General features: G+C 40.5%; 4 protein-coding genes across 6 annotated transcripts; 1 reads left to right on the top strand and 3 right to left on the bottom strand.

Moving 5' to 3' along the window:
• Positions 1-5020: 5020 nt before the first annotated feature.
• Positions 5021-28890, bottom strand: ikbke (inhibitor of nuclear factor kappa B kinase subunit epsilon). The gene is made up of 21 exons (XM_079582173.1): positions 28740-28890; positions 25987-26098; positions 24714-24851; positions 22431-22560; positions 21414-21595; positions 19347-19507; positions 18954-19064; positions 16102-16281; positions 14341-14537; positions 12538-12596; positions 12378-12469; positions 12201-12302; positions 10735-10780; positions 10445-10557; positions 10299-10375; positions 8608-8647; positions 8422-8523; positions 6418-6514; positions 5303-5394; positions 5157-5228; positions 5021-5090 (listed from the first exon to the last, which is right to left on the bottom strand). The coding sequence occupies exons 2-21, from the start codon at positions 26083-26085 to the stop codon at positions 5039-5041; spliced, it is 2142 nt and encodes a 713-aa protein (XP_079438299.1). The 5' UTR covers positions 26086-26098; positions 28740-28890; the 3' UTR covers positions 5021-5038.
• Positions 28891-61217: 32327 nt separating this feature from the next.
• srgap2 (SLIT-ROBO Rho GTPase activating protein 2) lies at positions 61218-195081 on the bottom strand. 3 transcript variants are annotated; one of them, XM_079582145.1, is made up of 23 exons: positions 194924-195081; positions 121369-121561; positions 107838-108000; positions 91588-91650; positions 87898-88101; positions 82741-82869; positions 82392-82613; positions 81880-81981; positions 81599-81796; positions 80208-80292; positions 79952-79979; positions 79760-79790; positions 78185-78245; positions 78012-78089; positions 76534-76668; positions 73435-73540; positions 69040-69264; positions 68039-68109; positions 67481-67679; positions 64582-64719; positions 62806-63007; positions 62621-62731; positions 61218-62049 (listed from the first exon to the last, which is right to left on the bottom strand). In XM_079582145.1, the coding sequence occupies exons 1-23, from the start codon at positions 194988-194990 to the stop codon at positions 61483-61485; spliced, it is 3378 nt and encodes a 1125-aa protein (XP_079438271.1). In that variant the 5' UTR covers positions 194991-195081; the 3' UTR covers positions 61218-61482. The 3 variants fall into 3 exon arrangements, with proteins under 3 accessions (XP_079438271.1, XP_079438272.1, XP_079438273.1); XM_079582146.1 differs by having other exon boundaries at positions 67481-67661; XM_079582147.1 differs by lacking the exon at positions 194924-195081 and adding an exon at positions 123624-123807.
• Positions 195082-196601: 1520 nt separating this feature from the next.
• LOC306982319 (protein FAM72A) lies at positions 196602-201689 on the top strand. Its single transcript, XM_079582234.1, has 4 exons — positions 196602-197193; positions 198447-198524; positions 200046-200170; positions 201129-201689. The coding sequence occupies exons 1-4, from the start codon at positions 197042-197044 to the stop codon at positions 201221-201223; spliced, it is 450 nt and encodes a 149-aa protein (XP_079438360.1). The 5' UTR covers positions 196602-197041; the 3' UTR covers positions 201224-201689.
• Positions 201690-219533: 17844 nt separating this feature from the next.
• LOC306982495 (uncharacterized protein) lies at positions 219534-221912 on the bottom strand (the record flags this gene model as incomplete). Its single annotated transcript, XM_079582431.1, has 2 exons — positions 219534-220605; positions 221647-221912. 2 exons carry the CDS (start codon positions 221910-221912, stop codon positions 219534-219536), a joined length of 1338 nt encoding a protein of 445 aa, XP_079438557.1.
• Between the last annotated feature and the right edge of the window lie 21665 nt (positions 221913-243577).

Genomic DNA, 243577 nt, shown 5'->3' with positions numbered 1-243577 from the left:
GAAGTTTGGGCATCTCTGCTGAGACTGCTGCCCCCGCGACCCGGCCCCGGATAAAGCGGAAGAAAATGGATGGATGGATGAACAGAACATTCATCTTTTGCTCAGTTAGAAAGAAATTCGGGCAAAATGTCCATGGCTGGTTAAATAATAAAATGAGTGAACTTACTAAGCTCATCGTCATTATGGTGAAATACCACATTCACAAAAATGAATGGAAAAACAACTGCCTGATTTAAGCTGTTTAAAAAAAAAAAAAAAAGATCCTCCTTGAATTTTGTAAAAAATGCAATTAAATAAAAAATAACTGTGGAAACAATTTGCCTTGCTGCTGAAATGTTTCTTTCCCCATGTGATACATTATATTAATTTGATTTTATGTTTTCAATGTCAATGTGTGCTGCATTGTACTGTAATAAACTTTTTGTAAGTTTGAGTCTTATATGAAAGCATTGAATGAGGCCATTGTGTGGTGATGTTATGTGACATGAACAGGTGACCAGTGTGGTGACATTATGCAAATTTAAGGGATGAATTTCTGATATTTGAATTTTGGATAATCTAACTCCTCCATTTTACTATGTTATATAATATACAGAGAGCTTTTATACACATTATGTTCTAAGAAAAAATGTCAGAGGTTCTCAATTGGTGGGTAGGTTTCAATGGGTCCTATAAGCTTCTCCCAGAAATGACAGCACTAACTTGTTGATAATTCTAAAAACATTAAACAATGAGAAACAATGAGTGGGTTTAGAAGCAGAAGTGTTGTTATAAACTTTCCACGGGGCCAAATAACGCATCATATGAGGAAACCGCAGAGGGAGGGAGAGCCCACGGGGTCACACCAGTACTTCTGTGCACTTCACTTTTAACACCAGGTTTAGGTCACAGAAAAATCCGTAATGTGATTTAGACGATGATTCACAAACTTTCCACATCAAACCCAGCACAACAAAGCCGGGTGCAAACTCTACCCGGCCAAAACCTGGTCTGCACGGGGACTACAGCTGGACTAAGTATACACCGGGGGTTGTTGAGTCTCTCCGTCTGTCTCGCTCTCAAAAACGAAAGTGACAGTTTAGATTCGTCAAACCAAACACACAGTTTCTCTGGGGTTTCCCGTCCCTCCCACGCGTTTATGTCACAGAATCTGTGTTTTCGATGTAGCCGTGGGCGTTCTTCACGGGGACTTGCTTTGAAGAAGTGAGTGACGCGCTGTGATTTCCAAACATTGGTTCATTGAAAAGTGAAACATCCCAATTTAATGTTATTAATAACTGTCAACAACTTCTGAATGTGCCGTTTTGTCAGGTCTCGGGCAAATTTACAGCCTTGAGCTATAGTTTGCCAGAGGGAAGCTGTCAATCACGCTCTTTAAATGGAATATTCGTGGAGTTTTATTGTTATGTGAAACAAAAAGTAACTCAAAAGTGCCTGTAATATGAAGAGCACGTGATGAAATCTTCAGCAGAGTGGCACATTTTTCTAATACAACGGACTCACAGTTCAAAGTGGTTTGAGGAGAATTTGTCACTCATTAATCTCCACAGATATGAAAATACAGTTTCAGCAAAGTGGGTGTCCCAAAAGTGGAATGATTGCACCGATAAATAAAATGTAGGTGACGATGAATAAAGAGACAAAGGGAACAAAACGTATCTGTAACCTGCAATATTCTGCTCATACATCTGCCACTTAAGTCTCTTCTTTTTGGCTCTATAAACCACCTCAAAAGATTTTAAATGAATCAACAAAGATGTGCTTAAACTGCAGACTTCCAGCTTTAATGTGAGGCTATTTACATCCAAATCAGATGAACGGCTTAGGAATTACAACTGTTTGTATGTGAGCCTCCCACTTGTTTAAGGGGCCAAAAGTAAAGGGACCACCAGCCGTTCATCTGATTTGGTCTTTCTTGTGTTGTTGTAAGGTGCTATATAAATAAACTTTGATTGATTGATTGATCTAACAATTATAAATCTAAGCCTGAAGTCAAGAAGGCACAGACGTCACTGGACGCTGTGTTTCATCCCTGGTGATGCTCTGCCAGGTTCTACTGCAAATGTCTTAAGTTCCTGCTTAAACTTCGTAACGTTCATTGTGTCTACTTGTGTTCTAATATCACTTTTTTGGTTAGTTTTGTCAGACACTAAGGTTAGAGATGTTAAAGATCTTTTACCTTTACATGTTTCAGCCGCATGGTAAAAGATCTTTAACATCTCTAACCTTAGTGTCTGACAAAACTAACCAAAAAAAGTGATAAGTTCCTGCTTGTTCTTGGGGCATTTTCCCTTGTGTTTGGTCTTCAAGTGAAATGCTGCTCAGTCGGATCGCCTTAAAAAGCTCTTTGGTGGCTTTGGCAGTATAGCTTTGGGTCATCGTCCATCTGCGTCTAAGCATTTTGGCTGAATATTAGCTCACGATACCACTTCAGAATTCATCCTGCTGCTTTTGTCAACAGTCACATCATCAGTAAATACAAGGGAACCAGTTCCATTGGCCCAAACAAGCCCACGCCGTGATGCTGCACCGCCATGTTTCACTGATGAGGTGGGATGTTTTGAATCATGAGCCGATCCTTTATTTCTCCAGACTTTTCTCCTCAAATCTCTCTGGCACAAGTTGATCTTTATCTCATCTGTCAGAGGATGTTGTTGAACTTTTAGATGTTTTTTGGGAAATTATAATCAGCCTTCTGTTTTTAAGGCTCAGCAGTGTTTTACACCTTGGTCTGTATTCTCTTTGGTGAAGTCTTCTCTTCATTGTTGACACACACCTCCTGGAGAGTGTTTTTGATCTGACCTATTGTCCTGAAGGGTTTTTTCTTCACCAGGGAAACAACTCTTTGGTCATCCACCACATTTGTCATCCGTGGTCTTCTGGGTCTTTTGGTGTTGTTGAGCTCACCGGTGTGTTCTTTCTTTTTAATAATTTTCCAAACTGTTGATTTAGCCACGCCTAATATGTTTGCTATCACTCTGATGGGTTGGTTTTCATTTTTTAGCCTAATCATGGCTTGCTTCAGTGATAGTGATAACTCAAATAGAGACTTAACCACAAGAATATCCAAAATGCAAATATCACACTTTAAAGGAACTCTGGACGTCTCATCTGTTCCTTATAAATGGGATAATGGGGGAAGAGCAGACATCTGGCCATGGAACAGCTGAGCGGCCACTTGTCCTATTACTTGTGGTTGCTTAAAGGAATAGGCCACCGTTTTTTACATACTGAGATATGTTCTTACCTTAGCTTTGACGAGTTCTTTAGGACCTGTCTGATCTTCACCCGTGCCTTCAGTCACGTAAATACAGCACAGACGGCGTTAGCATTTAGCCTCTCCCTCTCTCCTCTATAGCTCCAAAACTGGTCAAGATAGAAGCTACCAAGCTCTTCCACGTTTTCCCTATTTAAATATGGTTACGTGAAGTGTTCCACCACAAAGTATAATTACACAAAATTAAACAATGTGGATTTTCTAAGCGGATAAAAGGGGGGACTACATTGTAAGGCGTAATAATACCAGGAGTAATTTGGCATCCGCACAGTAAAGTGAAGATTACTGCGCAGTAAAGTGAAGATTACTGCATTTCGAACTACTCCTGGTATTATTACGCCTTACATTATAGTTCCCCCTTTTATCCGCTTAGAAAATCCACATTGTTTAATTTTGTGCAGTGTTAATTTTGACAACATATTTTATTTTAGTTTTAGTCTTAGTCTTTTGACTAAAATGTAACTTAATTTTAGTCGAGATTTAGTCAAAAAAAACTTTTCAATTTTAGTCTAGTTTTAGTCGACTAAAATTGCAAGTAAATTTAGTCGACTAAATTGAATTCTAATTTAGTGGACTTTGCATTGATAATATTCATTATAATCATATTTAATGTTGTTCCTCTGCTTCATGGAGCTGCTCCACATGAACAAAGCTCAGAGCTGATCCTTTAGCAGTGATTGTAAATGATCTGAGGCTCTTTCAGACGGTCAATAGAAGTTTGGATGATTTTAGTCTCTCCCTTTCATTTTTATTTAGTCTTATTTTAGTCGACTAAAATATCTGGACATTTTAGTCATAGTTTTAGTCTCATGAAAAACTTTTAATTTAGTTTTAGTCCAATTTTAGTCGTTAAAAATATCACTTTGACTAAAATTAAGACTAAATATTTTAGTCGACGAAATTAACACTGATTTTGTGTAATTATACTTTGTAGTGGAACACTTCACGTAACCATATTTAAATAGGGAAAACGTGGAAGAGCTTGGTAGCTTCTATCTTGACCAGTTTTGGAGCTATAGAGGAGAGAGGGAGAGGCTAAATGTGACTGAAGGCACGGGTGAAGATCAGACAGGTCCTAAAGAACTCAAAGCTAAGGTAAGAACATATCTCAGTATGTAAAAACGCTGGCCTATTCCTTCAAAAGTGGGAGGCTCACATACAAACGGTTGCAATTCCTACACCGTTCATCTGATTTGGGTGTAAATACTCACAATTTAAAGCTGAAAGTCTGTAGTTTAAGCACATATTGGTTGTTTCATGAAATCAATTGTGGTGGTTATTTAACTTTATATTAAAAAATCGAATAGTACATTTAGTTTTTTTGGGAGGAAAAATCGCCGAGCTGTAGATACAGGTTAAATACTTGATGATGATTTTTGATAACTTTGCAGCCCTGAAAGTATAATATCGTGATGCAAAATATCATGACATACATATTTTGTAAAATATGAAAATAAGGCAAAATGACAAAGAACAACAGCTCTGGTATCCAAGTCGAAGAGGATACAGCTGACTCATAGTGAAACAGACGTTCACGATGTAAAAAAGGCATCAGCGCGGCTCCCATTAGAGACGCTGGTGCTGTAATGAGGTTAGCATTGAGTTTCTATAGCTAAACATTTCCTCCATCTTTAAATTGAGACTCCATCGATCGCCTTTGGACGCTTCCTGTGGTAATAGTATCGTCGACGTGGGCTGTGTAAGTGATCCAGGAGGAGGGAATGTTCTGGTAAAAGTCACTTTGATTTGGTCCGGCGCGAGTCACAGCGTGGAGGGTCTGGCGTCAGGTCCCGGGGAGTTTATAGCCCCCAAACTGCAGGGAAAATGGATGGTGATGGGATGAATAAATGCTGTATAAATGTGTCAGCTTTGAACGAACCTCTCGATGATGGTGTTGTTGCACTGCAGTTCTCGGACCAAAATCTCCATCTCCTCCTTGAGCCGGTGCATCCTGAAACAACGCGGATTTCTGTATTTTGAAGAAACATAACAGCAGTGTGAGAATTTCCAAAGAGTTTCACAAACCTGGAAACCATCTGGTCCTTGTCTTTGGGCGTGATGCCGGTCAGCTGTAACGATTTCTCTGAGTGGAGGGAGTATATGCTTTTATCCAGCGTCTGAAAGAAGGAGATGTGTCACAAATTAAATCAAGTACCGTAAATGCTCTAATATAGGCCGGGGCCTTTATTTACTGAAGGGCATCTAGGACCAGGCCTTTATTGGAACCAGGCCACAATTAGAGACAGGCCTTTATTTCTATTTGAGCAAAACGGACGACCAGGAAAACGAAGAAAAACGAGATTTGTGTCCATTTGCACCTAAAATATTAGGTTCATTTATTAATTAACATTTCAAACCCTCTCCCAGCGGCTGGAACATTGACGCCTTTTATTTTGTCGGGACAACAGGAAGTGTTTCGTTGCTGTTAGCGGAGCTTTGGCGTCAATGTCACTGCAGGTTTCTGTTTCGTTTTTACCGCGGACCGGATTATTTGTTGTTATTTTGTGTAAAAGGCGAGTTTAGACGGAGCGTTTGTGTTTGTGATCGATCATGAGACTGACCCGAGAGAAGACGAGACGCTCGCGCTGATCGGAGGAGTTATTTTGAGGCGTGGGACTGACCTGCACACGGAGCAGCTGGACGTGCTTTGAAGACGCGATGGTGACTTTATTAAAACCCTGGAGAATCACATAACATTTGTTGCTTTCCCTGTTTCCAAATCTAGTCACAGGAGGTTTGAAAAGCTAAATCTGTGTCAAAGTTACGCTCGGATCAGCTCCTCCGCAGAGTCCCCCACGGCCCGGGTTCCCGTTAGTTTACTTCCTGCACGTGAGTTTTCTTTTACACGAGTATGAGACAAATTCCTAACATGGGGAATATTTCTACCACTATAGTTTCTAATAAAAGCCCCGGCCTGTTTTAGAGACCGGCTTTAATTTGCCTCCGCCAGCCGCGAACCCGGCCTCTGTCAGAGACCCGGCCACTGATGGAATACAGGCCAGTATTAGAGAATTTACGGTATTTTAACTATTTAGACTTTTTTTTTCCAATAAGATTTTAGATTTGAGTAAATATGCTCGCGTCAGGTGGGGGTTAAGAGGTTAATAATAACTCGAGTGTGCCTCATTTCCCTGGTGTACCTTGTACTGTCTCTTCTCGGACATCTCCAGATCGGCCAACAGTCCCGTGGAGAACAAGTGGAAGTCCTGCAGCCGGATCTGCATCTCCTGGAGAACGCTGCAGAGAACATGGGCGTGAGTGAAGTGTCTGAGGTATATTTGGACAACACTATTCGTACACAAGGCGAAACAAAGCGTCTACTTAAAATTACAAGAAGGCAGATCAAATCAATCAATAAAACAGATCAGCAATGGATCATGTTCAAAGTGAAGTGAGCTGTTCGAGGCCTGTCTGCTGGAAATTAGTCGACAACTACGTCTACATTGTTTTACAGATTGTAGCTGCGTAAAACTGATCACAGCCTGTTTAGTCCTGACTCTGGGACCAGCAAGAGACTCCACCCTGTTATTAATCTTATTCAGGAACTCAAAACAGTGGGCGGTGCCATGGCTTGTAACAAGAAAACACAAAAACACAAAAAATCTGATGCTGATGAGAATATTGCTTTACTTTTCTGAAAGAAAAAGTTGACAAGTTTTCCGTTGTTCCCTTTTTATTTTTGTCCAACTTTTTGATCTTCGCCCACAGGAAGGGCAGCCACTAACTGGAAATGCTCCCACCACAAATGGGCGGGGCTGAATAAGCTGAACGTTTATAATACAGGTGAAACTCGGAAAATTTGTATATTGTTAAAAAGTGCATTCACTTCTGTTATTCAACCTAAACTGCGAAACTAATATATGATATAGATACAGACGGCATCTCGTCATAGAAGGGGGCGTGGCTTCGCCGAGGGGGAAAATAGAATCTTTAGGGAAACACAATTTTTCACTCTTTTTAGCCATTTTCTGGTGGAATATGAACTTATTTATCACATATAAATAAAGTCAAGTGTAAATCGGGCCCTTATGGATATTTTCTCACAGCAGATTGTTCTGTACAAGTGAAAAAACGGCAGTTGTAGCTAGCACTAGCTAACCGTTAGCATTAGCCCGATACTAACATGTAGCATCATGTTAGCATTCTCCGTTTTTTTATGTAGTTATGGGCTGTTGAACCACTTTGCTCCTCCCCATGTCTTTGTATCTTTATTTAGTAGAAAACTATATTCATAATTCAGCATTTGTTAAAGTCTTTTGAACACATTGAAATTGTTTTCCCCCTTAACTGTTTGTTATATGGGCGATTTCAGAGATGCCGTCTGTATCTATAGACTCATTATATGTAAAGTGAGATATGTAGCCTTCATTTATCATTTTGATTATTATGGTTGAGTTTGTAAAAACCCCAAATAAAAAATCTCAGAAAATTTGAATATTTTGAAAATGGACTGTAAGCCAAAATCATCAAAATTATAACAAACAAAGGCTTGACATCTGTCACTTTGTATGTAATGAGTCTGTATCATACATTAGTTTCACATTTTAAGTTGAATTACAGAAGTAAATGAATGAACTTTTGAATTATTCTAATTTTCCGTGTTTCACCTGTACATCATTGTCAGGTCGGGGTGGGTTAGATGATGTCATTAGTGCGGGACCTGTGGGTTAGAGCAAAGCTTGACCTGTGCATCAGTGCTGTCCAGAGGTGGTCAGTAACTAAGTCATTTTACTTCAGTAGAGTACTTACTTTACTTGAGCAGTGTTCTTGAAGAGAACCTGTTACTTCTACTCCACTACTTTTCCACAAAGGCTCCAAATAAAAAGTTCATCTGGCCATGTTTTTGGCTTATATAAAAGCTCTAGGACAGTAGGTGTTGCCGCACAGACGGGAATCTGCTAATCCGGGCCAAATGTTTATGTTTTAGAAGCTGCAGTTATTTTTGCTAACACTTATTTAAATGTTTTCCTTCCCTCTTTGAATACAATAAGCAAAGCATGTTTTCTACAGTGAACACTTGAGTATATTCACTTAAGTAATAATGTGAGAGATCAATTCAATGGAATAAGATTTGGACATTATGAGACCCAGTTCTGCGTCCCCTCTGGTTCTCTCCACACATAAATGACGAATGACTCCCTCACCCGCTCCACGCCCGTGTGGCCGACAGCAGATCCTTGTATTTCAGCACACAGTCTTCTCTGAACAGCGACTTGACTCTCTTTATGTTGGAGGCCAGTTGGATCCTGGGAAATCAGGGTCAAGCTGATTAGAAGAGAGTGTTACAGGACAACAGCTGTGACCGGGCTGAGCAAATGCACAACACTCACTTTTCAAACTTGTGGATCTGCTCGTCGTTATAAGGCAGTTCTGGGGGAAGTAAAGAGACACAGACAAGTTACTCAGGCTGTAGTAAAAGTACTGAAGTTACTCCTAGATAATATTTATTTGTAAATATTGTGTGTTGTAGTGGTAGTTGGCACAGTGGGACGGCGGTTAGTGCTCTCGCCTCACAGCAACAGGATCCTGGGTTTGGTTCTCGGGCCGAGTGGCTCAGGATAATTCTCCCTACGGGGATAATAAAGTCCACAAATACAAATAGTAGTACTGCTCGTGTTCACACTGAACAGCAGCAGCAGCAGCAGCAGCAGCAGGGGCTTAATGATGATTCTACTGATAGCAAAACAAACTTTGTAGCATGTGGCCAAAGGCTCCTGATTTCCCTTTTCACTGCACTAAATTCGTAGTTGAGCGAGGAATACAGCGTGCAATGAGCAGCTTTGGGAGTTTACAAACAACAAGGGTTCACAGAGTTGTATCCCTTCTTTTCATGATGCACAAAGCAGAGAGGAGCTCCAGCGGGTGAGTCTAAGTAAGGATTAAACAACGAGGAGCCGTGCATTCGATGGTTATAATGCACGACGCGTGGTGTTACTCCGCGAAGTGCATTATAACCGTCGAATGCACGGCTCCGAGTTGTTTAATCCGCTTATACCAGGGTCCCACAAACGTAACATTTATAATAAGTATTTGTTTCATTTACTAAAGTCACTAAATATGCCAGACCACCGGGACTATTTTATGTGGGTTATTAGCCGGTCACTGAAGGCTCGTCTCAGAGCGAGTCATTCTCCGCAGCTATTACGAGGATCTCAGTCAGGCTCAACCAAACAACATAAGCACACGCTGCATCGCCAGGATCACAACACAACAGGACTAACCCGGCACTTTTCCGTGGAAGTAAACACCGATATGGGCAGGAGTTATTTCACTTTTACGCTGTTTAACCTGAAGCTAGCTAGCTAGCTCAACAAGCTCAACTGTTTATGGAAACAGCTGCGGTGGAGTCGCTCACACCTGGGCCCCACGAACTGAAACTTTTATGATTGACTTTACTAATCCAGCCAAATATGTTTAAATGCTGGATCATTTTATGTACGCCTGATAATGATGAATAGTGCCTTAACCGTTTTCAATAGAAATGGAAAGCTCATATTTTATTAACAGTAGCTAACCTAGCTGCTCACTCTCCTCTACAAACATTTATCAAACATTTTGTTTTGGCCAAAAACGTCAGTCACTAATTACGTGTTTATCTTATTCAGCTGTGTCATGCGTTGCTATGGCGATGCCCACAGCGGAGTGATATCCCAGTGATTTAACTACCGGACTACGTGTGCGGTTATACCAAAATAATGCACGCTTGTTAGCCCCCACCAGCCAATCAGAATCCAGTATTCACCCAGACCATGGTATAACTGACTTTAAATCAGCAGGTTGTGGGTTTTTAATAAATATTCATTCCCGAATGCACACATGTACCTGTGTTCATACGACTACGTAACCACGTCCCTAAAGAGTTCCTGGTCTGACAAGAAATGACTCAGACAGTCCCTCTAAAAGCGTCCCAGGACCCCAGTTCTCCCTAATCGGACAACGCCTCAAACAGCAACGGGCGTCTGCGAAAACGCCTATGTTTGTTACGTGTATAATGGAAAATGTACTTTTAATAAAAACTTACTTCCAACCATCCTGTCCTTCCTGAACTGATGATGAACCGCCACAATCTTCTGCTGCAACATCTCCATTTTCTGAACACTGCCAGAGAGAGAGAGGTTTGAAGAGTTCCCTTTCGGTAAAACGCCTACACAGTGGAGTTTCCTGTACCTCTTGTCGTTGTCCAGTGCGTCTGTGAGCTTGGCCTGTTCGATCAGGAGATGGTCCAGTCTGTCCTGGAACTCGTGGATACCGGCCGAGTACACAGGCAAGTGTTCGTGGACCTGGAGAAACCTCAGGATGTCAGAGAGATGGAGACATAGGAGGGTTTACGATCCCCATCCCTAAACTCTATATTGTAATTTTGCAAAAACTACACAAGGCAAATACATAAAAGAAAGGACTCTGATCACAAGGACTCTGGAAAACCACAAATAAACAAACTTAAAATGCCAACTCACCTGGTGCAGCTTTTGACTAGTGTCAGCAGAATCGGCAATGGAACCACTAAAGACAAAAACATTATTATTATGATGTTGAGTGACATTTGTATTCTAAACTTCTGCTCCTTCATGGATCACACTATCCTACACTGACATTGCTTTGGCACTAGATGGAACTAGAGAGCGACATCTTGTGGTTAGAAAAAGACACGGCATCACTCATGTGGATGGATGGGATTAAAATACAGCAAAAAAAAGTGACAAAAAGGCAATGAAAAAGTGACAAAAATGTGTGACAAAAAAGGAAGAAAAAAGTGACAAAAATACATTAAAAAAAGCAATGGAAAAAAAAGGCCAACAATCTTGCAACAACGTGAGGGAAATTATCCGTTTAGATGAGTTAAGAGGTTAAGCTTTTTCTGTTTTGGATTTACGTTAAAATGTGGAGTGGGAGTGGTCTTTGCCCTACACTGGCCAACAGGAAGTTAGCTAAATAGCATTTTGATAATATTACTCATTTAGATGAATAACATCAGTTGTAAGTAATAATTATCATTTTATTTCAGTGAAGCAACTATTTTAATGAAGAAATTTTGGGCAGAAAAGCAATTTTTATTCATTTTTTTAGGCAGCTGACAGGAAGTGAAATAGGTAAAAATACATAGCAGTTTGACTCTTTCCCATTGACTTAACATGGTCGGCATGGCAACAGTTTAAACTTGGTTGCCTCTATCTATAGATACAGACGGCATCTCGTCATAGAAGGGGGCGTGGCTTCGCCGAGGGGGAAAATAGAATCTTTAGAGAAACACAATTTTCACTCTTTTTTGCCATTTTCTGGTGGAATATCAACTTATTTATCACATACAGTTAAAGTCAAGTCCAAATCGGGCCCATATGGATATTTTCTCACAGCAGATTGTGCAGCAGAAGTGAAAAAACGGCAGTTGTAGCAAGCGCTAGCTAGCCGTTAGCATTAGCCCGATGCTAACATGTAGCATCAAGTTAGCATTCTCCGTTATTTATGTATTTATGGGCTGTTGAACCACTTTGCTCCTCCCCATGTCTTTGTATCATTATTTAGTAGAAAACTATATTCATAATTCAGCATTTGTTAAAGTAGTTTTTGAGTAATAGAGAAAATTTTCATTTTTACAAAAATTGTTTTCCCCCTTAACTGTTTTCAAAAATGGCCATATATGGGCGATTCCAGAGATGCCGTCTGTATCTATGTCACTTCCTGTCGGTGTCCAATGAGGAAGTGAAACTATAAACGTCAGAAAAATTGTCAAACAAAAGAGTGCTGGGAACAATCTATAGCTAAATCTTACATATAATTGTGTTGATGTATGAATGTAAATAACTCAAGTATAACACATATATATAAATAAATAGAAAAGCAACTCTCTACAACAGAAAATGTATCGAGAACGCCATAAAAGTCAACTTCATTATGATTAGTATTATGACATTGTGAAACTTACAGAGCGTGGATCCTCTGCTCGACGTTAAAACAGGACTGTAGCCTTAATGTGATCTTTGAGATACTGTGCGTGGCTTCCTGACATTCTCCACGTAACTTCATTCTAAACACAACAATGTGATTAAAAAAACAGAGTGAAAGTCAACGATAAAAACATCAGCGTGAGTGAATGTCTGACATGTAGCTGTAATAGCCCTGGAGCAGCAGGTCTCTGTGCAGGTGCAGCATTCTGACCATACGGAGATACTGATGAATGACTCCCACCATCGCCTGTGGACATGAGCGTGTGTGTCAGCAGAGCCGAGGCTGTTGTTATGAGGGTCAGGTTGTTTAAATACCTTGGTGAAACTGTAGTCGGCTATGACGTCAAATTTGGGGGGGATGGCGGGACACTCGGCTGCAGCACAAACGAAACACATGTATCATCTTCAACACTGCTGTTCACCACTCGTCATGTGAATAATAAAATATATAATCTTTTGCTCCAGGTCAGCTTTACCCAAATCTAAAAGCTTCCTGACTGGAGCTTACAGACTATGGGCCAGTGTAACATTTGAAAGCTAAGACCTACACAACTAACCGTAACTTTTTTTTTGCTGCGTTTTTGTCACATCTTTGTCGCATTTTCGTTTCTTTTATGACTGTTTTTTTGGCTTAGCTTCCAAGGTCTGACGGGATTGGGCATCGCACTAACTGACTAATGTTAAGCTAACGTCACTAATGTTATGCTAACGTGACTAATGTTAAGCTAACGTCACTAATGTTATGCTAACGTGACTAATGTTATACCTACGTGACTAATGGCATGCTAACGTGACAATGTTATGCTAAAGTGACAATGTTATGCTAAAGTGACAATGTTATGCTAACTTGACTAATGTTATGCTAATGTGATAAAGGTAATGGTAACGTGACAATGTTATGCTAAAGTGACAATGTTATGCTAAAGTGACAAAGGTAATGCTAACGTGACAATGTTATGCTAAAGTGACAATGTTATGCTAAAGTGACAATGTTATGCTAACTTGACTAATGTTATGCTAATGTGACAAAGGTAATGCTAACGTGACAATGTTATGCCTACATGACTAATGTTATGCTAACGCTATTTTTTTTGCGTCTTGTTTTTGAAGTTGTTTTATCTTTTTCTTGCAGTTTTTTGACTCATTTTTGTAGCTTTTCTGATGTTTTCTTCATTGCTTTTTTCCCTTGCTTTTAGTCATTTTCTCTGGAGCTTACAGACTATGGGCCAGTGGAACATTTGAAAGCTAAGACCTACACAACTAATCTGAACTTTTTTGTTGCTGCGTTTTTGTCACATTTTTGTCGCATTTTCGTTTCTTTTATGACTGTTTTTTGTTTGTTTTTTGCGTCTTGTTTTTGTAGTTGTTTCACCTTTTTCTTGCAGTTTTTTGTCTCATTTTTGACACATTTTCGTTTCTTTTATGACTGTTTTTTTGTATTTTTTTTTTCCGTTTTGTTTTTGTAGTTGTTTTATCTTTTTCTTGCAGTTCTTTGTCTCATTTTTGTAGCTTTTCTGATGTTTTCTTCATTGCTTTTTTCCATTGCTTTTAGTCATTTTCTCTGGAGCTTACAGACTATGGGCCAGTGGAACATTTGAAAGCTAAGACCTACACAACTAATCTGAACTTTTTTTGTTGCTGCGTTTTTGTCACATTTTTGTCGCAGTTTCGTTTCTTTTATGACTGTTTTTTGTATATATTTTTTTACGTCTTGTTTTTGGAGTTGTTTTATCTTTTTCTTGCAGTTTTTTGGCTTTTTTGTTGTTTTCTTCATTGCTTTTTTCATTTTCTTGTCATGCTTTTGTTACTTTTAGGTCATGTTTTTATCACTTTTTGTTGGCGTTTGTGTGGCTTTTTTTTGTTGCTTTTTCATCACATTTAACGTTGTTTTTTGTCACTTGTTTATGGTGTTTTTGTTGCTTTTTGGTCTTGTTTTTGTTGTATTTTCATCCTGCTGTTTTGGCGCTTTTTTCATGAGGCTTTTAGATTTGGGTAAAGCCAAACTGGAGAAAATGTGCTCGGTTCATGTTGGGGTTAAGAGTTTACAACGAGCAAACTATTTCCCACTCATCCTTCATATTCCAGCTGCATATGTCATCACTGCACATGGAGTCTTACGCTCTCTGAAGGGCAGGCTGCAGTTCTTGTCTGGAGTGTAGCTGAGCAACATGAGGGGGCGCTGTGGAGTCGTGCGCGGTAGATTGACCACCTTCATGTTGGCCTCTAGGGGGAGCTCATGGCCCAGGTGGAGTAAGAGCTGCTGCTGAGGGGGCACTCCAGTCTGAGAGCAGACCTCCTCCAGGAACACAGACACGCTGCAGAGAGAAGAGGACAGGTTTGAACACCGTCACGCTGCATCGATACAGTGCAATGCTTGCAGATTGAATTTCAGCAAGAACATACAACAACAAAAAATCCCTACAATAAAACCATTCATACAATAAGGAATATCAAGTCCTGACTGCTGTTGGCTCTACAGATTATCCAAATCCTCCAGTTTAGGGCTGGGTACCGTTAAACAATACCAGTACAGAAGAGAAAATAAAGTTTAGGTATAACTGGTATTGACAAAATCGAAAGCAGGTACTGGAATTGTTCGTTTTTACATCTTTAGATCCAAGTTTTGACATTATTCGTCTAGAAACAACATTAAAGGAAGTGACTTTTTCCAAACTTTTTTAAAACAGATTTCTTCCTCTTTTTTGCCCATTTTATTACTAATATTTTCCAAAATTTCTCCAAATTTTCTCAGAATTTTTGCCCCATTTTCCTCCACATTTTTTCCACAGATTTTTTCCTTATTTTTGCCACATTTTTCACACATTTCTTGCCATTGGAGATGAGCCTGAGCACATCTCCCAAATATGGTTGTTCTGTTTTCTGGTTCTAAGCATGTCTAAGCATGAGTATCGGAAAAAGTATCATTCAGGTAGGGCTGAACGATGAATCACATTTGCGATTTTATCGCGATATTACACAACGCGATTTCAAAATCGCACAGACACGTGATTTTGGCCCATGCAGCTGATGGCCGCTGCCCATAGAAGTGAATGTAGCGGCGAGAGACGCCACCGACGTCCGCTCTGTGCTCCCCCCGCGCGCTTTTGTTTACTTCTCCGTCTACTTAAGGTGCACGGCAGATCGTGGATGTAGCTACTGTGAAAATATCAGCGCATTTAATGCAGCCACCGCTCAGGACTATTGCTGTTCCCTCGGTTAGCATTGCGTTAGCTGCAGCGCTACACGCTCTGATGCACTGATCACAGAAACTTTCCTCTGGATTCACACGTCTCGGCCTCCACACAGATGAAACTGAGCCTGAGCTGCTTGCTCAGAGTCCTTTGCGGCTCACTTTTCAAGGCTTATGTTTGGGAATGTTTTGGATAAAGATAAGAACTTTTCTCACAACCACTGACTATAACACAAGAGCAAATAGCAAGAAATTATTTAGGCTATTTACAAAAAAAAAAAATTCAATATAAGCTTATTGGAAATGATGTAGGCTAAATGACTATGTGGACTGTTTGGAATTATCTTCATGTGATTATAAGGGACTTAAGAGTGAGTAATACTTTATTAAATCAGTTGTAAATATTTAATTGTATTGCAACAAAAAGTTATTAGCGGAAAATCGCAATATTGATTTTTGGCAAAATCGTTCAGCCCTACATTCAGGTATCAGCATCGTAAACCAAATAAAGTACTGGTATTGGAAGAAATACAACAGCCCTACTCCAGCTGGATATTCATACTCGGGTGTTGTTTCCGCAGCCTCTATAGGAGCTCACATCTCTTGGTTTGCACAAAGTCAGCAGACCATATTAGGACACAGTGTGAGCAGGACGTTGGAAGGCGGCGAACGTGCGGTGTGTTTCGTACGTGCTGTAGTGGTGCACGTAGACGCAGTGCTCCGTGGCCTGCTGCAGGGAGAACAGGTGGACCGGGAGTCTCTGCAGGACGTTGGTGGTGGCTGTGAAGAACTGGTCGAAGCCCCAGCACTTCTCCTGATCCGCCTCCAGGACTCCAGCCAGGACGGGGACCAGCTGCGCCCGCAGACCCCTGTCCCGGTAACACAACAAATGGGAATCAGGAGAGAAGACAAAACAAAACTGAAGAGCTGTTCATGCACTTATTTCTGTGAATAGGCACAGGGCTGAACCAGAGGAGGGACCCACACTAAAACATACTCCATACTCTTTAAGTATTCCTTTTTAGCAAACAGCTTTCTAGCAATGTCATACAGGGGTGGACTGGCCATATGTCCGTTCTGGAAGAGCACAGAAGGGCCACTGGCTCTAGGGCCACCAGTCCCGCCTCAACCGAGCTTTACCCAAATCTAAAAGCTAAAAAGAAAAGCATCAAAATAGCGACAAAAAGAGGATGAAAAGTCAACAAAAACATGAGAAACACGGACAAAAAATGATAGAAAAAATCATTAATAAAACAACAAAAATATGACAAAAATGTGGCGACGTGACGAAAAGTTTTCTTTTGTAGGTCTTAGCTTTCAAATGAGGCGTTACATTGTTGATCTCCAGTCGAGAAGCTTTTAGATTTGGGTAAAGCCCAGTATAAAAAAAACATGAATCTAAAAGGAATTCCGTGGAGTATGGTGGACCACAAGGTTCAATTTTGGGACCATTATTATTTATTTATATTAATGATTTTGCTTCTGTTTCTACGACCACCTTTCCCGCTCTTTTTGCTGATGATACCAATAAAAAATAAAATAATAAAAAGCCGAACTGGGGAAAATGCACTCGTTAATTTTAGGGCGGGGGGTAAGAGGTTAAAATATGTATTTGTGGAAGTGCACAATTACGCTAATTTGGGCCAGGCTGGTCAGAGTCCAGGGCTGTTTTTCAGTCCCAGTCCGCCCCTGATGTCATAGCACCATCATGAGTATAGAGGCTTAGAACAGATGTGGGTTCACTTTAAAGGAACAGGCCACCGTTTTTACATACTGAGATATGTTCTTGCCTGAGCTTAGACGAGTTTATGCGTACATGTCTGGTCGTTGTGCATGCCCTCAGTCACGCACAACGACCAAAAACGTTGATTGGCCTCTCCCAGCATATTCCTATAGCTCCAAATGGAGGTGAAGCAACCACGCTCTTCCACAGGCAGGTTCCACAGGCAAAGACCAGACATGTACGTATCAACTCGTCTAAGCTCAGGTAAGAACTCTCAGTATGGAAAAACGGTGGCCTGTTCCTTTAAGGGGTTTAAAAATGCAGAGAAAACTTTCTTTTTTTCAATTACGGAACAAATTCCAGGAATAAAGATTGAAGCGCTTCTGCAGCAGATAAGATACAACAAAATTAAACGGGACTCCTCAAACATCTGTGAATGAAGTATCAAAAAGCATGAACAGAGGCTGAAAATACCAAGAGCACAGTGTAGATTAGGGTGCATCAAACCCCCCTTGATTTTCAAAATGTTTTTATATTCTCATGGCTATATAATAAAAATAGTCTACCTCATGATAAAATAATTTGGTCATTTTCATTAATTTTGATGAACATCTACAGGCTACACATCGAGATAGAAAATATGGAAATTGCTGATATGGCGTACACTATCAAAATGACCAAATGAGGCAACTCTCAGTTTGCATTGACTGAAGAAATGTGGTGTTTCATAACTTTATCTGCATCTCTAGTCCACAAAGGAAACGTCCTCTGCAGATCATTTTCCACATCTTTCAGCTGAGCCAGTACACCGTGAGATCTACTGGTATTTCTCTAACTGTAGCATTCTTTTCAACCAGTTCTACAATTTTCTGTCAACAGCTTGTCCAGAACAATCTTTGCATTTTCCCTTTGTGTTCTCTTGGATGCTGTACTCTGCGCTGATCCTTCACGTCGATGAAACATGTAACATCTCATGACTCGTTCATTGGTTGGCAGCCTGCAGCCTGTAATTCCTTTATCTTTCTCTGTTATGCCAGCTCCAAGAGCAAATACAGCAGCAGATGTATGAGTAGTCCTTGTTTCTTTAGCTGCTTTTGCCATTTTGTCATCCTACACTGCAAAAAGTAATTAACTAGATTAGTATAAACATCTCAATTTGAGCATAATAATCCAAATTTTAGTTGTTTTGACTAGGTAAATTGTTCTTGGGCATTTTTCCTAGATTATTTCACTTGTTCTGAGACGTTTCTGACTCGTTTCAATACATTTCGTTCTTATTTCAGGTAATTTTCTTTGCCAATGGGGAGAGAAAATTGGTCTTATCTCATTGGCAATTTTACTTTCTTATTTCACTCGAGATTAACCCTAGAACTGGTCTGAAATGTCCTCAAACAAGCAAAGTAAATTTGCTCCGATCAGGAAAAATGTCTAAATTAGCGAAAAACGCTCAAAACAAGATACATTTCCTCAATTCAAGTCATTTAAGACAATGCTTGATATTTACTTTTTGCAGTGTATGTCAAGTTGGAGAACAATACATCAAGAAATAATATACTTCTGGGAAAGTATATATTTCTGGGCAACTGAAAGTGCAGAAGAGTGACTTAACCACTATTAACCGCTTAAAGTTCTGGGGAAATGAAAGCATTAGTGCTTGCAGTAGTTTATACGTAGTTTCCCGGTAGAATTTATTCAAATTTCAAATTATTTTACAGTGTATTTTTACAGGAGATAGAACATTTCAATATTTTCACTTGGGGGGGGGTTTGATGCACCTAGTGTAGATACATGAACAGTATATGATTACTGAGTTCATACTGGGACAGCCTGCAGCTGTGGGGGAGCTGGTAGCTCCACTCGATGGGCCCTCCGTCTGTCCTCTGCACTCCAGCTATGGCTCCTGTGGGCTTCTCTGTGGTGATCTTGAACCTGAAAAACACACAGAAACACAGCATATACGCAGATATTACAAAATAAGTTATAGCCCAATGGGACTGGTCAACTGGTACAATTGATCTAATGATGTGAAAATTGTTACGATGCCGATAAAACATTTAGAAAAGGAAACGTTAAGGTAAAATGTTATGGACAACAAAAAAAAGAACTCTGTATTTTCCCCTAACATACAACATAACGATTAATTGTTCAGTAAATCGTGTGGCTCCTTTCCTTGGATTAAGCGTAATAGCAGAGTTCTACTTGGGGCCGTACATGGTGGGCTTGTTCTTGCGCGGCCCTCCGAACGGCATGAAGGGCAGGGTCCCCGTGGTGGCGTGGTAAAACGTCACTCCTATGCTCCACAGATCCACGTTCACGCCGTAGGATTTCTGATGAGGTTTTCTCAGAACGGCCCGCTCGTACATGTCCGGGTGCTGCGCAGGAAGACAAACATGAGAAAGCGATTATTCCATTCACACTGATCAATCTGAGGAGGAAAAATATGTATGGACACGCTAGTAATCGAAGTAGTCAAAGGACATTTGAATCAGACGAAGAGACCTTTTCTCATTATTGTCATGATGAAAAACACTGCATTTGAAGTCATATCTATTATTACTATTGAACAGTCATTTTGAAGACCGTTATCGTTACTTCCAAACAATGTTCTTTGTACCAGCGATGTCATGTTGTTATCTGGGCCTGCATCTTCTGTGTGGATGTAGGCGATGTCATGTGACAGGATGAGGTTTGGAGATCTAAATCTTGTTCCGATCACGCACACGAGGCACATTTACGTCAGTCATTTTTGAAGGATTGTGTTAAAACTTCAAAGAATGAGTTTTGCAAAGGCACCAAACTTGTAAAACTCTTACATTAGGAAAGGGCTTCAATGTTTGGGTTATAAAGCAGAATCTGCACATTGTTTTGATTTTCTATTTTTGTTTGTTTGTTTGTTTGTTTGTTTGTTTGTTTGTTTGTTTGTTTGTTTGTTTGTTTGGCTCGGACCTAAATAAAGGGAAGGCGTTATGCTTTTTGCAGGCAATTTCAAAGAAATCTGTATGTTTTACACTTTGTTGGTTAGAAAATGCCATGTTGATAAAAAAAAACAAAGAAACAAAGAATCCGGTTGTTTCACTTCCAGATCCTTCAAGTGAGCAAACATAAGCCCCTCCCATCCTGCTCTTTCGCTAAACCTCTGTTTCAATAATTCGGGCGGCACGGTAGCACAGTGGTTAGTGCTTGTGCTTCACAGGTAGAAGGTCCTGGGTTCGATTCCCACCAGGGACGGGGCCTTTCTGTGTGGAGTTTGCATGTTCTCCCTGTGTCTGCGTAGGTTTCCCCTACCACTAAAAACATGTACAATAGGCCAGGATGTATGAGAGTGTGTTTGAGAGTGCGCATGGGGGACGACGGATGAAATTAGCCTAAGGCTACAATCCGGTGTGGCTTGTTCATTGACTTGCACTGTCCCGACCAAATAAACCATAAATAAACCATAAATAAAGAGAAAAGAAACAGAAAAGAAAGAACAATACACCACTTGGCTTGAGCGACTGTAGTGAAGCTCTGGTGAGTGTTTTCACTCCACAATGAAAGCTCTGAGCTTAGAAACAGATGAGAGAGGTGAGGAAAGCATTTCCTGGGTATGTAGGACCTTAGGAGGAGCTTTTTAGGTTTTTGGAATCACCCCTATAAAACCCCTTAAAACTCGCGGCCCAGGGGCCAAAATGTGGCCCACGAGATCATTTTTGTTGGCCCCCCAGATGATTTCTTACTTAAGTTATAACCAGCCCACCAATAAATTCCATTAGAGCAGTACAAAGTAACTCATGCCCCTAGAGGCCATAAGCGCCACGGCAGGTGTCATAGTGTGTTGTGTTTTTTACTCATTAACTGTCCGTGAGAGTAAATACTACGCTGACAGAAAAGACAAAGGGAGAGAGGGATATTGTTCATCCAATTACACAATGGAGATATGTTAACTTCTTCTTCGTGATTCCATTAGTGTGTATTGGTGACGCCGACGCGGTGGCAGCGAAGTTGCAATTGTGGTTTTCTGGCCAGAGACACCGGAGGAGATGAAAGACCCTCCAAAACTTGTATTACCCCCAAATCCGGAAAGCATTACTTAGTACTGCTTTAAACACAAACTACATTTTGTCCTTTTTGTCCTACATTTTGTGAAAAACTGCAATACCCTGACTTTTGGGTGTTGCCCCCACCTCTGCACTCCACTCACATGATGTAATAACCACAGTCTCGGTCATTATCATCGCGGTGTGACAGGATGTAGCTGACGTGTTGCAGATTTGGCTCTGATAACGTCTCAGTCCTCACCAGGTACTCCTCCGTGCCGTAAATGGACATGAACTTCTCGTCGTCCTCCAGTTCTCGCGCCGCTCCGAAGTCCGTCAGCTTGTAAACAGACCTGCTGTCCTCCGCCACCTGACGCATGATGTTCCCCGGCTTTATGTCTCTGTGCACGACGCCGTTCTCCCTCAGGTGGTTCATCCCCTGCACTGGGGAACATGGAGAAGGGATATTTACAAGATATCTTTTTATTTCATTATGAATTTGTCAAGTCTATCTAGTTGAAGAAAAACTTTTTGGAACATGTAGTCGACTGAATCTCAAATTTAGAGAACTTGACATTCATATCATTGTAATTCCAAACATATTCATTCATATTGCGCTGCTTCCTGGGGGCTTCTCTCACGTGGACAAAGCACAGACCCGTTTATTGGTCAGTGATTCGAAATGATATGAGGCTCTTTTAAACTGTGTCACTTAAGTTCACTTTTTTTTAGTCCTTTCCTTTTTATCCCGTTTTTATTAGTTGATGACAATATCTGGTGATTTTTGTCTAGGGCTGAAACAACTAATCGATTAATCGACAACTAATCGATTACTAAAATAGTTGTCAACTATTTCAGTAATCGATTAATCGTTTTCCAGTAAACACAGACTAAAATAGAGCAAAAAAGACATGAAAATTATGTATTTTGGATGAAAACCTACTTTGTTTTTGAAGTGAGGGTCTGCAGTGTTTTGTACATTGTAAAATTCATAAATATCTGTCTTTGCCTCGTCCAATCAAAGCAGAATTAGCACAAAGAGCCTCCTACAAACGTTTACTTTAAATTTACTCCATCAAAATGTCCTCATGCGGCGTCACTTTAGCTTTATGTGATAAAAAAAATAAAAAATACAATTTCCATGCACCTTTCACACAGCCAAACGATTAATCGATTAATCGTAAAAATAATCGGTATATTAATCGATTACCAAAATAATCGTTAGTTGCAGCCCTATTTTTGTCATTTACCAAAGTTCTTCTTCTTCTTCTTCACTTACCGACACACTGCAGAACCGTGAGGAACTCAGACTCAGCCAAACCAAAGGCATTCTCCGGATCCTCCAGCACAGTCAGCAGACTGCCGCCGGGACAGTACTCCATCACCAGCACCTTCTGTTTGGAAGGAAGCTGCAAAAAACGCAGAAAGCTTTATAATCATGTGCTCTTACTCCGAGGTCATGTACAGTCAGGGGCGGACTGGGACTGAAAAACAGCCCTGGACTCTGACCTGCCATATTTTAACCTTTTACCTCCCGCCTTAACATTAACGAGTGCATTTTCCCCAGTTCGGCTTTTTATTATTATTTTATTTTTTATTGGCATCATCAGCAAAAAGAACGGGAAAGGTGGTCGATCATTAATAAAAATAATGAATAATAATGGTCCCAAAATTGAGCCTTGTGGTACACCATACTACACGGAATTCCTTTTAGATTCATGTTTTTTTATACTGGGCTTTACCTAAATCTAAAAGCTTCTCGACTGGAGATCAACAATGTAACGCCTCATTTGAAAGCTAAGACCTACAAAAGTGATGGACTTTTCGTCACGTCGCCGCATTCTTGTCATATTTTTGTTGTTTTTAAATGATTTTTTCTATCATTTTTTGTGTGTTTTTCTCATGTTTTTGTTGACTTTTCATCCTCTTTTTCTCGCTATTTTGATGCTTTTCTTTTAAGCTTTTAGATTTGGATAAAGCTCGGTTGAGGCGGGACCGGTGGCCCTAGAGCCAGTGGCCCTTCTGTGCTCTTCCAGAACGGACATATGGCCAGTCCGCCCCTGTGTACAGTTTCATTTAAATAAGAAAACCTTCATCTCTTGACTTGGACAAAAAACTGACTCGCAACCAAAGCTTGGCTACATTTACTCAAAGTACATGTTTCAAAGAGGGGGTATTATGCTTTTTTCAATCACATAGCACCAGTCTATAACACACTACAATGATGACCAAACCTTCTGTTGGTCTGTAAATGCAGTGAATTAGAATAACTGCCTAGTATAAAATTGCTCTCTCAAAATGGCTGTAGTGAATGTCTTGAAATAGGCCTCTGTCTCTTTAAGAACCTCTGACCCTTTCCGACACGCCCCCTCCACACGCTGTCTGTGGCATCAGTGGGGAGGGGGTTCTGCTGAGGAGCAGTGGTTGGTTACTCGGCTGGTGACGAAAGCTCGGGGGCGTCTCCAGGAGGTGGGGGCGTTCCTAGGAGGACTCAGGCAAACCGATCCCTAAAATGGCCGCCATCATAGTTTTTACAGATTACTCAAAAATATGTGCCAAGGCAACACTTCAGGCATGTTTTTAACGAGGCAATGACATAATAACATGATGTAAAGCTTGAAAAAGTTCATTTTGCATAATACCCCCCCTTTAAAGGTGCATTATGCAATTTTTTATGCCGAAAAAAAAAGGTGATATTTGTGCGTATTTTACCTTATAGTGACCCAGTGGCTGTATGAGTGGTCAGTATTGCGCCTTTACTTTCCATCAGAGTGGTCTCTACAACGCTCCAGGATCAATTATTTTGAAGGTTTTCTGGTGAGAGGCTCCGTCTGTAGTGAAAACCTTCCAAACAATTGATTCTGGAGCGTCTTAGAGAGACAGTAAAGTGGAAAGTAAAGGCACAATGCTGACCACTCATACAGAGTCACTACAAGGTCAAACAGGCACAAACATCAACTTTTCTTTAATATAAAAAGTTGCCTAATGCATCTTTAAAGTAATTGTACTTTTTACAGTTCTTACTCGAGTGTGAAACTCTTCAATGCAACAATTTGAATCAATAATCAATTTTCTTGTGTAATAGCATTCATGTTACTGATACCTTTTTCAGTGAATTTCTTTATAGTGAGATCAATAAAGTATTATCCTATTATCACTGCTTTTTACTTCTCCTTGTTTTGTAAGTGCACTAAATAGTCGGTGATTGCTGACAGTTAGCTATTTCACCATAGGGACTACAATTAAACACTAAACTATAATCTGCTTTGTTTGAAGTAGACTTGGATGGTGAAGGCACGAATATGCAGAAGGATGGTGTTCAAACCACAAACAAACAGTTCACATCTTAAATTTTGCCACCTTTTTCCCCCGCGTTTTTATCTTTTTTTTTCCCTTAGTTGCTTTTTTTGTCACTTTATTAGTTGCCCTTTTGTTGATTTTTTTGTGTGGCTTTTTTCAAGAAGCTTTTAGACTTGGGTAAAGCCAAACTGGAGAACGTGTGCTCGGTTCAGGTGGGGGTTAAGAGGTCGTAGTAGGCGGTAATGGAACACGGTTGGTTTACCTCCTCGACTGCATGCAGCCGAATGATGTTGTTGTGGTTGAGTTTTCGGAGCAGCTCGAACTCTCTCATCTGGACCTCGTGTGGGCGGTTATAGCTGATCACGTTGAAGACCTTCACGGCCACCAGCTCCCCGGTCCTCTGTTCACACATGTCAACTGTTAGTACGGTAAAAAAAAATACAAAAATACAAATAATCCTAATCCTAACCCTAAAGTTAACCATTTCCCTGGCCCTAACCTTAACCTCTTAATTCCCACCTGAACATGTTTTCTCCAAATTCTCCAAATCTAAAAGCTTTTTCAAAACAGAGGCAAAAAACGAGAAGAAAATGAGGATGTAAACGCAACAGAAAAAAAGCTAAAAAAGTGGCCAAAAGAAGCGACAAAAACTACAAAAACTCATCAAAAAAAGACAAAAATCCAGCAAAAAAGTGACATGAATCCATAAAAAAGACAAAAATCCATCAGAAAAAAAAGACAAAATCCAGCAGAAGAAATGACAAAAATCCAGCAAAAAAATGACAAAAATCCAGCAGAAAAAATGACAAAAATCCAGCAGAAAAAATGACAAAAATCCAGCAGAAAAAATGACAAAAATCCATCAGAAAAAAAGACAAAAAATCCAGCAAAAAATGACAAAAATCCATCAGAAAAAAAGACAAAAATCCATCAGAAAAAAAGACAAAAATCCGGCAAAAAATGACAAAAATCCAGCAGAAAAAAAGACAAAAATCCAGCAGAAAAAATGACAAAAATCCAGCAGAAAATATGTCAAAAATCCAGCAGAAAAAATTACAAAAATCCAGCAAAAAAAGACAAAAATCCAGCAAAAAAGTGACAGAAGAGCAGCAAAAATGTAATAAAAAAGTGACAAAAACACATAAGGGAAATAAAAAGTGACGACAATGGCATAGAGGAGAGAACGGATTTGGTTTTGGCGGGTGGTAAGAGGTTAATTTGTGTCATGATATCTCATGTTTTCACAGCAGACTGTCCCTCCGGAGCATACGATCTAGCACTAACCAATCCTAAAACATCCTCACTTATATATTCAATACTCAAACCAATTGCTGCACAAACGGAATTATTTCTTAGTATCTAATCCAGGCGAGGCAAGGGGAGAGTGTGTCTTCCATGTGCCAAATTCAATTCTCACGACATTCAGACCCGGATCTATCCTGTTTTCATCTTTATCTGGGCCTGGTGGTACCTGGAAAGTCAAATATTTTATGAGGTGGTCCTTGGTGTGACCACAGTAGACCTCAGTTTGGCACCTTGTTTCGCGCCTTGTAAACGCTGGCAGTCGCTCCTTGTCCGAGCAGGTCCTGCAGTGACCACAGGTAGTTGGCCGTGCTCGCCGTCATCGTCGCCATCTTAGAAACAGTCCTTTAAAGAGCGAAGGAAAGAAATATAACAACAGGTAAGCAAATGCAGTAGTTTGTTTGGCGACATTGCAATTGAATTGTGTCTCAGCTGATTGTTTCAGCACATTAGCTTCTGAACTCGCTGTAATTACACAATAAAAGGCTCTTTCAACAGAACTGCTGAAAACAGTTCTGTTTGCCCGAGCATATAACTGAATGTATTTTATCTACACTCTCGCCTTTTACTGTAATTGATTCATTTTATGTTGATGTCCAGAGGAGAAGGAGCGACAAAAACAGAGGTTAGGTAACTTTGTGTGAACGAGCAAGAAAAATAGTGCTCAAGAGAGAGCGAAATAGTGCTCAAGACAGAGCGAGTCAAAACAAGACTTAAAAATAGTGCTCAAGACAGAGCGACTCAAAACACAAGACTTAAAAATAGTGCTCAAGACAGAGCGAGTCCAAACAAGACTTAAAAATAGTGTCAAGACAGAGCGAGTCAAAACAAGACTTAAAAATAGTGCTCAAGACAGAGCGAGTCAAAACACAAGACTTAAAAATAGTGTCAAGACAGAGCGAATCTAAACAAGACTTAAAAATGCATATAACTGAAAGTATTTTATCTGCACTCTTGCCTCTTACTGTAATTGATTAGTTCTATGTTGATGTTTTTATTGATTGTATTTGTTTTCTTATATTTATGCAACTGTGAAGCACTTTGAATTGCCTTGTGCATGAATTGTGCTCTACAAATAAACTTGCCTTGCCTTGCCTTGCCTTGCCTTGCCTCTTTCCTATTTGCCAAGTTCAACACAGGATAGTGACCATTGTTTGCTGAGGCATTAGAACAGTGGTCACTCACAAACCTTTCGTGGTCAAACATCACCTAGATCGGTCGAAGTAAAAGGGAAAAATCTACCAGCAAAAATAGGCTAATATATTACAGGAATGTTATATTATACTGTACCTGCCAAATTCAGTACATTGCATTGTGCTATGTAACAATGTGTAATAACTTGTACAAATGTGGATTTACACTATGTAACACTTACCATCTCAGTAACACTTTATTTTACAAATGTAGTACAATGTAATGCGCTTTGTAACAATCTGTAATGACTTGCATCTATGTAGTATATGCACAATGTAATTATGTGTATTAGTACTTTGCAGGTACATAATGTAATAAGATATAAGACCTTCAGGGTTAGGGCTTAAGTTTAAGGTTAGAATTATGTCTTAGTACATCGTGTACCTTTAATTACTAATACACATTATTCCATCATGAATCTACACTGCAAAAAGTAGATATTAAGTAGGGCTGAAACAACTAATCGATTAATCGACAACTAATCGATTACTAAAATAGTTGTCAACTATTTCAGTAATCGATTAATCGTTTTCTAGTAAACACAGACTAAAATAGAGCAAAAAAGACATGACAATTATGTATTTTGGATGAAAACCTACTTTGTTTTTAAAGTTAGGGTCTGCAGTGTTTTGTACATTGTAAATTTCATAAATATCTGTCTTTGTCTCGTCCAATCAGAAAGCAGAAGTAGCACAAAGAGCCTCCCACAAACGTTTACTTTAAGTTTACTCCATCCACGTGTCCTCAAGCGGCGCCACTTTAGCTTTATATGATAAAAAAATTGAAAAAAATACAATTTCCATGCACCTTTCACAGCCAAGCGATTAATCGATTAATCGTAAAAATGATCGGTAGATTAATCGATTACCAAAATAATCATTAGTTGCAGCCCTAATATCAAGCATTGTCTTAAATGACTTGAATTGAGGAAAATTATCTTGTTTTGAGCGTTTTTCGCTAATTTAGACACTTTTCCTGATCGGACCAAGTTTACTTTGCTTGTTTGAGGACATTTCAGACCAGTTCTAAGGTAAATCTCGCTTGAAATAAGAAAGTAAAATTGCCAATGAGATAAGACCAATTTTCTTACCCCATTGGCAAAGAAAATGACCTGAAATAAGGACGAAATGTTTTGAAACGATTCAGAAACATCTCAGAACAAGTGAAATAATCTAGGAACAATGCCCAACAACTTCTTAACTAGTCAAAACAACTAAAATGTGGATTATTGTGCTCAAATTGAGATGTTTATACTGATCTAGTTAATTACTTTTTGCAATGTAACCCTTAAGTAAAAGTTATTACACATTGTTACAAAGCCCATTACGTTGTACTAAATTTGGCAAGTACAATGTATCAAGGTAGTTTCTTTATGATGCTTCTTGATGCTTTATGTTGTCGCGTTAGGTCTAAAGTTTGTACAAGTAATATCTCAGTATTATGTACAGATAATACAGATTAGACAGACAGATCTACAATGCTGATGTCGCTGAGGATGTGCCAAGTGTCCTATAACATTACACATTTATAAACTTCTTTCTTTTTAGCTGTAGCTACAGTGTGTAGCTAACAAGCTAGCTCAAGTTGATTTGGAAATTCCCAGGTTAGAAGCTAGAACTATGCTAGCTCAAACTTTATTCTTTTGTTAGCCAGTGATGTTGTCATTACTCAGAAGTGACCAAAGAATTTGCCAATGTCGTTTTGGACTTTCCCCTTCCCCCAACAAAGACCTGAGCGACTTTAAACCCGTGTAACCACAGAAAAGTGACTGTTTTGAAGCGCAGAGCCTCACCTGCGCGCGGCCGCTCCGGACAGGAAGCTCCAGCTCACAGCCGCAGGTGAGGGCGGATCTCCGGGACAGACAGAGACAGAGAGCCGGGGGTTGGTGGCTCACTCACGGCGTGTTGTTTAGGAAGTGTGGCTCTGTTACTGACGCCCACAGTCTGACGAGAAACGCGGAAAACAACAGAAGGCTGAGTTTGCAGAAGTCTGGTGGAAGTAGCTTTGACGCACATGCGCAGACCCGCCCACAAGAACAGCCCACAGTGTAAGTGTGTGCAGGGAAAGTCTTAGTGGACTCGTGTCATAGTATATATAGTATAGGCTATATAGTATAGTGTATAAGCTATTCGTCTTGTTAATGGCTGTTTCTTGTTATTTATTTCTTGTTTTGTGTTGTTTTTCTTTTCATCTTATATGATTACTATATAGAGTTCGGGAATGTCCACAGTTACCATGGAGATCCGCCATCTTTGCAGCTGTTAGCATACATTTCCATAGACTAACATTAGCTAAAAACAGTATAAGAAGTGGAGAAAAAACCAGTGGAACGACTCCGTTAGCTGCAGAGTTACTGCTGGTAAATACATCTAACACACTGTGGTCTCCGAGTGTTTTAATGTGAACAATAACTCCAGTATTTTGACTTTTAAAATCTCCATTAGTTTACAAGGGCTGCTAATCCCATAATGCTTAGCGATATGACGTCACATTCCCGAACTCTATTAGTAGGCGATGTATTTCCTTTGTTCTCTTCCTGTAGTAGGCTATGTACCCCTGGCGACATGATGAAAAAAGACTGGTGTGTTAAAGGTCTGTGGAGGGGAGGGTGAATAAAAATACTGTCTGAAGGGCTTTGTTTTCTTTCTTTTCTTATGTGAATCTGGATTGCTCTCCGGGATATACAGGTGCTCGTCATATAATTAGAATATCATGAAAAAGTGCATTCACTTCTGTTATTCACAGAGCTGTCCCTCTTTAAGTCTAGATTGAAGACACATCTTTTCAAACTAGCTTTTAAGACCTCGATCGCACTTATTTTATTGATTGATTTTTTAATATTGTTTTATGGTCTTCCTTGTGCTGTTGTAAGGTGCTATATAAATACACTTTGATTGATTGATTGATTCAACTTAAACTGTGAAACTAATATATGATAGACTCATTACATGCAAAGTGAGACATGTAGCCTTTATTTGTGACCATTTTGATTATTATGGCTCAGCTTGTAAAAAAAGAAAAGAAAGCTAGAATATTCAATATTCAAGATCGCAAATACAAGCGGCCGAAATGAGTTTCCTTCGCAGGGTGTCTGGGCGCACCCTCCGTGATCGGGTGAGGAGCTCAGTTACCCGGGAGGAGCTCGGAGTAGAGTCGCTGCTCCTTCACGTCGAAAGGAGCCAGCTGAGGTGGCTCGGGCATCTGTTTCGGATGCCTCCTGGTCGCCTCCTGGTCGCCTCCCCCGGGAGGTGTTCCAGGCATGTCCTAGTGGGACAAGGCCTCGTGGAAGACCCAGGACACGGTGGTGGGACTATGTCTCCGAGCTGGCCTGGTGTCGCCTCGGGGTCCCCCCAGAACAGCTGGAGGAGGTGTGTGTGGATCGGGAAGTTTGGGCATCTCTGCTGAGACTGCTGCCCCCGCGACCCGGCCCCGGATAAAGCGGAAGAAAATGGATGGTTGGAGAATATTCTAAATATGGACTGTAAGCCATAATCATCAACATTATAACAAATAAAGGCTTGACATATGTCACGTTGCATGTAATGAGTCTATATCAAATATTAGTTTCACATCTGAAGTTGAAAAACAGAAGTAAATGCACTTTTTCATGATATTCTAATTATATGACGACCACCTGCAGATTGTTAACATTCTCAAAGGCACAAAGTAACACACTCGATACAGTAGGTGGCGACATGTGCCTCACTTTGGCTAACAGTCCGCCATTATTAGGCTGAAAGAAGAAGTAAGGCACATTCCCGTGCACCAGGGGGCGCATGACTTAAATCCCCCATGTCTTATGGCTCCTCAGAACTCTCCGAGTGGTGTTTTTTGTAAATAAGGATGAGTTCTCCGTGTCCATGTCCGTGTCTCCCCGCTGAGCTGTGGACCCTCGTGTTCAGACACCTCCCTCTCTCGGACAGACTCCAGGTCAGAGCCTCGTGCAGACACTTCAGGGACCTGGTGGATGCCGCTCTGTGGAGGGACTGGACCGTGGAGCTGAGCGGCGATGACCAGTGTGAAGAAGGGGACGTGTGCCGTACGCTGCGCCGCTGGGGAGTCACCTCCGCGCGGCTGACCTCCCGCCTCAGCCTTACGCACGTCTCCAAACATCTACCGGGGCTAACCACTCTGAGAATAGACATCAGGGACTTCACAGAGACGATTCAGGACCTCAAGTCTTTCACCAACTTGGAGCGTCTGTATGTAACCCTAGACAGTACTGTGCGTTTGGAAGAGCTGTTCCTCTCCTTTCCGCAGCGGCTGACGCGCCTCAGAGTTTGCCAAGTTGACTATAAACCGACCACTGTCCCCGCAGAGTTCCCCCTTGATTCACCGTTCAGGAAGCTCAAGTCTTTGGCCTTCCACTGTTTTTGTAGCTTCCATCCGGTGAATGCCCTGCACTCCTTCCTCTCATCTATGCCTCAGCTGCAGCACCTCTCCCTGTCGGCCTACACACACACCTCCTTTGAAGGCCACATATCCGACCTGCCTCCCCTGGAAAACTGCTCCCTCTCCAGTTTGGAGCTTGTAGGCTGTGAAACCAATAAGTTCCCTGTGGACTTTATGAAGATGTTGGGCACGTTACCCTCTCTGCGGAGCTTGTCCATCTTCTGCCGCAGCTCTGGAGACTCTCATAACGATGAATCAGAGAAGCTGTCCGCCTGGCTGAAGGACCTGCCCGCTCTCACCTCTCTGGGGGTGATGCACGCAGACATCCGTGGGTTCGTCAGGTCCATCCCCTCGTCAGTGACCCGCCTCATCCTCATGCCCTCCAGCATCGACTCTGAGGAGGCGAGCGCGTTGTCTGCGCAGGTGCCGGACCTCCGATGCCTGCACCTGGTGCCTTCGGATCCGGGCTCGGCAGCGGTCGCGGGGCTCGTCCCCCGGCTCTTCCCCAGACTGAAGACTCTACGCCTGTCCCATAAGCAGATCCCGGAGGACGTGTTCCTCAGCCTGGCCTCTCTGCGGGAGCTGGAGGTCCTGGACATGCAGAGTGATGAGGCTCCGCCCGCTGCGCTCGTCTCCAGACTCCGAGAACTGACCAAAGGCAGAGTCCGGGTCTATAAGAAGCCTGAGAAGTGGTGGCTGCGGTCCTGTTACTGTTCGTTTCACATCCCAACACATTACTGGGCTCAAGCATTGGACAATTAATATGTCTAAATCAGGACAAAGCCACATGTAAACCTGCCTTAAAATAATGTTGGTGGAATTAATTCACACTTTCTAAATCAGTGCTTCATTTGGAGCGGGACATCACAGGTGTAACAGGCCAAATGAACCTCCGCCCAGATTAAACAAGGGGACTAGGCCAAACTATACCCGGGGGTTTAAAATACCCTAGGCTAGACTAGGGCTGTGCAATTAATCGAAATTCGATTACGATTTCGATTACAACAGTAAACGATTACAAAATTAGCATAATCGCAAAAAATCTATTATAATATTTTTTTTCATTTTTTTTTTTTTTTAATGTATTTTTATTTTATTTTTATTTTTTTATGTATTTTTTCAAATTTTAAATTTTTGGATTTTTGTCACTTTTCTGCTGGATTTTTGTCACTATTTTGCTGGATTTTTGTCTTTTTTTTATGGATTTTTGTCTTTTTTTATGGATTTTTGTCACTTTTTTGCTGGATTGTTGTCTTTTTTTGCTGGATTTTTGTCACTTTTTTGATGTTTTTTTTTAAAGGCAACAAATAATCGTTTGAATAATCGTGATTTCAATTATGACAAAAATAATCGTGATTATTATTTTTTCAATAATCGAGCAGCCCTAGGCTAGACTATACCCCTGAATAGATGTTATTGTTATGTTCTCTATTGTTCAAAATAACGACGAAATAACCATTAGAGAAATGTAAACATTGGTAACAACATAATAAAGGCCTAGCTAATATTGCATCACATGTCAACTCTGTATGCCGGAGCTGACTGAGCTAAGTGTAAGTAAAATAACTTTATTAAAATGCACTTTTCAACTTCTAAAACACAAGCTTTTTTAAAAATTACTTTGCAAAAACAGAGGTGACATTTGTGATAAGGCCCATTGAAAGTGTCTTGCCCAAGAACAGCCTGTACCTGCAGGAGCATGGATTTTAACTCCCAAACTCTGGTTAAAGGAATAAGCCACCGTTTTTTACATACTGAGATATGTTCTTAACTTAGCTTAGACGAGTTCTTTAGGACCTGTCTGATCTTCGCCCGTGCCTTCAGTCACGTGAACACAGCGCAGACGGCGTTAGCATTTAGCCTCTCCCTCTCTCCTCTATAGCTCCAAAACAGGTCAAGATAGAAGCTACCAAGCTCTTCCACGTTTTCCCTATTTAAATATGGTTACGTGAAGTGCTCCACTACAAAGTATAATTACACAAAATTAAACAATGTGGATTTTCTAAGCGGATAAAAGGGGGAACTATATTGTAAGGCGTAATGATACCAGGAGTAGGTTGAAATCCGCGCAGTAATCTTCACTTTACTGTGCGGATGCCAAATTACTGGTATTTTTATACCATTTTTAATCCATTTTTTGTCACTTTTTTGTCATTTTTTGTGGCTTTTTTCACCCTTCTTTTTCATCACTCTTTTAGTTGTTTTTTGTCACTTATATTGTTGTGTTTTTGTCATTTTTTGCGAGCGTTTTTGTTTTGTTCTTGTTTTTCTTAATTGCTTTTTTTGTCGGGTTTTTTTCCCACTCTTTCGTCACGTTTTTTCTAATTTTTCTAATTTTAAACTGGCATTTTCATCACTCCTTATTTTTTGTGTTTTTGTTGCTTTTTTTTTTTTCTCTCTCTATAATGTGCTCGGTTCAGGCTGGGATAAAGAGGTCAACCCAGCGCGTTTTCTTCAGTTCGGCTTTACTCAAATCTAAAAGCTTCTCAAACAATCGAGACAAAAAAAAACGCAGAAACAAAAACACACAAAAAAAAAAAGAGTGACAAAAATGCGATGCAAAAGTGACCAAAAAGTGATGGCAACATGGCGAGGAAAACAGATCAATAAAGCCCAACAGGAGAAAATGTGCTCGGGTTCAGCTGGGGGTTAAGAGGTTAAAGTCATGTTTGTAAGTACGGTGAATGAGATTTTAAAAAATACGTGGTTGTCATGAGTTTATGGTTTCCTTATGACACAAACAACCAAAATGTGGGCAACAAGAAACAAGACCTTTCAGTGTTTTTTGGGTTTTTTCAATATTTTTTTTTTCACTAATAAAAATGCTGACGACAATACACAAATATGAATCCAAAACTCTTTGAACTTTGAACTCCGCTTATTTCAGTCATAAATACAATACTGTTATCATTATATCAGCTTCGCTCTCATTTTAGAATCACTATCCCACGAGCTTTTTCTTATCGGTCCAAAACTGCCCCTTAGTGGACAAATCATGTAACTACGCATTTCTCAGAATGACACAAACCAATGCTTCCCCTCGCCTCTCAGAAAACAGCATTTATATGAAAGATTCACCTGTAAAATAATAATACGTGCAGTTTTATTATATGTCTTATGGTGAAAACGTGCATTTAAAATAACAAGACGCATTTCTGTGGAACTTTCGAAAAGGAATTGCCGTCTTTACGACTGTAATAATGCTCTGACATTAACCTCCTAACTCCCGCCTGAACCGAGAGGATCTTTTTCCTCACGTCATCAGATTTTTTTTTTCCATCATTTTTTTGTTGGGTATTCAACTCATATTTGTATTTTTTTGTCATTTTTAGTCACATTTTAGTATTTTTTTTGTTGTCATTTTTTTGTCAATTTTTTGTCACATTTTTGTCATTTTTTTGTTCATTTTTAATAATTTTTTTGTCATTTTTTTGTCACTTTTTTGTCACATTTTTGTCATTTTTGGGTCATTTTTTGGTCTTTTTTCACATTTTTGTCATTTTTTGTCACATTTTTGTCATTTTTTTGTCATTTTTTTCACTTTTGTCATTTTTTTTCATTTTTAATCACATTTTTGTCATGTTTTTGTCACATTTTTTGTCATTTTTTCCCCACATTTTTAGTCCATTTTTAATTCATTTTTTGTCATTTTCTTGTCACATTTTTGTCATTTCCTCGTCGATTTTTTGTCAATTCCTTGTGACATTTTTGCCACTTTTTCATAAATTTTCCTCACTTTTTTGTCAATGTTTTTCTCACTGTTTTGTCACATTTCCACCATTGTTTTCGTCTCAGCTTTGTTGCTATTTTCACGGCTTTATTCCAGAAGCTTTTGGACTGGGGTAAAGCCAAACTGGAGGAAATGTGCTCGGTTCAGGCAAATTCAGTCAGAGTATGTAAACTTTTGAGCACAACTGTAGCCTATTATTAGTACAGTGTTGTATTTCAGGTTTCCCACACCGAGAGCTCCCTTTGTCTTGGATGTTCGGGGGAGCTTCCATTCCTTTGAGTTGCAAAACCCCCACTTGGCAACTGCTGTAACTGGTATCTGTGTAGATAAGCATTGTGACAACACTTTAGATTGAATCACCCGGATCAAACCAATGCAGACCTTTTCTGTTATAGTTATATCATGGTCTTAAGGGTAGACACTACAGGCAAAACTCAATTTTTTCAGTTTTCAGGTTTTGGGCCAAATTGAACATATAAGCTTTCACCCAGAAACAGAAAATATGCCTAATCTTCACAATAACATGTTTAAATATTGCGCTGATTCAATGTTCCCCCATAGACTTATATGGGAGAATGCAATTTCAAGGGCCTTTTTCTCAAAACACATTTTTCTGTCATTGTGGCGACACTATGTCCATGCCTTTTCCAGCCTTGGACTGAACAATATTTGGAAGATTTTTTCAGAGGGATTTTTTATTATTTAATCCCTAAGCCCCATTTATTGAGTTTTGAATGTCAAAAAATAAGGCGAAAATTACATTTTATTTTAACAAAATTTTCCACTAAAAAAACAGCTTATTTTAAAACTAAACAAGAAATCCTAAAGGCTCATTCATACTTCACAAGACGCAAGAACTTCTTGTTCTTGCACCCTGAGCAGCAGAACAAAATGAAGTCACCTTTGCCTTGTTGCCATGGAAAAGTTTTGTAACTGGAATCGCCCATATATGGTCATTTTTGAAAACAGTTAAGGGGGAAAACAATTTTGAAAAAATGTAAACTCTCTAATTATTCAAAAACTACTGTAACAAATGCTGAAATGTGAACATAGTTTCTACTAAATAATGATACAAAGACATGGGGAGGAGCAAAGTGGTTCAACAGCCCATAAATACATGAATAACGGAGAATGCTAACTTGATGCTACATGTTAGCATCGGGCTAATGCTAACGGTTAGCTAGCGCTAGCTACAACTGCCGTTTTTTCACTTCTACTGAACAATCTGCTGTGAGAAAATATCCATATGGGCCTGATTTACACTTGACTTTATTTATGTGATAAATAAGTTCATATTCCACCAGAAAATGGCTAAAAGAGGGAAAATTGTGTTTCTCTAAAGATTCCATTTTCCCCCTCGGCGAAGCCACGCCCCCTTCTATGACGAGATGCCGTCTGTATCTATCAGGCCCATAGAAATATATACATTAGGCCTGATTTAGCTACACAATCCGTAAAACACCCGGATGCTAAAAGAGCCGCTCCGTTTCTTGCAAAAGGCCACTCCCACTGCGCACGGGGGGGGGCGTGTCTTTGCCCTTTAACCTCCAGAGAAACTCCAGCAGCGACTCGTTGCCTCTGAAGCCTCCGCGACTGAAGATGCGCTCCCTGTGGCTTCCCTCCGAAGTGTGGACCCTCGTCTTCAGATACATCTCCTTCTCGGACAGACTTCGGGTCCGATCCTCGTGCAGATACTTGAGGGACGTGATGGACGGCAGCGCTGTGTGGACGGACTGGGCCGTGGACCTGAGCGGTGGCGAGCGTGAGGAGGAGGGTTTCTGGAGCATGCTGCGCCGCTTCAGCGTCCTCTCCGCCTGGGTGACCGAGGCCGACGGCTCCACGTTTACGCGCGTCGCCAAAAGGCTCCCGGGGCTGAGAACTTTGATAATAGAGAAGATCGGCCCTTTTGACTTGACATTTCAGGACTTAACGGTGTTTCCCAACTTAGTGGATCTAAAATCTGGCTGTAACTTATTCCTGAAAGACTTGCACCACTTCTTCCCCCACTGTATGACCGAACGCAGACTGTGCGCGCCGGACTTCAGCAAACTCCCGGCTGAGATCCCCCCTGATCTACCATTCAAGGACCTCCAGTCTTTGGCTCTACATTGTTCCTTTTTCCTCACACATCCGGTGAATGTGCTGCACTTCTTCGTCTCGTCTCTGCCTCAGCTACAGCACCTCTCCATGACGATGTCCACAGGCGTTTCCTTTCAGGGCAGCATTTCGGACTTTCCTCCCCTGCACGACAGCCCCCTCTCCAGTTTGGAGCTGGTGGCCTGTGACACCCGGATGTTGCCAGATGATTTGATGGAGATGCTGAGAACATTGCCCTTTCTGAGGAGCCTGGGTGTTATTTGCCACACAAGTAGTGGGATTTGTTATGATAATGCATCACAGAAGCTGTCCACCTGGCTGAGGGACCTGCCCGCTCTCAAATCCCTGTTACTGTTTTGTCCAAACTTCTGGAATCCGTTAATCAGCTCCCTCCCCCGCTCTTTGACTCGTTTTGTCCTCATGCCTGACTTTCACGGCTCGTGGATTAAGATCTTGCCCGCCTTGTCTGCCCGACTCCCAGATCTCCGTCATTTTTTCATCGAGCCGGACCTCGGTGCAGACATGGCGCTCATCCCACGGTTCTTCCCCAAACTGAAGACTTTAGGCGTGCATCATAAGGAGGTCCCGGAGGACGCCTTCCTCTCCCTGGCCTCTCTGAAGGAGCTGGAGATCCTGGAGACGCGGGACGCGGAGCCTCTGCCCGCTGCGCTCTTCACCAAACTCACAGAACTGACCAACAACAGAGTCTGGATCAAAAACAGATGTGAGAAGGTGCGGGACCGGCCCAGCTGCTCCTGTCTCGGCACAACACACTACTGGTTTTAAAGGAACAGGCCACCGTTTTTACATACTGAGATATGTTCTTACCTAACCTTAGACCAGTTAATATATGGTTAGGGCTAGATGGTATGCTCCGGAGGGACGTCTGCTGTGAGTTTGTATAGATCTATGTGTTGGTTTGTCTAAAAATACAAATAATCCTAATCCTTAAGGTTAACCCCTTAACTCCCACCTGAACCGAGCACATTTTCTCCAGTTTGACTTTACCCCAATCCAAAAGCTTCTGGAAAAAAGCTGTGAAAATAGCAATAAAACAATGATGGAAATGTGACAAAAAATGTATGAAAAAGTGGCAAAAATTGACAAAAAATTGATTAAAAATTGACGAATAATTGACCAAAAAATTACAAAAATGTGACAAAAAATGACAAAAAAGATACAAAAATGATTTGAATACCCAACAAGAAATATGTTGGGAAAAAAATCTGATGACTTGAGGAAAAAGATCCTCTCGGTTCAGGCGGGAGTTAAGAGGTTAACCATTTCCCTGGCCCTAACCTTAATTTGTGTCATGATATCTCACGTTTTCACAGCAGACCGTCCCTCCGGAGCAGACGATCTAGCACTAACCTTAATTTATCCCCGTCTGGTCTTTGTCCGTGCGCTCTGTCACACAAACGGAGCACATACGCAGCCTCTCCCACATGTCACATAGCTCCAAAAAAGCTCACGATAGAAACTACCAAGCTCTTCCACGTGTTCCCTATTTAAATAAAGTTACATGAAGTGTTTTCATGCGAAGTATATTTACACAGAAATGTAACATGTCGATTTTATAAGCAGATAAAAAGGGGGACTATATTGTGAGGCGTAATGATACGAGGAGCACAACGTACGCGCAGTAACTCCTAAAGCAGGGGTCACCAACCTTATTTCAGCTGAGGGCTACTTTAAGAGCATTAAGTTGTTCGAGGGCTACCAGTTACAAACAAATCCTAAAGACTTAAACGTACACTGTTCTCTGTAAACTCCGAGTCACAAGAACTGAAATAACTGTAATTTTAAGAATTAAAATTACAGTGTTTTACACTTTAGAAAACGTCCCAAGGGCTACTGGACATGCCCCAAAGGGCCCCTGGGTGCCCACGGGCACCACGTGGTGACCCCTGTCCTAAAGACTTTCCCCCGTTCACTTCCGTCAATAACCTTTAGGAGTTACTGTGCGGACGCTGTGCTCCTGTATCATTACGCCTCACAATATAGTACCCCTTTTTATTTGCTTATAAAATCAACATGCTACATTTCTGTGTAAATATACTTCGCATGAAAACACTTCACGTAACTTTATTTAAATAGGGAACACGTGGAAGAGCTTGGTAGCTTCAATCGTGAGCTTTTTTGGAGCTATGTGACATGTGGGAGAGGCTGCGTATGTGCTCCGTTTGTGTGACAGAGCGCACGGACAAAGACCAGACGGGGATATATTAACTCGACTAAGGTTAGGTAAGAACATATCTCAGTATGTAAAAACAGTGGCCAATTCCTTTAAGTATTCCTGATTCCGGAAGTTCCCGCGGGCGCATGAGCTGAGAGTTACTGCCGACGTCCACGATCAAATCACTGGGTTATAATCACTGTTCCAATGGAAGCGTAACAACTATCTTTTCAGCTGGGGATATAAACCTAAAATGATAAAAGATGGATCCCAAGGGAACTAGTATTCACAGTTTGTTCTATTGCCAACCAAAAGTTCTCATTTTTCTACATTCCCAAATACAACACCGTTTCTTCCCCTCACTGTGTCCACGATGTGTCTGGAATATTTGGATTGTATTGATTTCATTTGACTGAACATTTTTATTGTAATGAATACAGTAAATTGCTCATGGGCGTGACTACAAAGTCCTCCCTTCTCCTCTGGTGACAAATGTATTTCCAAATACTTTATAGGAAACATTTGAAACGATGTAGACCTCGTACATGTTTTTCTTCTGTTTCCAGTAAAAGTAAAATAGCCGTCCTTTAACAGTGAATGTTCAGAGAAAGACTTTGCAGCACTCTGTGGGAGCTGTATTTCAGGTTTGTCCATTTTGTTTGAACTTCGTAAATAAAGGAGGCATGAATAGTGCCTAGTTCAAAACATCAGTCAGGATTTTCCATTGTTGTTACTATCCCACAAGCTCTGACCTGCTCTATATTGTGTTCCTCCTCACTTTTGTTTATCGGGCTTAAACTGCCCCTTTGTGGACAAAAAGTGCAACTACAAATGTATCAGAATTAAACAAACCAACGCTTCTTAAAGCCATTGTATGCTCACTACTGCCACCTCAGGTCATAGGTGTAACTGCAGCTTCTATGTTAAGCTCGTGCATGACGATTTCGGACCCGAAGTAACAACTTTTTGAGTGACAGTGCAGGATTTTAGAGGCAGTTGTGGTGAGGCAGGTCTGGGCTCATTCTACACATTAGGACATTGTTTAAACATGTAGGGGGAGGAAAATACTTACTTTCGACATTTTTAAACTCCGTATAGTCCCTTTAAGTTGATCATATGATTGATCCTATTCGAAGCGACTGAATCCACCAAAGAAGAGCCACTGCAGAATGATGAGCCACTGCTGGGTTTTGCGCTGGGGCTGTCGTGTGTATGTGTTTTTGTTTTAAAATACATCTTTTTACTGTTATTGTTTTGAGTAGTAGTCATCCCTTAAAGGTACACTGCGTAACTTTTTGAACTGTACTGTTGCTGCAAAACAAAACATGCTCCCAATGACACAGAAAATGCTGTTACTGCAGTGTGTAGTAAAAGAATGGACTTGGATGAGAAACTAACCTGTTTAAATCTCAAATTCTACTGCCTTTCGTCACATCTCCATGGAAACGAGCTGGAGACGCACCCACTCCCGGTAAAGTTTACAGTCATATCTTGGAGGGGGTGAGCCTCATAAATGTTTGTTTGTACATTTATGGGGTATTTTTCAATGGTGAAAAGATCTGTGATAAAATAAATGCTTGTATTTCAATTGTATTTATTGGGTAAAATTCTACGCGGTGTGGCTTTAAGCACTAAAAGGAACAAGTGCTTTTTACTTCTACTTGAGTCAAATCATAATGCAGTATCTCTACTTTTGCTTGAGTAAAAATAGGCTGATTGTTGCTTTTCCCACTGTGAGTAAATATTTAAAGTGTCAAATGCTTAATTTCAATCAATATAGATGTGGATCAACTTGAGCTCCTTGTTCTTCAGAATTATTTAGTTTTTTCTGCCATTTTCTTGGAATTTACTTTGTAAATATCATGATCTCCTCATGACGTTATCTTATGTTTCACGCAATTGATGGCTTCATGCAAGGCCGTGGGAACCCAGGGTGCCGAGGGGGCTGCAGCACCCCCTGGTGGATAGTTTGGGAACAGCAAGCAATATTAACCTCTTACCTTCCACCTGAACAGAGCACTTTCTCTCCAGTTTGGTTTTACCCAAATGTAAAAGCTTATTGGAAAAAGTGAAAAAATAAATAAATAAGGAAGCGACAAAACTGTGACAAAAAAACAATAAAAAATGTGACAAAAAATAAATGAAAAATTGACAAAAAACAACAAAAATGTGTCAAACTCTGGCAAACATGAGATGAAAAAGAATGTGAAAAAGTGACAACAACGAGACAGCAACGTGAGGAAAAGGGATCTGTTTTGTATGTCTCGACTATGAGGCGTTACTCTGGCCAATATGCTGTAAGCGCCAGGTGAGAACTTGTTAGATTTGGGTAAAGCCGAACTGGAGAAACTGCGCTCGGTCAAGGCGGAGGGTAAGAGGTTAAAAAATAGGAAATATACGCAGATAAAGCGTTTTTGGGGGTAAATTTTGTCTCTCAGCACACCCCTAACTAAAACATCTTCCCACGGCTCTGGCTTCATGGCTACTATATCACTTTTTGGTAGGTCTTTTTGTTTGTTTGTTTGTTTGTTTGTTTGTTTGTTTGTTTGTTTCTAATATGTTTTTCTGATCACTTTATTTTATCATTAGCGTTTAGAGAGGCCGCATGTTTGGGTCATTTGACTGAATTTGAACATTTTGCACCTCATAGAGCAATTTGTGAAAAAATCAATAGTTAGATCCTTTGGAATTGCGACTGTTTTAAAACATGTCATGTCCTTTTGTATCCAAAAGCAAAAAAAGTTGCAAAGGTTTACCAGATTTTAAGCAGTGTTAATTTTGTCAACATATTTTAATTTAGTCTTAGTCTTTTGACTAAAATGTAATTGAATTTTAGTCGAAATTTAGTCCAAAAAATCTTTTCAATTTTAGTCTAGTTTTAGTCGACTAAAATTGCATGTCAATTTAGTATTTTAGACTAAATTTAAGACTAATTTAGTCGACTTTGCATTGATAATATTCATTATAATCATATTTAATCTTGTTCCTCTGCTTCATGTTTCTGCTCCACATGAATAAAGCTCAGAGCTGATCCTTTGGCAGAGAATTTACATGATCTGAGGCTCTTTCAGACGGTCAATAGAAGTTTGGATGATTTTAGTCTCTCCTTTTCATTTTTATTTAGTCTTATTTTAGTCGACTAAAATATCTGGACATTTTAGTCATAGTTTTAGTCTCATGAAAAACTTTTAATTTAGTTTTAGTCCAATTTTAGTCGTGAAAAATAACACTTTGACTAAAATTAAGACTAAATATTTTAGTTATGAAATTAACACTGATTTCAAGTTAACATAAAAAACTCCGCGCCTTGTGACAACTTGCCTCACATGTGGGGCACATTTGACGGTTTGTAACTATTTATGGCAATATGATAGAAAAAAAAGAGTGAGATCTACTTCAAGTCAAGGGTTCAAGCTTTCATTTAGTGCAGGTCTGACTCATGTGGGAGTTTCTGTACCGACTCCAGTGTATCACTCCCGTGCACTAGGGGGCGCATGACGTAGCTATTTCTCGTCTTCAGCTCAAAAGAAGAAAATCCATGGCGGAAGTGTTTTGTGGCGTCTAAAAACTTCACTAGTTGTTTGTAAATAAAGATGTTTCCTCAGTGTGTCCCCGCGGAGGTGTGGACCCTCGTGCTCAGACTCCTCCCTCTCTCGGACAGACTCCAGGTCAGAGCCTCGTGCAGATACTTCAGGGACCTGGTGGATAACAGCTCTGTGTGGAGGGACTGGACCGTGAGGCTGAGGAGGAGCGGTGAGGAGTATGAGGAGGGTTTCTGGAGCGCGCTGCGCCGCTGGAGAGTGACCTGCGCGCACCTGAGCTCTCCCCACGGCTGGACACGCGTCGCCAAAGAGCTGCCGGGTCTGACCACGCTGACCATACAGACTGAGGAACTTACTCACGCGCAGGACTTAAAGAGTTTCACGAACTTGAAGCATCTAACACTGTATCCTACTGTGAATGTGGACCTCTCCCTCTTCTTGCCTCAGCAGTTGACACACCTAAAAATGTGCCAGCCTGGAAGTAAAACGTACACTCTCCCCGCTCAGTTTCCTCCTGATTCACCGTTTAAGACGCTCAAGTCTTTGGTTTTCCACAGTTTGTATAATTTACATCCGGTGAACGTCCTGCACTTCTTCCTCTCGTCTTTGCCTCAGCTCGAGCACCTCTCCCTACACATGTACACAGACGCTTCCTTTGAGGGCCACATATCAGAGCTCGCTCCACTGCAGGACTGCTCCCTCTCCAGTTTGGAGCTGGTGGAGTGTGAGATGGAGAGGTTACCATTGGACCTCATGAAGATGTTGGGCGTGTTGCCTTTTCTGCGGAGTCTGGCCATTTTTTGCTGTGATGATGAGGAATTTGATGATAAGTCAAAGAAGCTGTCCTCCTGGCTGAGGGACCTGCCCACTCTCACCTCTCTGGCGGTGCATAGTTCAAATGTGCGCGGGTTTGTCGGGTCGATCCCCTCAGTGACCCGCCTCGTCCTTATGGGTACACTAGACGACTCATTTTCTGAGGACATGACGGCGTTGTCCGCTCGTTTGCCCAACCTCCGCCACTTGCATTTGCAACTGCATAACCTCCTGCGCTCGGACACAGCGCTCGTCCCACGGTTCTTCCCCAGACTGAAGACTCTGCGCCTGTTCCATAAGGAGGTCCCAGAGGACGCCATCCTGAGCCTGGCCTGCATGAAGGAGCTGGAGGTCCTAGAGACTCTGGACATGGAGCCTCTGCCCGCTGCGCTCGTCTCCAAACTCAGAGAACTGACCAACAACAGAGTCCGGATCTACAACAGCCCAGATGATCCATGGAACTCATCCTGTTTCTGCCTGTATGGCCTCCCAACACACTACTGGGTTGGTTAAAATCATTGGATTAAAGCAGATGCTGGTGATGTCAGCGGCTTTGCTTTGACTCCAGGACAAACATTAGCTCCTCCTCCAAGTGCCTTATTCGATAACCCGAGAGCGAGCACATTTGTGACGCGTTTCATTTCTGAGTTTTTAACTTGCTACAGTCACTTTAAATGTGTCATAGTGTGGCTTAAAGTGCTCTTTCTCTGCTCTGCTCGTGCTCACATTGTCGGGACAATAGGACCTATCTGTTTAAAAATGTTTGTATGGTGTTCTTTTAATGGTGTCGGTCGACATGTTTGAGTGTGTTGTGCTAAGAGCTGTCCGTTCCCTGTATGAGCAGCAGGAGCTTGGTTCGCATTGCCGGCAGTAAGTCAGACCTGTTCCCGGTGCGTGTTGGTCTCCGCCAGGGCTGCCCTTTGTCACCGGTTCTGTTCATTACCTTTATGGACAGAATTTCTCGGCGCAGCCAGGGGCCGGAGGGGGTCCGGTTTGGGAGCCTCAGGATCTCATCTCTGCTGTTTGCGGATGTTGTTCTGTTGGCTTCAACAAATCAGGACCTTCTCCACCGGAAAAAGGTGCTTCCCCTCTTCAGGTCGGTGGGGAGTCCTTGCCTCAAGTGGAGGAGTTCAAGTATCTCGGGGTCTTGTTCACGAGTGAGGGACGGATGGAGCGTGAGATCGATAGACGGATCGGTGCGGCGTCAGCAGTGATGCGGTCGCTGTATCGGTCTGTCGTGGTGAAGAGGGAGCTGAGTCGGGGCAAAGCTCTCGATTTACCGATCGATCTACGTTCCCACCCTCACCTATGGTCATGAGATTTGGGTCATGACCGAAAGGACAAGATCGCGAATACAAGCGGCCGAAATGAGTTTCCTTCGCAGGGTGGCTGGGTGCACCCTTCGAGATCGGGTGAGGAGCTCAGTTACCCGGGAGGAGCTCGGAGTAGAGTCGCTGCTCCTTCACGTCGAAAGGTGCAGCTGAGGCGGCTCGGGCATCTGTTCCGGATGCCTCCTGGTCGCCTCCCGTGGGAGGTGTTCCAGGCATGTCCTAGTGGGACAAGGCCTCGTGGAAGACCCAGGACACGGTGGTGGGACTATGTCTCCGAGCTGGCCTGGTGTCGCCTCGGGGCCCCCCCAGAACAGCTGGAGGTGTGCATGGATCGGGAAGTCTGGGCATCTCTGCTGAGACTGCAGCCCCCGCGACCCGGCCCCGGATAAAGCGGAAGAAAATGGATGGATGGATTTGTGTAATATATTTGCAGTGCACTATAATAATAATGGACCTACTACTTCTTTATATCCAAATTCTTTTATAAATATGTTTAATAAAAATGAATAGAAAGGATGTTATCAGAATTCCCTCATTGAATTTCTTTCAACTGAAAAATATTTTGCAGTTTTTTTGTTGTTCTTTCAACTTCCTTTTCTTCTAGTCTTGTTGCTTTTTTTGAAGAAGCTTTTAGATTTGGGTAAAGCCAAACTGCAGGTGGGGGCTAAGAGGTTTACTGCAACACTAGTAACAACAACAAAATGACAGAAGCAGTGAGAAAAACTCCACCTCTGTCTCGACACTCGGAGATTAAAGTAAACACAGACTAGAAGCTAATATAACAACTATTAATAATCAAAATGTAAAACTGTATGTTGTCTTTACATAAACTTCATGAGCCTTGGAGGTTTGATCTGTCAAGATAGTCCGAAGAAGCTGCTGTACTCATTGTAGTAGCCGAGTACATTCAGTACTTTTTACTTCTACTTGAGTAAAATGAGTTCAAAGTAACGTTACGCGAGTCTCTCTAATGCCTCTGCTGATAAAGCCTGAAAGCTTTGTTTGGTCTGTACGTTTCACATTAGACCAGGGGTGCCCAAACTTTTTGTCTCCGAGGGCCAAAATGAAAAAGTGCCTGTGAGTCGCGAGCCAAACACGGCGATGTCAAGCACGAAAAACACATATAACTGCAAATTATAAAGCTACTTATTTTATTTACTTTAATGTTTTCGATTGCCTGTATTTGCATTTGATTCTATCTATGCAAATAACGTGCTATATTAAAACAAATGGTAACTCTGGCAAAACCCTAGTTTTAGTAGAACAAAATCAACCATTGTAGCAACTTAGTGCAAAAAAAAAGAACACCTGTATCTACAGCACCTACAGTAACTTTACCTCATTCGTTCACTCAAAGAAAATGCCACATTAGATTATTTTGAAAGTGTCAGTTCAGCATCAATTCTTTAATAAGTCAGTTGTAACATATACTGTTGTTGATCTCAACAACCATTGCAATAAAAGTTGGAAAACTGAGAAAGTTGATGCTACAACGCTCTGTGATAAACACCAAGACACCACAACAGTGTTTCCCCTAACTTTGTGAAAGGAGTGAAACAGCGCCCCCAATTTGACGCTGGTGGTCAAAAAGTGTACTGCATCCATATTTACCATTGAGAATGAATGGAAGAGAGTTAGTATTAACCACAAACAAAATTGTTTCTGCGGGTCAAATTTGGCCCGCGGGCCCCACTTTGGGCACCCCTGTATTAGATCCATGGTCTGTACCAACTCTATTGTATCATTTCCATGCACTAGGGGGCGCATGACTCCAATCTCGTCTTCAGCTCAAAAGAAGAAAATGCGGAAGAGCTTTTACTGGTGGATTGTAAATAAAGATGAGTTCTCCGCGTCTCCCCCCTGAGCTGTGGACCCTCGTGTTCACACTCCTCCCTCTCTCGGACAGACTCCAGGTCAGAGCCTCGTGCAGATACTTCAGGGACCTGGTGGATAACAGCTCTGTGTGGAGCGACTGGACCGTGAGGCTGAGGATGAACGGTGTTGGGTACGAGGAGGGTTTCTGGAGCGCGCTGCGCCGCTGGAGAGTGACCTCCGTGCAGCTGAACTGTCCCTACCGCTGGTTCCTCGTCGCCAAAGAGCTGTCGGAACGCAAGACTCTAGACCTTGATAACATTACTCACGAGCAGGGCTTAAAGAGTTTAACGAACTTGAAGCATCTAACAATATATCCTCCTGTAGATGTGGACCTCTCCCTCTTCTTGCCTCAGCAGTTGACGCACGTAAAAATGTGCCAGCCTCGAAGTAAAACGTACACTCTCCCCGCTCAGTTTCCTCCTGATTCACCGTTTAAGACGCTCAAGTCTTTGGTTTTCCACAGTTTGTATAATTTACATCCGGTGAACGTCCTGCACTTCTTCCTCTCGTCTTTGCCTCAGCTCGAGCACCTCTCCCTGTATATGGACACAGCCACTTCCTTTGGGGGCAACATATCAGAGCTCGCTCCACTGCAGGACTGCTCCCTCTCCAGTTTGGAGCTGGTGGAGTGTGAGATGGAGAGGTTACCATTGGACCTCATGAAGATGTTGGGCGTGTTGCCTTTTCTGCGGAGTCTGGCCATTTTTTGCTGTGATGATGAGGAATTTGATGACAAGTCAAAGAAGCTGTCCTCCTGGCTGAGGGACCTGCCCACTCTCACCTCTCTGGCGGTGCATAGTTCAAATGTGCGCGGGTTTGTCGGGTCGATCGCCTCCTCAGTGACCCGCCTCGTCCTTTTCGGGACATCAGACGACTGGTTTTCTGAGGACATGGCGGCGTTGTCCGCTCGTTTGCCCAACCTCCGCCACTTGCATTTGCAACTGCATAACCTCCTGCGCTCGGACACAGCACTCGTCCCACGGTTCTTCCCCAGACTGAAGACTCTGCGCCTGTTCCATAGGGAGGTCCCGGAGGACGCCATCCTCAGCCTGGCCTGCATGAAGGAGCTGGAGGTCCTAGAGACTCTGGACATGGAGCCTCTGCCCGCTGCGCTCGTCTCCAAACTCAGAGAACTGACCAACAACAGAGTCCGGATCTACAACAGCCCAGATGATTCATGGGAGTCATGGTGTCACTGCGAGCATAGCCTCCCAACACACTACTGGGCTTAAAGGAACAGGCCACCGTTTTACATACTGAGACATGTTCTTACCTGAGCTTGGACGAGTTGATGCGTACCTGTCTGGTCTTTGTGTGTGCGCTCAGTCACGCAAAACGACCAAAGATGTTGTTAGCATTTGGCTTCTACCAGCACTCCAAACGGGGGTGACACAACAAAGACCAGCTCAGGAAAGAACATATCCCAGCTTGGAAAAACGCTGGCCTGTTCCTTTAAGTATATTGACCAAGTAAAAAAATCTAAATCAGGACCAAGTTGTGTTTAAACCTGACCGGACAGGACGGAAAATTGCAGGATCAAAGTAATGTTGGTTAAAATCATTGGACTAAAGCGGGGGGAGATTGCCAAAAAAACGGCCTGACGTTTTCTAGCCCTGAACTAAAGGATGTATGGAGTAAAGCCATAGATAGATACAGACGGCATCTCTGGAATGGCCCATATATGGTCATTTTTGAAAACAGTTAAGGGGGAAAACAATTTAGAAAAAATGAAAATGTTCTCTAGTTATTCAAAAACTACTGTAACAAATGCTGAAATATGAATATAGTTTCTACTAAATAATGATACAAAGACATGGAGAGGAGCAAAGTGGTTCAACAGCCCATAAATACATGAATAACGGAGAATGCTAACTTGATGCTACATGTTAGCATCGGGCTAATGCTAACGGTTAGCTAGCGCTTGCTACAACTGCCGCTGACGAGATGCCGTCAGTATCTATACAGACGGCATCTCGTCATAGAAGGGGGCGTGGCTTCGCCGAGGGGGAAAATAGAATCTTTAAAGAAACACAATTTTCCCTCTTTTTTGCCATTTTCTGGTGGAATATCAACTTATTTGTCACATACAAATAAAGTCCAGTGTAAATCGGGCCCATATGGATATTTTCTCACAGCAGATTGTTCAGTAGAAGTGAAAAAACGGCAGTTGTAGCAAGCGCTAGCTAACCGTTAGCATTAGCCCGATGCTAGCATGTAGCATCAAGTTAGCATTCTCCGTTATTTATGTATTTATGGGCTGTTACCACTTTGCTCCTCTCCATGTCTTTGTATCATTATTTAGTAGAAACTATATTCATATTTCAGCATTTGTTAAAGTAGTTTTTGAATAATTAGGGAAAATATACATTTTTTCAAAATTGTTTTCCCCCTTAACTGTTTTTAAAAATGACCATATATGGGCGATTCCAGAGATGCCGTCTGTATCTATACGTCCGAACATGTTTGTGTCCTGGGTCTTTAATCTAGGGTTTCTGCTGGGCATTACAAGTCCTTAAATGAGTTGTTCCAAAATCAGGGCCTTAAATATCTTTTTAACGCATTAAATTATATTCAAACTGGCATTAAATCTATTTTTATTGGGAAATTGTGACATTGCTCAACTGTACAAGTTCATCAAAAATACCAAAATGAAGGTCAAACACACATTCAGTGCAGTGTTGGGTGAATTTACCACACATTTTTATGCCTGTTTTGTCCAATTCTTTTTTTTTTCATAATTTCCTCTGTTTGATAAAACGTTTGCAGATCTTAATTAAATATGTGCAGCATTTGTGGCATCAACATATAGTATTTGGATCCTTTGCATCTGCCTGTACAAACCCTCTCATGACCGCTCTAACCTGTGTTTAACCGTCACATTTTCTGGCACAAAATAGGCTTCTGCAAATAGAAGCGAAACATCTGCAACTCAGTCAGCCCTGTCCGGTCAATGATTCACTATAATAATTACTGCGTAACGGCTCAAAGTGCCTTCAGTACTTCATTTGGAGCGGGACATCACCGGCTCGTCTCCATGGTGATGTCGCCTGCTTTGCTTTGACTACAGGAGGACAAACATAAGCTCCTCCTCCTAGTGCCTTATTCCAATGACCCCCGAGCGAGCACATTTGTCACGCGTTTAATTTAAGTTCTGAGATTTTAACTGTTAAAGGGCTCTTTCTCTGCTCAGCCCATGCTCACATTGTAAGGACATGGGACCTGTTTGTATGATATGTAATGTATTTGCACTATAATAATAATGGACCTACTTCTTCTTTGTATCCAAATTCTTTTGCAAATGTAATGAATAAAAGTGAATCAAAGTTATGTTATCGGAATTCCCTCATTGCATTTCTTTCAACTGAAAAAATGTTTGCAATACATAATCAACTTTAATTAATTTCAACATAGTCCAAGAAAAACAAGCTTGTCAATTTCCCACAACCTCCCACAAACTAGTCTGACATGAAGAGCCAATAAAACAAGGGTCGTCCCATTTAAATTTGAGAAATTACTCTTTGCTTAACCTCTTAACTCCCACCTGAACCGAGGGGATCTTTTTCCTCACGTTATCAGATTTTTTTCCTCCATTTTTTTGTTGGGTATTCAACTAATTTTTGTAACTTTTTGGTCATTTTTTCTCACATTTTTGTCATTATTTTTGTCATTTTTTGGTCAAATTCTTGTCATTTTTTTGTCAAATTTTAATCACATTTTTGTATTTTTTTTGTCACATTTTTGTCATTTTTTCGTCAATTTTTTAGCAATTTTTTGTCATGTTTTTGTCACATTTTTGTAATTTTTTGGTCCATTTTTTGTCAATTTCTTGTGATATTTTTGTGACTTTTTGCCACTTTTTCATCCATTTTTCGTCACTTTTTTGTCAATGTTTTCTCACTTTTTTGTCACATTTCCATCATTGTTTTTGTCTCAGTTTTGTTGCTATTTTCACAGCTTTTTTCCAGAAGCTTTTGGACTGGGGTAAGGCCAAACTGGAGAAAATATGCTCGGTTCAGGTGGGAGTTAAGGGGTTGAAATTATACACTTTTATTCATAAAAAAAAAAAAAGATTTAAGGCAATAAAAAGCCATTATTAATTGAAGATTAGCAAAACATTATAAATGTTCTGGAGTGTGGATCAGTCCTGGGGTTATTAGGCCTGGTTTAGACTTAGTCCAGTTTCATCCCTGGTTTAGTCCTGGTTCCCATATTTTGTACCAAGTGGAAGCCTTTTGGAGGTGGTGTTGACAGATAAGGTTAAAAGACTTAAGTTTGGAGAAGAAAGGGACCAGAACTACATGAAAAGAAGATCCGTCCAGCTGTTACGTGCGAGAGTGGATCATGCAATGGGGTCGTCCTCCAGCCAGTGGTGCAGAGAACCTTCCACGGTTTGAAGGAAGAAAATTCTGGATGAAAATGTAATACCATCTATGAAAAAAAGAAAATTGCTTCTATAAATGGATAATAATCCTTAACAAACCTCAAAATCTGCCAATGGACGACACAATCTCCTGACCTAAACAGCATCAACAAATCTGTGTTTTACTTGTTTGTTTTTGCTTTATTATGTGTGGACTCCTGCTGCGTGATAATTTCCTTCGGGACATTAATAAAGTTGAACCTTGAACCTTGGATAAGCCTATAAAGAGCAGTGCGGGCAAGACATACAGATATAACACACTTTAGTAAGGAAGAGTGGGCAAAACTCCTACACACTAGAGTTGTAAGACACTTGGCTGCCTACAAAAAAAACATTCTCAAATAGTGGGCCACAGATTTTTACGAAGAATTTCATAATTTGATTGTCAGCTTTAAAGCAGTACTAAGTAACTCTTCCCCCTAGAGGCCATAAGCGCAACTGTAGGTGTAGTAGCAAGTTACAATTTTTTAACTTATTGTCTTGGAGAGTAAATACTACGCTGACAGGAAAGGCGAAGGGGGGGAGTGTTACTGTGCATCCAATTATACAACGGAAATATTTTTTTTCACTCAAACTTGGCTGTAAATACTGTTTAAAGCGACGTTAGCCCGCAGTTAGCTTTACCCGTTAGCATGTTAGCTTCTTCTTCATGATTCCATTAGTGTGTATTGCTTTCTCCGCACCGGGGGCAGTCAAGTTGCAAACATGGTTTTCTGTCCAGAGACACCAGGGGGAGATGAAAGACCCTCCAATCATCCCATAAACACTTGTATTACCCCCACAGGGACTACGGAAAGGATTTAAGGTAAAACACGTTACTTAGTACTGCTTTAATCAATGGTTGAATCAGCAAAACAGTGAGCAAACTGAGTATTTCGACACTAAACATGATGGAAAATGTTTCGATTAAAAATTGAGAATAAGCTTCACCAACTTGTTACTTTACTTGTGTAATATAGCACATGGTTAATACCACTGGTAGCCAATTATCCCATCAAACTAAGAAATACATTATAACATCCTAAAAAAAGCTTAACAAAAAAAATCAAGAAAATCAAGAAGTCATCTCTATAGCAAGCAATGTTTATTAAAAAACAGATACTACAAGAACTACACATAGAATTATATAAGGCCTATTTGATTAAACCACTATTGCTATTACTGTACATTAATATTGTACCAAATGAAAAAAAAAAAGCCAAAAAAAAGGAAAGAAATGTACCTCTGTAATGTACAAGTGCGTATTTACAAAGTACATCGGACACAGGATTTTTTTTTTTCTCCAGAAATACAGATACAACTATAAATAGATTTTAACATTAAAGTCTGTATTTTTTTTTATTTTTAAGTTTCAATTCCCACCGGACACAAACAAAGTAATGTTTATATCACAACACTCCGATCATCCCCACACAGTTTACTTTGCACGCAGGCCAAAAAAAAGTCGCTCCGAGTGCACGATGATTGATTTGAAGATGGAAGAAGTTCTATGCACGACAAGCTGGCATCAGGAAAGAGGGAAAATAATGCATATTTTTCAAATAATTATAGGTTGGGTTCACGCGGAGGAGTGCCACAGGTGGTGAAAGAAATATCAAAAACAAATATGGTGATAAGGGGTTTCCCTGACACGTATCACATTAAAAGGCCCTATGTATCTGAGTTTTCTTTTTTCTTTTATTGGAATATTTTTTATCCTTCGACATACTGTAAAAGTAGACGAGGAAAAATGACCAATGCCGGTTAGAGTAAAATTTAATACTCTTCAATTCCGTCTGAATTCAAATTCCAAAAGCAAGAGAATTTGATCCATTCATAATTCTTGATTGCAAATAAATAAATGGAAAAAAAACAGAGAAATTAAGACAAACTTAGATTATTTAAAAGCAAATTGAATAGAAACAGAACATTTTCAGAATTTCAGCTAAATCTGTATAGCTGAATGTTTTGGACCACAGTTGCTCTGATCGACTATGTATCAGACCACAATTGTGAATTTGTGAGTGAAAACTAGTGAGTGGGGAAATCATTTCACCGTAATTCATTTGTGTTGACTTAAAGACCTTAAACGTTGTGCCAGTTTCGTTTCAAGAGAATAAGTTCAGAAATTACACAGATTTTTACCCATATACCATGTTAAAATGTCTACAATAATAACGCTTGGTAATTCCTCCAAACCAACCTGATCGGCCCTTGATCTCGTTATCAAACTACATGCGCCTTAGAAACCCGCCACGTGAACGCAATCTATTTCAACATTTGGTTAGGAATGTGTTTGTGCTCTCGGGCAATGATTAGAGAATAGTACAACACCGTTTTTAACTGGCTGTTCATTATTGATTTTCTATGCTATACAAAGAGTCTAGACTCTAGCTCAAAAATGGATTGATAAACTACGTCCTCATTCACATCTAATCATGACATAGAAGGCCTCGTTGCATTTCAGGCATTTGTTAAAAATACTTATATTGAGATTTGTCTAAAATCAGAGGCTACAGTCGAACAAGCTACAATGTGTTTTGGTCTTTTCAAAAAAATAAAGCTGTTTTTTTTTCCTCCATTGCAGTGATGACTACAGACCCTGCCCCACAATTGGGAATTTGTTCACTGCATTTGACCCATCTTGCTATAAGGAGTGCCCAGCTGGAGGATTAGCCTATTGTGCATGATTTGGATTAATTTGATAACTGGAGCAACAATATAGTAATATAAAAACATAACAAAGCGCAAAGCATTGCCGGTAGAACTACAATTTACATGACTTAACCAAGGCCGTGGGAACCCAGGGTGCTGAGGGGGCTGCAGCACCCCCTGGTGGATAGTTTGGGAACAGCAAGCAATATTAACCTCTTACCTTCCACCTGAACAGAGCACTTTCTCTCCAGTTTGGTTGTACCCAAATGTAAAAGCTTATTGGAAAAAGTGAAAAAAATAAAAAATAAGGAAGCGACAAAAATAATAAAAAATGTGACAAAAATAAATGAAAAATTGATAAAAAATAATGCAAATGTGACCCAAAAAAAACAAAAAAATGTGACAAAAAAACAATAAAAATGTGACAAAAAGCAATAAAAATGTGACAAAAAATAAAATAAAAAATGTGACAAAAAATAAATTAAAATGTGACAAAAAATAAATCAAAATGTGACAAAAAACAACAAAAATTTGTCAAACTCTGGCAAATATGAGATGAAAAAGAATGTGAAAAAGTGACAACAACGAGGCAGCAATGTGAGGAAAGGGATTTGTTTTGTATGTCTTGACTATGAGGCGGTACTCTGGCCAATATGCTGTAAGCGCCAGGTGAGAACTTGTTAGATTTGGGTAAAGCCGAACTGGAGAAACTGCGCTCGGTTAAGGCGGAGGGTAAGAGGTTAAAAAATAGGAAATATGCGCAGAAAAAGCGTTTTGGGGGGTAAATATTGTCTCTCAGCACCCCCCTAACTAAAACATCTTCCCACGGCTCTGGATTTAACGAAAAGAAACATCAGAAAGAGGACTGAGGAACAGCGCCATTTTCTGACAAATGAACTAAACGCTGTTAGATAACTCCACAGAAAAGGCCTGTCACGGTCTAAAAGCCACATGCAGGACCTGGTTTGTGCTCCTCACTGGTTCATGTAGGGTCTAAAGCAGAGAACAAATACTGGAGATGGGAACTCATTTGTAGTCTGGATAGGGCTGCAACTTTCAATCACCAAAATAAAGTTAATAAAGGGTCTTTATCATCCCTGCTAGCATTTAGTTCAACACACATAGTGCATATAAATTCGCTCAGCAGACGGTCCATTTCATTCGGCCAAAGGGCGAGAGACGAGTCGGTGCTTTTTGACTGTGAGGTGCGCAGGACATTCATGCTCAAAGCACACGCACATGCTAACGGACACCTGTTACACTTTTTCCACATTTTCACTGTTTAGCATCAACAATCAACATGAGAAATTATACATAAAAGAAAAACAAAACAAAAAACCTTTGCTTTATATAAAAACGCATTGGATGAGGTGGTCACGGTTGTGCTTATCTCACTCACTGCAAAAATTGATATCTGCAAGAGAATTTGAGCAGTTTTGACAACATGGGGAGGGCACTTTAGGACATTTTAGCCTCAGGGGTTCACTTTTTTTGAGCATTTTCTTTTTAATGGAGCTGATTTGTAAGCATTTCCTCAGGTAATAAAACTGGCAATACTGTTTTTCATGTAAAACAAGCTGCAAGATCCAAGGCCCTACAATCTACTTAGTGGCACAATAATTTAGTAATATGCATTTGTAATTCCAGTCAAATGTCAATGGGCTTTGTGAGGTTTTTCATACTTTTGGGGCGGGTTTGGCCATTGATACCCGGTAACCAGGGGCGGACTGGCCATATGTCCATTCTGGAAGAGCACAGAAGGGCCACTGGCTCCAGGGCCACCGGTCCTGCCTCAACCGAGCTTGACCCAAATCTAAAAGCTAAAAAGAAAAGCATCAAAATAGCGAGAAAAAGAGGATGAAAAGTCAACAAAAACGTGAGAAAAACACAACAAAAAATGATTGAAAAATTAATTAAAATATGACAAAAATGTGGCGACGTGACGAAAAGTTTCCATCACTTTTGTAGGTCTTAGCTTTCAAATGAGGCGTTACATTGGTGATCTTCAGTCGAGAAGCTTTTAGATTTGGGTAAAGCCCAGTATAAAACAACATGAATCTAAAAGGAATTCCGTGGAGTATGGTGTACCACAAGGCTCAATTTTGGGACCGTTATTATTTATTATTTATATTAATGATTTTGCTTCTGTTTCTACGACCACCTTTCCAGTTCTTTTTGCTGATGATACCGATCCAAAAAAATTATAATAAAAAGCCGAACTGGGGAAAATGCACTCGTTAATGTTAAGGCGGGGGGTAATTTGTGTATTTGTGGAAGTGCACAATTACGCTTATTTGGGCCAGGCTGGTCAGAGTCCGGGGCTGTTTTTCAGTTCCAGTCCGCCCCTGCGAAACATGGTGCCAGAGGGGACCTTATGGACTACGAAAGTCACTGTGGGAAACATCCGGGAGGGGGGGGCACCACCTCATGTCATTAGCACATGAAACAGTGTTTGAGCTCTTGAGAAGAAGATCCAATGCATGAATGAAACTAAACTGGAGCATCATTTTAGAGACAAAATTATAACATCAGAATCTGAAATAGTCAAAACTTCTCAAATCACACTTAGCATAACCTGTTAGCCATGTAGATAATCCTTCTTTGCAGCGTTTCCTTTATGCGTCGTGTTTCCAGTTATGAATATTAAACAACAAACATTTAAATAGTAAAAACCCTTTCCAAATTTTTAGTCCAAAAGTTAACTTCCAAGTCGTCACTATTTTTGCCGTCGTAGCTACTACTGTTGCTGATGCTGTCCATGGCCCCAGCATGCGAGGAATAAAACCTGAAAAAGATGTTTTAGCTGCCACAGAACACCACCACCATGCACCAGTGAGGAGAAAATGTGCACAGTCCAAAAACGTCATCAACCTGGTTTGTCACAACCAGCCACAAGAAATTAAATGGATTAAAACAGCTAGCTTGCTCTTTAGTTTATTGCTATACAAACATTTAGGCGCTGGCTACATGTACAAAATATTTTTTCGTAATATATATGATGTAAATGGTAAGCAGCAGCCGACCTGTGTAAGTGGAACTCAACGTTAAGCTAATGATATTATTGTCGTAAGCTAATGTTGATATAGATACAGACGGCATGTCGTCATAGAAGGGGGCGTGGCCTCGGCGAGGGGGGAAATAGAATATTTTGGGAAGCACAATTTTTCACTCTTTTTAGCCAGTTTCTTTATCACATAAAAATAAAATCAAGTGTAAATCGGGTCCATATGGATATTTTCCCACAGCAGATTGTTCAGTAGAGGTGAAAAAACGGCAGTTGTAGCTAGCGCTAGCTAACCGTTAGCATTAGCCCGATGCTAACATGTAGCATCATGTTATCATTCTGTTTTTTTATGTATTTATGGGCTGTTGAACCACTTTCCTCCTCTCCATGTCTTTGTATCTTTATTCAGTAGAAAACTATATTCATAATTGAGCATTTGTCAAAGTAGTTTTTAAATAATTAGAGAAAGTTTGGATTTTTTCAAAATTGTTTTCCCCCTTAACTGTTTTCAAACATGACCATATATGGGCGATTCCAGAGATGCCGTCTGTATCAATTGCACCAAATTTGACCTTTATTTAACCAGGACAGTCGTACTAAGATTCCGAATCGCTTTCAGGATACTGGAGCATGAGGGAGCCCTATTGTAAATGTTTTAACAGTAGGGAAAGTCTGAGCACCCAAAGGAAACCTAGGCAGATGTAGGGAGAACGTGCTTAATCTGCTAAAAGGCTTCACTCAGAACAAGAATTGAACCACGGACCTTCTTCATGGGCATTAGCCATAAATTCTGAATACTGGCTACACTGGCTACACCGTTAGCAAACACAACAATATTTGGCTACTTGCTAAATGGGGCTTGCTAAATGAGTGCTACATAAGGTAAAAGCCAGTGTATCCATAAATTCTGAATACAGGCTACACTGGCTACACCGTTAGCAAACACAACAATATTCGGCTACTTGCTAAATGGGGCTTGCTAAATGAGTGCTACATAAGCTAAAAGCTACAAGTAAAGTGAAAAAAAAGTTTAAAAAAATGCCACCTGCACAAGTGACACATTTATCTCAAATCTATGTAATAGTTATATTATTTGGCTGAATCCGTGACAACCAGGCAGCGTACATACTCATAGAACTGTAGTTTTTTGGTTTCTTTTTGAAAGACACTAGGTAGAAACAAACAAAGCTGTTCAAATACAGCTTTGTTTGAGAAAAGGATTTTTTTTTTTCCTTTTCTCCGGTGCAAATGTAGTATGTGCAAGCGTCTGAAGGTTATGAGAAAATCCATTTAAATATTTTTTAAATATTTCCGATTGTGGTTATATTTTAACATTTGCTAACGTCAAATTAGTGTTAGCATTTAGCTTTGACGCTAAAACTGCTACAGATTATAAGCAATAGAGAGAAGTCTATTAGTCTAGTCCCTTTAAGCATCTGATTGCATAGAAATATCACATTTACTCTGGATTTTCTTTGGCAGTGCTTTTCTGATCAAATGATCACACAATGGGATATACAAAAGGTATTTGAACAGCTTTGTTTGTTTCTACCTAGTGTCTTTCAAAAAGAAACCAAAAAACTAAAGATTATTACTCAAGAAGACATAATGAATGTAATAAAAGTACTCATAGAACTGTAGTTACATTTTGTAACTGTAATGTTATGTTTTACGTTTGCTGATGCAAAAACCTGGCTATACTTAAAGCGTTATAGCTCAAGGTTGCTTTCCAAAAATATCCATGTACATGTAGCCAGACATTTTCAAACGACTCCCATCCACAGCTGTTAAAATGTTCTCTTTTTACACAACACAGAAAAAACCAACACCATCAACAAATAATAGAAGAGGGGAAATAATAAAGCTCTTGGTCACGTGACGTTTGCTCATAATTGGACCTTTTTTTTTCTCTTCTCCACGTCTGTGTGATTCGAAAAGGTCCAACTTTATTCATCCAAGCAGTGTTGTATTTGTAGCTTTTCACAGTCTTGATATTAAACACCATTTCCACCTGCGATATTTGACGAAAGAAAAAAGAAAAAAAAGTCTATAATACACGTTTTAAATAGTGCTTTTTCATGTGTAAAGGCAAAGATCTCTCTTGCACACTCACTCCAGTAACAAATATTAAAAACTTGGATTTGTCTTGTTCCCCGATCCCTTTAGAAAATAGGTGAATATCCAGTGAGCGCTCCCTCGAATCTCTGTGATGGCAAAAGCGGTTCTTAAAGGTGGGAATGGGAGAGATGCCCTGGGGAGTTTGGCACAGACTAAAATTTAAATGCTACATATCATTTTGCAGCTGGCTGTTTCTTAGGAGTATGAATGTGGTTTCCCCCCCCCGGTTTAACCAAAGCTTATTTTGAAGATCGAAAATAAAATATTAGATGAAGACTTTCCTTTTTCTTTTTCTTTTTAGCTATGACCCTGCCCCGATATCCTGCATCATGCAAATCAATGGGGCGCACAATCTCTGAAAGTGTGTGAAAGATCTGATCACCAAATTCATCAGTCGTCATTAACAGAGGTGTCCTAAACTTTGAACCGTGCAGCTACCTGATCGATCCATTAAAAAAATAAACCTATAAATACATCTATTCAGCCGTAAATGCAGTCTTTCCTTTGCAGCAGGTTATTGGTAGCTGGTGATGGGCAAAATGAAGCCCCATGAACCAATCTACACTGCCATCTGCTGTTGATTTGAATGTATTACAATTAATAAAGGAAGATTTTTTTCCTTTTCTCCGGTGGAAATGCAGTAATGTAGTGCAATATTTTTTCAATATTTCTGATTGTGGTGATGTTTTAACATTTGCTAACGTCAAATTAGTGTTAGCATTTAGCTTTGACGCTAAAACAGCTACAGATTATAAGCAATAGAGAGACGTCTATTAGTCTAGTCCCTTTAAGCATCTGATTGCATAGAAATATCACATTTCTTTGGCAGTGCTTTTCTTATCAAATGATCTTTTTCCCCACACACAATGGGATATACAATTCTATTCATCTTCACTGGAGAACTAGTTACATGCATTATTCTAATCCTTTTTTTTGCCCTTTTATTGATTGTTATCTTACCAGTGTATGCTGTATTTGTACAGTGTACACTTAAAGAGGGGGTATTATGCTTTTTTCAATCACACAGCACCAGTCTATATCACACTACAATGATGACCAAACCTTCTGTTGGTCTGTAAATGCAGTAAATTAGAATAACTGCCTTGTATAAAATTGCTCTCTCAAAATGGCTGTAGTGAATGTCTTGAAATAGGCCTCTGTCTCTTTAAGAACCTCTGACCCTTTCAGACATGCCCCCTCCACACACTGTCTGTGGCATCAGTGGGGAGGGGGTTCTGCTGAGGAGCAGTGGTTGGTTACTCGGCTGGTGACGAAAGCTCGGGGGCGTCTCCAGGAGGTGGGGGCGTTCCTAGGAGGACTCAGGCAAACCTATCCCTAAAATGGCCGCCATCAGAGTTTTTACAGATTACTCAAAAATACGTGAATGTGCCAAGGCAACACTTCGGCCATGTTTTTAATGAGGGAATGACATAATAACATGATGTAAAGCTTGAAAAAGTCGATTTTGCATAATACCCCCCCTTTAAAACAATAAATGGCAAATGGTCACATTCTCTCACCTCTGGTCCCTGACCCACAGTTTGGGAATTGATTTTAAACAAACTGAAACCTGCTCCTGATGGTTATTTCTGTTTGACCACTGAGAATTAGCCTGTGAGTCGCCCCTCGTTTTAGACTGTGCACATTCAGAGAACCAGAGTTACTGAAAGTGACTAGTCAACAACGCGTTGATTAACCTCTTAACTCCCGCCTGAACCGAGAGGATCTTTTTCCTCACGTCATCAGATTTTTTTTCCATCATTTTTTTGTTGGGTATTCAACTCATTTTTGTAGCTTTTTTGTCATTTTTTGGGGGTCAATTTTTTGGGGGTCAAATTTTTGTCATTTTTCGTCAATTTTTTATCACATATTTGTCTTTTTTTTGTCTTTTTTTTGTCCTTTTTTGTCACATTTTTGTCATTTGTTTGTCATTTTTTTGTCATTTTTTTGTCATATTTTTGTCAAATTTTTATCACATTTTCGTCTTTTTTTTTGTCATTTTTTGTCACATTTTTAAAACATTTTCGTCAATTTTTTATCAAATTTTTGTCATTGTTTTGAGAGAATGTGCTCGATTCAGGTGGGAGTTAAGGAGTTAAGTCGATTTTGCATAATACCCCCCCTTTAAATAAAGGGCCAAGCCTATAATCGAGAGGAACTTGTGCTGTATTTCACTTTAAAACCAGAAACCTTGCTCCATTACAATCTCAACACTGATACTTTAACCAGGATTGATGAAAGTGCACTGGCCTTAAGTCGATTATGAAGAAATACTTTTTTACTTTGATTGGTTTCACACATGGGTTTTCAGTACGGTTTTCTGACTGGCTGGGTGAATACTGTAGCCACAAAACACGCTTTGGTTAAAACAGATCAAACCACCATCATACCCCGTGAGCGGCCCTAAGCGGGACAGGACTTATCGTTGGATTGCGGCGGGGGAGGGGGAGGAGGCGTGTGGGACAGCGAGTGAGAGTGCCCCGCGTTTCCAGGGGCCGTGGGTGGCACCGTGGAGGTCGGGGACCCCATGGCGGGACTCCCACCGCCCCCCGGGCTTTTGGGGAACACCACCGGCTTAGGCCTGGTCGCCGGAGGTCTGAGCTCCCGGAAAGACGGCACGGAAGTGGACAGCGCGGAGGAGGAGAGCGAGGGCGAGGTGGCGGACGGCAGCGGGCTCCGCGGCTGGCTCTTGGGCCGGAAGGAGGAGGGCACGTCGCTGGCGGAGGAGGCGCTGCGCTGGAGCGGGTGCGGGTGGTGCAGGCCGTGGCCCTCGCTATCCCGGAGCAGCCTGGAGTGGAGCGGGCTGGAGGGTTCGGACACGCCCCCGCCGCCGGAGCCGCCCCCGCTGCCCCCCACGCCCTTCAGCTGCTCCAGGGTGTCCAGAACCACGTCCGGGGTGTGCTTGGAGGTGCTCTGGCGCTCCAGCTCACGCAGCTCGCTCAGCGCCGTGCTCATGGCCGCTTCAATGTCCTGGGACGCGGAAACAGATACGAGATAAGGTTAGTTTACACACACAGACACAATAAATCCTGAAACAAAACACGATAAAGGGGCCCCAAACCTTAAACCCCCAAAATAACCATGGGAGCAACCCAAGACTGTCATGGTACAATCTGTTAATCCTGTTCGGTGTTACCCAAATCTAAAAGCTTCATGAAAAAAGTGTCAAAATAGCTACAAAAATGAGAAGAAAACATGGATGAAAACAAAAAATAAGTGACCAAATAAAAGCAACAAAAGATCAACAAAAAAGTGGCAAAAAAAAAAAAAAAATTAAATAGTGACGACAATAACGTCAGGAAAAAGATCAGCTTGGATGAGTTTTGTAGGCTTCCAGTGAGCTTCAAATGGGGTGACTGGGCTGGAGACTGTAAGCTCCAGTCAAGAAGCTTTTAGTTTTGGGTAAAGCCGATGTGGAGAAAATGTGCTCGGTTAAGGCAGGGGTAAGAGGTTAAAGGTGATTGTCGGATGTGTTCAGAAAGACAGAGATTGAAATCTGTCCCAAACCAAGATCTAGTTTCATGTTGCAGTTTCATTTTACCTGTGAACTGTGCTCCACCTGCGCAAACACCTCCGGGTCCAGCGGTCTGTGGTTACTGAAGCTCTTAGAGCGCCCCGCGGGGGTTGACTTGCGCAACTGCGGGCTCTCCACCTGAAGGTTCAGAGTGACGCTTAATTAAATCAACACATAGTCGATACATGGTTCATAGAAAAAGGCGCGCGCACCTTGCTCTTGAGCGAGGAGTGCCTGGTCACAGAGTTGAGGATGCTGTGGGCGCTGACCGGCCTCTTGTCTGTGCTCTCTATCACCAGAGCGCCCCCCACAGGCAGAGAGGCGGTCCGGACGCCAGGGTTGGGGCTCGTGCCGTCGCTGTCCGAGCCCCGGAAAGCTCTCCTGACGCTCGTCGACTCGGGCCGCTTCCTCATTCTGAAGAAAGACATTTCGTGACTGATTAAAATGTAAATGGATTTTATTGCAAACCTTTTCTAAATTGTATTATTTGTAATGATTTATGTAAATGTTACTATTTTATGTCTTAGGGACCAGGTCTGCGAACTAGCTTTTAGCTATACGGCCTATGAACAAGGCATCGGTTATTGTAACAATGCTTCTTGTTCTGTCCCTATCAAATAAACATATAAATAAATAAATAAATAAAATAATCTGTGCATAGGCATGTTTGAGGTCACATTTCTTACACTTCTGGAATTGAGTTTACCTGCTATCCTGGCTATGGATGCTTTGCAAAAATCTAGGTTTTCTGGGGGTATTAAAAAAATGATTTTTTTTTTTCTAAATCTATGATTTTTAAAGCATAGATGGCTTTGCTTTGCTGTTGTATTTGTTCAACTCCCGTAGTATCAGACAGAGATTGGCACTGCAACATTTGTAAATCAGTAGTTACAGGAACACTTCTAGGCCCTGCACTTAGATATTTGTCTGCATTTGGGTTTTCTGGTCACACGTGTCCACATAAATTACATCAGAATTGGGATAGTTTTGTAAACGGAGAGATATGGACAGAAAAGCTGGATGTTGCACGTGTTTGGAAGTGCTCTGCTGTGGCTGCGATAAACTTTTGCTAAACTGCTCGGTTTACTCATTAGTCACTCAGTTTATATTGCATTAATGCGTCTCATTGTCCAGTTTCTTAAGTCTGTGGATACGGCACGACACCTGTTTGATGCAGGAATCTTCTGGAGCAGTGGCTTTGAGGCTGGATGAGTGTCAGTCACTGCTGTCTTGACTATGAGTGACCTTTTGAACAAGAAGGATGTCAGCGTCATCTTTGGACCTCACCGGGAAACACACGAGGACTATCAGACTTTGCTGAAGTGGATTCATGTTGTTTGACTCTGGCACAAGCAGTGAGCTCCTCCTGCACGTCATCTTAACATCATTTGGTGGATTTTTGTGGTTTGTTTATAGAAAACCGTTGTAGCTGTTTTGGGTCAGTGGTGTGTGTGCAGTGACACTGTGCAGTGCCAAAGCATGCGTATTGTATGGCCCGATATTCGCTTCACCATAATATACTTTAATTGATCTTGATAATAAACAGTTTGGTCCACAGCACCAGGGACATGTCTCAGCACTGGGGTTTATGCTAAAACAGCGCTTCTCTGTGACACAATCAGCTGAAATCAGTTCATTTATGAGATGGAAAACCTCTTCACGTTTTACAAAACAAAATCTAATTTATCGACTGAAATTCGACTAAAACAATGCTTGTATTAGTTTGACCAATGAATGAGCAGGCCTGGTGAACGCTGCGGTGAAATGCGTGGTTTATGGAGGTGGAGTGTTGCGTTTTCAGTTCTGCAAAAAAGTCTCTCGTGTGGACAGAGATAGTTTTGTTCACAGTTGTAGAAAAATCTGCGTTTATAAAAATATCAGGCTACGTGTGGACATCTCTGGTGACGTTGAATGTTTCACAGTGTGGCTTTAAACAGTTCTAATCTTGAGAAACATCATGTAATTGGTGCGCAGTGAAGAAAACACACTTGTTGAGGTTTGCCAGATAGATGTCGGCCACATGTGCTCCAGTGGGTGAGGCGGCGCTCCCCCTAGTGGCCACTCGCTCCTCCAGCAGCTCTTTCATGTCCAGATCAGGCTTCGGACTTCCCCGGCCGCCCTCAAACCTAAAACACAAACACATCACTCAGTTTTCAAAAGGACTGAACGGTGAAAATGTACGGGAACTTCCAGGAACTCCCCACTGAGAGAAATGAAAGCTTTTTGGAAATTCCTTCAGTGACGCTCCCAACCCCTGGTATCAATAAGAGACGGAGCTGCTCCTACTTCTGTTTTCATGAGAACCAGAAGCTACAAGAATAGTAGAATCATTTCACATCAAGCGTCTAATGATTAGGAGTCCACACACAACCTGTATGTTTGTTAGGTTGAATGCATCTTTCAATCTCAAAGAATGATGGTGCAGGAAAACATAGTCAGAAAGGGACAAAACAAGCTAAAACTAAAACATTTCTTGACCGACCACATTTCCTACCAGCTAGCATTGATGACACGCGAAGAGGCTTGCGGGTGTCGCTATTTCAGGTGATACATCATAGGTGTGCTTACTGTATTTAAAGGAACAGGCCACCGTTTTTACATACTGAGATATGTTCTTACCTTAGCTTTGACGAGTTCTTTAGGACCTGTCTGGTCTTCACCCGTGCCTTCAGTCACGTAAACACAGCGCAGACGGCGTTAGCATTTAGCCTCTCCCTCTCTCCTCTATAGCTCCAAAACAGGTCAAGATAGAAGCTACCAAGCTCTTCCACGTTTTCCCTATTTAAATATGGTTACGTGAAGTGTTCCACTACAAAGTATAATTACACAAAAATTAAACAATGTGGATTTTCTAAGCGGATAAAAGGGGGAACTATATTGTAAGGCGTAATAACACCAGGAGTAGTTCGAAAGTTCAGTTCAGTAATCTTCACTTTACTGTGCGGATTCCAAACTACTCCTGGTATTATTACGCCTTACAATATAGTCCCCCTTTTATCCGCTTAGAAAATCCACATGAGGGAGAGGCTAAATGCTAACGCCGTCTGCGCTGTGTTTACGTGACTGAAGGCACGGGTGAAGATCAGACAGGTCCTAAAGAACTCGTCAAAGCTAAGGTAAGAACATATCTCAGTATGTAAAAACGGTGGCCTATTCCTTTAAGCACTGTATCACACAAATTGCAACTTACATCTGTGTCATTCTTTTTTGGTGAAATAGTCCCACACACAACTTTTCTTTGCACGCTTCAACCTCCTGTCGTCTGCCCTAGCTCTGTAACCTCGAGTGTTTAGCCTGTAGCCTCTTTACTCACTACCCGCCTGGTCTTTGTGCGTGCGATGTTGTTAGCATTTAGCCTCTCCTCCTCTTCTCTATGGGGCCAAACGCGGGTGGAGTTAGAAGCGACCAAGCTCTTCCACGTTTCCAAATTTAAATACGGTTAGTATTACAAAGTGCTCCTGAATACACCTTAGGAGCGCTTTGACGCCCGCACTGTAATATCTTCGCTTTACTGTGTGGACGTCGAAGTGCTCCTGAGGTGTTAAAATCCACTTAGAAAATCTACATGTTTAATTTTGTGCAACTATTCTTGGATCGTGTAACTACTCACACAGCCGTATTTAAGGCGAGACACTGCAGGTGAATAGGGAAAAAAATAAAAATGTAGAAATATCAATTTGAAACTTTTGCTGAACATCACAGATATAAATATGAGAAAAAAATGTATTGCATTTTTTCTGTCATTTTATGTTTTCACATAAAAATAAGGCATTTCGAGCATTAAAATTCCCAAAATTACCTATATTTTGGGCAACGAAGTCAAAATAATGAATTGAGCCAGATTAAATTTATGGTTTTATTTTATTGACATATTAGTAACTAAGATTTTTTCAGAGGGGATTTTGGATATTTTGTTTTTTTGTTGTTGTAGTTTTTCAACAAACTAATCATCAGTGAAAAAAATCTGTAAAAACTCAAATTTCGCCTGTTTTTTTTATTTCAAAGCTGAATAAATCAGGCTAGGAATTAGATATTAAAAAATCCCTCTGAAAAAACCTTCAAAACATTGTTAGGTCTCAGACTGTAAAGTTTGGAGTCTGTGGGAGCTTCTATAAGGGCTCAGGCTCTGCCCGAGTGCGGCTTCTCTCATTCAGAGAAAACCAGCCCTGAAGTTTTGTAGCGAGTGCGCATGCTCGGCCCGTTCTCCGACTTTTCCGCACCAGCGTCTCGTAGGAGGAAAAATACCATATTTGGGTGAAAGCGTCATCACGAGGACCCTTAGCAGGACACGTGGATGTAAAATCTGTCAATATTTATGAATGAAAACCCGCTTGAAAGACGGCGTTTCTACGCAGCGCAGCAGCTACTTCCGGGTTACCCCCACCTCACAGACAAAACATCATAAAATAAACATCATGTGGGGTGAGTTTTGTCATTTTTATATCTGACATGAAAACTAAGATGTAAAGGGAGGAAAATAGATAAAAATCTCCACTTCGACCATGGTGTGAAAAATCAATACTTTCACCTGCCGTGTCTCGCCTTAAATAGGGAAAACGTGGAAGAGCTTGGTCGCTTTTAACTTCACCCCTGTTTGGCCCCAGAGAGGAGAGGCTAAATGCTAATAATAACTTTGGTCTTTCTGCGTGACTGAGCGCAGGCGTAAAGACCAGACAGGTACACATCAACTCGTCTAAGCTCCGGTAAGAACATATCTCAGTATGGGAAAAACGGTGGCCTGTTCCTTTAAAAGATATGCTTTACATTCGATTGAGGCTAATCTGCATGAAACATACACGAGCTGAACATTTTGTAGACATAGAACACATTTATCTCAGTCATTATTTAACAAGCGGACATTTCCATAAAACGGCGTGTGTCTCTTACGTGTCCGGTAAGATGATGTACTGATGGGGGATGAGCCCGTCCACTCCTGTGCTGCGCCCCTCCCACCAGTCTTTGGACGCCCTCCGGTACAGCAGGACACAGTCGCCCTTCTTGATCGACAGCTCGTGCTTGCTCCGCCCGGTGTAGTCGAACCGCGCAACCGCCTCGAACGGGTCGAATTCTGAAACGGCCAACGAGCCTGCGTTTAACGAACAGGCGGGAAGAAGAGAGGACGTGAAGGAGAGAGAGAAGAGAAGAGGGGCGGGGGGAAAAAAGTGAAGTTAATGCCAAGCAGGTTAGAGCAAGAGCGTAAAAACGGTCTCACTAAAGGCTAGCAATGGCAAAGCGGCGCAGTTAAGAAGATACAGACTGCAAAAGATCAGGAGAAAGTGCTCATTTGAAACTTTGATTTAAACCAATATGGATGACTATAGGAAGAAAGTAGCATTAAATCCACCAGCAAAAGAAGAAGAAGTGAATAAGGGCAATCATTTTAACAGGACCATATGGCACATGTACAGTAAATGTAAAGAAATGAGAAAATAAAGCGTTACTTACCGTCATCAGAGCCTGCACTGGGCTCAGGAGCAGGTTCCTCCACTAGAGGGGGCTCACAGTGTGGGCTGTCACTGCAAAGGGAAGAGAGGTGAGCATTACCCACCAATAACACTTTTGAAATAGCATTATTTTGTCGAGATTTTATCATAAGGGAGGCTCAGCGGTGGCACTGGAGCTAACCCCCAAGCCTTCAATCTTCAAATCTGGTTTCTTTTAGATGTTTAAGGCGAGACACTGCAGGCGAATAGGGAAAAAATGTATATTTACAGATATCAATTTGAAACTTTTGCTGTAGATCACTGGCATAAATGTGAGAAAAAAATACATTGCAAGTTTTCTGTCATTTTATCTTTTCATATAAGAACAAGGTGTTTTATGCCTAAAAATGCCCCAAATTTCCCATCTTTTCGGCGACTGAATAATGGATAGAGCTACATTCAAATTTATGGTTTCATTTTATTGATGAATGAGTTGCCAAGACTTTCTTAGAGGGGATTTGGGATTTCTTGTTTAGTTTTAAAATAAGCTGTTTTTTAGTGGAAAAATTTGTAAAAATGTAATTTTTGCCTTATTTTTTTGACATTCAAAACTCAATAAATGGGGCTTAGGGATTAAATAACAAAAAATCCCACTGAAAAAATCTTCCAAATATTGTTCAGTCCAAGGCTGGAAAATGTGAAGTCTTTAGGTCCGACTGACGTGGACATAGTGTCGCCACAATGACAGAAAAATGTGTTTTGAGAAAAAGGCCCTTGAAATTGCATTCTCCCATATAAGTCTATGGGGGAACATTGAATCAGCGCAATATTTAAACATGTTATTGTGAAGATTAGGTATATTTTCTGTTTCCGGGTAAAAGCTTATATGTTCAGAGACCAATTTGGCCCAAAACCTGAAAACTGAAAAAATTTAGTTTTGCCTGTAGTTTCTCCCCTTAAGAAGTTGTATACACTGTAATGTAGTGGTTGTCAACTGTTGGGCTAGTTCCTGCCTTTCCTCACCAAAAGTCGTCTCCAGTCCCCGGGATGATGTAGACGGGGCCGGGCAGCCCCTGAATGTTGGGGAAGATGTCGCTGTGGTGGATGATGATGGTTTTGATGAGCTCGTTGACGTGGGCCTGGCACGAGACCTGGTCGTGGCCTTCAGGGACCGACATGAGCGTGGGACCGAAGCAGATGGCCAGGTTGTAGGGGTCCATCATGTTGTCCTCGCTGTAATGAGACAAGCTGCGGGCAAGGGGATCGAAACAGGGTGGTTAGTTCAAAGACTTTGTACTAGGAGTGATCCTATTTTCAAATGCATCAATCTGCTTTCCTTTAATCCAATGTCAGTGCTGGATGAAATAATCAATACAGACGGCATACAAGGGGGCGTGGCCAAGCCGAGGGGAAAGGAGGCTTGTTATGGGAATCACAATGTTTCACTATTTTTCTGGCAGAATATTTTGTATTGTTTATTTATTGGTTTATTTGGTTTCGACAGTGCATGTTAATGGGTTTCATGCATGTAAACATACACACTGAATTGCAGCCTTGGGCCTATTTGCATCCGATCGCCCTCTGAAACACACTCTCATTCATCCTGGCATATTGCACATGTTTTTTTTAGTGGTAGTAGAACATGCTAGTAGAATAACTTCTAGCAGTGAATCACGAGCACTAACCCCTGCGCCACCGTGCAGTTATCACACACCAATAAAGTCAAGTAAACATTTGATGTTTTGACACAGCAAATTTTCCAGCAGAAGTGGAAAAAACTGCACTTAAAGCTAGTGTTAGCATTTAGCATGGCTAACGCTAGAATCATGGTTAGCATTCTCCATTATTTATATATTTATGAAGTGTTGAACCACTGCGCTCCTCTTCATATCTGGTGGCGCAGCGGTTAGCGCTCACGCCTCAGAGCTAGAAGGTCCCGGGTTCGACTCCCACCTGGACGGGGCCTTTCTGTGTGGAGTTTGCATGTTCTCCCCGTGTCTGTGTAGGTTTCCTCCGGGTACTCCGGTTTCCCCTACCACTAAAAACATGTACAATAGATTCCCCTCTGGGGCCAGGACTCCCCTGAAAAAGAGATTCCTGATCTCAGCGGGACTATCCTGGTTAAATAAAGGTCAATAATAATAATATTTTTGATTTAGTAGCAAATATAGTCATAATTCAGTAAAATAGGTTCAGAGTATTTTCTTCTCCCCTCTGGCTTCGAACATGGCCTTTATGGGCGATTCCAGGGATGCCGTCTGTATCTATATTAGCCATTAGTCTATTATCCTGTATTAGCCATATTTCGTGTCAAAATACAAAGAAAATATGATACCGTTATCACTACCATTGAGGACTTTGTGCATATTAATGTGTCAAATGTCATTTTTCCATGTAGCACGCTTCAACCAGACCATTTAGAACTCGATATGCAAAAACACTCTATACGTATGTACCTCTGTTTCCATAACAATGAACACATGGGCAGCCACAGAGTTTATGAAATTATTCTGAAGTGCAAAGCCAAAAACTAAAGGAAAGAAGCAGCTAAAAGACAAACTATGAAGGTGAGCCAACAACAGCATTCGTTACGCTAACAGCGGCTAAATGTGTTTCTTAGTGCGGTCTGTTATAGTTAGCTAGCCCGTTTATACTTGTCTAGAGTGGAAATGTGGAAACTTTAGAAGATGGGCCCAACAACATGAGTGTCAGATGCTAAACAGAGGAGCGACTTCAAATTTTAACCGGAGGCAAGACCACAGTGACTAATAAACAGCGAGTGCCTGGTGTACGTGGGAACCGCCGGAGAGGTTCCCACCACCAGCACAAAATGTATCTGCGCTGGCAAACAACAAAGCTTCACTTGAGCCACACAGAAAGCGCACGGCAATTTATTTAGTCAGAAAGTATATTTGTATATCCATGATCACAAATAGAGGGGAATGGAATGGGAATGACACGAGCGCCTTCCAAAAACATCACCAATTGTTCCGATGCTAGAAAGACTATCCAAAAGATAGAGTTGGAAATTGGGCTATGATGTTATAAGACTGACCAGAATCTCCTCCTCTCCACTCTATTAGTTTATACTGTCAGGAATCCCATCTCTTCGGCGTATGTTTATTTCCACATTCAGCGGGTTATTACTGTCCAGTTTAAATAAACAAAGGGCTCACGAGTTTCAGCTTTGTTTATGTCTATTTTGACGAGTCGGTCGGTGCCACGAATTTCTTCTGAAAATGAAAGCGTTGTCCAATAGAATGCGGTGGAGGTGAAACGCGTCGGCTCAGGCCAAAGACACAGCCGTCGATGTCTGTGCAAATAAGGCCGGGGCCGACGTGGAAAAAATTCAGTCCATTCCTCAGAGGCAGCTTTGAGCTCAAGTATGAAGGGAATATTTCTGCAAGCTCGTCTAAGGCCATGTCCGTTTTTGTTTTGTTTTTTTCTCATACAGTGTGCGACTTGTATCTGATCTTGGTTAAGTCACTGATCGTGCTCACAGGGCGCAGTATCGACACTAGCCAGCAGGGGACAGCTGACTTTCACAATATGGACAGGCTCTGTGGACATTTGTGACGTTTGCCTTGGTAATGTTTTAAAGTGCATGTTGCAGGTTTTAATGTTTTTGAAAGTATGACTTATTTAGAAGCATAACATTTGTTGTAATAATTATTCTTTTTATATTATGTATTATTATAGGGCAGAATAGTTATTTTTGTATGATTTTTGAAGCTGCTGACAGGAAGTGATATAGAGATAAGGTTCTGTAGCAGTTTGACTTATTTCCCATTGACATAACATGGTTGGCATAGTCATAGTAGGGGGCGTGACTTCGCCGAGGGGGAAAATAGAATCTTTAGAGAAACATAATTTTCCCTCTTTTTAACCATTTTCTGGTGGAATATCAACTTCTTTATAACATATAAGTAAATTCAAGTCTAAATCGGGCCCATATGGATATTTTCTCACAGCAGATTGTTCAGTAGAAGTGAAAAAACGCTAACTGTTAGCATTAGCCCGATGCTAACATGTAGCATCAAGTTGGCATTCTCCGTTTTTTATGTATTTATGGGCTTTTGAACCACTTTGCTCCCCTCCATGTCTTTGTATCTTTATTTAGTAGAAAACTATATTCATAATTCAGCGTTTGTTACAGTAGTTTTTGAATAATTAGAGAAAATACAAAATTGTTTTCCCCCTTAACTGTTTTCGAAAATGATAATATATGGGCGATTCATCTTTGGAGTCGCCCATATATGGTCAACAGTTAAGGGGGAAAACAATTGAGAAAAATCTCTAATTATTCAAAAACTACTTTAACAATCGCTGAATTATGAATATAGTTTTCTACTAAATAAAGATACAAAGACATGGGGAGGAGCAAAGTAGTTCAACAGCTCATAAATACATAAAAAAACGGAGAATGCTAACTTGATACTATATGTTAGCATCGGGCTAATGCTAACGGTTAGCTAGCACTAGCTACAACTGCCGTTTTTTCACTTCAACTGAACAATCTGCTGTGAGAAAATATCCATATGGGCCCGATTTAGGCTTGACTTTATTTATGTGTGATAAATAAGTTCATATTTCACCAGAAAATGGCTAGAAGAGTGGAAAATTGTTTCTCTAAAGATTCTATTTTCCCCCTCGGCGAAGCCACGCCCCCTTCTATGACGAGATGCCGTCTGTATCTATAAGGAAGTGAAACTTTTAACATCACAAAAATGGTCAAACTAAAGAAATCTGAGTACATATTTTAGAAAAATCTCATCCGCACTTTAAACTTTGTGTTGTTTTCGTAAATGAATTATTTTGTTGACGCTCCTTTTTTTTTAAGACGATAACACAACTGTGACAAGCTAAAAATGGCTCTTTGGAACGAATGTGCAGACGGCGCGTTACTAAAAAAAACACCTGGAAGATTACAGATTACACGCCTATTGTGCGTGTAATCTGTTCGTCAAAAGCTTGATACAAACTGTAAACCTTGATCCCAGTTTTTTTTTTACTGAAACTGACTCAAATCAGACTAAAACTGGACTAAAACTATCACATAGAAAGACTAAAACAAGAGGGGGGCCAAAACACGTGTTAGCAATGCCTCCAGCAATCATTATTTTTAATTGTCTCCTCTGTTAGTCCTTCTCAAAGTTTTCACACCAGGCCTAGATCAAGACAAAGTCAGGGTTAAACCTCGAATGGAAGGTGAACACTCCGATAAATGTTCGAACTCAGACAAAACAATGAATGGAGGAAGATTTACGCACTGGTGCACGGCCCATTTCACATGACTATGCCTAATAATTTCTACGGTTATTCTAAAAACAATAATCCTCCTCGGTAACAGAGCTCGTCCAGTCTCCGCACTGAACAGGCCTCCATTGTGTCCTAACGCCTGTGCGGTCGGGCACTCACTGGCTGAGGAAGGCGAAGAGGTATCTCATGATGACCAGGGTTTTGCTTGGCAGAGGCTGCAGCACTTTCTTTATGTGCACCGCTCGCTCCTGAAGGCTCTCCATGGCTGAAAGACAACAGGGAGGATCGGCCAGTTTGAATACAAGATTTGATTACACAGTTGATCACACTATAGTATTCCTGCCCCTGTACTTGGCCTTATGTTATTTTTGAAATCAGACACTGAAAACATACGGGGTCCTATATGCTTTAAAAACCTTGGCTGTGGCATTTTTTTGGTAGTATAGATTAAAATAATGCATGTGTCTAGAACTGTGGTTCCTGAAGTGGAGTATGGGGGCACCTGGAGGGCCACAGAGGCACTGTAGGGGCCCCTAAAGCTCATCTACAAAACAGGTGCTTTAAAGAGTTAGAAAGGAAATTAATTTATATTTGAAGAGGAAATACACACATGAGTACATAGTCCCTCAAGCTTAAAGGAATAGGCCACTGTTTTTACATACTGAGATATGTTCTTACCTTAGCTTTGACGAGTTCTTTAGGACCGAAATCTGCGCAGTAATCTTCACTTTACTGTGTGGATGCCAAACTACTCCTGGTATTATTACGCCTTACAATATAGTTCCCCCTTTTATCCGCTTAGAAAATCCACAGTGTTTAATTTTGTGTAATTATACTTTGTAGTGGAACACTTCACGCAACCATATTTAAATAGGGAAAACGTGGAAGAGCTTGGTAGCTTCTATCTTGACCAGTTTTGGAGCTATAGAGGAGAGAGGGAGAAGCTAAATGCTAACGCCGTCTGCGCTGTGTTTACGTGATTGAAGGCACGGGTGAAGATCAGACAGGTCCTAAAGAACTCGTCAAAGCTAAGGTAAGAACATATCTCAGTATGTAAAAACGGTGGCCTATTCCTTTAATGCTTGTTATTTTGTGTGTATTCATTCATATTTTTGGTCAGGACTTGGTCTGGGAAATACTTCGAAGACAGGCGTCACATCATTGTAAATGAGCCAGAACTGTAGAGATATTTGCATGACAGGGGAATCACAGTCTTAAAGTATCCACATGCATCATATTGGATCATGCTGTAAGTCCATATAATTTCTGTAACTGTCATAGTACTTGCGTCGACTCAGTGTTAATTTTGACAACATATTTCAATTTAGTTTTAGTCTTAGTCTTTTGACGAAAATGTGATTTGATTTTAGTCTAGTTTTAGTCGACTAAAATTGCAAGTAAATTTAATCGACTAAATTTAAGACGAATTTAGTCGATTTTGCATTGATAATATTCATTATAATCATATTTAATCTTGTTCCTCTGCTTCATGGAGCTGCTACACTTGAACAAAGCACAGAGCTGATCCTTTGGCAGTGAATTTACATGATCTGAGGCTCTTTCAGACGCTCAATAGAAGTTTGGATGATTTTAGTCTCTCCCTTTCATTTTTATTTAGTCTTATTTTAGTCGACTAAAACATCTGGACATTTTAGTCATAGTTTTAGTCTCATGAGAAACTTTTAATTTAGTTTTAGTCCAATTTTAGTCGTCAAAAATAACACTAAAATTAAGACTATAGAATATTTTAGTCGACAAAATTAACACTGCGTCGACTTCACAGCAACTTATAAAAACTCACTAAAGTTCTGACTGTACTCTAAAGGCGACATGGAAGGACTGCAAAGGTAAGTCTTTCCTAATAACAATGACGCTTGAGCCGGTGCAGAACCTCCTCAGTGAGTGTATATCAGCTGCTGTGGACGTTAGCACTAGCCGTAGCCTCGTTAGCATTGGTGAATTTCTAGCGATTGGTCTATTCATTATGGAATCATGACTGTACTACAGAGATGGTATGGCCTTCCAGCAATATGATAAATTAAGATGGCTGAGATTCCCCTTTCACGCTCATTTACACCTGTCCCACCATGTCCCGACTTCCGACCATTCACACTTGTTTGAGACTTGCTGTGAATGCGCAAAGGGACCGAACATGGATTTCGGAACTGATGCATCTTCACTTTTCTTTAATCCCTAAACTCCCACCTGAACCGAGCACATTTTCTCCAGTTTGGCTTTACCCCAGTCCAAAAGCTTCTGGAAAAAAGGTGTGAAAATAGCAACAAAACTGAGACAAAAACAATGATGGAAATGTGACAAAAAAGTGATGAAAAATGGACGGAAAAATGACAAAAATGTGACCAAAAAATTACAAAAAAATGACAAAAATGTGATAAGAATTTGACAAAAAAATGACAAAAATGTGACAAAAATGTGATAAAAAATGACAGAAATGTGACAAAAAAAATGACAAAAATGTGACAAAAATGTGATAAAAATTTGACAAAAAAATGACAGAAATGTGACAAAAAAATGACAAAAATATGACAAAAATGTGATAAAAATCTGACAAAAAAATGACAAAAATGTGACAAAATATGACAGATAAATAACAAAAATGTGATAAGAATTTGACAAAAAATTGACCAAAAAATGACCAAAAAATGAACAAAAAATAACAAAAATGTGACAAAAATGTGACAAAAATGTGACAAAAAAATGACAAAAAAGTGACAAAAATGTGACAAAAATGCGATAAAAAACATTGATGAAAAAATGACAAAAATGTGACAAAATATGACGATGAAATGACAAAAAAGTTAGTACCCAACAAAAAAATGAGGAAAAAGATCCTCTCGGTTCAGGTGGGAGTTAAGAGGTTAAGACATTTCATGCACATAAATCGCCCAAATCTAAATAATGGATTGGTTTTACTTTGTTGCTCTATTAGATACAAATACTTCTTCAGAGGGGATTTTGGATCTTGTTTAGTTTTTTAATAAGCTACAAAATTGCAAAAAAAAGTTAAAAAAATCTATTAAAAAAAAGAAAAACGCTGCCTTTTTGTGGTTGAAAGCTCAATAAATCAGGGTAGGAATTAGATATATGAAATAAAATCCCTATGATCAAACTTTCCAGTCTTCTTCTTCAACAATATTTTGAAGGTTTTGAGTTTCCAGAGGACATGCATCTAATCCGTCCTGTCCCGTAGCCCCAGTATAGGAAGCGCACAAAGACAGAGCGAGGTTTTGCACGTACAGACGCAGGAGATGAGGTCATGGAAGACTTCCTTTGGGAACAGCGCAGTGTCCAGGCCTCTGAAGTACAGCTTCAGCACTCCGGCGATCGAGTCCATGTCGTGGTCGTTCTGATCTCCGGCCAACGGGTCCTCCCCTTTAACAGGACGAGACGGCAGAGAGGGAGACGTTAAAGAACTTCAGAGGAATTAGGGATAAACCGAGACAGACACCAGTTACCAGAGGTGGGAGACTCGAGTCACATGACTTGACTCGAGTCGCAATTTTCGGGACTTGAGACTTACTTGACCAAAGCTGCAAAAAGACTTGACTTGACTTGGGACTTGCTGTTTGTGACTCGAGACTTAACTTGGACTTGAGGCCAATGACTCTCAATGACTTGCTGTGACTTTATAGTTATTATTTATTTGAGTGAAACTGTCGAAAGATCAAGAATCATTGTGTAAAAGCGGCGCATCTATGTTTACATATGGTAATTATCCACATGCGTGTTCGGTTTCCCGACACAGCGCTTCTAATCAATACAGCGCGAAAATACAGGAGGAAATACGACGTCGAAATACGTGCATTAAAAGTTTTCTAAAGACAGTGAAGAGGTGGAGATTTACGGACAGGAAAATGTTTGAAACAATGGACTGAACCTACAGTGCAGATGGAGCCTCCAGAACCACGATGAGTAAGAGCTGATTAATCAACAGAAATCTTGGGGCTTTTCGATGTTTTAAGGCGTTCACACAAAGTTTACAGCATTTAGTGGCTATTTTACGCATCCGCACAGAGCCCAGTGACAGCGGGACTGAAGGCTACACGGAATCTATTTTGAGCAGGGGCGAATCCGAGTATACAGGGGCTGGGGCAGTACAGGGGAACCACTGACAGAAAAACTGCCAGAAACTAACAAAAATAAAAATATTATTTTATATTTATGTTTCAGACTGCAGGGAAAAGCAGCTCATATTTAAAATACTATATTTCATATTTTTTAAGTCGCCCCCCCCGGGCCCCCTTCCTTAAAATGCTGTCCCAGCAATTGTGTACATAGACTGTTTATTTATAATACATATATTTTGAATGTTGTGGCGTCTAAATATTAATTAGACTTTAAATCCAAATCCATGAGTTTTTAAAAGTTTGATTTTAGCCTAAATTTTCAAAATTACGGCATCTTGAGAAAGCACTTTTTATTTTCAAGATTAAACACATGAAAAGTAGACACGCTGGCGTTTGTGACTTGAGGCGACTTGAAGCAAGACTTGACTTGAGTTGACAAAAGCTATGACTTGACTTGACTTGACTTGACTTGACCCCATGACAGACTGACTTGGACTTACTTGAGACTTGGACCTTCACGACTTGGACTTGACTCGAGACTTGCATTTAGTGACTTACTCCCACCTCTGCCAGTTACCACCTCGATTATAAACTACAGGCTCTTTAGGGTGTTGTGATGTCAGGTGAATGTAACCCACGGTGCCATACCTCTCTCAAAGGCGTTCTTGATGTCGTTGACCTCCACCTGGGACCCGGACACTCTGAAGATGCCCTCGTGCTGCAGGCCTAGACACGCAAACACACACCAGACGTTGCTGCAGTTGTTTACGGCTGTTTTATAGAAGAAACTAGAGCGACTAGACTAAAGGGATCGTCCTCACCGTGTCGACTGATGAAGCGGATGCAGCTCTCCACCATCAGAGGGATGGCTTCACCAGAGTCCTACCACAGAAGATACATGAGAACTATCCGTGACAGTTTGTCTCAACATATTCCAAAAGCAAAGTAAGATCAATCAAGGGGAAACTCAAATTAATCCAGGTTTGGGGAAATAAATCTGTTAAGAAATGGTGAAGAAACAGAGCAATAATGAAACAACCCATTGTGGAAATCAGGGAAATGATTTGTTTCCAAGTGAAAGTTTATGTTTTGAGGGAACAAACTGGCCCTAAATGTAAAAAAAAATAAAGCTATCTCTACCATGGTTTGAGAACTACTGCTCTTGCACTTTTATGAGTGGAATTGTTGGATTAGGAATACAGTGAATTCGTTTTACCGAAGCGACAGGAGAGAGACAGGTGTAAACCCTCGGGGACGGTCTGTTGCTATGAGACACTTTTCTCTCCGTTTGTGCAGCTTTTCCTTCATAAATCTCACAGTCGCAGTGGTTTCTACACATGTAATAGATAATACATGCTTATAATGTAATATGAATGAGATTGTGACCTATATAGGACTGATTATATGAATAAAATGCAATGGCGCTGATATCCGTGTTGTCAGCGTCAAAAGGTATTAAGGTATCCACAAGGGGGAGACAGGACGAGAGCTGTCAGTGAGGGGGGCTGCTCCATCCACAGTGGAAAGAAAGAAAAATAGAGATATATTTTGACAAAGAAAAATATATTGCAAGTTTTAATGTATTTTCAAGTTTAAAAATAAGGCATTTTAAGCATATCAATGGTCCAAGTGTGCGTATTTAGTCTTAATTTTAGTCATAGTGATATTTTCGACGACTAAAATTGGACTAAAACTAAATTAAACGTTTCTCATGAGACTAAAACTATGACTAAAATGTCCAGATATTTTAGTCGACTAAAATAAGACTAAATAAAATGAAAAGGAGAGACTAAAATCCTCCAAACTTCTATTGACCGTCTGAAAGAGCCTCAGATCATTTAAATTCACTGCCAAATGAACAGGTTTGTGCTTTATTCATGTGGAGCAGCTCCATGAAGCAGAGAAACAATTAAATATGATTATAATGAATATTATAAATATAAGTCGACTAAATTAGTCTAAAATTCAGTCGACTAAATTGACATGTAATTTTAGTCGACTAAAACTAGACTGAAATTGCAAAGATTTTTTTGACTAAATCTCGACTAAAATATATTAGGTTTTAGTCAAAAGACTAAGACTAAAACTAAAATAAAATATGTTATAAAAATTAACACTGTTTACCTATTCTGGCTGGTTGGGCTAAAAATGTGAAAAAAAAATGGATGGAGCCAGGTCTAAAATTATGATTTTACTTTTACTTTTACATTTAGTTTTTATAGTACTACTTTAAAGTATGTGAGATTGCAGAATCAAGTTAAAGTTATTGTTGGTAACTGAATTCAAGCTGCTCATGTAGCCCCTTATATAAATTAATTAATATTTTTTTATAGAAGGATCTCACAGGATATTTCAAGAGAATCAACCATCATTTTAGTATTTCTGTGTTTCTCTACCTGCTTCCGTAAAGCCGAGTTCCTCCGTCCGCTGAAACACATAGTGAAAAATGCATGAGTCCCCATTCTATTAGGCCTCGTCTAAAGATGTATTTTCAAGCGAGGGTCTGGTGAAGCACGTTTTGTCCACGTGCGCAGAAATATGAAGTCTAGTGCTATCTTTGGCCCGTTTCCTGAGCACGCCACACCTACCTGGCGAGGCAACAGTCCGTCTTTTGACCTGAAGGAGACAGGAAAGAGCAGAGAGGATGTGACACGGTTAGAGCCGGGCGCAGGAGGAAACGGTTTCACATGCAGGCGACGTGTACTCAATGTTTTGCAGTGACAGAACAAGGTCAGTTCTAAAGGCTAGTTTATCATGAGTCACACAAACTATCGACTGAGAACCGCATTTTTGCCATAAACTAAAATAAGGGCAGAATCATAATTCGAATGACACTGCACTCACTTTCTCCCAGCGTCTTGTCGATGAGGTCGTGCTTGGCCTCCAGTTTGGTGATCAGGTTCCTGCCCTCCAGAAACTCTTTCAGCTTCTACAACCACAAAGACACACAGTATTTAGGTGAGAGCATCGCACATTCACTCCTTTACATGACTATTACACGTTAGATTAAGGTAGACTTTAATGCCGTCACAGGGATCTGCATCGAACCCATCCAAAAATCACTTTTTGTTGATCTCCAATCGATTTCACATGTTTTGCGGATTTCTATTCTCACTCGTGGTAGTTATGCATCTAGCAGCCAGCCAACACAAAATATAATATAGGAGCCCCTTGTGAACTTTTGCTTGGGGCCCCAGGGCACCCTTGCTACGCCACTGACCGCTCACCAAAAAAGCAACAGACACAAAACAGCAAGAAACTTGTTCCAATCACAAAGAATGATGAATTTATCCTTTTGATTTTTTTTTTTATGCTGTGTGCGTGTTTCTTGACTGGAAACAACTGAGGCGGCTTTTTAAAGATTTAATGTGTCTATAGAACTATAAGCAGAGGTGGGAGTAAGTCACTAAATCCAAGTCTCGAGTCAAGTCCAAGTCGTGAAGGTCCAAGTCCCAAGTAAGTCCAAGTCAATCGGTCAAGTCAAGTCAAGTCAAGTCAAGTCAAGTCAAGTCAAGTCTTGCTTTAGCCGGCAAGTCACCTCAAGTCAAAAACGCCAGCGTGACTACTTTTCATGTGTTTAATCTTGAAAATAACAAGTGCTTTCTCAAGATACTGTAATTTTAAAAATTTAGGCTAAAATCAAGCTTTTTAAAATCTCATGGATTTGGATTTAAAGTCTAATTAATATTTAAACGCCACAACATTCAAAACATATGTATTATAAATAAACAGTCTATGTACAAAATTGCTGGGACAGCATTTTAAGGCTATGATTTGCTATGACTATAAAGTCACAGCGAGTCATTGAGAGTCATTGGCCTCAAGTCCAAGTTAAGTCTCGAGTCACAAACAGCAAGTCCCAAGTCAAGTAAAGTCTTTTTGCAGCTTTGGTCAAATAAGTCTCAAGTCCCGAAAATTGCGACTCGAGTCAAGTCATGTGACTCGGGTCTCCCACCTCTGACTATAAGTATACAATGATGCCCGAGACCTTCCAGAATATCATATAATGTTAAGGGGCTGTCCCGTAGTTCAGTTGAATTGTGTCCAAATGCTTACAATTGGAGTTTATATTACCTTATTATTGATAATGAATATATTAATTATATTTAACATATCTATGACAATTCACCATTAATCCAATTATTATCTCAAAAGTGAGATAAATATGAATGGATTGACAGCGCCAGTGAAAGCTACTGTCCAAAGGAGATTTAGTGCATAAATATTGAACGTACGGTGAAGTAGAACTGCTCGGTCTCCTGCTGGTTGGCCCGGCGTTTGGCCAGGCTGGGTTTGCTCAGGTAGGACTCGCTGAAGGAGGACTTGACGGACTCCATGCTGTTGCTGTGGTGAAAGCACTCGGACACGTCGTAGTCGTCCACCGTCACCATGTCCTGGATCGTGGACAGAGTCGCCTCCATCGTCTTCTTCACCTAGAGATTGAACGGTTTGTGAATAGTCAGCGATGTTGAGACATTCCAATATGGCGGGCGGAGTTACTGAGACAACGCTGTACCTCGTCATTCTCGATCTTGAGCGTGGAGAGTCTGCACTGGAGCTGCTGACATCTCTGCAGCAGTTCACCTTCCAGAGGCTGCTGCGCACACACCACTCCCATCTGTAGATCACAAAAAACATTACTACATTTGCAAGAATATGGAAAAAAAACATTCAAATATAAAAACAAAAATGACTACTGCAGGGATCAGGGAAGTCTCCTTGATCCCCAAAGCTTATTTTATGGACATTACCACATGTAAAGCGTCTTTGAGTGTCCAGAAAAGCGCTATATAAAACCGATGCATTATCATCATTATTATTATTATTATTGATGTAGAAATACAGTACAAACACGCAGCTAGGTTTGGTAGCATCGGTGCTGTCACTCTGCTCGGATATTTCAAACAAACCAGATTATGGTCGGCCTAAAAACATGACTTAAAACTGAGAGAGACAGGCGAGGAAAAGCGGCCCACGCTTGGTATTGCAAAACAGAAGCATCAGGAGGCGCTGCGGCAGCATTAGTACCTGGTCTCCCATGTGAGACTGGAAGTCGAACTTTGCCGGAGGACAGAACACGTTGTTGTACGTCTCCATCAGCCTCTGCTTGTCCCCGTTGGGCTCCAGGACCTCAGCGGCGCCCTCTAGAGCCTCCAGGCCGGTGTGTTTGGACGTCTCCACGTTCTGTTCGGCCGAGAGGTACGTCCTGAGCGCCCGGTGCAGGGAGGCGTGGTATCCCAGGTCACAGCACTGCACCGAACAGGGCGAGATTAGACACATTAGACACATTATCTATACATCTGGCAAGCTTGATGAAAAGAATTGTAATTGTGACGGTAGCTTGTATGAAAGCAGGGCAACGAATATCTGCACTCACGTCGATGATGTCCGAGAGGTCGTGGATGTAGTATTTAAACACGCAGCTGTTGGTGGCCTCCAGAGCCAGGAGGTACTCGTTCCTGGCTTTGATCGCCTTCAGCTTGTTCTCCGTGTACTTGGCTTGTCTCTGAAGAGAAAAGACACAGCATGAATTACAAACACTGTGCTGGAATGATCAGACCAGGTCACAAAGACGGTGTGTTTTCCGACTGCTTCTGATCAGAATTGCCGACTTCAAGGCAGCTTTTACATTCACCTGCTGTGGGGTCTACAAAGAACCCAAATTGAGAAATACAGTACAGTTAGATATACATAATGGCACTGACTAAACCCCTTTGAAAACTACGAAAGGAATCAATGACTTCTTACAATATTTACTCAGCGTTTCTAATATAAAGAACTGAGGGCTGCACGCTCTGTGGATTCCGCTGTCCAGCCGTGACTGAACCCACTCTCACGGGGGGAACCGCGGCGAGGCTTCGGGATAACGAGAGTATTGATCGTGGATTGACGGACTGCGGAGGGAATCATGTGTCAGGACAGAGCCGGCTCACGGTTCAACGCTCGCCTCAAATCAATCAATGAGACGTGAAGCGGACGGGAGGGGAACAGGTGGGGGAGATTACACAGCGTTTGCAGAGTCAGGCTTGAGACGGGACGAAATAACGGATTGAATAAAGCAATAGATCACGTAAAATAGGCTGGTCGGTCAATTTACAAAGACAGATGCAAAGACAGATGCAAAGACAGATGCAAAGACAGATGCAAAGACAGATGCAAAGACAGATGCAAAGACGGATGCAAAGACGGATGCAAAGACAGATGCAAAGACAGATGCAAAGACAGATGCAAAGACAGATGCAAAGACAGATGCAAGGACAGATGCAAAGACAGATGCAAGGACAGATGCAAAGACAGATGCAAAGACAGATGCTTGGAATTTTCCCTTTGTGTTGCAGAGGTTTTAATAAGCAGATCAACTTTAGTGCCTTAACATTAAAGGACATATACCCGTTTTGTTTATTGGACCAGTGGAATAAGCAGACAAACTTGGCTGTTAATACTGTTTGTGGCGCTAGCCCGCAGCTAGCTTTACCCATTAGCTTCTTCTAGGGCTGAAACAACTAATCGATTAATCGACAACTAATCGATTACTAAAATAGTTGTCAACTATTCCAGTAATCGATTAATTGTTTTCTAGTAAACACAGACTAAAATTGAGCAAAAAAGACATGACAACTATGTATTTTGGATGAAAACCTACTATGTTTTTCAAAGTTAGGGTCTGCAGTGTTTTATACATCGTAAATTTCATAAATATCTGTCTTGGTCTCGTCCAATCAAAGCAGAATTAGCACAAAGAGCCTCCTACAAACGTTTACTTTAAGTTTACTCCATCCACGTGTCCTCAAGCGGCGCCACTTTAGCTCTATGTGATAAAAAAATTTGAAAAAAATACAATTTCAATGCACCTTTCACAGCCAAGCGATAAATCGATTAATCGTATAAATAATCGGTCTAAATTGATTTCCAAAATAATCGTTAGTTGCAGCCCTGGCTTCTTTGTGATTCTATTAGTGTGTATTACGCTTCCGGCCAGGGGCAGGCAAAGTTGCAATTGTGGTTTTCTGGCCTGAGACACCAGGGGGAGATGAAAGACCCCCCCAATCACCCCATTAACACTTGTCTTAGCCCCAAAAAGGACTACGAAAATGATGTATTAAGGTAAACTAGTTACTTAGTACTGCTTTAAAGGCGAGCTATTAAGCAAAGTGAACTTTAGAGATTTCTACCATGTTGAAATGTTGTCGTCTCATCAAAAAACATACCCAGAGCTTTGTTTTGAGCCGCTAGTGCTTGTTTCAGGAATCTTTGCTTCTTCTTCAGTGTTTATTGCAACACATACAGACATATACACGACAGCCACACGGGCTGACCGGTCTTTCTTTTTTTTCTTTTTTTCCTCTTCAATGAAACAGCTGCACAGAGAAGGAGAGGAACAGGAGGGGGGTGGGAGAGGCTGGGGATACCTTGTAAATATCAGGAAGTGAGACTACTGCGTATTTAGTTTCAGCGGTTTTAGATCAATATGGCATTTTCTAACAAACAAGTGTAAGATGGTGATAAAGATGTGCTTAAGATAGAACAACTGTACAACAAATGTCTTACTGTACTAAAATGTAGTACCTAAACATGATCACTGCCATTTCTCAGGACTTTAGTGAAGGTTCATTTAAAATTTAGGGGGCTGATCAAGGTCAAACAAAGATAATGAGGATAGTTTGAACAGAGGAAGAGTTGCTGGAGAATCCGTCGTCCAGCGCCCCCCTCTGGCGGACACGTGAAAAAAACGTGCTTATGGTGTTTACGGAGCGACATGCGTGCTTTGTGCGTTGCATCACTTTGAAGAGGATGAGCTCATTAGCCGAGATCCCATTCAAAAAGACGGCGCCCGAGGCTACCGTGACTTTGTTCACAAATAAACACAAAGCTCGTTTATTTACACTGCAACAGAAACATGGAATTAATCACTTAACCCGGCATGTTTCTGCTGCCTCACCGGGAACAGGAAGATACAGTCTATAATTGATACAAGGCACTACTGACCATCTGCGTCTGACCCACCGAGCTGTACTGAAGCTCCAGCAAGGACTGGACGTTAGCGCTGCAGTCTTTAGCCCCATCTGTGGGACTAACTTCATAGTCGAGAGATGAGCCAAACTGGAAGTCAGGCACCAGGGAATAGAAAGGCTAATGGCTAACGTAAATAAAACAGCCAAAGAGACGCGCAGCCAAGAAGGAGCAGTCAGAGGATCATAGAGGACATTATTACACATGGACAAGAGTTTCATTCAGCAAAAGGATCCCCAGAGCGGCAACAGAAAGCAGCAGGCAGGAAGTGGGTTTAAATTGACTTCTGGGAGCGGCTGTTGAGTTTGATTTGTCTGTTTTCTTTCATATAAATGTGTTTTTGCCAGTATTTCGGAATGTGTACAGTTGTTATCGCATGAAACTCTAAGGCTGCGTCTGAAACCATCACTTTATATCCTCTAAGCACTAACACTAGCAGCTAACTCCTTAACCTTTCATGGGGTCGACTGTTAGATCTGTGCAGTTAGGGAACTAGAGCTTCAGCAGCATTTGCACAATCCGTCCATCCTTAAACAGGGGAAAGGGAAGTGACATCACCAACAGCTGTTTTTCTTCTTCTTTAAAGTTATAGGTGGAGTGCAGGTCAAACAAAAGTGCATGTCGCCCCCTACTGTACAGTGTCCAACAACAACATAGTGTCCAAACAAAGACATTTAAGGAGAAAAATAAATCCAAATGATCCATATATTTCCCTTTAGTGTTATTTTATTTCAACAGCTGTTTCATAAAGCTACATTATGCAAATGATCCATGTGGCTTAAGTTTCTGCTAAATGAAAACAAAAGCATTTCATCCGTTTACTGAGTTTACTCTTTAACACTGACATGTGACTGAGCTGTGGCGACGACAACATGGATTTTGTCACTTTTATAAAGTTTGGCTTGTGCAGAATCTTAATTTTTAATTATTATTATTTTTATTATTAAATGTGCTCCTGTCAATCAACAGTGGTTGCGGTTGAATCACTCGAGGGTGGGGGCGAGGGGGGTGGGGGGTTTGGCGCAGTGGCTTGTGGGATGGCACATAGCTCCTAATCACCGGTTAGTTGGCATCAGAGGTCCCTATGCTAAAGTGGCCATGATAGTTAGCATCAGAGGTCCCTATGCTAAAGTGGCCATGATAGTTAGCATCAGAGGTCCCTATGCTAAAGTGGCCATGATAGTTAGCATCAAGGCTCCTTTTCCTAACTACTTCCTACGCTGACGCACATCCGGTTTGGCGTAAGAGCTCTTAGCAATCTGCTCGTTTCGGACGCAGCATGAACCTTACTGAATATGCTCTGTATACGCAATGTTTTTGGCTAGCTTCGTGTTGGCCAGTAGAAGGGTGTTTCAGGGTTCTTTGTGTTCAAATTTTAAACTAAATTTTAACTTATAAGATAAATGTCAATCTGAGAGTGTTTAAATTGTTTTCAGATGATATGGTGATATTGACTAGCTTCTAGCTTCAAAACTAAAACTCAGTCTCCTCCAGTGAAATATTTATATCCTGAGTAAGGTTTTTACAATGTTTTAAGTAATTATTATTCACAGCTGTTTGTTTTCTGCCAAGTACCGTTAAATATTGATTTCTTTCAATGACACACACCTCCATAGTAATAAAACAAAGGAAGCAGTCGTTCCCAGGAAGTTGGCATCATGTTGGCATGCAACGTTCTGTGCACAGCCTACATGAGTCACAGTTTGCAAGAAAACCAGTATTCAGTATTCAGCGTAAGCCAAGTCATATCTATCTGCTGCTTCACTGTCGACTAACGGCCATTCAGACAATGACATTACTTTCTCACTGTTCGAAACAACCAGTTAGCAACATTCATTGTTCTATATGTGGCTAAAGGCCCCATCCTGACTTTGCTCTAGTAGTGGAAAGAAATGTGTTTTGTCCTTCAGTATTTAAGTAAATTTAAGTCAAAGCTGACACTTGTGAAACATGACTTTGGGCTGTGTATCTGTTTAGCGTGTGTATCCCTCATGGACTAGCATGCTGCTTGTTTTCGCTATGAAAGTGAAGCGCGGATTCACTCCCTGAAGTTGCGAAATGCACTCAAAAATTGTGATGTTTGAAATTAAAATCTTAAATGAGTTTGGACCAAACTGTTTTGTTGTTAGCAACAATCAGGTACAGGGAATTTAAGCTCTGGCTGAGCACTTTTTTCAAGTCCTCCAGTATAACTCCACTCTACCAGATTGTTTTCTGAGTTGTCCGATGTTTGTGAAGCGCTCACTTGTTTAATTCATTTATTAGCGGGTGTGTTGGGTTTTTATTGTTTTTGTTTTTTGGCCAGGCGACGGACTGGCATGAGTTAGAGGCTGGGAAGTGAGCACTGGGTAATTATTGGGTAATAGTGTCTCATTGTTGATTTCCAAACTGTTCTGCTTGATCAAATCAGCAACATCTAAAACCCCAGTGGCGTGACTGTTGTTTTGACATTGGGCTTTAAAAAGAATACATTGATAATCAACCACTCGCACGTTTGGTGAGCGTTTGAGATTCGAAGGCTCACCTTCTCCTTCATCTTCTCGATCTTCTTGACGCTGGAGCGCCGCACTGGTTTGTCCTCAGACTTGATGGAGGACAGCGTGTCGGGGGAGCGCGGCGTCTGCCTGTCCGACCGGCTCATCTGCTTCTCCTCCTGCTTCTCCGCCTCCTTCAGCTTGGACTCGGCGTTCATGCTGTCCGTGTTGTACATGTGGTAGGTCTTCATCACCTGGGAATGAGCAGATGGAACAAGTCAGTGTGCGCACCAGAGTGCTGACATACTGCAGTATAGGGCTGGGAGAAATATCAGATATGCTTTTAAGGGCTGGGGCTGGTACCAAGAACTTTTCAGATATTCAGACGTACTAGTGTGGAGGACCACAGGTGGGTACTCAGTGCAGTGTATAGAACAGAGTTAAGTTATACATGATTAATGCCTGTAGGAAAATTTGTTCTGTGCATTTGACCCATCCTCAATGCTGCTGGGGTAAATAGTCAGAAACACCTGGCCGGAGGATTAACTTATTGTATATGTTTTTAGTAGGGAGGGGCAATATGGCCTAAAATCAATATGAAAAAGAAATATAACGATAACGATATATTTGATAATGGACACAATGATTTCTAATGGACAACGGGGAAAAAAAAGCAAAATCCCAGCCTTACCCCAATTGGAAAGATTATTTCAAACATATTTAATTCCTTTTTTTTTATCACCATGCTAATTTCCTCGCAAATATGATCTACTCAGGCAATTTACATCCTTCATATCATTTACCGTAAATGCTCTAATATAGGCCCGGGCCTTTATTTACTCAAGGGCATCTAGGACCAGGCCTTTATTGGAACCAGGCCACAATTAGAGACAGGCCTTTATTTCTATTTGAGCAAAACGGACGAACAGGAAAATGAAGAAAAACGACATTTGTGTCCATTTGCACCTAAAATATTAGGTTCATTTATTAATCAACATTTCAAACACTCTCCCAGCGGCTGGAACATTGACGCCTTTTATTTTGTCGGGACAAAAGGAAGCGTTTCGTTGCTGTAAGCGGAGCTTTGACATCAGTGTCACTGCAGGTTTCTGTTTCATTTTTACCGCGGACCGGATTATTTGTTGTTATCTTGTGTAAAGGCGAGTTTAGATGAAGCGTTTGTGTTCGTGATCGATCATGAGACTGACCCGAGAGAAGACGAGACGCTCGCGCTGATGGGAGGAGTTATTTTGAGGCGTGGGACTGACCTGCACACGGAGCAGCTGGACGTGCTTTGAAGACACGATGGTGACTTTATTAAAACCCTGGAGGGTCATAAACATTTGTTTCTTGCCCTGTTTCTACAAATAGTCACTGGAGGTTTGAGAAGTGGCTAAATCTGTGTCAAAGTTACGCTTGGATCAGCTCCTCCGCAGCGTCGGCCTGGGTTTCCCTTTGTTTACTTCCTGCACGTGAGTTATCATTTACACGAGTATGAGACAAATTTCAAACATGGGGAATATTTATACCGCTATAGTTTCTAATAAAGGCCCCAGCCTGTTTTAGAGACCGGCTTTAATTTGCCTCCGCCAGCCGCGAACCCGGCCACTGTTAGAGACCCGGCTGCTAATGGAATACAGGCCAGTATTAGAGAATTTACCGCAACGTTTTATACTTGCTCCTGTGTTTTTGCTGCTGAGTGGAGCCGAGTGCAACATTAGCTACAATCTCCATCTGCGCCTAGTCCTGCAGTCAAAATCAGCTGGAGTGCAAATCATATTGTGTCCACAACAACATAAAAAATGACAACGATATAAAAAATGATATCAGTATAACGATATGGTAAGGGAAACCAGAGTACCCGGAGGAAACCTACACAGACACAGGGAGAACATGCAAACTCCACGCAACGGTCCCGTCCACGTATCACCTTCTGGCTGTGAAGCATGAGCGCTAATGGTGCCACCTTTATTTAGGCATTCAACCTTAAAACCAGCACTTTCCCACAATTAAATCTGAGTTTTTGAGGCTAGAATTGTGCAAAATCATAAAACTTGTCATACAAAGTGCCATCTCTCGCGATGGGCGCCAATTCAACAAGAAGCTAACAGAGCCGTGGGAAGATATTTTAGTTAGGGGGTGCTGAGGGACAAAATTTACCCCCAAAATATTTTTTCTGTGCATAAATCCTATTTATTAACCTCTTAACTCCCGCCTGAACCGAGAGCATTTTCTCCAGTTCAGCTTTACCCAAATCCTGTAGGCCAGTGTAACACCTTTTTGAAAGCTAAGATCTACAAAACTCATCTAAATGGATCTTTTTCCTCATGTCATCAGATTTTTTTCCATCTTTTTTGGGGGGATATTCAACTCATTTTGTTGTCATTTTTTTTGTCATTTTTTTTCACATTTTTGTCACATTTTTTGTCATTTTTGTTCTTTTTTTGTCATTTTTTTGTCATTTTTTTGTCATTTTTTGTTCTTTTTTTGTCATTTTTTTGTCATTTTTTCGTCACTTTTTGTCACATTTTCATCCTTATTTTCGTCTCAGTTTTGTTGCCATTTTCACACCTTTTTTCCAGAAGCTTTTGGACTGGGGGTAAAGCTGGAGAAAATGTACTCGGTTCAGGTGGGAGTTAAGGGGTTAATATTGCCTGCAGTTCACAAACTATCCACCAGGGGGTGCTGCAGCGCCCTCAGCACCCTGGGTTCCCACGGCCTTGGAAGCTAAAGGGCCACAGAAAATGAGTCTGCGGGCCGCATTTGGCCCCGGGGCCGAACTTTGGGCACCCCTGAGTTGAGAAAACACAACACATTCACAGAGCTCTTTCACTCATTATAAAGTATGCCAGATCGAAGACTAGTAAAGAGAAATGGAAAGCTTCATGCCTGTACGGTGTCCCATTTGAGAGAAAGAATGAATCGAGTCTGCAGTAACTCTCACAACTCTCCCAAATCTCCGGGGAAACAAAGGCCGAGTGCAGTAACCGAGTCCCTTAGAACAGTTCGAGCTGCAGTTATTGCACTTTTCCTTTGTGCGACAGACAGGTTTGTAGCTGCTGTGCGACATGAAGCCTGCCATTGCCTTTGTAGAGCAGTACATACTGTAGAATCAATATTAAAACATCTCCGTCTGAACCGAACTTCACTTTGTCAAGCTTGAGAGAACCAAAAGTGATAATAAACATGAAGTCACTTTGGACCACAGTGTTTGGCCTCCTCGACTCTTTTACACAAACAACCACTTCACCCGAGTTCAAGCGCTTCTTTCTCTGACACTATAAACAGACTTTGAGCACTTGTGTATTGTGTCACTTATCTCCCTCCCCCCACTGCCCTTTCAAAAAAAAATACTACAAAACTCGGGCTCCTTCGACACGCACACATGGCTGAAAACCATTTCTATTTCTATCTCACTACGCCGTAATTACTAGCTTTGCGTTTCGGGCCGTGGGGCTGCGGCGGAATCATTGCTCCGTAGGAAACTGAGCAGCGCTGGTTGTAGACTGGAAACCTCGCCGATTACCTCAGAGCTTGGCAGGAGCCCCGCGAGTGTAACGAGATACCGCCAGGCCTCGGAGCGATACAAGAGTAAAAAGGAAGACGAATTGCTTATTAAAAGGTAAGAAAATACGCGGCGCGGTCGTAAAAAGGCGGAGAGGGGGGAAATGCCGGCGAAAGGTTTTTGCGCAGTTTCAGTGGGTTTTTCTTGGCGTTGAGAGCAGCGGAGGAGGACTTACCGTGTACAGCTCATTCATGACTTTCATGAGGTCCTCTTGCAGCTGGATGCCCACTTCTTTGCTCTGGGGGGACAAAAAAAAAGAGGAAAAATGGATAGAAAAGGTTAGTTGAGGGCCGAAACAGAAAGTGTAGACTATCTATGTGATACGCAGGGACATGGAGTATAATCACTCGAACCCCAGGATGATCTGTACTACAAACTGAGCAACAACACAAGCTCAACCTGCCATTCAAGTTGTGTTGCACTTGCACTAATAGCGATGAAAAAGCGACAAAAACAAGACAAAAAGGGCAGAAAAAAGGCAACAAACACAGACACAAAAAAAACACACCAAAAAGCAATAAAAAACATGTCAAAAAATGTGATAAAAAAACATGGCATAAACGTGCTATAAAAACAACCACACAATAAAAAGGCAACAACAAAAAAGCTACAAAAGAGAGATGAAAAAGCAACACAAAAATTAGTAAAAAATGCTGCAAAAATATGACAATGACGGGGCAACAATGCAGGTCTTAGCTTTCAAATGAGGCTTTCACTGGCCTATTAGGCTGTAAGCTCTCCAGTCAAGAAGCTTTTTGAGAAAATGCGCTTACACTTTGTTGGTTAGGAAATAGGGCTGAAAGATATATCGTTATCGTATCGATATCGAGATATGAACATTCAAGGTATCAATATAAAAACAATATATCGTATCGTATCAAGATATGAACATTCAAAACATTAAAATTGAAAAAGCAAGATAAAAACAATATAGATTTTCATCAATAAAACTGCACACTTTTGTATTATCCATCCATCCATCCATTTTCTTCCGCTTTATCCGGGGCCGGGTCGCGGGGGCAGCAGTCTCAGCAGAGATGCCCAAACTTCCCGATCCACACACACCTCCTCCAGCTGTTCTGGGGGGACCCCGAGGCGACACCAGGCCAGCTCGGAGACATAGTCCCACCACCGTGTCCTGGGTCTTCCACGAGGCCTTGTCCCACTAGGACATGCCTGGAACACCTCCCGAGGGAGGCGACCAGGAGGTATCCGGAACAGATGCCCGAGCCACCTCACTGGCTCCTTTCGACGTGAAGGAGCAGCGACTCTACTCCGAGCTCCTCCCGGGTAACTGAGCTCCTCACCCGATCTCGAAGGGTGCGCCCAGACACCCTGCGAAGGAAACTCATTTCGGCCGCTTGTATTCGCGATCTTTTGTATTATGTTTTTATTTTTCTGAAAAATGCTTGGATTTCACCGAACACGTTGTATCGTATCGATATCGAGATATCTGCCATGAATATCGAGATATTAAATTTTTGTCCATGTCGTTCAGCCCTATTAGAAAATGCAACATTGATATAAAACAACGGAAACAAAGTATCCAGTCGTTTCACTTCCTGTTTTTTTTCACGCAATCTCACTAAAAGAAAAAAGTGCTCAGCCATAGTTTAAGGCGAGACACTGCAGGTGAACAGGGAAAAAATGTATATTTACAGATATCAATTTGAAACCTTTGCTGTCGATCACTGACATAAATGTGAGAAAAAAATACATTGCAAGTTTTCTGTCATTTTATCTTTTCATATAAGAACAAGGCGTTTTATGCTTAAAAATGCCCCAAATTTCCCATCTTTTCGGCGACAAAATCTGAATAATGGATAGAGCTACATTCAAATTTATGGTTTCATTTTATTGATGAATGAGTTTCCAAGACTTTTTCAGAGGGGATTTTGGATTTCTTGTTTAGTTTTAAAATAAGCTGTTTTTTAGTGGAAAAATTTGTAAAAATGTAATTTTTGCCTTATTTTTTGACATTCAAAACTCAATAAATGGGGCTTAGGGATTAGATAATAAAAAATCCCTCTGAAAAAAATCTTCCAAATATTGTTCAGTCCAAGGCTGGAAAATGTGAAGTCTTTAGGTCCGACTGACGTGGACATAGTGTCGCCACAATGACAGAAAAATGTGTTTTGAGAAAAAGGCCCTTGAAATTGCATTCTCCCATATAAGTCTATGGGGGAACATTGACTCCGCGCAATATTTAAACATGTTATTGTGAAGATTAGGCATATTTTCTGTTTCCGGGTGAAAGCTTGTATGTTCAGAGAACAATTTGGCCCAAAACCTGAAAAAAATGAGTTTTGCCTGGAGTGTCTCCCCTTAAAGGCCCTGTACCGGATTTTTTAGTTTACAAACAACAAAAAGCTTTACACTGTGATCCAAACTCCTTTCAAATTTTCCGAAGGCATTTCAAACATGCCAATTTTCTTCACTTCAGGGAGTGAATCCACGCTTCACTTTCAGCCACAACTAGCTAACAACACGCTAGCTAACAAATGTCGGGCTTCCACTTAAATATTGAAGGACAAAACATATTTCTTTCCACTACTAGAAAAAAAGACTAAGACACATATAGACACAGTGGGATCACAATCCGGATCTTAGTGGAGACCTAGTTGAGCTCAGCTTTGAATGACAGTCATTTCCCTCGCTGCGTGCGCCCTCATCGCCGAAACTAGCATTAGACGTCCATCCATCACTTTTTCTTTCATCCGTGTCCGCTGAGGCGTGTAGTCAACAAACTGTCTGCTCGTTTATCAGCGGGGCATGATGGGGCCGAGCGGGAGGAGAGGGAGGAGAGCTCAGACAAATGAACTGTGGGTAATGGAGTTTAATGGATGTGCGGTGATCAGGAGGAGCGCACGGGAGCCGGAGAAGAGGCGGAGGCGGAACGACTGCGATTCCACACATGCTTCGCATCAGCGGTCACGGCAGACAGACTGTAAACACGTGTTATTTCATTTTTTTTTTTGTATTAGGATAGGTAATCTGCGCCGTGTGTAATGAATGGAGTTCTAACGTAAAGAAATAATCAGAGGCTGCGCAAATAATAACATACAGCGCTCTCTCTCGTAATGACAGACTGTTTAATTACAACAACACATCCTATAACAACTAGCACGAGCAGCCTGCTATTACTGCAGCCAAATACTGCAACTATACCACAATAACTACTACAATCAATGCTACTGCTGCGGCTGCTAATGCAATTATCTGAATCAAAGGTGGATTAACCAATCAGAGAAATGCGTGTCTGCACCACATGACGGCTTACGTGAGACCGGACATGCTCATGGTGTGGTTGAACTATTACACCAGTGAGCGTTTGGCAGGTGGGCCTTGGAATTATTTCAGATCAAAAATATGACTGAATTGCATTTCAATATGATTTTAAAAGAAAAGTTAATTTTCTAGTAGGGCTGGGCGATAAATTGAATTAATTCCAAATCGTAAAATCGAGTCCGCCGCTCCTTGTCCTCCCAACGTGCGGCCAATTTAGCAGCGTTTTAGACACAGGTTTTACTTTTGAGAGCAGAAAAGGAATATCTAAAACAGAAACAACAATTTTTAAATAAAGGGTTATGTTATCTTAATGCCGGGGTGTCCAAACTTTTTTCATGGGGGGCCACATATTGGAGCATACACGGGGTAAAGGGCCATGGGTCGGTGGTTAGTTCCATGAAACCTTCGAGTAGCAGAGGTTTAAATTGTGCCTCATGCCTTTATTTATGCTTAAAACCTTAATGCCAGCTCTGGCTCACAATAAAATGCTAGTTGTTAGGTTACAATTGTGTAGACTTATTACATACTAAATAAAAAGGACCATCTCTGATACTGTGAACCGATTCAACAAGCAGCCCGAGGGCCACCAAAAATTGGTCTGAGGGCCACATTTGGCCCCTGTCTTAATGGGTCTAATTTAGGGCTGAAACGACAACTCAATTAATCGACGACTAATTGATTATTGAAATAGTCAACAACTATTTTAGTAATCGATTAATCGTTTTCTGGTTCACACAGACTAAAATGGAGCAAAAATGACAAAAAATGTAGTATTTTTGATGAAAACCTACTTTGATTTTATATTTAGGGTCTGTAGTGTTTTGTACATTGTAAATTTCATTAATAGAGCCTTCAAAAAACATTTCCCTTTAGTTTTCTCCATCAACACATCCTCAAACAGCGCCACTTAAAGAGGGGGTATTATGCTTTTTTCAGCCACATAGCACCAGTCTATATCACACTACAATGATGACGAAACCTTCTGTTGGTCTGTAAATGCAGTAAATTAGAATAACTGCCTTGTATAAAATTGCTCTTTCAAAATGGCGGTAGCAAATGACTTGAAATAGGCCTCTGTCTCTTTAAGAACCTCTGACCCTTTCCGACACGCCCCCTCCACACGCTGTCTGTGGCATCACAACAACACTACGCTCGTTGTCTCAACTGTATTGAAACTACGATCGGTGCATTTTAATTTTTGTTGTTGGAAAGGATCTACTGTTTATCACTTTGTGAACAATGGCCACACAGGATATTATTTGGAGACAAACCTTCCACACCGGACGCTTGGAAGGGGCTCTTGCCTGAAAAATAACTGCTGTTTGGAGGCTCTCTCTTTGCTTCTGCCATGCCCTATGGATCTCTAACTATACCCCCATGGACGACACCAGGATCTGCAGGAGCCCATACGATTCAAAGACGGACATTATCTGTGCAGGTGGACAATGGTTTTTCGAGGTTACCCGTTAGCTTGTTATAATCGACTACAGCTCATTGTTGATGAAAAGTCTGCAATAAACCACAAATGTGTAAAGCCAGGCTCATTGTGTGATCATCGTAAAGGCTGCTTCAAGTAGTTGCCTGCTTTATTGACGTTATTTGTGCATAATATGCTGCCTGTTTTCAATGAATGTTGTGAAGGTGAAGGTTGTTAGCTTGTCGCGGCTAATAGTGCCTTAGCTCCGGGAGAAAACCACTCGGCCAGGACTCACTGTAGATGAAATGTGAGCAGTAAACTACACAATCAACAAGCCCGGCTCCGTGTGTGATCATCATAAAGGCTGCTTCAAGCAGTTGCCTGTTTTAGTGACGTTTTCAATGCATAATATGCTGCTTGTATTCAGTGAATTTTCCCGTTAGCTTGTCGCGGCTAGCTTGTTAGATCCGGGAGAAAGCCACTCGGCTATGACCCCTTGTAGATGAAATGTGAGCAATAAACTTCCAAATCAACAAGCCTGGCTCCGTGTGTGATCATTGTTAAACGGTTCTTTATGTGTGTGGTGGTTTTATTGACTTTATGTGTGCATATTTCTCGTTTTCACGTGATGACTCGAGGTTTAGCTTAGCATTAGCTTTCTCCGGAGGCTCTGTGCATCATCAAGGCCCAGCGCAGAACCAGACACTGAAATAAGCGTTCTTGTCACCGGTTTTAATCCTGGGTGTTTCGGTAACAGAAACACTGATGTGTGTCTTTGTAAAAGTCTGCTGTGGCTCCGGTTCACAACACATGAAGCTAATCCTCCATGATGACTCTGTTTACATCTTAGGGCTAGACACTGCGGGGAGGGGGTTCTGCTGAGGAGCAGTGGTTGGTTACTCGGCTGGTGACGAAAGGTCGGAGGCGTATCCTGGAGGTCGGAGGCGTTTCCTGAAGGAATCAGGCGTTTTATCCCTAAAATGGCCGCCATCGGAGTTTTTACAGATTACTCGATAATACGTGAATGTGCTAAGGCAACACTTCAGGCATGTTTTTAATGAGGGAATGACTTAATAACATGATGTAAAGCTTGAAAAAGTCGATTTTGCATAATACCCCCCCCTTTAAGCTATATGTGATAAAAAAAATCGAAAAATAATATTTTCCCCTACACCATTCACAGCCAAGCGATTAATCGATTAATCGTAAAAATAATCGATTACAAAATGATCGTTAGTTGCAGCCCTAGTCTAATTGTTGTCTACATTACGTAATGTTAATGAGCAGGACTCTGAGCAGTTTTCTTCATATGAAAGATCAGGAGACTTTTTAAAGTTTATTTCAAATAAAATCGATTAAAATCATGATCGTCCAAACTGAGAAAAAAAAAAGTCAAGATAAAAAATTTTGGCCATATCGCCCAGCCCTGTTTTCCAGACATTTTCGTGTAAGATTAGTGCGATGAGTGTTTTAACCTTTGAACCCAACACACTGCAAAACACGAATCTAGCATCCCAGCTGAATTATTGAAGCGTACAAGTGGCATATTTCCATTCCATTCCCATCTTTATTTCCATTCTTTGTAGAAGGTTCATACTGTCTTCTTAGGTTAAGACTATTACAGTTTTGTTTCTTATAGTAAGACAGAACCTTCTGTCTTACTATAAGAAACAAAACTGTAATAGTCTTTATTTCCATTCTTTGTGACCACCGTAAGAGCTAAAACACAAGCAAATTATACTCATGAAACAATCTTCAGCATAAGCATAAGCATAAAACAGACCATTACCTTTTTCTCTCCCTTCAGCTCGGAGCCAGGAGTAAATCGGTAAACCATAAGGCATTTTACACATTCTCCCGCCATGATGATAAAAACATTTAAGCACTTCCTACAATACCGGAAACTGCGTAATTTGTACAGGAAGTACTTCAAAATAAACCATACTCCGCTACAACGAATAAATCTGAGTTGACTTTTTAGAGGGTGCTCGAGAAAAGGGGTACTTTCAGTAGAGATAAAAGAGTCAAGGGGTACGAGCCACCGATGTACAGCTTGGTTTCCACTGTCCAACACATTTTCTTTTTTTTAGCTCTCTTTAGCTTTTTTCTTTTTTTGGCCAGGCTAGTTTCCTCCACTAGATGCCTTTCCTATCACACAATTTAACTTATTCAGACAAGCTAATTCAGAGTTGTGCCATAAGAGGGGATGTGCTCTGTTTGGATTCAAGTTTAAAAGAAAATACTCTCTACAGAACTGCTGCCCCCACTACTACAATATTTACCACTACCAGGCATCTTCCGTCTTTGTCCTAACCTCCTAATGCCTCTAAGTACCCAGCCCTGTAAACGCTTCCTGTCCCTCAGTAAACAGTGCGACTCTAATGAACCGGGCCTCGGTCTGAGTTTGTGGTTAAAGAGGGAGCAGGCCGCAGAAACCGAAGACGGCCAGAGGTCACTGCAGCCTCGGTGATAAACAGTCGGTCTCGGTCACGGCTGATTGGGTTTTGATTGGTCGTAAGGTCCTAATCTGCGACACCCGACACAGGCCTCCTCCTCCCGCCGCGCTTTAAACGCGGGGGAACCAGACAGGGGTGTACGGTTACAGACTTTCTCGCCGCTTCAGTACGCTCCGTCCTTCGCTTTGTTCACGGCAGTGTCAAATGTTTGAAAAAGATCAAGTAAATAATACAATTTTTCATTGCTCATAACAGTGTTTTTGAACATTTAAACAAGCCCTTCATAAGAAATCAGTAATCGATCTGTCTTTGATTCAAATGTTTGAAAGCAAATCCAAGTACAATCATTTTACACAATATCTCTACATTTATCATCGGTAATGTTACTGTTGCTATACTGGTTTAAAAAGATGCTAACAATATGTTTAGCCTATTAACCTGGAAGTTCCACTAAACAAAGCTTACTTTGAGTGGTATGGATAAGAATACACTTTAATGCAGTAAATCTTAAAGTGATAGTCTGCAAGTTTGAAAGTTTTACACAATTACTGGACTGTGTATAATCGACCGTCTGAGCCTGCAATATGATGTACATTGGGCTGCTCGATTATAGGAAAAATAATAATCACGATTATCTTAGTAATAATTGAAATCACGATTATTTCAAACGATTATTTGTTGCCTTAAAAAAAAATCTTTATTTTATTTATTCATTTTTGTTATTATTTTAAAAAACAACTATGGACTACATTTTCTTTGGACAATAATAGCATTTTTTTTTTTTAAAGCAGTACTAAGTAACTCTTCCCCCTAGAGGCCATAAGCGCAACTGCAGGTGTCGTAGCAAGTTGCGATTTTTTAACTTATTAATTGTCTTGGGGAGTAAATACTACGCTGACAGGAAAGGCGAAGGAAGAGAGGGTTACTATGCATCCAATTATACAATGGAAATATTTTTTTTCACTCAAACTTTGCTGTAAATACTGTTTAAAGTGACGTTAGCCCGCAGTTAGCTTTGCCCGTTAGCATGTTAGCTTCTTCTTCGTGATTCCATTAGTGTGTATTGCTTTCTCCGGACCGGTGGCAGTCAAGTTGCAAACATGGTTTTCTGGCCAGAGACACCAGTGGGAGATGAAAGACCCTCCAATCATCCCAAAAACACTTGTATTACCCCCACAGGGACTACGGAAAGGATTTATTAAGGTAAACACGTTACTTAGTACTGCTTTAATATGCTCACGTTTCTAAACTAGTCCTATAGGGATACCTGCCCCCTGCTGGCCAGCCCTCACACCTGTCCAACAGAGCCGCGCGGCCTGGTGACATCATCACACAGCGCTAATGTTTTTATGTCAAACCAAAGCCTGAGCCTTTAGCTCGTGAAATGTGAAGGGAACAGAAACAATCATCTCAGCAGCTGAAGTAATAAGAGTTTGTTTGAGCTCCGTTGATCTGCTCCTGAAGAAGAGTTTCAGACTTTTCTACTAAACAAAACCAGTGTCTGAGCAAAGGATGTCGAGGCTTCTAAAACAGCTGTTCTTCTTTCAGCACAAGGTGAGCTCTTAACAGCGTTATCTCAAGAGTTAGGTATAAAATATATTAGTAGATATTATTTACAGTTCTGTCAGGCTGCGCTGGTATTTCAGCTGATCAGACGCGTCACACAAACCGCACAGGACGGACTTTTTGCGCTTTGGATGAACACGCGGGAGGGCATCCTTAATAATTGTTTGTTCTCGATTATGCTATTTTCTTGATCGTCTAGTGTAATAATCGAAATCGTAATTGAATTTCGATTTGCACAGCCCTAATATTACATTACATATATTTTATTCAAAGTCCTTCATTTGGCAGATTTCAGCAACTTATCAGGCTCTCCGGTGCCATAACTTTGACCAATGACACGAGCTTTCCAGTGAACTAACCAATCAGGAGGGGAGGGGGCGGGAGCTTGAGTCTACTTTTGAAATGTCTTTCCGTCCTCATTTCGCAAACTAGGGATGGCTTTCAGGTCCGATCAAGAGGGGAGAGAACTCGATAGCTCACTTTTGAAATTTTCCTCTCTCACACTTCATTGTGCAATCTTACAGAGTATCACTTTAATTAATAATGCTCTACAGTGCACTGGTATTCATACACAAAGTTGGTGGTAGTAAGAGATATCCAAGCTGGCCTTACTGAAGTAACGCTGTCAATCTGCATCCCATGAATTAATGCAACTAAGTCAAACAAGCAGAACAACCCACATTCACACATAGGCAATGTTTGAGGAGTTCTGTTTCCAAGATGCACTGCTCAAAATGGAGGAATTTAAACTTTGGATGCGCTAGCCCAGGGGTGGCCAACTAGTCAGAGACCAAGAGCCGACATTTTCAACCTTGATCCTGTGAAGAGCCACAAAGGCACCGACCATTAGCGAGATCCCGGGGCGGTAGTTTATTGTGATTAAATAGAATGTGACCGTTTTATTTAATCACAGTAAACTATAACTTTATGCCTGGCCTTTTTCTTTTTTTTTTAATAATTATGTTAGATTGAATGGTTTTACTCCTCACCAAGATTGAAAAACATGTATATTAACTGAAATTTTGTGCTTTCTGCTCTGACTGAGACAGAATTAGATTTTTTTTTTTCTAAATTTAAAGCTGGGGTGTGTTTGTATGTGGGGCCCTGCCCACTGAGCCCCCTCCTCTGATTCGCCCCTGGCCTGTGCGCTCAGGGCCTGCAGCTTCGTCCTGACTGGACTGTGCAGAGAGAACGCACTCTAGGCTGCACCAAGTTCATGAACTTTAACCAGGAGCCTCTGGAGGATCTGAGAGTCTGTTTTAAGTTGCATTTGTTACAGTTACTGTCACATGTGGAAGAAAAGACAATGACTTTGCGTATTTCCGCGTTACGATGTCGCGCTTCGCATCATATACTTCATAAGAGCTTCGCTTCTTTCCATTTACTAATTTTGATCTTTTTCTGTGAATATGAGTAGGCTGATCAGAAACCTGAAAAGCACAGAAGCTGATCCCAGAGCCACAATCTGCCTGCCTGTTGTTTAACCTACATCCCGCTTTGACTGAGGCCGCACGGGCACCTTTCACACCCCGCCTCGAAAAGGAGGGAGATACAGACTCTCATTCATGTGTAGAGATGGAAACAGGGTCTGTAGGACGATGCTTGGATTTTTGGTCAAAGACTGTTACAGTTTATGGGAAATATTTACCAATTATTTTGCAAAGAGTCGCATTGTATTAAACATATCCAATCATGCAAAGAGCCGCAGTCAAGACGATCACTGGCAACAATTCAGTCTCCCATCCATCAACATCTGATTCATTAATCCATTTATTTATGTTTAACTTGAGTCGAGATCCAAGCTGTGGATTTATCACTTCCTAATTTCCAAATCCAATCCGCATTGCGAGGTGTAAAAATAAGCTACATTCTAGATTTATGTGTGTGCATATAACGGCCCTTGACATTTTGGTGCCTGCGCTTCCTGTTTGTGACACTGGCGGACATGAGTCAAAGAGAAATTCACACTTCGCCCAGTGCTTTAAGCGAGAAGCAGAAGTCCACTGTGTCTTTGAACTCCCCCGCTGTGGATCAGATAAACGTCTAATCTCTGCTCGATCGGCCTGCACCACAGTCCGCCGCTCACCCGAAACGCTGCGTGCCTCGGCGAATGTACTTTTCTGCGACATAACTACGGCATTACATAACTTCAGGAAGGAAGCACAAGGTTTTACTTTCAGAGACATTAGCAAAAACACATTGAAAAAGTGCAGGACGTCTCTATTAGCTGCTGGGTCACATACAAGTAAATGCTTCAATGTGAAAAATATACTTTACATTTTAAAGTCGCCATTGCCATATTACCGAAAAACACCTTCTCTGCTCTTTTTGCCATGTTTAAAGGAACAGGCCACCGGATATGTTCTTGCCTGGGCTTAGACGAGTTGATGCGTACCTAATCTGGTCTTTGTGCGTGCGCTCAGTCACGCACAACGACCAAAGATGTTGTTAGCATTTTGCCTCTCCCAGTATGTTCCTATCGCTCCAAACGGGGGGGAAGTTGGAAGCGACCAAGCTCTTCAACGGGCGCAAAGACCAGGCAGGTATAGGGCTGGGTACCGTTACATTTTTTTCGATACCGGTGCTTTAACGATACTTAGTTTTCGGTACCGATACCTGAACGATCCTTTTTTCGGTACCGATACTTCATTATTTTTCATTTAGAACCACAAAACAGAAGAATAATGTTAATTTATTCTTTTCCTTCCATTTAATTTCTTTTACATTTGTATTAGTTGTTTGAAACTTCCTTCAACAACAGGCGGAAAAAAACTTTATTTTTTTCCCCATTTTTAAGAATTTAAAAGAAAAATGCATATGACTGAATGCATTTTATCTACACTCTTGCCTTTTGCTGTAATTGATTAATTTTATGTTGATGTCCAGAGGAGAAGGAGCGACAAACCAGAGGTTAGGTAACTTTGTGTGAACGAGCAAGGAAAATAGTGCTCAAGACAGAGCGAGTCAAAACAAGACTTAAAAATAGTGCTCAAGACAGAGCGAATCTAAACAAGACTTAAAAATGCATATAACTGAAAGTATTTTATCTACACTCTTGCCTCTTACTGTAATTGATTAATTCTATGTTGATGTTTTTATTGATTGTATTTGTTTTCTTATATTTATGCAACTTTGAAGCACTTTGAATTGCCTTGAGTATGAATTGTGCTCTACAAATAAACTCGCCTTGCCTATCTGAAGTGTTATATTGGAGGAAATTGTGTTTTGTGCTTTTGTTTTGCCATATCATCTAACCCTATGTCAGACAGACCTAAGTAGCCTGTCATCACCAAATTCAATTTGGGAATAATGCTGAAGTGAAGTCTAGGGTCCCACCACTGATAAAGATAATACATAATCAAATAAAATCAGTACTTAGCCTAATTTGTCACTATTAACTTTGTATTTTACACGTCAACATATCAGGAAAAACACTGCATATTCCTTTAAATAGAATAACCATTTGAAGGCCTCATGGGATTTTTGGGTCTGCAGACGGGCGCCCCGACGCTCTCGACTTTGGGAGTGGCTGTGTTAAATCATAACTCCGCTTTGAGTGCCTAAAAGGCGTACCATAAGTCTAATGCAATTCCATTTCAACACTTTGCTAGTCACAACATTCGATCAAACCCGAGTGAGTAAAGCAAACCGTCCCACATCTTCCCCCATAATTTCATTTGTCTTCCCCACTAAATCCATACTTCGCTCCTGTCCACATTTCTCCGCTGCATCTGTTTTGTGTCAGCACTGATTTATTGACAGACAGAAACCTCAGGCGGAGAGAGTGTGTGTGTGTGTTTTTTTTTTTTTCTACAGTAGACTGGCCTCCCGCTCCTCTCCCGGTCTCTGATCCGAGCCGAGCTGTGGAGGCTTCAGTGAAAATGTGTGGGAGGAACAGACGGAGCACAGGGGAAGTCAAGGAGATGTTTTTGAAGCTTTGAAGAGTTCACTTCTACCAACATTACGGCGTCTGACTAAGAAAACGCCGGCTTTTGAAGATGTAACTTATGCACATTTGTTTAAAGGGACTGTTTTTGGTACGACACTGGAATTCTTAAAAGGTACACTGCGTAACATTTTTGGACTATAGATACAGACGGCATCTCGTCATAGAAGGGGGCGTGGCTTCGCCGAGTGGGGGAAAATAGAATCTTTAGAGAAACACAATTTTTCACTCTTTTCAGCCATTTTCTGGTGGAATATCAACTTATGTATCACACATAAATAAAGTCAAATGTAAATCGGGCCCATACAGATGTTTTCTCACAGCAAATTGTTCAGTAGAAGTGAAAAAAACGGCAGTTGTAGCAAGCGCTAGCTAACCATTAGCATTAGCCCGATGCTAACATGTAGCATCATGTTAGCATTCTCCGTTATTCATGTATTTATGGGCTGTTGAACCACTTTGCTCCTCTCCATGTCTTTGTATAGTTATTTAGTAGAAACTATATTCATAATTCAACATTTGTTACAGTAGTTTTTGAATAATTGGATAAAATTTACATTTTTTCAAAATTGTTTTCCCCCTTAACTGTTTTCAAAAATGACCATATATGGGCGATTCCAGAGATGCCGTCTGTATCTATGCTAACTTGATGCTACATGTTAGCATCGGGCTAATGCTAACGGTTAGCTAGCGCTTGCTACAGCTGCCGTTTTTTCACTTCTACTGAACAATCTGTTGCGACAAAATATCCATATGGGCCCGATTTACACTGGACTTTATTTGTATGTGATAAATAAGTTGATATTCCACCAGCAAATGGCTAAAAAGAGGGAAAATTGTGTTTCTCTAAAGATTCTATTTTCCCCCTCAGCGAAGCCACGCCCCCTTCTATGACGAGATGCCGTCTGTATCTATACTGTTGCCATCAGTACAAAACATGACCAGCTCCACACAGTACATGCTATTACTGCAGTGAGAAATCAAAGAATGGATTTGGATGGGAACCTAACCTGTTTCAATCTCAAATTCTGATGACTTTAGTCGACACCTCCATGGAAACGAGCTGGAGACGTACCCACTCCCGGTAAAGTTATGTCATCTCTTAGGAGAGCTGAGCCGCTCACAGCAAAATCACACGTTTGTTTGACGTATTTTTCAATGCTGAAAATATCCGTCATAAAATAAAGCTTGTATTTCAATTGTATTTTTTGGGTAAAATTCTACGCGGTGTGGCTTCAAGACCTATTCAAATTGTAACGTTTTTGGTATATTTTCCAGTAGTCTTTTGAACCTCATCGTGCTATATTTAGAGACATTATTTTTTATATGTGAACAATGAAAAATGCACCGCGAGTTGTCTCACTTAATGTTTTGGAATGAAAAAAACAGTCAAAAATTTAAATTGATGGCTTTTATTTTGTTTGTTGACACATCCGTGACCAACATTTGCTCAAAGAGGATTTTGGATATTTTGTTTGTTTCTTGAATACGCTGATTTAGTGCAACAAATCTGTACAAATTTAATATTTTTGTATATCCACACTTCGCTGTTCGTATCCTCCACAAGGCAAATGACCATGTTCTGATGACGCAGTGTTGTGAAGGATGTTCCGAGCACCACAACCACCCCAAGGATGAGAGGTTTTGTCACTGGATACAGCGTGGGAAAAGGCAGCTATGTTGTAGTGATTTCCTGACAAAATCCGAACATGCAAGTCGATAGTTTGGTCTATTCAATAATTTGACACTAAAACAAAAAGGTTAAGAGAGAAAACTGACCCAAAAATCCAGTGAGTCCCCAATCATACATCCTACTATTGATGCTGTGGTCAAAACACAAGTGTAAAGTGACCCATTGGATATCGTTCATTATGCGTTTCTGGTTTTTACAGTACAAGGGGTAACATTTCTCCACACTGAAGTAATTTTGGCTTATCGCAGCTTTTAGGTATGAGCTCACAGCGCTTTCGTCAACATATCACCTTGCATGTCTTTAAATGGTGTAGCAGCTCCATGTTTCTACACAACGCAGATGAATAGACACCGGCAAGTGCTGCACACAAGAACCGAAACCGCTTGGCTCATGGTCAATTTGACATTTAGAGTTGGAACATTGGAGCTCATCAGTTTTTATTCAACCTTTATTAGTCCCGGGAAAGTCTTGCTGAGATTTCAGGATTAAGGATTACATGCCTAGATATAGACGGCATCGCGTCATAGAAAGGGGCATGGCCCCACCGAGGGGGAAAACCGGGCGCTGGCTGCCCTGCTTTATGACCACGACACAGGGGGCCACCATTGCTCCACCATTGCTGTAGTACCTCCATATCGCCACTAGGCCCCCATTGAAAAGCATTGGAGTTTAGACATCTTAAAAACAACTGTAACGCCTGGTTTCAATTTTTTCAACACTAGACTAGGCTAGATATTCCTCCTGAGATAACGCTGGGTTAATCACAATATATGAAACCAGGCTGGTTTTCGTAAGAAGAATTTTTGAAATCTCGTACTTAATGAGGCTCGGACTGTTAGCATTGGAGCAGCGAGCTACACGTCACGCAAGGGCCGAGTCTACGGTGAAAATCCCGCCCGTATGTCCTTTTTAGGAACATGCTTCATCAGAGCTGGGGAGGGGGAGTCTGTAAATCCGCCATGAATTCCCCCTCGACCGTGGTCATTATGGTAAACGGGGAGGAGTGAGCATAAGACGTCCATTATTTTACAGTCTATGGGGAAAACAGAATCTTTTGGACGCCTTTTAGCCATTTTCTGGAGGAAAAATAAACTTATTTATCACCTGTAAATAAAGTCAAGTGTAAATCGGGTCCATGTGGATGTTTATTCACAGCAGATTGTTCAGCAGGAGCGTATAAAAAAAACTGCAGTTGTAGCTAGCGCTTGCTAGTGTTAACATTAGCACGATGCTAACATGAAGCATCATGTTAGCATTCTCCGATATTTATGTATTTATGGGCTGTTGAACCACTTTGCTCCTCTCCATGTCTTTTTATCTTTATTTAGTAGAAAACTATATTCATATAATTCAGTATTTGTTAAAGCAGTACTAAGTAACTCTTCCCCCTAGAGGCCATAAGCGCAACTGCAGGTGTAGTAGCAAGTTACGATTTTTTAACTTATTAATTGTCTTGGAGAGTAAATACTACGCTGACAGGAAAGGCGAAGGGAGAGAGGGTTACTGTGCATCCAATTATACAATGGAAATATTTTTTTCACTCAAACTTGGCTGTAAATACTGTTCAAAGTGACGTTAGCCCGCAGTTAGCTTTGCCCGTTAGCATATTAGCTTCTTCTTCGTGATTCCATTAGTGTGTATTGTTTTCTCCGGACCGGTGGCAGTCAAGTTGCAAACATGGTTTTCTGTCCAGAGACACCAGGGGGCGATGAAAGACCCTCCAATCATCCCATAAACACTTGTATTACCCCCACAGGGACTACGAAAAAGGATTTATTAAGGTAAACACGTTACTTGGTACTGCTTTAAAGTCGTTTTTGAATGAATAGAGAAAGTTTAGGTTTTTCTCCAATTTGTTTCCCCTCAACTTTTTTCAAAAATGACCATATATGGACTATCTATAAAAATATTAGCGAGGCTTGTACAAACGGGCTAAGCAGCAAACCACATGACTGATTATGCAAAAACAAAAAGTCTGTCACACTACCTGATTTTGCCAGTTCTGCTTCCACTCTAAAAGACAAAATGAAGGCTTTAGGTAAACAAAGAGTGGCGTTACCTTCTTGAAGAGCCGTCCCGAGTCCTCGCTGATCTGTGCGAAGCGCGGGATGATGTTGTTGAGGTACAGGTCGGACAGAGTGGCGTGGTCCCTGCTCTCTCGCTTCACCTGGAGCAGCAGGAGGTTCCAGCAGTTCTGCGGCGACAGGATGCTCTGCTCCTTCCTAAAGACAAACAAACGAGAGGAAAGGGTTCACTGAGTGGAACTTTAGGATGTGACAATACTGCCAATATGGGGGGCAATCCAGGTTTAAAATTATGGCTTCTTTATGACGACATTTCAGTGTATTTCAATGTCTAATACGGTATCGTTACTAGCTCTGAAAACCGTTCTGAAATGGCATCTCCAATGGATATGTTAGAAACAAAGCTGGTATATTAAAAACGGTTGAGCTTAGAGGCAAAATTTTCCTTTCAGCGAGAACAAAGTCACCAGATGAAAGACCCAGACACAGGGCCAGAGTCCAGACCAAACAGAGTCCAAACAGGGACCAGCTCCAAAGCCCAGACCAGCGGGAGGAGGTCACACTCCCACACACAGATGTCCCACGGAGAACACACGGAGGCTTACGGTAAGGGGAAGAGCTGCTTAATAATAGCTTCAAAGCTGCAAAGGGAAATCAAAAGATGACATCCAAAATGCCCACACCGTTTTCTATTCAGTTCAGTGTCTGTGTAATCTTTATTCTTGGGTCAAATGGAGGATAAATGGGCAAAGGTATAGATGATGAATGCATCGTTTTAGAAATTGGCACTGAACTCTTGTTTCTGAGGATGTTTTTGATACATTTATAAGTGGTGAATAAATCATACCCGCCGCAATCTGCCAGTTAAGGGGAGACACTACAGGCAAAACAAATTTTTTTCAGTTTTCAGGTTTTGGGCCAAGTTGGTCTCTTAACACACAAGCTTTCATCCGGAAACAGAAAATATGCCTAATCTTCATAATAACATGTTTAAATGTTGCGCTGATTCAATGTTCCCCCATAGACTTAAATGGGAGAACACAATTTCAAGGGCCTTTTTCTCAAAACACATTTTTCTGTCATTGTGGCGACACTATGTCCACGTCAGTCGGACCTAAAGACTTCACATTTTCCAGCCTTGGACTGAACAATATTTGGAACAATTTTTCAGACAGATTTTTTATTATTTAATCCCTCGCCCCGTTTATTGAGTTTTGAATGGCAAAAAATAAGGCGAAAAGTTACATTTTTACACATCTTTCCACTAAAAAACTGCTTATTTTAAAACTAAACAAGAAATCCTAAATCCGCTCAGAGAAAGTCTTGGAAACTCATTCATCAATAAAATGAAACCATAAATTTGAATGTAGCTCTATCCGTTATTCAGATTTCGTCGCCGAAAAGATGGGAAATTTGGGGCATTTTTAGGCATAAAACACCTTGTTCTTATATGAAAAGATAAAATGACAGAAAACTTGCAACGTATTTTTTTTCTCACATTTATGCCAGTGATCTACAGCAAAAGTTTCAAATTGATATCCGTAAATATACATTTTTTCCCTATTCACCTGCAGTGTCTCGCCTTAATACCACACATACATGGGACACTGTAAAGATGCCAAACCAAATCGTGGCGTTGGGCTGGGTTGCATTTGTTCCACATCAGCAGCGTCATTCATCCTGGCCTATTGTACATGTTTTTAGTGGTAGTAGGGGAAACCGGAGCACATGTAAACTCCGTACAGGGAGTGCTAACCACTGCGCCACCGCTACTTCATACACATAGTAACAACATACACTATCAGAAGAAAACCTCTCAGGGAAACATTTTAGCCGTTTTCTGTCAGACTATGAATACATTAAGCAAATATGGATGTTTTTTCACAACAAATTATTCAGTAGAAGTGAGAACAGCGGTTGTAGCAAACGTTAGCATATCGTTAGCCACATAGCATAATTGCCTAATTTTTGTTTTGATTTTGGAAAACATGTAAAAAGACGTTTTATGGGAAACACATTGTTTTTCTCTTATTGCCATTTTAACAATACAAAATGACTAAGCCAGTTATGCTATGTGGCTAACGATATGTAGCATGAATCTAACATTAGCTTCCTGGTTAGCACTGTCTGTTTTTTCCATGGCCAATTTCTATGGCTGGGTCTCCACATATGATGCTCGGAGCTTAGGAGTTATTACAAAAAATGTCCACCCTAGTCCCTAACCCAGTGGTTCTCAACCTGGGGGTCGCGAGACAAATTTGGGGGTCGCCAGATCATTTAGATATAATAGCCATATTTTCATTAGCATATAATCTGATATTTTGTTGTAGCAAGTGTGTGCTATTTTACCAGAGTGACATTATTTGTTTGTAGTTTGATGAATTTCATTTTAAACATTTTTTTTTTTTAACCCCTTAACTCCCACCTGAACCGAGCACATTTTCTCCAGTTTGGCTTTACCCCAATCCAAAAGCTTCTGGAAAATAGCAACAAAAGTGAGTCGAAAACAATGATGGAAATGTGACAAAAAAGTGACGAAAAATTGATGAAATAGTGGCAAAAAATGTCACAAAAATGTCACAAGAAATTGAAAAAAAAAGGTCGAAAAATTTGACAAAAATGTGATAAAAATGTGACAAAAAATGACAAAAAATGACAAAAAATTGACAAAAACGTGATAAAAATGTGACAAAAAAATTATAAAAATGTGATAAAAATGTGACAAAAAAATGACAAAAAATTAACAAAAAGTTCCTCTCGGTTCAGGCGGGAGTTAAGAGGTTAAGAATTATGTCGGCTACTATCTCTATTTCTCACAGTGTGACCCGAGTGGGGGTCACGAATCCCTTTTACTGCTAAAATGGGGGTCGTGGCTCCAAAAGGTTGAGAACCACTGCCCTAACCCATTAATTACATAGACCTGATACTAACATTCCAAAGTCTGTTTAGAAGCTGCATTCCCCCCCCCCCCCCCAAATTGTAGTACTTATACTAAGACTTATTACTACTTTTCTATAACCACCACAAGCTTACAACCCCCGCCCCACCCGGACGCTGTGTGACTCCAGAGCATACAGTGCACGTTAGGGCTGACGCAGCGAGTAAAATGGATTTGGTCTGTCCATAGAAGCGACTGAAAGAGGTCCTTTGTGTTGTTAATGGAAGCTTAAACCCATAGAAACGCACAGAGCTGCGGGGCATTTACATCACATCGCGGTTTGGCGGGGTCAGACTGTGGAGAACTGACCCCGGCGGACACCGAGGGGGGGGGTGGCTTTGAGCTCGGGGGCTGGGTGCACTGTGGAAAGGAAATATAAAATAATGCTGAACTGACTGAAATTAATCTTAAATTTATTTGCTGTCAAAGTCCTTTTGTCGTCTTTCAAAATATCTCATGGTTAATTTCGTCGACTAAAATATTTAGTCTTAATTTTAGTCAAGGTGTTATTTTTGACGACTAAAATTGGACTAAAACTAAATTAAAAGTTTTTCATGAGACTAAAACTATGACTAAAATGTCCAGATATTTTAGTCGAGTAAAATAAGACTAAATAAAAATGAAAGGGAGAGACTAAAATCATCCAAACTTCTATTGACCGTCTGAAAGAGCCTCAGATCATGTAAATCAGGAGTGTCCAAAGTGCGACCCTGGGGCCAAATGGGGCCCTCAGACCAATTTATGGTGGCCCTCGGCCTCTTGCTGTATCGGTTCACATCACCAGAGATGGACCTTTTTATTTGAAATGTAATAATTCTATACAATTCTAACCGAACAACTAACATTTTATTGTGAGACAGAGCTGGCATGAAGGTTTTAAGCTTAAATAGACGTATGGGGCACAATTTAAACCTCTGCTAGTCGAAGGTTTTGCAGCACTAACTACTGATCTACGGCCCTTCACCCCGTGTACGCTTCAATATGCGGCCCCCCATGAAAAAAGTTTGGACACCCCTGATGTAAATTCTCTGCCAAAGGATCAGCTCTGAGCTTTGTTCATGTGGAGCAGCTCCATGAAGCAGAGGAACAAGATTAAATATGATTATAATGAATATTATCAACGCAAAGTCGACTAAATTCGTCTTAATTTCAGTCGACTAAAACTAGACTAAAATTGAAGATATTTTTTGACTAAAACTAGACTAAAATCAAATTACATTTTTGTCAAAAGACTAAGACTAAATTAAAATATGTATTTAGACACACTTTAGTCCAATTGACGAGGGAGCGGCGCCATGTTGTTCTCACTTCCTGGAATGCTCCGGCTCGCTCGCCGACAAAACGTCCTAAAACAAGCGCCGCAAAGGGTGAGTTTATGACATCAAAACTAAGATGTTAAGAGAGAAAACGAGCGATAAACCCCAACATTGACCACTGTGTGAAAAATCCATGTTTTCGCCCGCCGCGCCCCGCCTTAATCAATCGGGATGAGCCTGAGACGCACTGGGTCATGAGGAGGTGGTTGTGTTGTTTCCTGAAAAGGCTGAGCAGTTGTTGGTAACGGGCCGTGAGTCAGACTGAGGGCAGACGCTGGTACAGACTGGCTCAGGTCGAACAGCGAGGGATGAGTAACGCGGTAATGGAGGGGAAACAACTGCGGGGTTTTAGACGCGCTATTCCTGTCAAAATCAAGTCATCTGATTATATACGGAGCGGTGAGTCATGAGATACACGTCGTACAGGATGGGATAAAGAAGAGCCGTCACTTCAGCTACTGGAAACGGAGAGGCGCTTTCACTTTGGCGACTTAAAAGTGAAGCAAAAACAAATAAAGGAAACCAGCAAACGGATACATTTGTACGGCGTCTTTAGGCATTTAAAAAAGGTCCCGACATTTGAACCCAGTCTAGGGCAAGGGGTTCCCAAAGCGTGGGGTGATTCGGGACACGCTCAGGGATTGCGGAGAAGCCTTGCCCTAAATTTGGCTTTTTTAAATGTGACCAAACAGACGCAACCACTTCTCCAGCTCTTACCCACGGCAGCTCCACGCACAAGGCCACATGCCAGAAATACCAAGGGGTCTCCACGGAGTCACTCGTCACACTGCGAAAAAACTGCAACAGTATTTTTTTATGTGTGTAAGTAGTAGTAGTAGTAGTAGATTAGGCCTGCACAATAAAGTATATCCAAGTGATTTTTTAATCGCAATATTGGGAAAAACAATATTTTCATTGACAGAAGCCACGATACTTTGGGAAATCAACACAGCCCATAAAACAATAATGCATGATAGTTTTCAAATATACAAAAGTTAAGTTTAAATCATGATGACATTTAACCTGGTTTTGGTCTCATGTCTGCACAAAACTGCACAGACTCAAAAAAAAACTTCACATGCCTTTCAGTCATGTGACGTTTTAAATACCGAAGTAGAATTATGCAGTACTACAACATGCAACAATATCTCTACTCAGGATATAGAAGACAGACAAGTGATTGACAGTGACATTTATATGTGATCGTAATCATTGCTCAAGAACATAACAGTAAAAACACGGCCCCAGAGACGTACGTTTATGTGAAACGGAAAACCTTTCTCTGCAATTTTTACAGCTTGTCATGTCAACAAAGTCTCAAAGTGTTTAAGCTGCTCAAGACGTTAGCATGCTACCGGTTAGCATTTAGCTTCAACAGCTCAGCTCTGACCTCTCCAAGAGAAAGCCCTGAACCACACTCCAAACATCAGAGCTGAGCTGTTACTGTAGTATTTCCTCAGTGTTCATATATGTGAGCTACACATGTGTTTATCATGTTGAAGCCACTGACTGTTAGATGACAGTTGCTAACCGGTAGCATGCTAACGTCTTGAGCAGCTTAAACACTGACTCAGACTGAGACTTTGTTGACATGACAAACTGTAAAATTCACAGAGAAAGGTTTTCCTTTTCCTCTTTGATGTGTTTATTTAGTCTGAGGAGTGAAGCAGATCTTTAGTAAATCCTGCTGGAGCTCGACAGACAGAGCTGCTACGTCTGTGATATGGACCAAAAGTCATATCCCGATATATTTAGGTTGAATATCGATATACAATATATATCTTGATATTTTTAGATTTTATCCACAAAGTGAGAGCTGTGAAATGAAATGTTAAGTTAAAGTCAAAGAGTAGTTTTATTAAAAACTAACAAGAAAACACTGTATAACAAAGCTCTATAAGGTATACATTTAAATAAATAATAGATACATCTTATATAAAAATAGATAAACAAAATAAAGTGCTCAGTTTAAGATAAACCTTTTTAAACATCAGCTTGACCTGTTCCTTTTTGTTAACTTAATAGCTTATCTGAATTTGAACTATCGATGTATGCGATATTGTCTAATTCCATGTCTCATTCAAAAATATATCAATATATCTTTTATACGAGAACGTTCTCCAGGGCGTCTCCAGACTCTGTCACGTCTGTCACATGTGCTCAGGGTGAACCTGCTCTCATCCGTGAAGAGCACAGGGCACCATTGGCCAATCTGCCAATCGCTGTGTTCTCGGGCAAATGCCAATCGGGCTGCACGGTGTTGGGCAGTAAGCACCGGCCCAACTTGTGGACGTCGGGCCCTCACACCACCCTCATGGAGTCGGTTTCTGACCGTTTGAGGACCAACATGCACATTCGTGGCCCTCTGGAGGTCATTTTGTAGGTCTCGGGCAGTGCTTCTCCTGTTTCTCCGTGCACAAATGAGCAGATAGTGGTCCTGCTGCTGGGTTGTTGACCTCGGTCGCCCCCCCCGGGTCTCCTGGTGTACTGGCCTGTCTCCTGGTATCTCCTCCATGCTCTGGACACTGCACTGGGAGACACTGCAAACCTTCTTGCCAAAGCACGAATGGACGTGCCATTTTGGATGAGCATCACTCCCTGAGCAGCTTCTGTGGGTTGTGGATGCTCCTCATGATGCCTCTAGTGGTGAGAACACTGGACAAATGCAAAAGAGTTCCAAAAATACGGTCCAAAGGATGAAGACAGGGAAATGGTCTGTGGTCACCACCTGCAAAACCATTCCTCTTTTGGCGTGATCTTGCTAATTGCCTCTCATTTCCACCTGTTGTCTGTTTAATTTCCACAACACCAAGTGAAATTGATTCACAATAAGCGTGGCTTCCTAACTGGACAGTCTGATATCCCAGAAATCTGACTGACTTGGAGTTACATTGTGTTTTTTGAGTGTGCTCTAAGTTTTTGTGAGCAGTGTATGTGCCTAGATATGCATAAATTATTTACAGTACATACTTTAGCATTATGCGTGTGTGAATAGGACAAGATCGGCATCAAATGACCTACCCGATTATCAATCAAATCCAAATTTATCGAACATTGATAGTTCATTAAATGCCAACCAAACCTTCCCGCACAATGGTTAAAAAAAAAAAAGTACGCTTCCTTTCCTATGGCACCACCGGAAAGGAAGTTGTAAAGCCGTTTTAACCTTCCAGGCAGATGCTAGTGCCGCCGTCTCCTCCGGTGGCATGAGAAAGGTGTGTATAATAAACTCCAACATATGTCTTTACTTTACAAAAACAGTCACATGATTCCAATCAAATAGATTATCCAGATTAATATCCTGAATTGATTTTTTTGTTATAGACATTCCTTTTTGTATTTCACGGCGCTCTCTCACACCACCCTTTGCTTCCAGCACCATGAACCAATTGCTATGCACAGAGAAACAACCAGACTCGCATACCTACCTCCACACGCACAAAATACACACTCAGAGACGAGCAGCAAACCGGGAAATATCTGGAATTCCTGTGCGGCACCAGCAGCACAGATGTTGAGGGAGGGAGAGAGAGAGAGAGGGAGGCAGGGGAGGGATGTAAAAATGTGCGCTTTGTTCTTTATGGATGCATAGTAAAAATAACAGCTTCTGCAGTAGCTAGCCCCTGTAGGAGTAGACATTTTAAGCTTTAGTGCACAAGCATTTTGGAGGTAAATCAAAATGTCATGCACTTTAAAGACAATATTGCTGACTTGGGAACATGGGTTGCATGAGTTTGGGGAGGGGGAGAGAGATATGCCAAGATTTTTGATACAGTGACTGTTTTTCAGAATCGATTCCAGACTGAAGGAACTGATCGGAGCAGAAACACAAAAATGCAGTTCTGCTATTGAAAACCATGTACCACAGAATACTTTAACGACATCTTGGGTAATAAATGTCATGATCCGCCAAATAGTGTGAGATGCATATTTCTAAAATGGACTTTAATGCGTTTGGTGACTAAGCTTTAGACTAAATCAAATCAAGCTGTTTTGTATAGTCCAAAATATGTCTAAATAAGCAGTCAACAGCAGATGGGAACGTGCCCTGGGCGTCCCCCGTCCTTAGACCCTCCTGCGCAGCAAGGAAAAACTCCTGTGTGTGGACCTATTTCTGAGTTTGCATGCACTCCCGTGTCTGGATGGGTTTCCTCTGGGTACTCAGACTCCATCACCCAGACTCCATCACTAGCCTGGCTTCTCTGGAAATGGGTCATGCAGTAGCCCACTGGTCCAGCGGCATCCAATGGCTGCCCCCACGACCCGGCAACGGACAAGTGGAAGAGGATGGATGGAAGAGGATGGGTGGATGGATGGAAGAGGATGGAAGAGGATGGGTGGATGGATGGAAGAGGATGGAAGAGGATGGGTGGATGGATGGAAGAGGATGGAAGAGGATGGGTGGAAGAGGATAAGAGGATGGATGGATGGATGGATGGGTGGAAGAGGATAAGAGGATAAGAGGATGGATGGATGGATGGATGGGTGGAAGAGGATAAGAGGATGGATGGATAGATGGATGGATGGATGGCTTAAGTTACCAGCATTATTATTTGTAATAGTTATGTTTCATTGATGCATAAGACCATTAGCTCAGGGCCATACAAGCAAATATGCAATACTACGAAACCCTTTCAACACAATGTGATACATTACAAGTAAGCAAAATGCATAAATCTATTTTTTATCATCAAGTTGTGTCAAAGCACAGAAAAACACTAAATCAGAACCAAACCAAGGCTAAAATAGAACCAAAATGTCAGTCAGATGGAATACATCGGCCTCTTACGTAGTGGATAAATCACCGTATATTGCAATGATAATTTGGCGATGTATCATGCAGCCTTAGTTGTCCATTGCCCAGGTCTCTTGCCCTTGGCCCCTCCCCCAACGAACCGTCCATCACAGTGAAGCACTCTGCTGCTGTCTGTCTCCTTTATTGATCTGCTCCGGCCTCTTAACTCAAATGGCCTTCATTCGGAGAGTCCTATCGATCCCATTGTAACTGTAAGTAAATGCTTTTGTGTCTGCGCTAACATGCCAGACCCCCATCATCCCCCCCAAAACGACTGGGACATCCAGTAAAACAATGAAAGGGAAGGGAGCGCTCTTCACAAGTCACCAAAAGCACTTCAAAGCAAAGCAGCAGCCGACAAACGAAAGAGGAAGAGAGAGGAAAGAGGAAGGGGGACAGCTGAAGAGACTTAGACTGTTTGAAATGACCACGAGGGTAAAGTGGAATCCAAATGTGTTGAGAAATTTGGGCCTCTGGGCTTTCTTTAGTGTAGCCGAACTTGTGCAAGATTTCACTGGCCACATACATCACGTGACTCCAATGTGTCGATGTGTTTCGTCGGGACTGTGCCTGGTGCATGTTAATGAACACCCATCCGTTGTCCCACTCTCACAAACACTCGCTCCCTCTCACCGATTCAAATTGGCCTATTGTACTTGTTGTCATATGGAGGACAAAAGCTGCCAAAACAATAAAGAAATCAATAAAGGTCCATTCTGTAGAATTATCAACACATCACTACAAAAGCAGATACAAGAAAATGTATGAAATCATTATTAACTCGCACCTGACCCGAGCACATTTTCTCCAGCTTTACCCCAGTCCAAAAGCTTCTGGAAAAAAGGTGTGAAAATAGCAACAAAACTGAGACGAAAACAAGGATAAAAATGTGAAAAAAGCGAGAAAAAATGGACGAAAAAGTGACAAAAAATGTACAAAAAAATGACAAAAATGGACAAAAATTTGACAAAGAAGTGAGAAAAATTTGATGAAAAATGGAGGAAAAAATGGACGAAAAAGTGACAAAAAATGGACAAAAAAGTGATAAGAATTTGACCAAAAAATGTGAATAATTTGACGAAAAAGTGACAAAAAAGTCACGAAAATTTGACAAAAATGAGACGACTGCCCAACAAAAAAAGTGAAAAGTGAAAAAATCTGATGATGTGAGGAAAAAGATCAATTTAGTTTTGTAGGTCTTAGCTTTCAAATGAGGCGTTACACTGGCCTACAGGATTTGGGTAAAGCTGAACTGGAGAAAATGCTCTCGGTTCAGGCGGGAGTTAAGAGGCTAAACATATCTTGGGAAAGAAATAAAGAAAAAGAAAGCAAAGCCCTATAGCTATTTTCTGTAAACTTTTTTTTCCCATTTTGATTTACTTTATTTTTGTTTTAATCAAGACACAATTGTTAAATAATTATTTTCATGCTTTTTATTTCAGCATTTGTAGTTGACATTTTAATATCATTCTCCAATATGTATATGTTTTGTTTTGCTTTTTTTGGGGGGGGAGGGAGGGCAGTTTTAGTCCTCCATAGATTTTTGGCGATAAAGGGAATATCATCCAATTAAAGAAACCAAACCTACTCCCTTTTCTATCAATGGTCAAAGAAAAATGGCAAGGTGGCGCAAATGCTTTATCTTTAGCAACAAATGGAATGGTCCGCAATGTGGCTTTAATTTTGGGAGTAGCTATGTCGCAAGAGCAGCTAAACTGTCGCAAAACTTAAAAACACAAACACGGCAGTGATACCAAAACACGCTCTTAAATCAGTGCTTGTATTTTGTTTCATTTATTGGGTGAACGGTCAGGCAGGTTTGGCTTTGAATAACCGCATTCACCGAACCAATACTCATAGCATAGGTTTGCAAATGGTTTCGGGGTCTTCGAGACTGTCGTTAAAATGAATGGGAAGTCAAGGACAATTTGCGGAAGCTCCAAATGAAGCTGCATCTATTGGATTAGAATGAGAAGCAGTAAATGCTAAGTGAAACCGTGTTAGTCATAACGTTGATCAGAGTTTATGGCACATGTCAGTTCCTATAACCGGCCCCGGTCATCTTCACGGGTCACGATGTTGCCGTCGACTTCCCGTTTCTCGGTATGGAAGGCTAATAATAAGCTCAATGCCTTTTTTCCAATACTTTTTACATACAGCAGAGGAAGGCAGGACATTTTCCAGTAAGTTTTATTTTCTAACATGGTTCAAGGCGTAAATAAAGATCAAAAACCGGTTGCACAATATGAGAAAAATCGTTTGATGAATGTGTTTCCTCAACTTGTGCCCACAAAACAAAGCAAAACAAAGCAAAGTCAGGACAAAACAAGGCTATAGTTATGCAAGGTATGGAAGGTTGTGTCTAAAACTGAGCCGCATTTTTATGTAGGCATGCATTTTTTGATTGAAGCTGAAATACCCCCCAAAAAAGTCTAAAAGTCCATCTGAGCTATAGTTAGTTATTAGTGGAAAAATATGTAATGACTGAAATTATGTTCTGTTATTTTTTCTAGTTCTGAGCTCAATAAATCAGGCAGGAATCATTAGATATTAAAAAATCCCTCCGAAAAAGAGCGATTGTAGAAACTATTAAGGCGAGACACTGCAGGTAAAAAGGGAAAAAACAAATAAATGTAGAGATATCAATTTGAAACTTTTGCTGAACATTACAGATAAAAATATGAGAAAAAAATGTATTGCATTTTTTCTGTCATTTTATGTTTTCACATAAAAATGAGGCATTTTGAGCATTAAAATGGCCAAAATTGACTATATTTTGGGCAACGAAATCACAATAATGAATTGAGCCAGATTTATCGTTTTATTTTATCGACATATTAGTAACTAAGATTTTTTCAGAGGGGATTTTGGATATTTTGTTTAGTTTTTCAATAAACTAATCATCAGTGAAAAAAATCTGTAAAAACTCAAATTTCGCCTGTTTTTTTGGTTTCAAAGCTGAATAAATCAGGCTAGGAATTAGATATTAAAAAATCCCTCTGAGAAAATCTTCAAAATATTGTTAGGTCTCAGACTGTAAAGTTTGGAGTCTGTTGGAGCTTCTATAAGGGCTCAGGCTCTGCCCGAGTACGGCTTCTCTCATTCAGACAAAACCAGCCCTGAAGTTTTGTAGCGAGTGCGCATGCTCGGCCCGTTCTCCGACTTTTCCGCACCAGCGTCTCGTAGGAGGAAAAATACCATATTTGGGTGAAAGCGTCATCACGGGGCCCCTTAGCAGGACACGTGGATGTAAAATCTGTCAATATTTATGAATGAAAACCCGCTTGAAAGACGGACTTTCTACGCGGCGCAGCAGCTACTTCCGGGTTCCCCCCACCTCGCAGACAAAACATCATAAAATAAACATCACGCGGGGTGAGTTTTGTCATCTTTATATCTGACATGAAAACTAAGATGTAAAGGGAGGAAAATAGATAAAAATCTCCACTGCGTGAAAAATCAATACTTTCACCTGCCGTGTCTCGCCTTAAAGTGGAGATGTTGGATTGTAATGAAAACCTTATCTATGGAAAGCGAGACCTAAAGTTCAGTATGAGACGTATGTATATTGCTGATTTTTTTTGCCACTGCTGCCTCCGAGAACGGAAATGATCTTATTTGGATTACAGCATCATCTCGGTCACCTTTCATGCTACACGTGGATACCAAACCTGTCAATAGTTTAACCCCTTAACTCCCACCTGAACTGAGCACATTTTCTCCAGTTTGGCTTTACCCCAGTCCAAAAGCTTCTCGAAAAAAAGCTGTGAAAATAGCAACAAAACTGAGACAAAAACAATGATGGAAATGTGACAAAAAAGTGAGAAAACATTGACAAAAATTGACGAAAAAATGACAAAAATGTGACAAAAAAATGACAAAAATGTGACAAAAACATTACAAAAAAAATGACAAAAATGTGACAAAAACATTAGAAAAAAATGACAAAAATGTGACAAAAAAATGACAAAAATGTGACAAAAAAATGACAAAAATGTGACAAAATGTGACAAAAACATTACAAAAAAATGACAAAAAAATGACAAAAAAATGACCAAAAAATGACAAAAATGTGACAAAAAAATGACAAAAATGTGACAAAAACATTACAAAAAAATGACAAAAATGTGACAAAAAAATGACAAAAATGTGACAAAAAAATGACGGAAATGTGACAAAAAATGACAAAAAAATTATGAAAAAATTGGCAAAAATGTCACAAATATGTCACAAGAAATTGACAAAAAAATGACACAAATTCGACAAAAAGTGACAAAAAAATGACAAAAATATGGCAAAAAATTGATAAAAATTTGATCAAAAAAATGACAAAAATGTGACAAAAAATGACAAAGAATTGACAAAAAAGTTACAAAAATGATTTGAATACCCAACAAAAAAATGATGGAAAAAAAATCTGATGTGAGGAAAAAGATCCTCTCGGTTCAGGCGAGCCGAGATATGGTAAACATGGAAAATAACGTCAATTCCAACAGTAGCGTGGGATTCGGTCTCACTTGAGCAGGTGGTCCTTGGTGCTCCTGGTCTTGGTCAGAAACCTCTCGGACAGTTTCTCCAGGTTGCGGCTGTAGTCCGTCTCGATCTCGGCCTTCTTCCTGAAGAAGTCCTGCAGGTCCTGGAGCAGCTGCACCCTCAGCTCGCACTGCTGGTCCAGGCACTTGAGCTGCTCCACCAGCTGGGCTCGGATCTCTGCAACGAGACCGAGAAAGGGCATTTTAACGGACCTCAAAATTGGTAAGGCTCTGTTCCAGACACATAACGCGCATTTCCCGAAAAAAAAAGGAAAAAAATGTGAGAAAAAACACAGTCAGCTTTAGCTTTAGACTAGAAAAGTGGATCAGAAAGTGCTATATTAATCTTTTACATGGAATGGAGTAAGTTCTACACACAACAAAAAACTGCTCAAGTCCTAAATTACACAGCGATTCAGTAAATGTACTTTGCTTCACCGCGATCGAATCACCATCCCAGGCCGGCGCTGACACAATATTGTACTCAGCATTAGATCAACTCATTCATTTTACCGTGAGCTAATCCTGTCTGTTTCCCAGACGCCCACCTCTCCAGAGGCGTCACGCAACTCTCTCTCCCCCCCCCCCTTTCCCTCCCTCTAAACTCCCATCCTGCCGGACGCAAAATTAATAGGAGCCAGGCGCATTGAGTAACCCCATATTCAATAACGGGCTACGCAAAATTCCCCCAGAGTCTCCTAATCTGTGAAGTAAGACGGTGTGCGTGTCGATGGATGGGCTGGATAGATGGACTGGCTTGAGCTTCGGTAAAACCATTACCGGTCCCTTTAAGGCTTCAAGGGTCGATCAGTCGGGGGCCGCAAGATGAATCACAGTTCAAATGAAATCGCAATAAAACTGGTGGCAATCGGTAAATCAAAAAGGCTTTAGGAAATGTGACATTCCCTGCAGAGAGCGAACTATTCTGTGGGGTGTTATTTATGTGCAAAAGCTGCAAAATCTGGTACTTGTTTAGACCAGGGGTTCTCAACTGGTGGGTTGGTAGGGCTGTCGCTTATAATTATTATTATTATTATTTATTTATATTTTTTTAAATCTATTTTTTTTTCTAATTTTTGGATTTTTGTCACTTTTTTGATGGATTTTTGTCTTTTTCTGCTGGATTTCTGTCTTTGTTTTTGCTGAATTTTTGTCACTATTTTTGCTGGATTTTTGTCATTTTTTTGATGGATCTTTGTCATTTTTTTGCTGGATTTTTGTCACTTTTTGCTGGATTTTTGTCACTTTTTGCTGGATTTTTGTCACTTTTTTGATGGATTTTTGTCATTTTTTTGATGGATTTTTGTCTTTTTTGCTGGATTTTTGTCACTTTTTTGATGGATTTTTGTCACTTTTTTGATGGATTTTTGTCACTTTTTTGCTGGATTTTTGTCTTTTTTTTATGGATTTTTGTCATTTTTTGCTGGATTTTTGTCACTTTTTTTTTTACTGGATTTTTGTCACTTTTTTGCTGGATTTTTATCTTTTTTTTGATGGATTTTTGTCTTTTTTTTTTATGGATTTTTGTCACTTTTTTGATGGATTTTTGTCACTTTTTGGATGGATTGTTTTTTAAAGGCAACAAATAATCGTTTGAATAATCGTGATTTCAATTATGACAAAAATAATCGTGATTATTATTTTTTCAATAATCGAGCAGCCCTAGTTGGAATCATTTTCAGTGGATCGCAGGCCTTGATCACCTGGTCAATACTATTTCTATCCTACACCTTTGGGCCGATCACAGTACACGTTGGCTGTGGCAGACGGCATTGGCTGGTGAACGCGATGAATCCTCGCATTGTCGTCAATCAGAGAAGAGGACGAAACTCCCAATGATGGAATAAGCCTGGTCATTCAGGACGTTCAGGCCACAACCTCGACTTGACCAACCGCAGTAGAAACTTCCTCTCACGTTGAATAGATGCCGATAACTCCAGACCAAGACAAGACAAACAAGCGACAGTCAATAGTTACTGAACTAACCCAGACCTAAAGCTTCTCTGGGAGACACTGACAAGCGGAATAACAACAACCTGTGATAGACCAAACCAAGCCGTGGTCGGTCACACTCTTACGATGTTACAAATTGTCAAACTCAGTGACAAATCCCCTCCACCCCATGATTTCCAGCAACATCCAAACACAGGGAGTTTTAAAGAATCTTTCGTAATCTCGTCATCTCTCGTCGGTCACGTCCTTTCCCCAAGTCTCAGAACTAATCCATTGACTTGTCCTACCTTTGCAGCGCTGCATGTAGAGAAACTGGAGTGCTTTTGCGTCCATCTTGGCTCCAAACTACAACTTTTCCCCCCCAAACATAGACCCCTCTCTCTCGACCTTCGAAATCCAGACAGTGCGGGCTAAGCTTTTGTGCTTTAACAGCTGAGCGTGCGCTTTCCTTCTGGCACTTTTTTTTTAGAGAAGTGAAGATAGCGTTTGGTGTGACTGTATGTGAAAGCCGCTCGCTCCTCCCCCGGTATCACTTCTCTCTCGTGCACAAACACGTCAACATGGTGCCACTGTCTGTCACTCTGAGATTACAACATCCGAACAAAAGGCAGACTGTGGCTTCTGACACACGGCGCTGCGCACACAATGTATGCAACCGGGCTCTGCGAGTGGGAAAAACAACTGTTGGAGAGCTGGAGGAAGATCAATGGATCTGGATCTTGAAAGAAACAATCACAACGGATTTGTGGTTTTGGATTGAGATGTAAACTATTCCGATCTAATCTGACCAACCAAAATATTAAAAGGTTGAAAAATCACGGGGGGAAAAGGGATAAAAAAGCTTAGACGAGACAAGACCCAACCTCGAAGCTATTAGCAATAACAGCAAATGTTTTCAGTGTTTGACAAAGCCTTCTACGTCCAATACTTTCAAAACCTGGCACGAATGATGACTTGAAAACCCCCTTTCAACAATGGAAAGCTCCTGTACGAGTGAGAGCCTGCACATTTATGGAATGGAGGAATACATGCTACAGTCAGCTCATGCTGGTATTCAAAAGTGCAGACACCAGAGCACTGGACTAATTTGGTTGTAGCTTATTGTCCAAAACAGGAGTCAGAACAACCGTTTGACGTTTGAAGACTATCCACCCCCACAAAAAACATAATTTTAACAGAATATGATTTAGCATTTAGCTCATTTAGCTAAAGTAGAGATGCACCAGCTTTTTTGCTGCCGATACACTGGGGTTTGAGTATGAGACTTTCTTAGAAGTGCCTTTTAATTGACCCTTCTCCATTGTAAGATCAATAAAGTCATATTTTACTGTCATCAATTATCAATTATATCTATTGATAAACACTTGGATAAGCGTTTAAAAGGATGACTTTTCTACACTTAATATCCATGGGTATATTACATTATTGTATACCATGGTCTGGGTGAATACTCGATTCTGATTGGCTGGTGGGTGCTAACAAGCGAGCATTATTTTGGTATAACCGCACACGTAGTCCGGTAGTTAAATCACTGGGATATCACTCCGCTGTGGGCATCGCCATAGCAACGCATGACACAGCTGAATCAGATAAAGGCGTAATTAGTGACTGACAGGAACGTATGAGATGGATTTTGTGTTAATTTCAACGTTTTTGGCCAAAACAAAACGTTTGATAAATGGAAAGTAGAGGAGAGTGAGCAGCTAGGTTAGCTACTGTTAATAAAATATGAGCTTTACATTTCTATTGAAAACGGTTCAAGCACTATTCATAATTTTCAGGCGTACATAAAATGATCTCTGCTAATCCAGCCAAATATGCTTAAATGCAAAGTCAAACATAAAAGTTTCAGTTCGTGGGGCCCAGGTGTGAGCGACTCCACCGCAGCTGTTTCCTTAAACAGTTGAGCTCGTTGAGCTAACCAGCTAGCTTCAGGTTAAACAGCGTAAAAGTGAAATAACTCCTGCCCACGAGTGCCGCACATCGGTGTTTACTTCCACGGAAAAGTGCCGGGTTAGTCCTGTTGTGTTGTGATTCTGTGTTGATGTTGTTTCGTTGCGCCTGACTGAGATCCTTGTAATAAATAACTTCGCGGAGTGTTCTTGACTCCGCGTTGTGCATTATAACCGTCTAATGCACGACTCCTCGTTGTTTAATCCTTACATAAACAACTTACATAAAGTGAGCTGATCATTACAAATATGTGAGGTGAGTTACTTCTTAAAACTAAAATACAAACATTTGGCTTCAGCAGTGGCCGATTCATTTTATTTGGCTCCTTTAGGTATTTCTATCCGTTTCTGACCCAGCCTTGATTAGTTTTCATTAGCACTAGCACGCTCCCGCTTTAGCATGCTATTGCTAACTGCAGAATTTTGCGCGGCGATCAAAAATACATTTGAAAGGTTAAAACTGACTCAGCGATTGAATTCCCCAGATTCCTAGCTTTGCAATGACATATATTCACTTAGATTTAGGTGGTAAAAGTTGTGTTTTTAAGGCGTTGAAAGCCAAAACTAGCATCGGTTCAGTATCAGATATTGGTAGCCGACACCCGATATTTTTTCGTGTATCAGCTCCGATATCCGACACCAGTATCGGATCGGTGTATTCCAAATCTAAAAGTGAAATCTAAAAAGGCATGCACAGTGGGGGAAAAAAAAGTATTTGGTCAGTTTCCCATGACTTTCTATTGGCCAGATACATTTCCCCCACTGTACATTCATTTATGATCTCTAACCAGGCTTTTTATTGAACGAGAAATCTAGAATGATGCAGCGGCTGAAGATCCGAACGCCGCAATATTCAACCGATCTGCAAACAGCCGTAATGCCCAGACGGCCCAGGCAGTGTTTTGCTCCCACTAACGACCTGCTGCGGACATTTACTTTGACATCACGTGTTGTTGTCCTCTCGGCCTTTGTGCCTTTCATATAATTTACCCATCAAAAAACCCGGCGCAGTCGATGATAGAGAGTGAGTCAGCCTCCCCGCCGCTCCGAAACCACAAACCTCCCCGGCCCTGTAATCACCACACAAACAGGCAGACACCTCAGCGCAAAAACAAGCGCTCCCATCTGGCACCCGGCGCAGAGACGAGGAGACGCAGGACGTTAACGCGAAGTGAAGGGGAACAGCTCGCGGGGTGGAGGAAGTATCAGGAAGTGGCACGGGGGTTTTTTCGCGTGTTACGTCGCTGCTGGGTCTTGTCAACAGATCTCGAGGACAGTGTGAAAGTTGTAACCGAGAGAGCGCTGAAGAGAATGTCACAATCTGTCCCCGCTCGAAATGATATCGTTGTTCAGATAGATACACAAAGACGAATCATCTTTCTTGAGCAGCAATATGGAGAGAGAACCCAAGGTGCTGCACCGCCTCCACATCGGGCGAACCACCATTTTTTTTCCTCATATTGCTCAATAGATACAGACGGCAACTCGTCATAGAAGGGGGCGTGGCTTCGCCCAGGGGGAAAACAGAATCTTTAGAGAAACACAATTTTCCACTTTTTTTTGCCATTTTCTGGTGGAATATCAACTTATTTATCACACGTAAATAAAGTCAAATGTAAATCGGGCCCATATGGATATTTTCTCTCAGCAGATTGTTCAGTAGAAGTGAAAAAAACGCAGTTGTAGCTAGCGCTAGCTAACCGTTAGCATTAGCCCGATGCTAACATGTAGCATCATGTTAGCATTCTCCGTTTTTTAATGTATTTATGGGCTGTTGAACCACTTTGCTCCTCCCCATGTCTTTGTATCATTATTTAGTAGAAAACTATGTTCATATTTCAACATTTGTTACAGTCGTTTTTGAATAATTAGAGAAAATTTACATTTTTTCAAAATTGTTTTCCCCCTTAACTGTTTTCAAAAATGACCATATATGGGCGATTCCAGAGATGCCGTCTGTATCTATCTCATTTCAAATTCTGATTCTGCTCCCACTCTAAAGATTAAATGAAAGCAACAGCAGCTACAGCACCCCCACGGCCAGAGTCTACAGATGCAGATGCAGCTTGAATGCCTTGAATACTTGGCATAAAATCTGATGCCAACCCTAGCTCACGTGGTTCATGCTAGGGCTGTGCAATTAATCGAAATTCGATTACGATTTCGATTACAACAGTAAACGATTACAAAATTAGCATAATCGCAAAAAATCGATTATAATTTTATTTTTTCTTCAAATTTTTTTTCCAATTTGTTTTCTTTTCTTTTCTTTTTTTCTTTTTTTTTTTTTCAAATTTATTTCATTTTTAAATTTTTTTTTAAAATTTTTTTTTGCAAAGCAGACTTGCGTTATTTCAGGCCGCTGGGATTATTTTCCCTTCGCTTTTCACCCTCCACGGCTCATGCTTTTGCCTGACATAAAAACAAACAGCGCTGTGTGATGATGTCATCAGGCCCTGCTGCTCAGTTTGCTTGCGCAGGTGTGAGGGCTGGCCAGCAGGGGGCAGGTGTGAAACAGGGACCTCTCTTTAATCAAGGCAAACCTGAAATCATTTGTACTTTTATGACTGTCCAGAAAACATAAAATATCATCATAGTCTTTTGATTAATAAATAAATAAAATAAAGATAGACTTTTTCTTAAAGGCAACAAATAATCGTTTGAATAATCGTGATTTCAATTATGACAAAAACAATCGTGATTATTTTTTTTTTCAATAATCGAGCAGCCCTAGTTCATGTGATAGACATTTCAAAAAAATAAACCACATCAAATGATTTACAGACCAAATAGACAGAAAATAGGGGGGTTCAGGAAGTTATAATCTCACGCTAATCAGCTTTGCGCTAACATCTGACCATACAGCAAGAAAATGCCAAATGCTTGAAATATACAGCCGTAGTTTGCCCTCTGCTCCTGATTTTCCCAGTATTGTTTCACCCTGTGCCCCAGTTCAGCTGATAATCTCATGTCCGTGGCAGTGGGCTGTGGACAGGAATGCGCCGCTCCACCCTCAGACGCTCCCCTCACATTTTCCACAAGACTAGAGCTCCGAGATCTCTGGAATTCTACTTCACAGATGCTAAAATGATTCGCTTTTTATTTCCGAGACGGCTTTTGTCTTTCTGCACAGTCTGCACAGCTGTTCGGGTCCGTCCGCGACGCTGCGTTGGACGATAGAACGGTTGCTTTGCACAGTGTAATTTGGCGACTGGAATAAGAACTTAGCTGACCCCTTTCTTTCTTTACAAATGAACACTTCATTTTCATGTTCTTGGAGGTCAAAGCCCAAGCAAGCGCCCAAGCAAGTACCCTAGCAACGCTTGCTTGGAAGGCTAGCAGGTGAACATTCCTGCACTGTCTGAGGCACTCATAGAAACCATAATCCTAACAGATGCGGACAGTTAGCAAGCCAGCTAGTCCAGCAAACTTTTCAGTGTGTGTTTGCCCATTCACAGCTTTTCATAGCCGTTAGCATTTAGCAAACAAACATAGTAGGGATGTACCGATGCATTCAAGCCTTGATTCGATTCGATTTTTCAGATTTTCTTTTCTTGCAAACTGAGTATGACTCATTTCGTAACCAAAAGATGTTTCTTATATTTTAACATCTGCATCTTTGTCCTTGTAAAACATGTGACGCTCTTTTACTGAGACAACAGTTCGTTTGTTACATCGATTCTTTTAAGTTTTCGCTTCACATTTTAAATAGATTTTCAATGAATCGTTACATCCCTAAAACAAAGCAGATTGTGAACGATCCAGATGTTTCCAGATGTACCACACATTTTACATCCAATCATAAAGAACTGACTCAGAAATACGACGAGGGAGCTGACGTGTCTATGTGCATGAATCCCTCTCACATAACTGAACTCACAAGCTAGCACTAGCTAAATGTAGTTAGTGCCTGTAGTCTCTAGCCCATTCCTGTGCTGAGTTATGAATATTTAAAGAAATCACCAGAGTGCTCACTCCAGCCACTAGGGGGCAGCTTAAATTTAATAAAGGGCACTGACATAATAAGAGATCAGGAAATAAACATATTACAGTCTGACCCAGGGCGGCTGTGGCTACAATAGTAACCTACCACCGTCGAGTATGGAGTGAATGAGTAGTTACTACTATGTAGCACTTTGAGAAACGTGTGACACAAGCTGATAAAGTGCAATAAGTGCAAGCTGTTGCTATTTATGAGGCCACAGTCCTTTACAATATGTGGCCCGCGAACCGCTGTGGGGGCTGAATCGAGTTCGACACCCCTGCTGTAGGTGATACAGCAACATGGACGGAGCACATTTTGTCAATTTTGGGTAGGGATGCACAGATACCGATACCGATACCAGCATCGGGTATCGGGGCGATACCACAGGCTTGTACTCATACTCGTACTCATTCATGAGGTCCCGATACCAGAAACTGATACCATTTGACGTGAGGCCATCGCACCTACGAGGCGCAGCTCTCAGCTGAGGAGAGAAGAAGCAACAAACTGGAGAATTCTTTAGTGGAAATACAATATTCCACATAGAGCTGACTTTATTACAGATGACACTCCCTAAATCAGAGTCTGTGCTGGATTTAACCAGAGCTTAATGTTGTTAGCGCTGCAGCGTCTGCAGTGTTTACAACATACAGGCTAACGATGCTAACTCGCGGCTAGCGGTTTTGGCCATTCTGACGCCGTTTTATGCCCAGGGGTTTAAAAACTAACCCAGCGACTAAAAAAGTCCTCAGAAAATCCAAAATAAAGAGATACAGCATGTTTATATTGAGCGAAAATGAGCTGCAGCAGAACAATGAAAACGCTGTAGCTACTCGCTAAGTTACTACAAACACACGAGAAAATCCACACGGAGCTGAAGTAAAGACGAAAAGAGACCATTTAAGTAACATCTCAATACTATTGTTAAATAAAAATACATAAATGAATAAAGCACAGGCATTGGGGAGCTTTTTGACATGAGCTGTTCTGTCTATGATGGACAGTGCAATAAAAATTAAAAATTATATTGAATGAAAATAAAAAATAAATAAATAAATAAATGGCATTAGCACAATTCTATTATAACTGCTCTTAAATGTGTCGCCTACTTTACTTAAGGAAATGTACATGAGTAAAAAAACAATCTGCTGTGAAAAAAGTAAGAATGTTGAAGAAAATGCCTTGTACTCGTATCGGTTTTTAGAAAAAGTGGTATCGGTGCATCCCTGATTTTGGGCTTTAGGATGACATTCACTGTGCTGTTATGAAAATATTGGATCTGAAGCCCCCGTCACTGCACCGGTCATTGTGGACACAGTCAAATCAACACCCGGCTGACAAATGTTTGCAAGTGGATGCAATGAGTTGGAGACAAGGCGACAACTGGCAGCACAGGAACAAGCCGGATTTAAACAACCGGAGAGAAGCGAGTGAAATGTGACAAACTGTTTTTATTGGACACACAGAAAGGGTATTGATTTCTCTGTGGCTTCGAGGTGAATGCACGGGAGTGTGTTTAGGGTGGGGGGGTCAACCCAAGCTGTTTTGGGCCAGAGGCAAAAGAGAGAACAGTAAAAGGGCTGGACAGTGGTCATTTAGACAAACAATTCACACTCTTTAAACTCACTTTCCTTCATGAGACCTTCAGATTGAAATTGAATTGGAAAGTATGAGTGGTTTTCTCACCAAGTTTTCACACAAAGAACCATAAGATAAAATTGTCTTTTACAGATATAACCGATTCTTAAGATCTAACCGGACTCATCTCTAAAACAAGCAAAACCTGAAGGACCAAGATTAAAGGGAACATAAACATGATACAAACCGAGTACTACCAGAGAAGCTTAACAAGTAAATACACACTAGTTCTGATATAAACACTCTTTCACTCTTTAGGACTTTTACATAGATGATCCTTATAATGATGATCAGCAGGTTAGGGCTTCCATTACAAGAAATAAATATATACTGCATGACTGATATGTGCAGCTGATAATCTCGAAGGAAATTCAGTTTAATATTGTATAGTATTGTACATTTGTTAGCTAGATTTCCTCAGCCAGGTGCTAAATTGCAGGCATAGTAAAAAATAAGCCCTGTGTGCCATCTAATAGCATGTTTCAACAGATTCATCATTATAAAACGATTCATATTATTAGTGGCACAAACCTGTGGCCTTTTAGTGTCGTCTCAGCTGCACCTGCAACAGCACAAACAGTATCGGACCCCGGCGTGTCCTGAGACGGCACGCATTTGTTTGACTCAGCACAAATACAGGACTAAAAAAATAGCTAAAAATACTGCTTTTTGCTGTTAAAGGAATAGGCCACTGTTTTTACATCCTGAGATATGTTCTTACCTTAGCTTTGACGAGTTCTTTAGGACCTGTCTGATCTTCACCCGTGCTTTCAGTCACGTAAACACAGCGCACACGGCGTTAGCATTTAGGTCAAGACAGAAGCTACCAAGCTCTTCCACGTTTTCCCTATTTAAATATGGTTACGTGAAGTGTTACACTACAAAGTATAATTACACAAAATTAAACAATGTGGATTTTCTAAGCGGATAAAAGGGGGGACTATATTGTAAGGCGTAATAATACCAGGAGTAATTTGGCATCCGCACAGTAAAGTGAAGATTACTGTGCAGATTTCGAACTACTCCTGGTATCATTACGCCTTACAATATAGTCCCCCCTTTTATCCGCTTAGAACAGGGGGTGTCCAAAGTGCGGCCCGGGGGCCAAATGCGTCCCTCAGACCAATTTTTGGTGGCCCTCTGCCTTCTTGCTGAATCAGGACACATCATCAGAGATAGTCCTTTTTAATTGAAATGTAATAATTCTACACAATTCTAACCTAACAACTAACCTTTTACTGTGAGACAGAGCTGGCATGAAGGTTTTGAGCAGAAATAAAGGTGTGGGGCGCAATTTAAACCTCTGCTAGTCAAAGGTTTTGCGGCACTAACCACCGATCTATGGCCCTTCACCCTGTGTACGCTTCAGTATGCGGCCCCACAGGAAAAAAGTTTGGACACCCCTGGCTTAGAAAATCCACATTGTTTAATTTTGTGTAATTATACTTTGTAGTGGAACACTTCACGTAACCATATTTAAATAGGGAAAAGGTGGAAGAGCTTGGTAGCTTCTATCTTGACCTGCTTTGGAGCTATAGAGGAGAGAGGGAGAGGCTAAATGCTAACGCCGTCTGCGCTGTGTTTACGTGACTGAAGGGGGAAGATCACACAGGTCCTAAAGAACTCGTCAAAGCTAAAGTAAGAACATATCTCAGTATGTAAAAACGGTGGCCTATTCCTTTAAGACTGCTCTAATAAAAAAATATTTGATGTAATGCATGAACATGACCACTACATTGTTTTAAATCAGTGTTTCTGAGCCTCAGGACCCCAACAGGAAGTCAGTGAATAAAGCTACCAGGAACCACTAAACTCCCCGCACCCAAAAAAAGTAAGAAGAAGGTGTATAATATATCTCCACATTATTTGACAGAGACACAGTCCTCGTCACTTCTGGTGGAATTACCCTCTCAGTTTGTCACAATAAAAAAAAAAAAACTCTTGTGACCTGTGCCAGTGCCAAGCAATCACAGCCACGCTCCTCCTGTGCGGCTCCAGGGAGAGATTCTACGAAACACAACACAACACAATACTACACCCCCCCCCCCCCCCCCCCCAAAAAAAAAGACACAAGCTCCCGCCTCAGTAGCAGCAGCACCAGCCCCATTGTTTCCGCGCTGGGCCCGGTTGGCGGTGGCTCCAGGGGCTGATACTGCAGCATTGTGAGCTCACGCTATTGTTCCGAGGAGAAAGGGGAGAGAACAGAAAGTGTGCGGTGGAGTTATAGGGGCGAGGGGGGGGGTTACGTCAGCGCGCGGATAAAACCGGCTTTCAGGGGCTGCACAGGAAGAGGAGGAAGAGGAGGGAGAGGAGGGGGAGAGGAGGGAGAGAGAGGGAGCAGAGGGGAAGTTGGACCGGAGCAAACGGAGCGCGGGGTCAAATGAAACAACGGCAGGAAGAGCGAGGAGCGAGGGACAGGATGAAGGAGAGGAGGAGGTGGTGGAGGGAGGTCATGTTTAAAGGAGAGGGGTGAGGACACGGCCAGTTGTGGTTCTGATTAAGCGGGGGATCAATATTAGGATTCACAAAGCAGGAATAGAACAAGCAACATATAAGTTTGGCCAATTTCTGAAGATCACTTGACAACAATGGCTTGCAGACTCCAATTTTCTCTTTTTTTTTCTAATTTTCTCTGCTAATTAGCTTGATTTAATGGGATTTAAATCTGAACATAAAAAAAATGATTTGAAGTTTGATATATTGAGCAGGAAAGTATTGCGATAAACGATATTATTGCGTCTTTCGATACTCAACTCTCAGGCGTTTAAACGACTGAAAACTTTGTTCTAAAAAATGCATCATCATATCTTAAAATACCACACGAGCTCCAATAAACGTGAAATATAACGTAACTCAATTTGCATCAGTTAGAAATGAAAAAAAACAGGGGGTAATGCTCATAAATGTATAAAAAATACAAAAATATATCATTTAACTGTTATTTATTGGACGATAAGTCGATATAGTAATTATTGTGACCGACCTAGCAGGGACAAAATATCGGCAATACCAAGTATGGATTGCAATACTTTCTATACTTGTGTTTGGAGGTATTTTTATCCTGCACTCTTTTGTTTTCCAGTAAGTTACACACCACTTTGCTACATTTTGTGTTAATGCACTTTTCAGCACTTCAATAAATGTCACATGTCATTTGGTTTATAAACTTTGGACACATGAGCGTTTGTCTTTTATACATTTTAAGGAAAACATTTTACTTATAATTAGTTACTGTTACCCCTCCTGGAACCGCCACCTTAATGTGGTGGAGGGGTTTGAGCACCTGAATGATCCTGGGGGCTCTGTTGTCCGGGGCTTTGTGCCCCCTGGTAGGGTCTTCCATGGCAAACAGGTCCTAGGTGACGGGTCAGACAAAGAGCGGTTCAGAAGCCCCTTATGAGAGACCAACAGGCCCGTTTAATCGTGAGGCCGTCCTTCTGTGGACCCACCACCTGCAGGAGGAGCCATAAGGGGCTGGTGCCATGTGATTTGAGCAGCTCCAACAGCTGCCCCCATGACCCGGCAATGGACAAGTGGAAGAAAATGGATGGATAGATAGTTACTGTATCGCAGTGCGTTACGGATTCGACCCCTGACTCTCATGATGTCGGATCGTGACAAAAGTGCATCGTCCCAGCCCTAAAAGGCGATTCATTAATATGACGGATTATTTGATAACAACTTAAAGGGACTATCCAGAGTTTAAAAATGTTGAAATTATGTATTTTCCTCCCCCTACATGTTCCATTCATGTCCTGATGTGTAGAATGAGCTCAGAGCTGTTCACCACAACTGCCTCTAAAATCCTGCACTGTCACTCAAAAAGGTGTAACCTCGGGTCCGAAGTGCCGTCATGCACGAGCTTAATATAGAAGGTGCAGTTACACACATGACCTGAGGTGGCAGTAGTGAGTATAAAATGGCCAACTTGCATCTTGCCCCTTATAAGAACAAAAAATGTGAAATCCACGCGAAATCCACTTTTTAATTCATATTTTTCAGGGTTCCCGCAGAGTCACACAAAGTCTTATATTTGCTGGAAATGTGGGTTTAGGCTTTAATTTTGAAGACGTGTGTTTTGAAGAGCAGCATTTAGAATACTATTGCACTATTTTTACAATAGCATTTTTATTATATTGCCAATACAAATGGTCTTTATGTCAACAAAATAAACCATTTTTAAAGCAGTACTAAGTAACGTGTTTACCTTAATAAATCCTTTCCGTAGTCCCTGTGGGGGTAATACAAGTGTTTATGGGATGATTGGAGGGTCTTTCATCTCTCCCTGGTGTCTCTGGCCAGAAAACCATGTTTGCAACTTGACTGCCACCGGTCCGGAGAAAGCAATACACACTAATGAAATCACGAAGAAGAAGCTAACATGCTAACGGGCAAAGCTAACTGCGGGCTAACGTCACTTTAAACAGTATTTACAGCCATTTTGAGTGAAAAAAAATATTTCCATTGTATAATTGGATGCACAGTAACCCTCTCTCCCTTCGCCTTTCCTGTCGGCGTAGTATTTACTCTCCAAGACAATTAATAAGTTAAAAAAAATCGTAACTTGCTACGACACCTGCAGTTGCGCTTATGGCCTCTAGGGGGAAGAGTTACTTAGCACTGCTTTAAAACATTCTTGCAATTTTTAAAAAATGTTCCACAAGTGCAGTCTTCCTTATTTCCAAATAAAAGGAAAACTTGAACTGGATTTTGTTTCTTCATTTATACTTCCTTTAGGCAAGGCATGTTTATTTATATGGCACATTTCGTACACAAGGAGCTCCTCGTCTTCACTCCTCATGAAAAATATCTTATCTTTTATTGTCTCTCTACTACAGGGACAAACTTTAGCGAAAACTCTGGTGTTTGGGACTTAGAGATTTTGAATCAAACCATGGCCTCAGTGCACTACAAACTTACGCAGTGGGAGCGAAACTGGGCTAAAGTTCCAACATGCTTAACCAGTCGGTCGTCCGAAGGTAGGGCTTTAATCAGATTCTAAAGCGGGGAGGAATCTATTAGTTCCGGACATGCCTCGCTAATACAGCCTCACACTGTGCGCCGGGAGAGAAAAGCGGAGAGGGGGGGCAGCGGAATCGAGGCAAGGTCTTTCCTATGAATACAAAACACCGAAGAACTTTGAGGACGAAGTAAACTCTCAACAGCGGAGAAAACTTAACCACAGCGCCACCAGACTCAGCTCACCAGATCGCCATCGCCCAGTTGATAAACATTTGTGAAGCTGTCGTCGGGAGGCAGCACGTGGTGACCTCTTGGCCTTATTATTACGCACACGAAAACTAATGACGCGGCGTTCTAACATCGAGGCCAGCGATGTCAGGAAACGGTCGATCTAATTATCCGTAAACATGAGATAAAAACAGCACAAAGCCCGCGCTACAGTTCCCATGATGCTTTAAGGGAGAAACGTTCGGCAGGAGAATTGAGGCCATCTGTTCGACCATCTTGGATTTGGCGTGTTAAGTGTTCATGTAGCCAGCAGTAAATAAAAGGCGTGGCAACTTTTCGGTCTTTTTTTGAGGGGGAGTTGGAGCCGTGGATGTTTATTTAAAAAAAAAATGTGACAGAGATTCAAGAACTCGAACTGCAGCAACTTTACAAACCCTGGGGCGCTGATGAAGCCTTTTGGATGAAGAGGCAAAAAGTTCGACACTTCAGCTACAGAAGGTGACTTAAAGGGATGTTTCAGGATTTTTGACATAGGGCCTCGTTTCATAGTTATCCAGAGACGTTTGCTGGTACCTGGAGATATTTTTTTTGTAATTCATGCAGTTCTTGTGTTTGAAGAGTTTCGTGGTGCTAGGCTAATGCAAGGCTAGCGCACTTCTACGATATCAGCTAGCCTGCATTAAATATAAATGCAGGCTATATACATGTCTGTGTCGATAGAATAATGTTTGGAATATAACTGACCTTGCATCACATGAACGATCGCATTTTGAGGGACTATTTTCTAGCAGATCACTCCGCCGCTGCGTAGCTTATACAAACAACGAAGCTAATGCTGCTCAAATATAAGGTATTTTAAATGCAAAATGGTTAAAATAATTCTATCGACACAGACATTTATATGGTTAGTCTGGCGTTATAAGTGATTTGCCTCAGGTGCTCTGTGGAGCGGGTCAGACTGTTTTTAATGCAGGCTAGCTGATACCATAGAAATGCGCTAGCCTTGCACTAGCCTAGCGCCACGAAACTCTTCAAACATAACAGGGCTCCAGACTAACTTTTATTTTAGTAGCGCTGGTGCTACCAACTTTTTCATTTGGTCGCACAGACAATATTTTGGTCGCACAGACTCGAGACACAATATCAAAATTCACCATTTTAATCAATTAAAACAAGGACCGTTATAAACATGTTCAAAATCACTAATAATTGATCTTAATAATGATTAAAACAATGTTAAAACTTTTTAAAATTGAGTTTTTCATATTGATATTAGTGATTTTATATCATTATATTATAATTTTTTTTTGCATTGTTTTGCTTTAATTTTGTGTTTTCAATCCATTATTATTCATCTTCCTTGACAATTGTTTGTCTCTTTCCAAATCTGCAACATCACTGTCACTTGCAGGATATTCACTTAGAAAATTAGGTATTACTGCCAATTAAGACCGTATTAATCACAGGTAAAAAAAGTACCTGGTTTAGCCTAAAGCCTAAATAAAATACAGGAGCTGAATCTGCTGGCCGAGGGGGAGGGCGGGCCATAACAGCAGCTGTTAGCTCTCTGTTAGCTTTACGTTAGCTTTACGTTAGCTTTACGTTAGCTTTACGTTAGCTCTCTGTTAGCTTTACGTTAGCTCTCTGTTAGCTTCACGCTAGCTCTCTGTTAGCTTTACGTTTGCGTAATATCTCCAGGTACCAGCAACACTCTGGATAACTAGGAAATGAGGCCTTATGTCAAAAATCCTGAAATATCCCTTTAAGAACCTTCAAACCCTTGCATAGTGTCTTGCCCAAGGACACAGCAGTGTGCGATATCAGGAATCAAACTGTGTTGACAGCTCTGTGTTTTTAGCTAACTTCCTGTTGGCCAGTGTGGGGTAAAGACCACTGTACGTCCGGTCAACATTTTAATCTAAATAAAGAATAAAATAACATTTTCAAAACAGAATAAAACGTAGCGTCAAGCCATGTGTGTGTCTCATTAAACTTCTTTCAGACAGTGGTGCCGTTTTTCTAGCGTCCAATTAACATTAGAAGTTAGCTTCAAGGCTAAAGTCTCCTCTGAGCTAAATGCTAACTCTAATTCAGTCAAGTTTCTGCAGTTCTGGAGTTGGACACATCCAATGGCCACTAAGCATAATCTTAGAAGACATTTTTCATATTGCGTCTGTCTTCCCTACTCATTTGCTTGGGGACAGAGTGCTCAACTTAAATCGGGTCCGGTAAGTCGACGGCGAGCATAATGTGCACGTTTTCCCGTCTCTACAGTTGCAAATCACTCATCTCCTTCCTGACCAAAAACACAAGGCTGGAGATGGTCCCTGGACGCTGGTTTGCGGCGGCCCACTGCTCCTGACCAGTTCCCCACAGAGGCTCCGGATAATGGAGGGGCTCAACGCTGAGTGAAATGTTCCCACGGTGACAATAAAGTTTAATCACCTCCAACCATAAACATCTGCTGCTAATAAAAGCTGTTTGTTTTCACCAGAGGAGCACGACAAGTAGCAAAATATCTTCTTGGAAACGGACAGTCTGGAAATGAGCAATACATGTCATATGGAATCGATTTTTTTTGTCTCAATTTTCCCGACGGTTATTTTGGTTCCATTGTGATTTATCGCGTGGTCCCCATTTTAATCCACGCTTGGGACTGGGACAGAGCTGATGTTTATTGGTTACGGAGATCAAAACAGAGTCAACAATGCAATTTATAGACAATAATGAATGACTTTTCCCAGACTTTTGACAATGTGTAGACTAAGGTTCAAGAGCTCCCTGAACAAATCCAATTTCAAGTCTCTAAAACAGTCATGCATTGGTCTATATTACATTACGCGGCGCAATATATGGCCAAAATTACTGTTATCGCAATATCCATATCGCAAGAGGCCAGAATATATGCCCAATCATCTTCTTGTGATTTTCGGCAGGCTTATATGCAAGAATCCCACACTTTCCGAAAGGCCAGTGCGGCGAAGGTATATGCCCAATCTGTTATATTGGGCATATACCTTACAGCGAAAAGCACAGTAAGTTAAAAATGTCAGAGTTCAGGTTTTTTCAGAGTTTTTTTTTGGGGGGGGTTCATGTTTTCACACAATTCTATGGAAAAACACACTATTTACAGGTTCAGTTCACCCCAAGCTACTCATAATTAGGGCCCGACTGATATGGATATTCGGGTTCCGATACCGATATGAAGGAGGTTGACACTACCGATAGCCGATATATGGGCCGATATTTTAAGGCGAGACACTGCAGGTGAATAGGGAAGAAATAATATATTTACAGATATCAATTTGAAGCTTTTGCTGTAGATCACTGGCATAAATGTGAGAAGAAAAAAAACATTGCAAGTTTTCTGTTATTTTATCTTTCCATAAAAGAACAAGGTGTTTTATGCCTAAAAATGCCCCAAATTTCCCATCTTTTCGGTGACGAAATCTGAATAATGGATAGAGCTACATTCAAATTTATGGTTTCATTTTATTGATGAATGAGTTACCAAGACTTTCTCAGAGGGGATTTTGGATTTCTTGTTTAGTTTTAAAATAAGCTGTTTTTTAGTGGAAAAATGTGGACAACTTTAATTTTCGCCTCATTTTTCGACATTCAAAACTCAATAAATGGGGCTTAGGGATTAAATAATGAAAAATCCCTCTGAAAAAATCCTCCAAATATTGTTCATTCCAAGGCTGGAAAATTTGAAGTCTTTAGGTCCGACTGACGTGGACATAGTGTCGCCACAATGACAGAAAAATGTGTTTTAAGAAAAAGGCCCTTGAAATTGCATTCTCCCATATAAGTCTATGGGGGAACATTGAATCAGCGCAATATTTAAACATGTTATTGTGAAGATTAGGCATATTTTCTGTTTCCGGCTTGTATGTTCAGAGACCAATTTGGCCCAAAACCTGACAACTGAAAAAAAAAGAGTTTTGCCTGTAGTGTCTCCCCATAAGTAGTTTAATCAGACTATTTGTACCTCAAATAGCAATAGCATTCGTGCGTATAGCAAAGGTTTCAATCATAGAAATATCAGTTGACCGATTATCAAGGATTCTGATTAGCCGATGCCGATGATATTTTTGGTCAAATTTTACAAATGTCTCATCTATAATCCTGTGCATGAAGCTTCTAAATGTGTCAGTGTTGAAGTGTGACAGCAGGGGGTGCTAGATATTCATGCATAGTAGGTACTTCAGAGGGCGCTTGTACAAAATCAGTAGATTCCAAACGGCAAATCTCTATTTCTTATGGTTCCGAAATTATAAGCAAAGGTTTATAACATAAAACATGTAAAATAGGTGTACAAACAGTTTTCACCCAGATGTTTCTCCGCTCCCCTGAGGCCTAGGAAGTCTCTATCACTTTTGGTCCCGGAGATATAGGCCTTTTTATCGGCCGATTTTGGCCAATAGCCTATATTGCATTGTGTTAATTTCGTCGACTCTTAATTTTAGTCAAAGTGTTATTTTTGACGACTAAAATTGGACTAAAACTAAATTAAAAGTTTTTCATGAGACTAAAACTATGACTAAAATGTCCAGATATTTTAGTCGACTAAAATAAGACTAAATAAAAATGAAAGGGAGAGACTAAAATCATCCAAACTTGTATTGAGCCTCAGATCATGTAAATTCTCTGCCAAAGGATCAGCTCTGAGCTTTGTTCATGTGGAGCAGCTCCATGAAGCCGAGGAACAAGATTAAATATGATTATAATGAATATTATAATTGCAAAGTCGACTAAATTAGTCTAAATTTACTTGCAATTTTAGTCGACTAAAACTAGACTAAAATAGAAAAGATTTTTTCGACTAAATCTCGACTAAAATTACATTACATTTTAGTCAAAAGACTAAAACTAAAACTAAATTAAAATATGTTGTCAAAATTAACACTGCTATATTGAAAATATAGTATCTGCCCTATGGTCCTTCCTAAACATGAAGCGCCCTCCTTGCCTCCCGAACTATAGCACAGTTTATCCGTCCTTTGCAGCGCACCGACAGAAAGAAACAAAAAAACATCGTCCGAAGCTTCGATACGAGCATAGTAGAGGTTTGTTTTAATCAGGAGCGAGTAGAGGAGCAACTCATGGACAACAAGCATGTGGAACCAGGAAGATAAACCGAGGGAAACTGTTTTAGATCGAAATACAGCAACAAAACGTAAGATAATGACCGAGCTGTGTTTAAAGTTATTACACAATACTTCCAAGTTTTCCCAAAGACACGCCCCGCTCCCCTGGGCCCAGTCACGCAAGTCAATCCGCCTTCGCAAAAACTCGGAATTGTCGCAGGCCTAAACACACAAACACGACAGGAAACAAGAGTGGAACTTGGAGAGAGGCGCCATATTGGTTTAACGGTAGCTTCACTGCGGCCTCTTTCTCACGTGGGGCACTGGCATTCACTGATCCAGGAGCCTAAAAGGTCAGAGCTCACGGGGTCACGGCACTACTGGATCGAGGGGGGGGGGGGGGGGGGGGGGGGGGCTCCAACAATGCGACAGTCAGTCACTGGTCTCTTTGTGCGAGACCAGTGCGGGATTCTCCGATTCTTCACGCCAACTCTGAAACCTTAAGCCGAAGGAAAGCGAGGGAGAAGAAGACGATACATTTCTCATCTTAAACCTGTAGATCTATTGTGGATTCAATCAGAGCTAGAGATGTAAGATCTAAAGACCGACTAAAAGGCAGGACCAGTGGGGCTCTCACTTTTTCACATCAAGCATCGCCTCAATGAAAAATTTGACCTTCCAGGCACAAAAAGGCTTAGATCAAGATCGAATCAGCACTAAACTGGGTCAATATTGGACTCAATTATGACCAAACCGGGTCGGGACCAGAAACACACCAAACTTAAAAGGGACACTGTGTAACATTTTGGATTATACTGGTGCCGCCAATGCAGAACATGCTCCCAATGACCAGCTCAACACGGAAAAAGCTGGATTTGCATGAGGACCTAACCAGGGGTCTCCAACCAGTAGCTCAGGAAGGACTCTGGCCCACAATCCAGCACAGTGGGTGGTGGTTTGGGTTTTTTTTGTCCATTTTTGTCATTTTTTGTAAAAATTTTTGTCACTTTTTCGTCAAATTATTTGAATTTTTTTGTCAGATTCTTATCACTTTTTCGTCCATTTTTTCGTCAAATTTTTCTCACTTTTTTGTCCATTTTTGTTATTTTTTGTAAATTTTTTGTCACTTTTTCATCATTGTTTTTGCATTTTTTTGTCAGATTCTTATCACTTTTTCGTCAAATTTGTTTTTCTCACTTTTTTGTCCATTTTTTGTCCATTTTTGTTATTTTTTGTACATTTTTTGTCACTTTTTCATCAATGTTTTCGTCAGATTCTTATCACTTTTTCGTCCATTTTTTCGTCAAATTTTTCTCACTTTTTCGTCCATTTTTTCTTCAAATTTTTCTCACTTTTTTGTCAATTTTTGGTCATTTTTTGTTATTTTTTGTAAATTTTTTGTCACTTTTTCATCAATGTTTTCGCACTTTTTTCACATTTCCATCCTTGTTCTCGTCTCAGTTTTGTTGCTATTTTCACACCTTTTTTCCAGAAGCTTTTGGACTGGGGGTCAAGCTGGAGAAAATGTGCTCGGTTCAGGTAGGGGTTAAGGGGTTAATATTGCCTGCCGTTCACAAACTGTCCACCAGGGGGTGCTGCAGCGCCCTCAGCACCCTGGGTTCCCACGGCCTTGCACCCATCACACAGTCTCTTCAAGGTAATGCCTTCAAGGAGGAGACTGCGGAATCCACGGGCCAGTTCCAGTCGACTGAAGAACAGTTTCATGCACCAGGCCATCAGGACGCTGAACTCCCTCCCTTCCCTGCCCACACCCCCCAGCCACCATTCCACAAACAATAAAAATAACAAATAAAAATAATCTTTTGAATATTCTTGGAAAACAAATACTGTACAAAACACTGTACACAATATATACACGTTTCTAAAATGCTAACAAATGGGCGGCAGTTTGCTATAGAACTGGACTAAATTGGACTAAAACCATCCACAACCGCCGAAACCAGACTTGAACAGATCCCACTCGCCCCGCAGATCGAGAACCTCTGCACTCGACCGTGAGAAAAGGCTTTGATTCCCTTCGCTTGGGTGTGAGAGGGGGGGCTGGGGGCTCTATGCATAATGAAAACGGCTTATCAAAAGTTAACTAGCTCCACGCGCAAATCTACAACCACAACGTGCGCCCCACTAACCCAGTCTGACAGGAGCGCGGGCAGGGAGGGGGGAGGTTCCTGCGGGAGAATCGTCGTTTTGATCAGGGGCTGGGTGCCACTGGTTAGGAAAATAACGCTTGGTTTGGTTTGTGTTCATTATTATCAATATGCAAAGCTGGTAAATGATGGGCATGAAGGGAAATTAAAATGTCAAATTGATTTTTTTTAAGCCTGGATCCGGCAGTTTGGGATTCATTTATTTGTTTAGTAGAAATTATACCGACTCCAAAAGCCAAACCAGTATTGTGATTAGAAGTGGTTATTTAGAAAGTAGACATCATTGTTTGTCTTTGAGGATTACTCTATGACCCTTAATGGCAGTTTTAATGGTTTTTCGGGGGGACGATAATTTCAACATGACCCATCTGTGCACACAGATGAGGTCAACATTAGGGCTGTGCAATTAATCGAAATTCGATTACGATTTCGATTACAACAGTAAACGATTACAAAATTAGCATAATCGCAAAAAATCGATTATAATTATTTTTTTCTATTTTTTTTTTCCAAAAAAAAAATGTTCAATTTTTTTTTTCAAATTTTTCATTTTTGTCACTTTTTTGATGGATTTTTGTATTTTTTTTGCTGGATTTTTGTCACTATTTTTGCTGGATTTTTGTCATTTTTTTGATGGATTTTTGTCATTTTTTTGATGGATTTTTGTCATTTTTTTGATGGATTTTTGTCATTTTTTTTATGGATTTTTGTCATTTTTTTGATGGATTTTTGTCATTTTTTTGATGGATTTTTGACATTTTTTTGATGGATTTTTGTCATTTTTTTGATGGATTTTTGTCACTTTTTTGCTGGATTTTTGTCACTTTTTTTGCTGGATTTTTGTCACTTTTTTTGATGGATTTTTGTCATTTTTTTGATGGATTTTTGTCACTTTTTTACTGGATTTTTGTCACTTTTTTGCTGGATTTTTGTCACTTTTTTTGATGGATTTTTGTCACTTTTTTGATGGATTTTTGTCACTTTTTTGATGGATTTTTGTCAATTTTTTGATGGATTTTTGTCACTTTTTTTGATGGATTTTTGTCACTTTTTTTGCTGGATTTTTGTCTTTTTTTTGCTGGATTTTTGTCACTTTTTTGCTGGATTTTTGTCACTTTTTTGCTGGATTTTTGTCACTTTTTTTGATGGATTTTTGTCACTTTTTTTGATGGATTTTTGTCACTTTTTTGATTGATTTTTGTCAATTTTTTGATTGATTTTTGTCTTTTTTTCGATTAATTTTTGTCACTTTTTTGCTGGATTTTTGTCACTTTTTTTGATGGATTTTTGTCACTTTTTTGCTGGATTTTTGTCATTTTTTTGATGGATTTTTGTCACTTTTTTTGATGGATTTTTGTCACTTTTTTTGATGGATTTTTGTCACTTTTTTGCTGGATTTTTGTCAATTTTTTGATTGATTTTTGTCTTTTTTTTGATGGATTTTTGTCACTTTTTTTGATTGATTTTTGTCACTTTTTTGATGGATTTTTTTTAAAGGCAACAAATAATCGTTTGAATAATCGTGATTTCAATTATGACAAAAATATTATTACCAGTATAAAAACAGTACATAAATTGTTTTGTCTTTCCCCCCCCCCCCCGATACAACACTGGTATCGTTTAACAGTATCCAGATTCCAGGACAAAACCAGGGATGCACCGAGCCGATACTGGAATCAGATATCAGAGCAGATACAGGAAGAAGTACGATATCGGGAATCTGGAATCGGCAACAAATATCTGATACTGAACGAATACCGGTTTTGGCTCCACGCTTTAAAAACACAACTGTCACCGACTAAATCTCAGTGAATATGTGCTATACATGCTATACCTTATTTTGAAGGGATTAAAATGTAAAATGCAATAGCTGTGTTAGCTTTAACCTCCGCAAATGTATGTTTGAAATGCTGTGGCTAGCAACAGTATGCTAGTGTTAGCGGTGCACTAATCACGGCTAAAGTAAAACAATAAAGTATACTATTGGCCAAGTGTTTGTATTTTAGTTTATGAAATGCTGTTAAAGAATTACTAATGTAACATTTTTGTAAAGCACAAGATCACTTTCTGTGTGAGTTGTTTATATCAGTGTAACCGAAAGTCTGTCATGCAGCCAATGTAGAAAGGTTCAGTGATCCTTGTTTTAAGTTTTTCCATTACAGTTTAGTTTATTAATAGAAATAATTGATATGCAACATCTAGTTTGCAATAGATCAGACTTTGTGGATTCACACTGGAGAGAAGAGACCATTCACTTTTACACTCAAAGCAGCCACTTTTAATGGCTTGGTATCGGTTAATATCGGATATCAGCAGATACTCAAACCGCCTGCACTGCAGGCGGTTTGAGGGCGGTTTTGTTTTTTCCCTAAAAAGTAATAATGTTTTGCCGAGCAAAGTTTTCTTGAGAAAAAAAATCTTATTTTAGGAAATAAAATCTAGACATTTCTTGTTCAGATATATTTTGCTAAAAAACATGCTAATTTTTCTTGTAACAAGTAATAAAAACTTTTTGAATTCTTCAGCTTTAGACAAAGAATATTTTTTCTTATTTTAAGAAAAATCTTAATTGAAGAACAGATGGATAATACATTCCATTCTTTGAAGTGGGCAGCTCGGTGGCACAGCGGTTAGAGCCTCAGCTTTACAGCTCGAAGGTCCCGGGTTCGATTCCCGCCAGGACGGGGCCTTTCTGTGTGGAGCATGTTCTCCCCGTGTCTGTGTAGGTTTCCCCTACCATTAAAAACATGTACAATAGGTGAATCCTTCAGCAGATGATTCTGACCATCATGGCGATGGGTCCCCGGGCGAGGGCAAAATTTTCCCTAAACATTATTCCTTGTTTTTAATAGGGTACTTTTTGCAGTGTGGATCGGTATCGGAGGCAAAAAAGCTGGATTGGTGCATCAGACAAAACAGGCCGGAAAAAAAATTCTACTCTCTCAATCTTTTTCTTCCTCAGTAGTTACCAGCACAACCTTCCCACAAGCCCCTTCAAACCATCCGTGCATGTGTTCATCATTCATCCACCTGGTGCCACCTCTCCGCCATCTGTACCCCTGTCTGTTCTGATGTGTGTCTGCCTCAGGGAACCAGCCCTGACCCCACTGTCCCTGAACCATCTGTGCAGAGGGAGGAGGGACGACCTGGGGAAGGAACCAAGCGCACCCTCCCGGACTCGGCGGGACAGACTGTATTAAGCCGGGCAGCCCCGCTGCGCCTGTGCCGCCGCTCGTCTGTGTGTACGTACAGGGATGTGGGGGTGACTCTGCGCTTTCCAGTGTTTTCCAAATGGCCGGTGCGTAACAGCCTCCTAATCAGCTTAGACCAGAGGGGTTTAGGCTAATCCACAGCAGAAACATTAAGGAGTTAGACAGAGGGGCTCCCTTTTTAGGGCTACAGAATTATACTGTCTAGAATAGTCATTATTAAATACAAGTAGTAAACTAAAAATAGGGCTGTGCAATTCATCGAAATTTGATTACAATTTCGATTATTACACTAAACGATTACAAAATTAGCATAATTTCAATTTTTTTTTTATTGAATTGTTTTTTTTTAATTATTATTATTTTGCAAACCAGACTTGCATTATTTCATGGCGCTGGGATTATTTTCCCTTCGCTTTTCATCTGCCATGGCTCATGCTTTTGCCATAAAAACAAAAAGCGCTGTGTGATGATGTCATCAGGCCGCGCTGCTCGGTTTACTTGCGCAGGTGTGAGGGCTGGCCAGCAGGGGGCAGGTGTGAAACAGGGACCTCTCCTTAATCGAGGCAAACTTGAAATCATTTGTACTTTTATGACTGTTCAGTAAACAGAAAATAATCAGCATATTTTTTTTTTTAAACTAAAAACACCCTTGAATTTGTAATAACTTGATTTATTTTGTCTCTAAATGACGAGTCTGTCACTTAGCACAATGTGACATAAAAACGACTGTACTCTGATATAAGGTACTACTGGTACATATATCTCGATATTGAAGCGCTATTTAAGTCTAAGCGCATGTCCACTTTACAGGTCTGAATTCAGCAGGTTTCATTTTCACTTTTAAGACCGACATATTTTCGGGACTTAAGAGTCATTAAAAGATTGCCAATTCAAAATGTGATTGCAATATATTTTGGAGCCTGAATCACGACAATACCATAAGAGTAGAAATGATCGTACTCGACATATCATCATGGAACAGAAACCTGCGCACAGAGATCCGTGAAGGGCAGCGTGCCGCCTGCTGAAGCCGTGGATCTTTATCTGAATGTCAGGGTTAGGCCCCGCAGACTGAAATGTGAAAAGGGCACAGTGTCCCATCACACAAAGGATGTACGATCAGGTAGTCCCGAGATAATCTTAAGATACAATCACAGAATCAACCCCGAGGTCAGCGCCTGACTGACTGAGGAGACCGCACACTCTCCCTGTTCTCCTGAAGGCACACGGTGAAAAACTGAATTATTGTGAAAAGGTTGGATCTCAGAAAATGCCGCAGTAAGCACATTAACAGTGACAGAAGTGTGGCAAGAGCGCCAACCTTCCTCCCATGAACAAGGTCCATATTCTGTGCAAATGAGGGCTGTTCTTATATCAGTTTACTGGTTAAAACTTTGGTCTTCTCAATTAGCAGTTTTTGCCAAATTGTTCTGCGCTAATCGATATATTTGATGTTTGAGCGAGAATCTTGTTTACGACTATCTGACACAAAGCACAGCATTCAGTCTAAACTTGAATCTGTTGGTATTTGATATATCTCCCAGATGGATATAAACCATGATTATAACGTGCTTTGCAAAGACACTGGGTTTGTGAATGTCTAAGTTGGCGCTAAGTACCTGCAAAACAACAGTGACCGAGACATTACCGCGCCCCCTTTACTCACAAAGCTAGGTCTATATTCTATATTGAAGCATAAACAAACAGCAAGACTGCAAGGTAGCGCCGTCATCTTACTGCACAGCTCGATTTCCCCAAAGTTATGCTACATCTCAAAGGGCTAGATGAAGATGTTACAGAGGGGAACACAAATCTTTCTCTTTTCCTTATTTAGAGCTTTAGCGTCTGCAGAGCTTCCAAAGTTAGTGCTCATGCTAAGTGTTAGCATAACATTAGCTACATCTCAAAGGGCTAAATGAAGATGTTACAGAGGGTAGCACAAATCTTACTCTTTTCCTTATTAAGAGCTTTAGCGTCTGCAGAGCTTCCAAAGTTAGTGCTAATGCTAAGTGTTAGCATAACATTAGCTACATCTCAAAGGGCTAAATGAAGATGTTACAGAGGGTAGCACAAATCTTACTCTTTTCCTTATTAAGAGCTTTAGCGTCTGCAGAGCTTCCAAAGTTAGTGCTCATGCTAAGTGTTAGCATAACATTAGCTACATCTCAAAGGGCTAAATGAAGATGTTACAGAGGGTAGCACAAATCTCACTCTTTTCCTTATTAAGAGCTTTAGCGTCTGCAGAGCTTCCAAAGTTAGTGCTCATGCTAAGTGTTAGCATAACATTAGCCAAGCCATTCATCTACCCCATAGAAATATAAATAAAAATACAAAGGAGAAGCGGCGTTTGATCGTAACTTTTGCGGACAGCTAATCCGGGAGACTTTTCAGTGGCCCTTAGCCTGCACAGCTTTTTTTTCCCTATAGAGTTCGGGAATGTGACGTCATATCGCTAAGCATTATGGGATTAGCAGCCATTGTAAACTAATGGAGATTTTAAAAGTTAAAATACTGGAGTTATTGTTCACATTAAAACACCTGGAGACCACAGTGTGTTAGATGTATTTACCAGCAGTATCTCAGCAGCTAACGGAGTCGTTCCACTGTTTTTTTCTCCAGCTAATGTTAGTCTATGGAAATGTGTGCTAACAGCTGCAAAGATGGCGGATCTCCATGGTAACTGTGGACATTCCCGAACTCTATAGCCACCAAACATCACGAATTATGAATGATCCAGATATTTTCAGTTGTTGTGAACCCATCGGCCACATTTATGTCAAAGCCTGGTTAGAAATCATTAAAGCAGAACTCAGTAAGCGCCGTCGTAGCATGTTACGTTTTTTTACTCAATGATTGTCCGTGAGAGTAAATACTACTCTGACAGAAAAGACAAAGGTAGAGGGGGATATTACACAATGGAGATACTTTTTTTTCACTCAAACTTGGCTGTTAATACTGTTTAAGTGGCGCTAGCTCGCAGTTAGCTTTGCCCGTTAGCCTGTTAGCTTCTTCTTCGTGATTCTATAAGTGTGCATTGGGCCTCCGCCTCGGTGGCAGGGAAAGTTGCAATTGTGGTTTTCTGGCCAGAGACACCAGGGTGAGATGAAAGACCCCCCCCAATCATCCCATTAACACTTGTATTACCCCCAGAGGGACTACAAAAAGGATTTATGAAGGTGAGCAAGTTACTTAGTTCTTCTTTAATGAATGTACAGACCTTTTGAGATTTTACTTTAGATACAAATCATCGCTCTGTTGCCTCCCCAAGGCCGTGGGAACCCAGGGTGCTGAGGGGGCTGCAGCACCCCCTGGTGGATAGTTTGGGAACAGCAAGCAATATTAACCTCTTACCTTCCACCTGAACAGAGCACTTTCTCTCCAGTTTGGTTTTACCCAAATGTAAAAGCTTATTGGAAAAAGTGAAAGAAAAAAATAAATAAGGAAGCGACAAAAATGTGACAAAAAAATTAATGAAAAATGTGACAAAAAACAATAAAAATGTGACAAAAATATAAATAAAAAATGTTACAAAAAACAATAAAAATGTGACAAAAATATAAATAAAAAATGTGACAAAAAAATAAATGAAAAATGTGACAAAAAACAATAAAAATGTGACAAAAATATAAATAAAAAATGTGACAAAAAACAATAAAAATGTGACAAAAATATAAATAAAAAATGTGACAAAAAACAATAAAAATGTGACAAAAATATAAATAAAAAATGTGACAAAAATATAAATAAAAAATGTGACAAAAAATAAATAAAAATGTGACCAAAAACAACAAAAATGTGTCAAACTCTGGCAAATATAAGATGAAAAAGAATGTGAAAAGGTGACAACAACGAGGCAGCAATGTGAGGAAAGGGATCTGTTTTGTATGTCTTGACTATGAGGCGTTACTCTGGCCAATATGCTGTAAGCGCCGCTTGTTAGATTTGGGTAAAGCCGAACTGGAGAAACTGCGCTCGGTTAAGGCGGAGGGTTCGAGGTTAAAAAATAGGAAATATGCGCAGAAAAAGCGTTTCGGGGGTAAATTTTGTCTCTCAGCACACCCCTAACTAAAACATCTTCCCACGGCTCTGTTGCCTCCCTAATCATTTGTATGGTTTGAGGCTACCTAAAGGCATTTCTGTTATTTCTATGATCTGCCCTGCATCCAGGAAGTAAATCTAAAATACAGATGAACAACAATCAAGCCTAAAATGCTAAAAACTGCCCTCTTGAAAACAAGAGACTCTGCCTTTTTATAGTAAACAAATGACAAATCATGTTATAATGTTAGATATTAGCAAAACTACACTGCCTGATCAATGTCGCTACATAAAAAGGGTCACACGTTCTAATATTTCATTGGACTGCCTTTAGCTTCAATTACAGCACGCAGTCACAGTGGCATTGGTTCAATAAACTTCTGGGATGTCAAAAGAAAAAAAAAGAAAAAATAAAAAAAATAAAAATAAATGCTAAAAACTGGTTCCAAAATCCACTAGTGGCGAATCACCGCTATAGGCGCACTGAAAACACATGAAACAACGGCGGCGGCTTGTCAACACGTTCCAAAACCGGCACGTTTCAAAGCAACAAAACAAAACACAGTGAGCCAGATGAATTACAAAGGGCGCCCCGCGAGGAGAGGATTTCGCCATCACATTACATGGCGCCCTGTCTCTTTAAAATCGCAGCTCTGGTGAGAACACTTTGTCCCGAGTCAGAAATCTGGCCGTGCATTTGCTGAATCAGGATGCGCCGACTTTTAAGCAAAACTCTCCCCCGCTCCTCCTTTCCCCCCTCCCCTTCTCGCCCGCTCTCTTCCACAGCCTCGTCTATGGGGGGTATGATTCATTTTCACGCCAGCTAACGTGTGTGTGTGCGAGTGTGTGTGTGTGTGTGTGAGGAGAAGGGACCTCGCTGCGTAAAAAGGTTCCTGCAGAGGCTATGACCAATAAAATATGGCTGCGGCTCCAACCTCGCAACGGTCTGTGACAGGCATGGGAATACAGCGAGGGAAGTGACTGAGGGTGGGAATTAGATGGTTTTGGCGCAGTGGAAAGAGCACCATTTGGTAGAGGGTGAAGCGGAAAATGCAGGTTTAGCAGCTTTTTGAAAAGGGGAATGGTGATTTTTGAAGGGAAAAAGGAATGGAATTTGTCCCGACTGGATCGATTAACGTTATGACCTTCAGCGAAGTGACGGACAGGTTCTCACTTCACTGCCTAATTTTGCTTTTGTCAGATAAAGCATGGTTAAAATTGGGTGTGTCTATACTCGTTCCCAACTTTCCTCACACATTATAACATCCCAAGTCTTCACAGTGACTTTATTTATGAGCACATTTCACAACTTTCAAGAAGCAAACAGGCGAGACACTGCAGGTGAATAGGATTTTTTTATTTTTTTTTTACAGATATCAATTTGAAACTTTTGCTGTCGATCACTGGCATAAATGTGAGAATAAAATACATTGCAAGTTTTCTGTCATTTTATCTTTTCATATAAGAACAAGGTGTTTTATGCCTAAAAATGCCCCGAATTTCCCATCATTTCGGCGACAAAATCTGAATCATGGATAGAGCTACATTCAAATTTATGGTTTAATTTTATTGATGAATGAGTTGCCAAGACTGTCTCAGAGGGGATTTTGGATTTCTTGTTTAGTTTTAAAATAAGCTGCTTTTTAGTGGAAAAATGTGGAAAAATTAAATTTTTGCCTCATTTTTTGCCATTCAAGACTCAATAAATGGGGCTTAGGGATTAAATAATAAAAAATCCTTCTGAAAAAATCTTCCAAATATTGTTCAGTCCAAGGCTGGAAAATTTAAAGTCTTTAGGTCCTACTGACGTGGACATAGTGTCGCCACAATGACAGAAAAATGTGTTTTGAGAAAAAGGCCCTTGAAATTGCATTCTCCCATATAAGTCTATGGGGGAACATTGAATCAGTGCAACATTTAAACCTGTTATTGTGAAGATTATGCATATTTTTGGTTTCCAGGTGAAAGCTTGTATGTTCAGAGACCAATTTGGCCCAAAACCTGAAAACTGAAAAAAATGAGTTTTGCCTGTAGTGTCTCCCCTTAATCTTTCTGACCCGAAGTTTCCAAAACCTTCCGTAAACGAATCAAGCTCTTCCCGGCCTCTTTACTTCATTACAACAAATGTCATCCTTCCTCTTTAAATCCGTGTGAGTCATCTCAGCGGCGCGCCACCTGCTCCATACCTCGCCGTGCATGTGTGATCACTGCAGGAGAGAGATGAGGACGGAAACAGAAAGAGAGAGAGCGGGAAACTGGGCCAAACAGCGCGAACAGGCACCAGGGAGAGGGACGCCGCCCCGCAGGCTCGATTCCTGCTGCCATTCACCATCTACATTTGTCTCACCTTACATCCCGTTTGATACATTGTCCATTCATAGATATTAAAACTTGATCTTTTTCCTGTTGTTGAGATACTATCGGTGATTTGGGATTCGATCCGATACCGAGTAATATCAGGGGCAAAAAAAGCTTGATATTGATCCGTTACCAATACCGGACGTAGCTTCTTCTATCTCTAGTAGCTTTTTCTATCTCTAAAACTTAAAAAAATCAGGTTAGAAATCTAGGAGTAATCATGGACTCAGACCTGAACTTAAACAGCCACATCAAAGCAATAACATCAGCAGCTTTTTACCATCTGAAAAACATGGCTAAGATCAGAGGAATAGTGTCAAAACCAGACTGAGAGAGACTTATCCATGCATTTGTCTCCAGCAGGTTAGACGACTGTAACGGCTGCTCACTGGCCTCTCTAAACGAGCTATCAGAAGCTGCAGTACATCCAGAACGCTGCTGCTCGAGTCCTGACAAGAACCAGGAAATACGACCATATTAGTCCAGTGCTCCGGTCTCTGCACTGACTTCCTGTCGCTCAGAGAATAGACTTTAAAACAGCTCTGCTTGTGTACAAGTCTTTTCATGGTTTAGCACCAAAGTACATCTCCGACATGTTAGAGCCGTATGAACCATCTCGGGCCCTGAGAACTTCAGGGACGGGGTCTCCTGGTGGTTTTCAGAGTCAGGACTAAACACGGTGAGGCTGAGTTTCAGTTTCATGCAGCTAAAATCTGGAACAGGGATGTGAGACAGGCCTCAACTCTGACAATGTTCAAATCCAGGAAACAGAAAACAGTTCTTTTTGCCCCTGCATATGACTGAACGTATCTTATCTGCACTCTTTCTTGCTTTCTTGTATTTCTGCAACTGTGAAGCACTTTGAATTGCCTTGTATATGAATTGCCTTGTGTATGAACTTGCCTTGCCTTTTTTTTTAATGCAAAACAACCATATGCTCAGTGTGATCCTTATGGAACAGCCACTAAAGCTAGCACCCGACTGCTAAATGTCTGTTCTTAAGATTACATAGTGATGACTAACTTCTGCTTTTAAAAAAAACTAGTGAAGAATCAGACTTATCCAAACTACTGTAGTTGGACACTTCAATGTTGACGCACAGAACATTTGTCTGTCTTGTCGCTCACTCCACATCTTTCCTCGTTGCGGTTAGGGCGGTTAAAATAGCTCCAGTAAGCAGGGGATGGGGGCAGACTCTGGCACTGTTTGTGAGCAGAAACTGGAGGGAAAGGTCCTTTATATGCATAGAAAATGATATATTCGATATATTAGCTCGAGTATCGACACTTGAATAAATATCAATATCGTGGTTTTAATCCACCCATCCCTAATGCTCCCTCTTTCACGGTTTGTTGACAGACTTACTTGAATAAAACAAAACATATATCATCTGTATATGTGTAGCTATGTATACACTACTATGTAACTAGCTGTGTCCCAGGGTGTAGTTCTTAATTATCTCAACCACAAAGAGTGAGCGCTTCCTAATTGGCCTTTGTTGCCAGAATCAGCGCTCAATAATGCTAATGACGCTAATGCTTCGGCTAATGCCTTTGTGGCTAAAGCAGGGCTCAGTGTTAGCGCAGTGTGATTTACTGGGACGAGGAGTGGAGTCTATTACATTTCAGAAGCTGGTCGCAGGGATTAGCTGCATGTTGTGGTGTTTCTCATTATTCCAATGCTAAAACCTCAGGGCGGAACTGGCTTAACAAGCCGACTGCTAGGGCTGTGCAATTAATCAAAATTCAATTACGATTTCGATTACAACAATAAACGATTACAAAATTAGCATAATCGCAAAAAATCGATTATAATTTTTTTTTCCAATATTTTTTTTTTTTCAAATTTTTTTTTTTCAAATATTTTTTAACGTTTTTTTTTCTAATTTTTAATTTTTGGATTTTTGTCATTTTTTTGATGGATTTTAGTCTTTTTTTTGATGGATTTTTGTCATTTTTTTTGATGGATTTTTGTCATGTTTTTATGTTTTTTTGTCATTTTTTTTGCTGGATTTTTGTCATTTTTTTAATGTTTTTTGTCATTTTTTTATGTTTTTTTGTCATTTTTTTATGTTTTTTTGTCATTTTTTTTTATGGATTTTCGTCAGTTTTTTTGCTGGATTTTTGTCTTTTTTGCTGGATTTTTGTCACTTTTTTTGATGGATTTTTGTCTTTTTTTGATGGATTTTTGTCATTTTTTTGCTGGATTTTTGTCATTTTTTTATGTTTTTTTGTCTTTTTTTGCTGGATTTTTGTCATTTTTTTAATGTTTTTTGGTCATTTTTTTGATGGATTTTTGTCATTTTTTTGATGGATTTTTGTCTTTTTTTGCTGGATTTTTGTCACTTTTTTAATGGATTTTTTTAAAGGCAACAAATAATCGTTTGAATAATCGTGATTTCAATTATGACAAAAATAATCGTGATTATTATTTTTTCAATAATCGAGCAGCCCTACCGACTGCTACTGCTAACTGCCGTCACAAAAGACGAATTAGAGCAAAAAAAAGAGGGGGAAAAAAATCAGTTTATCAAGACTATTGGACTGAACCAAGTTTAAACCTGGTTGGGAAGAAGTCCAAGGATCACCAGTGGCACCCATTGCACAGTATCGAGTTTTTGTCTAAAATATTATTCACATTTGCTTGTTCCTGGACCTCTTCTGTACGTACTCTACAGTGTATTGGTGACGGACAGGGGAAAAACGGTATTGAAACAACAGTAGTCGAGTCTTATTGGGTGTGAAAGGATGGGCATTCGGTGCCAAAATCCGCCAATCACCATCAAACTGGTTCCCTGCAGTGCCCCCTAAAAAGTGTAGTCTAAATGTAGACCTATTTCACGGCACCAATTTTGCATTAGCCTGAACTTTCTTGTTGCCATGGTGATATCCTGCTGGGTAAAAAACTGCTGTAAAAAAAAAAAAAAAAAAAAGACCACATCAGCGTTAATCTGCATCAGTTCACACACTCTCTGACACCATGTACCACCTAATGATGGAAATGACTTTACAGGTGTCACCAGGAGAAGACAAAGACTGAACTCAGACAGTAGAATAGACTACAATATAGGGCTGCAACTAACGATTATTTTGTCATCGATTAATCTATCGAATATTTTTACGATTAATTGAATGGTGTAGTAAAATTGGATTTAAAAAAGAAAAGAAAAAAATCACATAAAACTAAAGTGGCGCCGCTTGAGGACATGTTGATGAAGGAAACTTAAAGTAAATGTTTTTTGGAGGCTCTTGGCGCTAATTCTGCTTCTGATTGGACGAGACATAGACGGATATTTATGAAATTTAACAATGTACAAAACACTACAGACCCTTACTATGAAAAACAAAGTAGGTTTTCATCAAAAATACTACTTTTCATGTCATTTTTGCTCTATTTGAGTCTGTGTGAACCAGAAAACGATTAATCGATTACTGAAATAGTCGTCGACTATTGCAATAATCGATTAGTCATCGATTAATCAATTAGTCGTTTCAGCTAGGGTTGCAACTAACGATTATTTTGGTAATCGATTAATCTACCGATTATTTTTACGATTAATCGATTAATCGTTTGGCTGTGTGAAAGGTGCATGGAAATTGTATTTTTTTATTTTTTTTTTATCACATAAAGCTAAAGTGACGCTGCTTGAGGACATGTTGATGGAGTAAACTTAAAGTAAACGTTTGTAGGAGGCTCTTTATGCTAATTCTGCTTTGATTGGACGAGACAAAGACAGATATTTATGAATTTTACAATGTACAAAACACTGCAGACCCTCACTTTAAAAACAAAGTAGGTTTTCATCCAAAATACATAACTGTCATGTCTTTTTTGCTCTATTTTAGTCTGTGTTCACTAGAAAACGATTAGTCGATTACTGAAAGAGTTGACAACTATTTTAGAAATCGATTAGTTGTCGATTAATCGATTAGTTGTTTCAGCCCTAGTTTCAGCCCTACTAAAATATGCCTAAACCTCAATGGCAACAGCTAGATTGCTATTACAGTGCAAATAACTAACTGCCACACGTTGGTACCACACACCACCGGGACATTTGAGAAAGACGCATTTATTTCGTAAACATGAATACTCAAGTGAGCTCCATGTCTCATCATAGGAAACATTACTAATGCTTATCTAAACTGATCCGGAAAAGTATTGAGTTTGAGCGAGACTGAAAGCACTGAGCTACATAACACATGTTATCTGTAAATGACGGTGAGCACCACAGTTTGAGAAAGTCTTCTGTCGAAGAGCAGTGAAGCATAAAGCCGCGCTCTCACACTTGTAAACAAGCTGGGTTCGTGTCCCAGATTTGCAGAGACTGTGTCCCGACAGTGACCCGTTAAATACAAAGGACCTGTTGCTCCTCCACTCCGGAGTAGTACGCCATTGTTTTTGTTTAGTCACATACTTACACATTTGGTCATTTTGGCCACAATCACAAACCTAAAGCCCTTTTCGTAAAAATGATCGATAGATTAATCGATTACAAAATAGTTAGTTGCAGCCCTATTTCTCATATTATTAATTTTGTAGTGTGCCTTCAGTCACTGACACAAATGACATGACAGCATTTTATGACACTACAGTGCATAAGATTTACCAGTAGTGACCCGGTAGCTGATGGAGTTGTAGTAGTAGTAGTAGTAGTAGTAGTAGTAGTAGTAGTATTAGTAGAAGAAGAAGAAGTAGAAGTAGAAGTAGAAGAAGTAGAAGTAGAAGAAGTAGAAGAAGTAGAAGTAGAAGAAGTAGAAGTAGTAAAGAAGTAGAAGTAGTAAAGAAGTAGAAGTAGAAGAAGTAGAAGAAGTAGAAGAAGTAGAAGAAGTAGAAGAAGTAGAAGTAGTAGAAGTAGTAGAAGTAGAAGTAGAAGAAGTAGAAGAAGTAGAAGTAGTAGAAGTAGTAGAAGTAGAAGTAGAAGTAGAAGAAGAAGTAGAAGTAGAAGAAGAAGTAGAAGAAGTAGAAGAAGTAGAAGTAGAAGTAGAAGTAGAAGTAGAAGAAGTAGAAGAAGGAGGAAGAAGAAGAAGGAGGAAGAAGGAGGAAGAAGAAGGAGGAAGAAGAAGAAGAAGAAGGAGGAAGAAGAAGAAAGAAGAAGAAGAAGGAGGAAGAAGAAGAAGGAAGAAGAAGGAAGAAGGAAGAAGAAGAAGGAAGAAGAAGAAGGAAAAAGAAAAAAGAAAGAAGAAAGAAGAAAGAAGAAGATCTTTATTTATATAGCGCCTTTCACAGACATATAGTCACAAAGCGCTTTACATGAGACAAGTGTACATTCACTCCACACTCCACACACTTAAAGGGGCTTTTCTCCACTTTTTAGCTAATGTCAGCCACTGGAAAATGTTGACATGCACCATAAACATGACAGCTCTCCCAATGGCAACATCCCAAACTCTATTCTTGTACAAAATCATTTGAGAAATCACACTTTTCTTACTGCGAAATGCTGCTTTGGATCTACAAAAAACACATTCACTACCATCAGGTTCCATTCGGCAAACACACCAACTTGTCCAGAAATCCTCCACAAACTCTGCTCACCAAAATGAAAAAGCCACCCTCTCCATTGGCGAACTGACCCAATCTTTCCCGTCAACCTTGACTTTTGCCCAGTTTCTTTGACAACAGAGGAGCCAAGTGCTGGACGGGTATACGAGCTTCCAGATACAAGATAAAGGAAAAACAAAACTATCAATGCACAGGAACCGTCCAGCCCTGATACCGGGGGAGCACACGCCCGCTTTGGGAGACCAGATACGAGCGCGGGGCCGACGACTTTGTCCGTGCATAGCTTTGTATCGTAGAGCCGTGTGCTTCAGACCGGAGCGTGGGCGAACCGCACCTTTTCCTCCTGCAGGCTCTAAAACCCATACAGACATTTTGAAGGAATTAGGTGAAGGGGAGGAATGGAGAGCGTGGGAAAAGAGGGTACTGTGGCATGTTCTTGGTGGAAAAGCATGAGGCAATTGGGGGGGAAACTTGGCTATATTTGTGAATGGATCGAGTGGATGGTCTTTTATGAGTGTCTGGCAGAATGTATTACTCTGAAAATGGCACTAAATGGTCTCTACACAGTATGACGGCACAGGCCAGGCCAAAAATAACAATACTAGCACGTACTGAGAAACTAAAAAGGCAGGGTAAAAAAAAGTTGTGCCCAGAACGCAATCCAACTCCATCAGACCATTTTGTTTCTTGCTGCTGGAAGTTATGTTTGGCCATATCTTTTCATGCTACAGATTAATGAATCCACATAAAAAACAACAACAAAGGAACGGCAAGAGAAGTTGTGGAATAAAAAGTTTTGAACCTCACTCAGTCTCAAAACTCGTCTTGGAGCTTTTTAATTGTTGGGTCTACTCTACAAATTCAGTGGAAGTAATAGCACCTAATAGCAAATAGCAAGACTGCAGATAAATAAAATACTGTCAGTGGTTTCCAGCCTGAACTTCAGGAACTGTTCCCGATTTTCGCTGCGGAAAACTGAACCCACAGGCCTGACCGTGTTTCGTCCTGACTCTGGTCACTCCCTGAGATTCTTCCGAGCCTGTTCAAGCAGCTCTAACACGTCGACCTGAATGAAACACATCCAAGTAATTGCTAATGTCCTCTAGCTATAATTATTACACTTGTAGCATTTGTAATTTTTGTCTGCTATGTTGCTCAATCAGAGCCGTGGGAAGATGTTTTAGTTAGGGGGTGCTGAGAGACAAAAATTTACCCCCAAAACGCTTTTTCTGCGCATATTTCCTATTTTTTTTAACCTCTTACCCTCCCGCCTTAACCGAGCGCAGTTTCTCCAGTTCGGCTTTACCCAAATCTAACAAGTTCTCACCTGGCGCTTACAGCATATTGGCCAGAGTAACGCCTCATAGTCGAGACATACAAAACAGATCCCTTTCCTCACATTGCTGCCTCGTTGTTGTCAGTTTTTCACATTCTTTTTCATCTCATATTTGCCAGAGTTTGACACATTTTTGTTGTTTTTTTGTCACATTTTTATTTATTTTTTGTCACATTTTTATTTATTTTTTGTCACATTTTTTATTTATATTTTTGTCACATTTTTATTTATATTTTTGTCACATTTTTATTGTTTTTTGTCACATTTTTATTGTTTTTTGTCACGTTTTTTATTTATGTTTTGTCACATTTTTATTTATATTTTTGTCACATTTTTATTGTTTTTTTGTCACATTTTTATTGTTTTTTGTCACGTTTTTTATTTATGTTTTGTCACATTTTTATTTATATTTTTGTCACATTTTTATTGTTTTTTGTCACATTTTTATAGTTTTGTCACATTTTTTTATTTATATTTTTGTCACATTTTTATTGTTTTTTGTCACATTTTTATTGTTTTTTTTTGTCACATTTGCATTATTTTTTGTCAATTTTTCATTTATTTTTTGTCCATTTTTTATTGTTTTTTATCACACTTTTTTGTCACTTCCTTATTATCATTATTTTTCACTTTTTCCAATAAGCTTTTACATTTGGGTAAAACCAAACTGGAGAGAAAGTGCTCTGTTCAGGTGGAAGGTAAGAGGTTAATATTGCTTGCTGTTCCCAAACTATCCCCCAGGGGGAGCTGTAGCCCCCTCAGCACCCTGGGTTCCCACGGCCTTGTGCTCAATAGAAAATATCAATATATTTTGTTCAGCTTACAGCACCACATTGAGACGGTAATCAATTACTGTGGTGTACAACTGTGTTTAGCAAAACCATAATATAATATTAAGTGGTGACGTCACAGCTCTACTTCCGGGTCCGCAGACGTGCAAGAAACTACAAAAAACTCTCTAATACCACAATCAATATTTCTGAAACTCAACAGAGAGTTACTGAACATACTTATTTATCAGGCCCATTAGCCAAAAATGCTGCACCTACTGCTATAAAAGTAATATTTACCAGTAATATTTCTGTGACTGTCAATGTAAATGTACTTTGTATTTGTGTTTTGTATTTTTGTGAAGCACTTTGTGACTTTTGTCTGTGAAAGGTGCTATATAAATAAACATTACTTACTTACTTACTTACTTACTTACTTTAGCTTCAGGGTTAAAACACTAAAGGTTGCCGTTCTTGTGTCAAGTTTTAATATGTTGCTAGTACGTGGCAGAAAACTGCTGTTTAATTAACAATTGCTTAAATATTTTTGAGCCAGACGCAGCTAACTCGCCTTAGATACAGACGGCATCTCGTCATAGAAGGGGGCGTGGCTTCGCCGAGGGGGAAAATAGAATCTTTAGAGAAACACAATTTTCCCTCTTTTTAGCCATTTTCTGGTGGAATATGAACTTATTTATCACATAGATAAAGTCAAGTGTAAATCGGGCCCATATGGATATTTTCTCACAGCAGATTGTTCTGTAGAAGTGAAAAAACGGCAGTTGTAGCAAGCGCTAGCTAACCGTTAGCATTAGCCCGATGCTAACATGTAGCATGAAGTTAGCATTCTCCGTTATTCATGTATTTATGGGCTGTTGAACCACTTTGCTCCTCCCCATGTCTTTGTTTCTTTATTTAGTAGAAACTATATTCATAATTCAGCATTTGTTACAGTAGTTTTTGAATAATTAGACAAAGTTTAGATTTTTTCAAAATTGTTTTCCCCCTTTAACTGTTTTCAAAAATGACCATATATGGGCGATTCCGTCTAAATCTATTACCCTCGAAAGCTAGCATCATATTGCTGTGACACATTTTGTGCAGAGCCTATGGAAATTTTATTCATGGATCAAAACTTAAGTCCCATAGCTGTGCAAAAGAAGGAAAAAGTTGTGAAGTGCAGTACTCTACGCGGCTTCTTCCCTTTCCCATCATTAGTGTCAAAACGTGAGCGGAGAGTGTGTGGCGGGGGATGGGGCACCAGAAGCAGTGAAATCTGGGCCAAAACCATAAAAAAAAATAAAAAAAGAAGACACAACTACTACTTCACCACTGGGAGACATCTGTGTGAGGGGAGAGAAAGCAGCTCTGTGTGTGAGGCCGCACTGAAACGCTGAATAATTTATGTCGCTGAAGTTGAAGGGCATACACTTTGTTATCTGCGCGTCGTAAATATGAGCGAAACCACGTGTGAAGACCAGGATGCCTGACAACGGGCCTTGGGAGCCGCAAGCCACTGGGGTCATGAGGGGTCAAAGTGCTAAAGTCGCGGACGGGGAGACATGTGGGGGGCACCTGTTTGTAAGACAGGCAACATATACATTATCCAAGCTAATTCATTTAAAGCAGGAGAAGTGTGCATGTGTTTTGAAAGTATTTGGTAATAATTTAACACACACACCTTGACCACAATCTTATATTTGTTGGTTAGAAAATTGCCACACGGCTAGGGCTGAACGATTAATCGCATTTGCAATTTTATCGCGATATTACACACCACGATTTCAAAATCGCACAGACAAGCGATTTTGGCCCATGCAGCTGATGGCCGCTGCCCATAGAAGTGAGTGTAGTAGCGAGAGATGCCACAGACGTCCGGCTCCGGGCTCCACTGCGTGCGGTGTGTGTAGATCGTGGATATACTGTGAAAACATCAGCGTGTATAAAGCAGCCACCGCTCAGGACTATTGCTGTTTCCTCCGTTAGCATTGCGTTAGCTGCAGCGCTACACGGTCTCATGCACTGATCCCAGAAACTTTCCTCCGGAGTCACACGTCTCTGCCTCCACACAGATGAAACTGAGCCTGAGCTGCTTGCTCAGAGTCCTTTGCGGCTCACTTTTCAAGGCTTATGTTTGGGAATGTTTTGGATAAAGATAAGAACTTTTCTCACAACCACTGACTAAAACACAAGAGCAAATAGCAAGAAATGATTTAGGCTACAAATTTTTTTTTTCAATATAAGCTTATTGGAAATGATGTAGGCTAAAGACTATGTGGACTATTTGGAATTATCTTCATGTGATTATAAAGGACTTAAGAATGAGTAACACTTTATTAAATCAGTAGTAAATATTTAATTGTATTGCAACAAAAAGTTATTAGCGGAAAATCGCAATAAAATCGAAATCGCAATATTGATTGAAAAAAAAATCGCAATATTGATTTTTGGCAAAATCGTTCAGCCCTACACACGGCTTATTCAAAGTTCCCCTCAAAATGCCCCTCTCAACTCGCTCCCCGTCAAAACAAACTCCAGTTCCGCGGATGTAGCTACTGTCGGACATCAGTGCTAGTGTGAGGCGGAAGGCAAGAAGAGAACTTCCTGGTTACGTATAGTCAAAATGGAGGTGCAAAGGAGCTTCAAATCGTCTCTGCAGATTAAAAAATTACCACCACAATGAATGCTCTAAACACAACTCTTTTTTTTTAGGAAGGAAAAATAAGCTATTGAAAGTTTACAGATAAGTTTACATATAACCTTTCTTAAACTAAAACATAAATGTCGTTGCGTGGGGGAATATTTTGTAGAGTATTTTTGTAGAGTATTGAGTAAAAAAGTCAACAACAGATCGGTGGAGCAACCAGTTCAACTGCCTTATCAGTATCGGTAAACACATGATGTCCAAATACTATGTCAGCAATACCTCCAGTATCGTAACTTTAAAATCTTCATTGGATTGGAGAGCTGTATGCACAATGACTAGATTTTATACTTCGGACTGCAAGGCGTCCTGAGAATGCTTTTCATTTAGTTCCCGCTGGTCTGTTGGAGTTATCTGCAGAGGAAGCCTGTCTGATCTCAGCCCAGCCCTCCTCCTCCTCCGGCTGCAGCTCCAGACACAGTTCAGAAACACTGTCTTTCTATCTGCACTTACATCACTGTCTTCAGCATTCACAGGTGGGATTGAGCAAGAAAAAAAAACTCAAAATAAAAGTAAAAAGTGTTTACAATCAAATACGATCACAGTATGATGGAAGATTAGAATGATTGGAACACAAATAATTGCACTGATTCAACGTTTTTCCATCGATTGAAACTAGAATTGTAACTTCAAAGGCCATTCTCTCAAATGGACTGCACGTTTGCCAGTTTCCATGTTTTTTAGAAGGATTTCTTAATAACTAATTCATTGATTTTTGAAGACGTGGTTAGTGGTCTTGTCGAACAACAAGAAGGTCGCAAGTTCAATCCCCGACCTTTTCTGTAGAGAGTTTGCACGTTTCTCTCTATGCACGGCATCCAGAAAGGGAAGTTTACTCTATGTTGTAACCAAATAAAGAAATATGTGAGTACTTCTGTCTGGATATATGAACTACTGATGTGCTACCCTTTACATTTTTTCTAAAACACATGCACAATAGGTTAATCCTCCAGCCAGATGATTCTGACCATTAGCCTGGCTCCACATCTGGCACTGCGGTCGCCCACTGCTCCTTATGGGTCGATGGGTCGAAAGCAGAGGACAAATTTCACTACGGGGACAATAAAGTTCAACGTAGCTTTAACCTTTAACAAGAGGGTATTATAATTTTCACAGACTTTTTTTTTTCCAGCTAAAGAGACTAGATGCAAGTTGGTCTTTTTATGCTCACCACTGCCACCTCTGGTCTTATGCATAACTGCAGTCTCTACATTGAGCTTGTGCATGACGGCACTTCGGACACGAAGTAGCACCTTTTTGAGTGACAGATATGAGATACACGGGGGTTGAGGTTAAGTTGCACTTTATTAATCGCCTGGCTGGAGGATTCATCTGTTGTGTTTTGGTTGATGGTGGTATTCGGAGCCCCCGGAGGAAACCCCATCCAGACACAGGGATAGAGACATGCAAAACTCCACAGAGAAAGGCTGTGAAGCAATGGTTGTTCAGTGAGGTTTCATGTATTTGCTGCTGCTAAAAATTAGTTCAGATGGTGGTGCTATTTTAACAATTTTAAAGCAGTGCTAAGTAACGTGTTTACCTTAATAAATCATTTTCTTTCATCTCCCCCTGGTGTCTCTGGACAGAAAACCATGTTTGCAACTTGTCTGCCACCGGTCCGGAGAAAGCAATACACACTAATAGAATCACGAAGAAGAAGCTAACATGCTAACGGGCAAAGCTAACTGCGGGCTAACGTCACTTTAAACAGTATTTACAGCCAAGTTTGAGTGAAAAAAAATATTTCCATTGTATAATTGGATGCACAGTAACCCTCTCTCCCTTCGCCTTTCCTGTCAGCGTAGTATTTACTCTCCAAGACAATTAATAACTTGCTACTACACCTGCAGTTGCGCTTATGGCCTCTAGGGGGAAGAGTTACTTAGTACTGCTTTAACGTCTGTTAGCATTAAATTAGCATTAGCCTTTAGCTTCAGGGTTAAAACACTAACAGTTGCCGTTCTTGTGTCAAGTTTTAACCAAGGGATGCAAGGGAGTGCCCTCGAAGAGAGTGATTACTTTAAAAGATATGAAAAACAATGTTTATACTGACATTTCTCTCATTTCCAACTTCGCAATTAATCGCAACCACATCAAATCTGCAATTTCAATGGGCGACATTAGTAAAGATTGCAATTATTTCGGTCAAACATGTCCTCTGAAAACACTTAAAGGGGGGATATTATGCAAAATCGACTTTTTCAAGCTTTACATCATGTTATTATGTCATTCCCTCATTAAAAACATGCCTGAAGTGTTGCCTTGGCACATTCACGTATTTTTGAGTAATCTGTAAAAACTCTGATGGCGGCCATTTTAGGGACAGGTTTGCCCGAGTCCTCCTAGGAACGCCCCCACCTCCTGGAGACGCCTCCGAGCTTTCGTCACCAGCCCAGTAACCAACCACTGATGCCACAGACAGCGTGTGGAGGGGGCGTGTCCGAAAGGGTCAGAGGTTCTTAAAGAGACAGAGGCCTATTTCAAGACATTCACTACAGCCATTTTGAGAGAGCAATTTTATACAAGGCAGTTATTCTAATTTACTGCATTTACAGACCAACAGAAGGTTTGGTCATCATTGTAGTGTGATATAGACTGGTGCTATGTGATTGAAAAAAGCATAATAAACCCCCCTTTAAAAGTAATTGCCAATTTCTAAACCTAGAAAAGCGGAGGACAAATACAATAGTCTACTTTATTTATCCCAAACAATCTCCCGTAGCCAGCGCAGACCACTTTCCCTCCGCTCACAGCGCTGACGGCAAATAATCCACGAATCCGAAACCATCCACCGCCGCTTTCCAAGAAAAGTTGCGGTGCCGCGGCCGCGCAGTTTGCACACGCAGGCTGCAGAATGTAAGCTATGACAGCCATGTATCGGAAACAGAGCCGGCTTTGTGCGGTACAATGGAGAGGGCTACAGCTGGGACCTGCCTCTCAGACTGTAGGCCTTCTGCTCACTCAGGCTGACACGTCATGACAAAGAGGGTAAACATGTGGAGCGGGGACAATGGGCGCTTCACTTATACGACTGTACATAATTGCTCACGGCTGATTGCATACAGTTTAGCGCGACGCCGATTCTTGTCATATCAAATGTGTGACCCCGACGTTGCAATCCTGTAGATTATCGGAAAAACTGGTGGAAGGTTGGTCCCTGTTTGGTGCTTAAATGTCCTTTCTCCACAGGCTACGGTACTCCTGGCCATGTAGTTCGAAATCTGGAGATACACACTTAACGGTGCACTATGGAATTTCTTATTCAAAAAAATAAATAAATAAAAAAAACTTTTTTCTGTAATCGACCTTTTTGTGACCCAATGGCTGCATGAGTGGTTGGCATGGTACCTTTACTTTAGATCACAGTGGCTTCTACAACTCTCCAGAACTCAGACCCTCTCTTTTTTCTGGTGAAAGGGTCCGTCAGCAGCAAGTAACGACACCAAACTAACCACCCTTACAGCCGCTGGGTCAATAAAAAGTAAAATACGGGCTAATAATTAGCTCATAAGTTTTAAAAAGGGACATACGGAGTTTAAAAATGTTAAAATTATGTATTTTCCTTCCCCTACATCAGGGGTGTCCAAACTTTTTTCCTGTGGGGCCGCATACTGAAGCGTACACAGGGTGAAGGGCCATAGATCGGTGGTTAGTGCCGCAAAACTTTTGACTAGCAGAGGTTTAAATTGCGCCCCACACCTTTATTTCTGCTCAAAACCTTCATGCCAGCTCTGTCTCACAGTAAAAGGTTAGTTGTTTGGTTAGAATTGTGTAGAATTATTACATTTCAAATAAAAAGGACTATCTCTGATGATGTGTCCCGATTCAGCGAGAAGGCTGAGGGCCACCAAAAATTGGTCTGAGGGCCGCATTTGGACACCCCTGCCCTACATGCTCCAGCCATGTCCCAAGGTGTAGAATGAGCTCAGACCTGTTCACCACAACTGCCTCTAAAATCCCTCAAAAGTCACTCAGAAAGTTGTTAATTTGGGTCCGAAGTGCCGTCATGCACGAGCTTAGTATGGAAGGTGCAGTTACACGTATGACCTGAGGTGGCAGTAGTGAGCATAAAATAGCCAACTTGCATCTAATCACTTTAAATTCAAAATTCCGTCTTTCAACTCAAATGGCATAAACCCGCACTTAAGTTTAAAAGTAAAATAAAATCTCACTTTGAATTTAAATTTATTCCAAAAACAAACAAGATCTTTGTATCTAATATATTAACAAAATAAAACAAACTCAAATCTTTAAGAAAAACTTGAATTAAAAACGGGCTCTATCCACTATTAAAATGCTATCTAGGAAAAGAAAGCAATTTTGAGCATTTTTAAGGACGAAATGGCTTCTTTTTATATGACAACAAAAATGACGGAAAACGTGCAATATACAAGCATCTTCATTTATGTCCCCCCTGGAGCGTTTCACCTTTTTTAACGCCCCACGGAAAACCTGCGTGACCGCCCCATTACCACATTCTACTGCACTGTAGGGTCAAAGTTAACCCTGGATGGCAACGTTTTTTCTTCTCTTATGAACATTAACACATCAGGCGGGCCATCAAGTTTGGGAATCTCCGCTCCACATTCCTGACCCCTCGCTCCCGCAACAGGAGCCCCGTGCCTCCCATACACCCTTCTCCACCCACACGAGCGAGCCCGGCGCGTCCCGCTCTGAATGAACGTCCCAGCCAGACAGAGGAGCGGTGTCAGGGAACTATGCGCTGATCTGATGAAGTGATTGATGGAATGGGTTTTATTCTTTGTTTGGAACGGCAACACCCCTCTCTCTCTCTCTCGCTCTTCTGCCCTTTGCTTCGTGTCAACTTTCTATTCACTCCGCCGCTGTGGTATTCCCCTCCGCTTGCATGCTCGACTTTGTCTGTGCAGGCCTAATAGTTTTCGACTTGAGCGTGTAATCAAATCAAATTATCAAGGCGGGGCTGCGAACGTGCTCAATTGAAATTGCACGAGAATCTCTTTGAATGGCTTCCTTCATTTTAAAAACGGTTTAGAGATTCTCAGCTATGACTTGTTATCGGGAGCACCGGGAGTTTCATCGGTGGGCCGAAGAGGGCGTGGCTTCGCCGAGGGGAAAATAGAATCTTTTGAGAAACACAATTTTCCCTCTTTTTAGCCATTTTCTGGTGGAATATTAACTTATTTATCACATACAAATAAAGTCAAATGTAAATCGGGCCCATATGGATATTATCTCTCAGCAGATTGTTCAGTAGAAGTGAAAAAACGGCAGTTGTAGCTAGCGCTAGCTAACCGTTAGCATTAGCCCGATGCTAACATGTAGCATCAAGTTAGCATTCTCCATTATTCATGTTTATGGGCTGTTGAACCACTTTGCTCCTCCCCATGTCTTTGTTTCTTTATTTAGTAGAAACTATATTCATAATTCAGCGTTTGTTACAGTAGTTTTTGAATAATTAGACAGTTTAGAAAGTTTACATTTTTTCAAAATTGTTTTCCCCCTGTATCTATAGGCCTGTACAGCATACAAACGGCATCTCTGGAATCGCCCATATATGGTCATGTTTGAAAACAGTTAAGGGGGAAAACAATTTTGAAAAAATATCAACTTTCTCTAATTATTCAAAAACTACCTTAACAAATGCCGAATTATGAACATAGTTTCTACTAAATAAAGATACAAAGACATGGGGAGGAGCAAAGTGGTTCAACAGCCCATAAATACATTTAAAAAAAAACGAGAATGCTAACATGATGCTACATGTTAGCATTGTGCTAATGCTAACGCTAGCTAACGCTTGCTATGACTGCCGTTTTTTCATTTCTACAGAACAATCTGCTAAAATATCCATATGGACCCGAGTTACATTGGACTTTATTTGTATGTGATAAATAAGTTCATATTCCACCAGAAAATGGCTCAAAAGAGTGAAAAATGTTGTTTCCCAGAAGATTCTATTTCCCCCCTCAGCGAAGCCACGCCCCCTTCTATGACGAGACCATTATTTGGATGCAATTGCATTTTATACCACTCCGTTGGTACTTTCTTGAGTTATGGTTCTCAGATAATCTCGTACATAATGAGCAATGGGCCTCTCGGATATAAAACTACACAAGCCTCTATTTATATACATTTTATGAAATACATGCATGTTGGAGTTGTCAGGAGACTTTCCCTCCTGCAGTTTGGAAAAGCTTATGGATTTACAATGTTTTTGCCTTTTCGGGTCTTCTATTCTCACTCTACACTTTCATAACTCCATGGTGAGTTTTACCATTTCATTACCCAAATCTACAGTGCGACCGTTTGGGTGGTTTTGTGAAGTTTACTCGTGTTTGCAGTCGCGAGAGGAACCTCATTAACGGAACGCGCATTTTAAGATCGTTTAGTCGTCTCACAAATGTTGCAGCGAGTTGTAAACGACAAGATTAAAGTCTCGAGTGCTCTGAGGCGCTACCTTGAATTCAGCAGAAACAACACGCAGCTATTGTCCTCAGTTTGTAGCTTACGTCGTTTTTGTACAGGGGCTTGTCGTTTCGCTAATGGCCTCAACTATTGCAATGAAAATGACCGATTATTTACAGGGCTGGTCTTGACACAAAACTCCTTCTGCCTGTCCGGCGCATTATTGAAATTCCCATTCGAGTATCGCAAAGGTTAACACAGTATGTACCTACCTAGATATAACTTAATCTTATCTTGGAACCGCAAACCTGTACAAAAACTCATCATCATACCAACTTTAATTCTCTCTAAGGTAACCACATACACAGCATTTACTTTGTCCTCTTCATCTTTCAAATCATTACTATCATACTTTCTCGAGCAAAAAAAAAAAAACAGTCTTTGTTCGGCAACGGGCCGCGTCGTCTCTGGGCCGCTGCACCAGAGGAATGAGAATCTGTGAGGGCAGGTCACTGGATTGTACAACTACTACTGCAAATGCTACTACTAGAGCTACTGCCAGCCTAGCGTGTAGCAATAACGCCCCTCATTTCATGGGTCGAGAGTAGAACGGATTCAATGAAATTACAACAAATTCTGAAAGCAAACGCATCACCGTCTGTGAAAAAGTTAGAACGGGTTCCAGGAATGGATAATGATCGGACACACACCTCAGACTTGACCATGGACGACCTCAAGAGGTTGAAGGTTTGCGGCCTTGACAGTCTCCTGACCTGAACGCCACTGAGCCATCCTGCAGCCCTCACTAATAATGCTACTTTTTTTATGTTACAATTTCAAAAATCCTATGAGGGCCCCAGGCAAAAGGCACTGACAGTTGTATGTTTGTATTCCACAGGTTCAAAGCCGTTCCCGCACAGCCCGAGGACACGCTTAAACATGTATGAGGGGGAAGAGAGAGCACGCCGGAGAGAAGTATGCTAACAGGATCCACATCAGCTTTTGGAGAGAGGGGGCTCAGTGACAGTAGCCGTAGGAGCGCCACGTAAGAAGCGGTCAGTCGCGGTTGAATTGTTTTATCGGATTTGCGATCCAGACTAGGGACTAGGGCTGAAACGACTAATCGATTAATCGACGACTAATCGATTATCGAAAGAGTCGACAACTATTTTAGTAATCGATTAATCGTTTTCTGGCTCACACAGACTAAAATGGAGCAAAAATGACAAAGAAATGTAGTTTTTTGGACGAAAACCTACTTTGATTTTATATCGGGGCTCTACCACAGATGGTAGAGAGGGTCGTCTCATGATCGGAAGGTCGGGGGTTCGAATCCCACCTCCTGAAAGTGCACATTGTCGTTGTGTCCTTGGGCAAGACACTTCACCCACATTGCCCCCAGTGTCTGCGTACATTGGTGTGTGAATGAGAGTGTGAATGGGTGAGTGGATCCTTGGAAAAGCGCTGTATAAGTTGAGACCATTTACCATTTACCATATTTAGGGTCTGCAGTGGTTTGTACAATGTAAATTTCATGAATAGAGCATTCAAAAAACATTTCCCTTTAGTTAACTCCATCAGCACTTCTTTAAACAGCTATAATGTGATAAAAAAAATAACATTTTACTACACCACACAGCGAAGCGATTAATCGATTAATCGTAAAAATGATCAATAGAGTAATCGACTACAAAATAATCGTTAGTTGCAGCCCTACTAGGGACTAGGGTTGGGATTGGGAAAACATGGTGCTTTATTGGACTACCATTTGGAGGTTCAGTCCTGGTCTTTTGACGCAGAGGAAAAGCGGACTTGCCTTCCTCTGCCCTAACACATGATGTAATAAAGTCGTTACAGCTTCAGTCTCACGAACAACCACCGCTGGCTTCCCCGCGGTTGACATTTCCACTGATTCTGCAGGGACACCCTCCTACTACGGTGACCCGGGCTTCAAAGAACGCTTCAAAGCAAAGCCAGAATTTCATTGAACAAGTCCCTTTGAGCGGGCGTAACCCGCTACCCTCGCTAACTAACTGTGGGAGAAAGGCAGATCGAGGAGAGGGGGGGGGGGTCTTTACCCGGCAAATACAGCGTTTGATGCTGCAAACAACTAAAATAGAAGTATCCAGATAGCAACTGAACCGAGGGAACATGATGTACTCGTGAGGATGTAGAGGAGAGGGCTGTGGGGGATATGCCATCTAAATTGGAATATGAAACCAAGTATGCTAAATAATGGTATTTGCTACGGCGAAAGATGATTGGTTAGTACAGGGCTGTTTGAGTTTGGGAGAATATATCATTCCAATTTTTCTGATGCGTTTTGTGAATTCCATTTGAATGGGTCGCAAGCTTTGAGAGAAAAGGAAAACCCGGGCACTCACAGCCTTTGTTTCAAGGGGTCTAATTGTGAATGAAAAATCTTCAAAAACAACAGCTTCATTCAGGGAGTGAGAGTCATGGGCTTTGCCTATGATTGTTGAGAAATGGTTTTGACAGTCAGCCTTATGATCAAAGTGTGAATCGCTAGATCTAAGTGAGCAAACACTTTATTTTGAAAATGAATACACTGTAACAGGAGCAAACGTCAAATCATATCCACCACGAGTGAAAAACAATATTCTGATGAAGGCAAAGACTTGATTATCAGTCTTTATACACTGAAGGGGGGTTTCGGACCTATTCCTGCAGAAGACCTCACGAAGACTGTACTGCCTAAATCAGGGCATCCAAACTCATTAGGGGTCATGGGCCGTAATACTGTTCATGTCCACAAATGCCGTAAAAAAGATGAAAATATGATCATACTCATTTGTGCTGTAGAAATGTTCTGGTGCAAACATGTTTTAAACCCAGTTTCGATAATTTAGTCCCAGTTTCGATCATTTAGTCCAATCTATCTTTTGTAGAACATTTTTCGTTCAGATTTGATCCTGACCTAAGCCTAGAGCCTACGTACTTAGAACCTGTCCAGGGACTGCGGATGGAAAATAGCTACTGAGCTAAATCTGGTACAAACCATCTCCTCTTGTAAAGACTAATGGTTCTGTACATTGTCTCTGTTTCAATAAATAATGATAATAATAATAATAAGGGAAAATATTTCATGGCGTGGCATTCTAGATTAGATTAGTTTAGATCAGTAGTATGTGGCAATAAGGAGTTCTATTACAGTACATCATGTGACCTTAATGTCTTTTGAAAGGCTCAAACAATTGCGACAACAATCGGGAGGCTCGGCCCTGGTCTTCTGACATAGTAGGAAACCAGCCCACCACAAAGCGAACTGGCCGACCTCTGCCCGAGCACATGATGTAATAAAGTCGTCACAGCTTCAGTCTCACACAAAAAACCCACCTGCGGTTGACATTTCCGAAGATTCTACAGTAAATCTTTGTTATTATTATTTATTATTTAGCCCATTTATATTAGACTGCAAAAAATGTCTTATAGGATCTCGAGTGTTTCAGAGCGAGAGAGCAAAAGGGAGAGAGAGTGTGTGTGTGATGGAGATCGGTTGGAGAAGAGGTGATGAATGTGTTCATTAAATCAGCATTAGCCAAGTGTGAACCCGAGGAGACACTGCCAGCGCTCGGCAACTGCGAAGTCCAACACAATGACACAATGGAGGAAGACTCGCTTTGATGCAGGCCAGGCCTAAACGCACTGCTTTACCGGCTTTGTAATCCGCTCCGAGCACAAGACAAATTCATTTCAAATCGCAGCCACCCCAACTCGTTTATAATGGAGCGTGCTTGAGGCCGCACTGCACAACATTTGACCAAATAAAGTAGAGTAAACTAAAAGAACTAGTGCTGTGCAATTAATCGAAATTCCAAAAATTAGCATAATCGCAAAAAATCGATTGTGTTTTTTTTTCAATTGTTTTTTTTTTTTTCAAATTTTTTTTCTTCAATTTTTTTTTTTTAAATTTTCTTTCAATTTATCTTTATTTGACCAAATAAAGTAGAATAAACTAAAAGAACTTGGCTAGGGCTGTGCAATTAACCGAAATTCGAAAAATTAGCATAATCTCAAAAAATCGATTGTGTTTTTTTTTTTTCTTTCAATTCATCTTTTTTTTTGCAAAGCCGACTTGCCTTATTTCAGGCCGCTGGGATTATTTTCCCTTCGCTTTTCTCGTGCCGTGGCTCATGCTTTTGTCTGACATAAAAAACAAACGGCGCTGTGTGATGATGTCATCAGGCCGCGCTGCTCAGTTTGCTTGCGCAGGTGTGAGGGCTGGCCAGCAGGGGGCAGGTGTGAAACAGGGACCTCTCTTTAATCAAGGCGTACTTGAAATCATTTGTACTTTTATGACTGTCCAGAAAAAATCATAGTGTTTTGATTAATAAATAAATAAAATAAAGATACTTTTTTTTAAAGGCAACAAATAATCGTTTGAATAATCGTGATTTCTTATGACAAAAATAATCGTGATTATTTTTTCAATAATCGAGCCCTAAACTTGTCATATCTCGTCATAGAAGGGGGCATGGCCTCACCTAGGGGAAAATAGAATCTTTTGGGAAACACAATTTCACTCTTTTTAGCCATTTTCTGGTGGAATATGAACTTATTTATCACATACAAATAAAGTCAAGTGTAAATTAGGTCCATATGGATATTTTCTCACAGCAGATTGTGCAGTAGAAGTGAAAAAACGGCAGTTGTAGCTAGTGCTAGCTAACCGTTAGCATTAGCCCGATGCTAACATGTAGCATCATGTTAGCATTCTCCGTTTTTTATGTATTTATGGGCTGTTGAACCACTTTGCTCCTCCCCATGTCTTTGTCTCTTTATTTAGTAAGAACTATATTCATAATTCAGCGTTTGTTAAAGTAGTTTTTGAATAATTAGAGAAAGTTTTGATTTTTTCAAAATTGTTTTCCCCCTTAACTGTTTTCAAAAATGACCATATATGGGCGATTCCAGAGATGCCGTCTGTATCTATGCTCATTTCTACTTTTAAAAATGACCTTGAAAATCAGGTGCAACTTTTTTGCAAAAATAGCATTGCCAATGTCTAGCATTAGCATTAGCAGCATGTTCGATATCGAGGGCGTGCTTGTTTATGTAGCTCTTTTGACACCGCAACATATAACATGGCATGTGTTTAAGCTCATTGTTACTAAAATAGGCTTAAATATCTTATTGTGTGCAAAACTCAATTTCAAATGACTGGAATTAAGGTGTGACTTTAACTGATCGAGATATAATTTCTTTTCGTACGCTGCCAAGTGGCCCAAATGTAGACTGGCAGCCGGGTAATCCATTTCCAAACAAATGATAAGCAACACAGACAAGGTGTGCTGGATAAATGAGCCGATGGGGCACTTTCGAAGCGCAGCAACAATGACAGAGTGTTGTGCAGGGGGAGTAAATAAGAAAACCCCACAGATCTGTGTAGCTTCTATAGAGCCGAGCGGATAGGGCTAACCTTATTATCGGGAGCTACAGGAGAGCAGCATTTACATTATTTGGTTCTTATGTTCCCTGCGCTCCTCGCAAACCCTGAAAATGGGGGCAATTCCGTAACCCTGGCAACCAAACTGCAGCCAGCGAGGCGAGGGAGCGGCTGATGGAGAGAGAGAGCGGGAGCGAGCGAGCGGGGAGTGTCAAAATAGCTCATACGGGCAAAAATTAGGCGGATGTATAAGCCCCCGTTTTCTTTTTTTTTTTACCTTTTAAAATCTAGTTTATTTTGGCAAATCCCATGATGCTTTTTTTTTTTTTACTGACATAAAACAAAGCTTACAAAGAGCACATAGGCAAAGGAAAGACACATAAGGGTAGGGTGCATATTTGATTCTTAGGATCGTTGTTGGGTTCTGCGTGGCGTGTGTGCTGAGGTAGGTGCGAGATATGAATAAGAGAGAAAACAAAAAAAAGATGAAAGCAAATAGTAAATCAAGGGAAATAAATCGTAGAAATAGGAAATAGAAAGAGTGGGACAGGAGGGAAGAAAAAATCAATAAATAAATAGCTTTACCCCAGTCCAAAAACTTCTGGAAAAAAGGTGTGAAAATATCAACAAAACTGAGACGAAAGCAAGGATGGAAATGTAAAAAAAAGTGAGAAAACATTGATGAAAAAGTGACAAAAAATTTACAAAAAATAACAAAAATGGACAAAAAATGGACAAAAAAGTGAGAAAAATTTGACGAAAAATTGAGAAAAAAATGGACGAAAAAGTGGTAAGAATTTGAAAAAAAATTTTGAATAATTTGATGAAAAAGTGACAAAAAATTCACAAAAATGAGATGACTGCCCAACAAAAAAAGTGATGAAAAAAAATCTGATGTGAGGATAAAGATCAATTTAGTTTTGTAGGTCTTTCAAATGAGGCGTTACACTGGCCTACAGGATTTGGGTAAAGCTGAACTGGAGAAAATGCTCTCGGTTCAGGCAGGAGTTAAGAGGTTAATAAATAGGATTTATGCACAGAAAAAGTATTTTGGGCTCCAAAAGGTTGAGAAGGTTGAGAAAGGTTGAGAAGCACTGCTCTAGATGGACGCCGTGCCATGCGAGTTTTGCAACATTGTTTTTTTGTATCTTTTTTCCTCGGGTAGAAGCGCTCCGATCTGTGATTCCTACAGTTTGTCACATACAAGATAAATCTCAGAAGGGCCCTCTGTATTTTTTCACGCTCACCACTGCACTCGTTCTGAACAGCCATGGCGCTTATCGAGGCGTTAAAGCTTTGCTAGCATGCCGTTAGCTGAAAGTGAAAGCGTCTATTCACAATGCCATGGCCTCGGTTGCGGTTATCAAAAATCCTGACAAGCCCAACCTATCCAAACTTTCCTTTTCTCTTTTTTAAATGTGTTTTTCAAAGTAAAAGACACTGGGCTTCATTTTAAGCTCGATACGACCACTTAAAAAACGGGACTTTTCCAACATGTGCAAAAGTCAATAGATGAGGAATCACTTCTTTGTCTATGGCCGTTCTTCCACAAACCCAGATGTGAGTAAACAGCGAGTTGGCAGGCGTTTCTGTGGGTAGAGTGTATTTACAAGGGGGATCCGGGGCCGTTTTAAGGTGGTACAGCCGGCACCACTGAACTAAATGATCGCAGATTTGACGCAAAGTTTGGAATAATGCAGAACACTTCCGGTTTCCCACGTGGAGCGTGACCTCTTCGAGTCTCGAGGTCGTCCTTGGCTTCGCCCTGCGTGGTTTAGTCATAACATGAGATAACTGAAAAATGCCCTATTATGTCTATGAGAGGTTGAAAGATTACGAAAATCTTTTATTATCTGGTTTCTCAAGACACATTTTTACATGCTGACAGCAGTGTTAATTTTGACAACATATTTTAATTTAGTTTTAGTCTTTGTCTTTTGACGAAAATGTATTTTGATTTTAGTCTAGTTTTACTGAAAAAAATATCTTCAATTTTAGTCTAGTTTTAGTCGACTAAAATTGCAAGTAATTTTAGTCGACTAAATTTAAGACTAATTTAGTTGACTTTGCATTGATGATATTGGGCGGCACGGTAGCGCAGCGGTTGGCGCTCAGGCCTCACAGCTAGAAGGTCCCGGGTTCGATTCCCACCTGGACGGGGCCTTTCTGTGTGGAGTTTGCATGTTCTCCCCGTGTCTGCGTAGGTTTCCTCCGGGTACTCCGGTTTCCCCCTACCACTAAAAACATGTACAATAGATTCCCCTCTGGGACCAGGACTCCCCTGAAAAAGAGATTCTTAATCTCAGTGGGACTATCCTGATTAAATAAAGGTCAATAATATTCATTATAATAATAATATATTTAATCTTGTCGGATTCTCTTTCAGACGGTCAACAGACGTTTGGATAATTTTAGTCTCTCCTTTTCATTTTTATTTAGTCTTATTTTAGTCGACTAAAATATCTGGACATTTTACTCATAGTTTTAGTCTCATGAAAAACTTTTAATTTAGTTTTAGTCCAATTTTAGTCGTCAAAAAAATCACTTTGACTAAAATTAAGACTAAATAATTAGAAATTAACACTGGTTGACAGTAAAGTATGTATTGTACTAAAATGGCATTAAAAAGGCGAAATTGCACAGGAAAATACATGAAATCAATATGCGCAATAAGCTGAACTACATTCTTTTCCGTAGATTGTCAAAGATTGTTCAGCTTTGGCTCAACAATAATGATCTGGACTGGGCCTGAAAACTGTGCCCATCCAACAGCCTCAGTGAAACCTCAATAAATCCATGAATCGCCTTCTAAAACCCAAAATATCTGCAAATTGACAATCAAATCCCCGTCTTATTTCAGTTATTTTTCAGTTTTTACAACACAATTAAGTTTATGATCAAACCCCCATCTGCAGAGCCGATACAGCTGTGGCAGATGGGCCTCTGAGTCACAAGCGTGCAACTAAAGGAAGTCTGTACCGCTGAGAGCATCTCTAACAGCCTCTATATAAAGACACCGAAACAAAGTGTGCTCTCGCTCACATCCTGCCCCCGAACAATTGAACGAGAGGGGCACAACCACTCTGGAAATAAACCGAGAGAGAGAGAGAGGACAAAAGTTTGAACAATGGTCCCCAGAGAGGCCGGAGGAAAAAGGGTCTACGTTGGAACAGAAACAAATGGCTTGGGAAGGAACAAGCACATGCACCGAGATCAAGGAAAGACTCAGCAATGGAATGAAAGACATTGAGATTGATTTCTGAAAGTCTGTGCACTTTTAATATGGAGGGAATCAGTCGAAACCCCAGTGGCTGCACGTGTACAAGTTTGGAGTGGAAAAAGTGCACCTTGTGAAGCGCTTGTGCCAAATGAATAACGTTTCCTTCCCCCTTGTCAAGGATTTCAAAAACAGCAAAGATGTAGAAATTAAGTAATTGCTCCTTTACAAAATATTTCACCCTCAGTATATTCTAGAGCCACTGTGTTTAGGTTCGTCTGGATAATCAATTTAACGGTTGGCCCCAAAACATCATTATTAAAAGAACACCGTGATGTAGGGCTGTGCAATTAATCGAAATTCGATTACGATTTCGATTACAACAGTAAACGATTACAAAATTAGCATAATCGCAAAAAATCGATTATAATTATTTTTTTCTAATTTTATTATTTATTTATTTTCCCAAAAAAAAAAAAAAAAATCCTAATTTTTAATTTTTGGATTTTAGTCTTTTTCTGCTGGATTTTTGTCATTTTTTTTGATGGATTTTTGTCTTTTTTTTTTTGATGGATTTTTGTCACTTTTTTGCTGGATTTTTGTCTTTTTTCTGCTGGATTTTTGTCATTTTTTTGATGGATTTTTGTCACTTTTTTGATGGATTTTTGTCACTTTTTTGATGGATTTTTGTCATTTTTTTGATGGATTTTTGTCACTTTTTTGATGGATTTTTGTCATTTTTTTTGCTGGATTTTTGTCTTTTTTTTACTGGATTTTTGTCTTTTTTTTTACTGGATTTTTGTCTTTTTTTGCTGGATTTTTGTCTTTTTTTACTGGATTTTTGTCTTTTTTTGCTGGATTTTTGTCATTTTATGCTGGATTTTTGTCTTTTTTTGCTGGATTTTTGTCTTTTTGCTGGATTTTTGTCTTTTTGCTGGAATTTTGTCTTTTTGCTGGAATTTTGTCTTTTTTTTTTTTTTGATGGATTTTTTTCACTTTTTTGATGGATTTTTTTAAAGGCAACAAATAATCGTTTGAATAATCGTGATTTCAATTTGGGCCAAAAATAATCGTGATTATTATTTTTTCAATAATCGAGCAGCCCTACAAACAAGTCTTATGAAAGAATAACAACTACAGAAGTGAAGTCCTTTAGCCGGATTCGCATGGGATTAGATTCACAGAGAGTAAAACTGAAATGACCCTGGGACGTCCGTCATTTTTTACGGGCATTGGCACTGGAAACGCAACGTCAGTAATTCACCAACTTTACTGCTGTTTTCCAGAAATGATGGGCTGATGATAAAACAATGAATGACGACGACAATCCTTTTATTCATTTATGTCGCCAGCGCTATGATCATCTCACGCGCGGTTTGTTTGTGCTTTTTTTCCGGAGCATCAAAGGGCCATTCTTACCGCTTGCTTCGACGAGCGACATCCGCATTATGTTTCTGGGATTCTGCTCTTCTCACGAAACAGCGGGAGATTTTAATCTTTTAATCAGCTGCATCAGTCTTCCTCAAACTTTGCACCAAACTCGTCCAATCTTTCCCAGAGATATTCCATGTTGCTGGGCCGGTTGAACGGTTCTAACCTTGGTCATTCTAAACCTGTACGAATAGGACCATAGATGATGTGTATTAAGGCAAACCACAACTATCGTCACCGCCATACATTGCTCCAGTATCTCCGACCTGCCATCCAACTGGGCCCAACTGTTTGCGAGGAATGCTACGAGGAATCTTACAGCGAAAACCTTCACACAAGTCCTCGGTAACGGCTCCAGTCTTTCCTTTAAGGCGAGACACTGACGGTGAGTAGGGAAAAAATAAATGTAGAGATATCAATTTGAAACTTTGGCTGAACATCACAGATATAAATATGAGAAAAAAATGTATTGCATTTTTCTGTCATTTTATGTTTTCCACAAAAAAATAAGGCATTTTGAGCATTAAAATGGCCAAAATTGCCTATGTTTTGGGCAACGAAATCAAAATAATGAATTGAGCCAGATTAAATTTCATGGTTTTATTTTATTGACATATTAGTAACTAAGATTTTTTCAGAGGGGATTTTGGATATTTTGTTTAGTTTTTCAATAAACTAATCATCAGTGAAAAAATCTGTAGAAACTCAAATTTCGCCTGTTTTTTTGGTTTCAAAGCTGAATAAATCAGGCTAGGAATTAGATATAAAAAAATCCCTCTGAAAAAACCTTCAAAATATTGTTAGGTCTCAGACTGTAAAGTTTGGAGTCTGTTGGAGCTTCTATAAGGGCTCAGGCTCTGCCCGAGTGCGGCTTCTCTCATTCAGAGAAAACCAGCCCTGAAGTTTTGTAGCGAGTGCGTTCTTCGACTTTTCCGCACCAGCGTCTCGTAGGAGGAAAAATACCATATTTGGGTGAAAGCGTCATCACGGGGCCCCTTAGCAGGACACGTGGATGTAAAATCTGTCAATATTTATGAATGAAAACCCGCTTGAAAGACGGCGTTTCTACGCGGCGCAGCAGCTACTTCCGGGTTGCCCCCACCTCACAGACAAAACATCATAAAATAAACATCATGCGGGCTGAGTTTTGTCATTTTTATATCTGACATGAAAACTAAGATGTAAAGGGAGGAAAATAGATAAAAATCTCCACTTCGACCACTGCGTGAAAAATCAATACTTTCACCTGCCGTGTCTCGCCTTAAGGGGACAATGTTCATCAGCAAGCGCTCAAAATCCAGAGAAGAGGAGCAGACGAAGGCTAAGGTGACGCCAAAGTTCGACCCGTCCCTGCGGTGGAAAAAGTGAAACAGTCGGGATCGGCCAATCGGAGCCGAGAAAACAGCTGTGAACCAATCACAATCACCGGGACAGATGGCCCAACAGCAGTCCGACAGAAGTTGACCCTTGGCCTCGCACAGACTTGGCACGTCTTCTCCGTTTCAACATAGCGGATGGATGTGCAAACGTTTTCTAACGAGTAAATTTGCTTTAGGCGTTTTGTCATTATGACCTTGATCTACAAAAATCTACAATTCTCAACATATTGGAGTGTGCTTTTTCGGTATAGATGAGGTTATGAACTATGGTTACAAAGCTAGAGCCAGACATGTTTCTTTCCCCAGTTTTTAGTCTTTTTTTCAAACTGTGTCAAAACAGGTGTATATTGCAGCTGTTTATTGCATTGCAGGATTTATGAGGCACAAAAGGATGCACCGAGCACTGTAGTTAATGTACTGCCACGATATTGTTTTCTCAGTCTGATCCGACAGTGACAGACGGTTCAGGGTAGTCAGCAGATTGTCAGTATATACCAGCCCCTTTTTTGACTCTCAGCGAGCACCAGAAGCACATGGCTACTAAAGATGCATAAAGAAAAGGATGTACTTTCACGCTCCTGATCACAGCTGTTAGACTCTACCCCAAAGAAGCACTGAAAGGTAACGAGAATCCTTTTTTTTTTCACCTTTTAAACAGGTGCAGAGCCTCCTCATTGACGAAATTAGCTATTGTGGACGTTAGCAGGTAGCCCCGCTCACAATAAAGCGATTCATGTGGACTGTGGAGCTCCTTTTACCGAGACGGAACACCGTTTAAGGGGAGACACTACAGGCAAAACTACATTTTTTCAGTTTTCAGGTTTGGGCCAAATTGGTCTCTGAACATACCAGCTTTCACCCGGAAACAGAAAATATGACTAATCTTCACAACAACATGTTTAAATATTGCGCTGATTCAATGTTCCCCCATAGACTTATATGGGAGAATGCAATTTCAAGGGCCTTTATCTCAAAACACATTTTTCTGTCATTGTGGCGACACTATGTCCACGTCAGTCGGACCTAAAGACTTCAAATTTTCCATCCTTGGACTGAACAATATTTGGAAGTTTTTTTTATTATCTAATCCCTAAGCCCCATTTATTGAGGTTTGAATGTCAAAAAATAAGGCGAAAATTACATTTTTTCAAATTTTTCCACTAAAAAACAGCTTATTTTAAAACTAAGCAAGAAATCCAAAATCCCTTCTGAGAAAGTCTTGGCAACTCATTCATCAATAAAATGAAACCATAAATTTGAATGTAGCTCTATCCATGATTCAGATTTTGTCGCCGAAAAGATGGGAAATTTGGGGCATTTTTAGGCATAAAACACCTTGTTCTTATATGAAAAGATAAAATGACAGAAAACTTGCAATGTATTTTTTTCTCACATTTATGCCAGTGATCGACAGCAAAGGTTTCAAATTTGAAATCTGTAAATATACATTTTTTCCCTATTCACCTGCAGTGTCTCGCCTCAATAGGGCTGAACAAAAAGAGTAGCCGTGTTCAACCAAAAAGCTCACAATAAATGTTAAATGACTGTCTGGTTTTTGAAGTCAGGTGCGGAGTTCAGAGACGAGGCTTGTTTGACCCGAGTTCCCAGTCGTTTCCTAGTTGAAGCGAGCGTTCATGTGCTTTTTCCAAACCGGCGAAACGTTTTCCCCCAGTTCCCGAGGACCACACGCAGCGCAAGTCTATCATTTATTTATCACGGCGAAACTGCTAGTGGGTCAGGCCAGATTGTTTGGCGATCCGGATCTTGCTCCGGGCCACCAATTACACACGCCTGATTTAGGTGCTCACCGATGCCAAGACTTGTAAAAATCTGCACCGGTTTGATCAAAACATAAAATCGATTTGACTTTCGATTAACCCCTTAACTCCCACCTGAACCGAGCACATTTTCTCCAGTTTGGCTTTACCCCAGTCCAAAAGCTTCTGGGGAAAAAAAGTGTGAAAATAGCAACAGAACTGAGACGAAAACAATGATGGAAATGTGACAAAAATGTCACAAGAAATTGACAAAAATGTGACGAAATATGACAAAGAAATGACAAAAATGTGACAAAAATGTGATAAAAATTTGACAAGAAAATAAAAAGAATTTGATGAAAAAATGACCAAAAAATGACGAAAATGTGACAAAATATGACAAAAAAATGACAAAAATGTGATAAAAATTTGACAAGAAAATAAAAAGAATTTGATGAAAAAATGACAAAAATGTGACAAAAATGTTATAAAAAATTGACAAGAAAATAAAAAGAATTTGATGAAAAAATGACAAAAAAATGACAAAAAAAATGACAAAAATGTGACAAAAATGTGATAAAAAAAATGGACAAAAAATGGACCAAAAAAATGACAAAAAAGTTACAAAAATTAGTTTAATACCCAACAAAAAAATGATGGGAAAAAAAATCTGATAACGTGAGGTAAAGGATCTCTCAGTTCAGGCGGGAGTTAAGAGGTTAAACTGATTAACCTGAGTAGTCCCGTTGACATTTCTGAATCTCTTTTCAGAGGAGTCCTGGCACTAGAGGTTTTTTGGGTTTCCTTTTTTTTTATGTAGAAGAAACCAGAGCACCTGTAGAAAACCTGTGCTGGGAGAACATGTAAATCCAAAAAATAGAAAACAAACCTACTGTGAGGCACTGACCACTACATCACCGTGCCTTTGATCATCAAGCTACACTTGACGATCTCCAAACTGATTTATCAAGTGGATAATCCCCTGAACTTCATGTCCTGTGACGAACGGCATAGCCTGGTATATATGACGTACATACACGGTTGGTTAACCTTCAGAGGACATTCTCAAGTTCGATTTAATGGGATTTTACAAGGCGCCGCAGTCATTGAAAACCTGCCACGATTAATTCCCACCATGGGCCGATAAAGAAAAGAAATCCGATGAAGTTTACCCATCCGTGGCACGGCGACTGCTGACAAGGCACCTGACAATTACTGCTTATGTACACAGTCATGCAAACTCTCATACCCGCATAGGAACGACAATGCACAGAGATTTTTTTTGGGTGTATAAATTAGTTACACTCTCCTATTTTTTTTTGCTTATTCAAGGGGCGCTGCTGACGGCGGAGCTCATTTCTGCTCACTCAGCACAGTCACGGTGGCGGAGAGTGAGAGGCAGTTTGCCCGACAACAAAAACAGCAGAGTCCGACCAGGAAGTGCAGCGCACACAATACGCATGGCCTCAAAAAACACAATCATAGAGACAAGAGACTGCGCAATTGTTTAAGGTTTGTAATGAATGTGCTCGTTGTTAAACTCATTCATGTGTCAGATTATGAAGGCAGATTATTTTCTTGTTTTGAGAGGGTTTTTTTAAAGGGGGGTATTATGCAAAATGGACTTTTTCAAGCTTTACAGCATGTTATGTCATTCCCTCATTGAAAACATGCCTGAAGTGTTGCCTTGGCACATTCACGTATTTTTGAGTAATCTGTCAAAATGTTGGGTTCTGACCTTAGTACGAGTTATATTCTACAACGTCACACAAAACATGAGCCGCCAGCCATTGTTAACGTGTTCTGAACATCTCCAGGTGAGGCCGTCATAATGGGCAGAGCAAACAAAGTAGCGTCTATGTTTACATTTAGGAGACACATTTTGAAGGGCTTTCCTTTCTACTTTTTTCGTTCTCATTTTCCACACGCTGCCTTGTCCAGCTTTTCCGGGACGAGTGGGAACTGTATTGGGTTATAATTAATTAATAGTGCTGCACAATGTTTTTTTTTTTTTTTTTTTTATATTTTGGTAGGGACAGTGCAAGTTAATGAACAAGCCACACCGGATTGTAGCCTTAGGCTAATTTTCATCCGTCGTCCCCCTGCGCACTCTCAAACACACTCTCATACATCCTGGCCTATTGTACATGTTTTTAGTGGTAGGGGAAACCGGAGTACCCGGAGGAAACCTACGCAGACACGGGGAGAACATGCAAACTCCACACAGAAAGGCCCCGTCCTTGGTGGGAATCGAACCTGGACCTTCTTGCTGTGAAGCACAAGCACTAACCGCTGTGCTACCATGCCGCCCAATACATCGGGAAAAATGCAGTAACACTATATTTTAGGTTTTTGCTAACCCAGCCTAAAACAAAAAGTGCAAAAGCCTTGTTTTAACACAGTTTGCTTAAAAAAAAGAAAAGAAAAGGAAATCACTTTAAATATGTTTAAATTGAATGGGACATACTGCGTTGAAACGGTTCAGGTAAATATCGCAAAAATCTATTTTAATATTTTTTATTTTTTGTAATATTGCACACCCGTATCAACTATCACAGGTTTTTGACAATATCCTCAAAGCCCTAAATAATAAACTTCTTAACCCCCACTTTAACCGAGTTTCTCAGTTTTACCCAAATCCATAAGATCACAGCCTAGGCTAGTTGAACACCTCATTTGAAAGCCAAGACCTACAAAACTCATCTAAATGGATCTTTTCCTACACAAGGCAACGCAATGCGTGGTATGAATAAAGTTGCCTTGCCTTTTTCCTTGCATTGTTGCCGTGCTGTCGTTTTTTCATCGCTTTTTCATTGTGTTCTGTTGTTGTTTTATGTCACTTTTTTTTCTTGCGTTTATGTCAATGTTCTGTTGCTCTTCTGTGGCTTTTTTTGTTGTCAATTTTTCATCACATTTTTGTCGCTCGTTTGTAGGGCTGCAACTAACGATTTTTTTGTAATCGATTAATCTATCAACTCTTTTTACGATTAACCGATTAGTCGCTTGGCTATGAATGGTGTAGGAGAAATTTATTTTTCTATTTTTTTTATCACATAAAGCTAAAGTTGTTGGACTATTGAAATTTATGTCACTAACTTCAGATACATGCTTATTTCTCTTCTGTTTAACACTTGATATTGTTCATTATTAATGTTTGTGTTTTGTTTTTGTTTTTCTCTCGTGGAAGTCTGTAAACTGGGTTAGGCGATATAAGTTTTCACTTCAGCCTAAACCCTTTCGGTCGTGTTGTACACAAAGAATTGGAAATGTATTTACGTATAAAGGAATGAACTGACCGAATAAACTACTACTACTACTACAAAAAAAGTGGATCCGCTTGTGGACGTGTTGATGGAGTAAACGTAAAGTAAATGTTTGTTGGAGGCTCTTGGTTCTAATTCTGCTTCTGATTGGATGAGACACAAACAGATATTCATGAAATTTACAATGTACAAAGTGTACAAACTACATACACTTGCTATAAAAAAGTAGGTTTTCATCAAAAATACTACCTTTTGATGTAATTTTTGCTCTATTTGAGTCTGTGTGAAGCAGAAAACGATTCATCGATTACTAAAATAGTTATTTCAATAATCGATAAGTCGTCGATTAATCGATTAGTTGTTTCAGCCCTACTCGTTTGTTAAGATAAGATAAGATAAAACTTTATTGATATCACAAAGGAGAAATTCACTTGTTACAGTCGGCGTTACTTCACAGTCTTATTGTACTTGTTGCAATCGCATCCTCGTTTTTTGTCTCATTTTTGTTGCTATTTAGCCGCTTTTTTCAATACGCTTGTAGATTTGGATAAAGCGTACAAGGAGAAAACGTGCTCGGTTCAGGCAGGGGGCAGGGCATACGAGGGTAATATAACCTACTCGTAAAATAGACAGATTCTTTTTCAAAACGCTCAAAGATAAAAGCCCAATTCCACAGCAATACCTGACGGGATGACACCCTGCCCCCTCGGCGGTAGGGAAAACCGGAGCACCCGGGGGACACGCATGCCGGCACGAGGGGAACGCGCAAACTCCACACAGAAACGCCCCCCCAAACTCGAAGCCTTCAGAATCCTGCCCGAGGCTGACGAGACAAACAAGATGACGACAGACTTCAGCCTCTCCTGCGACTCATTATACGTTCCGTAAATCACCGGCTTTTCAAACTCTCCCCAGAATCCCCTTTTTTGAGCCGATCAGAAAACATCCAGGAGCTTTTCTCTCGCCTCCCTCGCCCCCCTCTGACATCTCTCTGCAGCGTCGCCCCTTGCGTTGTTTTGTTTGTCGGCGAAAAAAACAATTACCTCAAATCACACGTTACCGGGCCGCCGCGTAAACAGGCCGAGACACTTGCCGCGATAACATCCACCGAGTTCATCGCGAAAACGCCTGGAGGGGAGTTTGAATTAAATTTCTTGCTAATCGACGTAACACCGGGCTGATGTCACCACTTTTTTTTTTTACTGCTCACCAACGCCACAAAAAACAGTTTCCCCCAACGGCGGTACAGTTAGTTATATGCAAAGCACTTGTTGTTAGCATTCCTGGCGGGATCAAATGCTTGGGGCTGATCCAAAAAGTCGTTTTGGGTTTCATGATTATTAATTGCAGTTGACATAAACAAAAGGAATGCCGCTGCTGTGACAAGTTGCTCAATGGTGACGCGGAACCTCGGAAAGCAATTACAGGCGTGACTTTAATAGCAAAGCCGCAGTCTGGATGCTGTTTCGCAAGTTACAAATGACCAGCGTTTATTATTTACTGCTTCCCTTCAAGTTCCATATTAACACATTTAACTCAGAGCTGTACTTGTCAAGGTGAAAGCGCTGTGGCTATAGAAGGAAGCAGTACAACAAAAGGATATAACCATACAGAATTTAGGAAGCAGACTTCTATAGATACAGACGGCAGCGCATCGTACAAGGGGGCGTGGCCTCGGCGATGGGGAAGAAAACCTCTAATGGGAATCACAGTTTTTCACTGTTTTTAGCTGTTTTTCCGGTGGATTATAGATACAGACGGCATCTCTGGAATCGCCCATATATGGTCATTTTTTAAAACAGTTAAGAGGGGGGAAACACTGTAAATTTTCTCTAATTATTCAAAAACTACTGTAACAAATGCTGAATTATGAATATACTTTTCTACTAAATAAAGATACAAAGACAAGGGGAGGAGCAAAGTGGTTCAACAGCCCATAAATACATGAATAACGGAGAATGCTAACTTGATGCTACATGTTAGCATCGGGCTTATGCTAACGGTTAGCTAGCGCTAGCTACAACTGCCGTTTTTTCACTTCTACTGAATAATCTGCTGTGAGAAAATGTCCATATGGACCTCATTTACACTTGACTTTATTTGTGTGAGATAAATAATTTGATATTCCACCAGAAAATGGCAAAAAAGAGTGAAAAATGTGTTTCTCTAAAGATTCTATTTTCCCCCTCGGCGAAGCCACGCCCCCTTCTATGACGAGATGCCGTCTGTATCTATCCTATTCATATGTTAGCCTGGCTAATGCCAGACTAAAATCACAAGTGATATTTAGTCTGGGGACCACCAATTCATTTTCTCGTAGGAGAGGTGTGGTTTACGGGGCGCTACGAACGTCTACCATGCGTCTGCACGTAGCCACAGCCAATCGTATCATCATATCCGATGACGTATGACGTACCCGCTGTAAACTTTCGAGCTAAACTATTTAGAAGACGGCCTAAAGCTCGATCGAAAAATAGCGTCGCGTCTGCTGCTGTCATGTTTGATCCGTAATAAACTTTTGTTTATTTTTATCCGTAAATAAACATCTTGCCGTCCCTCCTCGTTCTGTGATTGGTTCCCAAATCCACGCGAAATTTGGGCCATGGTCCCCAGGCTGTTGTGCAGTTCGAAATGATTCGAGCGCACACAGCAGCCTGGTGTTAGCCAGGTTATTCATATGTGGCATCTTCATCTCGTTCACGCAAGTCACAAGACGAGCTCATCGACCGCTCACCCGCCCGTGTGCATAAATGCAGCTCTACAGTTCAAAGAAAAGCATATTCAGACCGGTAAGCTTCGTCAGCAAAATAGTTGACCCTCATATTGGGCAAATCCTTTCTGACAGCAATACCCACTCCTCCCTCTCCCCAGACACTTTTCCCATGCACAGAATAAGAAATGTCACTCTGATTGACAGTACAGCCTGGCTGAGTGTCAGTGATTCGCTTGGAAATGAGCTGGATTAATTCAATTTCTTACGCTGCATTTGGTAAAAAATATCCTTAAAAATAGTCAGCACGAAAAGCCAGGGGGCCTGAGGAACAACCTGCTCTGCACTTCTTTGCTTCTTTCTAAACACTTCTCTTCTAAGCGGTTTAAAAGAACATAATACAGTCTATGTACTTAAGATGAAGCCACTTTACAAAAGCCACAGAGAAATAAACACCCCCCCCACGTGCCTTAATGAAGCACAAACACCTGCGTGGCTCTAATCCTTCAGCGGATTTGAATCGATTTCTTTGCTGATGCTGCAGATCTGAGGAGATTTGGTGCACTTTGTATTTGCACATGTTTCTGAGTCTAAGTGCAGTGTGGGGAGAAAATGATAGACTGTAGGTGTGCGAGAGAGCAGGGCTGTGGGAATGTCTCATCGTCAGACGCCGACCATCTGGAAGGGAAGAGCAACGGTCTCCGAAGGAATGACTTTAACCTCTTAACTCCCGCCTGAACCAAGAGCATTTTCTCCAGTTCAGCTTTACCCAAATCCTGTGGGCCAGTGAAACGCCTCATTCGAAAGACCTACAAAACTAAATTGATCTTTTTCCTCACATCATCAGATTTTTTTCATCACTTTTTTTGTCAAATTTTCGTGACTTTTTTTGTCACTTTTACGTCAAATTATTCGCAATTTTTTTGTCAAATTCGTACCACTTTTTTGTCAATTTTTTGTCCATTTTTTGTCACTTTTTCGTCACTTTTTTCACATTTTCATCCTTGTTTTCGTCTCAGTTTTGTTGCTATTTTCACTCCGTTTTTCCCGAAGCTTTTGGATTGGGGTAAAGCTGGAGAAAAGGGGAGTTAAGGGGTTAAACCACCTTTTTGGTAAAAACAGTAAAACCCTTTTGATTCCATTTTATTCCCCAACTCCCGCCTGAACCGAGAGCATTTTCTCCAGTTCAGCTTTACCTAAATCCTGTAGGCCAGTGTAGCGCCTCATTTGAAAGCTAAGACCTGCCAAACTAAATTGATCTTTTTCCTCACATCAGATTTTTCAGTCGTCTCATTTTCGTCAAATTTTCGTGACTTTTGTCACTTTTTCGTCAAATTATTCGCATTTTTTTTTGTCAAATTCTTATCACTTTTTTGTCCATTTTTTGTCCATTTTTCTGTCAATTTTTTGTCATTTTTTGTCATTTTTTTGTACATTTTTTGTCACTTTTTCGTCACTTTTTTCACATTTTCATCCTTGTTTTCGTCTCAGTTTTGTTGCTATTTTCACACCGTTTTTCCCGAAGCTTTTGGATTGGGGTAAAGCTGGAGAAAAGGGGAGTAAAGGGGTTAAACCACCTTTTTGGTAAAAAACAGTAAAACCCTTTTGATTCCATTTTATTCCCTAACTCCCGCCTGAACCGAGAGCATTTTGTCCAGTTCAGCTTTACCCAAATCCTGTAGGCCAGTGTAGCGCCTCATTTGAAAGCTAAGACCTACACTTTTTTTGTTGGGCAGTCATCACATTTTCGTCAAATTTTCGTGACTTTTTTGTCACTTTTTCGTCAAATTATTCACATTTTTTTGCCAATTTTTCTCACTTTTTTGTCATTTTTTTGTCCATTTTTGTCATTTTTTTGTACATTTTTTGTCACATTTTTTCGTCAATTTTTTCTCACTTTTTTCACATTTCCATCCTTGTTTTCGTCTCAGTTTTGTCGCTATTTTCACACCTTTTTTCCAGAAGCTTTTGGACTGGGGGTAAAGCTGGAGAAAATGTGCTCGGTTCAGGTGGGAGTTAAGGGGTTAAACCACCTTTTTAGTAAAAACAGTAAAACCCTTTTGATTCCATTTCATTCCCTACAAACCCGAGACGATTGCTTGATTTATCCAAAGTTGAGATTGCACTTTTGATCACACTGATTCAGAGTAAATGAACATGCAATGATCGCGGACCCAGGTGTCGAGTGTGAGAAGAAGAGGGCGACAGGTCCAATCGATGGCACGGTCGATGGACAAACAGTTCAGTCCACAGTCCACGCAGCGGCGGGGAGCGCAGACGGGAGCACAATGCAAAACAGACCGCAGGGGCTTTAATGGAGTCTGCCGGGAACGAGCGGACGGGACACAAGGGCAGCCGAGTGGTGACAGCCCCACGACAGGTGCTGAGAAACGCCGAGGCCATATCCCAGAGCCGTGGGAAGATGTTTTAGTTAGGGGGTGCTGAGAGACAAAATGTACCCCCCAAAACGCTTTTTCTGCGCGCATTTCCTATTTTTTAACCTCTTACCGTTTCTCCAGTTCGGCTTTACCCAAATCTAACAAGTTCTCACCTGGCGCTTACAGCATATTGGCCAGAGGAACGCCTCAAAGTCAAGACATACAAAACAGATCCCCTTTCCTCACATTGCTGCCTCGTTGTTGTCACTTTTTCACATTCTTTTTCATCTCATATTTGCCAGAGTTTGACACATTTTTGTTGTTTTTTGTCACATTTTTATTTATTTTTTTGTCACATTTTTGTCACATTTTTTTTTATTTTTTGTCAAATTTTTATTGTGTTTTGTCACATTTTTTATTTATATTTTTGTCACATTTTTATTTATATTTTTGTCACATTTTTATTGTTTTTGTCACATTTTTTATTTATATTTTTGTCACATTTTTATTGTTTTTTGTCACATTTTTTTGTTTTTTTGTCACATTTTTGTTGGGTTTTTTTTGTCACATTTTTATTGTTTTTTGTCACATTTTTGTCGCTTCCTTATTTATTTTTACACTTTTTTCCAACAAGCTTTTACATTTGGGTAAAACCAAACTGGAGAGAAAGTGCTCTGTTCAGGTGGAAGGTAAGAGGTTAATATTGCTTGCTGTTCCCAAACTATCCACCCGGGGGTGCTGCAGCCCCCTCAGCACCCTGGGTTCCCACGGCCTTGCCAAATCCATATCGCCGGGAGCTACAATCTACATCACAAGAAGCTGGAATGACAATGCTCTTCCTTCTGACTGATTAACAGAGTTCCCTCTACCTGATTTTCTGATTACAAACAATGAAAGAAGAAGCCACTGAATTAAAATGTTAGTGATTGTCCAAAGTCATGCTAGAAATTTAGCCCCAAAGTTCATAAATGTTAGACAAATGTTTTATAATTAGATGCCGTGTTTTCCCCCCACAAATGTTTGAGTTTGCAACACACTAAATTAGGACTAATTCTGTGTCTTTTCTAGAAATAAAATCAGGTATAGTGCCTTTAAAGCAGGGGTGTCCAAACTTTTTTCATGGGGGGCCGCATACTGAAGCGTACACAGGGTGAAGGGCCATAGATCGGTGGTTAGTGCCGCAAAAACTTTGACTAGCAGAGGTTTAAATTGCGCCCCACACCTTTATTAATGCCCAAAACCTTCATGCCAGCTCTGTCTCACAGTAAAAGGTTAGTTGTTAGGTTAGAATTGTGTAGAATTATTACATTTCAAACAAAAAGGACTATCTCTGATGATGTGTCCCGATTCAGCAAGAAGGCAGAGGGCCACCAAAAATTGGTCTGAGGGCCGCATTTGGCCCCCGGGCCGCACTTTGGACACCCCTACTTTAAAATGGCCATGCCGCCTTTGCTCTGCCTGATCCCGTCAGATCTGGGAAGCAAAACGGAGAAGGGCCTGCTTTGTACTTGTGAGTGGCTGGTGGTGGTCGGAGGGGCCGATGGCACAGACTGGTTGCCTCGCTTTGTCAGTCTACCCCGGGGCAGCTGTACTGTGATGAAAAGGTTTAGTGAAGCATTGAAAAACGTCGTCGCAACTTTTTATGCAGAAAAATATGTTGATATTTGTGCGTATTTGACCTTGTAGTGACCCAGCGGCAGCATGACACCTTTACTTTCCATCACAGGGGTGTGTATGACGCTCCAGGATCAACTGTTTGGGAAGTTTTCACCAGAAACCCTACAAAACAATTGATCCTGGAGCATTGTAGAGAGAGAGATAAGCTCTCGATTTACCGATCGATCTACATTTTCACCCTCACCTATGATCATGAGATTTGGGTCATGACCGAAAGGACAAGATCGCAAATACAAGCGGCCGAAATGAGTTTCCTTCGCAGGGTGGCTGGGCGCACCCTCCGAGATCGGGTGAGGAGCTCAGTTACCCGGGAGGAGCTCGGAGTAGAGTCGCTGCTCCTTCACGTCGAAAGGAGCCAGCTGAGGTGGCTCGGGCATCTGTTCCGGATGCCTCCTGGCCGCCTCCCGCGGGAGGTGTTCCAGGCATGTCCTAGTGGGACAAGGCCTCATGGAAGACTCAGGACACGGTGGTGGGACTATGTCTCCGAGCTGGCCTGGTGTCGCCTCGGGGTCCCCCCAGAACAGCTGGAGGAGGTGTGTGTGGATCGGGAAGTTTGGGCATCTCTGATGAGACTGCTGCCCGCGCGACCCGGCCCCGGATAAAGCGGAAGAAAATGGATGGATGGATGCATTGTAGAGACCACCATCATTGAAAGTAAAGACGCCATGCTGTACACCTGCACAGTCATCACAAAAAGGTAAATTACACAAATCTTTTTTCTTTCTTCTTGCATTAAAAGTTACATAATGCACCTTTAAAATATCACTATTTCCTCATATCATGCCAGAGTCAGCCACAAGGCAACAGTCTCAGGATAGACGTTAAGGCCAGCCTAAAGAAAATACATAAATACTAGATGCCAACCCCGCCAAAAACCTTTCCACTTATCCAGGCTTGGAAATTGTTGACAAAAGGGAGTCGGCTTTAAACTGTGAGGTCCACAAAGCTACAAACAAGGTGAGGATGTATGAAGACGCACCAGCCAGACAGAAGCCAGTTAATAAACGAGCCCACTGGAGCCTATTAGACACAATTATTTCATTAACACAGGCTGAAATTGGCTATGGGGAAACAAAAAAAAAAAAAAAAAAACATCATGTCATTTCTGGTTATCAGCAATGCAGCAAGAAGGTGTGCAACAATATCCTCTTCCTGCCTCAGTCCTGCCACCTCATTCATTTGGCGTAGCCTATCGCCTTCCACTCCGCGGCCACTGAACCAATAACCCATCAAATGCATCGATACGCCGCCTCTGTCACCGTGGCAGCGGCGGGCGGACGGTCAAGTCACCGACACGGACGGCGTCACAGCGGGATCGCCACACTTCGAATTTTACGCATCTGTTAAAGCAATTGTAACGTGTTTGGGTTTTGGGGTTTTTTTTCCCCCTTTGCTTGTTCCCACACCAGGCTAGTGCGAGGCTTGTGCACGAATGTAAAAAAGAAAAGAAAAAAAGAAAAGGAAATCTGGATTTGATTTGGTAAATGGTAATAAACGCAGCGGCAAAGCCAAGGGAGCACGTTCAGATCAGGCAATGGGAGAGAGAGGGAGAAAACGCCCTGCCCTTCTCCTTCTTCTCCTCCTTCCTCCTTCCTCCCAGGTCAAAAAAAAAAAAAAAATCGAGCTTTTTTTAGGCCACACAGCGTGCACACCCCACGCGAGCCCCCTTTTTTTTTTTCTTCTTTAAATGAAAAGTCACATTTCTGGCCGCGGCAACAGCGGCTCCCTCAGCCTTTGTTAACCATGTGCGTAAAAGGCGAGCATAGTTTTTTTGGGAACACGTTGATCCATTCGCGCGCACACACAAAAAATCGGTGCCAAGGGGTGTTTTACCCTCATGGAACGTGCGTAAAAATGACAGTTTTAACTTGAGGAATGGTTGCCAGATAGCGAGGTTGGCGTTTTCCAAGACGGGGGGAGGTAAAACACAGCGAGAAGCGTGCGTCTTATCCTTCAAGGCATGTCAAGGCAAACCCCGCACTGTGGAGCGACACAAAAGACTGATCGACAAGATGGAAAAAAGAAAAAAAAGTTTTACCTTTGACTTGAGTTTCATATTCGGCGACTATCTCCTTGTCCTTTCGGAATTTCGCCGGAGACGTCATGGCTGAGTTTTTTTTGGGGGGGGGGTTAAACCTCCTCCTCGAGCCTCTCGCACTGAGGTGTTCTCGATCAATCGGTCCAAAAAATAAAAAATAAAAGGGATTAGGTGAGATTGGGGGATTGCAGAGGAAAGCAACCGTGGGGGGGAAAGCGAGCCCAAAAGGCGGCGTGTAGGTCCTCGGAATGCCGCGCGGATTGAGTCCCAGCCTAGGTTGTGCTCGCTCACTCGCTCGACTCAGGGCGCATTGTGAGTTTGGCGCTGCTGCTGCTGCTGCTGTTGCTGTTGCTGTTGCTGAGCGGATCCCATCTGCTCCGGCCGACCAGCCTCCCCCTGCTCGTCCTTCTACGGATACTCCACCGAACAAACCGGCTGTAGCGCAAACAAGTTCCGAGTCGAAAGCGCACACATCCCGCGCGTAAAAAAGACAAACAGCGGTAACTTCTGTGAGTCGGGGATTAGAAAAGGAGAAAGGAGGGTGGGGGAAAAGTTGTTCGGTGGCTCCACCACTCGACTCGGCGAGGCTCCTTCCTTCCGTCCGCGTTTTTGGAGCTGCCTGCGCTATCTCTCCACCTCTCTTTCCCCCCCTCGCCAGGAACGGGAGGAGGACCTAAGTTGCGCCGGAGGGGCTGGTCAGGCAGTTGTGCGGTTTTTTTGCCTATAAAAATGAAACTATTTTTATTCAGATAGCTTTATAGTCAATTCAATCGCATGCAAAGTATAACGAGTCGAAATTGTTTAACCTCTTAACCCCCCTTGAACCAAGCACATTTTCGCCACTTCGTCATACCCAAATCTAAAAGCTTCTTGGGAAAAAAGCGTCAAAATAGCAACACAATAAACAAGACGAAAACGAGGATGCGAGCGCAAAAAAAAAAAAAACATACAAAAAATGACAATGACAAAAAAAAGCGACGGAAAAAGTGACAAAAATTTGACAAAAACGCAACAATAAAGCCACAAAAAGAGCAACAAAAAAGTGAAAAAAAATTGTGGAAAGTGGGAAAAATATGACATAAATACAACACAAAAAGCCATGAAAAAAATGATTTAAAAAAAAATTAAAAAGCCATGAAAAAAATGATTTAAAAAAATTAAAAAGCCATGAAAAAAGTGGCAAAAATGCAATGGGGAAAAAAAAAGAAAAATATCAGTTCAAATCAGTTTTGTTGGTCTTAGCTTTCAAATAACACGTTACATATAGCGCTCCAGTCAAGAAACTTTTTAGATTTGGGTAAAGCTGAACTGGAGAAAATGCACTCGGTTAAGGTGGGAGTTAAGGTTAAAGCTGTTGTGCCATAATATGCATTACCTTATGAGTTCTTTCACTTATGTTGAGACCCTCAGTGATAATAATAATAATAATAATAATAATAATAATAATAATAATAATAATAATAATAATAATAATAATAATAATAATAATAATAGTAATAATAATAATAATAATAATAGCAACAATAATAATAATAATAATAATAAAAATAAATATAATAATCAATACATAAATAAACGTTGCCGCTAATCTGACCAATGGCGTGCCTTCATCTGAGTTTCAACCAATCAGAGTCGAGCTTGCTGTTTTTTAAAGCTAGTCCCAGGAAGTTACCGTGAACACCAGGAAGTTGTAAACAAACGAAGCTGCCTGACAGATGCTTTTGCTCTTAACCAAATTTGAATGGATCATTCGCCGCACCCGTGAAAGAGACGGGCTTGTCGCTATTTTCTGCTGTCATACTACTTGCAAAACCGATCGGACCCTCTGATTTTTCGGCTCGAGACCGCGCTGGGAACGTAAAACTATTTGCTCGCTTGTAGACCAGCTAGCACTTGTTAGCCACCCGATTCGTCGCTAACGGTTGAAACAAGGGACGCGAGCCTCAACTCTTAAAGCAGTTACCTCACAAATCAAACGCCAGAATCTCGTTTTTCATACAGCAAGTAGGTGTTTTGCGATCGGAGACTGCGTTTATCGATCTGCATCACTGATTTGTCGAAGACTGCACACAGCGAAAGGGGGACGGCGGTGGTGACATTTTTAGCAGGAGAACCGATATGTCTACATCCAACGCCAATTTCAAAAACAAATGCGTGAGCCAGGTGAACTGCATCTTCTGCGAGAGTTTGCTTTGTACGAGGGGGATGAAAGCCGTGCTGCTCGCGGACACCGAGGTGGAGCTGTTCTCGACGGACATACCCCCGAACAGGTCAGTGCTAATGCTAAAGCTAACCTTTGTTTAGATGTGTTTGCTGAGGCTGTTATGCTTTGTGCACCTGCTTATGCAAACCAACCGAGCATGTTTGCCAGCGCAAGAAAGAGTGGCCAAACAATAACTAATAGTAGAAGGGGGGACACATGATCAAGTAACTTTTACAGTAACTACAATAAAGGTAAACAAATACTGGCAAAAGAACGCTCCTCATGCCTTTTATGGGGTAAAGATGACTTCTATTGCCAAACTTTATACATAGAAAATGTCTTAAATGTCAACATAAAGCTTTGATCACTAATACCTTGGTTTTACGATATTTTACTAAGGTGAAAGTACTGTTTGTGAAATAAAATAAACATTCTTTAAGGCCCTAAACCTTATTTCTGTGGCAAACGATGGAAGTTATTAATTGTAGTCCAATAACTCACTCCTTGCTTTCCAAGCGGATTTCTAGCATCCCAGTGTCTTTGCAGGGTTGAGTTTATAAGCCTCTTAAGTAACTTTCTGGAAGTAATATTATCACAGTAATCAACAGCTAACACAAAAAGGTCACACGTGTCATCTTTTACAATATACTATACTGAAGTACTTTTTATTATACTACTAATAAAGTCGCTGAATCCTCTAGAACGCCTCCTATCCAGTGTTAATTTTGACAACATATTTTAATCTATTTTTAGTCTTAGTCTTTTGACGAAAAAGTAATTCGATTTTAGTCTAGTTTTAGTCAATAAAATATCTTAAATTTTAGTCTTGTTTTAGTCGACTAAAATTAAGACAAATTTAGTCGACTTTGCATTTATAATATTCATTATAATCATATTTAATCTTGTTCCTCTGCTTCATGGAGCTGCTCCACATGAACAAAGCTCAGAGCTGATCCTTTGGCAGTGAATTTACATGATCTGAGGCTCTTTCAGACGGTCAATAGAAGTTTGGCTGATTTTAGTCTCTCCCTTTCATTTTTATTTAGTCTCATTTTAGTCGACTAAAATATCTGGACATTTAAGTCATAGTTTTAGTCTCATGAGAAACTTTTAATTTAGTTTTAGTTCAATTGTTGTCGTCAAAAATATAACTTTGACTAAAATTAAAACTAAATATTTTAGTCGACGAAATTAACACTGCTCCGATCTAAGGTACTATTTTTCAATCAGGTGTAAGTCTGTAATTGACAAGTTGTACATGTTTGATCTTCGCTAATGTTTGTTTTCTTTTCGCATGTACCACCTCCCCCCCCCCGACAGAACTGTTGACTTTGTGGCCAGCTGCTACTCCACCGAAAGCTGTAAATGCAAGCTGCGGGATATAGCCTGCCTCAAGTGGTACGCCATGCCTTCTATTACCCTACAGGTGTTATATAGATCCACCATCTGCCTGCGTGGTGCTAATTAAGTCATTTCTAGATCATGCGAGCAAAACTGCCAGTTGATGTTGATGCCGCCTACAACAGTAACAGTTGTATATTTACTTTGTCTATTTATAATTTCATCATGATTAAGTTCATCCTCATTGAATAACAGTTCATTGTTCCACTGTAGCATTTTCTTCTCCAGCAGTTTTTGGCACATTATTATACAAAGGCTGAGAAAATTAATGTATGATAGATAAATTAATGAATTGTGTGGTGAAATAGTTTTGGCTACTCGGGCAATAGCTAGACAAAATTATGTTACAATATAAAAATGTGAATTATTATTATTTAATCTATACTATTATAGTAGGGCTGAAACAACTAATCGATTAATCGACAACTAATCGATTACTAAAATAGTTGTCAACTATTCCAGTAATCGATTAATCGTTTTCTAGTAAACACAGACTAAAATTGAGCAAAAAAGACATGACAATTATGTATTTTGGATGAAAACCTACTTTGTTTTTTAAAGTTAGGGTCTGCAGTGTTTTGCACATCGTAAATTTCATAAATATCTGTCTCTGTCTCGTCCAATCAAAGCAGAATTAGCACAAAGAGCCTCCTACAAACGTTTACTTTAAGTTTACTCCATCCATGTGTCCTCAAGCGGCGCCACTTTAGCGTCATGTGATAAAAAAAAATTGAAAAAAATACCATTTCCATGCACCTTTCACAGCCAAGCGATTAATCGATTAATCGTAAAAATAATCGGTCGATTAATCGATTACCAAAATAATCGTTAGTTGCAGCCCTATATTATAGAATCATGTATTAACTTGCATATGACCGTTTTTTATGTTTTTCTAGTTATGTTTTAGTTGGATTTAACAGTATCAGTGAAGTGTACATTTTAATTCATTAACGTTTTTTTGGGGGGGAGGCCATGTTTACGTTTTCAGAACAGCGTTTCTCAAAGTGATGCCAATATAGCAGCAATATAATAGTTTCACAATTCATCATAACATCCCATTGACCCAGTGTGGAGAACTATCAGGGTTCCATGGAATATTTGCAGTTCATCACTGGTCCCAAAAAGAACCTCCTGTTCTAGAAAATCTACTGATGTAGAAAGAGGGAAAGTTCCATAAAACTCTGCCATTATCACTCACCATTGTTATAATGTCAACAGCCATGGAAACTCTACCTTTACTCATGTCACTTCCAGTGCCCAAAGATCAAGAGTAAAGAACAAAAATGTAAAACTAGGAAAAATTACGGGGGGAAAAAATGACCAAAATAGGCTTTATCGTGTGTATACTATAAGAGTATTTATCTTATGCTCAATGTAGTGTATAAACAATTTTCTGTTGTGCCTCTGTGTTGACATGTCCCATTGTGCTGCGGTTCCACATGTGGCATTGGCACATTTTTGGGTCGAGCCCCTTGAAACCGCTGACGTGCGTTGTTTTCTTTCTTCCCTCTATGACAGTGGAAATGTTGTGGGCTATCACGTGGTGGCTCCCTGTAAGCCCTGCCTGCTCTCCTGCAACAATGGCCATTTCTGGATGTTCAACAGCGACGCGGTCTCCACTCTGAACAGACTGGATGCAACAGGTCGGGCCAAGCACGTTTCACTGGAGATGTCTGTCGGTGCATTATTTACATCAAAAGTCTGTTTTATGGTCAATACCGCCACATATAAAGTACAGTGCAGTTCATTCAAGAGAGCTAAATAAATTGGTTAAAGGTTACTGCTGGTGTAAACAAACTGCATATTGACTCATAAGCCTTTTTGCAAACCATGCACACAGGTTGTACTCTATGGCTGCTGTAGACGGCTTTTCTCCTGCTCTGAGAAAATCATTGAATGTAAAGAGAAATCCTTTCTTCTGCATATCAGTATAGCTGCCCACTGCTCCTTACGGGTTGTCCCGGTGTTGTGTCGAAGGATGGCTCAAATGCAGAGGACACATTTTGTTGTACAGTTGTATAATGACAAATATAGATACAGACGGCATCTCGTCATAGAAGGGGGCGTGGCTTCGCCGAGGGGGAAAATAGAATCTTTAGAGAAACACAATTTTCCGCTCTTTTTTGCCATTTTCTGGTGGAATATCAACTTATTTATCACATACAAATAAAGTCAAGTCTAAATCGGATATTTTCTCACAGCAGATTGTTCAGTAGAAGTGAAAAAACGGCAGTTGTAGCTAGTGCTAGCTAACCGTTAGCATTAGCCTGATGCTAACATGTAGCATCATGTTAGCATTTTCCGTTTTTTTTATATATCTATGGGCTGTTGAACCACTTTGCTCCTCCCCATGTCTTTGTATCTTCATTTAGTATAAACTATATTCATATTTCAGCATTTGTTTTGAAAGTTTAGATTTTTTCAAAATTGTTTTCCCCCTTAACTGTTTTCAAACATGACCATATATGGGCGATTCCAGAGATGCCGTCTGTATCTATAACACCATAACCTCATATAGCGGTTTTTGCTTTTGTGAAATAGCTGTACATCTATTAAATATTGTGGGGGATTGAGGATGTTGATTGTATTTTTTTTTGACAGGCCTTAATCTTCTACTGTGGGGCGACCTCCCTGAGCTCGAAGACAGCGAGAATGAAGAGTCAGAAAGCCCGTCAGAGGAAGAATGCATCAGGTAAACAGGAAACGGACAGAAGTGACTTAAAAAGCACCAACGACCGGAGGAGAGGAAACCAGTGTAAATTCTTCAACCGAGAGAGGCGAGCTGTAAAGGGCAATTCAACACTGCAATTCAAAGGCATTCTGGTTGAGACTACTGTATATGCAGTACGACCACTTACAATCCGAATAACTGAATGCAATATGAACGGGGCCGCAACCCTAAAATCAAAACCTTGACATTATAAACAAACTAGAGCAGATTGTACTTCAATACCTATAGTGCAAATGCCATGCCAAAATGTATTCAAATGCGTACATTCTAGGTTTTATTCTTATTTTGGGCAATAGGCTCTGTGCACAGAATGTTTCATTGGGTAACACCGGTTTCCTGTTCATATTTTCTCATGTGGAGTTAGCCAGGTTTTATTGAAATAAATAGATATTTAAATCATATGGGACAGACAACATGCAAATGGTCGATAAAAACTTCGGTGTATCAGCATGTAGCCATTTAAGCCTTAAAGCTAAAGGCTAACATTGTGTAACAAATGTGAAAGCGCCATGATTTTTACACTTGGCTTGAAGTGTATTTCCATCTTCTGTTTTCATATTTTTTTTTATTTACATTAAAAATTCAAACGGGAACAAGCCGTTGCCGTACACTGGCCAACAGGAAGTTTCCCAAAAGCATAGATACAGACGGCATCTCTTCATTGAAGGGGGCGTGGCTTCACCAAGGGGGAAAATAGAATCTTTAGAGAAACACAATTTTCCCTCTTTTTAGCCATTTTCTTGTGGAATATCAACTTATTCATCACATACAAATAAAGTCAAGTGTAAATCAGGCCCATATGGATATTTTCTCACAGCAGATTGTGCAGTAGAAGTAAAAAAACGGCAGTTGTAGCTAGCACTAGCTAACCGTTAGCATTAGCCCGATGCTAACATGTAGTATCAAGTTAGCATTCTCCGTTTTACATGTATTTATGGGCTGTTGAACCACTTTGCTCCTCCCCATGTCTTTGTATCATTATTTAGTAGAAAGTATATTCATAATTCAGCATTTGTTACAGTAGTTTTTGAATAATTAGAGAAAATTTAAATTTTTTCAAAATTGTTTTCCCCTTAACTGTTTTCAAAAAACATGATGCTACATGTTAGCATCGGGCTAATGCTAACGGTTAGCTAGCGCTTGCTACAACTGCCGTTTTTTTACTTCTACTGAACAATCTGCTGTGAGAAATTATCCATATGGACCCGATTTACACTTGACTTGATTTGTGTGTGATAAATAAGTTCATATTCCACCAGAAAATGGCTAAAAAGAGGGAAAATTGTGTTTCCCAAAAGATTCTATTTTCCCCCTCGACGAAGCCACGCCCCTTTCTATGACGAGATGCCGTCTGTATCTATTCCTTGCACAGAGCCATTACCCAAACACCAGGAATAATCGGTACTCTCCTTTTTTTTAAGCGTTGAATTGCCCTTCGATTCATGTCTATGGCCTTTTTCCATCTCCATCACTGTTCAAAGCACAGATGCTCACCGCCGCTGTCATCTCTGCTGTTTTCGTAAAGCTGTATGGACTTTTAAAGAAGACGTGGCTCGACTTTAACTACGACGATAAAATGCTGTTTTCAATCATACTAGGTCCAAAAAGCCTAAAAAGTGAATGCTGTGCTTTCTCTTTGCTGCTTTAGTCCAGTCCTTTTTTCCATGATATTAACAATTAACACACGTTTTTAATCTTTCTACTGTAACCTCGACTTCCATTGACAGAAGGCTAAATAGAACTTAATATATGGTCTTATATATTTTCTGTGTGCCTGAAATGGGACCGAAAGAGTGTGTGCATTATTCTGAATGGGGGGAAAAGTATAGCACAATTATTTATATATAATTTAAGGGCGTATTTGAGAGATTAACTTATAACTTGATGCTGTATACTGACGAGAACATTTTGATACTAAGAGTTTGGTGCATTGTTGTTGACGACGACTAAAGCAAGCAACTTATGGATGTTACTAATGTTACTAATTCGTGAATAACTTGAATTGATGTCGACGTGCTATATATCTGCATAGTGACGTGGCTAGAAAGGTCGGATTGTGAATCTAAAATCACTAACGGATACGAAATGTGTTTGTTGGTTTGTATGTAGCAGCTGAATTGTAGCAGTGAAGCAAATCAGATCTTCAAACGAAAATCATTTTAGTTGGCGTAATGTTTTACTTTATGGGGCACAAACGGGGCTCGACAAATGATAAAGAATAAATCGCAATATGTAAATGAGCTTATACATTACAATAAACCATGGTATACCGAGGCCATGCTTAATTTTCTCAACGTACAAACATTATTAAAGCAATGCTAAGTAATTTGTTAACCTTAATAAGTCCTACAAGTGTTAATGGGATGATTGGGGGGGGTCTTTCATATCCCCCTGGTGTCCCTGGCCAGAAAACCATGCTCGCAACTTCACTGCCACCGGGTCGGAGTCACCAATACACACAAATGGAATCACAGGCAAAGCTAACTGCGGGCTAGCGCCGCTTTCAACAGTATTTACAGCCAAGTATGAGTGAAAAAAAATGATCTCCATTGTGTAATTGGATGAACAAAATCCCTCTCTCCCGTCGCCTTTTCTGTCAGCGTAGTATTTACTCTCACGGACAATTAATAAGTAAAAAAAACGCAACTTGCTATGACACCGGCAGTGGCGCTCATGGCCTCTTGGGGCATGAGTTACTTAGTACTGCTTTCAATACAACTGATCTACCTGTGATCAGCGAGTTGGCTAGTGTTATCGTCAAGCCCTGGGCACAAATGATCAACATTGACAGTTAAATTGAGATATATTCAATAACGGTCTTGAATATTGCAAGCGTATTATTGCGATGTTCCACTAAACTATTTCCAGACAGTACATTCTTTGAAATCTAACAGAAAAGGCAAGCAAACTCTTAAAACGCTTAAAATGACCTCAACTAAATCTGAACAATTTTCCGGAACCATTCGTTTTTGTTTTAGGCTAACAAAAGAAAGGGTGAATCAGAGCCAGATTGGAATTCTCTGAGTTTGCGATATTGTGGTTGCTTAATGTCGCAATATAACAATAGTTTGCCGATATATAGATACAGACGGCATCTCGTCATAGAAGGGGGCGTGGCTTCGCCGAGGGGGAAAATAGAATCTTTAGAGAAACATAATTGTCCACTCTTTTAAGCCATTTTCTGGTGGAATATGAACTTATTTATCACATATAAATAAAGTCAAGTGTAAATCGGGCCCATATGGATATTTTCTCACAGCAGATCGATCTGTAGAAGTGAAAAAACGGCAGTTGTAGCTAGCGCTAGCTAACCGTTAGCATTAGCCCGATGCTAACATGTAGCATTATGTTGGCATTCTCCGTCATTTATGTATTTATGGGCTGTTGAACCACTTTGCTCCTCCCCATGTCATTGTATCTTTTATTTAGTAGAAAAACATATTCATAATTCAGCATTTATTAAAGTAATTTTTGAATAATTAGAGAAAGTTTAGATTTTTCTCCAACTTGTTTTCCCCCTTAACTGTTTTTAAACATGACCATATATGGCCAATTCCAGAGATGCCGTCTGTATCTATGGTGCAGCCCCCAATGACATTCTCCAGTACAAACAAATGTCCCGTCCCATAGCCTTGGGAACGGCTTCAGATTTGCTTTAAAAAAGGTTTCAGTTTGGTTACTATTCATGAAATTTGTTACATAGATTCATACAATACTAATTTTAGCAGTTCTTGATCATTTGTACCCCCCTTTTTAATAATTTGTCTCACTATAGGCCTAATACAACTCACTATTTTAATCTAATTTTGACCCGATTGCAGAAATAGCCATCGTCTCAAAATCGAACGATATAACGCCCATGTTTCGCTGAAGTTTATGATGTTTGGAAAGACTTTATTCATAGCTACCAATTGGCCTTTTTAACATCCACAAGTGCTTCAGCCTACGCCAATGTAAATGAGCCGAAATGAGCAGTTAGCATCTTTTTAAGATAACGGCAAACTGTGCTAACTAGCTAGCCGCAGAAACCGCAGCACAATTCAAGTTTCAAACATAACTTGGCCTTTTTTTCTTTTTTTTTTATAGTCTTAAGTTGCTTTGAGGTCCACATTTTCAAAAAAAAAGCCCTTTACTGACTTGCTACACTTGCACACCAAATATTTAATGTGTACTTACAACTAGGTATTTATTGAAATCACAAACCAAATATATATAAATGATAATATAACGGTTTTTCTTTTTTGTTTACGGACTTTGTTTACAGATGCTTCGTGTTTTGTATTTAATATTTCATTTGTGACGTAGTACTTTTGTTTTGTTAATAATAATAATTTGATCGGATGTGTACATTTTTGAAGCTTCCTCTGGCTAGGACATAAATCTGAATGGTTGTAAAAAAAAAAAAAATGCTGAGACTTAAATTAATTATTGAAGATGTATATTTTGAAATTGCACTGAAAACTCACTGTAAGTTTGAATAAGTTGTTTTGTATGCTTGGGGAAATTAATAAACTTGTTTTTTCTTTTTGTCTTTCTTTGAATACATTGAAATTCTTTTTTTTTTGACTGAAAGAAGAACCCCGGTTCAATTTCCAGACTGTGAGTCTCTCTGTGTGGAGTTTGGATGTTTCTCTCCCCATGTCTAGATTGGTGTCCTCTGGGTAAGCCAATTTCTCCCATCAACCAAAAACATGCACAATAGGTGAATTCTCCAGCGATATTTGATATTTTCCCACCTCACAAATAAAGTGTACAAGGCACTCCCTTACCTAATCCAACAAAATACTTATTTATGTGGACCTACAATGTCCATTATAGTAACAAACCGTATGAAAACCGTTAGGGGCGGACTGGCCACATGTCCATTCTGGAAGAGCACAGAAGGGCTACTGGCTCTAGGGCCACCGGTCCCGCCTCAAACAAGCTTTACCCAAATCTAAAAGCTAAAAAGAAAAGCATCAAAATAGCGAGAAAAAGAGGATGAAAAGTCAACAAAAACGTGAGAAAAACACAACAAAAAATGATATAAAAAAATAGCTCAAAAATATGACAGATGTGGCGACGTGACGAGAAGTTTCCATCACTTTTGTAGGTCTTAGCTTTCAAATGAGGCGTTACATTGTTGATCTCCAGTCGAGAAGCTTTTAGATTTGGGTAAAGCCCAGTATAAAAAAACATTAATCTAAAAGGAATTCCGTGGAGTATGGTGTGCCACAAGGTTCAATTTTGGGACCATTATTATTTATTATTTATATTAATGATTTTGCTTCTGTTTCTCTGACCACATTTCCAGTTCTTTTTGCTGATGATGCCAATAAAAATAAATTAAAAAAAGCCGAACTGGGGAAAATGCACTCGTTATTGTTATGGCGAGTGGTAAGAGGTTAAAATATGTATTTGTGGAAGTGTCACAATTACGCTTATTTGGGCCAGGCTGGTCAGAGTCCAGGGCTGTTTTTCAAAAAGGTTTGCAGACGGGCTTCTTCAGTGGATGTGTGACGTTTCTTTGGCGCTTGACTTAAAGTGTTGATAAATGGTGACATCTGGTGGTTTGAAACAGCTTGTGCGGGTAAAATACGCAGTGTTGGGGAGCAGACTTTGAAATTGTATTTAGTTACAGAATACTTGCCTTAAAACAAATTCCATTACTTTGTCTAATCCAGTGGTTCTCAACCTTTTGGAGCCGCGACCAGGTAAAGGGGTTCGTGACCCCCCGCCCGGGTCACATCGTGAGAAATAGCCTATAGTTCTGAAAAACAAAGGGAAAAAAAACAAATGGCTGAAATAAATTAATCAAATTATGAACAAATAATGGCACTCTGGTAAAATAGTAAACATGCGCTACAATCAAATATTAGGTTATGCGCTAATAAAAATATGTATATTTTATCTAAATGATCTGGCGAGCCCCCAAATTTGTCTGGCGACCCCCAGGTTGTGAATCACTGGTCTAATCGTACTGTATTCGGACTACTCTCACATTGACTGTCATATTTATGTAAATATAATAGTGGTGGGACTCAATAAAAAATGTTTAATCGAGTTAATTATGGCCTTTGTAATAGAGAGAGAGAGAGAGAGAGAGCAACGTCTGCAGGAAAAAAAGTGTCGAAAGTTAAGTGTGATTCATTTCGATTCATATTTTTAATCACACTAAACCATTATGTATTTCATTAATCGTAATTAATTGAAAAAAGTCCCAGCCCTAAAATATAATGATGAATATGGCGTATAATTACAAAAAAAAAGAAGACACTCACCATTAGGAACTCTTTACCTCTCTTGGCAAATGGAGCAGCAGATACAGAGGCATGTGACACGTTTGTTTGGACTGTGGCTTAAGGCGCTTCAATCTTTATTTTAGGAGGAAAAACGGCTTATTATTATAAGTTCTTTCTTAATAATGTTGTGCAATATGAAGCTAACATTTAATGAATGATTACTTGGATGTATTCCCTTGATATTTGGAGAGTAACTGTATTCTAAATACTCTCAAATGAATGTGTAACTTTACCTGATTACAGTTGCTCCCCAACAATGAAAATAAGTGACTGATAATTTTGGATGACTTGGCAAAGATTTGAGAATTTTGTGTCTGTTTTTGTCCCCTTCAATACCTGTGACGACTGGTTCACAACTCGTGCACTGATGGCTGTGTAAAATGTAGGCAGTATGACTTTAAAGTCCTGAACAGGAATAATTATCACCAACTTACTTTGATTCTAAGAGACACAGAAAAAACAAGCAAACGCCACACAGAAAGGCCTCCGTCCAGGTGGGAATTGAACCCGGGACCTTCTAGCTGCACCACCAGAAGTCTGTGGTGATGATGTAAGAGCACTGGCATCACTGAAGCATTGTCTTTTTAGGAAACTCCGGAAGGGCTGATATTAGCAGTCAGTCATGGTCACAGTACTTGATTTCATTACTTCAGTGGAAGTACAGGTACTATTGTTGAAACATTACTCGAATACCTGTAAAATTAGTACTTTAGTGAAAGTAGAAAGTACAAATTTGTTAGATCAAAACTTTGCGGCTTCAAAAACACAAAAATTGCGCCTGAATTCACATGTACAGGAGCACAACGGGGACAAACATTCTTCCCTGTTGCCGGTTGAGTCAGCACATTAATTTAACTGGCCAGCTTACAATTAACATTAACATACCAGTAGTATTTCTCTGCTACGATGTACCGTAACTGTTGCTTTTTTGCATTTTATCCATCCATTTTCTTCCGTTTTATCGAGGGACAGGGTTTGCATTTTTGAACTCCTTTGGTCAAAGTAATGGAGGTTACCAACAACGTACCAGTAATCTTTCATGGTACAGAGAAAATAAAACTAAAACAAAAGGAAAACTATGAGTGAGTGATCTGCTACTCAGACCTGACTAGTAAACCAGGATACGTCCCTATGCACCCCAACCCCCAAGTACTTGTATTTTGCTAGTAATAACTGATTTGATGTGTACACAAATTTTACACTAATTTTGTGATTTATCATAAGCTACAAATTGCTCTTGTTCGCACAAAAAAACTCTGATTAAAAAACAGAATAAACATTTTATTGACCTTTCACCCCTGGACACAACATATGGGAATAAGTTACATTGGGCGCGATAGGTGCAGAAGAAAAAAATGCATTATGAGTCTAAAATTTTGTTACATGAAATTTAGCCGTTCGATGCTGCTTGCGGCTTTAATTGGGATTATTCTGCCCACATACATACATGACCCATGGGTCATGGAGGCAAAGCGAACACTCGCCTAGATGTGAGTTCTCAAGGCATGGGAGACTCAGGTTTTGAGAAAATATGTCAAGCGTCATTAAAACCTTCGGCTCCGCTCACGCGAGGGCCTGTTGGCCAGTTTGCAATGGCCAGAGGGTGGGAGCTATCGGGTGAAGTCCGACAAAGTACCCCCTGGATCATTAGCTCTATACGGACCACGAGTAGACTATCGTGCCCTAACACCTCTTGGTGTGTATTCGGGATTATTCTGCCCACACACCAGGAGTTCCCGCGGCCACAGAGACAAAATGAACGCTCGCCTCGATGTGAGTTCCCTGGGTGTGGGAGACTCAGGTTTTAAGAAAATATGTCAAATGTCATTCAGTAGGGCTGAGACCGTAAAAAGGCTTTTGGCTCCTGAAATGGCTTGCCATTGGCTTTAACTGGCTTTTTATTGGCTTTTTGCTTTTTCAACTGGCTTTTTGCGGTTTGTTGGTTTCAACTGGTTCTTTGGCAAAAGGCCAGTCTAAGAGCTTCCCCTTTCGCTGACACCACACAGGCTTATGGAGAATATCCATAACTCAGGCTGTTGCAGGTGCCGTTCTCGCAAGGCTATGTGACTGAGTTCAAGCTGGAGAGAGTGTTTTGTATTTTAATTTTGTTAAATTACAGGGAAGTACTAAAATACGAGAAGACGGCAGGGAACGGGGGTGTATAGTAGCCTATAGCCTACTGCTGCTAGCCTATACATATATAGGCTATATATATAAATAAAATTAAAATGAAAAAAAAAAAACAGCACGACAGAGTGGTGCTGCAAACATACTTAATTTCCGTTATTAACTGATTACTGACATAACCTTGTTGATAGTGCAGGCCGTTCAAAGTGCCACCACATACTCCATAAGCCTGTGTAGTGTTGCTTAAGCGAAAGCAACACTCATGTCATTAAAACCATCTGCCCTGCCAGAGGGGGGAGGGGTTATAGGGTGAAGTCCATCAAAACACCCCCAGGTGCATTTGACCTATACGGATCACGAGTAGACTATCGTGCCCTAACACCTCTTGGTATGTCTTTGGGATTATTCTTCCCACACACAAAGAGTTCCCTATGCTCTTCCTCTGCTCGGGACACGAGAAAGCCCCTTGGCCAGTCTGCCCAGGCCAGAGGGTTTGCGCTATCGGGTGAAGTCCATCAAAATACCCCCAGGTGCATTAGCTCTATACGGATCACGAGTGGACTACTTGGTGTGTATTTGGGATTATTCCTCCCACACACCAAGAGTTCCTGTAGGTCATGGAGGCGAAGCGAACACTCTCCGGGAAGGAGAGTTCCCTGTTCCCTGGGCGTGGGAGACTCAGGTTTTGAGAAAATATGTCAAACGTCATTAACACCCTCTGCTCGGAACACGAGATCTAATGCACCTCCAGGTGGATTAGATCTATACATGTCACGAGTCGACTATCGTGGTGTGTCTTTAGTATTATTCTGCCCACAGGGCAACAGTGTCGCAGTTAGTAGAGCGGGTCATGATTGGAAGGTAGGGGGTTCGAATCGCAGCTCCCATAGATGTACACTGTCGTTAGGTCCTTGGGCAAGACACTTCACCGACCTTGCCTCTAGTGTCTGCGTAAATCGGTGTATATGTAGAGTATGCTGGACAAGCTGGGACTCCTCTGGTGGCACGGTAGCACAGCGGTTAGCGCCTCCGCTTCACAGCTAGAAGGTCCATCCATCCATTTTCTTCCGCTTTATCCGGGGCCGGGTCGCGGGGGCAGCAGTCTCAGCAGAGATGCCCAAACTTCCCGATCCACACACACCTCCTCCAGCTGTTCTGGGGGGACCCCGAGGTGACACCAGGCCAGCTTGGAGACATAGTCCCACCACCGTGTCCTGGGTCTTCCACGAGGCCTTGTCCCACTAGGACATGCCTGGAACACCTCGCGCGGGAGGCGACCAGGAGGCATCCGGAAAAGATGGCCGAGCCATCTCAGCTGCTCCTTTCGATATGAAGGAGCAGCAACTCTACTCCGAGCTCCTCCCGGGTAACTGAGCTCCTCACCCGATCTCAAAGGGTGCACCCAGCCACCCTGCGAAGGAAACTCATTTTGGCCGCTTGTATCCGCAATCTCGTCCTTTCGGTCATGACCCAAATCTCATGACCATAGGTGAGGGCGGGAACGTAGATCGATCGGTAAATCGAGAGCTTTGCCCCGACTCAGCTCCCTCTTCACCACGACAGACCGATACAGCGACCGCATCACTGCTGACGCCGCACCGATCCGTCTGTCGATCTCACGCTCCATCCGTCCCTCACTCGCGAACAAGCCCCGAGATACTTGAACTCCTCACCTTGACTCCCCACCGACCTGTAGAGGGTAAACCATCTTTTTTCCGGTGGAGAACCATGGCCTCAGATTTGGAGGTGCTGATCCTCATCCCGGCCGCTACACACTCGGCTGCAAACCGCCCCAGAGCAGCTGAAGGTCCTGGTTCGTTGAAGCCAACAGAGCAACATCATCCGCAAACAGCAGAGATGAGATCCCGAGGCTCCCAAACCGGACACCCTCCGGCCCCCGGCTGCGCCTAGAAATTCTGTCCATAAAAGTAATGAACAGAACCGGTGACAAAGGGCAGCCCTGGCGGAGACCAACACGCACCGGGAACAGGTCTGACTTACTGCCGGCAATGCGAACCAAGCTCCTGCTGCGGTCATACAGGGAACGGACAGCCCTTAGCAGAGGGCCCGGACCCCATACTCCCGGAGCACCCCCCACAGGGCACCACGAGGGAACGCCTTCTCCAGATCCACAAAACACATGTGGACTGGTTGGTCGAACTCCCACGAACCCTCAAGCTCCCGATGAAGGGTATAGAGCTGGTCCAGTGGTGCCATGACCAGGACGAAAACCGCATTGTTCCTCCTGGATCCAAGGTTCGACCATCGGCCGGATCCTCCTCTCCAGCACCCTGGAGTAGACCTTACCGGGTAGGTAGAAGGTTCCAGGTTTTATACCCACCAGGACGGGACTTTTCCGTGTGGTCCCTCCGCCCGTGTCTGCGTAGGTTTCTTCCGGGTACTCCGGTATCCCCTACCACTAAAAACATGTGCAATAGGCGAATCCTCCAGTCAGTTGATTCTGACCATCAACCTGGCTCCACACTCCTTCACACTCCTATGACGCTCGGAATGTTGACTTTGCCGTTGCTCTTGGCAACATTGTCAGAAAGCAGGAAGTAAACTCTGTGCACGGAATGTTGGAGCAACACGTTAAGTGATGATGTCATCACTCAGAATGCATAGGTTCGTCATGGCAACGTGAAAACAGGAAGTGACCTCCCTCTCTCCTGGTGCAGTTTGCCTTTTCCAGCGAGCTGCATTTTTGATTTCTGCGCCGCGTTGTTTTTCTGGATACTTTTGTCTTTACTGTGTTTTTGTGGAGGTTTGGAGGATTTGTTTACTTTGAGAGTCCAAAATGGTTGTGCAGAAAGCAGCTTTTGGAAGGTAAACAAACTGCTAGCTTATCAGCTAAACCCATATGAGATCTACAAATATCTTCTTCTGAGACACTGAAGAGGCACCGAGAGCCCCCACACCTGTAGCACAGAGGAGGCGTCACAAGAGGAGCTACAGGAAGCAAAAAAAAGGGATAAACAAGGAAATGGTGAAAGACTGCGGATTGAGCTGTGCAGGAGTAGGAGGAAGGAGGAGGTGAAGCTGACTAGTGCAGGACACCACGCTCTGAGACGGGGACAAGCCCAGGAGGCGGTGCACTGTTTCAGATGATCAGAGGAGAGGTAAGAGGTAAAACCCCATGGTCAAATATAAGCCTAATGATTCTGGTAAAGTGGGCTCAGTTAAAATTGTATGTTGGTGTTTTTGAAGAGGGAAATGTTTATTGGATGATTTTCTGACAAACGCGAGGGCCGTTTGATGCTGCTTGTGGCTTTAATTTGTTTTACATGTGTTTGGGAAATGAATTAACTGTTTTTGGTTACTGTGCACATTCATTTCTTGAATAAACACATTTGCTGTATCGGCAGAATTTTTCTATAGAAAGAAATGCAACAAGGCATTTCTGTTTGTGACCTCCTTTGTTATACAAACATTTTTATTCATGTTTGAACAGTGTGAGTAGAAAGACATTGGTAACCATGTAAATGACTAAATAGGTTTCCTCCAGGTACTCCGGTTTCCCCTACCACTTAAAACCATGTACACTCAGTGAGTCCTCCAGCCAGGTGATACTGACCATCAGCCAGGCACTGATGTGGCCCACTGCTCCTTACGGGTCGCCCCAGCGGCATCGAAGGATGGGTCAAATGCAGAGGACACATTTCCACACTGGACAATAAAGTATATAACCTTACTTAACCTCAACATATTTATTTTATTCCCATCACCCACAATATTTAAACTGTTGATATTTACTAAGTAGACTTACATGTCCACCATAAATGAAAGAATATTGAATGTTATAGCCTGTACACAAATAATATAATAACAATACCCATGTATTTCAGAATACTGATCGGTTTGGACTCGAATCCACTGCTGGAGGGGGTTACATTTGCCAACCTAAACACTTTTTTTTACTGATTAATAACTTTGACACATCAGAAAAACAGACTTTTGATAGTGCTACCCATCTTTATTCTAAAGTCTACTGTCGACCTATTGATCGCTCCAGTTTACATGAGCCTCCAGCGCCCAATACTCAAACACCCGCTCCAAAGCAAACTGATTTTGAAAATTTTAACCTCTCAACCATGAGCATTTTCTCCAGTTTGGTTTTACCCAAATCTAAAAGCTTCTTGGAAAAAAGCATCAATATAGCAACGGAAACGAAAGTGTATTGCGTGGCTGTATTGTTAAAGCTGTGGGAATCAATAAATGTTCTTGTAGTCGGGTAAACGTCATTTGGGACAGTAGAGCTACATTGTAAAAACAGACCATGTGCGCTGTTATAGTGCTGTTATAGTATAAGTCTGTCTCGTTTTGACCTCTGGCTGAGACAAGCTTCTAATTAACTCAAGTGAACAATGGGTAAGTAAGTGCGGGTCTGTCACAGCTGAGAGCTTTTTGTGTTTTAGCAAAAAGAGACTAGTTACCTCCACAGCAGCAGTTCAATCTGAAGGCACCATGGACTTATCTGGGCGAACTGTAACAACAAACATGGGCTTAGCAAAGGTCAACCAGAAGTGGTGGGCATAGTTACATACTGATAAATACAATCTGATTAGATATAGCTCTGTCATATAGATCAGGACAAGACTTGTTTGATGACACGACACAGCCACAGCTTTTCCGGTCTATTGCAGATCCAGACTTGGTAGTTGTGCTCGGAGTTTGGAGACAAGCGGAACCTGCTGGAGACCTCCGAGGTGCAGAGTCTAGGGAAGAGCTGCGGGATGATGGATGCTCGTCCCGTGGCTTGTCGTGCAGCCCGGCGTCACATGGCTCTAAGTGCAGGTAGTAGAGGGTCGGGACCAGAGCCTCTTGGACATGACGACTCAGCGAACACCCCTATTGTGGAGCAGATATTACTAGGGCTGGGTACCGTTAATTTTTTTTTGATACAGGTACTATAACGATACTTAGTTTTCGGTATCGATGCCTGAACGATATTTTTTTCGGTACCGATACTTAATTATTTTTCATTTCAACCATAAAACAGATGAATAATGTTAATTTATTATTTTCCTTCCATTTAATTTCTTTTACATTTGTATTAGTTGTTTGAGATGAAACTTCCTTTAACAGCTGTACACTGTATATTTTTCTTCAAATTTTTCCCCAATTTTAGTTTATTTTTTTCTAATTTTCCCCAAATTTACCCCCCAATTTTTTTTTCTGTCTTATTTTTTCCTACGTTATTTCCCTTTTTGATATTTTTGATTCCCCAAATTTTTCCCAAATTTAACAAAATTTTTCCTACTTTCTTTTTTTTACTTGTCTTTCACTTTTTTTTTCTTTTTAAATTTGTATAACCAACAGCATAAAAACTTGAATATAAAGATTTGATATTTCTTTTCGGTACCTGCTTGTCCGAGAAGGTCTGAATATTATATTTTTATAGCAATAAAAGCTGAATATTATTACACCACATAAGTATAACAAATATGATTATGTATGATCTTAAAATAAAATGGATTTTATTATTTCGTCACAATTTTTTTTTTTCACACATTGTAATTTATTCTAATTTTACATTATTTTGGTATTGCAGTTTTCAAACTCTGCACGTTTGATCACTGCAATTATTCTCAAACAGTAGGTACTGGAATTTGTTGACGGTCCCTAATAGTTTCAGCGCCATGTTATGTATTTCAGAGCAGCCAGGGTGCATAATCTAATAACATTCAAAGTTATAGTTTGTCTCCGTAACAATAAGTAGCATTGCCTGCATTAGTGTTAATTTCGTCGACTAAAATATTTAGTCTTAATTTTAGTCAAAGTGATATTTTTGACGACTAAAATTTGACTAAAACTAAATTATAAGTTTCTCATGAGACTAAAACTATGACTAAAATGTCCAGATATTTTAGTCGACTAAAATAAGACTAAATAAAAATGAAAAGGAGAGACTAAAATCATCCAAACTGCTATTGACCGTCTGAAAGAGCCTCAGATCATGTAAATTCACTGCCAAAGGATCAGCTCTGAGCTTTGTTCATGTGGAGCAGCTCCATGAAGCAGAGGAACAAGATTAAATATGATTATATTGAGTTTTATAAATGCAAAGTCGACTAAATTCGTCTTAAATTTAGTCGACTAAATTTACTTGCAATTTTAGTCGACTAAAACTAGACTAAAATTGAAGATATTTTTTTTACTAAAACTAAATAAAAATATGTGGTCAAAATTAACACTGGCCTGCATCGTATGAATGTAGCTTCGTTTGAGACACAGCGACCTCATCACACCTCCTCCCGGGCTCTGACCCTCAGTCTGTCCGAGAGGGAGAGTCTGGACACGAGGGTCCGCAGCTCAGCTCAGAAAACACATCCTTATTTACACACCCAAGTCTTGTAAATCGAACACCGCTCTGTTTTCAGAAGCCATGGTGGATTTTCTTCTTTTGTGCAGGACAACAAGTCATGCGCCCCCTAGTGCACGGGCATGAGACAAGCTTCTTACGCCCCTTTTATTCTCCTTATAAGATCCATGTCGTCCTTTTGTCAGATAGAGCTGCAAATAGAGAACTGCAAAGCCTTCCTACTACCTTTTATGCAGAAGAACATTGTTAATGGAAGCTGTACGAACTCTTCATGACTTCATGTATATGACGCTGTAGTAAAATTGCATTTAAAACTCAATGTAATTTGTTTCATTCATGCTTGGAAATGAAGACTGCTTTTCCTGGACTATGATTGAATTCATTCATTCATTCATTTTAAAATGCTGTTTATTCATGTTTGAACGTTTTATTTTGTGGTGAAAGTAAAATATCGCATATGATACTGAAGCACAATTTGGAGAGCACACCACGGCACTGACATCTTAAAGGAATAGGCCACCGTTTTTACATACTGAGATATGTTCTTACCTTAGCTTTGACGAGTTCTTTAGGACCTGTCTGATCTTCCCCCGTGCCTTCAGTCACGTAAACACAGCGCAGACGGCGTTAGCATTTAGCCTCTCCCTCTCTCCTCTATAGCTCCAAAACAGGTCAAGATAGAAGCTACCGAGCTCTTCCATGTTTTCCCTATTTAAATATGGTTACGTGAAGTGTTCCACTACAAAGTATAATTACACAAAATTAAACAATGTGGATTTTCTAAGCGGATAAAAGGGGGAACTATATTGTAAGGCGTAATAATACCAGGAGTAGTTTGAAATCCGCGCAGTAACTGTGCGGATGCCAAATTATTAGATTAGATTAGATATAATATAACTCATTTACAATTGGAGAAAGTAAAATATTCTTTAAGGCAGAAACATCTGTTCTACGCTTTATTAATTAATATGATAAATACATTTGGATGAACCTAATAATAAAATGCATTTAGTTATTTTATTTTACTTTACACTTCTAAGTAAGTGCAGGATCTGTGTTTTGTTTCCGTTGTTTGTTTTCAACATTTCATTTTATTTAATATTTTGTCTTCGTTCATACATATCAAAGTTGTTCACATGTTCGTCATTTGTATGAAAATGATGGAAAAATTGTCGTAAATGTGGGAAAAAAATCTTGAATTAATGAATTCTTCTTAGAAATAAATAGGCCTATCGTTTATGGTTTTAAAAAGCACTTCTTTACCTTTGGGTGAGGTTCAATAGAGCTGCATCTAATCTTTTTACTGGTGAATCTTTCCATTAGATTCTGCTTTAGAGGCAAAGAGAAACATTGGTTTGTTTGATTCTGATACACTTGAAGTTGCACTTTTTGTCCACAAAGGGGCAGTTTAAGACCGATGAACCACAGAGAGGAGGGACAATATTGATCAAACATTGTATTTCTACCTGAAATACAGCAAAGCCTTAAAATACTTTCCCTGCACATTCACTGTTAATGGACGGCTGTATTTTACTTTTGTACAGAAGCTTCATCCAACATGTCCAACATCTACATCACATCTACAACATGTGATACAAAATGCTTTTATTTAGGGCTGTGCAATTAATCGAAATTCGATTACGATTTCGATTACAACAGTAAACGATTACAAAATTAGCATAATCGCAAAAAATCGATTGTAATTTTTTTTTCCAATTTTTTTCAAAATATATATATATTTTTTTTATTTCAATTTTTTTTCTTCTAATTTTAAATTTTTGCATTTTCTTCACTTTTTTGCTGGATTTTTGTCTTTTTCTGCTAGATTTTCGTCTTTTTTGATGGATTTTTGTCACTTTTTTGCTGCATTTTTGTCTTTTTCTGCTAGATTTTTGTCTTTTTTGATGGATTTTTGTCACTTTTTTGATGGATTTTTGTCACTTTTTTGATGGGTTTTTGTCACTTTTTTGATGGATTTTTGTCTTTTTTGATGGATTTTTGTCTTTTTTTGATGGATTTTTGTCATTTTTTAATGGATTTTTGTCACTTTTTTGCTGGATTTTTGTCTTTTTTTTGCTGGATTTTTGTCTTTTTTTGATGGATTTTTGTCATTTTTTAATGGATTTTTGTCACTTTTTTGCTGGATTTTTGTCTTTTTTTTTGCTGGATTTTTGTCTTTTTTTGATGGATTTTTGTCACTTTTTTAATGGATTTTTGTAACTTTTTTGATGGATTTTTGTCTTTTTTTTTGCTGGATTTTTGTCTTTTTTTGATGGATTTTTGTCACTTTTTTAATGGATTTTTGTAACTTTTTTGATGGATTTTTTTAAAGGCAACAAATAATCGTTTGAATAATCGTGATTTCAATTATGAGAAAAATAATCGTGATTATTATTTTTTCAATAATCGAGCAGCCCTACTTTTATTTATTCCGTTTTGATCGGAGAGACATCGGATACAAACAGAGTGAAAAGAACAGATCTAGAAGTTGCACTTTTAGCCACAGAGCGGAACATTTAAAGTGTTAAACGTCACAAGAGCAACTGAACTGTGGGAAACTCCAAACATAAACAAATACGAGACAAACCACCCAAATATAACAAGAAACGATAAGAGAAAATGTGGGGAAACATTCACATTTTCACAAAATATTCATTCTTTTCAAACTCAAATAATTGAGCCTTAAAATTAGAAGCTTGGAGCTGAAGTTTGAAGTGAAGCCCGTGAGCAATTTACTGTATTCATTGTGGGTTGAGGTTATAACAATAAAAATGGCTTGTTCCAGTAAAATGAAATCAATACGATCCAAATATTACAGACACATCATGTACGAAGTCAGGGGAAGGAAAGGTATCTAGGAATGTAGAAAAATTAGGACTTTTGGTTTGAACCGTGACAGATATTACTGTCCTTGGGATCCATCGTTTATGATTTTAGGTTTATATCCCAATCATTGGAACAGACCTCAAGAGGAAAAAGGACTTCTTTGAAAGTATTTGGAGAGGAGAGGCTAAATGCCAACGCCGTCTGTGCTGTGTTTATGTGACTGAAGGCACGCGTGAAGACCAGACAGGTACAAATGAACCCGTCAAGGTAAGAACATACAGTAAGTCGTATCTACACAAATCCGGCCTTCATGGACAAGTGGAAGAAGAAAGCCATTATTAAAAGGAGGCCATAAGAAATCCCGTTTGAAGTTTGCTAGAAGTCATATGGAGGACACAGCTCCATGTGGAAGAAGGAGCTTTGGTCAGATGAGACAAAAATTGAACTTTTTGGCCCAGATGCAAAACGTTATGTATGGAGCAAACCTAACACTGCTCATCGTCCTGAGTGCACCATCCCCAGTGTCAAATATACGGGGGGGTGTTCCCAGGAGGACTCAGACATTTTATCCCTAAAATGGCCGCCATCAGAGTTTTTACAGATTACTCAAAAATACGTGAATGTGCCAAGGCAACACTTCAGGCATGTTTTTAACGAGGGAATGACATAATAACATGATGTAAAGCTTGAAAAAGTCAATTTTGCATAATACCCCCCCTTTAAAGTAACGTTCCCAACACTTGTGCCCAGTAGTCTGCTGATATGTAATCTGAGCACTCACAGGTCCACAACCATCGATCTTTAGGGCTGTTGTAGATCCGGACTCTGTTGTTGGTCAGTTGTCTGAATTTGGAGACGAGCGCAGCAGGCGGAGGCTCATCGTCCAGTGTCTCCAGAACCTCCAGCTCCTGCAGAGAGGCCAGGCTGAGGAACACCTCCTCTGGGACCTCATCATGGAACAGGCGTAAAGTCTTCAGTCTGGGGAAGAACTGAGGGATGTGCGCCGTGTCTGAGCCCAGGGCGTTGTCCCGCAGGTGCAAGTGTTGGAGGTCCGGGAGCTGAGCGGACAACGCCGCCATGTCCTCAGTCCATGAGTCGAAACATGAAGGCAAAAGCATGAGGCGAGTCACTGAGGAGGCGATTGACCCGGCAAACCCTTTTGCATTTCCACCACTCACCACCAGAGAGGTGAGAGAGGGCAGGTCCCTCAGCCAGGAGGACAGCCTCAATGTGTTCTCATCATATTCATCCATACATTCGTATCGGCAAAAAATGGCCAGGCTCCGCAGAGAGGGCAACTTGCTCAACATTTTCATAAAGTCCATTGGAAACGTCTGTGTTTCACAAGTCACAAGCTCCAAACTAGAGAGGGAGCAGTTTTGCAGTGGAGGCAGATCTGATATGTGGCCCTTATACAAACATTCTGAGTAGATCTTTAGCGATAAGTGCTGTAGCTCAGGTAGAGATGAGAGAAAGAAGTGTAGGACATCCACCGGGTGTGGTATAGAGTCACAGTGGTAAACCAAAGACTTGAGCTTCTTAAACGGCGAATCAGGGCTGATCTCGGTGGGGAGAGCGGTATTTTCATAGACACACATTGAGCACACTTTGAGGTGCATCAACCTCTGAGGCAAGACGAGGGACAACTCTTCTAAACGTGCACGAGTATGTAGGACTACATACAGACGCTCCAAGTTGATGAAACTCCTGAGGTCTTTCATCTCAGTCAAGCAGCTGATGCTTATTATCAGTGTGGTGAGTCCCGGTAGCCCTTTGGCGACGTGTGTCCAGCTGTGGGGAGAGAACAGTGAGGAAAAGTTAGTGCTGTATGCTACTACTCACAGATTCAGCCATATTCTAATACCGATTTATTGATTGACTGCGGAATTCTTCCTAACGATTATTTGTTGCCTTAAAAAAAGTCTTTATTTTATTTATATATTTTATATATTTATTAATTAAAAAAACTATGCTGATTATTTTCTGTTTTCTGAACAGTCATAAAAGTACAAATGATTTCAAGTTTGCCTCGATTAAGGAGAGGTCTCTGTTTCACACCTGCCCCCTGCTGGCCAGCCCTCACACCTGCGCAAGTAAACTGAGCAGCGAGGCCTGATGACATCATCACACAGCGCCCTTTGTTTTTATGTCAGGCAAAAGCATCAGCCACGGCACGTGAAATGCGAAGGGAAAATAATCCCAGCGCCGTGAAATAATGCAAGTCTGCCTTGCAAAAAAATGGAAAAAAATAAAAAATAAAAAATAAATGGAAGAAAAAGAAATGGAAAAAAAAATGAAAAAGAAAAAAAAAACGATTATGCTAATTATGTAATCGTTCAGTGTAATAATCAAAATCGTAATCGAATTTCGAATTTGCACAGCCCTAGACAAAACACTGCAGACCCTAACTTTAAAAACAAAGTAGGTTTTCAATCCAAAATACATAGTTGTCATGACTTTTTTTGTTCTAGAAAACTACTACTAGAAAACGATTAATCGATTACTAAAATAGTTGACAACTACTTTAGTAATCGATTAGTTGTCGATTAATCGATTTGCTGTTTCAGCCCTAATCTGTGATACATGTATTATTAATAGTAGTCATTTATTATTCAATAGAACTGAGTACGTTTGGTCATTTTACTGTTGAGTTCGCAAACAGATAATTTGGAGACGGTCCCTAAGCGCACTTTTCAGAGCGGAAAGAGAGAGGCGCGTCATTACGCACCAATCAGTAATGTTGTCGTGTTTTAATGCAACTTCTTTTAGGATCTATTGACCTCAGATGTCCGAAGACGCTGTGAGTAGTAGTGTGCCAACTTTAAACTTTACCCCACTGTAGAAGAGAGGTCCGCGGAGGTCACTCCCCAGCGGCGAAGCAAATGCCAGAAACCCTCTTCATACTCCTGACCGCTCCTCCTCAGCTCCACAGTCCAGTCCCTCCACTGAGCGTTATCCACCAGGTCCCTGAAGTATCTGCACGAGGCTCTGACTCTCAGTCTGTCGGAGTGAGAGAGAAGTCTGAACACGAGGGTCCACACCTCTGCGGGGAGACTTTTGAACATAACAGATCCACGGGGGAGACACGGAGAGCACATCTTTACCAAAACAAAACAAGACCTTTCCTCATACTTTCCTTCTTTTGAGGTTAAGACGACCAAAGTCACGCGCCCCCTACTGCACAGGAGTAACTGATGATAGACAGAATATGGGACTGACTACGTGGAAGATGTCTTTCAGGAACCATGTATGTTGTGTGTCGGACTGGCAAGTTGCAGGGTTGGCATATGGGAAACCAGGTGGTGGGAAATTTGATTGAAGCAAGAAAGAGTGGATGTGGGATAGATTGAGGTCAAGATTTGCCATGGTTGGGGCTGTGTGGCATCTCCGGTCAGCAGTGTTAATTTTGACATCATATTTTAATGTATCTTTTCAATTTTAGTCTAGTTTTAGTCGACTAAAATTGCATGTCAATTTAGTCGACTAAAATTATCACTAATTTAGTCGACTTTGCATTGATAATATTCATTATAATCATATTTAATCTTGTTCCTCTGCTTCATGGAGCTGCTCCACATGAACAAAGCTCAGAGCTGCTCCTTTGGCAGAGAATTTACATGATCTGAGGCTCTTTCAGACGGTCAATAGAAGTTTGGATGATTTTAGTCTCTCCCTTTCATTTTTATTTAGTCTTATTTTAGTCGACTAAAATATCTGGACATTTTAGTCATAGTTTTAGTTTTTAATTTAGTTTTAGTCCAATTTTAGTCGTCAAAAATATCACTTTGACTAAAATTAAGACTAAATATTTTAGTCGGCGAAATTAACACTGCCGGTCAGGTCCATAAATATTGGGGCATCGACTCAATTCTTTTGTTTTTGGCCTGAGAAACCACCATAATGGATCTGAAACGAAGCAGCAAGTGAAAATGTGCGCCTCCCACTTTTCAAGGGACCAACAGTAACGGGACAAAGTAACAATTATAAATCAAACGTTTTCCTTTTTAATATCTGGTTTCAAATCCTTTGCAGTCAATTACAGCAAAAAATGACTTGGCCATTAACATATTCTCAACTGTAACTCCAAGTGACAGAACAAGGTCAAGTATATGTATATGTGAGTTGGGTTTTTTACATGTTGGACAAGGTTAAAAGACTCATAGAGCTGAATGAAATCGACAATAAAAGCAGATGAGGTTGGGCAGCAGACATGCATGTAGAAGTCACCAGCAATTAGGATTCTGATCTTCCACTTCTAAAAAAAAACAATAATTATTTTGTTAATCACTCAATCAATCAAAGTTTATTTATATAGCACTTTAGAGCAACACCAGGAGGACCAAAGTGCTTCACAGAAAGATAAAACACATTTAAAAACACCAAATAATTACAACCTAGACACAATTCTAAGTATTAAAAGTGTGTGGGTATGGGAAGACGGGTGGGTGGAAAGTGTGTGGGTATGGGGGTGTGAGTGGAAAGTGTGTGATTTTTTTTGTCTTTTTTTGTTCTTTTTTTTTTGCCTTTTTTTGTCTTTTTTTGTCATTTTTTTGTCATTTTTTGTCATTTTTGTCCTTTTTTGTCTTTTTTGTCTTTTTTGTTCTTTTTTTGTCTTTTTTTGTCTTTTTTGTTCTTTTTTTGTCTTTTTTCTTTTTTGTCCATTTTTTTGTAATTTTTTGTCATTTATTTGTCATTTTTTGTCATTTTGTCTCTTTTTTTTACATTTTTTCGTCATTTTTTTTCTTTTCTTTTCTTTTTTCGTTCTTTTTTTGTCATTTTTTTCATTTATTTGTCATTTTTTGTTCTTTTTTGTCATTTTTTGTCATTTTTTGTCCTTTTTTGTCATTTTGTCTCTTTTTTTACATTTTTCGTCATTTTTTTTCTTTTCTTTTTCTTTTTTCGTTCTTTTTTTGTCATTTTTTTTCATTTATTTGTCATTTTTTGTTCTTTTTTGTCATTTTTTGTCATTTTTTGTTCTTTTTTGTCATTTTTTGTCATTTTTTGTCCTTTTTTGTCTTTTTTTGTCATTTTTTGTCATTTTTTGTCATTTTTTGTCATTTTTTGGTCATTTTTTGTTCTTTTTTTTGTAATTTTTTGTAATTTTTGTAATTTTTTGTAATTTTTGTCATTTTTTGTTCTTTTTTTGTCCTTTTTTGTCCTTTTTTGTCCTTTTTGTCATTTTTTTGTCTTTTTTTGTTCTTTTTTGTCTCTAAAGGTAGGTCTTTGCTTTCAAATTAAGTGTCACTCTGGGCTATAGGCCGTAAGCTCCAGTCGAGACGCTTTAAGATTGGGTAAAAGCTGAAAATGCACTTGGTTAAGGCGGGTGTTAAGACAGAAATGTGCACAGATCTCTTTGTTGGTATTAAAAGCATTAGCGGCCACGTGTACGAACCTAATTGCTTTTCTATTACAGAACGACTGACCATGTATGTTTAGTGGACTGGTTTTATTTGTGCTTTATTGTGCTTCTGTTCAGCACTTTGAATGACTTTGTGTTCACATTTTGCACAACAAATAAACTTATGTTCAAATGTGACAGGGGAAATAGAAGAGCAACACGTTTTAAATGGTTTGAACGCACAACACCCGCCCCCTTGTGGATATTTGCCTTCATAACACCAAAGGAATTACATTTCTTCACAGCTGCCTTTTGTGGACACTAGATGGTGCTGTTGCTCTACTTATGATAAGGCTCCACGCGGTTATTTTGCCACACGGTGCACGTTTGAACACATTTACTGTATGGATGTCCACGTAGAATCAGTACTTATAATATAATTAAACATATTTTCTCATTTTAATAAATTACGTGAATTCCCTGAAAATACATAAATGACAAACTTACTATAGGTATTTTCGCCAATGATTCAACAGAACATCAAGTTGCTCAAATATGGCCTTTTTTCTTTTTTTTGTCATTTTTTTGTCATTTATTTGTCATTTTTTGTTCTTTTTTTGTCATTTTTTGTCATTTTTTGTAATTTTTTGTCATTTTTTGTCATTTATTTGTCATTTTTTGTTCTTTTTTTGTCATTTTTTGTTCTTTTTTTGTCATTTTTTGTCATTTTTTGTCATTTTTTGTCATTTTTTGTCTTTTTTTTTACATTTTTTCGTCATTTTTTGTCATTTTTTGTCATTTTTTTTCGTAATTTTTTGTCTTTTTTGTTCTTTTTTTTGTCATTTTTTGTCATTTATTTGTCATTTTTTGTTCTTTTTTTGTCATTTTTTGTCATTTTTTGTCATTTTGAGTAACTCAAATCAGGTTGGCTATTTCTAAAAAAAACAATGAAGTTATTTGAGTATAGACCTCAACATGACTTCATTGCATGCATGAATCCAAAAGTTTCTTGAAAAAAAGCATAAAAATGGCAACAAAAAGTCGATGTAAATGAGAATGAAAACGGAGCAAAAAAAATAAAAAATACGCGACAAAAGAGCGACAAAACAGGCGACAAAAACAAATATGAAAAAGCAACAAAAACGCAACATAACAGGCAAAAAAAATGAAAAAGGAACAAAACATTCGGCAAAAAAGTCTTTCAAATGAGGCGTTACACTGGCTTGTAGGCTGTAGCTCTGGGTAAAGCTGGACTTACACTAATGTTCCGCCTGATTATATAGTATGAATTGTAACATTTACCGTAGTGGAACCCAAATGGTTGGTCTGGGGTGAGGCGTCCGGTTTGGGATCGTCTGTATAATCCTTTAGAATGGCTTATGATCCTGTCGTTGTTCAAGGCCCGTGTGCTGGGTGGCAGGACAGTTTTATCCTGTCTTATGGTCAAACAACGGAGGGCCGAAGGTCCCCGTGGCAACCACATTAACTAACATGAATGTCCATGTATCTAAGACAAGGGTCCGGGGGTTTCTCTGGACATTTTCATTGTTTGTGAAACAAGTTTTTACATCACTTTTTGTCACTTTTTGTTGCTTTGTTGTCGCTCTTTTGCGTCTTTTTTGTGTCTTTTTTTGTGTCCGTTTTTGTAGCTCTTTTGTTGCATTTTCATCCTCATTTTTGTCACATTTCCGTTGCTATTTTGACATTTTTTCCCCAAGAAGATTTTACATTTGGGTAAAGCCAAACTGGAGAAAATGTGCCCAGTGATTGATTTGAATGTAAATGTTTTATGGATTGGTTTGATCAGCTTTCTTGTAATTTTCTGCAACCGTGAAGCACTTTAAAGTAACAGTCTGTACGTTTAATTGTGTAAAATTGACCGCCTGGGTCTGAAATTTAAGCTAACATAAGTAATACGTCGATTTCAGACACTAATCAGAAACACCGGGAGACCACTTTGACCAATGAGAGGAGCTTTCCTGTGAACCAGCCTGTCGGGTCCAATCAGGAGAGAGGGGGAGGGAGCTTGATCGTTAACTTTTGAAAACCCCTTCCTGCAAACTATGGAGTGGCTTTCTGGTCCAGGAGACCAGGAAAAAAAAAAACTTTTTCTAATTTTTTTTTTGTAAACATAGTACAACAGTATAAAAAGTATAGCAATAGACAAGTGTGATCTTGACGTTTCAATGACCTCACCAGCCCCATATCGACAGCACTAGACCGGTTCATTCACTTGAGACCGGTTCAAATAGGGAGGGGCAGCGCTCGCAAGTTTGTATTTCAAGTGTCTTTAAAGAGGGCGTATAATGCTTTTTTCAGTCACATAGCACCAGTCTATATCACACTACAATGATGATCAAACCTTCTGTTGGTCTGTAAATGCAGTAAATTAGAATAACTGCCTTGTATAAAATGTCTCTCTCAAAATGGCTGTAGTGAATGTCTTGAAATAGGCCTCTGTCTCTTTAAGAACCTCTGACCCTTCCCGACACGCCCCCTCCACACACTGTCTGTGGCATCAGTGGGGAGGGGGTTCTGCTGAGGGGCAGTGGCTGGTGATGAAAGCTCGGAGGCGTCTCCAGGAGGTGGGGGCGTTCCTAGGAGGACTCAGGCAAACCTATCCCTAAAATGGCCGCCATCAGAGTTTTTACAGATTACTCAAAAATACGTGAATGTGCCAAGGCAACACTTCAGCCATGTTTTTTAATGAGGGAATGACATAATAACATGATGTAAAGCTTGAAAAAGTCATATTATTTTGCATAATACCCCCCTTTAAGGTAAAGTGGTCTGGGTGGTTATGGGAGTGGCCAAGGACATTCATATGCATGGGACAGGCAACAACCACAGCCTGACATCACTGTGCTTTAGTCACCTTTGTAAATGCTTCATGTGGCCATGAGGAGGGGCAGAGTGCTAAAGTAGGCGCATTGAGTTGCCTTGTGTATGCAATGCGCGGTATAAATAAAGTTGCCTTGCCTTGCCTAGTGTTTGAACACTTTTTAAGCACCAGAGGAAGAAAAGAAAAGAAACCACAACAATGCCCAAAACGAGTAAACCTATCATTTTCAGTTCGACAGTGAATTCTAAAATAAAGGGAGGGAGATATGAGGCCTCGCTCCTCTCATTTGGGCAATAAGAAACTTGAGCAGTCATTTTAATTCAATTTAACTGGATGATTTCACATGAAAATCAGGCATAGGCCATGAGCAGAGATTGCAAAAAATGCCTATATTTTCTGTGAACCAGTCATGATAGAGCCTTGTGAAGAGAAAGAAACTTTGAATATGCAAAGCGGACTACTGGCCTGACCAGAGTGTTGACATGCCCCCGTCCCCTTTCCACCCAAAACCGGTCTAGTTTGCAAACCGCTCCAGACCCCATAACTGGGACTGGAGTGGTTCAAACTGCTCCGGTCCGTTCCGGTCTGGTCCTGTCGAAATGAGGCTATAGATAGGGAAAAATGTAACTTGATCAGGAACTTTTATTTGTTTGGTGCCAGCTGAAGTATTTTTTGCTTGATGTTACAAATCAAAACACCGCATTTCCTTTAGAATTACCATCAACTCACTGAACATAAAAACAACAGATGCTAAAGAAGAAAACAAAAAGAAGCTTGTACATCAATGAGGTTGTGACTTCTTGAAGACGTAGATGGTGCCGGGGATGTACGCTCTCCTGTCGGGGTCCTCCTCTTCGCAAAGGTGCTCGGCCACATATCTTTGGACCTTGGTGTCCGCGAGCCTACTCCACAGCCCCTCAGTCTCCATCTCGGCCACCGTTTCCTCCAGCGCCTCGTCGTAGGAGACGTACTCTGGGCGGGGGTAGTTCCCGCGGGACACGCACACCAGCCCGCCCGGTTTAGCGGCCTCGCAGAACTCTCTCACCGCGCTGACCGGGATAAAGCCTGGATACAGCCCTCCGACCACCGTCACCACGTCAAACCCCTCCCTCCCCACAGACAGAGCTTGTTTCCCCAGCAGGGCGTGGTGTAAAGCCTGGTACAGCCCGGTCAGCTCGGCCTCTTTCAGCATCCCCTCGCTGGCGTCCACCCCCACGAACTGGCCGAAGCCCAGCTCCGCCATCTTTTTGGCCACGAGTCCAGATCCGCAGGCCACGTCCAGGACCCGGGTCTGAGGTGGGTCCCCGGTGAAGTGCTGCATCAGGACAGTCACGGCGTGTTCGTGAGCCCGGTAATCCAGAGTCAGCAAGTCCTAGACGGGTGAGAGCAGGACAACTGAGAACTTGTTTACCTGTTTAAATTGTAACATTTACCGTAGTGGAACCCAAACGGCTGGTCTGGGGTGAGGCGTCCGGTTTGGGATCGTCTGTATAGTCCTTTAGAATGGCTTATGATCCTGTCGTTGTTCAAGGCCCGTTTGCTGGGTGGCAGGACAGTTTTATCCTCTTATGGTAAAGCTTTTGTCGGGGTTTTGTCATTTTTATGTCATTTTTTGGTCATTTTTGTCATTTTTTTGTTCTTTTTTTGTATTTTTTGTCACATTTTTTGTAATTTTTTGTTCTTTTTTTGTCTTTTTTTGTAATTTTTTTGTAATTTTGTCTTTTTTTGTTCTTTTTGTTCTTTTTAGTCATTTTTTTGGTCATTTTTTCGTCACATTTTTTGTCATTTTTTGTTCTTTTTTCGTCTTTTTCGTCATTTTTTTTGTCTTTTTTTGTCACCTTTTTTTGTCACATTTTTTGGTCATTTTTTGTTCTTTTTTGTAATTTTTTTGTAATTTTGTCTTTTTTTGTTCTTTTTTTCTTTTTTGTCATTTTTTGGTCATTTTTTTGTCATTTTTTCGTCACATTTTTTTGTCATTTTTTGTTCTTTTTTCGTCTTTTTTGTCATTTTTTTGTCATTTTTTGTCACATTTTTTGTTCTTTTTTATCATCACTTTTTCGTCAATGTTTTCTCACTTTTTTGTCACATTTCCATCATTGTTTTGTCTCAGTTTTGTTGCTATTTTCACACCTTTTTTCCAGAAGCTTTTGGATTGGGGTAAAGCTGGAAAAAATGTGCTCGGTTTAGGTGGGAGTTAAGGGGTTAATATTGCCTGCAGGTGGGTCAGGACAGTCACGGCATGTTCGTGAGCCCGGTAATCCAGAGTCAGCAAGTCCTGTACGGGTGAGAGCAGGACAACTGAGAACCTGTTTACCTGTTTAGCCTCTGGGGGATGTGCTACTGTCTCGGAAGCATTGTTGGAATGTCTGAGGACCAGAGCGGATATCCCCGAATTCTAGGCAGGTAATAATTTATATTACCTTAACCCATCTTAATCTAAATGGAGCTTTCTCCTCATGCCACTTTTTGGACAATTTTTTTGCCTTTTTTGCTGGATTTTCGTCACATTCTTGCCAAAATTTTCTCCGCCTTTTGTGACTTTTATTGCTGCGTTTTATTTCATCACTTTTCTGTTCCCTTTTGTTTTGATTTCGTCTCATTCCGCTCGCTATTTTGACAATATTTACCAAGAGGCTTTTCAATTTGGGTCAAGACAAACTGGAGAAAATGTGCTCGGTTCAGTTGGGGGTTAAAAGGTTCAGGAGAAAATACAAGTGAGTGATACGAGTGACGGATGAACGATGAACCTACTGCATAAATAAATGATAAATAACGTACCGTCTCGTAGTTTGGGGCCCAGGCGTCATACTGAGGCTCAAAGCAGGAGCTGAAGATTCGGGCAGCCTCCTGGAAAGTCCTGACTCCAGACGACATGTTGTTCAGAGAGGGTGAAGGCAGTGACTGTGAGGCTTAACTGGCGACTTCTTTACGTTAACAAACGTGCCAAAACCTGCTCCACCAGAGCATTACCCCTCCCCAAATGCCTGGAGCTGGACTTAGTACAAATATTTGTCTTCACTTTAGAAAACATTAAAGGCCCTATACCTGAAATGTTTCATTTCAAACAATGAAAGAGGAAGCCACTAAATTGAAATGTTGATGGGGGAACAAACTCATCCATAATCTTCCTAACATATTTGTAGCATCCCAAGTCTTCACAGGGACATGTTTATTGGCACATTTCACAACTGGCAGGGTCACTTTCAGAAGAATGCTAGAAAACCACCCCGCAAGTGCATGAAATTGATACAAATGCTTTATAATTAGATCTACAGTGTTTTCTCCACAAATGCCTGAGTCTACAATATACACAGCAGGTGAATAGGGAAAAAATGTATATTTACAGATATCAATTTGAAACTTTTGCTGTCGATCACTGGCATAAATGTGAGAAAAACATACATTGCAAGTTGTCTGTCATTTTATCTTTTCACATAAGAACAAGGTGTTTTATGCCTAAAATGCCCCAAATTTCCCATCTTTTCGGCCGACGAAATCTGAATAATGGATAGAGCTACATTCAAATTTATGGTTTCATTTTATTGATAAATGAGTTGCCAAGACTTTTTCAGAGGGGATTTTGGATTTCTTGTTCAGTTTTAAAATAAGCTGTTTTTTAGTGGAAAAATTTGTAAAAAAAATATTTTTTGCCTTATTTTTTGACATTCAAAACTCAATAAATGGGGCTAGGGATTAAATAATAAAAAATCCCTCTGAAAAAATCTTCCAAATATTGTTCAGTCCAAGGCTGGGAAATTTGAAGTCTTTAGGTCCGACTGACGTGGACATAGTGTCGCCACAATGACAGAAAAATGTGTTTTGAGAAAAAGGCCCTTGAAATTGCATTCTCCCATATAAGTCTATGGGGGAACATTGAATCAGCGCAATATTTAAACATGTTATTGTGAAGATTAGGCATATTTTCTGTTTCCGGGTGAAAGCTTGTATGTTCAGAGACCAATTTGGCCCAAAACCTGAAAACTGAAAAAATTGAGTTTTGCCAGTAGTGTCTCCCCTTTAGGAAGACGAAACAAGTTTCATTCCATAATTACAACAACAAAAAATCTTGTAGAACTCCTTTAAGAAGATGTTGTCCTTTCTTATACCTCATACAAGATCGTAAGGCCTCCATGCTTTGCCAGTAAAGTAGAAAAGGCCTCAGCTACTGTGATATTCCCTCGTTTGCCTGTGAACCAGAGCTCTGTCATCTCTGTAAACAGTGATGGCTGGCTGTTGGTGTTGTGGACCTCCGGCAGGCGTCGTCCTTCTACACTGGGAGGATGTGCAACAGTAAATAAGGATGTGCAAGCTCATGAATAGATTTGAAAACATCCATCCATCCATAGCCAGCCCTGGCACGATCTGGGAGCCAGTGTAAGGAGTGCAGCTCTGAATGATGGTGCTACACCGGCGAGAGCGGACGAGCCGCGGCGTATAACGCACCATTTCCCGCCAGATTAAAGTGCACACCCGCATAAGGCGAGACACTGCAGGTGAATAGGGGAAAAAATTTAAATTTACAGATATCAATGTGAAACTTTTGCTGTAGATCACTGGCATAAATGTGAGAAAAAAATACATTGCAAGTTTTCTGTCATTTTATCTTTTCATATAAGAACAAGGTGTTTTATGCCTAAAAAGGCCCCAAATTTCCCATCTTTTCGGCGACGAAATCTGAATAATGGATAGAGCTGCATTCAAATTTATGGTTTCATTTTATTGATGAATGAGCTACCAAGACTTTCTCAGAGGGGATTTTGGATTTCTTGTTTAGTTTTAAAATAAGCTGTTTTTTAGTGGAAAAATGTGGAAAAAAAGAATTTTTTGACATTCAAAACTCAATAAATGGGGCTAGGGATTAAATAATAAAAAATCCCTCTGAAAAAATCTTCCAAATATTGTTCAGTCCAAGGCTGGAAAATTTGAAGTCTTTAGGTCCGACTGACGTGGACATAGTGTCGCCACAATGACAGAAAAATGTGTTTTGAGAAAAAGGCCCTTGAAATTGTGTTCTCCCATATAAGTCTATGGGGGAACATTGAATCAGCGCAATATTTAAACATGTTATTGTGAAGATTAGGCATATTTTCTGTTTCCGGGTGAAAGCTTGTATGTTCAGAGACCAATTTGGCCCAAAACCTGAAAACTGGTAGATGAAAGTGTGCAGAGTCTTCTCTAGGTTTCACTTTGGCCAGAAACAATGGCCATTAGACGCACATTTTTCTAAAACATAATTAACACAATTATATTTAAGCTTTAGCTAAAGATTGTACCTAGCTTTCTTCAGTTTGGCCATTTTTGTGATGTTTATATTTTCACTTCCTTATTGGACACTGACAGGAAGTGACACAGTTAGAGGCAAACAATTGTTAAGTCAATGGGAAATGAGTCAAACTGCTCTGGAGCTTTACCTTTGTCTATGTCACTTCAGCAAAAAAAAAAAAAAATCTAATAAAAATAACTTTGCCCAACATTTTTTTTCATTAAATCTACTACTTCAATGAAATAAAATGATAAAATGATTCTGAATAAAGTCATATTTTCAAAAGCATTGAACTGGATCAAAGGAGGAAACCAGGCCTTCAAGTGATCCTTTAAAGTGACCGCCTCCTGGGTTCGCCCCTGTTTCAGAGCGTGGTTTCCTGCACTGGTCAGCTCCTCCTCCTTCCTCCTGCGCAGCTCCCTCCACTCCCTCCAAACCACATCAGTCTTCCACCGTGCTGCAGGTGTGGGGGGCTCTTGGTGCCTCTTCAGTGCTTCAGAAGAAGACATGTAGGTCTCAAATGTCTTTAGCTCATAAGCTAGCTGTTTGTTTACTTAAAGCCACACTGCGTAACATTATAGCCAATAAACAAAATTGAAATACAAGCATTTATTATATGACAGATATTTTAATCATCGAAAAAATACCTCATAAATGCAACAAACAAACATGTGCTCTTGCTGTGAGCGGCTCAGCTCTCCTAAAACATGACTGTAGCATCACCGGGAGTGGGTGCGTCTCCAGCTCGTCGCCATAGAGATGTGACTTAAGTCAGTAGAATTTGAGATTTAAACAGGGTAGGTTGATCACCCACTGCAGTAATAGCATTTTCTGCATCAAGCTGGTCATTAGGAGCATGCTTGTTCTCATGGCAACAGTAGTCCAAAATGTTACGCAGTGTCCCTTTAAAGCAGTACTAAGTGACGTGTTTACCTTAATAAATCCTTCCCGTAGTCCCTGTGGGGGTAATACAAGTGTTTATGGGATGATTGGATGGTCTTTCATCTCCCCCTGGTGTCTCTGGACAGAAAAACACAATAGGTAGCGTTCACGATTTAGAATGTGATGATGTCATAATGTCAGATGGAGGGCAGGGCCAATACAACTCTATGGGAGAAATGCAGTTTTTGGAAGAAATCTCCAAAACGATAATTGACAAATGTTTTTCCTCTTAAGTATTTGATCTTGATTGGATTCACAAACCTGTGATATTATTTTTTTGTCTGAAAGTCCTTTCTATTGGACAACATCACGCTCATGTTTTCGCATATTGTCACCACTTTTTGATGTTTTTCAGAGATAATAATTGTACATTAGCTCATATGTGCCGACAGAGGAGACGATGAACTTTGTGACAGTTTTTGTTTCATGTGGATTCCTCCAGTAATGACTGAGATATGAGGCAAAAAACAAAGACATAAAAATATGCATTTTGTCAGTTACCACCGTTACCATAGTTACCGTCAGTTGACCTCCACCTCAATGTTAAACTATAGGCTCTTTAGAATGTTGTGATGTCACGTGAACGCTACCTATTGCAACTTGACTGCCACCGGACCGGAGCCACCAATACACACTAATAGATACAGACGGCATCTCTGGAATCGCCCATATATGGTCATTTTTTAAAACGGGGGAAACAATTTTGGGGGAAAACAATTTTGGAAAAATGTAAATTTTCTCTAATTATTCAAAAAAAATACTGTAACAAATGCTGAAATATGAACATAGTTTCTACTAAATAATGATACAAAGACATGGGGAGGAGCAAAGTGGTTCAACAGGCCATAAATACATGAATAACGGAGAATGCTAACTTGATGCTACATATTAGCATCGGGCTAATGCTAACGGTTAGCTCGCGCTAGCTACAACTGCCGTTTTTTCACTTCTACTGAACAATCTGCTGTGAGAAAATATCCATATGGGCCCGATTTACACTTGACTTTATTTGTGTGTGATAAATAAGTTGATATTCCACCAGAAAAAGGCTAAAAAGAGGGAAAATTGTGTTTCTCTAAAGATTCTATTTTCCCCCTCGGCGAAGTCACGCCCCCTTCTATGACGAGATGCCGTCTGTATCTATAGAATCACGAAGGAGAAGCTAACATGCTAACGGGCAAAGCTAACTGCGGGCTAGCGTCACTTTAAACAGTATTTACAGCCAAGTTTGAGTGAAAAAAAATAGTTCCATTGTATAATTGGATGTACAATATCCCTCTCTCCCTTCGCCTTCCCTGCCAACGTAGTATTTACTCGCCAAGACAATTAATAAGTTAAAAAATCCAAACATGCTATGACACCTGCAGTTACGCTTATGGCCTCTAGGGGCAACAGTTACTTAGTACTGCTTTAAAAAAAAAAAACTTTACTTCACGGCTAATATGGACTCTGCGGTAAAAAGTCAGCTGAACCTCACACAAACAGGGCAAGGTGTACAAATGTATCCAGTAAAACAAATTGGAACACAGAAAATACATATGAAGTTAGCAGAAAAAGGCAAGAGCTCCCGACAGACAGAGCGAGACAATATTTCAGTATATTAGGAGTAGCTTATACTTCAAGTATTGAAGTATTCAAGTATTAAGATCAGTATTTGGTAATGATATTTCTCAAAATCTTCTATCAACCTAAAAACTATGAAAATGCAACTTGACTTGATGAAAATGACTGTAGTTGATTTGTAGTTTCATAAACAGGGGGATCAGTTTGTAAGTGACAATTTTTTTGGAGCAAATTATAAAAAGGTTAAAATCATCAAATAAAACGATCCCTCATCTCCACAGACCAATAGCATTTACCTCCGCACACTCCTTTATATGACAGAGCGGCTACATATATCTGACTGTGCGGCCATCGCGCGTTATGAAGTGCCCATTATGAACTGCTCAGACTGTCCGGAGGGTCACCTTGAGGATTTTATAGGAAGAGGAGAAAGAGGAAGAGGAAGGAGGGATGAGGGGGTGATGGAGGAGTGATGGGAGGTTGATAAAAGGAGCAGTCCGTCATGGTCAGCCCTCATAATAAAGTCCTGTCTAATGTCCGCCGCGGCCTCATTATACATGGTAATGACACCTGCGCATAGTCTATTCTCTTTACTCTCTCAAGACCGGGAGGGGGACGCTTAAGTACTCTTAGGATTCGGAGGAAAGGTACGCGGTATTTTTGAAGTGCAAAGAACAGATACAGAAGAAGACAAAACGTTCACTGCAAAAAGTGGATTCTAAGCAAGTAAAAAATGTCTTACTTGAAGAAATAAGTTCCTATTTTTTTCCCTAAAAAGTAATAATGTCTTGTTTTAGGAAATAAAATCTAGCCATTTCTTGGTCAGATATATTTGCTAAAAAACATGCAAATTTTTCTTATAACAAGAAATCTTTTTCCGCATTAGACAAAGAATATTTTTTCTTATTTTAAGAAAAACTAAGATCACAACAACTCTTAATTGAAGAACAGATTCTCACAGATGGATGATACATTCCATTCCCATCGATTCCCACCAGGACGGAGCCTTTCTGTGTGGAGCATGTTCTCCCCGTGTCTGCGTACGTTTCCCCTACCACTAAAAACATGTACAATAGGTGAATCCTCCAGGTGATTCTGACCATCAGCCTGGCTCCACATAATGGAGATGGGCCTCCGGGCCTAGGCAATATTTTCCTTAAATATTAGTATTTATTAAGAACATTTTGCTCAAAAATGTGTGTAATTTAGAACATTTTACTTAAATCAAGCAACATTTAAGTTAAATACCCACAACTTTTCACTAAATAAGAATGTTTTCCTTTAATTATTCCATTTTCTGAGGACATTTTTGCTTAATTCTAGTTATTTATTTGCTTAAATTTAGTGTTTCTTTCTTGTTTTATGATAAGAAAAATATTCTAGAAATAAGAATTCTTAGCAAGAAAAAAATGCTGACCCCATTGGCAGAATTTTTTCCTCAAGACAAAATGTCTAATTTTAAGATTTTTTCCCTTGTTTTTAGCAGGGTACTTTTTGCAGTGTTGATCTGAGTTGTTTTGTTTTTGCAAATAATGAAATATTGCCCATTGAATTGTCAAAGTGCACCCACGTACCTCTGTTTGATTGAGTGTTTGCAAATGTTTGGAAATAAAATATACACTGACTTTTTTGCATTTGCGTAATTGAAAATCTACCACTTGACTATAGTTTATACGGTCACGATAATGAAAACAACTATGAGTTGCCTGTTCATTGATAAAAAAGGCTTTAGAATGAGATGCACAATGTTCCCAGACCTTTCCCAAAATATACAGAAGGACAAAAAGTACATTTATTTGCAACTAGAAAAAAAAAAGAAGAAGAAATAAATCAGGTATCAGGCCTTTTAACCTCTTAACCCCCACCTGAACTGAGCACATTTTCTCCAGTTTGGCTTTACCTGAATCTAAAAGCGTTAAAATAGCAACAACAAACGAGGATGAAAACAATAATGTGACAAAAAAAACTAAGAAAATACGACAAAAAAAAACACGCACACACAAAGTGACAACAAAAAGCAACGAAGACGCATCAAAATGTGCCAGCAAAGCAACAATACTACAACATAAAAGTGAATTAAGAGTGACAAAAAAGTGACAAAAACGCATCAACAATGTGAGAAAAAAAAGAAATAACTTGGTTGGGCTTTTGCGCATACATACGACATATATGAAAAAAAATCAACCAATCGAATTGACATACAGTAAAGACAAAAGCCTTCTCTGATATTTCTTGACCCAAATGGCATTCCCCTTTTTATAGATTTCTTTGTGCTGTTTTCTATAGAGTTCGGGAATGTGACGTCATACCGCTAAGCATTATGGGATTAGCAGCAGTTGTAAACAAATGGAGATTTTAAAAGTAGTTATTGTTCACATTAAAACACTTGGACACCACAGTGAGTTAGATGTTTTTACCAGCAGTAACTCGGCAGCTAATGGAGTTGTTCCCTTTTTGTTCTGTTTTTAGCTAATGTTAGTCAATGGCAATGTATGCTAACAGCTGCAAAAATGGCGGATCTCCATGGTAACTGTGGAATTTCCTGAACTCTGGAATCGCCCATATATGGTCATGTTTGAAAACAGTTAAGAGGGAAAACAATTTGGAGAAAAATCTAAACTTTCTTTAATTATTCAAAAAACTACTTTAACAAACGCTGAAATGTGAATATACTTTTCTACTAAATAAAGATACAAAGACATGGGGAGGAGCAAAGTGGTTCAACAGCCCATAAATATATAAATAACCGAGAATGCTAACATGATGCTTCGTGTTAGCATTGGGCTAATGCTAACAGTTAGCTAGCGCTAGCTACAACTGCCGTTTTTTTCACTTCTACAGAACAATCTGCTGTGAGAAAATATCCATATGGGCCCGATTTACGCTTGACTTAATTTATGTGATAAAAAAGTTCATATTCCACCAGAAAATGGCTGAAAAGAGTGGAATTGTGTTTCTCTAAAGATTCTATTTTCCCCCTCAGCGAAGCCACGCCCCCTTCTATGACGAGATGCCGCCTGTATCTACACCAGTCCTTTTGGGTACACAATGAAAATGATGACGGTGCTATTGTTTTCTTTTCGTTTTCTTCTCTGCTTTTATTTTCATGTGCGATCATGAAGCGTAGTTTTACTGGAGCCTCAACTGTCGCTCTATTACTTAGACATGGACCTCACGGGGGTTGAAAATAAAAGCGCAGTACGGCATCTCCTCCCAAAAAGCAACCCCATCCACCAAATGTACCAGTCATCTTGCAAAATAGCTACTTTGAGATGTCCAAAATCCCCTCAGTCATAAATTTCGCATCAAACATTAACCCACAAATTGAAACTCTTCCCTCTTTCCATAAATCTGAATTCTTCCCACAAAGCGCATGAGCAGTTTTGGCAGGTTTTACAATCCGGTACTTGTCCTCAAGCCTGATGGGGGTCAGTGGGATCCAGTTTAGGGGTCCTTTGAGTAGAAATGAAAGACTTAAAGTGAGAGTCTGCAAGTTTGCAAAGTGAGGAGATCGTTAGAGTGAAATTTAAAAGCACAACAATCAAATTCCTCCCCTCTTTAACCAGAAAGTCCTTCTTAGTTTGCAAAATGAAGAGATCAGGAACAGGATTTTCAAAAGTTGACAATCAAGCTCCTCCCCCTGCCTCCTGATTGGACCTGACAGGCTGTTTCACAGGAAAAGCTCGTCTCATTGGTCAACGTGGGAGGATACTCTGATTATTTGCTGAGATCCGGGACGGATTTACAAAAAATAATATATATTATTACTTACTTTACATCAAAATGCAAGACCAGGTGGTTAATTTTGCACATTTTAAAACATTTGTAAAACATGTAGAGTTCCAGACTATCACTTTAAGGGGTACGCAAGACAAAATAAGTGTTGGGAACCACTGATTTACGTATAGATACAGACGGCATCTCGTCATAGAAGGGGGCGGGACTTCGCCGAGGGGGAAAATAGAATCTTTAGAGAAACACAATTTTCCACTCTTTTCAGCCACTTTCTGGTGGAATATGAACTTATGTATCACACATAAATAAAGTCAAATGTAAACCATATGGATATTTTCTCACAGCAGATTGTTCAGTAGAAGTGAAAAAACGGCAGTTGTAGCAAGCGCTAGCTAACTGTTAGCATAGATACAGACGGCATCTCTGGAATCGCCCATATATGGTCATATTTGAAAACAGTTAAGGGGGAAAACAATTTTGAAAAAATGTAAACTTTCTCTAATTATTCAAAAACGTCTTTAACAAACGCTGAATCATGAATATAGTTTCTACTAAATAAAGATACAAAGACATGGGGATGAGCAAAGTGGTTCGACAGCCCATAAATACATAAATAACGAAGAATGCTAACAGAATGCTTCATGTTAGCATCGGGCTAATGCCAACCGTTAGCTAGCGCTTGCTACAACTGCCGTTTTTTCACTTCTACTGAACAATCTGCTGTGAGAAAATATCCATATGGGCCCGAATTACACTTGACTTTATTTGTTTGTGATAAATAAGTTGATATTCCACCAGAAAAAGGCTAAAAAGAGGGAAAATTGTGTTTCCCAAAAGATTCTGTTTTCCCCCTCAGCGAAGCCACGCCCCCTTCTATGACGAGATGCTGTCTGTATCTATTAGTCCAATGCTAACATGTAGCATGAAGTTAGTATTCTCCGTTATTCATGTATTTATGGGCTGTTGAACCACTTTGCTCCTCCCCGTGTCTTTGTTTCTTTATTTAGTAGAAAACTATATTCATAATTCAGCCTTTGTTAAAGTAGTTTTTGAATAATTAGACAAAGTTTAGATTTTTTCAAAATTGTTAACTGTTTTCAAAAATGACCATATATGGGCAATTCCAGAGACGCCGTCTGTATCTATCCAGAAATGCAGTTCGACAAATTGTAAAGGTTCACTCCATGTTTTTTTACGCCTTAATGCTACACTTTAAAACCGTAAGTGTCTGCACTAATTCCACTTAAGTATGATCACAGAAGATCGTAAGAAAACAAATCCTCAAGGACGCATGCGACCATAAAACGACAATAATAATTTCCCACTCTCTGCCTCTCTCTCTCTCTCTCTCTCTCTGGGACTGTTTTGCAGGTACGAAAACACAGCTCTCCCTTGCTGCTTTAGCTTTGGTATTTTCCACTCTATATCTTGGGCTTTTGTTCCCAGTAGAACTTCAAAAGCCTCTCTTCCTTCTTATTGTGCTCATCTCCTCCTCCTCCTCCTCCTCCTCCTCTTCTTCCTCTTCTTCTTCTTCTTCTTCTGGGCCCGGGCCCTGATTACTGTAAAGAAGGAGACCAAAAAAAAAGAAAAAGAAAAAAGGGATAAAAGTTGTTCCTTCGCCGTAAACGAATGCAATCACAGCTCGCTAATTAAGTCATGAGGGATGGCGAGCGCGCTGCAGAAGGATGCGATTCCCAAAACGCGACGCAGAGAGAGAGAAAGAGAGGGAGGGAGAGAGAAAGTATCAAAGATGGTTGTTGTCAGTGTCCGGTGGAACGCTGAAGGCTAAATCTGCAGGAGGTATCCAGGGAGCGAGCAGCAGAGAACAGTGGGACTTAAGAGCGTCTTCACGGCAGCCTTTGATATCGGCAACAGCTCACTGCCCCTGGACCGGATTAAGGAGCGAGGGAGACGCCGGGCCGAGTGCCTGCGGAGGAAAAGGATAGCCCTGGACAGTTTTATGTACAAAACACTGTGTCGTTATCCACTTGAGTCAGGGCTCACTCAGGTTTCTTTCCCCTTTTTCCAAATGTTTGGTTCAAAATGGCATTCCCTGGGCCACAGCAAACACAGTTGGAAATATAATGAACAATGCAGATGCATCAGGGCCAGTGTTAATTTTTGACAACACATTTTATTTTAGTTTTAGTCTTTGTCTTTTGACAAAATGTAATTTAATTTGCACTGATTTCTATTGCACTGATCTCTATTGCACTGATTTCTATTGCACTGATTTCTATTGAACTGTTTCCTATTGCACTGATTTCTATTGCACTGATTTCTATTGTACTGTTTCCTATTGCACTGATCTCTATTGCACTGATTTCTATTATACTGTTTCCTATTGCACTGATTTCTATTGTACTGTTTCCTATTGCACTGATTTCTATTGCACTGATTTCTATTGTACTGTTTCCTATTGCTAAAAACTACTGCACTAATTCCTGTTATTCTGATTCCATTGCACTGTACCTACTGATGATGATTCCAAAAAACTTTTCAATTTTAGTCTAGTTTTAGTCAACAAAAATTGCATGTCAATTTAGTCGACTAAATTTAAGACTAATTTAGTCGACTTTGCATTCATAATATTCATTATAATCATATTTAAGCAAGGTCCTCGACTTCATGGAGCTGCTCCACATGAACAAAGCTCAGAGCTGATCCTTTGGCAGAGAATTTACATGATCTGAGGCTCTTTCAGACGGTCAATAGAAGTTTGTATGATTTTAGTCTCTCCTTTTCATTTTTATTTAGTCTTATTTTAGTCGACTAAAATATCTGGACATTTTAGTCATAGTTTTAGTCTCATGAGAAACTTTAAATTTAGTTGTAGTCTAATTTTAGTCAGCAAAAATATTACTTTGACTAAAATGAAGACTAAATATTTTAGTCGACGAAATTAACACTGATCAGACAAACATTGGGTGCAGCCAATTGTTTCATAGATCGGGGGTCAGTATACTTACTAGAAAAGGTTCAAGTGAAGGCCTTTTGTTTTGTTTTGTTACTTTGAGCAGTATACATTCATACAGTATCAATTTGCAAAGATGACGCTCGAGAAACTGTTCATAATGTGGCTGAGAGAGACCAGCGTGTGAGCAATGCTTACAAACTGGGCATGTGCAATACCCATCGTTTTAGCACGTTCCCGTAGTGCCAAGCGCGTTGTCAAAATTACATTAGGAACATGTGCAGCGGAAATTGGCACAATGGGCATCAGCGCAAGAGAAATTGGGGCAATAGAAATCACTGCAGTAGGAATCAGTGCAATAGGAATCAGTGCAATATGGATCATTGAAATATAAATGAGCGCAATTGGAATCATCATCAGTAGTAGTGCAATGGAATCTGAATAACAGGAATTAGTGCAGTAGTTTTTAGCAATAGAAATCAGTGCAATAGAAATCAGTGCAATAGAAATTAGTGCAATAGAAATCAGTGCATTAGGAAACAGTACAATAGAAATCAGTGCAATAGGAAACAGTGCAATAGAAATCAGTGCAATAGGAAACAGTGCAATAGAAATCAGTGCAATAGGAATCAGTGCAAAAGAAATCAGTACAATAGGAAACAATTCAAAAGTAAAACAGTACAATAGAAATCAGTGCAATAGAGATCAGTGCAATAGGAAACAGTACAATAGAAATCAGTGCAATAGGAAACAGTGCAATAGAAATCAGTGCAATAGGAAACAATACAATAGAAATCAGTGCAATAGGAAACAGTACAATAGAAATCAGTGCAATAGGAAACAGTGCAATAGGAAACAATACAATAGAAATCAGTGCAATAGGAAACAGTACAATAGGAAACAGTAGAATAGGAAACAGTACAATAGAAATCAGTGCAATAGAAATCAGTGCAATAGGAAACAGTACAATAGAAATCAGTGCAATAGAAATCAGTGCAATAGAAATCAGTGCAATAGAAATCAGTGCAATAGGAAACAGTGCAATAGAAATCAGTGCAATAGGAAACAGTGCAATAGAAATCAGTGCAATAGGAATCAGTGCATTAGGAAACAGTGCAATAGAAATCAGTGCAATAGGAAACAGTGCAATAGAAATCAGTGCAATAGGAAACAGTGCAATAGGAAACAGTACAATAGGAAACAGTACAATAGGAAACAGTGCAATAGAAATCAGTGCAATAGAAATCAGTGCAATAGGAAACAGTACAATAGAAATCAGTGCAATAGGAAACAGTGCAATAGGAAACAGTACAATAGGAAACAGTGCAATAGAAATCAGTGCAATAGAAATCAGTGCAATAGGAAATAGACCGGGAGCCAGGCCCGCTCCTCAGGCACATTTTTGCTACCTTTTCCAAACTAGTATCTTTCAATAGAGTATATCTTGGGTCATTACCAGTGGGGACCCCCCATTGCAACTCGGCCCCGTTCGGCTGTGGGACCCCAAAAACCACTTTAACGGGACAGGCTTCAAATGGAACTTTGTGATTCTATCCAAAGTGGTGCTGTGGTCACATACAGAGTCACGGATGAATGAAATTTAGAACACAGAAAGCTGACATGATGAGGAACAAAGGAATGTGACAGTTTTGGGCTTCAGCCTTTTCTTTTTCCATTTATTCAACAATATATCTACAAAAATGAAAAATAAATGTCATATAGATAAGAAAAGCACTTCGCAAATGAGTGCATTATTGTCTTTTTTGTTTATTTTTACCTTTTCAAATGTGAATAGAAAACTTCCCCAACTCATTAGCTTCACATTAAGCCCAAGATGAGCCTCATACCTCTAACGGATCAGCAGCTATAACAGAACATGTGTCCCATGTTCCCTCTCAGAGCTGTGGAATCCTCATGCATTTGTCCATATAGGCCTGTGAGAACATTCCATGGTGAAGTTACAGCTTTTAGGACAACAGTTCAACTTCACCTTTTTGGATTTGCTTCAAACTTGGCACAGTTGATATTGATATACTAAATATTCTGTGAATAAAATTTGAGCTCCATATCTTTTTTAATTTATGAGTTTTAGGGCTTTTCAAAGGGGGTAGGGTTAAAATCAGGCCTTGATGCAACTAACAAGTTTCACTAACTTTGGGGACTTTG

This window comes from Gobius niger (genome assembly GCF_951799975.1).
Source record: "Gobius niger genome assembly, chromosome: 24".
In the NCBI taxonomy this organism is placed as follows: Eukaryota; Metazoa; Chordata; class Actinopteri; order Gobiiformes; family Gobiidae; genus Gobius; species Gobius niger.
This window is presented reverse-complemented; position numbering and strand designations above follow the sequence as displayed.

Excerpts from the sequence above, each read along its gene's own strand:
- ikbke (XM_079582173.1), bottom strand. The coding sequence starts at position 26,085 with ATGGCGACGATGACGGCGAGCACGGCCAACTACCTGTGGTCACTGCAG. Across the intron at positions 24,852-25,986 it reads TTTACAAGGCGCGAAACAAG|AGGACCGGGGAGCTGGTGGC; the intron begins GTGCCAAACTGA and ends ATGTGTGAACAG. Across the intron at positions 12,597-14,340 it reads CAGCCTGCCCTTCAGAGAGC|CCGAGTGTCCCGCCATCCCC; the intron begins GTAAGACTCCAT and ends TTTGTGCTGCAG.
- srgap2 (XM_079582145.1), bottom strand. The coding sequence starts at position 194,990 with ATGACGTCTCCGGCGAAATTCCGAAAGGACAAGGAGATAGTCGCCGAA. Across the intron at positions 82,870-87,897 it reads TCGAGAAGATGAAGGAGAAG|AGACAAGCCAAGTACACGGA; the intron begins GTGAGCCTTCGA and ends TTTTCTCTTCAG. Across the intron at positions 76,669-78,011 it reads CAAGAACGCCTTTGAGAGAG|GGGAGGACCCGTTGGCCGGA; the intron begins GTATGGCACCGT and ends GTCCTGTTAAAG.
- LOC306982319 (XM_079582234.1), top strand. The coding sequence starts at position 197,042 with ATGTCTACATCCAACGCCAATTTCAAAAACAAATGCGTGAGCCAGGTG. Across the intron at positions 198,525-200,045 it reads GATATAGCCTGCCTCAAGTG|TGGAAATGTTGTGGGCTATC; the intron begins GTACGCCATGCC and ends CCTCTATGACAG. Across the intron at positions 200,171-201,128 it reads GAACAGACTGGATGCAACAG|GCCTTAATCTTCTACTGTGG; the intron begins GTCGGGCCAAGC and ends TTTTTTTGACAG.